The 219967-nt window shown below is 45.0% G+C and overlaps 5 protein-coding genes, 1 non-coding gene and 1 pseudogene across 8 annotated transcripts in view; 3 read left to right on the forward strand and 4 right to left on the reverse strand.

Annotated features, from left to right (window-relative positions):
• TMEM177 (transmembrane protein 177) overlaps positions 1 to 3864 on the reverse strand; it is a 7414-nt gene extending 3550 nt beyond the window's left edge. Inside the window, exons 1-2 of one of the 2 annotated variants that reach the window (XM_032479299.1) lie at positions 3760 to 3864; positions 1 to 1716 (exon numbers count right to left, since the gene is read on the reverse strand). The exon at positions 1 to 1716 is cut by the window's left edge and continues 3550 nt beyond it. In XM_032479299.1, coding sequence (XP_032335190.1) covers positions 765 to 1694 — 930 coding nt within the window. In that variant the 5' untranslated portion in view covers positions 1695 to 1716; positions 3760 to 3864 and the 3' untranslated portion in view covers positions 1 to 764. The other variant, XM_014565014.2, reaches the window with a different exon arrangement.
• Positions 3865 to 12927: 9063 nt separating this feature from the next.
• Positions 12928 to 92439, reverse strand: CFAP221 (cilia and flagella associated protein 221). Its single transcript, XM_032479300.1, has 24 exons — positions 92229 to 92439; positions 90628 to 90813; positions 88302 to 88402; positions 78199 to 78285; positions 77946 to 78044; positions 76471 to 76571; positions 60641 to 60744; positions 51347 to 51506; positions 48496 to 48616; positions 48301 to 48412; positions 47993 to 48101; positions 45043 to 45130; positions 40444 to 40533; positions 39014 to 39112; positions 35418 to 35523; positions 32389 to 32522; positions 30070 to 30150; positions 29210 to 29317; positions 28988 to 29122; positions 25724 to 25882; positions 24288 to 24379; positions 18321 to 18413; positions 17339 to 17434; positions 12928 to 13160 (listed from the first exon to the last, which is right to left on the reverse strand). The coding sequence occupies exons 2-24, from the start codon at positions 90764 to 90766 to the stop codon at positions 13052 to 13054; spliced, it is 2523 nt and encodes an 840-aa protein (XP_032335191.1). The 5' UTR covers positions 90767 to 90813; positions 92229 to 92439; the 3' UTR covers positions 12928 to 13051.
• Positions 92440 to 106670: 14231 nt separating this feature from the next.
• On the forward strand, positions 106671 to 177300 carry SCTR (secretin receptor). 2 transcript variants are annotated; one of them, XM_032479302.1, is made up of 13 exons: positions 106671 to 107232; positions 124660 to 124780; positions 142088 to 142195; positions 148743 to 148846; positions 151892 to 151989; positions 153267 to 153399; positions 155573 to 155693; positions 164183 to 164243; positions 165668 to 165737; positions 169128 to 169219; positions 171026 to 171152; positions 175800 to 175841; positions 176864 to 177300. In XM_032479302.1, exons 1-13 carry the CDS (start codon positions 107149 to 107151, stop codon positions 177011 to 177013), a joined length of 1311 nt encoding a protein of 436 aa, XP_032335193.1. In that variant the 5' UTR covers positions 106671 to 107148; the 3' UTR covers positions 177014 to 177300. The 2 variants fall into 2 exon arrangements, with proteins under 2 accessions (XP_032335193.1, XP_032335192.1); XM_032479301.1 differs by having other exon boundaries at positions 106672 to 107232; positions 155540 to 155693.
• On the reverse strand, positions 127446 to 127517 carry TRNAA-AGC. The gene has a single exon. It is a non-coding gene; the product is annotated as a tRNA-Ala (tRNA).
• LOC106730504 lies at positions 138114 to 139803 on the forward strand (annotated as a pseudogene).
• A 1420-nt stretch (positions 177301 to 178720) lies between the features above and the next one.
• Positions 178721 to 185059, reverse strand: TMEM37 (transmembrane protein 37). Its single transcript, XM_032479303.1, has 2 exons — positions 184904 to 185059; positions 178721 to 180017 (listed from the first exon to the last, which is right to left on the reverse strand). Exons 1-2 carry the CDS (start codon positions 184922 to 184924, stop codon positions 179445 to 179447), a joined length of 594 nt encoding a protein of 197 aa, XP_032335194.1. The 5' UTR covers positions 184925 to 185059; the 3' UTR covers positions 178721 to 179444.
• Positions 185060 to 193835: 8776 nt separating this feature from the next.
• LOC102509461 (peptidyl-prolyl cis-trans isomerase A-like) lies at positions 193836 to 194568 on the forward strand. The gene has a single exon (XM_032479304.1). The coding sequence runs from the start codon at positions 194065 to 194067 to the stop codon at positions 194356 to 194358; it is 294 nt and encodes a 97-aa protein (XP_032335195.1). The 5' UTR covers positions 193836 to 194064; the 3' UTR covers positions 194359 to 194568.
• Positions 194569 to 219967: the final 25399 nt, after the last annotated feature.

Raw genomic sequence — 219967 nt, forward strand, 5'->3', positions numbered from 1 at the left:
TGGGGCTGGTATCAGCAGCCTCCCTCCTGCAGGGCCTGTTTTGATGGCTTGTTCCTTCCCCTCCTTCGGCTAGAGCTCCTACCAGGAGGTCACCACGCCACAGGTCTCGCCAGGCTCCAGCAACTCCTTCCCTCCCCTTCAGGCCCAAGGGCTCTCTGGGGGCCCCGCCAAGCCCTGCTGGTCGCCTGGCCCTCTCCAAGTGTGTCACCTGCCCTGGATACACAGCCCTCAAAGCCCCACCTCGAGCTCCCATTACCCGGCTCCTGGGTCCACACCAGCTTCTCTTGGCCTCTCAAAGCTTTGACTCTCTACCACAGTAGAAGGAAACTGGGATTTCCTTCTACTCTGGGGTGATTCCTCGCTATAAGAAAGTGTTCACATACCGCAAACACCCCTGGTGGTGAGATGTGATCTGAGCCCCACAGCTCACTATTCAAAGACCAACAAGGAGGGACTTCCCGTGCATTTCTGGCACTCCTCCCAGGCCCTTATGTTCATGATCTTGTATAAGCGCGTAACCCTCCCAGGTAGTTTACATCAGCCCCGCTTTACAGGAGGGGAAACCAAGGCTCAGAGTCACAAAGGGCGATGTCCAAGGTCACTGAGATCCTAAGTGGTGGGTTGGGGTAAAATCAGGCTGTTTAACTCCAGAGCCTGGGAGTCTTCCGCCACTGGGCTGTGGGCGCAGAGGCCCCCAGAGTGTCCCCCAGAGTCAGCGGCAGGGGGGTACCTGCACAAGCGGGAGCTGTCCTTGAGCTGGGGCCTCAGGAGCCGCCCGGGTTGAGCGTCGCCCGCCACACCTGCAGCACAGCGTCCCGGCGGGTGGTGTAGGGTAAATGTTTGATGCGGAACCAGTGTCTGGGAACGACGTTCCCGCTGGGCGTATACAGCTTCTCTCCAGGCCTGCCCAGGAGCCGGCGCAGGGCCAGGTTGCCCGACAGGACCTTCTCGTAGAACTCCACTCCGCCCCGGGCGTAGGTTGCAGACAGGGACGCGGTGCGGCGGTCCAGCCAGGCTTCCAGGGCGTGAGTAAGCGAGTCGGTGGAGAAGGCATAGGCCACAAAGCCCACCACCGCTGCCACCAAGTTGAAGGCAGCCCGTAAGTTCATGGGGCCCCCATAGAGCCCCAGCGCGTGCTTGGCCCCCACGCCCAGGGCCCAGGTGCCCACCAGGCAAGCGGGGGCCGGGAGGGCCTGCAGGGCTGCTGTGCTGCTCTCCAGGTACACCACCTCCCTGGCCAGGGCGAACTTCTGGGCGGCATGGGACAGGGTCAGGGAATCTCTCAGCCGGGCACCTGCCGGGCTCTGCCAGTCCACTTGTTGCCCATGGACGACCACAGGCTCTTCGGTGTCAGTGATTGGAAGGAAACTGGCGGGGATGCCCACCACGGCCCCAGCAGGGAGCCTCGGGAAGCCGGCACTCACAGGCTGGAAGGTGAAGGTGGTAAAGGCCACGAAGCGATGGCCTGAGGGGACGCCGATGTCCTGCAGCACCTCTTGGAAGAGCCTCTGCAGCTCTGGGGAGAGCGACGCTGGCTGGCCCCGAGGCCAGTACTGGTACAGCCACTGGACCACAGGATCTGGGAAGAGGTGGTAAGATATCTGAGCCCCAAACAGGCCTGCGCACGAGCCCACCAACAGGCCCGTTCTGTGTCTCTGCACAAATGCAGTGGCTCGCCACAGGGGCCCTGCCATGAATGCTGCAACCGCTGGAAACCTGGGCCAAGAGAAAGAGAAGTCAGCTGCCAGTTCCCTGGGTCTGCCTGCACACTGAACAGGGCCCAGGGCCACATCCTCTTTCACTGAGGCAGTGCAGCGCATGGACTCCGGATCCTGAGATCCAGGCCCAGCTTTAGCTCTGCGCTTGACCTTCTGCCAAATGCGCACGTGACAATGGCCCACACCAGGGTGTCTGTGCTGAACAAATGGACACACAAAAGACAGTGTCCAGCACAGAAGCAGACACCCTGTGGAGCAATGGCTGTGGCTATTCCCATGGCTAAGCACAGTACTAAGCACTCAACTCCCTCCCTCCACAATTCGTCCCACAGTGACTACGATGAGACACAAGTTCAGATTATTCAGTAGTATATGCTAGACACAGTTCTGAGAGCTTTGCATATATTATTTAACAACTGAATCTTTACAACTCCATGACCTATTACTATTGTCCCTATTTTAAAGCAGTGAGAACTGAGGCACAGACAGTCTGAGTAAACTGGTCAAAATCCTCAATTAGGAAGGTGGCAGGGTGATGGACTTTTGAATTGTGTCCCTCCAAATTCGTATGTTGAAATCCCCCAGTACCTCACACTGTGACTGTGTTTACAGACAGGATATTTAGAGAGGTAAATAAGTTAAGATGAGGTCATTAGGATAGGTAGGCCCTGTGAATGAAAAATATTGCCTGCCTTATCAGTAAACAAAGGATGCTGCAGCCATCAAGTCATCAGCCACACGGACCTGACAGTGAGCCGGAGGGAATTCAGGACAGAGACAAGACAACAGCCCCACCCCTAATAGTGCACCCTGGAGGAACTCAGGATGGGAACGAACCCTAGATAGTTAAGGTGCCTATCAAGGGAATGATTTCAATGAGCCCAGACTTTTGCACCTTCCCATAAATAGAAAAGTGCTAAATTCCTTAACTTCAGATATCTGGTTTTCTTTCATTAACAATAACCTTTTGATGTACCAATTATGTTTTTTGTTCCCCAAACTCCTATCTATCCTGGCTCCTCCCCTGCCTCTTTGGATCAGTACTGCAGAGCCATCTGAGAGGCCACATCCCGGGCTTAAGTTCTCAGAAATGTCCACTGATTAAGACACAACTCTCAACTTCAAGGTTGTGCAGTTTTTCAGTCGACAGCCCTAACCCAATATGACTGGTGTCCTTACGGGAACAGGAGATTAGGACATAGGCACAGAGAAAAGACCATGAGGACTCAAGCCAGAAGGTGACCATTTACAAGCCCATGGGGGAGGCCTCAGAGGGAACCAGCCCTGCTAACATCTTGATTTTAGACTTCTAGCCTCCAGAAATACAAGAAAATATATTTCTGCCACTCAGTTCCTGTCACTGCAGTCCTAGCACATCATACAGGCCCAGTATTTGAACACAGGCTGTCAGACGTCCGTAACAAATTTTTCATTATAGAATATTTTTAATGCTAAATTACAAACATATAGAAAAGTACACAAAACAGTATATCATTAACCAACTTCAATCATTATCAACTCATGGCCAATCTCATTTTGTCTCTATTCCCAACCGTACCTGCCTCCAACTGGTTTATTTTGAAACAACTGCAGCATCCTATTATTTCATTCGAAAATATTTCAGTAAAAATTCACAATTACTTAACCTGGGTTGAAGCTTACTGTCTTCCTCTCTGTGAAAACTGTTTAATCAGGAAATAAATTGCTGCAAACAGGAAGGCTGCGTACTGCTCGGCCTGTGTTAAAGTCTCCTAAAGAGTCACATCACTAGGGCCTTTCTGCCAGAGGAAAGTGAGGCCGAGAAAGGAAGGGTCCTAGCGAAGGTGCCAAAGCCCCAGGACCCCCCAGCCACAAGGCCGCGCGCTCCAGGGCCGGTCCCGGAGGCGGTGCCGCACCCCACGCAGGCGGCTGAGCAAGGACCGGCTGCAGGACCCTTGCTTCCAAGCCAGGGCCCCTAGGCTACGCCCCGCTGCTGGAACAGGCAATGGACGGAGCCCGCTCCAGGTCCGCAACGTCTACCCGCCGCGCTCTGCCCGCTCACCTCCTCCTCTGCGGCAGCCCCCGGACGCCAAACACGTGCGCGGGGCGGGGCGGGGCCGGGCGCAAAGCACGCTGGCCGGCCCTGGGGGCGGGGCTCTGGGGTGGCCCGGGGGCGGGGCTCAGGGCGGGGCCAGGAGCAGATCACACTCGGGGGGCGGGACGCTCGGGGGCGGGGCCGATGGCGCAGGGAGGAACCCACTGGCTGCTCAGGCCCGCGCCTGAGGCTCCTCCCCGAGTGAACGCTGGGGACCGTCTGCGACCTGCAGCCCCTGGCCTGGTCTGAGGAATGCTGGCTAGCTCTTCTTTTCACTCAACAGCTTGATCATCCCGTTTAGCCCTGGAGGAAACAACGACTCCGCGTGGGGTAGGAGGCGGCCTATGGCAGAGCCCCATCAGAGCCTATGCCAGGTCTTTACGGCCAGGTCCATGTCTTTTCCTGTCTGGAAGCGCTCTCTGCTGGCCCGGGGTTCTGAACTTGATTTTTATTACCGTAGCCTCGGCCTCCCAGTTCCTCCTAAGTAATCCACACTGTACAGCCCACAGAGCAGCGTCACGTCTGTCACCTCTTTCCTAACAGCTCTATGAGTGGGTCAGGGGTCAGTTTGCCTGTGCGCCAAGCCCAGCTCGCCACCTGTTTTTGTAAATAAAGTTTTATTAGAACGCAGGCCCATTCCACCCTGTCTATGACTGCTTTGTACCTAGAAGAGCAGAAGTGAGTAGGGAGGACAGAGACAGTCTGGCCCAGACAGCCTAAAATATTTACTCATTGTTTCTTTACAGAAAAGGTCTGTGGATGCCTGAGAGTGCGGGGAATTTGCTGATGATGGACCAAGCATTCTAAAGGTCCCAGTGAAGTTTGGGAGGCCTCCAAGGGGTGGGTGATTGGGACTAGATTAGGGGATGAACAGGAAATAAACACAGCGGTAAGCACCCAGGGAACGATGGATTATAGGGCATCTGATGGTTTGTGTGTGTGTGTGTGTGTGTGTGTGTGTGTGTTTCCATTGTGGTAAAGTACACGTAATACTTACCATCTTGACTATTTCAAAGTATATGGTTCAGTGGTATTAAATACATTCATAACGTTGTGCAACCATCACCACTGTCCATCTCCGTAACTCTTCATCTTGTAAAACTGAAGCTCTATATCCATTAGACAATAACTCCATTCCTCCCTCCCTTTACTCTCTGGCAGCCACCATTCTACATTCTGTCTCTATAATTTTGACTACTCTTACATATCTCATGTAAGTGGAATCATACAGGACTTTCCTTTTGGCAACCGGCTTATTTTATTGAGCATAAAGTCCTCAAGGTCCATCCATATTTTAACATGCATCAGAATTTCCTTCCTTTTTAAGGCTGAACAATATTCCATTGTATGAATATAGCAGATTTTGCCATCCATTGTTCATGGGCACTTAGGTTGCTTCCACATTTTTGCTATTATGATCATGCTGCTATGAATATGAACGTACAAATATCTTTTTAAGGCCCTGCTTTCAATTCTTTTGGGTATACACCCAGAAGCAGAATTCTTGCATAATATGTTAATTCCATTTTTAAGTTTATGAGGCTCTGGCACCCTGTTTTCCACAGAGGCTATCATTTTACATTCCCACCAATAGTGTCAAAGGGGACCTTAAGAGTAGCCTGTCCCTAGGTTCAGCCCCAACCCAGGAAAATTTCTACCATCAGGGAGAATAAGCACATAAAAAAGGGTCCCATCTTTTGTGGGCCTCTAGCTGTTGAGATACTGATCTGGATCTGGGGAGGGGCATGTATGTGTGCGTGTGCGTGTCTATGTGTGTAAGGGCTTGCACTGTTGATTACCAAGGGAGTAATCACTGTCCATCTTCTCTATATACTTCAAGCTCTTTCATTTGCATGACTTCCTCTAAAGTCTTTCCACAATGACTTTAACAAACTTCCTGCAAAGTATTTGAAAAGAAACAGTTTTGGAAGACAACGCTGTTGGATAATATATCTCCAGACCCCTGTGCCCATTCCTTGGCTAAGTCCTGAGATCTGCTTAGGCTCTTTGGTGGTAAGAAACAGACTCTTAAACTTCAAGAAAAAGCGTGTAAGGCAGGGCCCTGGGACCAGGGCTGGGAAGGATGCAGCTCAGGGACAGGTGCACTCAGCTTCCATCCTGACCTGCCTCTTATTATCTCTTGGTGCATCTGCTTTATTTTTGGGTTTTCCAAATACCATGACCCCACTTCCTCACTGCCTCTTAAATTCAGTTGCTCAGGGCCCAACATGAACTGCCTCATCCAACTTCTTTACTTCATAACCAGCCAGCTTCTGTCCTTGGGGCTAACTTGCCCAGTCTCTCTCTACTCCTTGGGCTAGATTCCGGAGGAAAGGGCTCAGCCTATCTCTTAATGCCAGGCTACTGGTGCCTGGTCTGCCTGTTGACCAGCAGCCTTTGGGTAAGGTGCTTGCTTGCTCTGATGGAATCCTCTGTGAGGAGGAGGGGCGTTTTGAGGGCTCTGTATGTCAGAGGTTAGCGGTCCTGGATAAAGGGTCCTTATACAAGGCATCCCCTAGGAGAGGTGGGTCTTTTTGCCTTCATAACAAAACCCCTCCCTGTGATGCCATCTAGTGAGAGAAGGACCACTGGCCTGTGGTCTGACTAGGATGGGAAAGGCTTCAAGGTCTGGACAAGGCGACCAATCAGTCCATTCCCTGCCTTCAGGGAGGCCTACAGCCCAGCCCTTCTCACTTTTTAAACCTTTATCTGAGCCCATGTCCCCAAACCCTGCTCGAAGATAGTGACTTAGTATTCTTAGTGCAATGTTTCATCCCCTTTACCACCCGGAAGTTTCTCTTTCATGCCCAGATCTCAACTTAGCTATTGGAGAATGGGAGCTGGATGGTAGAGGGTGGGGTAAGGAACTGAGGAGGATGGGGTGGTGGGTAACAAGTCAGCTTCACTCCCTCAACAAATCAATATTGAGACCTTAATAATAGCTAATATTCACTGCGCACTCACTGTGCACTGTGCTGTCTGTAGCATCTCATGAAATCCGACAACAATCTCGTGAAGTCAACATTGCGTCCCCGACCCCTACTCCCAATTAATAAAAGGTAAGGAAACTGCATGAACTTGCTAAATTGGCAGAGACCGGACCCATATTTACCACGGCCAGTCTAGGCGATGTTCCACATCCTTCCATCTCTGATGTTCCAGAATCTAAATTCATCTGCTAGGTTTAACTCCTATTTTTCCTATAGCAAATATACTCTGTAAATGCGTATGTCCATGCAAAAGTAAATGGGTATTAGACATACAGTTTTCATATTTCTTTCATATTCTTTGATTCAACAAACATTTATTGAGAGCCTACATTGTGCCAAACATCTTGCTGTGTGCTGGGGTTATAGAAATGTGGCCAATGGGGCAAACATACCATCTGATTTCTTTAGCTCCAAACTGATTGCTTTTAGAGCTGGGACATTTGCTACTTTGTACTTTCCCAAGATTATGTATTTTTAAAGAACAAATAATTACATAAAATGTAAATATCATTATGGAATATCTTGATGCTTAGATACCCAAACTTTGAAAGTTTAAGTTAAAAAAGTAAATTAAAATGGGGAGGGAAACAGTTCAGTAGTAGAGTGGGTGCTTAGCATGCACGAGGTCAATCCCCAGTACCTACATTTAAAAAAATGATAAATAAATAAACAAATAAACAAACTTAAATACCTGCCCCACAAAATTTTTTAAAGTAAATAAATATAAATCTGTAATGTGTCCATTGATTTTCATGTGGTAGAGAGAAGTGTGTATTGGGAATCAATCAGAAAATCTGGATTCTGCCCAAATCTGACTCCTCTGTTAAGTGGGCAAGTCTGTTAACATCTCTGGGCCTCAGTTTCCCTACGTATAACTCACAATGATAACAGATCCTCTGTGTGTCTCAGAATGTTGAGAGGGTGGTTGGGAAAATACTTCACAAACTGAAAGTCCTCAGGAAGCGATTATAATTACTCGTGAAATGAAAGGACTGCAGTGAATTGAACTGGGCTTCTTTGGTTTTATGCTTCTTTGGCTCTAGGGGACAAATGACGTGATAAATGAGTAAAGGGAAGAGAAAGGGAAATGAGTAAAGGGAAGTAAAGGGAAGAGATAAATGAGTAAAGGGAAGAAGAGGCAGGTCTTCAGGGACAGCTGTTTAGCTCTGAGCTTCTCACTCACGCAGCAGACCCTTGACTGTATCCACGACCCCCGGGAAACCTGGCTAACTGATCCCACAGGGGGCTCCCAAACTTCATGTGGTCAGTGATCTCACGGTGGGAAGTTTTTCTAGGGGATGGAGCATGGAAGACAATACATATATGGTTTCCTTGCCTTTTCCCACCTGAAGGTGGTCTGAAAAAAGGAGAAAAGCACCGACGGTAATCCATATTTGGAAGTTGCTTTGGTTCATGGTGGGAATCTGAGGCTACAACTGCGGAGGCAGAAGAGGCCTTTCTTGTGGTGTCCACCAGGTGGCACCAGATCCCCAGTACAGCCTTACCCAGGGGCCACAGCCCAACAGAGCTCCTGGGCGGCTGGGAAAGGAAAGAAACTGGCTCTGGTTTATAGGTGGGGAAACAAGAAGGGCATAAATACATGCACTGATGTGAGGACAGGTTTAAAGCTGTGTAACAGCACTGAGCAAGAAGTAATATGCCCAGGAAGAAGGGGTTGATGGTGTTACCATGGGGCTCAGTAACTGCCCGCTGGGTGGACTGAACGAAGCAAAGTAGACAGAGTGGGGCTGAATCTGGGTGTTGAGGAAAGCTATTCCCGGAACAAGCACTGACTGGGCGCCTCCCTCCTCAGTACTGGCAGGGACAAGATGGCCGAAGATGAAAGACTTAACCCTACCTCGGAGGTAGTGCAGGGCAGGCCAGTGGCCAGGGAGGCCTGAGCTGAGAAGGGGCACAAAGGCCAGAAGGTGGCAGAGTCTGAGGAACAGCATGTGCAAAGGCACTGTGTTTAGGAAACTGCTGAGACCAGTGAAGGTAGAGGAGGAATGTGGAAAGAGGGTTTCAGCCCTTGGGAGCTTTAAAAAATTACCAATGAGAAAGATAAACCAGAAGCTAAAGAGATTGGTTACCTACAGGGCGTAGGTACAAATGAAGGAATAAGGTGAGGGTGGGAACGGGGGATTGGGAATGAGGGGGTGATACTTCCCTGGGTATGTCTTTTCATGTGGCTCTGGCTCTTAGAACCACAGTCATGCCCCACATCTCCTTTACAAACCCCAAAGAGTTCAATATTTAAAACCAAGTAAAAAGTGAACCCATCAGGAACAAAAAACAGTCAGAAATTAGCCCAACAGTTTCCCAAATGAATTATATAACCCCATGGATTGGATTGGAGAAAAAAATTGAAGGACTAACCGAAGTAACTTTGGAAGGCTGTACTTCAACTGGACCCAATAATGCTGAAGACAAAGAGAACACAAATGCTATAATCTAGTGACTACACGTGTTTCTCCCAGGGATATAGGTTAGCAGTTCCAGCATTACTTTATGAACATACTAAGATTGAACAAGTAAGTAAACATATTGTAGATAAAGAGAGTGAGGTTAATCACTGTAGGAGAAAGAAGTTACAAATGAGGAAAGGGGGATGGCTAAACTGAACCTCATGGTGCTGGAATGAATGAGAAGTATCAGTATCAATTCATGCTATAGATAGATAGATAGATAGATAGATAGATGCATGTATGTGTGGATTAGTATAAATGCATACATTTTCAAGCTATGTCCACTGAAAGAGCCTAGAAGCAGTGAGACCTCAATTCAATGAGCACCCTGGTCTTAGTTTCTAAGCACCATTCTCCAATAAAAAGAGGCAGGGCTCCTTGGAGAAATGGCAGCCTCCAGGGCTGAAGCGGAGAAAATACAAATACAAGATGAACTTGGAAACTCTTGTAATGCCAGGAAGGAAGGAAGTGTTTTTAAAAGGACGGGAGCATGTTGAAAGGACACAGAGTCAACCTGAGTGAGTTCCCAGTGGCCAAAAGTTGGAGGAGTCTGAGCAACAAAATAAATGAGTGTTGGATTATAACCTATCTAATAAAGTAAATATCCATTATTCCACTCTGATAGAAATAAATACTGAATAAATAAGTAAGTGAGTAAGTAAATAAATGAGGGAGAAGGGCAGCTCATGGAAATCATCATTAAGCAAACACTACAGTAATCATTGTTGTAGACGAGATCCACTGATGGATGCTAAAATGACTGGGAGCAAAGTTTGGGAGAAACAGGATGTTGTCAGAATCTCAAAGTATCTCCTCCAAGATATTTACTGATTACCAAGGGAAAAATTTTCCAGTAGAGAAACGCAGCAGACAGCACTTTAACCAAGTGACCAAGGTAAACATCACCAGTAATAAGACACAGGGACATCACACACTCCTTAATAAGATGCTGTTGCTGAAACACAGCCTCTGTACCCCAGTTACTGAACTGAGACTGAAGAACAGGGTTTTGGATATAGTAGAAAAGGCAGTTTTATTTCTTTGCCAGGCAAAGTAGGCCACAGTGGACTAATGCCTCTAAGACTGTTAGCCTGCTGGGGAGAGAAGGCAGGGGGTTTTATAGTAAAAGTTTAAGAGTTCATGGTGCAGAGCTAGTTTCCATAGAGATTGCATACAGGGTAATGGATTGCTGCAAAGTTTTTCTTGTTTTTGCAGATGCAGTGGTCCCTGCTGGTATGAAGTTCATCTCTGGCTTTGGGACCCTCTTAATATTCTTGTACCTAGAACAAAGGATGCACAGGAAGGGCCTCTGTGGAAAAGAGCTATAGAGAAAAACTCGTGCAGTTTAAAGTCAGGTTGATAAATGCTTTCAGCCTTTTAAGCAGATTGAGGCCAGGGACCTCCTGCTGCAGGCTGAGGCCTGCAGCTTGGGCAACAGGATACAAGGAAACCACAACGGGTCAAGAGGAAAGCACTGGGGTCAAGAGCAGGGCACTGGGGGCAAGAGCAGGGCACCAAGAGGGGTTGGGCAGACCACCCAAGCTCCCTCCTCTCCAGCCCAACCCTGGTCAGCAAGAGCATGAGAAAAGCCCTTTAAACCATGATTCAGCTAAGCGGTTACAAACACCATTACAGATATCAGATACTCACCAATTCTGACAACAGGGTCCTGCTGGGTTATGATGCACCAAGGCAGACACATCCCTTCTACGGAATTCTTTTGAAAATACATAACCTCATCCCAATCATGAGAAAACACTCGACAAACCCGCACTGAAGGAGATTCTACAAAATAACTGAGAAGAAACTGAGGAGACTCGATGACTAACTGCAATGTGGCGTCCTGAACAGTAAAAGCATGTTAGTCGATAGCATTGTGCCAAGTCTAATGTCCTATTTTTCATAATTGCACCACAGTAGATGCTAACATTAGGGGAAGCTGGGTACAATAGATATGAGAGTTTTCTGTTCCAGTTTTAAGTCTAAAATAATTTCAAAATTAAAAAACATTTTTTTTTAAATTACTGATGCCTTGGTGCTGCCCTGTTAGTTAAGGGGAACTTGTATTTTTGAACTATTGTTTAATGACAAGTATACTTTTCGCATTTCCTAATTTAACTCCCACAGCCCTGTGTGAGGTGAGTACTGAAGCCTGTCTTTGCACTGGGGAAAACAGAAGTTCAGAGATGTTAAGAGAGATCCACAGTTAGTAAGAGAAGGATGAGGATTCACCTGCAACCAGCCAGGTGCCAAAGCCAGGCTCTCCCCACTTCCTTACAGGAAGAGAAGTTGCAGAAGAAAACTAGGGGCAAAACATTGAGAAGCGAGGGCGTGGAGTCCCACGGTGAGGCATTTGGACTTGATCCTGGAGTCCAGTGGTTCTCAGTCCTGGCTACACTTTATTATCCACCCAAAGAGCTTTAAAAATTATTATTGCCTGTGTCCTACCCCAGAATGTCTGATTCAGCTGGGTTTTTACGAAGCTCTCTGAGTGATTCTGCCGTGTGGCCAGGGTGAGGGCTCTCTGTCTAAGAGGAGCAGTGGGATCGTTTCTGAGAGTAGACCCTGGCCACTGTCCACCCACGTCTGAGCCCTTGAGTACGACCTGCCTGGCATAGGGCAGTGGGCAGGGGAGGTACTGTAAAAGGGAAGAACGAATCTGACTCCATGTTAGATCTGTTCCTTTGGCTCTAACCCTGGGCTCTGTTTCCCGTGCTGTCATGCGGGTTCTGCACCTTTTGTAAAAGAAAGTTGCCGATAGCCTGAAGTATTCAAGACAGCCCATTCTCAAGGCTCTGACCTTTAAGGGTATACCACTTTCCTGCATTGAATGACAACAGGAAAATGGTCATTAACCTTGAATTATCTAAAGTATGTAAAGAACTACCTCAAACACTCCGCAGCAGGGTCCCGTCCCTAAAGAGTTTTGGCTTCATATTGAAAAGACAAATTCCAGGAAAACATCAGAATCAATAAGTTAATGAAGAGTCCTTTCGAAATTATACAGACGCCTGATTTCAGCTGTTAAAGGTATGCATAGAAAAAAGAATGGGGGAAATATATCCAAATATATTTGGATAATTATGGGTGGTTATCATCTAAAGCAAATGCTGTCAGCCTTACGAGCTTGTGCATGTGAATGGAGCTGTGAACACAAAGTCAAAAGGCCTGGTTTTTACTGACAATTCATAGGGATTCCTGGCCCCTTGCCAAAGACTTCCTGGCCCCGGTGCCTCTGAGAGGGCTCACAGAGGTGTTAACCATTTCTCCCAAAGCAGGCTGCAGGCTGTTGTCACCTACAATGTCCCCTCTGTTTCTAGTCCCCTCACCTGGGTTTACCATTGCACAGCTGCGCGGGAAGCCAGCGACCTCACCAACACTGTTCTTTCCAGAAGTGGCTGCCAGCGTGACTCAGGGATGCTCAGGGGGCCCAGCAGGAGCTGGCACGGGAGCAGCCCCCTCCTCAAGCCTTCCTGCTTCCAGCCACTGGGCACCGCCCTCCAAAATGTCTCAGAACATCAGCAGCGCCTGGTTCTCAGCCTCATCACCACAGTGCACGCCTTGCTCAGGAAGCCTTTGTACCCACGCTAAATCTTGCACCAAGAAGCTCCCAAACATGGCCATCGTACTAATGACATTTTATTTTTAAAAAGAAAAATAATTTTCAGATATATACCTCATCCACATTTTGATATTTTCTCTCTAGAAACTTGAATTCCAAAAAATGGCTGGGACAGAAATAGACACAAAGGACCACAGTGACCTGCAGAAAGCACTTGAGAGAGACCAACCTACTGGTGATGTTTATTCTAGAATCAGGTACGAGTTGAGAGCTTTGCTCCGCAGGTTCCTCATCTCCTCAAGCACCTTTTCTCTCGCCTTCTCCAAGGGCTGGTCTTGGTCTTTCGCTTCTCTAAATATCAAAAAACGAAACAAAACAAAACAAAAATCCCAACAAGGACACATCAGGGCATGTCATAAAACACTCAAGTCACCCATCAAGACCCTGCTGCCAAGCACAGCACTGCCAGGGAGGCCCCGTGAAGGCTGGAGGAGTTGTTCATACACGTACATGGTTTAAACTATATTAAGTAATAATTTAGTTACCAGTGAAAGTACCTGGCTGCCAAGTTATTCAAACCTGGTTTCCAATCCCAGCTGCACCCATTTCCTAGCCCGGCCAAGTTACCCAAACTTTCAATCTCTGTTTCCAGATGTACCACTGCTGATAATTTCCCATATCCCAGGATTGCTGCGGAGGTGGAATGAGAACTTATTTGTAGACATGCGAGCATGGTATCTTCTAAATACACAGTCAGCATTAGTGGATAGTTCATGTTTATGGACAAAGTAGACACATCATAACTCTGATTCTGATAATGTCTCCAGAAGGGCGGGGATCAAAAGGGAGGACCTCTTGCACCTGGGCTGTGGAGTGGCTGATGGGGAGCCCAGGATGTTGCTGGTGTGGCAAGGGGTAGAGCTTTCCAAGTATCTGGGAGGACGTGATGAGTGTATTTGGTTGAAAGCATAGATGTCCAAAGATTGTGAGCTCAGCGATACAACCTGCCTGGATAGAAGAATTCCATATAAAATTAAGCGCCTCTGAAACATTTCCTAAAGAGGCTGAAAGGCTGAAAGATAAAGTTTTAGCAAACATCTGAAAGTTTTGAAAAAGTGGAAATATCTAAAAATGAAGAATTAAAATGTTCCCTAATGCATATAATTTAAAAAAAAGACTAATTGGCACCACTTTATAGAATCAGTCTAAAAATATATAGATCAGGTCAGCCCTTAAAGATATTAGTGATTGAATGATATGAGGATAATCTAAGGAGAGCTGAAAGATATGTCAACAGTTTCTTGGACACTTTGCTACACGATTACCCTTCCTGGGTCTTGAGAGGGTGAGATACCATAAAGGCAACAAAGAATTTTGGGTTAATTACAGTCATTGAGGGAGAGCGGATGATGCTTGGCATCCAAGGAAATAAATATTTGCCAGAAACCGAAAAGACAGCAGTCTTCACAGAGACATTAAATACCACTGATGTGTTCCTATTTTTCTGTCCCTGTCTGTCCAAGCTCAGGTTGTGTGTGTGTGTCTGACAGTGAGGACTCTTGTCAGTTTCTGGCTGAGGCTGCGGGAGGTGAGGAAAAGGGACAAGTAAGGACAGAGAAGACAAAAAACTGAGCAGTGAGTGATGCTTGGTATATGAGCTGAAGAGAATTTCAGAACCAGATAGCTTTTAAAAACCATCTGGAATACTATGCAGCCAATAAAATGATCATCATGTTGACAACTTTGACACGTGAAAAAATATACAAAAAAAATTTGCACTGCAAAATAGGGCAATTCAAAATGACATGGATATATTTATTGAAAAATGTATGAAATGGATGTGTATTTTGAAAGCAATTGGAAGTTCAGTTGGTGTGCAGAAAATGTTTAGAGTTCATTGTTGGTTTTTTGTTTGTTTGGTAAAGTAGTTGAAATACATAAAAAGAATATATGGGTGAATATATAAAGCAATAAGTTGTATTTCCATTAATAATAATTTGATAACCAGGTGGCATTTGACATTAGCTCTGTAGGAAAAATGGTGAAAAACCATTAAATAGGTAATAGTAAACTATTAGTAAATAGTTAAATATAGTTAAATAGTAAGTAAGCAAAGAGGTATTGGATATTACCATTCAAAGTCCAGGGGTAATTTTTGAAATTGAAAAAAAAAAAAGGTTTGTATTTAAAACTCATAGTCAATTGTTTGAAACCTGAAACAAAATGCAAAGTGCATCTATTTCTTGAGGTGTAAGAGGTTCTATGTACTATGTGGTGTAACATGGTACTTTACTATTAATTAGCTGATCAAAACAGTGGTTGAAATTCTATTTAAAATTTTTATTTCCTAAAGTTTCTTTTAGCAGAAACTGCCAATCTACTTTCTGAGAAGTGCTGGTTTGCTTTAGGCCCCTGCTACTGCCACTATTAAGCTGAAGGAACCCACACTAGGCTAAGACATGAGGGCATTCCTTCCAGAAAAGGCAGGGCCTCCCCCAAACACCGCAAACAAAGGAAGAAGACACCTGAGAAATTTACAAGGAAGGGTAATTATCCTTAATCTATGAGGGACTCTTACAGATAAATAAGAAAAAGATAAACACTTTGTACAATATAGGTAAAACAGTCCCCTCATAAAAGAAGAAAAAGAGTAGATAAGCTTGGGAGAATTCTTACTATCACTTGTAAACAAAGAAGTTAAAATTAAAACAATGATATGGTCATTAAAAAATCTATCATTGCTGGTAAAGATGGAAAAAAAAATGATAGTATTCCATGTTGTTCAGGGCATTTGAATGTGGGCATCCTGACCTCTGCTGGTAGGAGGCGTGTGGATATACTTTCTGGATGGCAATTAAGCATTACATATTAAGACCGTAAAAGGAACACTGATCTAGCATTTATGTTTCTAGGAATTGTTCCTAAGGAAACAGTCTGATAAGTTTGCAAGGAATTATGGCACAAGGATGTTTACTGCGGCGCTATTGGCAACAGCAAAACACTGAAAAGAGTTTACATGGTCGTCAGTAGAGGACTGGTTAAACAAATTATGGTACACCTAGCGGTGAAATATGAAGATGTTGATCTGCACACATAATATATGTTGGGGGTGGATAGCTCAGTGGTAGAGCACGTACATTGCATGCACAAGGTCCTGGGTTCAATCCCCAGCACCTCTATTTTTTAAAAAATAAAAATATGTTAATGATATATTGTTAAATAAAAGTGTAGAAGACAAAACAATATGAATGCTATGACTGAATTTATACACACACACACATACAGTTGGCCCTCTGTATCCACGGGTCCTGCATCTGCAGATTCAAACTACCCCGAGAGAAAAAATTCCAGAAAGTTCCAAAAAGCAAAACTTGAATTTGCTGTGTGTAGTAAATATTTACAAAGCATTGACATTGTATTTACAACTAGTTACACAGCATTTACACTGTATTAGTTAGTAGAATTTATAATTACTTACAGTATAATTACTTACAGTAATCTAGAGATGATTTAAAGTATACGGGAGGAGCGTGCGTAGGTTATGTGCAAATTCTATACGATTTAATGTAAGGGACTTAAGCCTCCAAGGATTTTGGTGTCTGTGCGGAATCCTAGAACTAACACTCCCTGAGTACCAGGGGACCACTGTATGTATGGTTTAATGAAATATAATAGATATTTATGGTTTACTTAAGTAAATAAATACATACGTATTTGGAAGAGCACACATCAAAATGTACAAGTTACCACCTCTGGGCAGTGGGATTATTGTCTTTATTTTACTCTCTATATTTTCCCCTGAATTTTCTGATGTTTTAATAATAATAAAGACTTTTTTTTTTAAAAGAAAAAGAATTTTTGAAAGGATACCTGGAATTTCAAACTTATAAACCATACAAACTATTGGTGGTTATTGACATTACAAAAGTGTTCTTGAAAACCAATCATTTTAAGGATGACGATGATGTGTGCTAGCCGGCTGGCCCCCGTTGGAGAGGCCAAGGGAAGAATCCACATTTGCTGAGCATCTGGTTCACATCAAACACCTGGCTAGGTGTTTTCACATCGGCATTTCATTTAATCCTCACAATGGCCTCTGAGAGGTTTCAGTTTTGCACGTTACAAATGAGGAAACTGAGGCACAGTTATTGAAGATAAGTAACGTGGCTGGAGATGTCCCCTGTCATACATGTGGAGCTGGGCTGCAGCCCCAGGTCTTGTCTGGCTTGAGAGCCTGGGTTCCCTGTACTGACTGAAACCCATTCGGCTGTTAATAGGACACAAACACATCTCTCAAATGAAATGACAAGCAAATGGAAAAACTGGATTCAGGTTTCAAAGGTTTACTTGCCGCCAATGTTGGAGGGGATGTCATTATGCATAAAGTACACATCTAAATATCTACAGCATTGGAAAAGTGTCTCTTTTGACATGTTTTTAGATTCAAACAACATGGCAGTTCTGTACTTCGTGTAGGACAAATTTTATCCAGGGCTGCCTCTTACTAAGGCATGAAAGCATCCACTTACTTCTCCTTCTTGGTGTCCTTGTCGTCCAACATAGGGAATTCCACTTTGATCATTTCTGGAGTCAACATAACTTCTACACTCTGTTCACAGAGCTCACTGAGAAGGAAATAAGATGTTTAGCTGGAATGGCTTTTATAGAATTCATAGTCTTTTTGAGTGCACGTGGGACATTTACCAATATTGACCATATCTGGGACCATAAAGAAAGCTTGAATGTTTCAAAAGATTGAACTGATTCAGAGGAGGTTCTATGGCCACATTGGAATTCGAACAGAAACCAGTAGCATCTCCCCAGCAGCCCCACCAAACAGGACTTGCTCCTCTGCACCTGAAGTAAACGTGGATCATTCCAGCCCCACTGCAGCGTTCCTGGCCAACGCCCTCGTGCAGTGGTTTGAGTAGCAGGCACTCAACCTCCCTGTTCACACCTGGATTCCAAGTTTCAGATGCTTAAGCACTGCCAAGTAGCACCGCGTGTCTTAGGGAAACTAGATCGACGTCTCAGATATTCAGGTTTCATTCACTGATTACTTACATGTAAAGATGTTTCAGTGGGCACAGCTGCAGGACATTCAAGGACACATTCTCACTGGCTGTTGGATGCTTATGAGTTATATCACATGTAAGTGCCTTGGTCTAAAGCTTCTGTTTCTTTATGCCTCTCCAAATCCTCCCCATCCTCCAAGTACTACCCCAGGTCCTTGTGAGTGCTGAAAACTTCCAAGCCCATTAGCACAACCTCTCCTCGCCCCTCCCTCGAGCTCCTGCAGCACCTTAAAGATCAGCAAATTCGAGACTTTAGAGACTATTAATCCATCACAAATCTAGCATCTTATCTAGTTAGGGGTATGGCTGGGTGTTAGCCTCATCTTGTTTGGGCTGCAAGCTCAGGCACTGTTGAAATCTCTCTTGCTCTTTTGAAATCTCTCACATCAGCTGGCATAGTTTTGGAAAACATGAGAGACTAAAGGTGACAAAGTACCGTTCGACTGTCTCCATCCTGTCTTCTTCCGGTAAGGCGTCAAGAACGGCAGGGACGTTTATAGGGAGCATGACTAAATTGAAAGAATCACAGCTGTGGAAAAATCACACAAGCGGCCAAGGATGAATGATCATATTAGTAGTCTCGGGGTCTTTACACAATTTCCTCAAGCACTTTTCTTTTTACCACTGGTGTTTCACTCTCCCCTTCTGTCCCCTTTCACTCCCGGAAACGCACTCACGCTTCCCTAGAGGTAAAGGCAGGGGGGATGATGGGTACCAGTCAAATCCAAGAGCTTGGTGCCAAACAAGCCATTTCCCAGAGTTTAGAAACATAAAATTTTCAAACTTGTGGTGTCTAAAATTATATGATTTCCCAGTGCGGGGGAAGGGGGAAGTAGTTAGTTCACTTTTTATTCTTAATATTTTCCCCACATTTATACTCTTCATTAGTTGTTTTTTCATTTTCAAATCTTCCTCCCCACCCTCTTACCTGTTGTTTGGTATTATAATTTTAGAGCTTTGTATAAAAATTCCTGGGTATTGAGGACATTAAAAGAATTGAGATAGGGAGAAAAGAACATTTTGTTATTTTTAAAGTTGGAAGCAGATTTCTGTTTCAAGTTGGTGGAACAAAGACTCTTTTTTAAAAAAAATTTTTCCTTTTTTTTCAGTTTCCACTCCTCCTTACACACCTCTCTAATAAAATTAAAGGGCTAAAAACTGAACACACAACAGCAAAGAGAATAGGAAAAAAAGACACAAATGGATAAACATTTCTAATAATTTTCTGGAATAAGTTTCTAGAAGCTGGGAGGAGTGCTGTCTCATAAAAAAGAGTAAAAAATGACCCACGGCAGGAAACTGACCTGCTCACAGGCCTTAGAAAGGCTGCAGGGTGAGGGTAAGGCAGGCGGCAGGAATGGGAAAACAGGGGGTGTGCACTTACGTCTTGGAGCTGTTTCTTCTTGTTGTTTAATAAACAAAAATGCACCTGCTTGACAAGTACAGAGACTGGTTAAATAGTTTTAGAAACGATAAACAAGAGTGAGGGGGAAAGCTATAATATAGAGCAATTTTCAGGAGATATTTTAAGTTTAAAAAGCAAATTGCAGAAGAGCATATCCAGTGGCCACATTTTGTATAAGAAAGAGGAAAAAGAAAAATACATATACTCTGTTTAGTGTTACAAAGAGAAACATAGGAAGGGTGTGAGAAGACCAGGCTGGCTGCCAACAAGGCGTGGAAGGGAGATGTTTCTCTCAGTTTGACTCTTGGTGTAGTTCTGAATTTGGTAATGAGCATGTTAATGTTCTACATATTCAAACAATAAAATTAAATCAGTAAGAAAGGGAAGGGACCCCTCCCCTAGAAAAACTGAAAGCAGACTGAAATAATATTTCATATGAATTCCATAATCACACTGGAGGAAAAGAAAGAGAGAAAGAGGAAGACAACAAAATAAGAAGAAAAGAAAGAAAGAAGAAAAGTAAAGGAAAGAAAGAAAAGAAGAAAAAAGAAAGAAAAAGATGTATATGGATCACTGAAACATCCTGCTGTACACCGGAAATTGACATATTGTAACTGACTACACTTCAATTAAAAAAAGAAAAAGAAATAGAAGAGAAGAGGGAGGAACCATTCAAGTAACTTCTAAATACAGTATCTGACTACACAATGGGATGGAGGTAGGGCGAAAACCCCAAATAAATCTGAACTCTATTTATTATGCTTGTTTATTTAAAGCAGTTATAGGTGAAGCAATTCTGAAACTGTTTTTGATGTGCTGTGAAACTGAGTAAGTGTGTGAATGTGTTAGGAGACCAGACTTCTCACAGGGGAAGAAGAGACAGACAAATATGGAATGGAGAAAAGCAAGCAATACCCTACGGATATGGCCTGGAATTATGAGAACTGGTTTGAATCCATGATTTCTAAAATGGGCATATGTGTGTATGGGTGTGTTTATGTGCACATGTATATGTCCATATGGGTATATGGAGCCAAGAAGAACCCTGCAGGACTGCCCCCGCCAAGTACAAAACCCGGCAGTTAATGATCAGGACAAAAGTCACAGACTCAGTGTCTGAGGCACATTCCTGAGTTGTTTTACAGATACTAAGATTACCACCAGAGGAAAAAAAAAAAGCTGACTGTATGATGACCAGATGATAGACATGACATAAGCTGCTCCATCTTGGGCAGGACTGAATCTATGACCAGCTCATGTCCAAAAACTGGCCTCAAGAGAACAGGGTTAACACTGTTGCTCATAATTATCTATACCTTTGTGGGCATCAAATAATTGTAGCTTGCTCTGCCTGTACATGTAAGTGGGCAACTAAAATTGTCAGCAAAGAGATGCTGCAGACCCATGTCAACACATTCCACTCTGAGAATACTCGCCCTATGTCAGCACGCAGAAGTTAGAGAAGATGGAGATTTGCCCCAATCCCGCAGACATGCAATGATGTTTGACAGTGGGGAACTGAAAGCAGCAGCTTTTTTGCCCCTTTCCTGTTTGCCCGTTTCTGTCCCCCTCTAACCTTGAAAGAACCCAATTATAGGAATGAGATCACTAAGCAACTGAAACAAACTCCTGACTTACGCCCTCCTGAATGCACACCACGCCTTGTCTAACCTGCTGATTAGCTCTCTGCCCCTAAAGCCCCCTTAGCGATCCTGCAGGCAGATCACATGTGAAGAGAGAGTCAGCCAGTCTGCACGCAATGGAGAATGATGCAGAAGCCAACCTCCTGCCTCGATGATTCACTGAGATTCCTCCCCCCATTTTTCCCTTTAAAAACTGTCATGGCTGAACAGAATCTTTGGAGTTGTTTGGATATGAGTCCACTTTCTCTCCAGGCTGATGGCTTTTCTGATTAAAGCACCTTTCTTCCCTATTGACACTCGCCTCTTGAATTGTTGGCTTCTGAGCCGCCTGCAGCTGAATCTGAGTTCAGTAACGTACATATGTACGTGCGCATGAATTTTTGTATGAATATATATATGTGTATGTGTGTGCATATATATACACACATATATGTATTGTGTGTATATACAGATACAGACGTATATACATTTATGTTCCCCCCCAACGCACTCTGACTTGTCTGCTGGGGAGGCCAAAAACAAAGACCCACCCCTCACCCTCAGTAGCAACATGTACACCTAGAACCCAGATTTTGGTCTTTAATACCATTTCTCACTAAAAGGAACCTGGCCTCCACCGCCCAGAGATGAGTCCTGTTTACTGACTTCATGACAGAGCATGCAAATCCTAACTGACAATCCCACTGAAACTTCAGAGCATGTATAGTCAGAGGGGATTACTGCCGAGAAGAGAGTGAGAGAAGGTGAAAACCTGGACCGCTCTCCAGAGATCAGGCTGGTCCAGAAGATAGAAAGGTGACCACCAAGAGTTTTTCATGAGACAACACTTCTCTAATTTTTAAATTCTGAGATTATGCCCCTCTTGCTTTTTAGGGGGTTAATCTGTTCCTTTGGAATTGAAAATGGTGGAGACAGTAAGATGGTGTTTGGGAGTTTTGTTCTGCTTTGCTTTGTTTTAATGCCTTTCTTGGCAAAGTAAAACTCTGATGGCCCTAAGTCAGTTCCTAAGATTCTTCTGAACTTTTTACTTGTCTATAAAATCCCAAAGTCTGGGCACTACTGGATTAAATGATGTCTTCAGTTGCTGCTGACTGTCAGATTTAATGGAAGTCCTAGAGATTCAACAAGTTCTCTCTGAATTTACTAACGAGCAAAGAAACCAAGTGAGCCGTTTTGATTATTATGAATACAAAAGTGACTTGGCATAAACACTAAATAATGACATTGCATGGTTTATCAATAAACAGACAACTCTCAGAAGCAAAAATACATGGGAAATACCAGCTAAGAAACAGGTCATCTATTCAAGGAAAATGACTGCAAAGGTGGAGTCTCATTAGTGGATCTGTAGGAAGTTAGAAAGGAACACCCTTATTATTTTATAACTCTTGCAGAAACAAAAACATGATCTACTATCTTAAATCATGGAAATCCACAATAAAGAGATAAAGAATCTGCTCTTGATTTTATAATCTGTTATGCAATTATGTTTATTTTGAAACAAATTGGCCCATCAGAGCACTCAGGCACAGAAGCTGAAAGAAACAACTCATGGAGAATTTTCTTTAATTCATGTAGAATTCATGTTTAATTCATGGTTAATTGAAGCCCCAGGTAACTGCATTCTGAGTGCCTTTTGAAAGAACAGCCTCAGGAGATTTTTCCAAGGCCACTGCTTTGGGAAAAAAAAACGGGATTTTTTTTTTTTCTTAATTCTTGGGACATGTGCTTGCTAACAGCTGGTGGACACTGGCAGTCTCCTCCTCCCACTGTTTCTCATTTTGCTTCTTCAGTGTTCTCCGGTACCCCACACCCAGCTATGTTGTGTTTACTGATTCCAGGGTTCAATGCGGAAGTGTCCTCACTGCCACCCCACCCCACCCCCCCGGCAAAATAAGGCAGTGTGTCAAGGCGGTCGCGGATCATCGCCGTCTGGTGGCAAGACAGTGACGGCAAGGTTTTGTGGGTGGGGGTGGGAGCAGGAGGAGTTATTAAAGACGGAGCGAGATGCCTCCCTTTAATCCTCACAGTGGCTGGTGGGGACGCCATTACCGTCCCTGTCTCACAGATGAGGAAATGATTGCCCCAAGGGCTTCAGGAATGGGTAACTCGCCCTGAGGACACAGAGTGGCTGACACAGCTGGTGGGGAACGGAGGCAGGTCTGTGAGACGCCAAAGCATTCGTTTTCTCCACAGTGTCACTGTCCCTCCTGCCTTTGATTTTTGAGACTTCAGATTTTAGAAACATGCCAAGATGAAAAATAAAAACGCTGGGTTTGTTATGAGACGGCATTGGGGCGGATGAGGCACAGATGAACTCACAGAAAAGGAACTAATATTTTTGCGCTCCTCCTGTGTCCCAAATATTGTATGTAATCTCATGTTAGTCTCCAGGCAAAGGAGCGTGGTAGAGAAGCCCTGAGGAAACAACCCAAAAGGGGAGGCATGTGGAAAAGCCTTGGGAAGTCAGGTTGGAGTTTGCTTAATTCAGGAAGAGCTCTTCTGCTGGCCATGAAGGAAGAAGTCGCGTTAAGTGTTCTAGAGTCACCGACTGGATTTCAACTATCTCCCCCGATGCTCAGGGAGGGCTGGGTCATCGATGGGCTGTACATATGGGGTCAGTGCACACTGGGGGAGCTTTCTTGCTTCTACTAAAACTATAACGTCAAGGCACAGCACGATCTTCACTAGTCCGGTTGGCTTGTCTGCCAATGGTAATCAAGTTGGGATACTAGTCACATTTGCTCACCAGCAACTCCTTTAACTATGTTTATAAGGACAATGGACTATGGAAGCAGATTCAAGAGCCCGGGAGTAGGTTATTGACCAGGCAGAGTCCTAAATAGAAGGCATCAAGCTACTTGTTTCACACGTTAGGGCTTTGAAGAGGTGTTAAACAAACGGGAAAAAAATGTGATGACTCTCAGTTTCTTCTTTCTTTGGTCTAACAATATTCTCATTGGACCTGTTCTGTCTCTGCCTCTGTGTGATGGCAGATGTGGGACCTCCCAGGGAATGGCCAGGCTGGGGTATGAGAGAGAAGTGGGTCCTTTTAAAAATGTTAAAAATGGACAATGATTATTTCAGCTGAATTATCTGGATTGGTTGTTGTCTTTTATTGAAATATGGCCAATTAGCCGCCTGTGACATTGACTTTTTCATGTAGATCCTGATTAAGATAAAGTCAAAATATGAAAGTCAGTTACACATCACCCTAGTTCTCTGACTAGCAAACTCCCCTCGTGTATTAAAAGTATGATTTGATATATTACTGGCCTGTAACTCTGGGGGAATCACAGGCTCTGCCATCCACGGGGCACACATACACCTGGGAGACAACGGGTGAGTGGCTTACCTCTGTGTCGTCTCCGTCTTAGAGGTTTCGGGCAGGGATGAGAGAACCAGGCACTGGAACCTCTTCCAGTTCATCACTCCGGGAATTATGTCCTATAACCAGAGCCCGCACAGGGGTTTTACATGGAAAGGAACTGTCTGGTGAGGTGAAGTCTAGCCAAGGACTTTCATTCCATTCAACTGGCTATTTTTCAGTCTTAAAAGTTTAGTTCCAAAATGTATAATTTCATGAAGTTTAGTAGGAATTTTTCTGAAGCTACAAAAGACCACCACACGAGCTACAGGCATCAGACAAGGCCACATGAGTGAAAGCTGGGATGCGGAGAGGTTCTCCTGATTTATCAGGCACACGAGCAACGGTCCTGGTGATGGCGGGCAGATCTGACTGTTGGATCTGTTTTGATTACTGTGGATGTGATGCTAATGCAACATTCAGAGAGGCTGTGTCATTCATCACAAGGTCTTCCAGGCAGGGGTAAGCTCGAGGAAACTTGGAGATGCCGGGGGTGCATGTTGTCAGGAAACCCCAGCTGAGTGCAGGCAGGAGAAGTGGGCTGGTCAGGAGGGCCTTGTGGGCCAAGCTCATGAGCTTGGAGCTGCTCCCACGGGCAGCAGGGACCACAGAGGGTTTTCAAACCAGAAAACCACATGATCAGATTTGCATGGAAGGCAGATTTCTAGGGAGGGTGGATGGTTCAGGGTGGGGCCATGGGGTGGAGGAGAGGGAGTGTCACGTGCTGTTTGAGGCAGGCTGGTGGGAGTCAGGGATGGCTGGACACGGGGAATGAGGGAGAGGACAGGATCGAGGATCACGTGGGTCACCACGCAAGTCACAGAATCAAAAGACAAGCGGGTAACGCAGGAAGAGGTGTGAGGTGTGGCTGGTGGAAGCGAGACAGAGATAATGACTAAGTTGGGGGTTTATTGAGTTTGAAGGGCCTGAGGGCAACGCCTAAGAGATGTGGATGGGTGTTCAGGTCAGGCTGGTGATCCAGGGGAGAAGGGATGCTGGGAGCCTCTTCCCAACTGTGCATTTATCACATCACTACCTTGTCCACTCTGTTTCTGTACTTATTTGGGACCAAAGAAAGAGGAGGTCAGACCACAGGGTTATGGCCATCATGTGGTTGTTTTCACATGGTTGAAATGGGAGTAAAATGAGTATGAGGTGTGGCCTTCAAGGGAAAAAGAGAGTAAGAATGTTGAAAAAAGGGCACCATGAGGCCAGAGAGGTGGGTGTGGGCAGGACGGGAGTGGTGCTGAGTCCCCAACCTGTGCCCCTTCAGGATACACAGCCATCGCTGTTACCATTCTTGTTCTGCAGTTCTGGCTGCAAACCTTCTTTTCTCAGTTCCAGCTGTGACCCTCCATCCTTGTCCCCTGCCCTTCCCTGCAGCCCAGGGCCAGTGAGGCCAGTGAGGTGGGTGAAGGCCTTACCGTGTGATGGAGAAACTGCTTCTGGGTGAGAGGAATGCTGGACCCAGTGTGGGACTCCTTGGTGAACTGGTACTTGGGGTGAGAGCACAGGTGGTAATCTATCAAGGTTTCTGCATAGGTCATAGGGTGCATCACAGCAAACAATCCTGGGCTGGGATTCTGCACGAGAGAGAGCGCAAAAAGGATTCTCTTCTGGGTACCAGTTTCTTAGCTGGGCAGAGGACAGGCATCAGCTAATGTCCTCCATGGCTCCCGCCAGCACTAACACTCTGACCCCATGTCAGCTCGTCTGGGGAAGAGAAGGAGAGCAGAGGCGGCTTTAAACTGGCAGTGAGCGCAGTCTTTCATAAATGTCACTCTTCTGCTTTAAGAGCTTCATCACAGGCCACGTGGATTTACCAAGCTCCCACGGAAACAAGGACAAATGAAACCACAGCTTAAACAGCTTCAAGTATTTGTTTCTAAATTTGATAAATTAGGGGGATTTATTAAACAAGCAAACCGATTTTTAAAAAGCCAATAAACGTCTGGTTTTGAAAACAAAAATAGCTTCTTAAAAACTACTTTAAAGGGAAGACAGAGAAGAGGGTGGAATTTGATACATTAGGAAATGTCAACATTTAACATTGTTTTGGTGATGTTTTCAACTCAGGAAGGCTCATGTACACAAATGCTCCTTTCAAACCTTGGTCCAATTTTGAAAATTACGTTGTTATTTTTAGTTCTGCTGTTGGTTATCTCTGTGGCTGGAAATGATGCCCTGATACGCCCGTTTCTTGCTTTATCATCTTTAGTTGAGTATTTCAGTTCCCTCTCATGTGAAATGAAAACATTCCATCCTTATTTTTTTTTTCTTGTACCTTCCCTCCTCTCTTCCATAATTTTACTTTCCTATTTTTGAGATTCTTACCATCAGCCTTCTAGAGCCACAATCAAGACCTTTATGCTTTGTTCATAAGGCTGTCTCTGAAAGTTAAAAACTGGGAAATAGCATTGATTTTTGTCTCAGCAGTGTAAACATCTTTCTTTGCCTGGCCAAGTTGAGGCTTGGATTATGGTTTTTTTGGTGAAGGTTCACTATCACGACCTGTGGATCAGTAACAGAGGACAGTTCTCGTATCAAGGCCGGATGGAGTCTATTTTTAAAAAATTTTCCATCAACTGAATAATCATGACAAATTTTAGTTTGATTTCCTATAGGGAACACATAGTGATTTTTAGTTAATTTCCCTCCCTGGAGTTTGTAATGGCTTTTTCTTCTGCTTTAATGATGTGCCTTCATAAAATCCTTGACTGTTTCCATCCTCTCAACCGCACTGTTAGTGCATGGAGTCCACACTTCCCTGGACACCTCTTCCCCAGAGCCATTTACCCTGATTCCTACAGACAATGCACAGATACCATCCCAAGACTTCACTATAATGTTTACTCACTGCACCCAGTATTTCCTTCCTTTTATTTGTTTCTTTTCTAAGGGTTTCCAAATTCTTTCTTTTATAGCTATACTGACGTATAATTGATACAATGAACTGCACATATTAAAAGTATATAATTTAGTATATGTTGATATATGTTACATCTGGACATATGTTACATACTTTTAGAGTGGTGAGGGGTGGCGGTGGGTGGGTCTGGGAGATAAGACTAAAGAGTGTTTTTCAAACCTTGCTGTGGGGAACCCCAGGGTTTGGCAGGGACACCCTCCTCAGCAGAGCCCCCCACCCTACCCCCAACCCAGCAATGAGGACTTTATTTTACATATTGCCTTTCTATGTAAAATGTCAGCAGATGAGAGGGTTCTGGTGCCCAATGAAGTCTGAAAATCACTGAGTTAAATGTCCTGTGAGGCTATCTCAGCTCTAAGATTCTAAGTCTCTGAGGAACAGCCCCCTCAACCAATGAGACTATGAGAACATGCCCCCTAATGGCCAAGACACAAAGATCGCAGCTCTCTGTACCAGGCCAACAGTCAGGAAACACACAGACATCTGTCTCAGTTCTTGGGTGTGACCACCAGCGTTTCTGCCGCATTAGAGATACAGATTCTCACGTGGTGATTCCCACAAAGGAGACTTTATCAGGCAGCGTCTAAGGTCCTTTCTCATTCTGTGTGTGTGCACGTGTTTGTCCCTTAAAAAACAGCCCATAACTAGGGCAACTGCTGTGACATTTCACTGATGATTCCATTTTCACATAGACCCTCGTCAGACTTCCTGTTGGGCTTTCAGTTACTAAGGATTTGGGGACCTAGAAACAGGTCAGATCAGCTAAGCAAGGACATGGGGACAGGAGGAAGCCCACAGTCAGGCAGGGACATGTGCAGGGGAGTAGGGGACGACAGGGCTGGGCCACACAGAGCCCGGGGCTTGGACTTCATCTGGTAGGAAGCGGGGAGTCCGTGCCGCACGTGGAGTGGGCAGGGGGTGGGGAGGGTGTGCAAGTGCGGCTACAGGAACAAGCAGAACCGGACACCGGGGAGACAGAGGCGGCAGTGCGGCGGGGGTGCGGCGCCCAGGGATGGAGTCAGGAATCAACGAGGTGTCGAGTGAGGGCATTTGGGGTGACTTTACTTCTTTTTTTTCCTGTTCTGCTTTCTTTTTTAAAAATATATATGTATATATAACGTTTAAAAATTGTGAATCGCTATATTCTACACCTGTAATTTATATAATATTGTACAGCACCTATACTTCAATAAATACAAAACTATATACATATACATGTGCATATTACAGATAATTAGAAAAGATCATAGAGCTATTGTCACAAAAATGCATGCTGGAGTTGTTAAACGACAGAAACATTCTCCACACAATAAAGGCTGGCACGCAATTTCAAAGGTGGGAGATTGTTTAACCCTTGAAATTCCAAAAGGAGAAAAATATTCCCAATTGGTGCTTCTGTCTTCTTTTTTTTATATCTTTTTAAAAAAGTGAAGTATAGTTGATTTACAATATTGCATTAGTTTCAGGTGTACCTCCAAGTGATTCAGTTACATATGTTTTTTTCCAGATTCTTTTCCATTATAAGTTATTACAAGACAGTGAATATAGTTCCCTGTGCTGTACAGACATCCCTGTCATTTATCTGTTTTATGTATAGCAGCACGCATCTGTGAATTTCATATTCCTAATTCACTGCTCCCCTCTCCCTTTCCCCTTTGGTAACCGTACGCTTGCTTTCTGTAAGTGCTCCTGTTTTCTCATGAAGTAACTGCTGAAATAAAGGAACGTGGGACAGTGACTTCCGCTAATGGTCACTTACAAAAATATAAAGCGGGTCATAATCTGGAGCCCTGGCCAAGGCCTCGGGTAGTTTCACACTCAAGACTGAGGTCTCCCCGGGGAGCTGGGGCACGGCGTCCTGCTTGGGCAGTGCTATGACAGTGGTGGCTTCGTCCTGCACGAGGACCAAGAGCAACACGTTAGTCCCAACGCCAGGGCAGCGGGAAGGTGGGAGCGGTTTTCGGAGGTGGGGACGTGTTACCTCAGCTCCTTGCTTCAGGGCTCGAGCAAGTTTTTGAGGTCGGTAGCTCGCTGAGCACTTCTGGACAGAGATGGGCTGGTACTTCTTAATCTTGTACAGTTGAGGGACCTGGGGGTGAGAGAAGACAATGGACTCAAAGCCCTTGAGAGGTATTTGCCAACTTCCTGAGAGTAAAAGGAAAACTAGCACCGTGTTTTACCATCAGGTTATGGCTAGGGTTGGTTTGCACCAGCCTTGAAGAGGCCTCAGCACAGTCCCGAACCTTGTCCTGGGTCCCAGCACCCAGCAACACTCACAGTCATCCACCCCTATCTTAAGGCTTAACTCTAGAAATACACTGATCACTGGTTTGCTGATTTAAAATATGCACATTTTCAGGGGGAGAGTGCAGCTCAGAGGTAGGGTGCATGCCTAGCATGCACAAGGTCCTGGGTTCAATCCCTAGGACCTTCATTTAAAAAAATAAACCTAATTACCCTCCCCCCCAAAATAAAAAATAAAATAAGATACATCAAATATGCTTATTTTCAACAGCAGATTGTCATACACCTCAAGAAAGGCTGACTCATTTTCATTCATTCCTTTTTTCTTCAAGTTTCTAACATCTGCAGTTCAGATCACTTCAGGTACACATGCTCTATCCAAAGAATAAAGATTCTGGCTTCCATAAGCCACATTGGGAAAAAAGAATCTGTTATACCTCGCATGTCGCATATAATAACAGCAGAAGATATACACAGTGTGCCTTGCGGTATAATCCGGAGTAGAACAGAACCGACAAAACAGAGCAGCTCGAATTCAAGAATATATTGTTCACTTCATAAGAAACCTGATTAATGGAACCATAGGACAGTTCTGACCTGCAGATCGAGGAACGAAAAGGCCTGCTTGATTTGAATTTCTGAAGATTTTATCGGGACTGGTCCAAGGCCATCAGGAGCCTAAAATGTGAAAATTCCAAACAAATGACACGATCAGCGCTGAGCAAAAACAGCTGTGCTTCTATTTCTACACAATTGGGAACATTCAGTGAACGGCTCTAGTCTATGAGTGAGGATTTCATCCCCCAGCTGCTAGGAGTCCTGTCGACAGAAACAACTCTCAGGGCTCAGCCCTTTCAGGAGTGGCCTCACTGAAGGTCAAGTGCCCCTCCCCGGGCAGCCGCCTCCTTGAGGTTGAAGCAAAGGTACAAATGCGGGTCCTCTCACCCAGTCCCGGCTTCAGAGCTCCTCTTGAGTTCAGCTGAGGCCTTTGTCAAAGGATTGCAATCTTATTCTCCCTCTGTCCCCTCTTGATCCCGCTGCTTCCCTTCCACAGATGCTAAAATCCCAAAAGCACTGCCTAATAAATTTCATACATTCTGGTCTGCCTTATCACCCACAGAACCTGGAACAGTGCCTGACATATTGTGGGCACAAGAAATACTACACTTCACCAAATCTAAGACACCATCATTACACTGATAACGATGCAATGCAAATATGCCATCAATTATAAGATATTTCTCAGTTTCAAAGATTCTATATTTTAAAAAAAGTGATCTTAGGATAGATGAAATACAGTATTTATAGGATGAATTACAAAATTCTTTATGGACAGGAATGCTGAGCATTCTATTTTTCATCAACCCTGAGCAGCAGAGAAGTCTTTGTAGAACTAACTAAAGTACCAAGTGAAATGCATAAGCTTTGAATTATTTAAAAAAGAAAAAAAAAGATGGCCTGCACAGCACAGTGAGGATCTCTTTTCATCCCTACCACTCTTTCCACCCATTAATTATTGAGTGTCAGGTAATTCTTACTGCTTGAAAATCACAGATTTGGAGGGGTGAGCATAGCTTAGTGGTAGAGTGCATGCTTAGCACACATGAGGTCCTAGGTTCAATCCCCAGTACCTCCATTTAAAAAATAAATGAAATAAATAAATAAATTGAACTACCTTCCCCCTCCAAAAACCAAAAACTTAAAAAAAAGAGAAAATCACAAATTTATTATGTCCTAGGAGTGAAATAATCTGATCTCTTAAGTCATTTAATTATCAAATGCAGAAACACATGGGATTTCTAGTCAGTCCTGTAAATCTTGAGTAAATTAACCAGCCATGCTTAACACGTTTCATGAGACATGACCAGCAAGTTCATTCTCTGAAATTAAACAAGTATTTTGCATGTGCACTTCCAATATCGATTTAAACACACTTCTTATTCCTAACGATGTGAACTTGGGGAACTTGAACGACATTTTATTACTGGCTACGTGACCTTGTGTCTCAGTTTCCTTCTCATCTGTGAGATGATAAACCTATCATGTAGATTTGTTGAAGATTAAATGAACTTGGGAATTTGAGATTTGCAGATACTACTATATATAAAATAGATAAGCAGCAAGTTTCTACTGTACTGCACAGGGAACTATATTCAATATCTTGTGGTAACCTATGATGAAAAAGAATATGAAAAGGAATATATGTATGTTCATGTATGACTGAAACATTATGCTGTACACCAAAAATTGACACAATGAAACTGACTATATTTCAATTAAAAAAAGAAAAGAATTTTGAAAAAAAAGGTTAAATGAACTGATACAACTGAAGCACTTAAGAACCCGCCTGACTCATGATAAATGCAGTGAAAGTGTTAGCTGCAGCTTTTATTATAATAACGCATCATTTGATGAACTATCACACTTCTGGCCACCAAGAGGGAGGGAGAGAGGGGAGAGGTGGACTTGTGAGATTGCTGGGTTAGACTGGTAGATTCTGGGGCCGCCCTTTGCTGGCCCCTCGGTTTCCCGAGCAGCAGAAGGGCTGGGCTGAGCTCCTGCCTCCCTGGGCCAGGCCAGGCCCTCTCGGTTTCTCCGTCTGCCCCTCAGTTCTCAGGCCCAGTTCCCGCAGTCTGGCGGGGCTCAGTGGTCTCGCTGGGGTCCAGGCTGGGCAGGCCCTGGGCCAGGCTACGAGCCAGCTGTGCACAGGTGTCCCAGGTGCCAGGCAGGGGGCAGCGTGTCATCCCTGGTCTCCCACTTGTCCCCATAACCTGGGCACGGATCTCCCTTGGGAGCCTCCCAGGAGGACGCAAAGGGCCAGAGACTGAGGCGGGTCTCACCTGGGTACCTGTCTGACAACCACCTGCTCATGCCCGGCCCCACCCCACAGCCCAGCGGCACCCACCAGGCACCCACCAGCTCACTGGAGCCCTGAGGGGAGCTGTAGGATGGGAAGGCGAAGGGCAGCACTTCCTTGGGCGACACAGAGAACCGGCTGGCATAGTCATCCTGACTGACCCGCGGGTGAAGGTACTGGGAGGAATCCTTCTCTGCAGGTGAAAAAACAAAACAGCACTTTTGGGGAGTTCTTAAGGTATTTTTGTGAAACTACCATCTTTAGTTATGTGTTTGCCACACACCAGTTCAAAAAGAATCTAGGTGAAGAGGGTACAGCTCAGTGGTAGAGCACAGGCTTAGTGTGCACAAGGTCCTGGGTTTAAGCCTCAGTACCTCCATTAAAAAAAAAAAACAAACCCCAAAACCTATAGGTATGTATGTGTATAGTCTCAGTTTCAGTTTCTCCTTTGTTCTTTACCTCAAGATCTTCTCCAATTTAAAAAAATTTATTTTTCCTTCCCAAAAAACTATACTTCCTAATTATGTATCTCTGATGAATATTCTTTGTCCTTCTCAGTGAAGAAAAGGATTCAATTAAAGAAGCATATGAAGACATTTTACAGGTGTCCAAATGTGACTCACACGTTAATTTTACAATTTTTTTTTTTAAAGAGTTTCTTGGGAGGAGGATATAGCTCAGTGGTAGAGTGTGTGCTTAGCATGCACAAGGTCCTGGGTTCTATCCCCAGCACCTCCATTAAAGTAAATAAATAAATAAACCTAATTACCTCCTTGACCAAAAAAGTGTTTAAAAAAATTGTTTTTAAAGCTTAAAAAAAACCCATAGTTAAAAAAAGTTTCTTCATTAGAAACTTTACTACCAGAGATAAAAATAATATGGAAGGAAAATAGAATAATTAAAATGTGATAAAATGTTGTGAAAAATAAATACCCATCTGGATCTTGAAGGAGAGGAAGAGGAGGAGAGTAGCAGCTGCCTGGGGAGGACGGGGAACCAGAGCCAGGCCCCAGGGCTGTCAGCTAGGGAGGGGAGGAGGGCTTGGAAGGACAGGGCCTCTTGTGGGTCTGCACACAAACCACAGATGCAGAAGATGGTGATGTGGCTTTGGGGCTCCCAGAAGCTACTGAGAGTAGGCTTCCAACAGGCCCGGCCAACTGGGGCATCAGAGGATTGGAATTTCTTTAGTGAAGATGATACGAGATAGAAAGCTTTATGTACAAACATTCGAGACATGACCAGATGCAGCCAGACAATCAACAGGTATAAATGACAACTGTCCTGGTCGCTCTGGTGACAGGAGAGAACAGATGGCACGAAACAGGAAGTCACAACCAAACTTCACGGATGTTACAACTTGGTCGGGTGGTGGGTCTTGCTTACTATTGCTTGGGCAGGGATTTCAGCCACACCTGCTATGGAGATCTGATTTATGTCAGGTGGTAGCTTGCATAATGGCTCTCCAAAGACGTCCGCATTCTATTGCCCGGAACCTGTGACTACATCACCTTGCATGATAAATGGGACTTTGCAGATGTAAGTAAAGGATCCTGAGATGGGGAGATGGTCCTGGGTAATCCATGTGGGCCCAGTGTCATCACACAATCCATGTAAGAGGGAAGCAGGAGGGTCAGAGTCAGAGAAGATGTGACAACCCAAGCAAGAGGTCAGGGTGCTGAGAGGAAGGGGCCATGAGCCAAGAAGTGCAAGCGGCCTCTGGCAGCTGGAAAATGTCCAGAACAGGCTTCCTCCTGGAGCCTCCAGAAGGAACCAGACCTGTGACATCTTGATTCTACACTTCTGACCTCCAGAACTGTAAGATAATGAATTTGTGTTATTTTTAAACCACTAAGTTTGTTGTGATTTGTTATATTAAAAAAAAAAAAAAACTACAAAGGAAACCATAAGCAAAACAAAAAGACAACCTACGGAGTGGGAGAAAATATCTGCAAATGATGCAACTGACAAGGGCTTAATCTCCAGAATATATAAACAGCTCATACAACTCAATAACAGAAAAACAAACAACCCAATCCAAAAGTGAGCAGAAGACCTACATAAACAATTCTCCAATGAAGACATATGAATAGTCAATAGGCAAATGAAAAAATGCTCAATATTGCTAATTATCAGAGAAATGCAAATCAAAACTACAATGATCACCTCATACCAGTCAGAACGGCCATCATTCAAAAGTTCACAAATGATAAAAGCTGGAGAGGCTGTGGAGAAAAGGAAACTGTCCTACACTGTTGGTGGGAATTCAGTTTGGTGCAGCCATTACGGAAAACAATATGGAGATTCCTCAAAAGACTAAAAATAGATTTACCAAATGATCCAGCAATCCCACTCCTGGCATATATTTGGAGGGAACCTTAATTCAAAAAGGTGCATGCACCCCAGTGTTCATAGCAGCACTATTTACAACAGCCAAGATGTGGAAACAACCTAAATGACCATCGACAGATGACTGGATAAAGAAGCTGTGGTATATTTATACAATGGAATACTATTCAGTCTTAAAAAATAACAAAATAATGTCATTTGCAGCAACATAGATGGACCTGGAGATGTCATTCTAAGTGAAGTAAGCCAGAAAGAGGAAGAAAAATACCATACGATATCACTTATATGTGGAATCTAAAAAAAAAAAAAGACACAAATAAACTTATTTACAAAACAGAAACAGACTCACAGACATAGAAAACAAACTCAAGGTTACTGGGGGGAAAGGGGTTAGGAAGGGATAAAATGGGAGTTTGAGATTTGCAGATGCTAACTACTGTATATAAAATAGATAAACAATAAGTTTATACTGTATAGTGCAGCGAAAAAATGTTCAATTACTACAATAGTAACCTATAATGAAAAAGAATATGAAAAAGAATATATGTACATACATGACTGAAACATTATGCTGTACACCAGAAACTGACACATGTAACTGACTATACTTCAATTTGAAAAAACGCCAATGTATGTGATTTATGAAAACGTTTATTTCTAACAGGTAACTTCAGGACGAAGAAGTCTCACACTCAGGGGACACACGGGTAAAGCGCTGCTGTTCCTCACAGCCATGCCTTACCTGATGCTATGGACTGTCTTCCTTGAGTGAACTTTCTTATGATAGCATCTTTTTTCATGTTGCGAATGGCACTCAGCATCCTAAGTAAGCGTCGATGTACCATAACCTGGAATTAGAAAAAATAATGATTTCAAGTGATTAATTGGTGCAGGCTTATTTTGACTTTCAATTTAGTTCACTTTCCCCAACCACAACCAAAGGCTGAGACCACCACTTCAATCAGAATTCACAGGGAGAGGGGCACCTGCCCTGGGCCGAGGCCGTGGGGACTTCAAGGTCTGGGCAGTGTTGACTGGCCTGAATACAAAAAACGACCAGGTTGTTATCTGGCCTTGTTCCACCCAATTTACGAGCCCCAGTGTTCTCATATTTCCAGAGTGGAACCAGTGACTAGTTCTGCATTCTTTCTTTTCAGTGTATCTGAGTAGCCAGGCTCCCACCGGGTCAATTTCAGAGTCAAAGAACAAACTAAATGGACAATTCGGTAGAAACTGGGCTGTGGATGAGGGCGGTGCTGACTGCACACTCCTGGGCTTGGCATTCAGAGCAGATGTTGCTGCGAACAGAGCTGTGGTAAGGAGCCTGTTCATTCCACGATTAACGCTCCTTCCCAACCTGTGACGGTCTCTTTTATTTAACAAGTATGATTGGTCTCTGTGGACAGTTCTGTTCAAGGTACTATAGATACAGTGGGAAGCAAATAAATGTCCTGCCTGCATGGAGCTGACATTCCGTGTGTGTGTGTGTGCGTGTGTGTGTTATGTCCCCACATTTTCTTATATTTTACATTTTTAAAACATTTTCATATATAAATTTAGCATTTATTTACTGCATTACTTAGCATTTATATCCACTTTGTGTTTTTCCTCTTAAGAATTCTAGCATCTTGGTTTTTGAACACTTCTCTTTTGACAGTCTTATTTGACAGTCATTTTCATCTTCACAGTGGTCCTTAAGGAACTGTCATCTCTGTTTTACACATAAGAAGACTGAGTCTCAAAAAAGTTTTAATGACTTGCCAATCTGGGAAGGTGATGAACTGGGTTTGAACCCGGATCCTCTGATTAAATCTTGTGTATTTTTCACTGGTTGTCCTGCTGGTCTCTGGAGATGCATTCATGGTACTGGCAGGTTACAATAGGGGAATGTATAGGATTGGCATGTATGCGTATGGCAGGGAGTGGGTGTGTGGAGAGGGATAAGAGTAAACACTTAAGCGAATAAACAAGATAGACACCATAGAGAAATTTGAAGAAAAAGAGTAAATGCACGAGGGCAGGACTGTGGGGCTGGGAAGGGGGGTGGTCTAGCCCCTTCTGCAAGGATTTAAGGAATGCTTCTCAGAGGAGGTCAGGTTTGATCTGAGACTCAAGTGATGAGGAGACAATAACCTTGGAAAGAGAGTTGGGAGCAGAGGAACCAGCAGGTGCAAAGATCTTGAATCGGGAACAAAGGAGACATGTTTCAAGGACAGAGAGAGATCCAGGATGGCCTTGTTGCCTTGGTAAAAGTTGTGCGTTGTATTCAAATTGCAGTGGGAGGCCTTTGGAGAGTTTCACCAGGGGAGAGGTGTTACCATCTCTAAGCTTTGGGAATACTGCTCTGGCTGCTGTGTGGGGAGCGGAAGCAGGGAATTCAGTGGCAGTGGTCCAGGTGAGAGACCATGGGGCTGTGACCGAGCTGCGGAGACAGCAGGGGCCATAGGCTCGGGGCACATTTGTGCATCTAACTGACAGTACTTCCCAGGGAGCATGAGGAAAAGATGGAGCCACCACTCACAGCCAAACACATAACTGCTGACAGCACATATTTTGCACTGGAGGGCTCGCTCCGGAACGGCCGGGGAGGTCCCACTGGTGGCAAGCCAGTCTAACCAGTGTCTTGCTGTGTTTTGCCCACTGTCCTCCCTCAGAGCACAGCTTTGTGCTGCCTCTCCCCACCACTTCCCCACAGCAAGCATCTTGTGGCCACCTCTGTGCTGCACCTGCACAGAGCCCACCCGACAAAGCCCCAGCAGGGACACGGGTTTACAGGGCCTTGGAGGTTGATGAGTAGATCACGGATGCATCAAGCTCTGTCTCTCTCCACCCAGACTGTCATCAGGTCAAGCGGGAAGCACTCCTTGAAAGACAGCCCATAACATAAACTTTTGTAGTCTCTTATACGCATCGACTCAATTAATCTTCACAGCAACACTTTGAGATAGGTCTAATTGTTATCCTCAGTGCCAGATGAAGAAACTAAGGCCCAGAGGTTATGTAACTTGTCCAAGATCAGAAAACTCATGAGAAATTGCACCAGGAGTTCAGGGCAAGCAGCCTGGCTCCTGAGCCCAAGTCTTATCCTCTGCTCTCCCTGCTTGAGAGGTGGTTCTGCCCCTCAAGGCAGCTTTACTCCAGCGGCAGGGACAAGAGATCTACAGGAAGCATAAGATGCAAGAGGCATCGTGGAGAGCGCTCAGTGCTAAAGCTTACAGGACTGCTTCTTGGAGGAGAGGTAGCCTTGAACTGGCCAAAGGACAGGTGTGGACAGATGGAGGTGAGATGCAATGGCATTTTAGGTGACGGTGAGGAGCAGGGAACGAGCCAGTGTTTTCACAAGACGAAAACTGGGACGACATAAAGGATGGCGGGGCAGTTGGGGGCAGCTGGAGAGGTGTGGTCATAGCCAGACCAGGGATCTCTTAACACCCTTTATTGACCTTAGGAAGCTGCTGGGTGGAAGACCCGTGAACATGAAGCCATAAGCCTGGATGTTACAGACACGATCCCCCAGGAATGCTCCATTGTTCCCTCTAGAAACAGCTGACCAGCACCCTTTCATTTTAGAGTTACCACGTGACCCAGCAATTCTACCCCTAGGTATACGTGCCCAAGAGAATTGTACACATATTTCCACAAACGGGTACATAAATGTTTGTAGCATCATTATTCCCATCATTTTAGGCAAAAAGTGAGAACAGCCGAAATGTTTCAATTGATGACGAGATAAAGTGCGGTATATCCATACAATGGAATAGCATTCATCCTTAAAAAGGACTGAAGTACTGAAATAAGCTACATTATGGGTGAACCCTGAAAACATGTAAAGTAAAAGAAGCCAGTTACAAAAGGCTGTGTGTGTGTTGTATGATTCTATGTATATGAAATGTTCAGGAAAGGCAAATCCTTAGAGACAAAAAATAGATGAGTGGTTGCCAGGGACTGGGGAATGGAGTTACTAATGGGAACTAGGTTTCTTCACGTGGTGGTAAAAATGTCCTAAGAGGGGAGGGTATAGCTCAAGTGGTAGAGCGCATGCTTAGCATGCACAAGTTCCTGGGTTCAATCCCCAGTACCTCCTCTAAAAATAAGTAAGTAAACCTAATTACCTCCTCCCCACAAGAAAAAAGAAAAAAAATTTTTTAAAATAATGGTGATGGCGGTACAACTCTGGGAATATATTGACAACTACTGAATTATACACTTTACACGAGTGAATATTATGGTCTGTGAATTACACCTCAAAGAAAACTGCTATTAAAAAAAGTTCATCGTTCAATTTCCTTGTGCTGATAACTAAACAAATTAAAATTTCAGTCTAGTGCTGAGACTTACCTTGCGTGCTGCTTGTTGAAACCGTCTTAGCGCCCTGAACCTGTTGACCCAAGTATTATTAATGAGTGGATCAAAATTAGGATGAAATTCCCTGATTTTCTGTGAACATAAAATATAAGCACATCTTAGGTTTAAAGTTTAACTCCGGACATAAGCATTTAATAAAAATGTTTCAGAGTCTGATCTCAAGTCAGGTTATTATTTGCTCTTCCGCTTAATGAACATTTATTAAGCACTTTTTGTGTACATACCCTCACAGGGACTACTTCCTGGGTTAGGGACCAAAAGTGAAAGACAAGACTTGGGTTTTACAAAATTTACAATCTAGACAGAAAAGCTCAAGCAAACACAGGTGAGCCTGAGAAGGAAAAATAAAGCCACACAGAAGTCAGCCCCACATGCTGGGTGCTGGCACTGCCTGCGGAACTGGGAGGCGCAGGCTGTGTGATGCCGGTGAAGGAGGACTGACGTGCTCAGCCCTGCCCGCCAAGCGTCAGCACAGTGTCTGCGCATCGTGGGTACAAGTGTGCGTGGATCAGTAAATGTGAAGGAAAGGGTGCCTGGGGGTGTTGTGAGGCAGCCAGAGCCTCAGGCAATGCAGGTTCTTGAACAGGGAAACAAGAAGAAGAAAAGTCATGGGAAACGAATTAGTCTCGCCTTGGCACGTGTAGCGGGCCGCTGAGGAGATGCAGGAGGGCAGATCTGCAAACCATCAACCTGTTAGATTAGCTGAGGGCGAGGCGTGAAGGCTGGACTTTGGTAAGGCCTTGTGGAAGAGCTACTGGCAAGACTTTGTGGCCAGATTAAATGTAGGGGAGAAGAAAAAAGGGGAAAAAAAATTCAGATGTGGCAAACCTAGAAAAGTGAGAATGAGGAGGTGAGGAAATTAAGATGAATTTTTTTGTTGTTAAAATTAAAAATTGGGGTTTTAACCAGAAGCCGTCACATGACAGAGGAAACTCAGGTGGAGGGCCCGCTGTCCCCATTTTACATATTAGGACACTGGCACCGAGGCTAAGAGGGCTTTTCCCAGGCCCCAAATCTGTGGTAGAGCTGGGACCAGAACTCTGGCTTCTGACTTGCTGTCTTGTATCCGTTCCACTAAGGTGGGGGGGGGGCACCCCAAGGGCCTGTGGACAGGGGCACGGAGAGCAAAGGGAAGCAAAAAAGGAGACCAAGAGGAGAGGAGTGTGGAAAGGTGGAACCAAAATATATGATGCTGTTAATTTCAAAGGAAACAAACATTAATTACAAGTTGCTGCTTTACTTGTGGGTATGTAATGGGAAAAAATATTCTGAAAATATAAGTGTATTAAAAATTATTAAATATCTCTTGGTAAAAAGATTTCCATAAAATTGTTCAGCACTTTAAAGATAAGCATATAAAAAGCTACTGATCATTAGGTTCCAAACACAGGAAAGTTACTCACTTCTTCTAGGTCTCGAACAACTCGTTTGGAGTTAACTTCTGTCTTGAGTCGCTGAAATTCCTCATCCAAAACAGGATCTCCTCTATCTAGCTGGGGTTTTCAATCATCAGAAATGTTAAAATTGAATACAAATGCACCAGTTTTATTTCTCTTTAAAACAGATAGAAACCCATTAAGCATTTAGTCAAATCTACCTATGAGGTTCCCGTTGGGAGAGTGGTTAAAATGACCATTGAAATTACACTTACTGTTCAAACATGTTTTTTATAGAGGCACAAACCCAATACCTTCTTTTTATAATCAGAGGATAGTCTCTGGAAATTATTTCTGAGGCATTTATAATTCACAGAAAGGATTTTAGGAAGCCATGTAACCATGAGAGTATAGAGATTTCATTTAAAAAAAAATTAAGGTGGAAGGTATAGCTCATGTGGTAGAGCACATGTGTAGCATGCACAAAGTCCTGGGTTCAATCCCCAGTACCTCCTCCAAATAAATATATAAATAAGCCTAATTACCTCCCCTCCCCCCAAAAACCCTAAGTAAACTCACTCTTCAAAAACCAAAAAATAAATTTTTTAAAACCCCCCAAAATTAAAAAACAGAAATTAATGACCCAGTGAAGTTTTAAGCTCCTCAGAGCTGATTATCCAAGTATCACGTTTTAACAAAGGCACTTGATCGCTCCCTTTTCCTGGGTGGTGGAGGCTGACAGAGTCTGTCCCTTCCCTGAAGTGTCCCCCGGGCTGCTCCCCTTCCTCCACTGCCTGCTTCCCCATGGTCCCTGAACAATCCTTCCTATTCCCCAGGAGCCACTGGATACTCCCGGGTCACTCCCAAGAAGGCTGGCTGGGCTTGGATCAGTGTCCACACAAGCCTGCCTCCATGGAAAAAAGGACCGTGCACACTGCAAAACGTGTTAGGTTTTACCTATCTGTAGTTTTTATTATTTGTCTGTTAGGTAACTTCTGAAACTAGTTTTGCTCTTCCATACCCTGTTCACAATTATTTTTAAAGACTCAACTGGAAGAAATCTATTCTGATCACCACATTAACACCCTTTTCAGAAATAGGAGACATTTATTGTCACCAGCGCGCTGAACCACCCAGCTCTGATTGGCACACATCAGGAGGCTGAGTTTAAGATTGTGAACCTTTGGTTCAAAACACAGACTTTATGGAGAGAGACCCAGACCTCCAGCACCACTGAAAATAAAGTAAAATACAGGCAGTTGAAAGAAAAGATTGGCAAATGGGTTGTTAGCTAGAAGAAAGAGCAGGGAGATTTCTTATGTCTTTATGAGGACTCACTTCTTTATGATGAACATTCCAGAACTTAGTATTATTGACCATCCCTCCTGAGTGAAAGCTCATCACCCCAGAGACAGACCCGCTCTAACGCCGACTCACTCTGCATCCCCGCCGCACTCTTTTTCTCTGCTTCCTGCCATTTGCCCCGGGTCTCCGCGTGTTCCTGGCCACGGGGTCACTTGCCAGGATTCAGCTGCCAGATGAAATCTCCTGGGCATACAGAACAGGGGCCCTGCCATGCTTGCTCTCCAACTACCCTGGGAACTCAGGGTCCGGGTGATGACAGGAAGGACGGGACTGCTTCTTTCCTGCGCCCCTCAGTCACTTGTGCAAATGCTCATCACTCCCCACGGCCTCCCTCCAGTCCCTGGGCACCGCAGTCTCTACGGCCGGCCTGGGTCATCGGGGAAGACACGGCCACGGGCATCCTTCAACGGCCCTCTCTGCCAGCCTGACACCCTCCCCCGCCTCAACCCCTGCAGCCCTTCCTCCTGTTCAAAGACAATCTTTACCTCCGACCCTGGCCTCTTCGCAAGCTTCTTCAACCTTCTCCTCGGGGATCCCTCTGTGCCCTCAGCCTACAAACATGCTCAAGTTCTTCCAACTCAGAAGCCCCTTCCTAGAAGCCTCATCCCCTTGAACAGTCCACGCCATGACTCTTCACACTCAAGAAGCCACGTACTCACTCCCACACATTCCTCGAGACAATACGATTTGGCTTTTTACCTCCTCTAGTCCACTGGAATTGCTGTCACTGAGGTAGATGAGGACCCCCAGGTCACCAAATCCAACATGGACTTTCCAGGCTCTGTCATCCTAGAACCCTCTGCACTTGGCTGATCCCTCCCTCTGCTTTCTCTGTGTTCTCTGAGTCTCCTGACCACCCAGACCACCTCTCCTCTGTCCTTTCATCATCCCACTTCTCTCCCTTTAAATCAGGAAGTTCTCCAGGGTTCCTGCCTTGAGTTCCTGCCCTTTTGATGCTCTTCTCTCTCCCCAGGTCATCATACTTGTCCTGTGGTCTCTGCACTGATCACACCCAGCCTCTGACTCCAGCTCAGATTTGTTCCTTCAGCCGCCACCTGAATGCCCCCCAGTCACCCCAGACGTTACATGTCCTAAATTAAACTTTCCCCCTGAGACCGCTTCTCTTCAGTATTTGGGATCTCATTTAAAACCACCAACAAACATCCAAGTTGGAAACCTAGGAGTCACTCTATCTCATCCTTTTCCTCGCCCTCATTTCCAATTTATCTACAAGTCCTGGCTCTACCACTGCTCTCAGCACATTGGAAATCATCTCTTAATGTTTCTGGGCCCCTTCTGTCACCTTCTTAAGGGCGGGCACTGTGGCTTGCCCCCGGCACAGAATCTCACATACACAGGCATTCATTAATGCACCTGCCAAAAGTATAAACGGTAGGGTTTGCCTGTTGACCAGATACTCCAATTCCAGCCTTAACTTTCACATGGACGTGGTCTTGCCATTTTTTTATCACCTTAGTCTTGAAAATAGTTGGCAAATATTCCATTGTGGGGTTGACAGAAAATACTTGTTATTTTGCTTTTAAAATCACATGCAGCGTTGAGGGGGTGGGTATAGCTCAGTAGTAGAGTGCGTGCCTAGTGTACATGTAGTCCTGGGTTCAAGCCCCAGAACCTCTGTTAAAATAAAAATAACAAATAAATAAATAAACCTAATTACCTCTCTTTCCAAAAAGTTTTTTTTTAAATCACATGCAAAGAATCCAAACAACATAGAAACTAAATTTATTTATTTTTGAGGGGGAGGTAATTAGGTTAATTAATTAATTAATTAATTAATTAATTAAAATGGAGGTGCTGGGGATTGAACCCAGGACCTCATGCATGCTAAGCACGTGCTCAACCACTGAGCTGTACCCTCCCCCCAAAGTAAATTGAATTGCCCATCCAATATGTGCCTTTCCGACTTACCAATGTAATGATTTTACATTCTTTTGTTTGTCTTATGAAAATAAAAAGATGACTTTATTCAAATATCTGATTTGGACTCCAAATCTAGGGAACAAATGTATTCTATATGAGTAATATATTCATTATCTGACAAGATACATGTTTTTCCCAACCCCACCTCCCCACTACTGCCGCTGTGCGCGGCACTGAGTGGGGAGCTCATGCTCCCAAACTCAAATACATGTGTTATGGCTGAACGTGTCCCTCCAAATGCATGCATTGAAATCCTAACTCCTGGTACCTCAGATGTGCCAATTTAGAGATACTTTCTTTAAAGAGGTAACCAAGTTGAAATGAGGTAATTAGGGTGGGCCCTAATCCAGTGTGACTGGTACCCCGACAAGAAGGGAAAATTTGGACACAGGAGGAAGACAGTGTGAAGGCACAGGGGTAAGATGGTCATCGATAAGCCAAGAAGACAACAGATCCTTCCCTCATGTCCCTCAGAAGGAACCAGCCCTGACAACACATCTTGGATGTCCACCTTCCAACTGTGAGGAAATTAATTTCTACTGTTTACACCACCCAGTCTAGGGTCGTTTCTTAATGGCAAATTGATACAAAGTGTTATGATTCCAGAAGTCCTGCCCATTAAGTCCAAACCCATGTAACATGAAGCCCGAGCTGAGACTATCTCCTCAGGCCCATGAGCATCCTGAGTTTCAGCCACGATGGCCCTATCCCTGGCGCTCTCTGCATCTGCTCTGCACGTAATGATGTCTCTCACCACTGTGAGCCCTCGGGTGTGGCAAAGTCCCACAGTTCCCATCTCTACTCTCCTCCTCCCTTGAACCTACGTGTGCTGCCTTGGTGACCCAGGAGTGGCCTCTCCCCTTGACCAGTTTCCCCTTCTCCGCTCAGCCTCTCTGAGTGTCTCTGATTTGGGACTTTAGTTTGGATGTGGCTCTGGCTTGGCTCCTGCCCACTGTCTATGGGTCTCTCCTACCTTCATGCTCTGCAGATCATGGGACAGGTGCAAAATCCCCACCTGAACGTGAGCCATTCCCCGCCTCTGCCCTCTTTACAATTCTTCAAAATTATATCATACTAGGGAGCTTTCCAATTCCATGAGTTCTCTCTCCCTCTGCCTCCTGAATCCCCACAATACTTCCCAGAGGCCCCCTGTGACATTCATAGCCAGAGTTGACTTATGGTTAACCATGGACACGTCAGTAGTCTCCCCTCCTGACTTAACTATGAGGTTTTTTTTCTCCTGATACGGCACCTTGCATACAACAGGGAATTCAAAATATTTACAGAAATAAACGTTATCAAATTAGTGGTAATTCTGACCTTGTATTTGTTGTTTACTCTTTGTCGCTCCTCAATAAGGTCTTTTCTTAATTTAAAGGACATGGGATCTTTACCGAGGTGCACCTGCCTGCGGAGAAAGAAACCAGCTTCCAGAACCCGTCATGATACCATAGTCCTTTTCAGGATGGAGTGTCTTAACTGTATTCCACAACTGAAGATGGATGCTGAGGTATTGGAGGAGACGCCACGGGGGAGAGAAGTTGTAGAGATGCCAGCGACATAACTATGATGAATAATGTGTTCTACAAAATGAAGCTCATCTTCTAGTGGCACATGCTAAAATATTTAGGAATAAAAAAAATCTGGATATTCAATGTCATTAGTCATTAGGGAAATGCAAATTAAAACCACAGTGATGTACCACTTGACACAGCCTTGGACAGCTATGATGACAGATTATGATGGTAACAATCATAATGAAAGAAAATAACAGGTATTGCCAAGGATGTGGAGCAACTGGAACCTTCGTACATTGCTGATGGGAATGTAAAGTGGTGCAGCCACGTGGAACACAGCTTGGCAGTTCCTTGAAACATTAAGCATAGAATTACCATATGACTCAGCAACTCCACTCCTTGGTATATACCCAAGAGACCTGAAAAGATATGTTCCCACAAAAACTTGTATATAAATGTTCAGAGCAGCATTATTTACAATAGCCAAAAAGTGGAAACCACCCAAAAGTCCCTCAACTGATGAATGAATAAACACAATGTAGTGTGTCCATACAATAGAATATTACTCAGCCCTGAAAAAGAATAAAGTACTGATAGATGCTATGACTTGGATGAACCTTAAAAACATGTTCAATGAAAGAAGCTGGTTACAAAAGGCCATATATTATTTGATTCCATTTATATGAAATGCACAGAATAAGCAAAACTATGGAGATAGAAAGTAGATGATTGTTTGCCAGGGGCTGGGAAAGAGGAGAATGGGGAGTGACTGCTTAATGGTTACAGGGTGTCTCTTTGGAGTGATGCAGATGTTCTGGAAGTTGCACAACATTGTGAACGTACTAAGAACCTCTGGGTTGTACATTTTAAAGTGGTTGGTGGGGAGGTTATAGCTCAGTGGTAGAGGGCAAGCTTGGTGTGCACGAAGTCCCAGGTTCAGTCCTCAGTACCTCTGTTAAAATAAACAAGTAAGTAAATTACCTACCCCTTTAAAAATGGTTAAAGCAGTTAATATTATGTTACATGAATTTGTCACACTTAAAAAACTCTGGTATGTAAGGTACCCAAGTAGCCTGGCATGTGTTCAAAGTAAATGGTAGCTATGATTTAAAAAGGGAAGGGGGTGTCTAGAGAACTGTTTTAGATTAAAGGAGACTAAAGAGACATGAAAACTAATACAGATTGTATGAGCTTTGATTGGACCTTGGATTCCCCTCACTGCCACTGCCAAAAATCTCAGTTATAAGAGACATTATTGCAACAACTGCGTAAATTTGCAACTAGGCTGATTTATTTAATCTTGTGTTGTTAAATTTTTTGGAAGTGATTGTGGTAGTGCTGGAGAACGTCCTTGTTCTTAGGAGCTTCATGCTAAAGCCTTTAGGGGTGAGGTTTCATGATATCTGCAACTTGCTTCCAAATAGTTCAGGGAAATAAAAGGGGTGCGTGTGCATGTGTGTATTTGCGCCTGTGCACACATGTGTGTGCAGAGGGTGAGGGACGCATACATGGTATAATGTTAACAACTGAGGAACCTACACCCAGTGCACATGGGTGCTACCAGCAGGTTGAAAACCTTTCAACAAAAAAAATTGGGAGAAAATAATCAAGTGAACAAACACATGATTCAAAACTGAATCAAGATGTGATTTCAAGTACGTTACAAAGAAGCATAGAAGGAAGGCTTCACAGCAGTGTTAACAGTGGCCACTGCATTAGAGTGATTTTTTTTTTCTTTTCTACACTTAAAAAAATATTTTCAGGGGGAGGGTACAGCTCAGTGGTATACTGGGTTCAATCCCTGGTACCTCCATTAAAATAAATAAATTTTTTAAAAATTTAAAAAATATTTTCAAGTTTTCTACAATGACAATGTGTGTGTGTGTATGTGTGTGTGTTTAATATATAACAGGGAAAGAGTATTTTTTTTTTAATGGTTTGGGTTACTTGGCATACCTCCCAATCAACTGAGGCCTGACCCTAAATAGAAACTCCCAGAATTCTGTGAATTCACAGAAGGGATTTCGGTGAGAAACAATGGGCGTCCCCCCATGGAAGGGGGGTGCAGGGTGGGGAACACTTGGGAGGGCCCCAGACCTCAGGGTGTGTTCTCTCTGTCTGGGAAGTGTGGATGCAGCAGCACGGACCAGGAGGCCTCTCAACGACCCTTTCCAGGCGTATCTTTTTGTTTTAAAACTCCACTCAGCTGAATCTGTACACACAGATAGGCCTAGTGCGATCTGGTCAAAACTTCTCAAAGGATTCTATTTTGTTTGCAGGAGCACAAAGCTGAAGTCTTGCATCTCAGTTTTAAAACTTCCACCAGGAGCCTTGCCCGCCCCCGTCTGCACTGCTGGGCTCCCCAGAAGGCCCGTGGGGCACACAGCCCCGGGTCCAGGGAGCTCAGGGTAGGGTGACAGACAATGGGGTAAGGCTTGGGGTGCCCGAGTCCCCCAGATCTGTCTGGAGCGAGGCGGGTGCCGGCAGCGGTGGCCAAGAAGCAGTGACCCAGCCTCTCCTGTGGTTCACTCTGGTCCTGCCACTGGTCACACTTAGGAAAGAGTGCGGTTTGATCACACTGATTTATTCCTAATAGAAACTTCATTCTGAAATAGAAGACCCATGAAAGGGGGAGAGAATCATCACATTTTTCACAGGGCATAAAAAGTTATTACATCTCACTGTGTCTCAGGTATCAAAAGCCATGACTCAAAACACTGTCACTTGATACAAATCAACTGCACAATATTTACCACTTCAGGCGATTTTCGATCTCTTCATAAGTGTCCTGCCTGACTTTCTGTTCAAAGAGTGCTTCCTTCATCTGTCTGGTTTTTGAAAGCTCAGTGCCTTGGTCCAAAACTGAGGGCGGGAGAAGACAATGATGATACCAGTAATTAAATCAGAACCATTTGCCAAGAGAAAAACACATTTCTAATGGTGAGACAGAACAGCGATCTAACTGCGTTTTGTTGTTTTTGCTCATAGAGAGTAAAGGTGACAAGAAGTAACTCTTTCCAGTTCTGCCCAGGGGCTGGTTTACACCAGATCAACTCCTTACCTTCTCTCAGTTCCTTAATCTTCAATTTGCCTGGTTCCTGGTTTAAAACGGTTGCCACAGCGAATGGATTCGATAAATCTACTGGAAATCTCAAGTTCTGGTATTCAATTTCCTGAGAGCAAATCAGGAGGGAAAACTCATCATTTTGCTTCTCTGTCATTCCTTCCATTGTGGTTAGCATAACGTCCACTTTACCTTAACCTTTGGAGGCTTTATCTTTGCCGGTGATCGGTGAAAATGTACACGTGTCATTGCCTTTTCTGGAGGGACAACTACTTTCTTAGGAAGAGTATTCAATCTTTCAAATTCTTCTAATCTAGGGTTTAAAACAGACATTAAATTAGTATATAGTCTAACAACTCAAGGAGCCTATTTTTATGTTACTTCTGATAATACCAGTCCATTAATTACTGTATCTAAACTGGAAATCAATCTAGGTGCTTAAACAGTGGTTTACTAAAATAAACACAATGTCAGTAGACCAGAGTATAACCACATATAAACAGCCTGCTGATGGCTGTTTTCCTTACATTGTCAAAGAAAATAAGCGGAAAACAGGACATGCTGAAAAATGCTCTCATGGTCTAGCATAATTCATTTGTAGTCTATTGGTTTTCCATAGTTAATTTACTTCATTAAAAAAACTCTTACATGGACTTCTGTTCCTCGTAAAAGAATAATTACTCCCACTATTCGTAGCAAGATCTAATTTTTTTAAAAGTGATTCAAGCTAATGTTTGAGATCTTTTCTGTAAATGAAAAGTACTTTGAACATATACAGGTATAGATACTGTGGCTTCCGTGTCTACAGAAGCTATTTATTTATCACGAGATGTAGTAGGACCAGGTCATGTTCATAAATGCTACCCATGAAGCATTTAAGAAGGAATATGTGAACATGTGTTTGGTAGGATGACACACATCCGTGTCATTCCAGAAAGGAGATGAGAAATTGCGCCATCCTTGGATTCTGACAGTCCGTGTGCATCTGCCGAGCGCCTATTAAACAGGCCCTGCTGCACAACATGGGTGATACACCTGCAATCCCAAATTTAACAGGCTCTGTGTAAGAGTCCTGAAAGGTCACAGCACCGGAGAATCTGTCCTTGGGTAGAATGTATGCTGACTGACGTGTGGGATGTGCAGGGATGAGGTCTTGGTTAGGGTGGCCCCACAACTCCTATCTCAACAGAGTTTGACATCACCTCTGCTGTAAATCTTTAGGGAACAGTCAGAGCTTTTGGAGGGTGTTAAAAAAAAAACAGTCTCCTTAAGAAGTCTAATTGTGAGGGGAAGGGTATAGCTCAGTGGTAAAGTGCATGTTTAGCATGCATGAGGTCCTGGGTTCAATCCCCAGTATCTCCAATAAACAAACAAACAAACAAACCTAATTACCTTACCCCCCTAAAAAAAATCCAAAAAGCAAAAAACAAAAGAAGCCTAACTGCTAGTGTTGATGATGAAAACAAAGGGGTCAGAGAAAGGGATAAACTGAAGAGTGACATGTAGAATTTGGCGGTGCCAAATTCAGGACGTGAGTGAGTCCATCACACACTCTATTCTGAAACCAAAAACGCAACCTATGAAACTTTCAGAGAACACTGCAGTGGGAATGCTCGTCTCCTTTGGGGTGGACTTTCTGCATTATCGTACTGTCTGCAGCCTGGGGAGACATGTGGGTCTTGAGATGTAGTCCTTAAAAATGTCAAGAGCACACTAAGCAAGGTATTAAACTCTAGCTGGGAAACCGAAATAAAGTAGTTTAGAAAAGATGTATGTCTGCATCTATGTGGTGCTTCTGCCGTGAAATGCTCCAGGGTAGGTAAGAGCACGCCTATGGAAGGATATATAAGTGAAAGTCTCACTCAAGTGATGCCTTTGAGAAGGTCGTTTGCGTGCTGTAGCGCATGTGTGAACCTGGCCAGCTACCTGACACCAGAAAAATGAGCACTGTTTTTCATTTATAGCCAATGCTACTTATTTATTGGCCGAGTCATTTTAGTTCCACTGTGGTAACTTGAACGATTTGAGTTCAGCAGGCCACACTAATATTCTATAGTTGATTTAGGTTGCTTTGGATTTTGAGGAAGAAAACCATAATATAATCAATCGGGAGTTGGTTCACACTTTGATATTAGATTGGTACTCCACTTTTAATACGTCTAATGATGCTAATACGTGGTGTGTATCTATGTGTGAAGGGGAGAGAAGGAAAAATCAAACTTTTTCTTTATCAAGATATTTGTAAGGATTTTCAAGGAACGGTATTTATGCTGTGAAAAAGTATCCTTTCCACTTTTATGAAAATCATACATATTAGAAAACAGCTTATTAACGAGATACACTTGAAGATAAAAACACAAGCTCACATTCAAAAGGAAATGGATGCTCAGGGATAATCTGTTATGAGGTAAAACTTAGTCCCATTTCACGTCTTTACCCTGACTTGAGCACCGATGGCACTTTAAAGGAAAGCTCCCGCTGGCTTGTTTCCGTTTCTGCCTTATGTCAAAGTCACTTGCTACACGTGACTTATTTGGGCTCCTCTGTCGTGAGTATCTTCAGGGTGGGGACCATTTCCCATGGGGCTTTGCAGCGGACACTGCCCACGGCAGGCACTCAATGAATTACGACGTTATACTGAAACTTTGAAAATAGCTATGTTGTTCTGGCCTTTATGATTTAAATTTTCAGATGGACAGTAATACATACATATGGCCAGCTATTCAAACAGCGCCCCAGAAATCATCAGTGAAAGAAAGTCTCCCCCCAAAAATCCCTTTCCTCAGTCAGCTCCTCTGCCCTTGGCGGGAGCAGCTACTGCTACAAGCATTACAATCATACCCTAAAGTGCATATTTTATGCAGCTTCCTCCTTTAAGTAAGTTTTTAAATTGAGGTATAGTTGACACATGATATTAGTTTCAGGCATATTAAATAAGTTTTTGATGGTATTCTGTTATAAGAAAGAAAAACAGAATGGAAGAAAGGAAGACATATTTTTGAAAGTTTTAAGAAGAAACAAGAACAACCCCAGGCGGCCCTACTTTAAAGCCATGTTAGGAAAGCAGGTTCCGGTGAAGACACACTCGTATGGTTGAGAGTTGAACTGGGAAATCCACAACTGCAGCTTTATCTGTGCCGTCCCGTACTGAGAGGGGGTGAAGGTCACAGTCACATCCACCTTCCCGTTAGCTGGAATTATTCCTGAAAGGAAAGAAATGAGAACACGTGATACTTTCTCTTTTGTAAATTCCAAGCAGAGGAAGATCAAGCAATGTCCCCAATGTTCTGTGGTAAACAAAGTTGTAAATCAAGACTTTCAGACCCAGTAAAGTTGCCCTTCGACATTACAGGCAGCAGAGACGTTCTCAGACAACCACGCCTTCTAGGTCTGCAACCACTAGGTCAGACGGACACACTACTAAACGCTCATCTTGAACAGGCGGTACGTAGAGCCCAGAGACGTTCTCAGACAACCACACCTTCTAGGTCTGCAACCACTAGGTCAGATGGACATACTACCAAACGTCATCTTCAACAGAGGGTACGTAGAGCCCCTGAAGGCCATCAGAATACCGAGACTTGGATGAGAGCTATGATTAATTTCTCTAACTTTTCTCTCACCAAAGAGAATTTTCCTCAGCTCTCGGTCTGGGAAGCAATTCTGTCTGCCTCCTACTTCAAGGCATTCTGGTGTCATTCCTTTGCCAGCTTAGGCTAGTGCTGAGAGATGGAGCCTGGAGTCAGAATGTCCCTGTTGCCTTGGGCAAGTAATCTGGTCTCCCCGAGCCTCCCTGTCCTCGGCTGTAAAAAGGTGATGATAATAGTGGGGAGGGTATAACTCAGTGGTAGAGCTCATGCTTAGCACGCACAAGGTCCTGGGTTCAGTCCCCAGTACCTGCATTTAAACAAACAAACAAACAAACAAAAAATCTGATTATCTACCCCCTCCCCGAAAAGGTGATGACAATAGTGGGGAGGGTATAGCTCAGCAGTAGAGTGTGTGCTTAGCATATACAAGATCCTGGGTTCAATCCCCAGTACCTCCATTAAACAAATAAACAAACAAACAAACTTAATTACCTCCCCACCAAAAACAACAAAAAAATAATAAAAAAAATTTTTTAAAGTATGATCTCTTGGTTTTGCTTCTCCCAAACATTCTTTTTGGACCTCCCATATGGCCTCTGGCTATTCTCCCATTGGCTGAACTGGAAGGTTATCAGAAGGACTCTGCTGGTATACTTCACTCATTTCTATCAGTTGCCAAAGCTATATCTGTGTCTCCATGTCTCATCAGTATACATTTTCTGGGATGAGGCTATTCATGATAGTCCTAACCACTAATAAAAAACATGATGTGGGGGCCAGCTTTGTGTGCTGGAGATCCAAAGCCCTGACCATCCCCTTGACAATCCTGATCTGTCCCCTGAACAGTTTGTGCTGAGGTTCGGGGAGGGAGGTCCTCTGCCTTGCCTGTCTTTTCTGCAGTGAGGTGAGGAGGAGAAGCAGGGGCAACCTTCCTTATTCATATTCCAGTCTGGAAGGAATGGCTTTGCCCATGAACTCACAAAGGGTTCTGGACCCTGCAGGTGAGGCTTGTTACTTTGATAAAATACCTTAGTCAAGGGTCAAGGGGCCTTTGGAGAAGAAAAGAGGCAAAAGGAGTTAACATTCACTTCCTTTTGATCTAAATGGGTAAACGCGGAGTGTGGGCAGCATGTGGAAGATACTGTAGGAGTATCAGTGAGTGCAACTGAGATGACAGGACTGGACTAGGGGTCTACCCAGAGCAGAAGGTACACGGGGGTCGTGCACCTCGACATGCAGTGTGCAACGTTTACAGCATCCCACTGCTTATTCCGGGGAAGGGGAGTTCACTCTCAGCTGGGATGTGCTGTCTGCTGGGTTGGTGGCTCCCAGCCTATGGATAACGCCCATAACCAAAAAGGAGAAGCCAAAGCAAGGGCAGAGGCTCTGGGATTACTCCCAACTCAATATAAAGTTGTAAAATTTGCATTTGGGAAGAAAATGCAAAACTTAAAATTATTTCTAAATGGCCGATATATTCTTCATGATTGAAAAAAAAAAAGAAAAAGAGAAAGAAAATATTGAAACTTTATATAAGAACACTGGGCAAGAGCCCCTAGGAACTCCTGCTGGATGTGTCATTCTATGCCACAATTTACCATTTATAGGACTTGGATGCGCTCAGCCTGAGTGTATGTGACACCAGGTGAAAGTCCAGGATCTCAAAGTGGTCAAAAGGAAACAAGTTCCACAATTTTTTAGTGGCATTTGGCTGGTTTCCAACACTAATAAGATCTTGGCTAAAGTCATGTATTGCTGGCTCTTCCAAAATCACCAACTGAATACTCTTGATGTTTTAATTGTCTATGATTTCTTGTCAGCAGTACAAGGAAGGTCACAGAATTTTCCACCCTGTTCCTCCTCTCTCAGGAAAATCTTGGCACTGTCAACAGATCCAGCTTCTGACAGCTGCAGTGCACACCTGCATCTTAAGGACGCCCAGTGGGCAAATGGCCAGTTGAGTTAAAGCTGAGGGCACTATGTCAGACTCGTACCTTGTAAATGGAATTAGCCTTATTCAAATTTTTTCATTTGGCAAGCCCGTGCACAAAACGCCTGGAAGGCATGGATAAATGATGCCTCCCTGGTTCCTAGGGAAGATGTTGCTTTATAACCTAACGGACTGTGGACTTCAGACAACCAGTCACCTAAAATGTGCCTGAAACGGAGTCCTACAGATATACGTGAATCAGCCCACGGTTCTCAGCCTATCTGGGCCCACTGTGTAAAATGAAGGCAGTAATGACTTATTGGCCTAAAGTGATCCACGACTGTCCAACTGCACAGTTTATGAGTCAGGCTAGATGCGTGGGCTGCATGCCGCCTGAACTGTACTCACTGTCTCTGCAGCCAAGGTTTCTTTCTTCTTTTTCTTTTTTAATTGAAGTGCAGTCAGTTACAATGTGTCAATTTCTGGTGTACAGCACAGTGTCCCAGTCATGCATATACATATACATATTTCATATCAATGTTTCTTATTGCAGATGACTCAAAGTCATTGCTAGATTCTAACGCCTCCAAAGTATAACAGCTGAAGGTGCACTGATATATATCAGCAAAGTGGGAAACCAAAAGAAAATGCCTGAGAGACCAGTGGGCCAGGGATGCACTCAGCCTCATAAAGTTGCAACTGTGGAGGCTGCAATGTCCAGCCTAGGAGACCAGTTTTAAAGCCATGTCAGCAACACCATCCACATGAACCAGGTCATTTAAAATGGAAAAGGCAGGATCCCCAAAGCTCATCCATTCATTCACTCATGTATTCTCTTGACCACACTCTTCTGGTTTCCCTCCTTGGTCTCTGTCCTGCATCCACTTCCCCTCGCTGTCCTCTCGAATGCCTGCATGCTCAGGGCTTGGTCTTCAGTCCACTTCCCTTCTCCAGTCACACTCACGCCCCACGGCTATACATTCATTCCATCAATACCCAGGTGATGCCTAAATTTATATCACTAGCTCTCACCTCTCTCTCAACTCCAAACTGGTATATTCAGTTTAATTTCACTTAGAGGAGGAATTTTAAAGACAAGCAACAAAGCACCAGAACAACCAGAAAAGCCTATCAGATGGCTCAAAGTAGCTTACAAATCATCCATTTGTCTGAATTCTGTGACTGTGTAATTTATAAGCTGAGGACTGGGGGAAAGGCGAACACCACCTCTTTAGTGTTTCACATACAACTGTAACTTATATGTGCTCAGCATGTATCTGCTTATCTAGGTAGTCCAGGCTTTGAAGAGGTTATGTTTCAAAACCCTTTTTGGTACATTAATAGTCTGTGTCTTGGGACACAGTTTTTTAGAGAAGTATGATTTGGCCATAGGACTTTCTAACTTTCTCCCAAATTCTCCTGGTCCTTTTTCTTGACGCTGACACCAGCTTAGTTCAGGCTCTCAAGGCCTACATTATTTCATTCCCAACACAGTGATTTCTGGCTCTCCTGCCTGTATCCACGTCAGTTACACCTGCACACTACAGCCACACTGACTTTCCTAAAACACTCTCCCATCATAACTGCTCAGCAATCTTGTGGTTCCCTTCTGTCTACGGAATGTAAGAGAACTGCAGACCATCAGGTGGGGCAGGGCTTAATGATGGAACTAGTCCAGTGATTCCCAAACAGCACTCTGAGGAACGTTCAAAACAGAATCAGCTGGCAGTGCTTGTTACAAGTACAGACAACCAGGCCCTTCCAGAGCTGCTAACCCCCCATCACCAGGGGTGGGTCCTCAGGCACCACAGTTTTCACAAGTCACAACATTTTGGGGCTATGACCTCGTCTAAGGCCCCCTCTGATGTTTGACTGTCCTCTGTAACATCCCCACTCGTCGGCAGCGATGGGGAATTAGCTGCTTGATAAGCAACAAATTCACCGTTGGGTGTCGCTGACGGTGCGCTGGTTGTAGCTCTGCCCTTTGGAGCCACACGGCACAAGCCCATTCCTCCCCACGCCGTAGTGAGTCTCATAATCAGCACAGCTAGCCTGCCTCCGATGCCTTCTTCTTTGGGGGCCACTGTCCCCATTCCTTCACTGACCCTAGCATCCTTTCACTGGGACCCGTCTGGATCTGTCTTAGCGTGTGACTCTCAGGGAGACAGCCCCAGAGGTCCAGTGTGCTGTGATGGCCCAGGGTGGGGCAGGAGCACCTCCTTTTGCTACAAACTCTGCTCCTTTAAGTAGAGTCTAGACTAGATCACAGGAGCTAGCTCACTTTACTGACACACCTTGAAAGTCAAATTTTTATAACTTTTCCGGAGTTACGGTGAAAATTCAGCTTGCACTTTATGGGGCAGTGCATAGACTTTAGAACCAGAGTAAAGGGGTTCAAATCCCCCCTCTGCCACTTACTACTGAGGGTCCCTGGGCAACTTCTTTAACCCCCCTGTGCCTTATTTCCATATCCATAAAATGGAAATAATAATTGTACCAAACTGATATGATTGTGGTACAGATTAAGTGTATATGTATGTGTACATATATACATACATTAAATACATACATACGCCTACATCTATGGCTTAGATTAGTACCTGACACATAGTAGTCAATAAATAAATGTTACTATTATTATTCTACCAAAAGGCCTATTGTGAGAACATCAACCATACTCAAAATGAGAAATATTATCCTGTTCAGTATAGTTTTGGTAACCACTCAATTTTTCTTCTTTTTAAAGCCCAAATACCTGAAGATAATAAACTTTTTCTCTCTGGAAAGAGAATCACATCCTTTTTTTTTTTTTTTTTTGCGATATAGATAGTAGCTACCTTATATTACCAAAGTATCAGAACAGCTCCTGGGTTTTTAGAAAATAATCTATATACATTTCATAATTTAGAAGTAATTCAAAGTTTTTGCTTCAAACCCTTATTTGTTGAACAAAATATGCATCTGCAATGATAAATGATCCATAAACAAATGAGTAACTACAAAGACATTTAAAAACAAAACTAGGAGGGCAACTGAGATGGCAACATAGGAGGCTCCCTCCTCCCTCCTCCCATGGACACACTGTACTAACACAGTTCATATACTATATGAACATATGTTCATATACTATGAACAGCTATATGTCAATGGAATGGACAGTCTAAAAGAAATGGATAAGTTCCCAGAAATATACAACCTATCAAGACTAGAGAATGTGAACAGATTGATTACTAGTAAGGAGAGTGAGTCAGTAATCAAAAACCTCTCAAACAAAAATCCAGAACCAGATGGCTTCACTGGTAAACTCAATGAAATATTCCAAGAAGAACTAATACCAATCCTTCTCAAACTCTTCCAAAAACTAGAAGAGGAAGAAACACTTTCAAACTCATTTTATGAGATCAATATGACCCTGATACTAAAGCTAGACAAGAATACCACAAAAAAAGAAAATTACAGACAAATTTCCCTGGATGAACATACATGAAAAAAATCCTCAAAAATATTAGCAAACTGAATTCAATAATACATTAAAAGGATCATATACCATGATCAAGTGGGATTTATTCCAGCGGTGTAAGAATGGTTCAATATCTGTAAATCAATCAATGTGATACATCACATTAACAAAATGAAGGATAAAAATGATATATTCACCTCGATACATGTAGAAAAAGCATTTGACAAAATTTAACATCCTTTCATGTTAAAAATTCTCGGCAAAATGGATATAAAGGGAATGTACTTCAATATAATAAAAGCTATATATGACAAGTCCACAGCTAACATCATACTCAGTGGTGAAAAGCTCAAAGCTTTTCCTCTAAGATCAGGAACAAGAAAAGGAGGCCCATTCTTGTCACTTTTTATTTAACATAGTACTAAAGTCCTAGTCAGAGCAGTTAGGCAAGAAAAATAAATAAAAGACATTTGAATTCGGAAGGAAGAAGAAAATTATCTCTGTTTGCAGATGACATTATATTATGTATATAAAACTGTAAAGACGCCACCAAAAAACCTGTTAGAATTAATAAACAAATTCACTGAAGTTTTAGGATACAAAATCAATATAGAAAAATCAGTTGCATTTCTATATCCCAACAACAAACTATCAAAAAGTAAAAATTTTAAAAATCTCATTTACAATAGCAACAAAAATAATAAAATACCTAAGAATATTTTTTTCCAGTTTTAGTGAGAAATAATTGACATACATCTCTGTATAAGTTTAAGGTGTACAGCACGATGGTTTGATGTACATATTTGCGAAATGATCACCGCAATAGGCTTAGTTAACCTCCATCACTCAAACAGATACAATGAAAAGAAAAGAAAAATGATTCTCCTTGTGATGAGAAATAAATTTAGCCAAGGAGATGAAAGACCTGTACACTGAAAACCATAAGACATTGATGAACAAAACTGAAGAAGGCACACATAAATGCAAAGATATTCCATGTTCATGGACTGGAAAAACTAATATTGTTAAAATGTCCATAGTACCCAGAGATACACAAATTCAATGCAATCCCTATCAAATCTCTAATGGTATTTTTCATAGAAGCAGAACAAACTATCCTAATATTCGTATAGAATCACAAAAGACTTGGGATAAAATAAAAGCGGCATCACACTTTGTGATTTCAGACAGTATTACAAAAGCTATAAAATAGTATGATATTGACATAAAAATAGACAGATTAGTGGCAAAGATTAGAGCCTAGAAATAAACCCATGCATACATGGCAAATTAATTGACAAGAAAGGAGCCCAGATATATAATGAGAAAAGGACAGTCTTTTCAATAAATGGTGTTGGGAAAACTGAACAGTCACATGCAAAAGAATGAAACTAAACTACTATCTTACACCATATACAAAAATGAATTCAAAGTGGGTTAAAGACTTGAATGTAAGACCTGACCATAAAACTCCCAGAAGAAAACATAGGAAAAAATCTCCTTGACACTGGTCTTGGCAATGACTTTGGGGATTTGATACCAAAAGCAAAGGCAACAAAAATAAAAATAAACATGTGGGACTACATTGAATTCAAAAGCTTCTGCACAGCAAAGAAAACTATCAACAAAATGAAAAGGCAATGTATAGAATGGAAGAAAATATTTGCAAATCACATACTTAATAAGGCATTAATATCCAAAATAACAAGGATCTCATCCAGCTCAGTAGCAAAAAAACAAATAACCCAATTAAAAAAAATGTGCAGGGGACCTGAATAGACATTTGTCCAAAGGAGACATACAAGTGGCCAACAGGTACATGCTCAACATCACTAATAATCAGGGGAATACAAATAAAAACCACAATGAGATATCACCTCACACCTGTCAGAATGGCTATTATCAAAAAGATAAGAAATAACAAATCCTGGAGAGGCTGTGGAGAAAAGGGAACCCTTGTGCACTGTTGGAAATATAAACCAGTACAGCCACTATGGAACACAGTATGGAAGTTCCTCAAAACATTCAAAAAAAAAAAAATAGAATACCATATGAAATAACAATCTGGGTATATCTCCAAAGGAAATGAAACCATTATCTTGAAGAGGTATCTGTACTCCCATATATTCACTGCAGCTTTATTCACAATATCCAGGGCATGGAAACAACCTGTGTCCATCAACAGATGACTGGATAAAGAAGTTGTGGTATATATATATACACACACACACATATATATACATATACACACAATATTATTCAGCCTTAAAAAAAGAAGGAAATCCTGCCATTTGCAATAACACGTAGGAAGCCAGAGGGCATTACGCTAAGTGAAACAATCCAGACTAAGACAAACCCTGCCATGGTATCACTTCTACGCAAATCTAGAAGAAAAAAAAAATCCAGTTCCTAGAAACAAAGAGTAGAGAAATGGTTATCAGGGGTTGGGAGTTGGGGGAAAAGGAGAGGTTAGCAAAAGGGTACAAACTTTCAATTCTAAGATGAATAAGGTCTGAGGATCTAATAGAAAACATGGTGACTATAGTTGATAACATTGTATTGTAAACCTGAAATCTACTAAGAGAGTTAGAACTTAAATGTTCTTACGCACACACACAAAAGGTAACTATGTGAGGTGATGGATGTGTGAATTAACTCGATGTGGGAATCCCTTCACAATGTATACATACATCAAATCATCACATTGAACACTTTAAATAGCTTATAATTTTATATGTCAACTATATGCCAATAAATCTGAAAAAATAAAAACAAAAACTATTTTAGCACTGACAGCAGACCACAGTGAACAGACATTTACAACTCTAAACTAAATATCAAGAGACAGAAACTGAGAAGTGGACATCAGTTCAGGTGAAGCTTTCAAAGCTCCTGAGCATTGCTGGGATCTATACCATTCAGGGCGTGCAGGCAGACTGTCCACACCACACACGAGACAAATGCCTGAAACCCTTCACTAAGACTCAGAAGAAATAATATTCCCATTTCATTTGAAATTGAACTAAAAGGAGACTACAAAACCAAGCATGGACCGAGTCCAAACTAGAACTGAAAGGATTGACTTCTGATTTCAAGTTTTGACTTTGGAAGCAATTTACCTGGACATTATTATAAACTATCTGCATGATACAAAGTATCCCAAAGTGTCTTGATTCCCAAGTGTCCAAGTCCAATCTACATTATGTCAGATATGTAAAGTTTATTATTCTTACACATTTGAAAACAACCTATTCAAATGTGGCGTGTTCTCTTTCCTAATGTGAGACCCACTTTCCAAATCCTCTTCCATCTGAGAACTCTCAGGAAATTGGAAACTTGAAAATTCTCTCTCCTTACCTGATGTTGGCTCAACACTAAAGGCTTGATGAGACTGAATCAAAGTGACATGAAACTCGAAATCCACAGGACAACTGCATTGCAAAGGAATAACATACTTTTTGCTGCAAAAAAAAAAAAAAGAAAAATGGAAAATATTATTTTCTTTATAACTAGCTCTTTTGGTATCAAGGACTAGAGACTCAAATTATGTAATAAACAATCACAACAATGAGAACAGTCAACGCTCATACAATATTCCTGGGTGACAGCTAGCCTACACAATTCCCAGATAGTAACGACTCTAATACTACCACATAGTAATATGATTTCCCACTTACAGAAGGGGAAACTGAGGCACAGAGAGGGTTACTGTCTTGTACAAGGTGACAGAGCTAGTTAGTGGCAGAACCAGGATTCAGTGCAGTCAACTGTTCCGCATTTATGCACCAAACACCTCTGTCTTGCGGCCTCTCGAGTCCTGGCAGGTTTATCCTGTGGGTACTCACAGTCACAAGAAAGGGCATCTCTGCCACACAATATGCCCCAGGAGACCTGGGAATGCTGAGTAAGCAGACCTCGCAGAAACCTGGGAAGCCCCTGGCCTTTACAGAGCCTGGAACTGGACCGCGTTGAAGAAACCACCCTGTGGGTCGTGTGTGGCTGAAATATGCTAGAGACTCTATTTGGTTAGAAGCCGAACAATCAATCAGCAGAAGATCTGGAGAGGGGCTGTGCTCTCAGAAATGCTCTCACCCAAGACAGGGCTGCCTTCTGAGTAAGCTTGAGGTACTTACTTACAGCCCAGAGGTGGCATTTCTTAGTAAGCCCTGAGCTTCTCCTAATGTCTTCTCCTTCCATCAGGACAAGCCCAGGTCCGCCAGAGTTTGCAGGATGATTTTGCGGGAGAAGCAGAGCTGTCCAGCCACCATTTGGCATCCCTCGGGGAGCTGGGGCAGGTTATCTGGGCCCCTTGCAGCAGCTCCTCCTCTAAGTAACTCCGCCCTGCCCTCACCCTTGCCTTTCTCTGTGCCTCCCTCCTTCTCCTCCGTCTGGGCTGTGTGTTCCCTTCCCCACCACCTAACTCCCTCACCTTCACGGCCCACCACGCCCTTCTGCCCAGTGGCTGGTCCCTACCTCTTAACCTTCCCAGTGAGGACCTCCCTGCCAACTGCTCGTCTCCCTCACACGTCCCAGCTCACACTCCTGGGAGAACCAGACAGTAACGGGTTTGAGCAGAGCTGCCAGGCCAACTCTTACGCTGCCTTTTGGGCGCTGCCATCCCAGCCTAGTCTGTCTATGGGCTTTTCCCATCCTTACCTGCCAGCACCTGTCTGTCTACCTGGGAGACTCTTAAGTCCTGCGAAGGCAGAGCTGAGTCTACTTGCTTCTCCGGCATAACTCAGCAAAATCCCAGAGTCAGGCACAGACAACAAATATTTGTTGGAGCAAAATGAAATAATTCTTTTTCAATAATGATTTTGGGGATACAGTATAGTTCAAATATGGTTTTAAAAATTAAGCCAGGAGCATTTTTACTTGGAGTAGTTCATCACCTTAAAAAATGTCTGAAATATTCCAAATATAAAGAAAAATATAGAGAATAATAAAATAAAAGTCCCTTTATCCACTACCAAGCTCCATCAAGTCTTTTGCTTTGGGTAAATCAATGTATTATTTTTCAAGACATAGAACATTGCAGAACTGCTGAAGCTCCCTGTACGCCTCCCCCTGGTTCTCTTCTCTCTCCTCCCTCCCCTGGGGAGGGGGGGCTCCCTGTATTCACCATCATTCTCATAGATTTTTATAATATCATCACATATATATGTACCCATATAATATATAATATTTATTATTTGCCTTCAGAAATATTGTTCTAAAACTTGCTAATTTTGCTCAAAATTATGCTTTTGAAATTTATCCATGATGACACTTGAAGTTCCGTTCATTCGTTTTAACTGGTGATGGGTATTCCGTTGTATGACCACATCATCCTTATTTCTCTGCTCCCTTGTTGAAAGGCATTTAGGTTGTTTGTACCCTCCCACTACTGCACTGAGGTAATGACGGTCCTCGGGTGTGACTTCTTTTGCATCTGTACCAGGGCTACTCTAGCTAAAACCAAGGAATGGAAGTACTGCTTAGCAGTAAAGTCAAAATATCAACTGTATTAGCTATGGCCAAAGTGCTCTCCAAAGTACTTGTATCAATTTATACTTCCACGAGCAGCATACGAGGGCTCCTGTTGCTAACCAACACAGGATTCCCAGACATTTTAACTTCTTCCGACCTTATGGGGTGAAATGGTATCTCATTTTATTTTCATTTTCATTTTATCGAGGTTCAGCTTCTATTTGTGTGTATCCATTTGGGTTTCCTCTCCTATGAATCGCCTGGGTGTTTTTGTTTTTTTGTATTTTTTGCCCACTTTCCTATTGGGTTGTTCTGTTCTCTTATTAACTTGTACATTCTAGATGTTTGTTATGTCAGTTATACTCACTGACCTATATTCTAGACAAGGGTCATTGTACAGAGTAATCACTTCAGCCCACAGTGAAGTGAATACTTCATAGATTTTTTTTTTTTACCAAACTCATAAATTCTGTCCTAAATCAGGGTCTACTAGAAACATCAGTTCATCCATCTTAACTTTCTGAGATGCTTTCTAATTCTGAAACACAGCGTACATAAAAGTCATCACGTTTTCAAGGCAATTCAACTTATCAGACACTCAGGCCCCACTGAGCATCAGCTATTTACAGCACGGGGTAAATAAAACTGACAGTGCAAATTACATACCCCTCAGGATGTAAGTCGCCTTCGGTAATAGTCAATGTGAAGCATTAAACTGCCCAAACCTGGTCTGAACATTAGGCCAGTAACTCACACAGATACATGGGCTTTATAGCCCTCCAGTCAATACCCCCAGGGCTCTGCTCAGAGCTGCCCTAGCAAGGTAAAGTCTTCTGCTTGGGGTTCTGCTAAAAGTTGGAAGTTTGCATTTTCCTGAACTAAAGTAAAACAAAAAAACCTGCTAAGTCTTTTTATATATACCCAATCTGTAATTAATTTCAGAGCTCTGATAATTCCCATGGAAAAGGTGTCAGAGTATTTGTTTAATGATCATTATATGAAGCCAAGTTCCTGATGCATTAATCGGTTGGAAAAACAAGCAATTACTTAAGGGCACAAAATTCCAAGTGCCTGGATTAAGAAGGAGACACAGCAATGTGAGTAATACAAATTTCAGTGGAATCACTGAATTTTGTTTTCATTGCTGCTATTCATATTACAGATGTCAAATTAGCGTGGAGGGGCTCCTTAATCATTAAATCAAGGGCAGTCTAGACTAATTTGGATCGAGAGAAATTTTGGCAAATACGAAGTTTAGTTTATTTAGTAGTTTTTCATATGTGAAGAAACAATCTTATTAGATTCTGGGGTGGGGGGGAGATTTAAAATTCTCAACTAAATTCCCATTGCTAAATACAATTAAATCTGATCTGCAATGAAGAAACATGAATAAATATACATATCTCATAACTATTAATCATCGATGCAAATAAGAGCCTGAATTAGAGTTCTTCTATAACTTACAGAAAGCAGCCAATTAAAACATTAAAGCAGTTAGAAGTTAGTACTTTTGCAAGTAATTACAACTTTTTATCCCTTTTACTTTATTATATAAACATTTAAGCAAATATGCTAGGCTATGTATAAAAAGATATAAAGTACTTTGAAAGAATTATACCTTATTTTTAATAAAATCCAACCCAAACCTTTTAAATAATAGACTTACATTATGATTATGTACAAACTCTGTGCCTATTAGAAGAAAAGAGTACAAACTGCCTTATAGAAAGTAAAAATTATAAAATAACAGTAAAAGGAGGAGGGTATAGCTGAGTCTCAGAGTGTGTGCTTGGCATCCATAAGGTCCTAGGTTCAATCCCCAGTACCTCCATATAAATAAATAAATCCAATTAGTTACATCCCCCCAAAAAACAGAAAAACAAATTATTAAAAAAATTTTATATAACATAACAATAAAAACTCAAATGTCTTTCTTGTTCTTTGTCTCAATAAATGCTAGTAGAGGGCCAGACACCACATTAATTTCTAGTAAATTATGTAACACTTGTATTACCTTACTCTGATGTGATTTTTATCATTTACCCTAAAATTGAACAATGTGTTGGTCTAAGGAGTAATCAAGGATTTCTTGAGAGAATGGATGAGCTTGTAAACTTATTGTAGATAACATGAAATCAAATTTCCTCCCCAATTAAAAAAATCTGAATGTTTAGAGAGTGGAAGGAGGAAGCCATCTTGCCATAAATAAGATTTGACTCCTTTTTAAAGATTGAAGGTCAATTGATGACACGCAGGACAAATGCTGGATTCAGATAGCACAATAAATTAACCATTATAATAATTTACAATACAATAATAAATGAACCATTAGTTATTACACATGCACAAAATTTTAGGGAAACACCATCAAGACAAAGGGAAGCCTCCCACAAAGACAAATGTATAATTTAAACTATAAGATAGACTCTAACTTAGCCAACTGAGTAGGACTTTTCCTTTGTCAACGACTCTTTGATATACGAATCATTTACAGATCAGAAGATGTGGACAGCAATAACGTATTTGTGGGACATCCATTCCCTTCCAAATGTACAGAAGACTCATGAAAAAATAGAGTCTGAGCAAGCTTTGGGACTACATGTCGTGGCAGTTTTAAAACACGCCTATAAACTTCTTCAGCATTTCTTCTGTTGAGAAGTGGAGTCTATGTCACCTTCCCTGGGACCTGGGCTCTATGACTACTTAACTACAAGATGGCTGTGGAATTGATGCTGCCCTCCTTTCTTAAGGCCACGCTGAGAATCCAGCATCTCCCTCTTTCCCTGGAATATTCACCCTGGAACCCAGTCTCCATGTTGTAAGGAAGCCCAAGCAGCCTGTGGAGAGACCTATGTGGGGAGGCTCCCAGTCCTCAGCCCAACTGAGCTCCTGGAAAACAGCCAGGATGTGAGTGGACCATCCTGGAAAGTGGATTCTCTCAGCCCCCTCGCTGGGCAGCCCTAGCTGACTCTCCATGAAGCAGAGCAGCTTTCTCCATCAAGCCATGTTCAAATTGCAGATCCGTGAGGAAAACAAACGACTGTTGTTACTTTAAGCCACTACTTACTTCTAGGGTGGTTTGCTACATAGCGGTAGAAAAACAGACCCAAAAAGCATTCTTTCTTTCTCCCTCATTTCTCCTTTAGTAAATGATCACCTTACCCCATTTCTGGTTGAAATCTTAATTTGGCAAAGTCTTTTTTTTTTTTTTTTTTTTTTTTTTGGTACTAGCCCTTAATATGCACCAGTCACTGTGCCTGTACCTCAGCTAACTCTCTTCTAAAAATTTTTTTTTTTAATTTTTGGGGGGAGATAATTAGGGCTTTATTTACTTATTTTAATGGAGACACTGGGGATTGAACCCAGAACCTCATGCATGCTAAGCACACACGCTACCACTGAGCTATACCCTCCCCTCCTCAGCTAACCCTCTTAATGACCCTATGAGGTAAGTACTACTATACACACGTTATGGGTAAATAAACTGACCTATGGGAGGGCCAAGGACACACAGTTAATAAGAGATGAGGTGGGAACTAAAGCCATGACCCCAGACCCCAAGCTCTCAACTGCGATGCTACATCACCTCTCCTTGGTCTCTAATAGTAACGGAGAGCCAATGACATCTCATTGTTTGCATTGCTGTCTTCTTCTCTATTGACTTTCTCTTAAAACTGACCCCTCTGTGCTCCATTTGTTGAGTTTTTTGAAAGCCATTTCCTTTAATTGGCCCATCAGCAACCAAGGCCTATAAAATCCCAAGACCTTTTCTCAAATGTTACCAACTTCCTCCCCAGCACTGGCATGCCCAGAGAGAGAAAGGAGAAAATCTGGGGACTGGCTAGTTTTTTCCCTTTAAGCTTTAGATGTAAATTGCGGTATTCAGAATGCGACCAATCAACACAGAACGAAATCAGAGATAATGATTTTTTTTTGCCTGAGAAGCCAGACCCCCAATCCCCCAAACAAATGGGAAACAATGTGAAAATATAAAGAGTTGAGAGTAAATTATGTTGCAAATTTCAAAGTATGCCCTTTTATCTCAGATAATTTATATTCTTAGGAAATTTCATATGCTGTTTATCTGATTTTCAAAGACACAGTCTCACTGGGATTGGGGCCCCAAACCAGAAGCAAAGGGGACCCATGATCCTTAATGATATAGCCAAATAAAGACAAACACAAATTTACATAAAGAAATGTTCAAGTAAGGTGGGGGAGGATATGGCTCAAGTGGTAGAGCACATGCTTAGTGTGCATGAGGTCCTGGGTTCAATCCCAGTACCTCCTCCAAAAATAAATAATTACCTCACACACACTCACACACAAGTTCAAGTAACAGGTATCTAGTTTTTTTTTTTTTTTTTTTTTTTTTTTTTGCACCTATGGAATTAAACACTACCCTCGTTTCAGACTAAGCTTAGACCAAGATTAGAGGCAAAGACTGATAGAGAGTCCAATAGGGAAGTCTGATGTTTTTCTCTTGCTGGCCTGGCCTAGAAGCTCCTTTCTCACCCTTGGTTCAGTTCCTCCCCCAACCCTACTCAGTTCTCCCTATGGGTAAAACCTCCCCGGCTCCCTACCTGCATCCTCACCCACACCCCAGTAATTTAAGAAAAGGTGGAATTCTGTGGAAAACACTAGGGAACAACTGGAATTAAATGAGGTCACCTCCGCATAGTTGGTAAAAGAAGTTAAGGTAGGTGGAAAGGAACTGAATTTTGAAAACGTTAGAGGTGACCAGGTGATGTTATCTGTCATCTGCAGAGATAGTATGTACCCTATTCATATTTTTAAAATAATTTTTAAAAAATGTGGTAAAATGTACATAACATAAACTTTACCATTTTGCCAATTTCTAAGTGTACAGTTTAGTGGAATTAGGTACATTCGATGGACCAGGCAGATGACTAGATATGAGCAGAGAAGTGGGGACACAGGCCAAATGGTAGGAATTGGGCAGAAAGGAGGGGCACAGATTAAATACAGGAAACCATATATCACATAAACAACAGGGGTCCTTGGGCAGACAGAGAAAAGCAGGAACCTCTGGACTGATAAGAAGTCACACATTTTGGGGTGACAAGTGTCCTGGAGACCGACAAAGAAAGGGGGTAAAAGGCAGGAATCTCCAGTGTCCGAATATAACCTTTTGCTCATTATGCCCTCATTTAAATAAAATTAGCCTTGCAGATGAGAAGTACCCATCACGCACCAATGCCAGGACACTTTCAATCCAGATTAAATACTTACAAAAATCCCTCCTCCTTTTGGGAAGGTGGAGAGTTGGGATGAAAATCAGGGAATACAACCCCAAACGCTTCTTCCCCCATGAATATTCTGCCTATTCATTTTTACACTCCATATAACCAACTTGCCAAGGAAACTCAGCGCCGCCACTCACCTGAGCCTGCCCATTCTCCCCTTGAGAATGTATTATCTATCCCTTAATAAACCCTCACTTTACTTTCTTAACCTCCACGTCTTGTCTCTGAATTCTTTCTGGGACCAGACAGGAACCTGGACACGTGTTACATCTACTGGCAACACATTCACACTGTTGTGCAACCATCACCACCATCCACGAACAGAACTTCAGTCATCTTGCAAAATGGAACCTCTGTAACCATTAAACAGTCACTCCCCATTCCCTGCTCCCCCAGCTCCTGGCAACCACCAGTCTACTTTCTGTCTCTAAACATGACTAGTCTGAGTATCTCCTAAGAATGGACTCATACAGCATAAAATGCCTTTTAGAAATTAACTTAGTTTACTTACACATGAAAATATTAATAGAACCAATAAATGCTACAGAAAACAGCGCCTACAACTCACTAGAGTTGCAGATGAACGTGGGAAAACATGGAATAAGGAATGAAATTCAGGGACGCTCATTTGATTTAGGGCAGGGCCTGTGGCCAGAGACTAGAAATCAGAGAGACATGGCATCAGGAAGAAAGTCCCATTAAAGGGAAAGGAAGGAGCCAAATTGTGACGTGAAAGGAGATGAAAAGCCTCCTGCAGACCGATGCCATTTTTTGTTGTGAAAAATATAGCATTTATTGTGACAAGATAAGAGCATACTCTAGGAACTCCCGATAGACTTTTCTTCTTTTAGAAGAGAGAGTGGAGGGAACCACATGCTGGCTGTATTCAAATCACACTTCCTCGGGGCTAAATGACCTGTCATGTGGTTTGGCCTGAAACAGCCAGCAGGGCACCAGCTCTCAGCTCACTAGTCCCTGCACTCACCCACCAGCAATTAGGAGAACAAAAAGCTCACTTGGCAATGGAATAAGAAATGAATTTTTCAAGCAAAGCAGCTTAAAAGCAAATTCTTCTGGTTTTGAAATTGCAGTCTGTAAGAATTTTTAGTGAGAAATTTGGGGCGTACTTAAGAGAAAGCAACTGTTGAAGAAAAAAGTCACAATGCAGTTGACTGGTTGCTAGGTACTCTAAATATTTTGACAAGCATTAAATAATAACATTCTAGAAGCCATATTAAAAGTGCACGCGTGTGCATGTATGCGTGCGTGCGTATAGGTATCACAAACCTATGATCCTGGGCATCGGAGAGCAGCAGCAGTGACCATGTGTGGCTGCTTGGACAGAGTTTGGTGTGAGATCTGGCAGCTGCAGAAACCAAGCAAGAAGGAATAGAGCCCAGGAAACACTTTCAGTTTAGGGTGTCTCTCCATGACCGAAAACCATCCACAATTTCTGCCTTTGCTTCTTCTAGGAATGTGCTTTGGCTAGACTCTGAAACTCCTTATGTTAAATTCTTAAATATTGGAACTGGGAACTGATCCATGGATATTTTTCATAGCAATATTTTTAGGTTTCCGATTGCATAGTCCATGATACTAGCTTGGTAGTTTCATATAAGCCACAAAATATATATGCTGTTAAATTTAACAAATTAGTCCAAGAATTTATACAATATCTGATAGGAAGACCCTAAACAAGAAAAAGATTCTCCCTTTAATCACGGCCCCTGATACCCACATTCTTTTGCTCTAAGTGCTGATATGTTTGTACTGCTCCATCCCTGAGCGCCATGCAAATCCACTGGGCAATTTTCCAGATCAAATTTGCACAAAATCTAAGGGAGAAAAGCAGAGTATTATAATTTTTGAGCTAGGCGCTAATAAGGTTAATATTACATTCCTAAATTTCAGTTTTTCAGCTTTTTAATGGCTTTCTCTAGGAGTCAAAATTCTAGGATTCAAAATTTTGTGAGAAAAATTTGAAAAAAAAAAAAAAAAACCTAATTTTGATCTTCCAATGAAAATTCTGTTTGCTGGCTGTCTCAAGTTGACATTGACTTCCTTTTTTTTTTTTTTTTTTAAATGGAGGTACTGGGGATTGAACCCAGGATGCATGCCAAGCATGTGCTCTACCACTGAGCTATACCCATCCTCCAAGTTGGAACTCACTTCTGCTAAATGAAAGGGGGAAGCATTTATGCCCTTTTAGTATTAATATAGATTCTTACAGTTTAGATGATTTTCTTTGCCTGCTGAAATTCATGAAAAGAGACTGGGCCAAGATGAGTAACTAGATCAGCAAAGGGATATTAAATCAAAGCAATTTTAACTATAAAACGTGGAAGAATTCTTCATATAGCAACAATTCAGGCTGTTGTTAGGAGACAGTGATTGTTTTATCTGAATATCAAGTTTGAAGCAATTTTGAAATTAAAGTTCAGTATTGCTCAATATATCCAAGTAGGGGCTGAAGTAAAAACAAGTGTGTTGATGAGCTCAAGTCACTCTTGTCAGATGATTCCATAAAATACTGCTTCCAAACAACTCTAAGTTTGGGATACATAAAATAAGACCCTATCATGACCCTATTCCCTCACCAGCTAAAAAATGTGAATCTATTCTGGTTAGGGAGAGCTTAAAAAATTCCTTCAGAATTCTACAGTCTTATCCTGACACCTTCACTCTAACCCAGTTACAGTTTGTTCTTGGGCTCTCACATAGAGGCTCTTCATTGGCACAATGCAAGATAGGATCTGGTTGTTATCTGTGCTGGGGCCAACCCTCGCCATCAGCCTTTCCCTCTCAGTGCTAGTTTGGGAATGCACATTCTCCTGTGGCCCAGATGCTTTCAACCTCAGGGGGAAGCAAGAGAATAAGGTTTCAACTGGACATCGATTCTGACCTTGGTTATTCCCATACCTTCTAACATGAACAATGAAATTCACTGCCTAAGGAAACGCATCCTTTAGTCAGTTCTTAAACTTATGATGTGAGTTTCAGAGATGAAAATATCCTGGCTTTGGAATGGAGTAGCTGGGGACCTTTCCTATTAGTGTTGTTAATGTGGCCCTGTGGTCTGCAGAGCGTCTGTAGTCCGGATATGAACACGTGATTCTACCTGTTATAAAAGCAACATGGCTCCCTTGCCCATAGGACCAGATTCAGAGCAGAAAGTGTGGAGGTGAAGGGAAGTCCAAGAGAGGATCCGGGTGACTTTCAGGTAAGCTTGTCTATAGTGCTCTAACCAACTGGTCAATGAAGTCAGCTTTGTGCGAGGATCAGTTCGTGCCACATGGAGAGAACAACTAGTCAACTTGACTGGATTTGCTTCAGACTTCAACCAGTTATTTGGTATGAGGTAGACACTGCTGGAGAAACTGCACAGCATGATGATTTAACATGAATCTTTTTAGAATCATGAGAATGAAAAGAGATAAGACTTCAGTATCTGAAACTGAATCACTAATTTAAATCTCCCAACAAACAAAAGTACAGGACCAGATGGCTTCACAGGCAAATTCTACCAAACATTTAGAGAAGAGTTAATACCTATCCTTCAGAAACTATTCCAAAAAATTGCAAAGGAAGGAACAATTCCAAACTCATTCTATGAGGCCATCATCACCTTGATAACAAAACCAAAGATATCACATACACAAAAAAGAAAATTACAGGCCAATATCACTGATAAACACAGATGCAAAAATCATCAACAAAATACTAGCAAACCGATTCCAGCAATACATTAAAAGGATCATACACCATGATCAAGTGGAATTTATCCCAGGGATGCAAGGATTTTTCAATATCTGCAAATCAATCAATGTGATACATCACATTAACAAATTGAATAAAAACCATATGATTATCTCAATAGATGCAGAAAAAGCTTTTGATAAAATTAAACATCCATTTATGATAAAAACTCTCCAGAAAGTGGGCACACAGGGAACATACCTCAACCTAATAAAGCCCATATATGACAAACCCACAGCTAATATCATACTCAATGGTGAAAAGCTGAAAGCATTTCATCTAAGGTCAGGAACAAGACAAGGATGCCCACTCTCACCACTTTTATTCAACATACTTTTGGAAGTCCTATCCCCAACAATCAGACAAGAAAAAGAAATAAAAGGAATCCAAAATGGACAAGAAGTAGTAAAACTGTCACTGTTTGCAGATGACATGATACTATACATAGAAAATCCTAAAGATGCTAACAGAAAACTACTAGAGCTCATCACAAATTCGGTAAAGTTGCAGATTACAAAATGAATATACAGAAATCTGGTGCATTTCTACACACTAACAACAAACTATCAGAAAGGGAAATTAAGGAAGCAATCCCATTTACCATCACATTGAAAAGAATAAAATAACCTAGGAATAAACCTACCTAAGGAGGCAAAAGACCTGTACTCTAAAAACTATAAGATGCTGATGAAAGAAACTGAAGATGACATAAACAAATGGAAAGATATACTGTGTTCTTGGATTGGAAGAATCAATATTGTTAAAATGGCCATACTACCCAAGGTCTTCAGACTGTACTACAAAGCTAATCAAAACAGTATGGTACTGGTACAAAAACAGACACATAGATCAATGGAACAGGATAGAAAGTCCAGAAATAAACCCATACACTTATGGGCAATTAATCTATAACAAAGGAGGCAAGAATATGCAATGGAGAAAAGACAGTCTTTTCAAAGTGGTGCTGGGAAAACTGGACAGCTGCCTGTAAAAGAATGAAATTAGAACATTCTCTAACACCATAACACAAATAAACTCAAAATGGACTAAAGACCTAAACATAAAATGAGACACTATAAAACTGCTAGAGGAAAACACAGGCAGAACACTTTGACATAAGTTGCAGCAATATCCTTTTGGGTCTGCTCTTGGGGTAATGGAAATAAAAACAAAAATTAACAAAAGTGACTAAATTTAAAAGCTTTTGTACAGCAAAGGAAACCATAAACAAAATAAAAAGACAACCTATGGAATCGGAGAAAATATTTACAAGTGATGTGACTGACACAGGATTAATTTCCAAAATACACAAGCAGCTCACACAGCTCAATATAATAAAACAAACAAACTAAACAAAATCCAATCAAAAAATGGGCAGAAGACCTAAACAGACATTTCTAAAAGGAAGACATACAGATAGCCAACAGGCATATGAAAAGATGCTCAACATCAGTGATTATTCGAGAAATGCAAATCAAAACTACAATGAAGTAGTACTTCACACCAGTTAGAATGGCCATCATCAAAAAGTCTACAAATAATAAATGCTAGAGAGGGTGTGGAGAAAATGGAACCCTCCTACACTGTTTGTGGGAGTATAAATTGGTGCAGCCACTATGGAGGACAGTATAGCGGTTCCTGAAAAAACTAAAAATAGAGTTCCATATGATCCAGCAATCCCACTCTCAGGTATATATCCAGAGAAAATCCTAATTTGAAAAGATGCATGCACCCCAATGTTCGTAGCAGCATTATTTGCAATAGCCAAGACATGGAAGCAACCTAAATGTCCATTGACAGATGACTGGATAAAGAAGATGTGGTATATTTATTCAATGGAATACTACTCAGCCATAAAAAAGAATAAAATAATGCCATTGCAGCAACATGGATGGACGTGGAGACTGTCATTCTAAGTGAAGTAAGTCAGAAAGAGAAAGAAAAATACAATATGACATCACTTATATGTAGAATCTTTAAAAAAAGGACACAAATGAACTTATCTACAAAATAGAAAACAGATTTAAAGACATAGAGAACAAATTTATGGTTATCAGAGGGTAAAGGGCGTAGGAAGGGATAAATTGGGAATTCAAAATTTGCACCTCTTGGGGAGTGATTGTGGTGGTGTTTTTATGTGTGTATACATCTATCAAAATTCATCAAATTATGCATCTGAAATATGTGTAGTTTATTGTACAGGAATCATACCATAATAAAGGTGTTTAAAAAATCTCAATAAAACTTGAAAAAAATATATACACGCTAAGAGAAAGAAACTCTCCATCCTAGACCCACAGCTACATCCTCACCTCATCTCTACCCTGCCCCACCTTGGCCACTCTCCCAGCTTGTGCACAGATCTTGACAGGCTGCTTTGGGGCTTCACACATCCCCCTCTGCCATCAGCCCAGTCACTCAGTGTTAGAAGCCTACATTCAACTTGGCCGCCAGCCTTCCCACTCCAAGCCTCTCATAGCAATTTCTCTATATGCTGTCGACATTTAACTATATGCTAAGCACTGTTTTTGTTATTATTAAGTATTAAAAACTTTTAACTATTACTGTGAACTATTAATAAGTTCTATTTTAACTTGTTTAATCCTCAGACCAATTCTACAAGGTAGGTACTCTTATGAACTGCATTTTACACACGAGGATTCTGAGAGGCACAGAAAAGTTGTCATTTTTCAGGGTCACACAGTCATTATGAAGCAGAGCCTGCAAAAGAACTTACAGACAGTATGATTCTATTTATATAAAGATCAAACACTGGTAAAGCTAAACAATGTGTTATTCGGGGGTGCCTACGTACATGTCCAAACTATTAAAATAAATAAAAGAAATTGTCGCAAAATTCAGAATAGTGGTTGCAAAATTATCGGTAGTGCTTTATGTCTCAATGTCTTAAAATCAATATTCATCATATTATTATTCTTTAAACTGTACATATTATTACATGTATTTTTGTAATATATTACTTATTGACAATTCTTAAAGAGTTATCTGAAAAAGAAAGTAAAGAAAGATGGTGAGTCAGCTCATGGGGAGCTGTTGGGTGGAGGAACAGGGTCACACATCTGCCTGTTCCAGATCTAAATGTTGGGGTTCCACTCAAAGACCATAGATGGCACTAAAAAAGGGAGGGACCTGAGGCTCATACCCATTGGTCCCCACCGCCACCAAAAATGTTCAGTTGCCCCTCTCTCGAACTCTATTACCTGGTCATTATTAGCAACTTGTAACTCCCTGCTCAGTGCTGCCTGCTTTCACCCCCCTGCACATGCTGAAGCCCACAGCCTTTGCTCACTGTCTGGACTTGAATGGATACAAGGCTGGAGCCAGGTCCTGCAGGTGCCTCTCGCATGCCCAAATCAAGAGGGATCTAGTATTTGCCAGCTACTGGGTGGATTCATCACCCATAAGACGCAGTCTATGCTCTTTGCTGACACCCCGCCTTCTACATGCTACTTCCCTGCCTTAAAGGCCATCCTCATGTCCCACCTCATGGTGGCCTCAGGATAACCAGGTGTCCCTCCCATAAGAGTGAGGACTTCCCCATCTCTCCAGTCAGTTTTGTGTTCTCTCTTCTGGGCCTACACAGGACCCTATATTATAACACTTAGCAATTGATGTAACTAATTAATGATGTGGTTCTATCCCCATTAGACTTTAGGACCTTCATGATGAGAACTTTTGTCTATTTACCCTTTTACCATAGGTGATATTCAAAGTAACATTCAGCCAGGACTTTACATGCCGTACTCAATTAGAATGGATATAAGGCTGGAGCCAAGTCTGCAGGTGCCTCCCTCCATCCCCAAATTACTAGGTATTGACAACTTAGTTACTAAATCACTGGGAGGCGAGGGGAGACAGGAGAGGGGCCAGGCAGCTGGGATCTCAGGACAGTATATGTTTTCCCACTAGTACAGAATTATTTCAATATTTGAATAACCGGCACTATCTGACAGCTCAGTATGCATCTTATTTATAGCCCTAGGGACAGACAGCACTACACCTGGCAGAAGATGTTTAATTAAAAAAACCAGCCATCTTAAAGGACAACTAGAATTATCAACTATTTTCCCAACGAGAAGTGGGGAGGCTTTGGAGACTTGGCTTCTATAATGACTGTCCATCGTCTTTGCCTTCCCTGTATCCATTTTCATCTAAAAACAGAGACTGGTTAATAGATGGACATGAGACCCAAGTGGTCCAGTAAGATTCAATCCTGGGACTTTTGTATGGTTGCCCCCAACCCCTCCAGCCCCTCCAACCACCCTTATTGCCAGTACTTGGTACTTGGACCTTCTGGCAGCTGTCTTGCCTCCGCAAAGGGAAGCCTGTTGAGAAAGGAGCCTGCAAAACCACGATTCGGGGAGAGGCAGGTTCCTGCACCTGAGTTAGACACCTCTAGACCCAGCCATGCCTGAAGATCCACCTTGCACCTTTCAGGTTAATGACTCAACAAATTCCTTTCTTGCTTATGACCCTCTAACTTCAGTTTTTGGTGTTTTGTTTATTGGTTTGTTTGTTTGTTTTTGTTTTTCGCCTCTGCAAAAACAAGTCCAGGCTAACTTAGCTGGAACGACAACCTTCTGTTAGGAAAAATACAAATCTAAGCTTTTACGTATACAAGTATTCAACTTTTCACATGCTATGACATTTTGGTAGTTCATTTTGATAACTTACCTTTCACCAAGTAGAACATTTGACAGATTTATAAATGAGGGAAAGTCCAGTGTGTTCATGACAGGATAGGCATGGATGGGGATAAGCAATGTTTCATCTCCCTAAAGTTAATGGGAAGAAGGTCAAGTTTACTACACTGAAAACAAGGTAAGAAATGAAGTACCTACAAGTTCATTTTATTTTCAATCATTAAAAAAATATTTACCAAAAAAAGGAAAAAAGGGAAAAAATTTCCCTAAGAAACTTAAGTGCTTAAATACATTTGAAATATCATTTTCTTAGCTATAAATAAAATGTAGAAAATTTTAAGTATATTTCATTGAAATTGAGATCCACTGTTATCCAGGAAAGCTAAGGTTAACGATGTCTTCACATACAGATGAAGACAGTAATCTGTCTGTTTCTATTTCAGAAAATTACAGAGAAGCACAATCTTTAGTGGCCTGAGATCAAGAGAAACCAACACAGAATCAGCTGATCTACAGAGCATGGAACAGTAAACCAGGGACTGGCCAGAGGCGGGGAAGCCTGCTTCTAGTCCTGCCTAATGTGTGATCTGGAATAATACCTTTGCCGACTCCACACCTCCTTTCTTCCTTTCCTTTGAGATGGTGATAATTCCGCCTTTCCTTAGGGGTGTTTTTGAGAATTAAAGCAGATGATGCCCTTAAAAAGTTGGAAGTGCCACCTGAACACAAGGTATCACTATAGCATCACCGTTAAGTAGCAGGACGCGCGCTCTCGCACTCTGTACAACGCCTGCCTAGGGATCTTTGTTCTTGGTTCAGAATATTCCTCCTGAAAGCAACATTCTAGCTTCATTTTGCGTTTTTTTTTTCTTTTTTTAAAACCTTGTTCCTAAAGCATATATAGTCTTCCACTTCAGTATTGAAAAGTTAAATTTAGTTAGCCTCAAAGCTTTTCAACTTGCAAGAGTTGGGTGTGAAATGCAGAGAAGGGGGAGGTGTGGTGGTGCCGGAATTTTGGGGCGAGGAATGAATTAAATGTGCAGGAGAACTCACACAGCAGCACGAGCTCCCGCTCCATGCAGATCCCCCTGGCTGCCTCGGAGGACGTTCCTACAGAGACCCCGTCCCACCCCAGGTGTTTGTCATCATGACTTGGGGTTGTGACTGATTTTTTTTAACCTAGCGCTTAAAGGGAGATGTTTAAGTTATTCGAAAAGCCTTCATCCATTCCCAGCACTGCATGATAAATGAGGTTTTCAGGCCAGGGCAGGTGGGAGCCTGCGGCAAACAGCGGCTTCTGGCTCTGTCCCAGTTCTTAGGCAGCCTGAGGCTTTCCCAGCAGGGACCCACATCACTGGACCAGTACCCTCAAGCCATTCAGACTGGCTGCCCGAGGCACTGGACTGAGAAGCTTCATACTTGCCATTCCGTCTCCCTTCTTCCCTTGAAGATAACAAATTACGATACCACCCGTGCCTCCCAAGAACCCACTTTTCAGAAACTGACCTTACAGTGAACACGGATGCAATCATAATAGTATCGCCACTCGTCTGGAGAAAATGTAACGGTGACCGTGAGGGACAAGCCAGGGACAAGACGGTGCTCCTAGAAGACAAGGGGGCTCTTGTTGGGGCGAGATGCGTACAGAGAGCAGGACCATGGTGACAACACTACACACCCGTCCCTGGCAGACCCGCGACAGAAAACCACACCCCAACAAAAAACACCGTGAGACCACAGGCCACCACATGCCGCTTACCTTTTTCACATACTTGATCTGAAAGTATTTGGTTTGTGGGGGTAAAATATGAACATGTATGTCTTCATTGGAAATATTGACCAGATGCTGGAGAGAAAAAGAAACACTGAGATGAACACACCGTTTTATCAATTGGCATATTCACCTCATATTGATACCTCATCTTGTATCTGAAGGGATTTGAGGAGATCTGGTGCATTTCCAAACTTTTAAGAGATTTAAAATCTATCATACGCCACTTAAAGAGTCATGAAATAAGCACAACACACACCACTGAAAGAGTAATAAAATATGCCCACGTGTCTCTGCTCAGCCTGAGTTTTCCAGAGCCATAGCCCCAGGGGGTCCCCAGACCTGGACTCACACTTCCCTCCTCCCCTGTCCTAACCGGTTACTGTGTGTAACTTTCTGTTCAACTCAGCTTAGTCCTTGATTCAACTAAGCTAAGAAGTCAGTCACCCACCCACTCCCACAGTGTCTCTAACTGCATGCCACTTGGTCGTGCGGACCCGGTGACGCTCAGGCAGTCAAGAAATCAGAAAAAGGAGTGTGGCAAGGACAGCCTCCAGTCCATCCCTGGGGCACATGAAAAAGAATGCCAGGTCAGGAGTTCTCTGATGGGGTCAGGAGGAGGCCATCCCTGGGAGGCAGGACAACCTGTTGGATAAATTAACTGGGTCTCTGAGTAGAGGTGGTTTTCCTTCTTCTGCTTGAAAAGGGAGCAAGGGCTTTGGGTTCTGGGATCTAGCCTTCACCTGTGCCAGAGGATATTTAAGAGGCTCCTGGTTTCCAAAGTCAAAGCCAGAGGCTGGGCCTGTCACAGGGCTGGCTGTACAAGGCTTCACATTCACTGAGGCCCTAAATTAGACTTTAGACATCATCTCTTTTTTTGCTTGTTTTCAGTATTTTAAAAAATCTTTTTTCTTTCTTTTTAAAAAATTTTATTGGAGGTACTGGGAATCGAACCTGGGACCTGGTGCATGCTAAGCACTCACTCTACCACTGAGCTATACCCCCACCTGCTGCAGACATTATTTCTTGATGAGATTACAATGATGCCTGTATTTGTTAAAAGTTCTCATTTGTCACCTCTGAACATTCTTAAAGTACCACAGTTTTTGTGACCTTGTTTTGGCTTATCTTTTCTTTTTAATTTAACTATAGTTGATTTACAATATTGTGTTAGTTTCAAGGGTACAGCTTCAGATTCTTTTTCACGATAGGCTATTAGAGGATGCTGAGTATAGTTCCCTGTGCTGTACAGTAAATCCTTCTCTATTTCATATGTAGTATTGTGTATCTGTGAATTCCATACTCCTAACTTATCCCTCGCCTTCCCCTTTCCCCTCTAGTAACCGTAAGTTTGTTTTCTTTGGCCGTGAGTCTGTTTCTGTTTTGTAAATAAGTTGATTGGTATTATTTTTTAGATTCCATATATAAGTGGTGTCATATGATATTTGTCTTTCTCTGCCTGACTGACTTCACTTAGTATGATCATCTCTAGGTTCATCCATGTTGCTGCAAACCTAAATAGATAAGAAAGATGTGATATAAATATACAATGGAATATTACTCAGCCATAAAAAAGAATGGAATATTGCCATTTGCAGCAACATGGCATAACCTTTTAATATGTGAGAAACCTGAGGGGAAAAAAAAGGTTGCCCAGGCCTCTCTTGACCTCCAAGGGGCCCTGCCCTTGGTGAAGGTGTGGGCTCCTGGGCCTCCTACCCACAAGAGTGGCTCCTTCAGGAGAAACCCAGGATGCCTGGAGCCTGTGTCCATCACACTCAGAGTCCTGCCTGGAAATGGAGAGGTGGCCACTGTGCCCCAGGGCCTGGAAGCCTTGACACAGAGCTCTGTCCCCATGCTTGTTGTGGAGAGAGGACTGAAGACCTTGAGTTGGAGTCTAGGAAGTACTCGGAGCAGAAGTGGTTATACCATCTGCCATTTACTTTTAAAAAATGCATTGTAAGCATGTGCACTGGTTTTAATGTATATCCCAGGGGTAGTTAACCTTAGAAATCAGTAATCTGTGCTCCAGAGTGCCCAGTGCACTTTGAAAGTTCCTATACCAGAGTCCACACTCCAGAGGCAGCTACTAAGAGTACTTCAATATGCTCGCTTGAGTTGACAGCAGAGGTCGTCTACGATAGCATAAGGGATGTTCAGGACACACGGATTGGCTAGAAATATCATACAGATATTTTTACTTTTGAACAAAAGGAATGTGAGAATCCGATGAGGCCAGAGCCCAGTATCCTTTAGAATAAAGTTCAAAGACCCATGAGTCCCTTAGGTGCCCTCTTTTGCCAAAAAATCCTGTCAGCCAGTCCGAAGGTCTACTGCCTGCAAAGCTTCCCTGCAAGGAGCTACACTGAGACTCCTTGGAGATTACAAGTCTGATGATCTTGTCTTGCCTGCTTGCTAATAAGTGTTGAGATACATGGCAGAATTTCTTCTTGGACCTGTTTTCTTCACAGCAGACAGCCTGCTAGCAAGGCTGTTGGGGAGGGAACCTAAAGGCTCCCACCTCCCATCAGCCTCAGATGATCAGTAGCTACATGACAGTTAGAAATAACTTCATTGGCTTAGATCAGTTTGCAGCAAGCGGCATTATAGGCTGAAAACCACAGGTCTGTTCTCAAAACTGCAGGGCTGGCTCAGATGTACCAGTATTCCTGAGTGGTCCCAAGGGGGACAGGAGCTGGAACTCCCCAGCCTGGAGATCCAGCCAGTACCTGTGGATGAGGGGCTGAGCCAGATTTTTATTTAAAAAGTAAAGAAAACTGCACCCCAATATTCACAGCAGCACTATTTACAATAGCCAAGACATGGAAACAAATGGTCCATTGACAGATGACTGGATAAAGATGATGTGGTGTGTATATATATAAAAGAATAAAATACTGCCATTTGCAGCAAATGGATGGAACTGGAGACTGTCAAACCTGATGAAGTAAGTCAGAAAAAGAAAAATACCATATGATATCACTTATATGTGGAATCTAAAAAAAAAAAAAAAAAAAAGACACAAATGAACTCATTTACGAAACAGAAACAGACTCACAACATGGAAATTCAACTTATGGTTACCAGAGGGGGAAAAGGAGGTGGAGAGATAAATTGGGAGTTTGGGATTTGCAGATAGTAACTACTATACATAAAATAGATAAACAACAAGGTCCTACTGTATAACACAGGGAACTATATTCAGTATCTTATAATAGCTTATAATGAAAAAAGAATATGAAAAGGAATGTTTTTATACGTATAACTGAATTACTATGCTGTACACCAGAAATTAATACAACATTGTAAATTGACTATAGTTCAATTAAAAAAAAAAAAAAGAAAAGAAAAGAAACCTCCAACCTGAGTGTAGCAGAGCAAATCCAAACATGCCCACTCCCCATTTATACATGAAGGCTGTCCCACGGAACTCAAGAAATGGTATCTATATTGTCAAGTGAGTAAAAAGTCAGCAATAAGAAAATATTGAATGTTCTTAAAGAATAAAACAATATAGATCCCATTCACGATAATAAAGATATATAATTTGGCTGCAATTTCCCAGAGTCACCTTTAAAAGATGCTTGATCTGGAAATGTACATTTGGATTCATAGAAATAAGAATTAACAGGCTCAAACAAAAATTTAGATATTTAGGTATAGGGAGTGTAGAAAGAGTAAGAAAAATGTTCAGCTTTTACTTGAGATCTGAAATGGAATGGAGACTTGTTAGGATTGACAGGCCAGGACCACTGTCCTGCAGGGCAGATGGCAGAGGTCTAAGAAGGCCACCAGCAGACTGCAGTGATGGTGGGAGAAAAATTCCTTCTCACAAGGACAGTTAAACCAAATGTTGCCTAAGACAATTCCAAGGGACATGTTTGCCAACAAGCTTTTCTGATGAACTTAAAACAACAAAACTTAACCAATCAAAGCAAAAATTGAACAACTTAGTTCTCTACATTTTGGAAAGCAAAGTCAACATCCAAGAGGTTGACTTCCAAAATATACTGGGAACACAGGGCAGTTTATTAATTTTGGAATTCTCAGTTTTTGGTTGGTTGCAAATACTCATTGCATGTTAAGATAATCCCTGTTCTCTGTCCTACTGAAGCATGTGCTGAGCCGGAGAAGGACTGAAGAGGTCTTTTAGGACAACCCCTTACTATGAGATGACACAAAGATTTGGTACCGCTCACTGCACCTGGGTTAAGTGGCAGAGCTGGGTCCAGGACTCTGGTCCCCAGCCCTGGTCTAGGGCTCTTTCCACTACCATCTCATAGCCCAAGACATCTCAGTGCCTAAACTGCATTCCCTTTATTTCTTTCTATACTTTGTCAGCAGGTCAGTTTTACTTCTTCAGTTGTTAAAAATAATACCCTTTCGGGGCTAAAATGGCACTCCTGTCTTGCCATTTATAACTCAAATTGGGAGGAAAAAAAATCATTCAAAGGAAAAAAAAAAGCCTTAAGAAGATGAAGGAAGCATTTAGAAAGTGATTATTATTATTATTATTATTATTATTATTATTATTATTATTATTATTATTAAAGTATAGTCAGTTGCAATGCATAAATTTCCAGTGTACAGCAAAATGCCCCAGTCATGCACATATATACATATATTCACTTTCATATTCATATTCATTGAAGATCTTGAGTACAGTTCCCTGTGCTATACAGAAGAAATTTGTTTTTATCTATTTTATATATAGTGGTTAACCTTTGCAAATCTTAAATTAACATTGAAAGTTTATTTGAAAACATGGGCAACCCAGAATTGTCCTTGTGGTAAGACAAGACACATTACCTAAATTCTACTCTGTCTTGTAATTCTGGGGTCAGTAGATGTCCTTCCTCCTTCCAAGCTCTCTCTTCCCCTGGGAGCTGACCCTCTTCTGGCCTTGTGGGTCCTCACAACCTTGATGCTGCCTCCACAGGGCACCATATTGACTCTAAGGCAACATTCAGGCCCTGCTTCAGTTTTTTAGAACTGCCTTCACAACCAACCAACCGACCAACTGACCAACCAATCAACCATCCAACCAACCAACAAACCAAATGAGGAACCACCAACCATACATACAACCATAGGTTTAACAGCTTTTACTCAAGATTCACAGGGATTTCTTAAGTATTGCTCACAGCTCTCCTGGCTCTGTCTCCCTTCCAGCCCTCTCAGGAGATTCTAGTCTCCTCCCTCCACAGGGCAGAGCAAAACCAGCCCTTCAGTGAAGCGCTGGCTTGGGGTGGGTTAAGGGCTAACCTCAACCCCAAGCACTTATCATAGTATTTTTTCAAACACAACATCTCAGGCTCCAAGTTGGGGTCTTTCAACCCCTCCCCTCAAGGGACACGGCTTCTCAGAGGTTAATCCTTAACCCCCAGGACCTGGGGACAAAATGCAAGCAGCCCCTAAAAGCTCTTTAGTGTTTTGTCTTCAAATGCATGTTGGTAATGCACTTGACTCTAAAATGTTGCTCTATGCTGCATTTCTCCAAAATGTGAAGGAAAATTGATGCTCCAGAAAGATGCACCGTGTTTATACTGTGGTTTTGAGACAGGAAGGAAGGAGGCAGGGCATAACCATTAAAGGAATGACACAGCAATTAGCACCAAGATAGTGGAAAAGTCAACTCCCAATAGACCTGGAGGCCCGAGATGGTGGGAGATTTGACCTCCAGTGGACTTTGAGCTTCATTATACACATTGTAATGTACTAGCAGGGTGAATGACACACCTACAGGTGCCATGACAGTTCTGAGGCTAACCATGAAAGGTCAAAGAGAGGGCAGTGGCCCAATTCCTGGGAATTTCCACCCCTTCCCTAAAGTAGTTGGACTGATCCTCCCAACTTGTTAGCATATAAAAACTAGCAACACTGCGCCTTGCGGCCTCTTTTGCTCCCTCACCTTTGGAGGTGGCCGACTCTCTATCTATGGAGTATGCATCTCTCTGAATAAATCTACTTTTACTCAACTGTGGCTCACTTTCCTGCGCAAAGCCAAGGACCCTTATTTGATGGGACGTGTCCCAGGGACTTGCCTGAAACCTGGGACGTGGCCATCCTCTCGCACCCCACATTTTCCTGTATCAGCTTCACCTCTCCCTACCCTTATACACTGAGGAGAAACTGTTGGAGTTCATGGCCCCAATGTTGAGAAGCGAGATTCTGGGATGGAATGTGTCTCTGAAGGCTGCAACAGGGAACTGGAAACTAATACAATTATTTCAGAAAGCCTGAATAGGCTAACAAGTTTGTTTTGGGCTGGCAACAGAAACACTGATTGTCTCACGGAAAACTGATTATTTACTTCATAAATGCAGATTCCCAGACAAAATCTTTCCATGGGGAAAAAAAGAATTTGAGGTCTTGGTTTTAAGAATCATTATTTCAACTTTTAAAGTAAATCGAAACATTGATTTCAATATGAATTCAAGTAAAAGGCTTTAAATCCTTTAACTAGATCTGGCTTAATCTCGAATGTTAATGAACAATTTATCATGGTTTTAAACACACAGTCAATCATTCCATTCTTGGGTGATTTGCACAGTTTCCTGTAACAAAACGAAGATAAAAACAGAGTCATACTTCCTCCTTTGTTTGGCAGAACCTCAAGGTAATTGCCTTAGGCTTCTGCTTAACTTTGCTGATAGAAGGGGGAGGCTGGCTCTCCCAGAAGGTTATTAAGATGAACTAATTTTGTACTTTTATCTATTTCTGTTTGTTTTAATGTCTGATAGAAGTAATGTGATTAAATTTAGACTTTACCCTGTATTTATTTGGAATTAGTGAGTCTCTGCCAAGTCACTCTTTTCCAATAAAGGGAGGTCAATATCTTGACAAGTGTTTATTGAGTGCCCTCTGTGTGTTAGGCATTGTGTTATACAAGACAGAGATGGCCTCTGTTCTCCAGCAGAATGAAGCTTTTACCTCCTTTGAAAACCCTCCAAACCAGGTGAACCACATTGCACACTGGTCTCCAGAAATGCCATGTGCTTGCTCCCCCTGCAACTCTCCCCATGTCTTCCTCTATGCCCTGACTGTCTTCTCCCCACTTCTCACTTTGCTTTTGGGCTATCCCAAAGGGCTTCTCCTCCAAAGCCTTTTTGACATCATGATCAGCAAGCTCATGAAAAGATGCTCAACATCATTGGTCATCAATAGTGAGTTGGATGATGAACTCAAAACATATATCCACACCCTAATAGCTGCAACCTGTGAATGTGACCTTATTTGGGAAAAGAGTTATATTGCAGATGCTATTAAGTCAAGGATGTTGAGATGAGATCTTCCTGGATTACCCAGATGGTCCCTAAGTCCAATGACAAGTGTCCTTTTAAGACACAGAAGCGAAGACACAGAGCATCAGAAGAGAAGGCCATGTGAAGATAGTGGCCAAGATTTAGAGTTACGTAGCCTTGAAACAAAAAAACGCCTGGAGCCACCACAACCTGAAAGAGTCAAGGAAAGAGTCTTTCCAAGAGCCTTCAGAAGGAGCATGGCCCTGCTAACACCTTGATTTTGGACTCTGGTCTCCAGAGCAAGTTTCTGGTTTTTCAAGCCCCTAAATTTGTGGTAATTTGTTATGACAGCCACTGAAAACTAATATACCATACAACCCAACAATTTTACTTCTTGGTATATACCCAAGAGAACTGAAAATATGTCCACACAGAAACATGGACATGAGTGGCCATGATGGCATTATTCATAATAGTCCCAAAGACAAAATCCAAATGTCCATCAACTGATGAATAGATCAATGTGGTATATCCATACCATGGAATATTATTTGGCCATAAAAAGGAGTGAAGTACTGATTCATGCTACACACTGAATGAGCCTGAAAAACATGCTAAATGAAAGCGGCCAGGCACCAAAGATCACATGTTGTGTGATTCCACTTTAATGAAAAATCCAGAACAGGCAAATCTATATTAACAGAATGTGGATCAGTGGTGCCTCGGGTTGGGGCGGGGTAGGTAAGGGAATGAGAAGAGTGAGGGGGCTGGGGATGGGTAATGAATTGTTCACTCACTATGAACAATGAATAATTATGAATGACAATTATTGTAGATCTATCCTACCATAATCTAACTAGCAAATCTAACAACCAGGAAAAGTAAGTTCCAAAATGAATGATTAACCTTGGTCTTTGATACTGTGTTCTAAGAAACGTGTCCTTGTAGGTTGAGGGGGTAAAGTTCCTAATCACAGTTTTAAATCCTGACCCTTTTCCAGAGGGGAAGTACTTGGCATCTAATCAGTTCCTCTCCTGATTCTCTCTCTACCCATTTTGGGTGTAAGGACTCACGGAAGCTGCATTCTCTGTTCACTGGGCTTGGCCTCATAGAACCTAACCTCACTCCTGACAGCTTTACCATTTGTCAGTTTCCTCCAGCAATTCTCCTCACCCTGAAAGTGAGTCAATCACAATAATCAAATTCTAACTTAAAGCCACTCTCCCTTCTGAGCAAGACAGACCGCACTCTGTCTATGGAGTGTGTAACTACTTTTACGTTAACCTGAGCACCAACCCCTACACTCCATGGCCTTCCTCTTGCCTTCTGAAACAGCCTGCCTTCTGAAACAGCCTTGCACTCTGAAACAGCCTGCACTCTGATACTGGGGCATGTATCTCGCTGAATAAATTTACCTTTACTCAACTGTGGCTCATTCTCGAATTCTTTCCTACACGAAGCCAAGGACCCACACTTGGAAGGGCATGTCCCAGAGACTTATCCGAGACCTGGGACATGGCCATCCTCTCACTCTGCATTTTTCCTGTATCAGTACCTGCTCAGAGATGTCTTCCCTGATCCAAGTCACTCTACCACTTTACCTTCCTGGCACTTCAACTGAGATTGTTATTTACTTTTTCATCTAATATATCTATTCACTCTAAAATGTAACCTCCATGAAAGTGGGGACCTTGTCTGACTTGTTTCCTGCCTGTGTTCCAGCTCCTGGAGTAGTGCTGGAATATTAATGTGCATCATAAATGCTGCTGAATAAATGAAAAAAAATTCTATCTTAAAATGATCCACTTTAAGACATGGCTTCTAAGAATGCACTACTTCTGAAAGTAGAGACTCTTGTGGTGGGAGGGGGACATCACATACAAGGCCAGAGTCTCAGAGAGCCCATGTGAAGAGAGCCCGCCTCTATCTACCCAACACCAACACATACCCAGAGGCCAGTTTGGCTCAGAACTAGGGCCCAGTCGGAGTAATTCTGATGCCCTGCTCAGTGTGACTCAGGGTCATGGTGAGGTCACTGAGATTGCAGAGCTGATTTAAATGTTCAGGTTCTTTTAGTGAGGGCGTTACGAGTGCTGCAGTCACCCCGAGCCCACCCTAGTCTGAACATCCAGGTCGATGAAGGGAACCTGCGAAGGACTGGACCTTGGTGTGGCTCTGTGGTGGACTGCTGTGACTACAGCTTCAGCCACTTCAAAGTCCATCCTTTCACCTGTCCCTTCAGTGAAGCTGACCTCTGCTGTCTCAGATCCGGCTGGAATCTCTCTGGCCAGAATGACTGATTGAGGCGTGAGCATCTCACCTGAGCAGGTGAAACGGAACCCTTGCTGGGGCCTTCCATGAAAGGGACACCCATTTCCCTGGTGGTGCAGGCGTGGAGCAAGAGTGCACTGGTTGGGAGGGAGGCAGCCCAAGAGTTCAGTCTGTCTCCATCACTTGGCAGCTCTGTGTTCCTGAGGCAACTCTTTAACCTTTTGGAATCACGGTTCCCTTATCTCTACAAAAACAGTACTACTACAACCTCCACAAAGCTGGTGTAGGAGCCAGGTCGAATCATGAGAGACACAAAGCACAGTTCCTGGCCCCTCAGAGTCACTCCGCAACAGCATCTGTTTGGAAAGAGTGCTGGGAGGAGCCTTCAGCAGTGCAGAGGGAATTTGACTAAGGACACTGATGCAACTTGAAAATCTCTCATCCTACCTTTCTGGTCCAATTTCCACCTGCGCTTCTACTGATCATGCTGCTCTTTAAATAAATGAGTAATATAAATGCAGAACATTCATGCCATTTCATTCCTATGATTAATTATCCCACTCCGAAAGTACCTACCAGTAGCTGTTGGTGATGTTTTTCTACTTGACAGCCTCCAAAATGCAATATGCCAGGTTTTGCCTGTATGACCTTGTTATTCAGAAGTTGTGCATAAATCTCTATAAAAACAATGTAGATAAATATATCATGAGATTAGACATAAAAAAATATTAAATGGAAGATGATCCTATTAACATGGGCTTCCTTTAATTTAGGATACTTTAAGCATATGAATGTTTCAGACAGAGGATAACAGCTGTCAACAAGATGAACAATCTGTTCCAAATGAACTGAACTGCGTTGCCCTCTCTCTCTTTTCACACATCACTTGGGAGCTACCATCATCACAGTACAAATTCACATTTATTGTTTCTTACCTATTAAAATAATTTGCTCTGAACACATTTGGTATAAGTCTTCATAATAAAACCCAAGCTCATCAAGACCACAAGCCCTGTTTTTCTGTATAGAGCTGTTGCTGCTTATTAGAAATGAACATCCACTTCAAAGAATCCAAACACCAAGGGTTTCATTTTACTACTGTGTGTTTAACTGTTCTGATTTGATTTCCTCTGAACTGAGTTACAGTGTGATATAGAGTAATCCTAAAGCTCTGAATAATCATCGCTCTGGACGGTAAAGCCTCAAACTGCTCTTGTCAAGTGAATGTCTTTTTTTTTTTTTTTTTTTTTTTTTACCTCCAGTTTTGAGAAGAAGGTTAAGACAGCTGAGCTCACAAAAGTGTCCAGGGCTACAAAACTGATACCAGCAATTCACTGAGCAAGAGCTGAGACATATGGAAAAGACGCTGGAACCCACTACACAGTCACTTCCGCGCCTTCCGTGCTTGGTGCCAGGCGTTCGTTTATAATCTTCATTCCAGTCCTATGAGGCAGGTGTTCTTTCCATTCTGTACATGAGGATGCTGAGACTCAACAAGGTTGAGCAACTCACCCAGACCTGGCAGTTAATAATCAAGCCCATGCCTGTCTGATTCCAACCAGCAGACTCTCTCCTTCAATACAAATGCACTGTCCAGTTTCCGTGATAACCTTTCACCTTTGGCCATATCCAAATCCTGTGAGCCCCAGACACCCTGACCCCATCCTTCGAGCACTGTGATTCTAGTATACATCTGAACTGGGTGTGAAATTTGGTGTCTTTACTGCTCTCCAGGTGACTGGTCACTGATGATTTTTGCTCCTCCCCAGAGGATCGGTCGTCAGCTTCATGCCAAACTGAAGGGCTGGATTAGGGGAAGGATGGTGCCTCAGGGAACTGCGATCTCTGTTGGCCATTTGGTAAATTTTCAAGTATTGAAATTAACATTATTTGGTAATTTTTTTTTAATGCTAAAGATTTTGTTTTTGTTTTTAGGACCACAAAATAGACGTAAAAGGAGCATTTTTCTGTCAATGCCCAGAAACAGTCAAGTATACCAACTTGCGCTCAATGTGTTCTACAGTGACAAAAGAGCCCCACCATGTACTACAATTCCAGACCTGGCCATGAGCCTTGAGTGGTGAGTGAGAAGCAACCTAGTGACTGTGGAGAGCTGGACACGGGGCAGCAACAGCCGAATGCCAACCCTCCACTTCGCTGTGGCACCTTGGGGGCTTCATTTGACTTTTCTGAGTCTCAGCTTCCGCCAACAGTAAGAAATAGAATGTATCATGATGTTTTGATGGATTCAGTGAGAAGAATGGAGGTAAATGACTCGCCTTATACATAACAGCTTGAGGATTGACCAGGCTTCCCAGGTTGAGGGAGGTGCATGGAAAAAATGCAAGAAGGTGTAAAATGCAAGTGGTCTTGAAGGAGCAGGAGTAGCAGGCGTGGCTGGAGTTGGGGACAGGAGAGGCACTGGGTGGGCAGGTTCAGATCAATGGCAAAGGGGGCCAAATGCCAAGCAAAGGAATTGAAACTTTATTCTGTTTGCAAGGGGACGCCTGAGAATATTCAAGCGGGATAGTGACAAAGCCAACCTGGATTACAGGAAGGAGCCTGCTGGGTGTGAAGAGCAGACCAGAGGAGAGTATGGCCAGGGAGAGGGACATGTACAATAGTCCTGGTGACCTGCTGAGGGTGCGGAACAAGGCAGTGGGGACAGAAAAGGAAGGTATTTGAGGAAATGGAAGCAACAGAATTTGGCGACTAATTTACACCATCTATCTAGCTAAGTGGATGGATCTTAATAGAACCACTGTTCTTAATAATAAAAACTATTATGAGCCTATAAAATGATATAGATAAATCAGCCCCCCAAATTCCATTAGGCTTTCTGGACTTTGGATCCCCTGGGAAGATGTGAGTTGTAAAGCAGATCTATTTTCTAAGCACTTACTTGATTCTAGGAGGTAATTTGGTACTTCTTTTCTTTTCTTGGACTCTTCCACCAGGCTCCTTAAAAGGAGGGGTGACATGTTATGAAATGGTTCTTCTGCGGTCTTTACTTCTCTGCTGGGGGTTTTCACTGCTGCCATTTTATCATGAAAAATGGAATCTTCTTTTTAGAGCCAAATGTCATTTCCTGGGAAGAAAACAGTAGTAGTATAATCATTTCCCAGGAAACCCCCTTGACCAATGTACCTCTTTTCACTGTGAGGTTTGCTGTGGCTCAGGCTCCCTCTGCCTCCAGTCTCTCTCCCGGCTACTCCATTCCTACACACGCCGTCCCAGTTAATCTGGCATCACACATCAAACCAATGCTGAGCCATTGTTCAAACCCCTTCTGTGCTCCTTTATTCTCAAGGACTTTCCCCAAACTGTAGTCCTGATGCTTCTTGAGCTGTTAGTAGGGGTTAGAAGGGAAAAATAAAGGCTCTCACAGACAATTAAGTTTGGAAAATGTGGAAGTACACAGTTAAACAGGGCTCTTCTTTCTGAGATTTCTAAATCGGATTCTTAGAAGTACGTGAAGTACAGGAAACCCTTTAACATTTGGAGACCCTGTTCACAGGACACTGGCATTTATGAGCCACCTTCCTGGGCCTCTCACTGGAGAGATGAGGTGGAGAAGCTATAGGCCTCCTCCACTGCCACTGAGGGTCCCCGTGCCTGTCACACCCTTTGCCAGACTGGCCTTCCCTTCATATACTCATCTTAAGTTCCACCTTCTTCATAAAGTCTACACTGATTCCAATACCCATTAACATTCTTTAGCAATTACTGCCTCCACTACTCATTTGGCGTTAATAATTTATTGCCTTGTGATGGCACTTTATAAATCCCACACGTCTTTATATCTTCCATAGCCAAGCCTCTAATCTTGGGGAGCTGTTCTGAGAAGCCCTTGAAATTGAATGTAAAATCATGTGTGGATCTTTATGTGCTTTTTTTTTCTTTTGAGAAGGCTCATAGCTTTATTATCGTTTTAATTAAAAATTTTTTAAATTGGAGGTACTGGGGATTGAACCCAGGGCCTCCTGCATGCTAAGCATACGCTCTACCACTGAGTTATACTCACCCCTCAAGAAAGCTCATAGATTTAGACTCCCCAAAGAGTCTACAGCATTAAGCAAAATACACCGACTACAGTTAAGAAGGTGCTTAATAATCATTTTCTGAAAAGTTTCTCCTTTCCCCTCCCGGCCCAGCCCCTCTCACTAGCAGCCCTACTCCTCAGCACAGCTTCCACCTCGCCTGCTCCAGGGTCACGGTCCAGCCCCTCCCGTCAAATTCCCTGCCTGCACTCCAGGCAGGCACAATGGCTAACCGTTCTCACCCAAGCCCCTATCCCATGTCACTCAGCCTCAAGTGAACTGTCCCCCTTCTCACACATCCCTATACTCGGTTTCGTCACCCCATCCTCCAAGGTGCAGGTCCTCTCACTCTTGCCAAAAGCCTGTTCCCTTCAGCACCTCTTTACTCTATCCCCTGTTAGGGGTTAGCAAGACCCCAGGCCCACGCGCCATCCCCATCCTCATTTAACCCTTTAGACCCCACCTCTCCTCCAACCCCAACCCAGGCTGACTTCCGGCAGAACACCCGCTCGGGGTTCAGGCTGCCTCGCAGGTCGGCGGCCGCCACGGGGGCCTTCCCGGGCCCGGGTCCCAGGCCCCTCGCACTGGAGCGGGTTCCCCGGCGGGAAGTCTCGGGCCCCGCCACCTGCCGGGAGCGTCACCATGACGACGCAGACGCGCTCCAGGCGTCGCCGCCCGGACGCAACCAAACTCCCCAGAGACGTGGGGAGAGGTGGGGGTACGGGCGGTCGCGGCTCGAGGTCCAGAGGCCGTGGGTCACTTCTGGGGACTCGGAGCAGTCTTTGGGGACTGAGGAAGAAGACATAGAGGGACTTACGAGGTGTAAGACCAATGAACTTTCGAGGGGAAATGAGATAGTTGGGAGACGTATACACTGTACACCCTGAGAACAGATCGCGGGAGAGTGGATCGCGGCGGGCAGAAGGGGGCGGAGCCTACCAAGCTCAGTGGGTGGAGCTTCCCTGACTGACGTTCAGTCCTCGACATCCTACTTAAAAAGTTTGGGTTAGGCTTTCTATTATAATAAATTTTAAACATATACAAAGGCAGACAGAATAGTATGATGAACCTTCAACATCCACCTGCAACAATGATCAAATCATGGCCAATTTTGTTTCATCTATACCTTTCCTCTACTCCCTGTATTTTTTTGAAGAAAATCCCAGACATCATTTCAACCATAAATATTTCAGAATATACCTCCAAAAGATAAGGGCTATTTAAAAAAATATAATCACAATACCTTTACCTAAAAAAACACAATAATTTCTTAACATCTTCAAACACCTGGTACTCAGCTGACATTTATATGTCATAAGATTTTTTTTTAGTTTGACAGTTTGAATCATAATTCAAATAAAATCCACACATTACAATAGATTGATATGTCCCTTAGATCTCTTTTAACCAATAGATTCTCCCTCCTTACCGTTTTAGCTGTTGTTGCAATTTATTCATTGAAAAAACTGTTTCTGTCCTAATACTGATATGTAGGGGTTATTAACCATGAAACTGGTCCAGCTCCTCAGACTTCCTGCCCTGTCTACTCCACCCTGCTAACCCATAAACATTATTCTTTACACAGACGTCTCCGGCTTCTCTCTTCCTAGGAGCTGTCCTTGGCTCACTCCCTCTTTGAATGACTTGACATTTGCTTGACATCATGTATGGCTTCATGTTGATAAGAGATTATAGTAGGAATCCAATAAGGATACCTTCCCTTCCCACACCCACATCACTTGCACTGCATATGCTTTTGTTTTCTCCCCACTCCCACTGGGAATGATCATTTTTTCCCATCTTCCCATTCTCCATTTCCCTTCTTCTACCTACCACCATCACTGATTAAAAATCTCCCTGTTTTTCAAGGCTATCACTGGAGATGGTACATCCTCTACCCTTCCCTTAGCCCTCCAGACCAGAAGGACTGTTTCCTTCCACTTTGTTTTGTCATCTTTTCCCCGCACTTTTAATATACAGAATCCCTCATTATTTGTGTGCTTTAAGCTGCAAAATTCTTAGGAGGAGAGGTGCTTTATCTTTGCCTCTACCACAGCCCTTGACACAGCTCATTGTTCATTGTGATTACACAGTAATTGTAGGCCAAGTGAGTAAAAAAAAAAATAATTTGCTTATATAGTATATTGCTTTAGTTCTTTCTATTTTGTTGCCCCAATAAGGTTGTAAATTTCAGAACAAGGATTATGTTTCCCATATTCCCAGACCTTTCCACTCACTATGATTGAGCTGAAATCATCAAATGCTTGTTTCCATGCACTTTTTAATGGATACTGGGTAATGCTTTTTGATTTGCCCTTAAGTTTTCAAGTAAGTTTGCCAAATTCCCTATTTTATGTGTAAAGTTATATAGATAGTTAGGTATGGAAACAGATATAATACGTAGGTTTCATACAGTCAATTAAGCAAATGGCATATTATTGTGTAGTGGACACCATTAGTTGTCTACTTCCACTTTCTTACAAAGAGAACCCCAACTTTGCTAAAGCTTCTCCTTAATCCCCAGTTCCCTAGACCGTACTTCCAGCAGTAGATTCTGATTAGTCTACACCAGTCGTGGAATTGCCAAACCTCTTGACCACCACTGATTTATGATTGAGTATATTACTCAGTTCTGGCCATAGAGACATTAGGAAAAGGCTTCTGGGAGACTTAGGAAAAGGCTTCCTTTCTCCTAAGTAAAAGACATACATAGCTAACAGTATTTTTCTCTTTCTGGACACTGTGGTGTCCAGAAGTGACTCCTTGGAACTGTAGCATCCACCAGAGGTCATGAAGGGCCCTAGTGTTAAGGTGAAGGTGAAGGAGGTGAGGAGGATAGCAGAGCAGGATGACAGGAAGAAGACTTGACCTAGATGACATCACCTCACTTCTCAGTGTTCGGTACCCAAATCCTTTCTCTCTTTCTTTCAGCTAAAAGCATTTGGACATACAATGACTTTTCAACACTCACTACTCAAATGTGTAAACTGTAGCATGGAAGCTTGGTAGAAATGTAGGACTTCAGGTCACCTCAGACCTACTGAATCAGAGCCTGCATTTTAATAAGGAGATTCATGGACACATTAAAGTTTGGGAATCACTGAACTGATGCCCTACAATTCCAGCTGTTTTAGATAATCAATTGTTTAATCAATATATTTATGTATTTCACATTGATTTCACTTGGCATTTGCAATGAGCAGAATAGAAGGGTACCTCCAAATGTTCATCCACAGATGACAGGATAAAGAAGATGTGATATATACATATAAACACAATGGCCTACTACTCAGCCATAAAAAAGAATAAAATAATGCCATTTGCAGCAACATGGATGGACCTGGAGACTGTCATTCTTAGTGACAGAAAGAGAAAGAAAAATACCATATGATATAGCTTATATGTGGAATATTAAAAAAAAAAAGGGCACAAATGAACTTATCTACAAAATCAAAACAGACTCACAGACATAGAGAACAAACCTATGGTTACCACAGGTAAAGAGGGTGGGAAGGGATAAATTGGGAATTCGAAATTTGTACCTCTTGGGGAGTGATGGACATGTTAGCTGTCTTGATTGTGGTGGCGGTTTCATGCATGTATACATCTCTCAAAATTCATCAAATTGTGTGTCTGAAATATATGTAGTTTACAGTACAGTAATCATACCACAATAAAGGTGTTTTTGAAAAAAAAAGAAAGAAATAAACTGTCCAACAACAACCAAAAAAAAAAAAAATACAAGGTTATCCCAGCCTCTGCTAAACTAATGCAATGAAGTGGGTGTGACAATGGGCACAGAAGCTGTGAGCTATAAACCTAGGTAGCACAGTGGGAGCAGTGAATTTCTGTGCTTAAAATTCCTTGGTGGCTTCATATTGCACAGAAAAGAACATTCAAAATCCTTAACACAACCTTCAAGGCTCTGCAGGACCTGAGAGCCGGCCGCTCTCTCTGCCTGCTGTCTCCACGGCCCCTCTGCCTGGTGAGTTAAAGCTGGCTGAAGAGTCCTTGACGCTCCTCCCACGGAGAGGTGGGGACCCTGTGCCCTCCCGTTGAATCTGGGTGGATCTGTGACTGCTCTAACTGCCCAGCCCAGTCCTGCCTGAATTTCTGACCTCCAAATTCATAAGATAAAGTAAAAATGGTGGTTGTTTCAAGCCTATCAGCTCTGGGAGAGATGAGGCTGCAGCAGTGTGTAACCAGAAATTTGGCGAAGTCCTACTCAGCCTAAGGATCCCTTCCTTAGAGGGGTTTTTCCTGGCTTCCCTTTCTGAGTAAGGTCCCACCCCATTATCCTCTCTCCCAGCGCTGGGTTCTCTCTGTTCAATGCACTTATCGCGGTGTGTGGTTCTAGACGGACGGCATCAACCCATCTGTCGTCCTAGATTATAAGTTCAATGAAGTTTGACTTGTTTACCACTGTATACTCATCATCTTGCACACAGCCTGCACATGGTGGGACCTCCAAGATATTTGTAGAATTAAGTCACTAATGAGTTATGCCAAGAGAATTCTAAATATATGTATAATATATACATATACAATATGTGTGTGTATACACACACACACACACATACACATGGGGTGAGGGCGAGGGTATAGCTCAGTGGTAGAGCACATGCTTAGCATGCATAAGGTCTTGGGTTCAATCTTCAGGTTCTCCATTTAATATATATATATTTGGAATATGGGCAATATATTTATATAGTTCAAAATTCAGGAAGTAAAAATTTTCCCTCCTACCCCATCCTTAAACCTCCAGGATTCCCTTTCTTAGAGGTAACCTGTGATACCAGGCTCTTTTTTATCTTTCCAGGCATATGCTATACATATATAAGCAATTATATGCGTGGTTCTATTTGTAAGCAGTTCACCCCCTGTTTAAAAGCCCAAATAGGTCACTCTTTTGTCTTCTTTTTTTAGCTTAAAAATAGATCTGGGTGATCGCAAAACCATGCCCCATAGAGTTAACAGAAGCTGATAACTAATAAAAATTCTTGAACTTGTCTCACAGAACAACAGATAAAGGAACAGCTTGTTAAAACCCCTTTGCTTATTAACTGCCCTCATTAATTGTTTGCTTTCCTTTCCCTCCCTTCCTTCCTCCCTTCCTTCCTTCCTTCCTCCCTTCCTTCCTTCCTTCCTTCCTTCTTTCCTTCCTTCCTTCCTTCCTTTTTCTTCTCTTTTATTGCATACCCTCTCAGCTTTACACAGCCCAGTTATTTTACAGGAAATTGGAGTCAGCTCCTGCCCAGAGGGAGCTGGCTGGGGCTGGGTGGGACCACTGATCCTAAAACTGAGCCTGCGCAGAGGTTTGATGAATGGCCTGTTGACCTCAGAGGACTGGAAAACTCCACTACAGATCATGCTAAGCACCTCCATTCTGAGTATGCAGAAACATGTAACAGAGACACTCCTGCACAGAATGACGATTATCTCACCTTTCCTCTACCTCCAATCACCTTTGCTCACGCCTAAGACCACCTTGCATAACCCATAAATATCCTAAGCCCCTCCCTTTGGGGAGGTGGATTTGAGACTGGTCCTCCCATCTCCTCCTTTGGCTATGTGACAAATAAACTCTGTGCTATAAGCTTGGGTGTCTCAGCATCTAGCTTGCTGTGCGTCGGGCAAACAGACCTGGTTCAGTAATCATCACTTCATATCTGTACATAAAGTACCTCCTCATTCATTTTGGGGGCTGCAAATATTGAGTAATTTATGTAACTGGTTCCCTATTGCCAGTTCCCTATTGTTGGATATTTAGGTTGTGCCTGATCTTTGGCCATTATAACAAAGTTGAAATGATTTAGACAAATGCATTTATCATTTCTACAAGTTTTTGCATATATCAATTCATATACATGTAAGTGTATCTGTAGGAAATGTCCTCAGAGGAGAAGTTCTAGGTCAAAGAGTCTGTGTATGTGTATTTTTGGTGGGGGAGAGGGAATTAGGTTTATTTAGTCATTTATTTTTTTTTAATGGAGGTACTGGGGCTTGAACCTAGGACCTTGTGCATGCTAAGCACATGTTCTACCACTGAGCTATACCCACCCCTGTGCATGTGTAATACTGATAACTACTGTTGGGTCACTTTTGTGTTTCCTTTCCTGTAAATCCATGTCCCTTACTCATTTTTCTGATGGATTCTTGATCTTTTTCATATTGAGTTGCTGGAGCTCTTTATATATTGTGGAATTAGTCTTTTGTTCCTTGATAAGTGTTGCAAAGTTTTTTCCAGCACTTATATTTGACTTTGCTGTTAATGGTTTTTCCCTCACAGATTTTTTTTTTAAATTTTATGTTGTACCCATTATGTATTGCTCTATAACAAATTACCCCACAACTTAAAACAACCATAATCATTTACTATCTCTCATGATTTCAGTGGGACAGGAATTCAGACAGGGCACAGCAGAGATGGCTTGTTTCTGCTCCAGAATGACTAGGGCTTCGGTTGGAAGACCCGAAAGCTGGGAGGTGGAATGGTCAGAAGGTATCATCTTGCAGCTGATGCTAAAGCTGCCAGCTGGAAGCTGGGATGAGGCTCTGGGCCAAAATACCCGCAAGTGACCTGGACTCCCTCACAACATGATCTCTGGGTTCCAAGGGCAAGTATCGCAGTGGAGAACCAGGTTTAAGCTGCATTTCCTTTTATGACCTAGCCTGGAAAGTTGTGCAGCATCACCTCCTCCTCATCCTGCCAGTTGAGGCCATTACTAAAATCCACCCAGCTCTAAGGAGAGGGAACACAAACTCTACCTTTCGATGGAGAAGTGTCAGCATCTTAAAAGAGCCACATTCTCTATTCCTCTGCCATTGATTGTGGATGTGAGGCCACAGAACCACTGTAGCCATCTTGCCCCCAGCCTGAGCTTAGCCAACTCAGAAGAGGGCAAAGCCAAGAGGACCACGGGCAAACAGAGCCTGGGGCATGCGTTAGTCCACACAGAAGCATGCTTGTCTCCACTTTCAGTCATGTGAGCCGACACTCATCCTAATTGCTGCTTCAGCCAGTTGCTCCTGGTTTGATTATTATCTGCAGCCAAATGCATCTTAATTGGCATATCTAGACGATTTAATTGCACTGAGTTATTCTCAAAACCTCATGGCAATGCTGAAAGATTGGTATTATTTCCCCCATTATATAGAGAAGAAAATCGAGGCTCAGAGAGCTAAAGTAACTCGCCCAAGGTCACGTGGCTAACTGATGACTGAGTCAAGATTTGAATCCAGGTTTGTCTGTTGCCAACATTTTTTTTTCTGAATGTCAAGCCAAATGGCCTTAGGAGGCAGAAATATGGGGGGCCTCTGGGAGACCGGGGAGCACCTGACCTTTCTTTGCTCCATCCAGTGGAGATAAGAGCATTAGCAACACTGTCCTTCAGGTATGGTTTTATTTGCTCTCTTTTATTGGATCTGTTTGAATGATAATATTTCATACAAATATTCCAAAGGAGGCTGACAAATGGAGGAGGACAATAAGAAAAGTAAAGTAAAAACTGCTTTTCTGAGACAGCGAACCCCCATTTCCAGTGTAAACAGTGAAGCTGGACCATAAAAACCTCATTAAAATGTCAGTGTTATGCCTTTGTACTTCAGCACTGAATAGGAAATCATGCGTGCCCCATTATTTATGGTTCATCAATAATACATTAGCTTGACTCCCAGAAGAGCTCACATGCAGGAGAGAACAGACCTTATTGTTTGGTTTATTGAGCAGCTGAAGGGGCAGAGCAAGTTTATGTCATGGGTGTAGTCATTTGGTGAAGGCTTAGACCTGGGCACCCCTTCCTTCCCCAGTGCGCCCCACACTCCCCCACCCCCAACCAGACCCTGTAGCTCAAGTGTCACTTTCCTGAGAGGACTTCCTTAAGTGTATGTCAGGGCTCTTTTTGCTACAAGTGACAGAAATGAAAAGTTACAAAAAATTAAAAATTGCCTATCTATCTGTCTGTCTGTCTGTCTATCTATCTATCTATCTATCTATCTATCTATCTATCTATCTATTAAGAGAAGATTCCATCACAGCTGCACGTAGGTGCCAGAGGACGGTGTTAGGATTTAGTCTTCCTTTGTCTCCGGGATCTCTCCATAACATTCAAAGCCTGCCATCTTGCTCCTAACTTGAGCATGGTGCCAGTACCTAGGTTTTTGTTGGTGCCTCTCCTATTGGCCCAGCTTTTGTCATGTGCCCATCCCTGAACCAATCACTGTGGCCAGTTGGTGGAGGTGACGCTCCTTGCCCAGGTCCGGTTCACGTGCTCACCCGTGGGCTGCTGGTGGTGAAGGCCCCAGCCAAGCCACATGATCTGAGAGTGGGGGCTGGGAAGGGAGCTCCTTGTACCAGAAGAAGAGGGAACGGAGGCTGGCCAGACACAACCAACACATGTCTAGTAGGTCGAACCTTGTAAAATGGTCAATATTCAAGTGTAATTCACCCACAAAAATGATGAGTGATGTGACTCAGCCTACGACGTTAACCCACAAGGCTCAGTCTGGTCCCTCAGTACATGCTCCTATAGAACTTATCACAGTTTATGGTATCTGTTGAACATTCTACAGTGGCTTACTTCAGCCAACCAATAGCTTTGTTAAATGTGTGGCTGTGCAAGCTTCTAAAGTTTTGACTACCAGCCTCAGGCATCTTTCTATGATTGATGGTGCAATCGTAGCACCATGGGCTTTGTGCAGACAGTTTCCCCAGGCCTCTATCATTGGCACAGAACCTGGAACAGAGTAGGCGCTCGATAAATATTCATTGAATAAATGTACTTAATTTAAGTTCTCCAACAAGTGTTTATTTCTATTGGAAACAGGCAAATATGTGTGTGTGTGTTTGTACCTAATTTCTTGTTGGAGAAGTGATACAGGAAAATGAATGTGGGGTGAGAGGATGTCCATGTCCCAGGTCTTCAGGCTGAGTCCCTGGGATGTGTCCTGCCAAATGTGGGTCCTTGTCTTCACACAGGAAAGAATTCAAGAGTGAGCCACAGTTGAGTAAAGGTAGATTTATTTAGAGAGATACATACTCCATAGAGTGCAGGCTGTTTCAGAAGGCAAGAGAAGAACCACAAGGTGTCGGAGTTGGGTGCTTAGTTTAAAGTAAAAGTAGTTACACTACTCCATAGACAGAGTGCAGTCTGTTTCACTCAGAAGGAAGAGTAGCCACGAGGTGTGGGGATTGTTCATTTTTATGGGCTCGGTAACTTCATATGGTAACAAGTGAAAGGATTATTCCAACTACTTTTGGGGAAGGGGCTGAGGTTTTCAGGAATTGGATCACTGCCCACTTTTTGACCTTTTATGGTCAGCCTCGGAACTGTCACGACGCGGGGGTGGGGGGTGTGTGTGTGTCATTCACCATGCTAATGTATTACAATGAGCATATAATGAAGCTCAGGGTCTACTGGAAGCCAAATCTCCTGCCATGTTGGTGTTAATTGCTATGTTACTTCTTGAATGGCTGTGCCCTGCCCTCTTCCTTCTTGTCTCAGATGTAGTTACAAATAAGTCTGCAGCCAATCAGGTGACCCCTTCCCACAAAATGAAGAAATGAATGAATCAGGTTTATTACTGAATAAGCATTAAACCAGTCTCTGATGCACATCACCGGCAATCCACAAAAGAGATGGCAAAGACAAACAGAAATCTCACTCTTTTGTATAGCCAGGCGGATACAATCCATTGCACATATGCTAGTTGCCTTTACCAAAGGAAAAAGAAAACTCCTATCTTTTTGATGAGCAGGGAACTACAACTTGGAGCCGAGAACCTGGGCTAATCTCTCACAGCATTAGGAAGATGGTGCACCATCTTGCTTGATGTTCACATTTCAAATAGAAGCTTCCAGGACCTTCTAGAAAGACATTCCTAGGATGCAAAACTGGTGAGAGGCTTATCCAGGTTTATAGAGATTTACCTCCATCTCAAAGAAACAGAGGGGATTTATACTCTTTCTAAACGAAATACTGGAAAAAAGAGAGAGAAGACAAGATCTCTTTCCCTTTTGACACCGGGGAAACTTTTAAATTTAATTTGGGGGAGGGGGATTTGCACTGCAGGAGAGGAGAAATCTTACTCACTCTCCCCTCCTAGGTTCAACGGCTGAAGCTTGCAAATCAATCTGATAAAAGACAGAGAAAAAAGCAGTTTTAATTACTTACCTAGGCATCGTTCCCACAAGGAAATGAGAGTCAAAGAGGCGACCAGATGATTGAGGTTTATATACCATATTAGGCTTAAACAAAGGAAAAGAGAGTTTGGGGCTTCCGGGTGGGGGAGGCAGGCTACGCAGGAGAGGGAAGGAGCATTATGGTGAGGAGTTTCAGACAGGCGTCTCTTAGCTGATAAGCATTGTCTCCTGGAGTAGCTCTTTTCCAGGTATATAGATTTTTCACAAATAGAAATTTCCTTACAAAAGGGCATATTTATTCTTCATTTGGGGGCAGTTCCGGGGAAGAAGAGAGCTTTTCCTGTGTCTGCGGGTTCTCAATTGCCTTTAGCTCAAAATTGTCCTTATGGCAAAGTGGCATATTTGAAGGTGACAGATTCTGGTGCCCTTCAGCCCTTAGCCTTTATTCTACTTCACTGGGGTGATAAGAATAGCTGTATGAAACCATCAGAGAACAAGTTACCCTCAAACCAAATACAGGATCTCCCATCCTCAGGGTAATAACTTTAAAAATTACTCTGATGAGAACTTGACTTCTAGTGTTTGGGGCGGTCGTGACTTAGGTTTGGATGCCTCACTCCACCTCCGCAGTGTAACTAGGAGAAAGGGACTAGACTTGAGGCCTGAAAAATCACCAAAATCAAAGAGATGGCCCCCTCTCAGTCACTCATGGGGGTTCTAATGAAATGTAGAGGGCGGACATACAGTACTTCCCCACAATCACCCTAACAGTATCTATGGTCTCACGTTGTCCTCCAGGATCTTCTTGCTCTCCCATCAAGAGGTGGGGTTTATGTTGCTGCCCCTAGAACCTGGGCAGGCTTTGTGATCGTCTTGACAACAGAAAGCAGCAGAAGTAGCACCGGTGACTTCCGAGGCTGGGTCATACGTCACAGTACAGTTTCCACCCGCTCTCTCTTTCTTGGGACAAACGTCTTTGAGACCAAGAGCCACTATGCAAGAAGTCCAGGCCCCCTGAAGCTGCCTGACGCCAAGATCATGTGGGGAGAGCACCTAGAGACAGAGGTAGACAGTGAGGAGCCCCAGCTGCTCCAGCTCCAGCCCCCTGAGCCAGCACATCTTGGAGTGACTCTGTCCGACTGCAGCCACGTGAGACATTCTAAACCAGAACTGCCTGCTGAGCCCAGGCAACCCCTAGAACTGTGAAAGGATAAGAAATAATTGCTGCGGTTTTCCATTACTAGATTGGGAGGTAATGGGTATAAACGTGATGGAAACAGCTGGGGCTCAAAAGACCAGAGTTTCAGTACCAGCAATCCCACCTCCCCGCTGTGTGATCTTGAGTTACAGCGCCATCAGTCTCAGCTTCTCCATCTGTTAAATGGGTAGAATGATATGATATTTCCAGGTGGGGTTGTTCTCCTTTTGCCTCATCTCTCCCAACTCTATTTTCTAACCTCTCTACCCAGGAGGTTAAACTCTGTGGACAGTTTCTCCCCAAGTTGTCTGCTTTGTCTCTGGCTTTGGGCTGGGTTCAGCCAATGGAAGGCATCTCCGGGAGATTCAGGGGGCAGAAGAGAGGTCAAGGTTTCTCTCCTCCCACCTGACCCCCTTGCCAGGTCACTTTTGACAAGGGCTGCCTTCCTCTGTGGTTAAGATCCTAAGGGTGGCTCCACTTCTGAGGGCAGCTCTTGCCAGCTTTGGGGAACACTGCTTTCTCTCTTAGAGAAATGTTATAGAAAAATTATTCTGGGGGCAGTATATAACTCAGTGGTAGAGCACATGCCTAGCATGCACAAGGTCCTGGGTTCAATCCCCAGTACCTCCATTAAAAATAAATAAGTAAATAAACCTAATTACATACCCCTCCAAAAAAGACAAACAAAAATTATTCTGACACTTGTTAAACTGATAAGGAAGACTTTATTCAAGAAGTTATGATAAGGGTATTGTAATAGGGGAGAGAGCTGGGGCTCAGCTTTGACTACAAGAACAATCGGGGGTTTATAGCCAAGGAGCAGGGTGAGGGTGTCAAGGGATGCAAGATTACTAAGAGGAGATGTGGAGTAGGGAGATTCTTGCTAAACTGACTTAACAGCATTCTTGCTCAAGGCAGGACAGGATTTAGACATCAAAGGTGGGGGATGAGGAACTTGATGAGATATCAGGGGTGATCAGATATCAAGGGGGGAGGATTCTCAGTAAACAGAGGGCAGGATCCTTGCAGAGGATGGGCTGGGCAGGCCAGAGACAGATGGGGCCAAGGTCAAAGCCTAGTCGAGAAGAGGGCTCAGAGGACCCTGAGTAGAGTTTGGTCAGGGAGGGTCTTTGTCCCCCTTCAGACCCACTATTGCTGAACCTTGGGCCCTCCCATGGCTTGTTGGTCCCCTTAACCCTGCCCACACCTCTGCACACCATCCTTTCATTAAAATCCCTTCCATGAAACCATGCGAGGAATGGGTACTCTCTCTTTTGCAAGCCCCTGAGTGCTGCTGCTACCTGCCCATGAAATTGTTTTGAGGATCAAATGAGATGATTCATGCAAACAGCTTGGGAAACCCTGATGGTAAGGAACTCATCCTCATGATGGAGAGAAATCCTTGTACAGTGCAAAGGACACAGGAGCTTTGGGCTCAGTCCTGGGATCAAATCCGGGCCCCACCCCTTGATGTGTTATTGGGGGCACATGCTTATCTTCCCCAAGCCTCAAGTTCCATCATATTAATCAAGGAAAGTAAATCTCTCTCATATATAGTCTTGGAGGCTTGGCGATGATAACAGTCCCCAAATGATTAAAAGACTCCCTTGCACGTGGCAGATATTCAATACATCATTAGTTCTCGACCCTCTTCCTTCCACCCCTGTTATGAAATTGTTTTCTCAGGCAGATGTTACAAAGTCAGTAGCTGCATCCAAGGCTTGTAAAAGGGCCTCTCACAGAGCTCTTCAGATCCTTTTTTCAGTACTCTGAGAGACAGAGCCTCCTATGTAAGGAAGAATGGCTTGCCACAGGCCAGAAACTTATTGAATTGCCCAGGACGAATGTTTCCCTTTTTCACTGGAGATGGGGAGGCTCCAGTTTAGAGCACAGATTGCAATTTGTATTGTTTTCCCTTTGTCTCTTCATTAAAAAAAGCAACATAGAGAGTGGTTACAGAAACTATTCAAGCAACATGAAAGCCTATAGGGTAAAAACGGCAAGTCTTACTTCATGCACTTTCAACTACACCTTGAGGGAGTTGAGGTTTAAGGGACCCAGTCAGTAACATTTTTCTTTCCAGCCTGAATCTTGAACTAATTGATAAATAAGATTAAGACAGATGCGGCCAAATATCACTTTTGTTGGTGATAATGTTTGTCTTGGAGAATGTGGTTTATACTTGCGGGCCAGAATTAGATAAACCTCCACCTGCCACTGGCCACACCGGATTGAGGCAGTCAGAGCCTTGACCTCCAGTGACAGCCTGGTCCAGGGCTATCCAGTCACAGGCTCTCCGCAGGTGGGAGTGCCATCAAAGGAAAGATGCATGCGTGTGCGCGCATGTGTAGAGCCTCATGCCATCCTTATCCCAAATGCATCATTCATGCAGAGGTTGCCTCACCTCCGTGTGTGGGGGGAGGGTGGAGAGGGAGGGGGTTAATGAGCGGGTAGAGCAAGGATGATTATACTAATAGCTGTTCTCCATGAAGAAGGAAACACTGAGGGTGGAGCTAAGTGTACCCTTCCACACACGTTACCTCCTGTTTTCTGTCCCTGGAATAGAGATTCTACAAACATCCTTGCACATATTTTATGGGCCCTCGGGTAAACACTTGTGTAGCAGAAGTTCCTAAAAGTGAGTTAGTGGTTACGTCTACATTAGGCTGACAAGTGCTGAGCACTGATGGTGGACCTGGGATTGCTGAAAGCCTTTTTTCCCCTTCTGTTTCTGCCGTGACTTACCAGCCTCACCTTCTCAATAGCCTCTTCAGTTAGGGAAGACAGCTAAGGGCTACCGCATGTTATTTTAACAGCTGCTTAGCAATCTGAGTGGAGATCACTCACTTAGAATCAGGGTCAGCCATGGGAGGGTAGATCCAGGCTTTCCCATCTGATCTTCTGAGTCACCCACTCCTGGTAATGTCATTGATCTTCTTCCACCCTCAGTGCCCTCCTCTAACAGGCATAAAATCACCTAGGGGTTCAGGGAGAATTCAATGAGCTTATGTACTTAAAAGTGCCTGGGAGAAAGATGGAGAAGGAGAGACAAAAGGAAAGGGAGTGGGCACCAGGGCAGAGAATGAAAAAAATTGGGTCTGCAAAAGCCACTTGAGGGTGCCTTGTATTGAGAGGCCAACCATCCAACCTCCAGGATATCTGAGCACTCCGACTCAGGATGAGCAGCTACTGGGCATAGCTGCCTGATGCTTAAATAACCTCCCAGGGACACCAGGAAGCACAAAGCCTCTGGGCGGTTCACCTTCTGCACAGCCCCAAACGCCTGAGTGCACCAGAGGGTCCTCCTTGATCCCACCTGATCATCAGAGGCTTTCCAGTGTGCTGGCGCTCATGGGTGTGAAACTTTCTGGAATGGGCTTGAATAACTAGTAAGGAAGAGAAATAAAGTGAAAATCGGAAATAGAGTAGCTGCCCCACAGAACAGATGCAGTAGGGATTTACTGAGCACCCGCTGTGTCACAGGGCACGAGCCCAACCTTCTTCCAGCCGGAAGGTGGGTATTACTAGATGCGTCGCTCCGGATGAGAACAGCTCAAAAAGGGGGCAGGGGTAGCCCAGCCTCATGCAGCTTAAGGGGTGGCAGGGGTGGCCCAGACCTTGGAGAGGGCTCTTGCCGGACGTGAGGGTGTTGCCGCGTGGAAGGTTGAGCCCACGTGCCCTCTCCTGCCGTCCTCCGCCCCCCTCCCCGGGCCGAGCCTGCGGAAGCCGGCTGCAGGCCCCGCGCCCTCCCTCCGCCTCCTCCCCTGCCGGCCTCCGCGCCGGCCCCCCGCCAGTCGGGGCTGGGTGGCGGAGCGCACGCAGCGCCGCGGCCTTATCAGTGGGCTGGGCGGCTTAGCGCGCAGGCACCTCGTCCGAGCAGGAGCGGTCCCGGGCCCGCCGCGGGTCGGTTGGCCCAGCCATGGCTCCCCGAGACGCGACGGCCGCCCGGGGTCCGAGAGCCTGCGGGGAACGCTGAGCTCCCGAGCGGCGGGTGCGCACGGGCAGGCGGCCGTCGGGGCGCCAGCGGGGAGGACACCCGGCACCATGCGCCCCCGCCTGCCGCCGCTGTCACCGCTGCTGCTGCTACTGCTACTGCTGCTGCTGCTGCTCGCCTGCTCCGCACACACCGTGAGTACGCGCCCCTCCGGTTCCGCGCGGGATGAGGGTGGAAGGGGACCCCCCAGGTCTTCCGCTGAGGAGTAGGAACCCTTACCCCCATCGCCATCCATCCTCAACAACTGTAATCTATCAGCTCCTCTCCAGAAGGCCCCCTCCTCCAAAATTAAAATAGCTTACGCACCAGGCGAAGGCACCACTAGGTTAAATTCTCTTGCCCTCCACCCTACCCCCTCCTCCGGGAAGCTCCCCTAAGGTTCTCCTAGACGGAAATTCTGGAGCCGCCCCTGGCAATGCCTTTTGTGTGCTGGGCACTTTGCCTGCATTATTTCATTGAAACCTCATAGTCACCCTTCTAGGTGGAGATTATCACCCACACTTCACAGACAAGGAAACCGAATTTTGGAAAGACTAAAAATCTTGCCTCAAGAAAAGACAACTGAATCCCGGTCTATCCGCGCCAAAGCCTTGACATTTTCACACACACTGGGCTGCGAATGGGAAAACCTCCCAAAGCTTTGGCCGCAGCTTCCGAGTCTGTGATGGGACCATTTACAGTTCCCTCCCTCCTCTCTCCTGTGGAGTTTGGCTTCCTAATGTCTGTGTGTCTGGGGACTCCTGAGAAAAGCTCATCTCCACAAACCAGGTCCAGGGAGGAGCTGGAAGAGACAAGAGAAGGCAGAAGGGCGAGTGGCTTGTTTTCCTTTCCCACAGAAACTCCAGGGCACCAGGGCCTCTCCCTGTGGGATCTGTGAATAAGAGAGTGGCTGCACCTGGACTGGTTGCATGGAAGCAATGAGGAGGGCCTGGCAGGGTGGGAAGTGGGGTGCAGATTCCAGAATGACTCCTTTCCATCAACATTCCAAACTGGCCTCCAGGGCCTCTGTCCCAAGAACTCCCCAGGGAAAGCGCTTGGGCACCCAATTACGAGTCTCCAGTCTCTGTCCTGGGCAAATCCTTCCTGGTGTCCAATGGCCTTGCCTTCTTGTAGTCCTCTCTTGTTTGATCATAAGAAAAACCTGCTCCCCAAGATGATGGAAGTGAGGGTTGACACTCGGGAGGGGCGCATCTTTCCGGCAGCTCCCTGGCATTCCAGAGTGGGGCTCTCATTCCCAGCTCCCTGGTGATGTTGGAGCCTCCTCTCCTCCGTGCTGGCGTGGGAAGGTGCTAGGGCATCCACTCATTAGGCTGAGCTTGGGGAAATGCCACCTGAGACACTGGGGAGAGTTCAAAGCCAAATGCAGCCTAGAGGTGTGCTGTTGGTGCCCAGGGATGGGAGGAAGCAGCTCCTTCTTTGTGACCCTTCCAGCCTCCTTTTTAAGTATTTGCGGTAATGCAGCGATTGTCAGAAGGAAACAACAGGTGGCTGGGCTTCAGGACTCAGGTTCAACCCACATTTTAATCTCCAGGGGACCCTCATAGTATCACAGGAATAAACAGAGGGGGAAGTGAGAGCCTTTGCTTAGTTCAGTGTGTGCTTTAGAAGGATGCTTCATTATGCTCTGATCCAGTTCTCCCCTCCTTTTACAGAGGCACAAACTGAGACCCCCCTGAGAGAAGGGACCTGCTCCACCACCAGTTTGTGGTTGTGCTGGGACTAGAGCCCAGATCTCTTGATTCCCAACCCCCTAGCACTCTGTCCATGACATCCCTTGTCCTTACACATCATTTTCATACACTCATGTGCTGCTCTGTGTTACTACGAGGTGGTTTCCTGTAAGTCTTGGTTCTCTGGTTATTTTATGGGCTTATCCAGACCTGAGGTTCACACTTCTTAGTGAGAACTCCTTCTCAGAATGGAACTGACTTACTTTGGTTGGAGTTATTTCCCTGTCTATGAAACACTGGGTTGTTTTTTTTTTTTTTTTTTTTTTTTTTTTCTGTTCGACTCTGAGTGGTCAGACATTTGATTTTCAAATTTAATGGTATTCAAACAACTATTCATTTGGGGCTTCCTCTTGGCGAGAATCATAGGCATCTTTCTAATGGAGGGGGTGGTCATGAAGGTCAAGTGGACTGAAAAACGGTGATGGCTGATGGGGCAGTTTTCTGAGATCTCCGTAGGAAACCATGACCCCACCTCCCTTTACTGTACCCCCTCCCATGCATCTAATGAGGATTTTTACCTGGAACAATATTATAATAATTTACCAGCACACCTGTCCTCAATACACGTGCTTCGAACCTGAGCACTGGGACTTCGTCTTGTTCATCCTTTAGCCCTAGAGCCCACCACAGTGTAAGAGGGAGCTCAGAGAGTGTGTGTTGGCCGAGTGAACGAATGAATGAGTGAAAGGATGACAGTATCCATAGTGACTGTCTTAAGCTGTGGCGGTTTCATACAGCAGCAGGTAGCAGAATGACATCTTGAAAGCGGGCCCTGCTTACAAAACTGCACATTAATGTGTCAAGCATCACAGAAATAATTACTCAGGGCAGAGCTTTTTCATCCATGGCATCTGGCAAACTGCCAACCTGATAACCTTAGTGAGCTAAGTGGTGAGCGGGGCTGCTTTTTCTTTCAAGCAGACTTTCTTAACTTTGACAATTCTGGATATTGAATCTGGGTTTTCCACAAGGGATCCCCTGAGGAGAGCTAGGCCCTCCCTTGGCATGGCAGGAAACCATAGGGTGGAGATAGTGGGGGTGGGGCAGAGAGAGGGGACCCCGATAATTATTGTTGAGGGGCTGCCCTGTGCATCATGTGCCATCTAGCAGCATCTCTGGGCTCTGCCCACCAGAAGTCAGTAGCATCGCTCCAAGTTGTGCCAACAGAAAATATCTCCAGACACTGCCGAATGTTCTCAGCGAGAGGAGAGGGCCAAACTGCTCCTGGTTCAGAAGCATTGCCTCAGTGGTTGTTATGTTTCAGGGAAATGCATGAACAGGATTAATAATAGGTGTTCCCTGCATATTGGATTCAGGGCAGTAGGGTTGGCGACAGGGAATCTGAGCTGGGGGACGGAAGCAAGTGTCCCTGATGAAAACCCATTTCCAGGTGAGAAGACTTCCACTGGGAATGGCTCCCTTAGTCTTCTCCACCCTCCCTTCCTGCTCTCCCCTCTCCTCTCTTCATCACCTCTTGGTTAATGGTTTAGAAACACAAAAACTCTGGGGTGGTGGGTATAGCTCAGTGGTAGGGCACATGTTGAGTGTGCATGAGGTCATGGGTTCAATCCCCAGTGCCTCCATTAAGAAAATTAATTAATTAAATTAAAATTTAAAATTAAAAAAGAAAGAAAGAAAGAAGCACAAAATCTCCAAGCATGGGGTCTGGCACATGGAAGCCTCTGGCATGTGGCGGTCCCTACCCCTTTCTGTGATGCGTCTGGATCCAAAGGCTGACAAGCTCTGTGGCACCTTGGTGAGCAGAATTTTAGAAAGGCTTGCAAAGGTCACCTAAGAGGAGCTGGCTACCGATACTTCTGAGAAGAATGTCGTTGGGATTTTTATATATCTGAACAATCGCCTTCTAATTTTCTGAGGAAGTATTTGTGGATTTCTTTTTCAAAATTAATATGACTGATGATGATGATGGTGGTGGTGGCAGTGATGGTGGTACAGTCTTCCCTTACTGAGCACTGATTTCACACCAGATACTCCGCTGAGTCCTAACCGGCACTCTCTGATCCACTCCTCGCATCGACCGTTATTACCCTCATTGGGCTGATGATGAAATTGAGGCTCAGAAAGAGGTGAAGTCATGTGTCGAGTTCCCCCAGGGGGACCTGGTGGCATGAGATCTCAGACCCACATATTCTTAACCAGCATGTGCTTCTGCTCTCAAAGAGAGGCCTGCTCTGGGTTCTGGTGCCCAACAGGCTGTCACAAATTCTCTCCCAAACTGCAAAATGACAGTAATTTCAGTTTAATCTAATCACTTTATAAAACATGAGACAGATACTGAATTACACACAGCATCTTATTGAGGGGGCTGGAGAAGAGCGTGGGGTCACGAAATCAAACAAACAGGAGGTACACTTCCCACACTGCTGGGGGGAATCCTCTTGGCTTTGGCACCCCCTTTCAGAGTTTTCATAGAGCCCCCCTCCCTCCACCCTGTCCCCAGGCCCCCCACCCTGTCATTCATTCCCTTTCATGCCAAGGGAGGGCATAGTGTCTTCCTGGCACTCCTTGATGAGAGCCCAGACTTAATGACCAGGATTAGATCTCTGCCACCAGCACGGCCCCTCCGGTGGCCCCTGACTTGGTTCCCACACCCCTGCCCTTAGCAAGTTGACGTTTCTTACCACTGACCTTCACTCAGGCTCTGGGACAACCTTCAGCACAAGGTAAAATTCACAACACTCAGATCCTATCTACTTGCTTACATTACAAACAGAGGGCTGCCCAACCTTTGTGTGGACACGAAAAAACAGGATACCCTGGACCCACCCAGCCTCAACAGTCCATGCCTGAAGATCCCACGGGGCATCTGGGGAAGGGGCATCCCTGTTGGGTCCAGCCCATCATGTGCCAGGACTCCTGAGTTTTCCAGTCTTCTCCAGAATCCCCGCGTGCCCAGCATCAGTTCCCTCACCCGTGGCTGGCAGAGGCTGTCTCTGATGTCCGCGTGTCTTTTCCAGTTTCTGACCTTATCACCTCCTCTTTCATTTTCAGCAGGCAGGTTTCCCTCCCATTTCTTGAGAGTCAAGGAATGAACTTGCCCTTGATCTTGCCTTTATCAGTGTGTCTGAATTGTACCCTCCTGTTTCCTTCCTTAGCATCTGTCTCAGTCTGCCTGGAGCTGCTGTAACAGAGTACTGCAGACAGGAGGCTTAAAGAACAGACATTTATTTTCCACAGCTGTGGAGGCTGGAAGTCCCAGATCATGGCCAGCATGGTCAGCGCTGGGGAGACCTCCCTTCCTTCCCAGTTTGCAGAGCAGGTGACTGTCTTGTCCTTGCGTGGCCTTTCCTCTGAGTGGGTGCAGAGAGAGAGAATCTCTGGTGACTTCTTATAAGGACACTAACCCTACCAGATTAGGGCCACCCCTTATGACCTCTTTTAACCTTAATTACCTCCTTATGGGCCCTGTCTCCAAATAGAGCCAAATAGGGTTAGAGCCTCAATGTAGTCTTTGGCTGGGTGGGGTGGGGGGGGCACAAACATTTGGTCCAAAACACCACCCGAGAGGTACAGAGGCTCTACTCCTGCCCACGGCCAGTCCCTACAAGGTGCTGGCGACCCCTGCCCCAGCACGCTCAGTGACTTGTCCTGAGATGACACGTGGCAGCCACTGCACCCAGAATCCATTGTCTCCACCTGACTGGCTTTTCCCACCAGCTGGCCCACTTGCCCAAGCCTGTCCAGCCAGGAGGTACAGGGCCCTCCTTCGGCACTCCGGCCTTCTGGCCACGGTTCTACCTCTGCCCCTTACGGCCAGCTTCTTGGAAAAATTGTCCGTGATCATTGCCTCCACTTCCGGTTGTTTCTCATCCTGCTGCAACCTGGCTCCCGCCCCACCACGCACTGACATCAGTCTTACCAGGGACCCGGGTTTTGCCACATTCACTAGACACTTTTCAGTCTTTGTTCAACCCACAATGACCACGTGATTGATGACATTAGGAGTAATGACATCAAGACAGCGGGCATACACCCAGACTGTCCTGGGTGAAGTGGGCAGGGGACCCAGGGGACCTCGTCCTCTTGGAGGCACTCAGTGCAGGAACACGCTGTCCTTTCCAGTCTCCTCTCCCTTGGCTTCTGCCTTCCATAGGCTCCTGGTCCACATCCCGCTTCTCATGCTGTTCCACCTCATGCTCCTTCTTCTCAGCGTGTAAAGATCCCCAGGCTCCATCTTTGGCCCTTGCTCTCCTCACCTGCTTGCTCTTACCCTGTGATCTTCCCTGGCTGTCCTACCGTGTCATAAATCCAGCCTTTCTTAACCAAACTTATCTTAGTCAATTCCTAAGCTTCCATCTCTTTTCCTGGTTTTCCCTGTTCCTGAAGCTATCAAGGGACCCAAACCAGACACCTGGAAGCCGCTTTATCCCCTGCCTTCACCCCCACACCACCTGCTTCTGCAGACTCTGTCCAGTCACGGTCACATCTGGGCCCCCTCTTTGTTGGGGTGTTGCTACTCTGGGAATGACTTCTTGCCTAAATGGTGGAGCCACTTCCTGGGGGTCCCGTGCTGCCCCTTTTGGTCCATCATGATCTGGCCATGGCCTTCACCATGGACTCTGGCCATTGGCCTCTCTGGACTCCCTTGCAGACTGTGAGCTTCCAGAGCGGGAAGTGTGTCCCTTCACCTCCACGCTCCCAGTGATGAGTAGATTGCTGGGCATCCTAAGTGTCCGATACATGATGACATTTTGTGTTTCAAACTGGCTGTATGATAGAGTTCCCTCTTTGTTTTTCTCATTGTATAAACCAGATGAGTATTTCCTTTTCTCCCCCACTGGAAGCTATTTCTTTCCAGTCTCAAGTTGGCAGGTGAGTGATTATATTGTAAAGTGTGGTAAGTCGTGTTGGGTCTCTTCACCCTCATTAGGTCTCATTAGGTTTCATTATATATTCATTATATTTCATTAATTCATTAGGCTTCATCATATCTCCTCCCAAATGTTATTGTTTTGGATTTGAAAGTCCAAAATTAGACTCTGAAATAGCTAACAAAACTCTCTCATGGCACCTTTCCTCTCTTATTGTGGGATCTGTCTTGTTACTCTCTCTCTCTAGTTGCTTTCTTTTATTTTCTTTCTTTTGTTTGTTTGATGAGGGGAAGGTAATTAGATTTATTCGTTTATTTCTGTTTGGAGGAGGTACTGGGGATTGAACCCAGAACCTCGTTCGTGCTAACCATGCACTCTACTGGTTGCGCTATACCCTCCCCACTGTTGCCTTTTAAAGGGTAAAATATGGCTGCCCCATAGCTTCCAAGCCTACATGCTTGAGGAATGGGAGACATTGACCTTACTCCCCACCCCAATACCAAATATCCAGAGAAGAAAGCAGGTTATTCCAAACTGGGTTAGGCTTTTCCCCTTGGTCTAATCAATGAGACAAGATCTCCCAGCATGAACCAACCCACCTTGAGATGAAGAGGTCCTTCCAGTGGGGAGCTGTTGGCTGATAGGCTGAGCAGACACCTCAAAGTATGCCGGCCATCTGAGAAAATTCCCCACAGAAAAGGACAGTGGCAGCTAGTCACACAATCCTCAATCAACAGGCGTGAACTTGTCCACTCTAGCGGGCCCACGTGACTAGGTGCTGAGTCAGACACAAAGGGTGGTACTCCCTTCAGAGACGCTACTGGATGTGCAAAGTCACCCCAAGTTTACAACGTAAGTACTTTTTCTTAAAGGCTTTATCGTAGGTGACACCCTAACGTAGCAAAAACTGATTCTAAAATATGGGATACAAAAAAGTGGAATTCACCCAGGACAGCAAGGGGCAGATACCAGTGCCACAGTTCTGCAGTAGACCTGGGAAAGATTTAGTTCAGAAAGTCAAAGGGCTCTTTGAAGAAAGGCCCAGAGAAGCTAGCTGGCAGTACCAACCGGTGCTGTTCTGTTCAGAGCCTTGGAGTACAGTGTGACATGCCACAGATGAGGTGAAGGCCTATGAATTTTGTGATCCACAAGAAAAGAGAAAATTAATTTAAAATTCAGGAGAAGATAAAAGTTCCATGAGAAATTTTGAGGCCCAAGTATTTAAAAAGTCAAACTTTGACATGATTTTTGCAATATTTTTAAAGCTCCAGATGTAAAGATGGCTTGGACTCAAATTCTGAAACCAAGGAGGAAAGCATATGTAAAATCTACTGCCATTTAAAATAATAAAATAATAAAGAAAGGCACCATTTAGTAAAGTTTCCTGACAATCTCTCATTAAATTTATGGGAAATATTTTTTTTTAATGTACTTGGTTCTGAGGCACTGTTTTTCCTCCTCACCAGCACCCTATTCTCAGTACCAATGATTCTGGTGCTTTCTGCTGAAAACACTTTACTTCTGACACCAAATACCTAGTGCTTTTCCCCACACTGACAAGCAATCCTCCAGTTCTCCAGACACCAGCTGGGTGTCCTATGATGCTATTCAATTTTGATTCTCATTACCTGGAGTTAGCACAGACCCCACAGGTTAAGGACTCAGTCCCACAAGCCTGCTCCTACTTCAGACACTGTTCAGGGCCACCTGTGCTTCTCACTGACCTGCTATAAACTGGGAATTCCCACCATCCTCTCCCTGGATTTGATAATTTGTTAGGATGTCTCAGAGAACTCAGGAAAGTGCTTGACTTACTATTGCTAGTTTATTATAAAGGGTGCAACTCAGGAACAGCCAATGGAAGAGACGCATAGGGTAAGGAGGTGGGCACGTGGAGCTCCTGTGCCCTCTCTGGGTGCGCCACCCTCCCAGCACCTCGAGGTAGCCACCAACCCAGAAACTCACTAAGCCCCATAGGGTACATATGGAGGCTTCATTATGTACTAGGATTGATTAAATCATCGACTGTTGATGACTGGCTCAATCTCCAGCCTCTTTTCCCTCTGTGGTGGTGGTGATGGGGTGATGTGGGGCTGAAAGTTCTAACCCTCTAACCACGTGGTTGGTCTTTGTGGTTACCAGCCCCCATCCTGAAGCTATCTAGGCGCCCTCAGCCAGCAGTCATCTTATTAGCATACAGAAAGAAAAGGATGGTGGAAGCTAGTCACACAGTATCAAACAGCAGGTGTGAACTTGTCCACTGTGACTAGGTGCTGAATGAGACACAAAGGCTGACATTGGAAATACTAGGAGATGCCACGGATCTCAGAAGTACTTCGATCAGGAGCTGGAGACTAAGACCAAATAATATAACAAAAGATGCTCCTCTCACCCCATCACTCAGGAAATTCAGGGGTTCTAGGAACGTTGTATCAGGAATCAGGGACAAAGGCCAAATACATATTTCTTATTATATCACAACATCACATTAGGATATCCAGTTTAAAATGCCAGAGTAACCACTTGGCAGATTAATCTCTCTGCCCCCGGGAACTCCCTTCAAATGACTGTAAATGAATGAAAAGGGGATAAAGCCACAAAGTCAAAGAGATAAGAGTGAAGTAGAGGTTTTTAAGGACTCTTTGGGAAATGGAGGGTGAGAAAAATAGTAACTCAAATGGCTACAGTGGGTGGGGGGCATTAATGAGAAACTGTGCTGCTGGCTGCAGCACCCTAGAAAGGCCCCAGATATGGAGGAGAAACACCCCATGGACCTGACCCTGGGGTCCCTCTCGGCCTGATGATTTTACAGTGAAGTCCATCAGTCAACAAATGGTTCAGGCTCACAGTGGTTCCCAGGATCACTTAAGTGCTGTAAATGTGGCACTGAGGAAGGCCTCCAACATGGAGGTGAAGAAAGAGGAGAAAGAAATTCAGAGGAACCAGAGACCATGCGGAGAGGAGAAAACTTAAAACTCATGACTATGGCGAACATTCTGAAATAGAGTTTCTTGAGAGAGGATGCTGGATGACTTCATGATTGCTGCAAGCATATACATAGAGTATTTTAATTTGTAAGCATTGTCCATCCATTTGAATTTAATATTCTCCAGGGGAAATTCTGTGATGCAATGAGCATAAAATGAATTGCAGAAACCATTAGTCATAGCAGAGGTGGGGAAAGCGTCTCTTATCTGAAGTGCTACTTTGAGACTGTTCTCTGGTACTCCTGGCTTTGCTAATTAAATGCTATCTGCCTTGTGGATGGCAAAATGATGTATGTATTTTGCTGAATTCCCTTAATAAGGAAGCTCTCGATGGAGGAGTGCAGTAAGAGTGATATTCTGTGAAAAAAGAGCGAGTCCCACTGAAATTTGTAAACTTTAAATAAAAGTAAATAAAACCTGAGAATTATTAGTTTAAAAAAAAAAAAAAAAGGATGCCAGAGCCCAGAAGAGGAAGTGTGGAAAAGAGGATGCTGTGGGAAAAGGAATCATCAGAGAGTAAGGAAGCCTGCTTGGAAATTAAGTGTATGATGACAAAGTGTTCATTAGAAAACTCAACAGCCAATGTCCACAAAATAGCCCAGAAAGATCACAGAGACAGAACGGCAGAAGCATAGAGAAAGGCGAAGAGATTAGAGGATTGGTCCGTGATGTCCATTATTCAACTAACAAAAATTCCAGGAAGACAGAATACAGAAGACAAAGGTAGGAAATAATAAAATAAATAAAATAGTATTTTTTAAATTCCTGAGAAATAAAGAACACAAATCTTCAGACAGAGATGACTACTGAGTACCCAACCAATGAATAAAAAGAAAAAGAAAAAGAACCATTTCTTCAAAGAATTTCAAAATTAAAAATGAAGGAAAAATCCTAAATATTTCTAAAGAGAAGACAAAAAAGTCATGTAGAAAAGATTTGGAATCAACGTTAGAATTCTTAGCCACCAAACAGGAAGAGAAGAAAAATGCCTTCAAATTTGGAAGGACAATGATTTTCAACCTAGAATTTTCTCTCCAAATTATTAATTAATTTGCTAATTAATCAAGTTAATAAGAGCTTTTAAACTCCTGCAAATATTCAAAAATTTAACTCTTAGATATGCTTTCTTAGGAAGTTACTAGAGAGTGTGCTTCTGTAAAACAAGGAAGTAAAGCAAGGAAAAAGACAGGGAATTTAGGAAATGGAATTCTAGCCAGGGGAGCTGGGGAGAGGATACCCCAAACCACAGCCAGGTGTCAGACCCGGATTGTCAAGAGGAAAAGGGTCTGTGGGAAAGAGGTCTCCAGAGGTAAAACAAAAGAATTCTTGATAGATGTCTAATAAAACTCGTGGAGCACTTGGAAAAATTTATATGTACATAGAAAAATGAGTCAAATGAAAAAACAAGGTAATTACTGACCACAGGAAAAACAAAATGTACAAGAAGATAGATAATCATTTTACATGACTAGATGCAGCAGTGAACAGTATTTCATAGTCAAAATAAATCATTATAAATACAGACCATTCATTTAACTAAAAATTAAATCAAGAAGAGGATATGTAAGATGAAGAAGAGAGAAGCATATGCAGGGAGGTTTAAAAACATCTAAATCTTCTCTTCCATAAAAGAGAGGGTTTTTTTCCATTCAAGTACAGTCAGTTACAACGTGTCAATTTCTGGTGCACAGCACAATGTCCCAGCCATGCATATACATACAGATATTAGTTTTCATATTCTTTTTCATTAAAGGCATAATAGAGAGTTTTGGATAATGTCTTAAATGAATAAACCAAGAAATAAAACAGTACAAGAATGTAATTTTAAAATACGGAGATCAAAATGAAAATAAACAGCTAATGAAGTTGAAAATGGTTTTCTCTGAAGAGCAGGAAAGAGTCAGGCAAGAGAACTGCCATTTTTTGTTATAACCACTTTGGTACTAGTACAATTTTTAAAAATGTACTTATATAAATTCAATTAAAAAAAACTGTTTAAAGAGACCTTTTCAAGGCTAATAGCTCTTGTTTTGAGGTAGACTTAATATAAGCGTTAGCAATGCTTTCACCTTTGCTTGTCTCTCCTCTGGATTTTAAGTAAAATTATATTTAGTACTTTAATAACTATATAGAAACATAGGCATAAATATTCATGCATTTGACTACTAAATATCAGCCTCTCCTTGTCTAGGGTAATTTAGATAATAAGGGGTCGTTTTTCCCATTCAGTCTCCCTCCGAGGCACCGGAGAGGTTGCTCCATCAAACACCCAGTTTTCCCAGCCACTCCCAGCAACGCTGAGAAACCCACTCCTGCACTGCTGGCCACTGTCTGGAAGCCAGGGACTCCGACCTTTTAGCTGAATACTGTTGCAGTCACACGGACATCAGTGGGCTCCACGCATTTCTGCAGTTGTCATGCCATCATGCAAAAAATCTTGCTTTATTAAATTTTAAGGAAGAATCAAGGGTAAAAGAAATGCCAAATGATCTGCTTCACACCCAAGACAGATCTTATTAAAACAAAAGAATAACAAGGATTGACAAGGAAGTAGAGACATTGGAACACTGGTGCATTGCTGGTGGGAATATAAAATGGTGCAGGTGCTGAGGAAAACAGTGTGGTGGTTCCTCTAAAAAGTAAACATAGTATTACCATATGATCTAGCAATTTCACTTCTGAGTATATACCCAAAAGACTCGAAAGCAGGAACTTGAGGAGATATTTGTACACCCATATTCATGGCTGCATCATTCACAATAGCCAACAGGAAACAACCCAGGTGTCCATCAACAGATGAATGGAGGAGCAAAATGTGGTATACCCATAAAATGGAATATTATTCATCCTTAAAAAGGAATAAACTTGATAGATGCTACAACATGGATGTGAAATAAGCCAAACACACCAAAAAACTGACATTGGATGATTCCACTTATATGAAGTATCTAGAATAGACAAATTCATAGAGTCAAAAGGTAGAATAGAGGTTATCAGGGGCTTAAAGAAGGGGTAATGGATAATTATTGTTTAATTGGTACAGAGTTTCTTTTGGGATGTTGAGAAAGCTCTGGAAATGGAGGGTGGAGGATGGTCATTGTTGTACAACTTTGTTTATTTTGTGTGAATCTTAAGTTTTCACTTCTGTGGGATAAGTACCCAAGAGTGCAATTGCTGGGTCTTAGAATAGTTGCACGTTTAGCTTTTCTTGAGACACTGCCAACCTGTTTTCCAGAGTGGTTGTCTCATTTTATAATCCCACTAACAACGTGGGAGTGATCTAGTTATGCCACGACTTTGCCAGCATTTATGGTCACTATTTTTTATTTTTGATATTCTGATAAGCATGTAATGATATCACGTTATGATTTCAGTTCTCATTTACCTAATAGCTAATAATGTTGAACATCTTTTCATGTGCGTCTTTACCACCTGTATATCCATCTTCTTCTGTAAAATGTCTCTTCATGCATTCTGCCTATGTTCTAATTAGATTTTTTATATTTCCTGTTGCATTTTGAATGTTCATTCTATATTCTAGATATGAGTCTTTATTTGAGGATTGCAAATATGTGGCTTGCAAATATGTTCTCCCAGTCTGTAGCTTGTCTTTTCATCCTTTTAACATAGTTTTTCATGGAGCAAAAGTTTAATTTTGGTAAGTCCGATTTATCAATTTTTCCTTTTTTGGATTGTGCTTTTTGTGTTAAGTGTGTGAAATCTTTGCTTAGCTCTACATCTTGAAGATTTCCTCCTATGCTTTTCTCTAAGAGTTTTAGTTTAGTATTTTGCACTCAAGTCCATGATCATTTTGAGGTAACTTTTGTATAATTCAAGGTTCATTTTGTTATCTATATGTGTCCAGTTGCTCTAAAACCATTGCCTATTTTTCTACTAATACCATGCTGTTCTGATTACTGTAAATCTTTAAACTAAGTGAACCGATTCCTCCCACTTATTTTTTTAATTAATAGAATTTATTTTGTTGAGTGGACTTAGGTTTACAGAAAAATTGTGTAGAGAATACAAAGAATTACCATATACCCCCTCAACCCCTCCTCTCCAGTGTCTATTATTACTATCTTGTGTTAATGTGGTACATTTGTTACTCGTGATGAGCTAATACTGATACATAAACTAAAGTTTATAAGTTACATTACAGTTCATTCTTTGTGTTTTAAATTCTACAGGTTTTGACAAATGTACGACATATATCCATCATTACAGTATTACACTGTAGGTTCACTACCCTAAAAATCCCCTGTATTTGACCTATTCATCCTTCCCTATTCATTCCTCCCTCCTTCCCTCTAAACCCCCGGCAACCACTGATCTTTTTAGTGGCCCCATAGTTTTGCCTTTTCCAGATTGTCCTATAGTTGGAATTGTTCAATATGTAGCCTTTTCAGATTGGTTTCTTTCACTTAACAATATGTATTTAAGGTTCTTCCATGTCTTTCCATGACTTAACAGCTAATTTCTTTTTATCTTCGAATAATATTCAATTTATTCATGCACCATAGTTGGTTTATCCATTGACCAATTGAATAATAGGTTAATTCCAAGTTTAGCAATTATGAATAAAAGAATGTTTTAACTATTCTTGTTCTTTAGCTTTTCCATATAAATTTTAAGATAATCTTGTCTATAACTCTAAAAAGCTTGTTGGGATTTTGGTAGAAATTGTATTAAACCTGTGTATAAATTTGGGGAGAATTGGTATATTTACTATATTGAATCTTCCAATCCATTAAGACAATATATTTCTCCATTTATTTAGATCTTCTATTTCTTTCATCAGGATTTTATCGTTTTCAGCAATCAAGTCCTGTACACATTTTGTTAGATTTACACCTATGTATTTCATTATTTTAATAGATTGCAAATGTTATTATATTTTTAATTTGGCGTCCGTGTGTTCATTGCTCATATATAGAAATACAGTTCATTTGTAAATGTTTTGCTTATATCCTGAGACCTTGTTGAACTTACTTAGTAAGAAATTTTTTGTAGATTTCTTGAGATTTTCTATATAGACAATGTCACCTGGAAATAGATATTCCTCTTTTCTGATCTGTATGCCTCGCTTTGCTTTGCTGTGCTTTGCTTTGCTTTGCTTTTCTTATTGCACTGGCTAGAACTTCCAGTATTATATTGAATAAAAATGATGAGAATAAATGTCTTTGCTTTATTCCCATTCTTAGGGAGAAAGCATTCAGTCTATTGATATTAAGTGTAATTTTAGCTATAGGGCTTTTGTGGATGTTCTTTATCAAATTGAGGAAATTTCCCTCTGTTCCTGTTTTTTCAAGAGTTTTTATCATAAATTGGTGTTAACTTTTGTCAGATACTTTTTATGCATTGATTGATATGATCTGTGATTTATTTTTCTTTACCTGTTAATATGCTAGGCTACACTGACTAATTTTTAAATATTGATCTCATGGATTGTTTGGAAGTGTGTTTCTTAGTTTCCAAGTATTTGGAGGTTTTCCTCTTATGTTTCTGTTATTTATTTTCAATTTGATTCCAGTGTGGTCAAAAAACATACTCTGTATGACATTGGTTCTTTTAAATTTGTCAAATTTTGTTTTATGGCCCAGAATATGGTCTTCTTAGTATATGTTCCATGGGCACGTGATAAAAATGTATATTCTGCTGTTGTTGGGTAAAGTGTTCTATAAATGTTGGTTCGATTGTGTTAGTTGATGCTGTTCATCTAGATCCTTGTTGATTTTCTGTCTAGTTGTTCTACCAATTGCTGGAAGCGGGTGTGAAGACTCCAGCTGTATTTGTAGATCTATTTCTCCTTTCAGTTCTCTCGGTTTTTGCTGCATGCACATCTATGCTGTTTGGTGCATACACACTTAGGATTACTATATTTTTGATGAATTATTCCTCTTATCATTATGAAATGTCTGTCTCTGGTCATTGTTTTTACTCCACAGCCCACTTTATCTTGTGTTAATATAGACACTTCTGCTTTCTTTGATTGATGTTTGCATGATATCGGTTTTCTTATCCTTTTAGCTTTCATTCTGCACAAGTCATTATATATAAAGTGAGTTTCTTGTAGATGGCACTTAGTTTAGAAATGTTTTTAAATCCAATTGCCAGTATCGCTCTTCTAATTGGTATATTTAGACCATCTACATTTATTATAATTATGGGTAGGGAGGGCTTAAATCCAACATTTTACTTTTTGCTTTCTGTTTGTTCATTTAGTTTTTCATTGCTCTGTTTTTTTTCCTGATTTTCTGTAGGTTATATGAACAATTTCTAAAATTTCATTTTGATTAATCTACGGTGTTTTTGAGTGTACCTCTTTGAATAGCTTCTTCAGCAGTTGCTCCAAGAGTTATTACATTATATATATATATAAACTTTTTACAGTCTACTTGTGATATCATTTTACCAGTTCAAGTGAAATGTACACAAGTCAACCTCTCTTTAGGTCATTCTTTCATCCCCCATTTATAATATAATTGTCTTTAAAATTCCCCTTACATACATTTAGAATCACATGAGACAGTGATATAATGTTTCCTTTAATCATTAACTTAGAAAAGTGAAGAGGAAAAGGGAAACCTACTGTATTTACCCACATTTTCAGTTTACTGTCCCCTTTCTTCTTTTCTGATGTTCCAAGTCTCCTTTTATCTTTTTCTTTCTGTTTAGAGAAGTTTTTTAAGCCATTCTTTTAAAGTAAGTCTGCTGGCAACAATTTCTTTTAGTTTTTATTATCTGAGAAAGTTTTTATTTCCCCTTCATTTCTGGAGGATATTTTACTGGCTATAGGATTCTGGGTTGACAGTTTTTTTCTTTTGGCAACACTTTCTTCTGGCCTCCCTGGTTTCTGATGGAAAATCAGTTGCCATTCTAATTGTTGTTCCCCTTACAGGTAAGGGATTGTTTTCCTTGGCTGCTTTCCAGACTGTTTTCTTTGTTGTTAGTTTTCAAAAATTTATGATGATGTATCTTAGGTGTGGATTTCTTTAGATTTATCCTCTTTGGGATTTTTTTCAGAATCTTGGATTTATATGCATATGTTTCTTTTCAAATTTGGGGAGTTTTCACCTCCACTCTCTTTCTTTTCTCCTTCTGAAACTCATATGAGTTTCTGATGAATTTCCATCTATGAAACATGAGTGTAGGGTTTAGGAGGGTATAAAACCTGGTCCTTGACCTCTTGGAAGACTGGTTTTTGAAACTGGGAGCCCTAAGGGTACAACCTTGGTCGCATCCCCTGACCACCATAGGGCTCAGTATCCTTTTCTGTTTCTTTTTAAAAGATTATTTTGAGAATTGAATAAGTCATCATATGTGAAAGAGCTCTGTAATATTACCATTCCATACTCTGTAGAAAGTAAAGTAGGAGTTCAACTTATTGATCTGCTCAGGTGTTCATTCATTCATTCATTCACATATTTATCAAGTCTCAGGCACAAATGGAAGAATGGAGCCATGCTCTGGAAACTTACTCTATGAAGAGCTAGGAAGCCAGGACTGTGAGCCAATCCTTCCTCCACCCTCCTGTCCAACTCCTCCCTGCAGTCACTGTTCAGCTGGGTTGGATGTATGCTCTCTTCTGCGGAAGAGGGAGATGGTGACTTGCAGATTTCAGGGAAGTTTTCTGAACCAAGCTAAGCTTTCAAAACCTGTGAAACAAACACAGCTGGAGTGAAATAAATGAACTCCTACAGACTAACAGTAATGTACCCAGAAAGCAAATTACATATTGGACTTGGGAGTCTTAATAAACTTAAGAGCAAGATTGACAGTGGGGACAAGCTACAGACTGGGTGTCATGGCTGTCCCAGCTATGTTTTGAATTCTCTCCTAGAAGTGACTGCCTGCACCTTGCTCTGCACCAAGAACTCCTTGTGGGCAGGGCCTTTGGCCTCCTCATTTTAAGTCTCCATTGTCTAGCCCCATTCTTGTCACAGAAAGGCCTAATGTGGTAAGAATCTGCTTAGTGGCAACGATGAACATTCTTGGTTTTGGACTTGCAGGTCGGAGCCCTCCCTCGACTGTGTGATGTGCTAGAGGTGCTGCAAGAGGAACGGGATCAGTGCCTTCAGGAACTCTCCAAAGAGAGGACAAGAGACCTGGGCATGGAGCATCCCACCCCAGGTACGTGACCCACCTTAGTCCACTCTTGGATGTGGATCATGTCTAGTTTCACTGGGTCAGGGGAAACTTGTCCTCTGGGCCAAGGTGGGGATGTAGGGCCTGGAGCAGCCATATTCATTCAGAGAATAAGCTGAGGGGAAGGGTCTGGAGTGATCCTGGTGATCAGTCTACACACACCCCAAAAACCAGATCACCACTCTTTCTCTGAGTTTGTGGTTGCAGCCAGTGTTTTTGAACCATTAGCTTCTGCATGATGACTTCACCAAGGTAAGAGTTTGATGAGAATTACTTCTCAAGGCAGCGTACCTCCCACCCATTCTCTAACGTCCACTGATAGTTTGATGAGTGAGGTAATCAGAAGGCAGGGTCAGAAACACTTGGGATCCAAGGCTGGCTGACACTCACCAGCTGTGTGAATATGGACAAATTATTTAACTTCTGAGTTTCCTGATCTATAAAATGGAGGCGATAATATCTACATCAGAATTATAATGATATATGAGATAAAGTATGTTAAATACTGGTGTTTGTTAAATATTCTTTATTTAAATATTAATTATTATTACTAACCTAGACTTTAAATATTATGAATTTGATATTTATGTTAACTTTATTTCTCTTCCTTTCCTTTACTTATTTTCTTTGCTTTCTCTCATCTAAGGGCAGGGAGGGATGTGGCATTAAGAAAAGAATCTGGGGGGAGGGTATAGCTCAGTGGTAGAGTGCATGCCTAGCATGCACAAGGTCCTGGGTTTGGTCCCCAGGACCTCTGTTAATCAATCAATCAATCAATCAGTCAATCAATCTAATCAGGAAGTGTGAGATCCCCAACTTTGTTGTTTTTCAAGATGGCTTTGGCTGTCTATTCCCATGTCCTTTGATATTCCATTAGGAACTTTAGGGTGAATTTTTCTATTTCTGAAAATAATACTAAATAAATAAATGTTAAATAAAATATTTCTGTTACTGGAATTTTGATACAGAATTGCATTAAATCTGTAGATTGCTTTGGGTAGTATAGATATCTTAAAAATATTAAGTCAACCAATCTGTGAACACAGGATGTCTTTCCATTTATTTGTGTCTTCTTTAATTTCTTTCAGCAACATTTGGTAGTTTTCAGTGTGCAAGTCTTTCACCTTGTTGGTTAGGTTTATTACCAAGAATTTTATTCTTTTTAGTACTACTATAAATGGATTTGTTTCTTAATTTCATTTTCAGGTTGTTCCTCATTAGCATATAGGAATGCAACTAATTTTTGTGTGTTGCTTTTATATCTACCCTGTAACGTTGCTGAGTCCATTTGAGGAATCATTAAGCATTTCCTGCATATAAGATTACATTGCCTGCAAACAGAGATAATTTTACCTCTTTCCCTCCAGCTTGATACCTTTTACTTACTTATTTTTCTTGCCTGTCTTATGAATGCAAGTGGCAAAAGTGGGCATTCTTGTCTTGTTCCTGATCTTACAGGAAAAGCTTTCAGCTTCATCATTGAGTATGATGTTCACTGTGGCCTTTTCATGTATGGCCTTTATTATGTTGAGATAATTTCTTTCTATTTCTAGTTAAAATGTTTGTTATCATGAAAGGGTGTTGAATCTTATCAAATACTTCTTCTGCATCAATTGAGATGATCGTGTGATTTTTGTTTTTCATTTTGTTAGCATGATGTATTACATTGAGCAATTTTCATATGTTGAACCATCCTTGCATTGCAGGACTAGATCCCACTTGGTCATAGGGTATAATTCTTTTAATGTGCTTCTCGATTCAGTTTGCTAGTATTTTGTTGAGAATTTTTACATCAGTGTTCATCAGGGATATTGGTCTGTAGTTTTCTTGAAGTGTCTTTGTGTGGCTTTGGTATCAAGGTAAGGCTGGCCTCATAGAATGATTTTTAAAATATGTCCTCTTTTACAGTTTTTTGGAAGCATTTGAGAAGGCTTGATGTTAATTCTTTATAATGTTTGGTAAAATACATCAGTTATGCTATCTGGGCTTTTCCTTGTTGGGAGATTTTTTTATTACAGACTCAATCTCCTTACTAGTTAGAGATGTGCTCCAATTTTTTATTTATTCATGTTTCTGTACTGGGAGGTGTTGTGTGTTTCTAGGAATGTATCTAGGTTATCTAGCTTATTGGTGTACAGACCATACATATCCTTTTGCAATACTCTTCTCTCCAAGTCACGGCTTGTGTTCTTGAAATCCTTGAGCTGTTGTATGTCCGGTTCTCCATGTCCTTCAGGGCCAGGCCAGTGACTCCCTCTTCTGCCCCCAGCAATCCCCCTGCCCCCTGACCACGCAGCAACAGCAGTCCCAGAACTCAGCCGCCGCCCAAGCTTCTGTGTCCGCTGTGCCGCTGCCTCCAACATCCTCCCACCTGCCTCTGCAGAAGCCCTCTCGTCCTCTGTCTTCCAGTCCTGCTTCAGCAGCTCCAGTGGAGATGACTGCCTGACTGGTGGTGGCAATGGCCATGGGAGATGTTGTGGCTGAAAAGTGGAGGCAGCCCCATCTCTGTTATGTGAATTTTGCCTCAATTTTTAAAAAGAAAGAAGAAGAGGGGAAGGGAAAGGGCCTGGCTTTTTTTTTTTTTTTTTTTTTTTGCTGGGGGGAGGTAATTAGGTTTATTTATTTATTTAATTTATTGTTATTTTTTTAATGGAGGTACTGGGGATTGAACCCAGGACCTCATGCATGCTAAGCATGTGCTCTACCACTGAGCTATACCCCCTACTCCCCTCCCCTACCCCCAACTCCCCTCCCCTACCCCCCACCTCCCCTCAGAGGCTTTTAAATTAGACTATGTGATCTTGAACAAGCATTCAATGTCTCTGGGCCTCCATTTCCACATCTATTTTATGGGGTTAGTATGAAATTAAAAGCATTCATTCAAAAAAAATCTAGTGCTTACTGAGAACGGGGAGAACAAAGGACACAATGGTGACAAAAAAGGAAGTTAGATGCCTCTCTTATCACTTAGGAATGTGTTTTTGCCCAGGCAGCGGAAGCTCCAGCTGCATCAAAGAGGGGTTGGTTTTTCATCCATTGTGAGAAGTGCAGGACTGGTGCAAAGTTTCCAGGCGTGTGCAGATCCTTCTGTCTTTCTGCTCAGTGTGCGGCATTCGCCTACGGGTCATAAGGTGACTGCTGCACTTACAGGAGGAGGGGAGAGTCATGGGTATGGGGGGAGGTGGGTGGAGATGAAGATCGTGAGTTCTGTTTCAGACACACGGAATGGGGACCTCAGAAGAGGATCGGGGTCGGGAACTCTTCCTTCCAGTGGCATCTGAGGCTGAGGTTGTGTGAGGAGAGGGGAAGGGGAGAGGAAGAGGAGCATGCCTAGGGGCCGGCCTCGCCATCCAGGCACTTATTGTCAGGAGCAGCCAGGGGCAGGAGGGAGATCGGTGCCATGGGCGACAGAGGCCAAGCCATTTGGATGCTACAGTGTCCTTCGGCCATATCACCCATCCTCTGCAGGAGGGACAGGGACAGGATGACAGCTCTCTTCCATACTGGGAGCCTCTCCTTCCTCTCTCCTAGCCATGGAAGATGCCTCGGGGCAGCCAGGCCGTGTGGTCTTAAGACTCACAGGGGGCGCACCACTGAGCCAGAGCCTCCTGCCTTCCTGGGGCCTCCTGCCACCCCAGAGACTGGCTGACAAGGCCAGGTGTGGGTGCAGCTGCCTGCATGTCCCTAAGGTGAACAGGGACCTGAAACTCCAATGACGGGCACAGGACTTTCATTCAGGCCTGGGAGATAAAACCTAGAGTGGCAAGCCTCTGGGAGAGATGATGGTGAACTTCAGTTCGTATGGAGAAGTAAGGGAGAGTTATTTTAAAAATTAGTGTCTGGGAGGGTATAACTCAGGGGTAGAGCACAAGCTTAGCATGCATGAGGTCCTGTGTTCAATCCCCAGTACCTCCATTACAAATTAATAATAATAATAATAATAATAATGTGTTTGAAGTGTTTAAAATGTTCCATTGGTCTCCAGTGATTCTAGGATGAGGTTCAGCACCTGCTGTGGCCCTTGTCCACTCATCAACCTCAAACATTTCCACTGAGCTCAACCAAATTGCTTACAATTTCCTGACTGTCAGTTTCTCTCATGCCTCCGGGCCTTCCCACATGCTGATCCCTCTGCTACAACACTGTTCCTTCTTCTTTGCTCTGCCAACCACCCACCTTTTTAGACTCCTCCAGGAGTGATTTCCTGAATGCCCACAGCTCTGCTGGCTTAGCTGGCCATCCTGACCCCTGCAGGACCCTCCATTTCTCTCCCTGTTGCCACCTGTGCCCTGCATCGTAGAGATGTGTTTGCTGGACTGTGTGACTTTCCTCTTCTTTCCCAATGCATGGCAAAGGGCCTGCAAGACCGAGCACTTGGTGTGTGTTTGTTGACTCACTTACTGAGTCGATGAGTGAGTGCAGATACTTGGCTGAGAGAAGGGGGAGAGGAGAAAACGAAAGGGTAGGACTTGAAGGAGAGAGTGGGAGATGAGGCGGAGACTTTGAGGCAGCCGAGGCCCCCAAAGAGGACATGGATGACCCCCAGCGTTCCCAACTTGTCACAAACTAGCTGAGGTGAGCGGTGTAGCCATGTCACTCATGAAGGGATGCTGTCCAGAGCCTGACCTGGGGGCCCAAGTCACCCTACAGATGCTGATCTCACAGTGCAGTATGAGGGAGGTTGCAAGTTTGCCCAGAGAAGGTGGACTGATCTGGAGCATACCTGGCCATCTATTGTCCCTGAAGATGCCCATGTGGTCCTTATTGTGCATCCAGGGCTGAGAAAGCTCATTAGGGACTCCTGCCCTGGTTCCTGGTTCCTTTAGCTCCCTGGGGAGATGCAGGGAAGGCCCCAACTGCACCCCTCTCTTCTGGATCTCACTTTCCTTGTCTGAGATAAGGCTGTGCCTCATTTGCAACATTTGAGACTGTGTATGGCCCAGCCGTGTGCAGCAGGTGGGTGAAAGATGGCCAGGCTGGCCCCACCCGGGCACAAAGGCTCAGGCCATTCGGATCTGTTTTGCATTTTGGCCTTCTGCGGTTTTCATTAGGAAGAGTGATCTGTTGCTTTGAAAATCTGTTTTAAAAGCCTCCGAGCCAGAGGACGTCCAAGGGCCTGGCCTTCTGGTAGAGTCTTCAGGTCTGTTTTGCTGAGAGGTTGAGAAAGCTGAGCCAGGAGACCCCTCACGGAGTTTGGAATGGATGTGGTGGCCTTGGGGGAAAATTCCCTCAAAGAATGAGACAGGAGGTGGAAACAGGAAAGGCTAGAGCCATTGGGTAGGCTCAGCTCCTTGTGTCCCCATCAGAACCAGGCAGGTGGAGGGGCTGCATCTGAGTCACCTGGATTCGGGTCCTACTCTCCACTGAGGACCACAGCTCCTGAAGTTTCTGGGCCCCCGGGGCCTACAGGGCCTCCCTTCCAAGCAAGGATCTGTCTGGTGCCCGAGGTGGGGAGGGGCTGGTAGACTCTCCGCTGGGGACACAGGATTAATGGTTAAGCTGCCCGGTCTTCCCTGGGGAGGAAGTTACTGTTTGAACGCCAGAAGAGCCACAGGAAACGCCACTCACCGAGCTGTCACCGTGCCTGGCACACTTATCACAAATAAAAAATTAACTCTTCAGCTATTCCGGGTTAGGTGGCCAAGGCCTTCCCAGCATTTTGTGGGAATATTTCAGGGTCATCCTAAGAGCTGCATGGCTCGCTCCGCTGGGCTATTTATTGCTCTGTTTACAGAAGATGATACCCCCTCAGAGCTGGCTAGTGGAAGGGCTTTGGCTCTCCCTAGGGAAGACTGTTCCAAAGAGAGGGTGATGGTAGGAAAGGCGTGAGCTTAGCAGCTGGCCGGACCTGGGCAGCTGTGTGGCTCTGTCACTTAGGGGCTGAGTGGCCTTGAGCAAGACCCTGATCTTCTCTGGCCTTTGTGCCCTTGCTTCAAAATGGGGACATGCCATCCCGTTTTTCCTCTTGTCTCTGCCAGCTGGTTGCCTCTCCCAAAGAACATGAGCAGAAGGGGATGGGCTGTCCTCTTTGCTGGGGGTGGGGGAAACTTTTTAAATTGAGATGAAATTCACACGATATTAACCATTGTAAAGGGCACAATTCAATGGCACTTGGTACCTTCACAAGGCAGAGCAACCACCACCTCTGTGTAGTTCCAAAACGTTTTCATCACCCCAAAGTAAAACCCGTACCCATTAAGACATCACTCCTCCTCCTCGCCTCCCGCCCTCCCCCACCTCTGGCAACCGCGAGTCTGTCTCTATGGATTTGCTGATTCTGGATTTTTCCTCTAAATGGAATCACTATACGTGACCTTTGTCTCTGCCTCCCTCCACTAATGCTTCCAAGGTTCATCCACATTGTGACATGTGTCAGTATTTCTTATGTGCTGGCTATTAATGCAGTTTCTCTAACAAACACTCCCAGGTCCTTTTTAGGAGTCTCCTTCCTTTGGCTGCCAAATGCCCTGGGACATCCCTCACCCCACCCAGAGCTCACCTCTCCCCATCCTTTCCTTGGTATGACTTATCTGGGCTCATTCTTCAGAAACAAGTAACTGCATGTGGCATTTTAGACTTTTTTTCTTTTTAAGTTCTTAAAACAACCTGTGCAATAAGTACCATTATTATCCCCATTTCACAGATGAGAAAATTGAGGCTGTGAGAGATGCAGGATCACCCAGAGCTGAAACAAGACTCTCAGCCCAAATCTTTTGATTCTCAATCCTGAACATTGTCTAGTTTGCAGTTCAGACTGAGCTGTGAGTGACTGATAGCCTCACCCTCCCAAGAAAAGATTTGCATTTGAAAAGAAAAAGAAAGAGACTGTGAATGGCAATGAATCTCTAATCAGTGTGAGAGGTGGCAGGAAATGAAGAGCTTTCAGCTGGATAGGAAGAGTTCTTGGATGGATGAGGATTCTGCGGGGCGGGGTGCAGTTTGCACAGTCATTGGGAGGGGAGAGGCTCAGCATACAGTGCTCAGAAGTCTACTTCAGGTGGCCTCCCAGAGGTGGAGGAACCAGCTTGTCCCAGGGAAGCGAGTTCAAAGCCTCAGGGTCAAAGTATCCTTCATCTCATCTCATGAAACCTCCACTCAACATCTGAAGCATCTCCCAGCCTCTTAATTCCATGACCCTCTCTGCTTGAATACTTTCAGTGGTGGGGAACTCACTACTCCCCAGGACAGTTTATCCCATGGAATGGCTTGTGCTTCTTGGTTTAAAGAGTAACATCCCGACTCTTTAGCTGTTCTTCCTGTGCTGTGCTTTTTAATGCCTTTGCCACTCTGGGTCTTCAGTTCCTCTAACCCCTTCCTGACCACTTCTGTGTGGTCCAGCCATCACAAGGAGGGCAATACCGTTCTTGACCTAAATACTCTAAGTCAGGTCATTAGCAAAACCAGAGACCTCACCAGCTTGCCCCTGGGATGGGCTAGGGATGGGGCAGAGGGTGGGCTGAGAAGGGCAAAGGGGGACAGGATGAAGCCAGGAGATGGGAGATGTGCAGGAGCTCCTCCTGAACCACCACCATGGGACCTTGGGGAGGCAAAAGGGTGAATGGAGGGGACAGGGCCATGGAGGTGCCATGGAGATGGGTATCACAGCTCCAGGCAGGAGGAAAGAACCCTGACAAAAGCAGAAGCTGGAAGAGGACACATGGGGGCAAGACAAGGAGGCGCTTGGATTCCCTGGTGACCTCCATGGGAAAGGTACAGTGAGCATCACGGGGAGGGGAAGGAGCGGGGACAGCAGAGGACCCACGGCCCAATCCAGCATGGTCCTGGGGTACCTGCCTGATCCTGGCCCCGAGTCACAGCAGCCTGACACATGGCTCCCAAAATAGCCCCAGGTTATCGTCAGGCCAGCTGAGCTCATTTATAAATAAACCAGGGACTGGAGGACGGACGCGCCCCTCTGGGTGAACGTGCAGACTTGCAGTTCGCCGGGGCTGGCTATCCGCCTGGCACCCACCGGGCTGAGTGGGGGATCGGGAGGTTTCCGAGGCACTGCCTGCCCTCTCAGATCACCTCTCCCCTTATTCCAGCCCCCTCCCCACTGCCAGACCTGCCTCTGGGGACGCTTCCTTATTTAGGGGAGAGGGGCTGGGCAGGGCAGGGCAGGGCATAGGGAGCTGATGCTACCCTCTGCTCTGGGCCTGGTGCCAAAGACTCGCACATATAGAGGGGACCCATCTTTGCCCATAAACTCCAGTGGACAAAAACAGTGCTTCCTCTGTTCTCTATGATTGAATTCTGACTCCATTCTCCTGGGATGGCAGACACCTAAGCCTTGGTATTTTCTGGATCTTTCCCAAAACTTGCACAGGTGTCCGAGAATCACCTGGCCCCATGGTGTCTGGGGGCCCATCTGGTCTTGAGCTTTGCCCCACAGGATGGCGGCTGACAGACCTCTGTTTGGGGCCACATGTCCCCTTCTGTGCTTCCCTGGAAGGCCTGGGCTCTGCATGGCTATTGGTCCTGCTCATCTAGATGTGTCCCCATAGCCATTTCTCCTGTGGACCACCGTACCCTCCAGGGCAAATGGGCAGCAGGGCACTCGTGCCTCTTTCTGGAAACTTCTATGTCCCTGCTCATCGCATTGCTCCTTGTTCTCCCCAGTCTGGCAGAAGTCTTGCTCCTTTTCTGTTTTCTCCCAAGCATTTTGATTACACCAGAATTCCTCTTCATTCCCCCAGAGGTCTTTGAAAACCCAAGTCAGGAAGACTGTGCGTTCTGCCCTCCTTGGAGACTGTGAACCAGTCATCTGAGGAGGAAGGACAGAAAAAAGGAAAAAAAATACCAGCAGGAAAAAAAGAACAAGAATTAATCAATCAGAAGGTATTCTACTGCACACACAAATCATTTAATTCTTGCCAAAATCCTGGGGTATATGATTATGCCCATTTTATAGATGAGGAAACTGAGGCTTATAGAGGTAAGTGGCCTGTCCCAAGCTCACTCTATCTCCAGTACACCACCCCTTCCACCCAGTATCCCATGCTGTCCTATGGGGCCATGGGTACTAGGCAGGTAGCCGCTGCTCCCCTAGGTGGCATTTGTGGTTCGATAGTGTCTTTTCTTTTTAATTTTGGGGTTTATTTTTGGGGGGAAGGTAGTTTTTTTTTTTTTTTTAATTTTTAAGGAAATACTAGAGATGGAACTCAGTACCTCATGCATGCTAAGCACGTACTGTACCACTAAGCTGTACCCTGCCCTCTGATGGTATCTTTTCTTGTCTCCCTACTTAAACTTCCCTGGCCTTCCATCTTATCTCCCCTCGAGCCAGACAGTCAGTGTCGACAGCGACCAACAGAGGAGATGGAGGGGTGGGGGGTAAGCCCTGGACCCTGCTTGCCCATGCAGCAGCTAATTTATGTTCATTTTAGCTCTGCCTTTCCAGAGGCAGTCAGCCCTCCCTAGTGTTGACAAAACTCCCCCATCCCTTATTTCATTGGTTTCATTGGGTGTCCCTCATCCCCAACTCCAGCAGAGAGCTTTGCTGCTCTGGATCTAAAATTTCCAGGGAAGGGTATAGCTCAGTGGTAGAGCGTGTGCTCAGCATGCATGAGGTCCCTGGGTTCAATCCCCAGTACTGCCATTTAAATAAATTAATTAAAAAAAATTACCAGGACCTCACAGTGACCCAAGTTCTGTGCTTTGTCCCTTCTGCGCCAGAGCACCAGGGGGAGCCCAGACCAGGACGCCCTCCCTCCCTCCCTCCACCTGTGCAGACTTCCCCCAACTCAGAGCAGGAGGCTGGTGGGGCTGGGGTCTGCAGCCCTCCACTCACACCCTGGAGCAGCACAAACGGGGTCTCTGCAAGCAACTGGGAGATCACACAGACCCCCTGCTCCCCCATCTGTCGTCCCTCCACCCCAGCTGCAGCCATGCACCGTCTGTTTGGTGGTTCCCTTAGTATTTTTTCCTTTAAATCAATTGACTTTTCTTTCATCCCGCTGCTCATTAGGTCTTAGACTTATTCATAATACATAACTGCAGCTTTGTCATCTTTGACCAACCTCTCCGCCTTTCCCCCCAACCCCAGCCCCTGGTAACATTCTACTCCTGCTCCTGTGAGTTTGTTGTTTTTCAATTCCCTGCACACGACTGAGATGATACACTATTTGTCTTTCTGTGTCTGTCTTATTTCAATTAGCACGATGTCCTCCAAGTTCATCCATGTTGTCACACGTGGCAGGATTTCCCTTTTTTTTTTTTTTTGGCTGGATAATATTTCATTGTAATTTTCTTTATCTATTCCTCCTTCAATGGACACTCAGCTTGCTCCCATAGTTTGGCTACTGTAAATAATGCTGCAGCGAACATGGGAGTGCAGATAGCTCTTGAGATGGTGATTTCATTTCCTCAGGTACACACCCAGATGTGGAATTGCTGGATCATATGGTAGTTCTATTTTAATTTTTTGAGGGACCTCCATGCTGTTCTCTATAGTGGCTGCACCAATTTATATTTCCACCAACAGTACATGAGAGGTCCCTTTTCTTGGACTGACTTTTTTTTTAAACTTAGCCTCATCCTAAACAATGGTAGCTACAAAATCACAGGTGTGATGCTCCTTTTAACACATATGAAATTCTCTTTTTCAAAATGTGTAACTATTAAAATGAAAAGTGTTCAATTACTATCATTGAATCACTTTGCTGTGCACCTGAATCTAACGCAACATTGTAAATCAGCTACCCTTCAATGTTTTTTAAAAAAGTGTTCAGTCATGTCCCAGCTAAAGGGCCGGAGCACCTGAGAGTTGCTCCTTGTGTGCTGGGACCCTAGGTCTGTTCCAGCACCATCCATGACCCGACAGCGAGGCTGAGGCTGGGAGATAACGTGGCCGGGTCACGGTGCTCAGGACACGAGCCGTGCTGTGTGGAGTTAGCATCCAGGTCTGCTGCCAGCAAGGGTTAACCTGGCAGTGGGATCGCAGCTCCCCCAGTCCTGCTCTGTCACCTGCCCTGTCACTTGGCCTCTTGGGGTGTGGGTTCCTCATCTCTGCTGTGGGGCAGGGACCCTACTCATCCCCTATGGGCGTACAGTGACTGATGTGTGTCCAGCACAGGACTGGATGGCCGCTTCCCAGCCTGTTCTCCCTACAGGGCTGATAGGAGGGGCGTGGGTGTAAACCAGCTGGTAGGGGGACCCTACTTCCCTCTTGCTGTCACCCCTCACCACCAGCACTCCTGCCCCACCAGCACTCCCAGCGCCAGGCCAGTGTCCCCATGGCCCCGGCCTTACACGACCCAGGTCAGGAAGCCTGCCAGACGCCCTGGCACCCCGCCCATCTGTCTGGCCAGCTGGACATGGGTCATCCGGCCTCGTGGACTGGGGCCGTGGGCCAGTGCCCTGGCCAACCTGGCCAGTCTCAGCCCTGAGTCCATTTCTCCCAAAGTGAGGGAAGAGGCTCCTGCATTTTCCACAGCTGGGAGGTGCCCCCACTGCTCCCAATGCAGGAGGTGTGCCTGAGCCAGCAGGGTGGCTGCCCTGTAAAGCAGACTTCTGCAGGAGGACGGGACGCGGACTTGGCCTCACCCTCCAGCCTCCAGATGCTGGGGTAACTCAGAGTGAGAGACACCGTGCTCATCAGAGTCACCCTGGGGCCTGGTGAGCCATGTCCTCAGTGGGAATCTGGAGACCAGTGCCCAGACAGTGGCAGAACCCTGCCTGGGTGCCCCCAGGAGAGTTCAGGACAGAGAGAAGGTCCAGCCCCTTCTCTTTCAGGGAGCACTGTGAGAGTTGGGGTCAAGGTTCAGGAACTCCCATGAGCCACATTCCTGAAAGGAAACAGACACTTGGTCTTTGGTCCGATGGATGCTTTCACTGTCCTTGTGGGAGCTCCATCCAAGCCCTGCCCTGTGTTCCTGTGGTCTGTCTCCTCCCTTGTCCAGGGCCACAGCCTTCCCGTTACTCCCTGGGCTGCTCCGCCTTCAGAGCCCCCAGCCAGGCATCCTGATCTCAGGCCTGGCCGCCTCCAGCCCTCCCACTTCCTCTCTTCCTTGCTCACTCTGGGGGCTGGTCCTACTGCCAGGGGAGAGCCAGCGCACCTGCCTTCAGCTTCCTCACTCTGCAGTCCTGCTCCCTGGCCCTCAGGCTCAGCCCCAACTCATGCCTTCCCGTCTCTCCAGCTCTCCTGGCCTGGAGACAGGCAGGTGGGTGGAGCCCATGAGGTAGCACCAAGGAGCATGGCCGGACAGTCGCCTCCCAGCCCCTCCATTTCCTGGCTGTGTGACTCCAGGAACCCCTGCTTTATCGCTTCATTCATCTGTAAAACAAGGACCGAGCCAGGTGCCTTGGAGCGCTGCTGTGGATTAAATGAGCTCACGTGTGTGAAGCACAGAGCCACTCCCACTAGCACCAGACCAGAGCTGGTGGGCAGAGGACTGGAAGGCTGGTATCTTCACATGGGATTTGGAAGTCAAGTGGGCATCACGGTGAAAGCCTGTTTACAAGGGATGCGTAGTGGGGAACGGAACAGAGGCCAGAGGCTCAGGCCTTCATCCATTCCTTAGATGCTTGTTGAGCACCTGCGCTGTGCGGGCCCTTGCAGGCGCAGGCCTCCAGCAGTGGGGAACAGACAGGGTCCTGCTCTCACCTGCTCTCTGCCCCGGATTGGGGAGCCATCTGCACCCAGACAGCAGGAGGAGCCACCGACCAGCAGTGACCTCCCCTGGCCTCAGGAGTCTGCCTGTCTCACCATCATCTCCGATTTGAGCAGATCTGAGCCCAGAAATGGGGGCCTCCACTGTGGGGAGGGGGAAGGTGCAGCTTGGAGATTCTCAAAGTCTAATGACCACATTCAGCAGCCTCTCTAGGGAGTTCTTAACATGCAGATTCCTGGGTCTCAGAATGACTGGTGATTCTGATGTTTACGGCAGGATCAGAACCTCTGAAGTGGGGCAGATTGCTGGGGAGACTTCACATAGGACACAGATGTCAAGAAGGATATTGATGCTTTGAGCCTGGTTGTATTCACACCTGAAAAAAGACTTGCTCTTTACAAGAGCTGGGAATTTGCCATCTGGGTCATCCAAGAACCCCCTTCAAACCATACCCATCTGCCAGTCCCTGGAGTTAAAAATTGCCCTGCAGTTCAAAGGCTCCTGCCTGGCCCACCACAATGCCGAGATGAAACAGGAAGGGGCTTGGGGAGGATGGGTCTCTGGGAGGACAGTCGGGAGGGAGCTGCCATTCCCCTGCACCCACTGAGTGCCAGGCTTTTCATGTGGGGGTTTACCTCTTCCTCTTAACAACCTCAGGAAGAAGGCATCTGTTTCCCCCAGAATTGCTGAGGAGCCAGGGTAGAGAAGCTAGCATGTGGTGAGGTAGGGTGGGAACCCAGATCTGTGGACTTAAAAGTCCAGGCTCTTGAAATCCTCTGCTGGTGGATGAGGAAGTAGCTGTAGGCTGGGAGACGGCAGTTATAGAGGCCCCGCTCCCAGGTACACCTGAGGCCATGGTGCCCCCGCAGTAGACCGGACCAGGATGGCGGGCTCCGGGTCCCGAGGGATGAGGGATCTAAGACAACCAGCAGCACCATGTGTCCACGCTGCAGCCAGTCCCTAAAACTGGACACGAGCTTCAAGATCCTGGACCGTGTCGCCATCCAGGAGCTCACAGCTCCGTTACTTGCCACAGCCCAGGTGAAGCCAGGAGAGACCCGGGAGGAAGAGGCTAACTCAGGAGAGGAGCCGTTTATTGAAACCCACCAGGATGGCATCTCTCGCAGATTCATCCCCCCAGCTAGTCCATCCAGGCCAAGCTTTGTGCTGAGTGCCCCCATGGAAGACCAGCATGGCCTTCCCTTGGGAGAGGGGATAATGTCTACAGCAAGTGCCAACAGCTTCACTCTGATCAGGGAGGCATCTCATGGCGGTACCATGGAGAACCTGAGCCAAAGACTGAAGGTCACTGGGGACCTTTTTGACATCATGTCAGGCCAGACAGATGTGGATCACTGGCTGTGTGAGCAATGCTGGACACTCAGCTCAACGTCACTGAAACTGTGTGTCAGAACTGCTAACACGTTTGGAGATCTTGGAGCAAATGAGTGAAGATGACAGACACAGCTCCAGGTGGAGCTGAAGGAGCTGGAGTTGAAGAGGAGAGCTGGAAGATCGGAGAGCTGGAAGATCCAAGAGCTGGAAGATGTGGGAAAGAACCATAAGACAGTGGCAGAAAATCTCGAGAAGGTCTAGGCTGAGGCTGAGAGGCTGGATCAGGAGGAAGCTCAGTATCAAAGGGAACGCAGTGAATTTAAACGGCGACAGCTGGAACTGGGTGATGATCTGAAGGGTGTAGAAACCCAGATACGTTATGCTCAGATGCAGCTGGATAAGCTGAAGAAAACCAGTGTCTTTAATGCGACCTTCAACATTTGGCACAGCGGACAGTTTGGCAGAGTCAGTGACTTCAGACTGGGATGCCTGACCAGTGTTCCTGTGGAATGGAATGAGATTAATGCTGCTTGGGGCCAGACAGTGTTGCTGCTCCAGGCCCTGGCCAATCAGATGGGCCTGAAATTTCAGAGTGTCGGCTTGTTCCCTTTGCAAACCATTCACATCTGGAGACAAATCTAAGGGGCTGCCATTGTGCTGTTCTGGGGGGATGTGGTTCTTCTGGGACAGCAAGTTTGACCATGCAGTGGTGGCTTTCCTGGACTGTGTGCAGCAGTCCAAAGAAGATGTTGAGAAAGGCGAGACATGTTTTTGTCTTCCTTACAGGCTGGATGTGGAGAAAGGCCAGATTGAAGGCACAGGAGGCAGCAGCGTCTCCTAATCCATCAAAACCCAGTTTAACTCTGAGGAACAGTGGACAGAAGTTCTCAAGTTCATGCTGACGGAAGTGAAGTGGGGTCTGGCTTGAGTATCCTCATGGTTTTATAACAAATGACTGGCTTTCTCTTGTCCTTAGGAAGTTGTTTGCCTTAAAGGCTTTAAAGTTTGTTTTGTTTGCAAAAAAAAAAAAGGTTTTAAATTAAATTTGAGTACCTTTAAACAGCACATGTTTACAATACCAAAAAAGAAAAAATCCACAAAATCCACTTTATTTTAAAATATCATACGACAGTCTCCAGAGTTATAACATGCCATGTATAGCGACCAGCCTTCATCATACTTTTGACTCTTAACCCAATACCTTCCTTTCCCTCTGTCCCCTCAAAACAACTAATTTAGTGGGGAGGATATAGCTCAAGTGGTAGAGGACGTGCTTAGCATGCATGAGATCCTGGGTTCAATCCCCGGTACCTTCACTAAAATGTATATATACACACAAACACACACACACACACATAAAATAAGTAAATTACCTCCCCCCAAATAAATAAATAAATAAAAACTGGACATGTTAAAAAAAAAAGAGCTTAAAAAAATAACTAATTAAATTTCTTTTTTTTTTTAATTGAATTGAATTGAGATTGGTGTGTTTTCACTGGATTTTATTTCTCAACTACCTGCACCTACGATATGAAACAGAAACTTTTGTCTCCAGTGAGATGGAGATGTGTGAGATGCAGTTGGATAACGTGAGAAAATGACATATAAGCTTTGGTCACCGTATGATGTCGATGCAGGAAAAATGAATGTGGGGTGAGAGGAAGGCTGCATGCCAGGTCTCAGCTGAGTCCCTGGGATGTGCCCCGCCAAGTGTGAGTTCTTGGCTTCGCGCAGAAAAGAATTCAAGAGCAAACCGCCGTTGAGTGATGGTAGATTTATTCAGAGAGATGCACCCTCCGTAGACCGAGCGTGGTCTGTTTCAGAAGGTGAGAGAGAGCAGTTGTTAGTGCTTATGGGCTCGGTAACTTCATATGCTAACAAGCGGGAGGACCATTCCAACTACCCTGAGGAAGGGGCTGGGGTTCCCAGGAACTGGGCCTCTGCCCACTCTTTGACCTTTTATGGTCAGCCTCAAAGCTGTCATGGCGCCTATGGGAGTGTCATTTACCATGTTAATATATTACAATGAGCGTATGAAGCTCAAGGTCTACTAGAAGTCAAATCTCCCACTGTCTTGAGCCTCAAGGCCTCCTGGGAGTTGAATCTTCCACCGTTTTGGTGTTAATCGCTGTATCCTTCCTTGAATGGCTGTGCCCTGCCCACTTCCCTCCTGTCTCATAGGTAACTGATAGCAGTGCAAATACAAAAAAAAAAAAAAAAAAATTATAGAAAAGAGGACAGAAATCACTTGCATTGCTATCAATCATCTATAATTTAGAGTTGCAAACTGGCTCAAAGACAATAGAAGGCTCGCAGAATCAGATACCCCAGGAGGCTGTGCTTGGACGATGCCTAATTTTGCATTGAAGATCCCCAGTAATCTTTTTGATTCATTTCAAAGCCTTTCAGTTGCCAGAAGTGGGCAATGGGTCTGGCTCTGAGCTTCCTAGCAGCCAAAGCAAAGAGCAAACAGCCTCAAGATGCAGTGTCTACTAGGATAGATACATACTAGCTGTTCAGCTCTGGGTTGCACTGAGATTGGGTTCTCCCTCAGTGAGGGGCCTCACCAAGGGAACCCTGTGGGTGGAAAACAGCATTCTCAACGATATTGCTACTACAGTTGCAGCAGCTTCTGACGAAGTTGCTTCTATAGTGCGGGGCAGTGGTTCTCAAAGTGTGGTCCCAGACCAGCCACACCAGTCTCACCTGGGAACTTCTTAGACATGCAAACTCTCAGGCTCCAGGAGACTCTGGGGGTGGGACCCAGCTATCTGTGTTTTAACAAGCCTCTGGGTGATTCTGATACAAGCTGAAGTTTGAGAATCATGGGACAAGTTTCTCAACCTTGCCATCACGATAGAACTATCTGGAAAGCTTTATACCATATCATGCCTGAGCCCCACCTAAGACCAATTACATCAGGATCCCTGGAAGCAGGGCCCAGTTATGTATGTTTTTGACACTCCTCAGAGGGTTGTACTGAGCAACCAGGATGGAGGCCCACTGCCATCGAGTGGTTAATGCAAGCGGAGGCCAAGAGATATTCCAGCTTCTGCTCTAGACAAACCCAGACCTGTACTTATGAGTGAGGCCTGTAAGAGATGATGTAGGCTCATTTCTTCCTTCTTCCCTTTGTGTTTTCAACACTGAGCACTTACTATGTAGACAGCAGAGGCCAGGGCCCCAGTGATGGAAGGGCACATTAGACACCCTTGGTTCCTGGTCTTAAGGAGTCAGTACGTAATGGGAACATCCAGAACAGGGTGCAGGGGATGGTGCCAGGGTGCTGGGGGAGGCCCTTGGTCCATGCTCCATCCCTGACTGATGCCACTGCTCTTCTTGGCAGGCTGCGAGGGGCTCTGGGACAACATGAGCTGCTGGCCCTCTGCCGCGCTGGGAGAGACGGTGGAAGTGGAGTGCCCACGATTCCTCTGGATGCTCGTGGGCAGAAATGGTAACCACTCAGCCCGAGGGTCCTGGCTGAGAGACTATGGGGCAGCCCCTGGGTGGGGCTCAATCTGGAGGTCCGAGGCCAAGGAAACTGCTCTGGGGACAAGTAGTGAGTGGAGTGATGGGGGTGGTCCTTGTTGGGGATTGGAAGCCTCGCTTGGGGTGGTGCAGGGTAGGCTCAGTTCTCAGGGTCCCAAGCAAGGGGGCAGACGGCAAGGTATCAGGGACATGATAAAGGAGGCTGGGCGTGCTGCTCTCTGCCCACACCCCCATTTAAGGGCTCCCCTCCTTCCTTCCATGTTTCTACCCCCTTAGTGATATAGGAAAAAATGGAGGGCACGAGAGGATGTCCATATCCCAGACATCTGTTGATTCCCTGGGATGCGCCCCATCAAGTGAGGGTCCTTGGCTTTGCACAGGAAAGAATTCAAGAGTGAGCCATGGTTGAGTAAAAGTAGATTTATTCAGAGAGATTCATACTCCATAGGCAGAGTGGAGGTCACCTCAGAAGGCCAGAGAGCATGAACCCGATGTGTGGGGTTGTTAGTTTTTATGGGCTTGATAATTTCAGATGCTAACAAATGGGAAGATTATTCCAACTAGTTTGGGGAAGGCGCTGGGATTCCCAGGAATTGGGCCACTATCCACTTTTTGACCTTTTATGGTCAGCCTCGGAGCTGTCGTGTTGCCTGTGGGAGTGTCATTTAGTATGCTAATATATTACAATGAGCGTATAATTAAGCTCAAGGTCTCCTGAAAGTCAAATCTCTTGGACCGCAAGGCCTACTGGGAGTTGACTTTTCCACCATCTTGGTGCTAACTGCCGTGTCATTCCTTGAATGGCTGTGTCCTGCCCCCTTCCCTCCTGTCTCATTAGCACTCAGGGCGCCTCCTTTAGCCCCTGCGTCTGTGTCTGACTCTGCCAGGCCCTGCTGATAATCTGTGCCCTCCCTGGAAGCCCTTGGCCTCCTGGGGGGGATCTCTTGCCTAAGCCAAACTGCAGTTTACAAGGATTTCCTTAATTTCAGGCCAGGAAGTGAAGAAGTTGTCTCAGACGGGGGACACTCAGGGACAAACTGGCTAAAGCCCCATCACGTGCCAGTCACTTTTCTATACACGGGCTCATTTAGTCATCACAAAACCCCTGTAAACCACAGACTTTGTCCCTTCCCTTGATCTGGTAAAGCATACTAACAATAGGGACTAAGAGGGGTCAGCAGTCTGCCTCAGGTTCACAGCTGAGGGATGGAGAAACCGGGGACTTACACCCAGATTTCTCTTCAAAACTAGTGCTCTGTCCTCGGGGCTATGGTCAAGGAGGGTCTACGGCCCGGTGGTGGGGGTGATTCTGTTGGAGGCCAGGTAGTTGCCTGGCCTTTGGCCCCTGCCCTCAGTGTAGTCATTTTTAGTCCAAAGCCTGGCCTGGCTGGCTGCCCCTCTGCCCTCATCCATGCAGGACAAGAAAAGCTGCCTGATGAGGCCCTTACCAAGAACAAACTCCCCGGGAGGAAGAGTATAGCTCAAGTGGTAGAGTGCATGCTTGGCATGCTCGAGGTCCTGGGTTCAATCCCCAGTATCTCCAGAATAAATAAATAAATAAACCTGATTACCTTCCCCTACAAAAATAAAGTCCCAAACAGGAGTCTCTTCTCCATGTAGTTATTCTGCATCCAGCACCTCTCTGCTCATGCTTTCAACACCCAGCTTCCCTTCTGACTGGCGAGGGGCCCTTGGCCCAGAGGATCACACGAGGGAGATTTCAAAGGATCAGGTCTGAAAGTGATACCACTGCTGTCCATGTTGGCTGTGCCATAGCCCAGTCACATTGTGACACCTCCCTGCAAGGGACATGGGGAAATGTGGTCCAGCTCGGTGCCAGTCTCTGCCTCAGGGCCAAAGTTACTCATTATCTCTGGGTCTCAATTTCCTCATCTGTAAAATGGGGAGAATAAAGAATACCAGTCCAGTAAAGCCATGCTTGGGAATCAATTTTAAGTATCTTCCTTTGTCCCTTCTCTCCCTCTCCTCCCCCAAATCCCTTCGCAAGCACACAAACACCAGCAAACTCATCAACAGTCTTTATCTCCTGGCATGACCCTCCATGTCTTTCTCTGGGGTCTGTGGAGCCCAGAACACAGGAGATTAAGCCAGGCACGGTTGACCTGGGGCAACATGCTGGTCAGTGAAAGGCTAGGACCAGACCCTTGTCTCTGGCTCCCCGTCCAGTGCTCCTCCCTGGCTGACCAAGTCTTCCTGTTGGAGGGACTTGAAGTTCCTCCTTTCCCTTCACAACCTTCTCAGAGCCACAGTGCCTCCGTCTCCCCCATCACCATCCCTCCCCCACTGCCCTTCCACAGAGGGACAGGCAGAGCCATGCTCATAGCCACATCCTTCTGTAATCAATTGCTTGAACCCCTGCCTTAACTAGAAGCCCACTATCTCCTTCTAGAGGCTCTCCAACCCTTTAGCTGCTTAAGACCCATCAGGGGCTAGCCAGGGGTGCAGGTCCAGGTCTGCACGTTGTGAGGAAGGGAACTGGGGTCCTATGACTAAGTCTGCTGCAGTTTCTCCTTTCTGCCACATGGTGTCGCTGTGGAGATGCAGGATCCATGTGCCTGCACGTCCATCCTGAGGCAGGGCTCTCTATGCACAGGATGGGGGTGGGGGTGGTCATCTCAACCTGGGGGACCACTGTGCTCATACCCAGCCCCACGCCCAGGGCCTTGGCCAGCCCAGGAGCATAGATGAGATGAAGGCCACTCCAGCCTCAATTACTCACCAAGAACAGTCCTTTCCATCACCTTCCCTCCCCAAAGATCCATCTCGGGTCTGATTAGATTCCTGCCCCCTTGGCCCCCTCTCAGGAAGGAAGGCTCCTCAGTGATGTCCCACAGGACTCCCCACCTCAACCCAGGGAGGAGCGCCCAGTGAGGACGAGCTGGTGTTCTGGACCCTTTCTTCCTTTTGAAAGAAAAACAAATTAGTTCTTTCTCAGGGTACAGACTGTATGAGCCCAGACAGGATGGGTGTCCACGTGACTGGAGAAACTGCAGGCTGGGTTCTGCCCCCAGATACTTGTCTGTTTGTGCTGAGAATGTTCCCTCTAGGATGCATTCCTTTGATTCTTAAAAGGGCACTTATCTTTCAGAGTTTTTTATTAAAAAACACACTTTCCGAGCAAGATCAGGCCTTGGTTTTCTTTCCCTTCTCTCTTAGTGAGGATTGGAGCCTTGACGCAGTAGAGGTTCCTAACCTGATTGAGGTCCTGGAGGCTTTTGAAGATCAGATAAAAGCTTTGGCCTGGCTCTTACCCAAACCGCATGCAGGTACACACACAAAAATTCTGATTGTGCCTTTGGGGGCCTTTGACCTGAACCTGGGTCAGGACCCTTCACCTATTAGGAATTAAACCCAGTGGAAGTGGGTTGGAGGGGACTCCAGAGAGAGCCCACCCCTTGTCTCCTTCGCAGTTCAGCTGCGAGCCCTGTTAACAAAGGGCCCTGCCTTGTTCGCCACTCTGGGCACCTGGCCTGGGTCACATGCGGCATCTGTCTTGGGAATTCTGCTGGGTCAGTGAAGAGCAGGCCCCAGGACAGGCAGCCCAGCCTCCAGGGACACACTGTCCGATAACTGCTTCTGGATTCCAGGAAGTTTGTGTGGTTTTAATTCAGTTTCTCATCCACCAGCCTCAATATGACCCCCATTCTTTCCTGTCTGACAATGTAGCTCCATTGATTTAACTACAGAAATCTTCCACCCGTCTCCTAAATTCCAAGAATCCACCCCTCCTCCCCCAATCCCAGTCTATTTTAGAAAAGCCAAATGCAGAAGGGAAGTAGCCCTGTGGCGCCCGCTCTGTGTCTGGCACCAGCCTGGGTGATTTCCGTGGGCTATTGTATTTCTTGCCCAGTCCTGCAGCTTGGGTGGTTATTGCCATTTGACACAGAGAAGCGATGCACCTAAGGTCACACAGCAACCAAGAGGCAGTGCTGGGTTTCCAGCTCAGATGGAGCTGGTTCTAAACCTGTGCTCCAGGCCACATGAGCCGTCATAGACCTGGCATGACTAGAGCCCAAAGGCCACGATGTCCTGCCTGAGCTGCCCCTGGGACTGCAGGGAGAAGGCCAGGCAGGAAGACGGTACAGTGATGGGATATGTCCCGGTGGGGCACTTGCCCAATTCTGGGTCTTGGTTTTTCCGTCTGTAAAATAGGCCAGCAGCATCTCCTTCAATTAGATCAGAATCTGGTGGTTCCGGAAATGCCGCCATATTTCTCCAGCTCAGTGGAACCCATTTGATCCTAAACCCTGAGAGCCAGTGGCCCAGACCCTGGGGCTTGTCAGATCGAGAGGAACATGCCAGGCCTAGCTAGGGGGACTAATGGGCCTTGGACAGAATACTAATTAGAGCAAAAGGGGTGGCACTGCTCCTAGCTATGGGGCTGGGATCAGCGCCCTGCACCCGCAGCATCCACATAGCCCGACCCGGGGACTGGAGCCAGCCCTCCGCTGCAGCCCAGAGCAGAGGGCACAGCTGGGCCGGTCAGTGCAGGCAGGGAAGCCCCTCCTGATGGCTTTCCAAGTCTTCCTTCTTGGCTGGCAGCTCCTCTCCCCTGTCTTTGTGCTTCTGCTCTCAAAGCTCCGTCTGGACAAGCTCTCCCCCCTTTTCTCATAGAAGAGGTTAGAGTGGGCTCTTCATCCCCCATCCTTTGCTTTCCTAGCCAGCCAGCCAGCCTGCAAATGTTTGAGGAGGCAGAGCTGGTCCGGGCAAGCCCTGGGGAACCCTTGGGACTCATCGTCTGCTGAGGAGACAGGGGAGCCATTGTCACTACAGAGTGAGGGGCCAGGGTGCAGCCTTGTGCTGAGGTGTGAGTGGTGAGCCAGTTACCTGGTGGCTTGTAACACAGAAAAACACAGAGGTAGAGCCTTGTCATCGCTGCTGAAGGGCCAATAACTCCATTCCTTCTGTGAGGGGTGGCTGCCTGGCAGGTTTTAGCTTGGTGCCACCCTGCTGGTTTTCAGATGCTGGGGAGCAGGGCATGAAGTTAGGTCTAAGGTAGAACTTCTTGGGGGCTTAGTGGCAGAGCACGTGCTTAACATGTGCAAAGTCCTGGGTTCAATCCCCAGGACCTCCATTTAAAAAATTTTTTTAAATCAATAAAATACATATTAAAAAAATTTTTTTAAGTAGAGCTTCTTAGTGCAGGAGTAGGACCAGGAGCCAGGAGAGAAGTAGAAAAGTTCATTATGGGTGTGGCCTTACCCAGGCCAGATTCTCTGGGGGACCCACCCAATGAATGGCTCCAGCCCCTGGAAGCGAGGAAAGCAGGAGTAAGGGAGGGGATTAGTGCGTCGTGTGCAGGCCTGAACCCGGGGTTCAAATCCCATGTCCCCCACTTACTGCAGCGCAATCTTGAGCAAGGTCTTGAACTCCTTTGTGCCTCAGTTTCCCCAGCTAGCAAGTGGGTGCAGTACTTACACGTTAGAAGAGATTTTGCCTATAAAAGGAACAGTGCCGACCTCACAGTCTTGTTTGGATTTAATGAGTTAAGACGTATCACATGCTTAGCCCGGTGCCTGGCATGTGGTCATTACCATGTTCTGTTAAAGTAGACAGTGACATTTTATAACTGAGTAACTACACAATCATTTGTGTGAGATCCACATTTTTTTGGTTAGGGATGTGTCATCAGAGTCACTCTGGACTGATGTTCTTAAGCATTCCATCCAGTCTCTCTAATCATATGAGACACTGCAACCCCTTGAAAAAGTAACAGCGTCCTCCTAGCTTGAAGGCGCTATTCTTTGGCGAGCACCCAGGTGGTTGGGGAGCACAGCCCCCTGCTTCGGGAAAACCCTCAAAAAGCCTGAAGTGGCACCTCAGCCAGTGGGGGTGGAGGGTGGAGAGTGGAGTTTGGACCCGGGGAGGGAAAGGTGAGGGGTGGGGACGCGCCGGGGTGAAGCGGGTTACAGCGGCACAGAGTCTAAGATCCCTGGAGTGCAGCTGGGCCCCGGGTGGGAGCAGTGATGCTGGAAGTTCTGCTGGGTCCTGTTGAGAGGAGTTTTGGGGAGTGCTGGATACTGTGACCTGTGTCAGTCTCCTCCCTGGTGGAGCCTGGTGCCTGGCACAGTGGGACGTGGGGCGTGGGGGTGTGGAGGAGGCAGTCGGGGCCAGGAGGGAGGCAGGCAGTGCTTGGCGGCTGGGGGCAGGTATTCATTCAGGGCCAGCCTGGTTTGTAAGTCGAGGTATCGGGGCTCCACAGGTCTGTGTCTCTCTTTCACACATGCACACACACGCACACACATCCTGGGTCTTTGCGCCTCTAGGGCCATCCACCTACGTACCTCTCCCACCACTTTTTCTGACTCTTACAAATCCTTCAAGGATCAGCTGGGCCAGTTGGGAGTTGATGGTGTGGTTCTGAGAAAGGTGGCTGGGGAGAGAGTGACAGAAGGAAGCTCTGGCTGCCCCCAAGGCGTGGCAAGGCACCTGGAGCCCCAGCCATCTGTCTGCTCCCCACTGCTCACCTGAAAGATGCTTGGCCCCCGCAGGTTCCATGTTTCGAAACTGCACACAGCGCGGCTGGTCGGAAACCTTCCCCAGACCTGACCTGGCCTGTGGGGTGAATGTGAACGACTCTTCCAATGAGAAGCGGGTAAGCCTGCCTACGCCTCCCTGTGGGGTAGGGGCCTCCCTGCGGGGTGGGGGCCTCCCTGTGGGGTAGGTGCCTCGCTATGGGGTGGGGACATCCCTGCGGGTGGGGGCCTGCAGGGCAGGAGCATCTGGGGGAGGACAAAACGGAGCCGGCCCAGGGCTGAGGTCAGGCAACCTGGGGGCTGTGCCCCTCACCTCCACACCTCCCCTGCTCTCTGGGGTGGCTGGGCCTACTTCCCTGCCCTCTGTCAGCCCAGAGATGACGGTCCTGAGGGCCGTGGCACAGTGAGGGCTGCCACGTGCCACCCACTCTAGGGGTCAGGTGGGCATGAAACCCAAAGAGCAGTGACTGGGGCTAAATGCTTGGAGCCAAGCCGGTGTGTCTGAACTTGCCCTGTGACCTTGGTGGGGGTGAGGAGGACTTAACCTCTCTGTGCCTCAGTTTCTTCATCAGGGAAATGGAGTTAATGATAGTTCTCACCTCACAGGCTTGTCAAGAGAACCAGGGTTAACTCACAGGGCTGCTGAGAGGGGTCCCTGGCCGCCACATGTGCTCATAAATGTTCCTCTCAGAGGAGCCTTGGGTGGGCCTGGTTTGAGAGAGGACACTGTGAGCTGGGGGCTGAACGTCTTCAGATGCCTCCAGCGGCCTCCCTGAAGGCGCCATCAGTTTCAGAGAACCCCTCCCACCTCGCTTTTCCTGGCTGATTCATTCACATCCTTCAAGACTCCACTCCCACTCATCAGCTCCGGAAAGCCCGTTTTGCCATCTCACTTAATACCCTTTGTTGGCTTCCAACTATCAACTACCATGTTATAGTCAATCACCAGCACGTGCCATGCATATCCATCTCCCCAGCTAAACTATGAGCTCCTCAGAGGCCTTCATTCACTCAGCAAACATCTAACCAGCAACAACGGTGGGCCAGGTGTGGGTCTAGGTGCATGGAAGCAGCGCTGAGAAATCAAAAAGAGTCTTATTCATTTCCGGGCCTCCAGGGCCCAGCACCGTGCCTGGCACCTGCAAGGGGCCGGATACCTGTTTGTCGGACGGAACGTCTACGTCAGGCCAGCTGCTTGATGCACGACTATGCCGAATCCTCAGAAGGACTCATTGTAAGGACATTATTTTCTCCATTTTGCAGAAGAGGAAACTGAGGCTTGGAGGCGAGGAATGTGTTTAGAAAGGAGCAGAGAAAAAAGAAAAGAAAAAAGAAAGTAGCAGAGGCGGGATTCAAACCGAGTCTAGTGCCTTGTCCTCTGCCTTCTGCTGCCACCCCACTAAGGCTAAACATAGGCTAAACTTCCCAGTGGGAAAACAGGAGGAAAAGCTTCCTGGTCCCTTGGAGGATGGGGTGGGAGCATGTTAGAGAAGCATGGAGGGGACACAGAAGAATTCAGGGAGAAAGGACAAAGTTGGGAGGAAGATCGCAGCTGCTTTGGAATTTTTTCTCAGGGTTCTCCCGCTATAGCCAGTCAGTCTTGTTCTTCACGAAGGAGACTGACTGGGGGACCAAAGTGGAGGATGGAGTCTCTTCTCTCCTGGGGCTTTTCATCCAAAATGGGAAGACACATGAGGTCTTAGCTCTGAGGGGAGTAATTTAATAATGGGCCCCAACAAGGAAGCATATGGCCTTGGAGGGCTGGTGGATGGGCTCTGACCTCTGTAGATTCCCGTTTCTATCACTGACCTGTATGAAGACCAGAGGCTTATGGGCATCACATTCGTAAAATCCACTAAGATTAAGAGGACCAGTTTGTATAATGAGTGGCAGGTTCAAAAGGATGCTTTAGGCTGCAAACGACAGAAATTTCCAACCAGCTTCATAAACTAATGTGGTTCACGTAACGAGGCAGTACAGAGAAGGGGCGTCAGGACTCTAATGAAGCAGCCCCGCCAAGCCACCAAGGACCAGGCTCTTCCTGTCTCTCCTCCTGCTACCCCAGTGGCTTCTTCCCAAGGCTGGCACTCTCTCGTTTTAAGATGACTGCCATTGGTGACTGTTGCCGCAGACATCCCCAAGCCTGCTTGTCCAGGAGAAAGGACAGCCTGACTTCCGGTGCCTTTTACACTCTTAAGAATTATTGAAGACCCCAAAGAGCTTTTGTCTTTGTGAGTTATATCTATCAAAACCACACAAAAGGACTGCTCGCTTAGGCTAATCAGCTGGGAAAGAATGGAGCTCAGGGCCTTAACTGTGATATTAGTGGCCAGTTGAAACTGTAAAATGCCAAAAGAAGGAGCAGAAACTTAACAAAGATAAACGCAGAGCTCTGAACCTAACTCAGAAAATTAATTGTCCAAAAATAAAAAATAAAAAAAAAATAAAAAAAAAAGAGACCTATGGTGGCTTCAGCTTATGTTAGGAAGAAAAAAAAAATCCCTAAGATTGGAAGGGTTTCCAGACCATGTGATTTGCTGGTCCCTAAGTTCTGGTCCACAGACTGGCACAAACTTTGTCTTTGATTCTGAGAATTGAATCATCCTTTCTTACTGTTGAAATGTCTATTTGTTTTTTCCCTTTAGTCAGATGATGGTGAAAATGTGTAAGTCTAAAACTATTCTAAAATGAAAAGTTTATTTTTAAAATAATGCTGGAGTTTAGATACAAGACAAATTCAATTTATTTTAACTGGCTCCAGAAACGGAAAAGGGGCCAATAGGTACAATTGAAAAGTAGTCAGATTTTAGATTTACACAAGGGAAAAAAAGTTTAATACTTTACACTGCTGTATACTGACTGCCTTCCTCAAAAAGCAGTGAGCACCTCATCCCTGAATGTATTCAAGTAAAGGACTGAATTCAGGGTGGTAGCAAGGGGCCCTATACATGGGGTAGAAGTTTGAATTGGCATCAGATCCGCCAGATCTTTTCCCAAGCCGAGCTGTCATGAGTCTTTGAATTTTGTGACCTTGGGGTAGGAGCAGAAGAGTGGTCAGAGTTGAAGGGGTTCAGGCTGCCTGTAGCAGGCACACCCGAGGCAAAAAAGAGCAGATCCAGCCAGGTGGACGGGTGGGGCTGACACACGCCTGTCTCTCTCTGCAGTACCAGTTCCTGCTGAAGCTGAAGGTCATGTACACTGTGGGCTACAGCTTCTCCCTGGTGATGCTCCTGGTTGCCCTCAGCATCCTCTGTGCTTTCCGGTGAGAACTCGCTGCCAGCTCTGCATCTTCCCAGCCTGCCCCAGGCACAGCCTTTGGGTCTCTTTTCATTGCTGAGACCAGGGAGAGGAAGCTCTGCCTGGGTCACTTTGTCTCCTCTTGATCTAAAGCTTACCTGTGGCAAAGCACTGAAGTATCTGCGACCTTGTTCGTTCCTTTATTCATTCAACATTAACTGTACATCACTAAACACTTACTGCACCAGTTGCTTTGCATGCATTATTTTTTTAATTTATTTTTTGAATGGAGGTGCTGGGGACTGAACCCAGGACCTCGTGCATGCTAAGCATGTGCTCTGTCACTGAGCTATACCATCCCCCCTGCATATATTATTTCTAATTTTCACACAATGCTGTAAGTATCATTATCCCCATTTTAAAGGTGTATTAGCCAGACTCTTGGTCGCAAAAAACGAACAAACAAACAAACAAACAAAACAAAACAGAAATCTACCTTAAAACAGCTTAAGAAAAACAAAGGTGACTTGATGCACACACTTGACAAGTTCAGGGGCATCTGATGTTAGACGTGGCTGGATCTAAATGTTCAAAGGTATCAGCGAACTAGGTCTGTCTCCTGCCATTTCTTTGCCCTGCATTGGCCTCATCCTCGGGCAGGCTTTCTGCCAGAGTGGCAGAGACGATTACCAGCAGCTACAGGGGTCCGTTCTACCAGCTCAGCTACACCTGGGCAAGGAGACCCTCTACTCCATTAGTTGCAATGAAAATCCTGGGGGAGTTCCCATAGGCCAGGCTTGGGGCACGTGCTCAACCCTGAGCCATTCACTGCAGCCGGGTATGGAGAGCTCTGATTGGTCAAGTCTGTCCTGAAGGTGGGGTGGGGTGGAGTCAGCCCCACCCAGAGCAGTAATGTGTTCCCCCTAAGAAAGTCTGGTTGCGTAGCTGAAAAGTGACAGAAGCTGAGTCTGATTTTTCACTATAGCCTGTGTTCCTTCTGTGCCTCTTGTCCCCCCTCCTACTCCATTCTAAACCATTCTGGGAGCTGGAGATGGTGGTCAGGGCAGAATATAATCTCTCTTCTGTAACCCCAGCTTTTGTGTTGTTTTCAATTGCAGCATGAGTAAGAGTAGACTGGGCACCTGGGGACTGGGTTCCCATTCAGGTTCTGCTAACAAAGAGATACAGAGAGATGTCATGTCAGGACCTGGGTTTCCCCGGGACACAGGGAGAGGGGCGGACCTGACTGAGCCCCAGCCTCTCCGGCTCTGGCCCCCACACCCCTGCATTCTCTCCCTCCAGGAGGCTCCACTGCACGCGCAACTACATCCACATGCACCTGTTTGTGTCCTTCATCCTCCGCGCCCTGTCCAACTTCATCAAGGATGCCGTGCTCTTCTCCTCCGACGATGTCGCTCACTGCAATGCCCACAGGGTAACATGCCCATGGGGCCCAGGGTGTGACCAGGCCTGCCTGCCTTCCCCGCCTAACTTCGGGGAGAGTGGTAGCCGGGATGTCCTTCCCCCAAGTCCCTGCTGAGGCTCCACTTAATGCCTAGGCTAAAGTGGCCAGTGCTGGGGCTGGGCCAGGAGGTATCAGGGTGTCCCACGTCCCCATGCACAGTCTGGGACCCCTATGAAAGCAGTTTGTTGTGAAGCCCGTGGGGGCTGCTGTTCATCTCCTAGTGTCTGGGAGTGGATTAGCCACTCTGGAAGTTAGACACATAGCAAGGATCCTCCTTTCCCTACTCCTGCCAAGTCCCAAATGTAGACAGATGGCCAAGTCTAGAGAGGGTTGGGATTGGTTGTAGAAAGGAAAAGGTGGCCATATGCTTGCATGTCTGCATGCACAGATCTGCGGGAAAACAATCATATTCTGTTAAATCTAACCCTCTTCTTTTGAATGCTCAGATGAGTCAATTTGTTGCACTACCAGTTTGTCTCAGTTGAGATCCCTTTTGCTGTACATTACAGAAAACTGTACATCAGTGGCTTGAACAGATGGGGGTTGTTTCCCACAGAAGCGATCCACAGCTGGGTAATCCAGAGGTGGCACAGTGGCCCATGATGGCACAATGGACACAGTCCTTTTCCCTTTCTGCTCTGCTATTCTTGATCCTGTGCTTTACACTGCATGTTAGCAAGATGGCTGCTGCAACCCCAGGCCTCACATCTACATTCCAGGAGAAAAGGAGGAAAGTCAAGGTTAAACATTTCTTTTCTTTGGGAGGCCTTGCCTTCTCATTTGGGAAAGGAGGCTCTCCCACCAAGACTACATCTACATCTCATTGGCTGGAACTGTGTCAAGTGACCACACCTAACTGCAAAGGAAGCTGGAAGACTGAGTTTGTTTTTTGCTATCATCATCTCCATAGCAGAGGCAAGCAACAGGGAAAGGGACTGGAGGTTGAGATTGGTTTAGTCAATCTGCCTGCCACTTCCCAACACTCACATCTGTAATTGCTCACGGATCTGTTAAGTTTGTAGTGTTTATAGTTTTTCCTGTGTGTGTGTGCACGCGTGTGTGTGTTTTCTGACTCAAACTGAGAGGTCCCTGAAGAGGGCCCATGTGTCTCAGGGAGATTTCCAGGATGAAAGGAGATTACCAGAGTGGGAGTCAGAGGACTTAAATTCAGGCCCCACCCCATCACTGACCGGCAGTGCAGAAGCCCAGCAGTGCCCAGCAGGAAATATTTTCAGATTCTACTAAACAGCAGACTCACGAGCCAACCATGGGCCACACCTGGAATCAGTCTCTGGGAGGCCACAGGGTGGGAACCACAGATGGCCAGCAGGGCGGTGCTGGGTGCTCCTCCTCTGTGGACATAACCTTGTGGCATTCTGGCAGCAGCCCTAGGGCCATCCCAGGAGCTGTCCTCTCTTCAGGGGACAGCTTAGTGAAAGGAAAGACCCTCCTAGCAAGGGTATGGGAGCCAGGCTAGCAAAGAAACCTCATGCCCCACAATCCCACAGGCATAGCTTCCAGGTCCCTGCCAGGGACTTGCCTGTGACAAGAATCACAGAATCAGGTGAGGCCAACGCTGTGGCATGCCCATCAGGCATTTAGAGGTCTCCAATCCAGACACAGGGCACCAGTCAGGGGCTGTGTCTACTATAATCCATGTTGCCCCCTAACATAGTTGCCACATCCCTTCTTCATCTGATTCCAGGAAAACTAAACCCGGAAAGGATTTTGTTAACCTGCTGCTCAGAAACCCCCTTCCCTCTCTAGGTCTCAGTTTCCTTATCTGGAAAACGCCCTCACTTCCTGTTGGGCATTGAGCAGTGTATGACAGGTTTATAAGTGGCAGCCAGTCCCAGAATTTGAATGCAGTCCCCTGCTGCTGTGTGCAAGAGCCCCTTGGCCATCTTGACTCAACCTGCTGGCCTATGGATTTCCACTTTCTAGAGAATTCTATGAGCCTGGTCTTCTGATGGTGGGAGGCCAGGGGGGATGGCCATGAGCCCCAGAGTCTTGCTTTGCGGCCTGGACACTGGCCTCTACTGTATCCCACCACTGGCGGAGGGAAGCCCACAGCTGCCAGCCTGGGGCTTAGCTGCCTCTCCTTGTCCAGGTGGGCTGTCAGCTGGTCATGGTCTTCTTCCAGTACTGCATCCTGGCCAACTACTCCTGGCTGCTGGTGGAAGGCCTCTACCTTCACACCCTCCTTGTCATCTCCTTCTCCTCGGAGAGGAAGTGCCTCCAGGGATTTGTCGCCCTCGGATGGGGTACGTTTCTCCATGGGTGTGGTGGCTGCAGGGTACGTGGGAAAGGGCACTGAGACAAGATTTGGATTCTAGTGCCAGCTCTACACTCGGTTAAGTTAGTTAACTCATGAAATCCTATACAAGTTGCTTGGTGTTTAACCCTCTGGCCTCGGTTTTACTTGTCTGTCAAATGGGAAGTAACAGCTAAAACTTAGCCTCAATTTCTGGTGTCCAAAGCCTTTTACCACTTGATACCCCCCAATACTTGTTGCCTCATCTGCCTTAGACATTCCATTCATATGTCTTCATTCCTACTTCCTTTCTTTTTTTTTTTAATTGAAGTATAGTTGATTTACAATATTGTGTTAGTTTCTGGTGTACAGCATAGTAATTCAGTCATACATATAAATATATTCTTTTTCATATTGTTTTCCATTATAGGTTATTACAAGCCATTGAATATACCCTGTGCTGTACAGTAGGACCTTGTTTTTCTATTTTGTATACACTAGTTTATATCTGCTAATCCCAAACTGCTAATTTATCCCTCTCCCCACACCCTTTCCCCTTAGATAACCATACGTTTGTTTTCTATGTCTGTGAATATATTTTTGTTTTATAAATAAGTTTACTTGTATCATATTTTAGATTTCACATATAAATGATATCATGTGATATTTGTCTTTTTCTTTCTGACTTACTTAGTGTGATAATCTCTAGATCCATCCATGTTGCTGCAAATGGCAATATTTCATTCTTCTTTATGGCTGAGTAGTATTCCATTGTATACATATACCACAACTTCTTTATTCAGTCATCTGCTGATGGACATTTATGTTGCTTCCAAGTTTGGCTATTGTAAATAGTGCTGCTATGAACATTTGGTGTGCATGTATCTTTTCAAATTAGGGTTTTCTCTGGATATATGCCCAAGGGTGGGATTTCTGGATCATATGGTAGGTCTATTTTTAGTTTTTTAAGGAACTTCCATACTGTTTTCTATCGTGGCTGCACCAAATGACATTCCCACCAACAGTACAGGAGGGATCCCTTTACTCCACACCCTCTCCAGCATTTATCGTTTGTGGACTTTTGAATGATGGCCATTCTGACCTGTGTAGGGTGATACCTCATTGTAGTTTTGACTTGCATTTCTCAAATAATTAATGATGTTAAGCATCTTTTCATGTGCCATATTGGGCATCTGTGTATCTTCACTGGAGAAATGTCTTTTTAGGCCTTCTGCTCACTTTTGGATTGGGTTGTTTGGTTTTTTTTGTTATTGAGTTGTGTAAGTTGTTTGTATATTCTGGAAATTAAGCCCTTGTCAGTCTCATCATTTGCAAATAGTTTCTCCCATTCCATAGGTTGTCTTCTTGTTTTGTTTATGGTTTCCTTTAAAAGCTGTGCAAAAGCTTTTAAGTTTAATTAGGTCCCTTGCTTCCTTTCTGAATCAGTTAGGGTGCTTTTGACTGTAGGTATCAGAAAACCTGCTTAGATAGGCTTTAAACATAAAAGCAGTTAATTGGTTCAATTATAACTAACAAGTCCAGGGAGCACCAACTTCAGGTGAGGCTGGATCTAGCAGCTCAACATTTCCTTTTGTCTTTCTACTTTGCTTAACATTAGGCTGTTGCTCCCAGTGTAACTGCCAGCAGCTTCTGGGCTGCTTACTGGCTTCACTGTTATGTCTAATGAGAGAAAGAAAGAGGCTGTGTCCCAGCATTCCCAGCAAATATTCTGAGATTCACTGATTGGACCAGCTTAAGTGTCGTACACATCCTTGAACTAGTCACAGAGGCCTGAGGGAATGGAATACACTGATTGGCTTAAGCTACTCAAACCACATAGCTTCCCAAAGGAAACTCAGGATTCTGCTTCTCAGAAGGAGGGGAAATGGTAGCAAGACAGACAGCTGCACGCTCCATTACATCTCTTACCCTTTTCCTTTCTGGTCAATGAAGATGATAACAACTCTGATTTCTTGAGCACTTACTATATGCCAGGCATTGAGCTCGGCACTTTATATGCATTGTTTAATCATCATAACAACCTTCAGAGGCCTCTCAGAAAAACCTTGGCTCAGAGACATGACATAACATAATCCCTTAATTCTTATTCTGCCATAAACAAACATCATCTATCCATCCTTCCATCCACGCACCCATTCATCCTTGCATCCATCCATCTGTCTGTCTATTTATCCATCCATCCATCCAGTCATCAATTGTTCATTTGATAAACCTGTGTAAGTTACCCACTGGGTTCTAGACAGAGTCAGGTGTCTGTGACTGACTCACAGGCTTACAGGGGTAGTCATGTGTACCAGCCATTAGCTTCATTTACTTTCTTGTTGGTGCCTTTAATTAAGAAGTGCCCCTGCCAGGAATGCCCTCCACTGTCTTTTCTGCTTGTCTGAATCCTTACATGCAAGGGCCCTACTTCCTCATCAGACCATCAGGGAAGTTCCCTGAACTGGCAGAACTCACTGAGCCTTCCTGCTTCTGAACTTTGGTAGCCTGATTAGCACATGACCCTCGGCCAGCGGGCACTGTAGGGCTCTGTAGATCTGGATTTCCACATAGGCCAGTAGTCCCACAAAACCTGGGGATGAGGGACTTGCCTGATACAGCTCACTGTGCCCCCAAAGCCTCCAGTTTGGAGCTCAACTCACTGAGTCTTGACTCCCAGATCTGCCAGGGTTTCCCTGTATGAATATGGACAGTTTCATCACCTGTAATATCAGGATCATAACTTATTCAGCTTTCTTTGAGCACTTCTTCGTGCTCAGAAGGGCTTATGGAGATTACAAAAATTGTTTCATTACTCAAAGCGTTTACAGTCTACCAAGGAGACAAAATTGCATTGTGATAATACCTCCATCACAGGTGTTTTAGGAGGTTTAAATGAGATCATGAGAGCCTGCCTGTCTTCCTCAAATATTTATTGAGCATCTCCTATATGCCAGGCCCTGGGGATAGAGCAGCTCGTAAAACAGCAGCGGTTCCTTCCCTCCTGGCCCCTCTGCCTGCAGAGCCCCAAGGGGACGTGAAGGGGAAGGTCTGAAGCTCTCCATCCGTGAGAGGCTTTTCTCTTGAAAAAGCAGCAGCCCCTGCCTCAATTTGTACTCCTTTTTTCCTCCAGAGATAGGTTGCTTAAATAATTATATGTCCATCATAAAATTTGGCCAAAAGTGTTTTTTTTTTTTGAGTAGAAAAAAAAATACCCTAATCCCATCTAGTGAACATTTTCTGGGGTTTCCTTCCAGACTTTTTTGTGCTCCCAGTTTTCCCCACATGCTTGTGGTCATCCTGTGTGCACAATTTTGACTCTTGCCTCTTTCCATGAACACAGAAGCATGCTCTGTATTCTTTCAAATCTTCCATAAACATTATGGACTCCTCTGTGAATGTCTCTAACCAAATACCTATTTTTTGGACGTTTAGGTTGTTTCCCATTTTTTGCTATTATAAATAACACAGTGATGAATACTTTCATGGGCGAAGATTATTCCACGTGCAATAGAGAATCCTGGAATTGGGATCCCTGAGTCGGAAGGCACAAACGCTTTTAAAGTTTTTAATAGTCATCCAAAGCTTTTATTCTTTCAAGGTGGCTGGGCTATCAGGCTGTGCCCAGAAAAGGGGGATACCTCTGGCTTTTATAGGCGATGAATCAAGCTTCCACTCACTGAGGGAACTCAGACCAGTGGCTCTGCAGCTGGAGCTGCAACAGAATCACATGCAGGGCGTGTCAAACCCGGCTGCCTGGGCCCCACTGTGGGGGTGGGGCCTGGGACTCTGCATTCCTAATGAGGCCTCAGGTGACCCTGATACCACTGGTCCAGGGACCACACTGAGAACCACGACTTAAGCCATTATCAGTCTTTCAAACTTTCCCACCAACTCATTGTCAAAGATATAAAATAATAAATTATACACAGGTGGCCTTCAGAATCCATGTTTGCCCAAAGCACTCAGAACTGAGGCAGAGAATTTTTTTTAAACATTTTTTTATTGAGTTATAGTCATTTTACAGTGTTGTGTCAAATTCCAGTGTAGAGCACAGTTATTCAGTTATACATGAACATGCATATACTCATTGTCACATTTTTTTTTCACCGTGAGCTACCACAAGATCTTGTATATATTTCCCTGTGCTATACAGTATAATCTTGTTTATCTATTCTACATATGCCTGCCAGTATCTACAAATTTTGAACTCTCAGTCTGTCCCTTCCCACCCCTACCCCCTTGGCAACCACAAGTTTGTATTCTATGTCTATGAGTCTGTTTCTGTTTTGTATTAATGTTCTTTTTTTGTTTAGATTCCACATATGAGCGATCTCATATAGTGTTTTTCTCTTTCTGGCTTACTTCACTTAGAATGGCATTCTCCAGGGACATCCATGTTGCTGCAAATGGCGTTTTTTATGGCTGAACAGCATTCCATTGTATAAATATACCACATCTTCTTTACCAGGCACCTATTGATTTAGGCTGTTTCCATGTTTGGCTATTGTAAATAGTGCTGCTATGAGCATTGGGGTGCAGGTGTATTTTTGAAGTAGGGTTCCTTCTGGATATATGCCCAGCAGCGGGATTACTGGGTCATATGGTAAGTCTATTCCTAGTCTTTTGAGGAATCTCCATATTGTTTTCCATAGTGGCTGCACCAAACTGCATTCCCACCAGCAGTGTAGGAAGGTTCCCTTTTCTCCACAGTGAGGCAGAGAATTTTTTTCATCAAAGTTATACATGTACTTGGCTTAAAGAATTAAATAGAATGACAAGGCTTATAGTGTGTGTGTGGGGGAAGCAGTCTCCTGAAAAGAGCCCCCACTTCTGCTCCCCAGAGGTAACACCCTTCAACTCCTTATCTGTTCCTCCTAATATTTACTCTCATGTTTCTGAACAATATTCTACTTTTTTTTTTAATGGAAGTACTGGAGATTGAACCCAGGACCTCATGCATGCCAAGCATATGCTCCACCACTGAGCTATACCCTCCCCAAGTAGTCTACTATTTCTTGCCTTGTCCATTTAAGGTGTTATTCGTTGACTCCTTGTGAAGGAAGGTAAGGATATAAAATTCTTCATCCACCACCTCCATCCTCCCATTGGAGTTTTTCACAGTTTTTGGCTAAATCATATTCAATGTATACATCATTATGTCTACATCAACACTGATATAGACAATAGACAATATTGACATTGACAACAGACACAGACATAGAATTGACAACTGACATAGAGACAATAGACAATTCTGACAACACTGAGCCAACTGGCATACGATGATTTCACTTCCAATAGTTAACTTTTTCTTTTTCATGGAGTCATTTTGAATGTACTTGTTTTATGTCACTGTCATTAAGTCTCCCAAATTCTCCAACAGAACTGGAAAACCCTCCAGTGATCAAATGCAGCAACATGTAATCCATTCCTGCCTGTTTGTTTGGTTTATTCATGCTGTATCGGTGTCCTAGGGCTGCTGCAACAAGCTGCCACAAACTCAGTGGCTTCAAACACCAGACCTAGTTCTGGAGGCGAGAGGCTCAAAGTCAAGGTTTTGGCAAAGCTGGTCCTTTAGCCTGTAGATGCCTCGCTCCAGTTTCTGCCTTCGTCATCACAGGGTCTTCTTCCCTGTGTTTCATCTTTCTCCCTGCCAATCTCATGGCCTTCTTAAAATGATGTCGGTCGTATTAGATTAAGGTCCTTATAACTACACCTCATCTTAACTAATAACACCTGCAAAGACCCTCTTTCTGGATGAGATCACATTCTAATGTTCTAAGGAAATGAACCTTTGTAGGGGACACTATTCAACCTAATATACCCACCCATGTTCTTTCTAGAAGAGCCTTCTGCCCTCCTGCTCTGTTTGGGCTGGTTGTTCTCTTGACCTGCTTAACTCCCTTAACCTTCATGCTGAGAATTCCCTTCACTTTCCTCCACAGATCCAATTCTTTCATTTCTTGTCTCTTTGGTTTACTCCCTAGGTGTGTTAGAGCACATCCTCCAGTGCCTATCCAACAAAGAGCGTGTGGAAGGTGCATTTTTTTGCCTTGCCTATCTGAAAATGTCTTTGTTTGGTTTTCATACCTAATTTGTAGTTTTGCTGGGTGTAGAAATTAGGTTGAAAAATCATCTTCCCCCAGAATTGTCAAGGCCTTGTGTTTTGGCATCCGGTGCTATGGGACAAGCCACAAGTCATTGTTTCCTGAGTCTTTTTACTTACCTCTCTCGCTAAGCTGCAGGATCCTCTCTGTACCCTGTGTTTTGAAATATAAGGATGCGCCCCCACGCAAGTGCATTTTCATCCTTTTTTTGCTGGTATTTGGTGGTCCTTTCATCTGGAAACTCACATCCTTCATTTCTTGGGCAATATTCTTACACTCTCTATTTGATCATTTCCTTCCCTCTGGTTTTTATCCTCTCTTTCTGAAACTTTTAATCAGATAGTGCACATCCCGGAGTCAACTTCTAATTTTCTCCTTTCTTTCTTCCTACTTTTCATTCCACTCTTTGTGTTCTGCTTTCTGGGCAATTCCTGATGTTTATTCCAACCCATCTACAGAATTTTTAAAATCTTGGTTATCATATATTACATCATATTCAATTTCCAAGCCCTCTTCCTTGCTCTCTGAATGCATCCTGTTTTTCGCATCCTGTTTGTGTCTGGTGGATGTAATCTTCTCTCTCATCTCTCTGATGATATGCCTTTGAATTGTTTTGTTCAAGTTCCTCCTGCAGCCCGTATGGTCTGTTTCCTCTGAGTTCCCTTTCTCTGGCTGCTTTGGTCCTTGTCTTTTATGTAATCAGCTTTCCTCAGATGTCGGTGACCTTGACTGTTTATATTTATGCGTCACTTCAGAGTTGACTGAAGGCCCTCTGTGTGGGGGCTGGGAAATGTCTCTCCAGGGAGATTGGGCTGGAAATGGCCACGGTTAGGGGATCCCCAGCGTTGCTCTTAATAGGCCTTTTGTCTGGGGCTGTTTAGCTCCTCCAGGGAAGAAGTTTTTCACCTCCTGCCTGCGGTGGGGGTTGGAGGGCTGGAGGAAGGGTTAGAAGCCCAGCTGCTAGAGGTCTGAAAACTGAGCATCCTTGGGGTGGGGCTCTTACCAGTCAGCGTGCTAGCGGGCATGTTCATTAGAAAGAGAATCTGAACCACATGTATGACTTAAAATTTTCCAGTATCCACACAGGTAAAAAGAAACTAGTTTCACTAATTAGCAAAATGAATCTCAAGAACATATTTTATTTAATCCAATATAACCCAATATTAACATTTCAATATTTAATTTTAAAAATTGTTAATAACGTATTTTACATTCTTTTATTCATGCGGAATCTTCAGAATCTGCCATCTGTCTTGCATTTCTAGCACATCTCATCTGAGACCCTCCACTTATCAAGCGCTCAATACACGTGGCAAGAGGCCACTGTACTGGACAGCAATGAATGTAGACCATCACTTTGTCCCTATGTTCAGCCGAGAATCCCCTCCACCCTCTGCTTGGCCAGAGCCCCCTGATTCTCAGCTCATCTTTCTCTGTCGGGGAGGAACAGATAACTGTTTGGCTGGGGGAAGGCAGTGTTGGCCACCTGGAATGGTTACTTATTTCCTCTCCAGACTTCCAAACCCTCCTACTGTTCCCGCCCCGCCCTCTCTCCTCCCTGTTGGGGTCCCAGTGCCCCCCACCCCGGGACCTCAGGTACCTCCCCAGCAGCATCCTCGGGGCAGCACTTGGGTTTCAGCTTTCTGTCCTGGGACATCAGTCAGTGCTCCCCTGCCAGTTTCCATGTTCCTAAGTGTGTTGTCATCTTTCTTCCATTAAACCCTTCTTTCCCATTCTTTGTGCTTATGGGCTTGTAGCATTTTGATTTCTTTACTATTATTTTCGAGGGATTTCAAGGAGAAAGAGAGATAAATGTGTAAATTCAACTTGCCATGTTTAACCAGAAGTCAGGAAATGTTCTTGTATTGTATCTTTAAAATTCCCATGTACTTTCCATTCTCTTGTCCAAAATGCACTTTTGTTTAAATGGCATTGAAAGCTTACGTTACCAGTTGAATGGCCAAGCTTCTCACAAAGCAGTATTCAAATAAAACTGGTTATTCTCCTGTGGCCTTGTGTCCCCCCTGCACTGTCAAGCATATCCCAGTTTGAGAAAGGGGCCCCATCAGTGCCCTCTACAGCCTCCATGGGCCTGGCTCCCTCTCTTCTTCCATGAAGAGGTCCTCTGGAATCTAGCCCAAGCTCCCAGGAGACCCCTGGCCCCAAGTGGCCTTCAGGATCCATCTTATCCTGCCTCAGTTCCCAGGATATCCCCGGCACCCATGAAACACAAGGCTACACATTTATACGGTATGGCAAGTGGGTTTCCATGGAAACCCAATCTTGGCACCTGTTCGCTAACTGGGCTAACTGTTCCTCACACAGGTGTTGAAGATTGAATCCTCTCTCTTCTGCCCCCTCCCCGACCCCCTTTAATTTTAATCCTCAGGTTCCCCGGCCATTTTTGTTGCTTCGTGGGCTCTCACCAGGCACTTTCTGGAAGATGTTGGGTAAGCTGTTGCACGGAGAGGTAACAGGGGTGTATTTTATATCGTTCAGTTCTTCCAACAGGATGGACACCTCTTTGGAGCTTTGTAGGAGAGGCCTGTTTCTCAGACCTGGGGCCACAGGCGAGTTCTCAGGAGTGCAGGCTGCTGAATGCCCAGCCCTCTCTGGGTGTGAGTTTGCAGATGGGCTGAGTGGTTTTCACCACGACCAACCTGCAACCTCCCAGACCCTCCCCGCTCCTGCTGCCTTGACAGCTCTGTGGTGAGGCCACATGCCAGACAAGACTGCAGAACTCCAGGCAATTCTACTCAGATGAAGCTTTAAGGACCAACCCATTCTTCCTCCTCTCGGCATCTCCCTCTTCCACTCCTCCCTGCTGCGGGGTGTTTGAGTCACACAGGCGCAGACGCGGGAGAGCAGCAGCAGCAGCCTAAAGACCCCTGACCAGCACTAAGAGATCTAGTCTCGTTCTTTGAAGATGTGAGGTGCGGGGATGGGGTACCCCCATCCCCGGTGGGATGGGTTTGTGAAGGGAAAGCTTCAAAGAAGCCAAAGAGGAAGTGAGGCATCGTGCCCAGCGGGAGGCTGAGCATCATCCGCATTATGACACAAGCAGGCCAGTAAGTTGACAAGGTCAAGTGAGGCTTGCTAGTGTCTTGCAGTCCAAATTCAGTGCAAAATAATTCTTTTTTCAATGATGTCTTTTTTTATTTTTTATCTTTTATTTATTTATTTGTATTTTGGGGGAAGGTAATTAAGTTTGTTTATCTATTTATTTTTAACGGAGGTACTGAGGATTGAACCTAGGACCTCATGCATGCTAAGCACATGCTTTACCACTGAACTATATCCTCCCCGCACAAAATAATTATTTTAATGGGATGAATTCACCTAAAAAACAAAAAATCTAGACTTGTAGCTTCTCTAGAGTAAATGGAAAGTTCTATCAACATTTCCCATGTGTCCTTGTGGCAAAAATCAACTGGACTCGGTTGTGACCGCCTTAAGCCAGGCCCATGCCTGCCAGTTTGCCAAGTGCCCCCTGTGTCTGATGTCCCGGAGTTCCGAGGTCACATGCCAGTCACCCAGGCACTTCAGTCACTGATGTCACCTGCCTGGCCCCTGCTGGCAGTGGAGCTGGCTGCCATGCTCCCCAGTGGATTCTGACAGCGTGCTGGCTTTGGGATCCAGGACCTTCCATCTCAGGTTCCACATGCTTCCGCTCCCCCAGGTACTCACTGGATGTACATGGAGACAGGGCCGCTCGCTCGGCCACAGCAGTGCTCTTGGGCAGCAGGGAAGGGTCAGTCCTAATGATACTGAGCACACAGCCTCAGGGGCTCAGGACTGCAATGTGGCATCTCGAAGAACGCTTCTGGTCAGCCCAGCTCCCTACTCCTAACGATGCCTGGCTCTCCCTCCCTAGGTGCTGGGACATCAATGCCAATGCGTCCATCTGGTGGGTCATTCGCGGGCCTGTGATCCTGTCCATCCTGGTAAGTGGCCATCCTCCCCTGAGCTGGGTTCCTGTGGGAGGTGAAGTGATGACAGGCTTCCGGGGCAGAGCAAGACAAACATTGCTCCCTCCAGGTGTGGGGAGGGATAAACCACAGTTACCAGAGGCTGGTCAGCAGCTGGAGGATCTGGAAGCTCCACCCTAAAGAATGGTGAATGGGCGTGGAGTGAGGCAGGCAGGAGGCAGGTGCTTCCACACTTGTCCTTGTCCTTTGTCCTTTCTGTGAGTAGCGACTGCAGTGTGGCGGGCAGAGCTCCTTACCCTAACTGACTGGCTCGGGGCTGGCCTGACTTTTCACCTTCCTGGTTCAGATCTTTGGACCTCAATCATTTTTTTAGGCATTCTCTTGTTAACCTCAGGGAAGAATCACTGAGCCTGGCTCACAGGATGTGGGGCTGTACCTTGGGAAAGCCGAGTGATGTGTGGACAGGGAAGCTCAAGGAGTCTCAACTCTGGCTGTACTCTCAACCTTTTAATGTAAACTTTCAATTTTTAAAAAATACTGATAGCAGGGATTGGGTGCTCCTTGTCCTGGGGAGGGGCCTGGGCACTCTGTGGGGTTTTAAGTTCCCAGGTGATTCTGCTCTGCAGTCAGGATCAAGAGACCTGTAGCCGAGTCTGCGCGTCTAGATAAGAATAAGGGGGACAGAGGAAGGAAGACACACGCATCATGGAGGGCACACTGGGGTCGTCTCACGGATGGAATCGGCCCCTTGGCCAGAACTAGTGTGCACGGGCTGGGAGGGTTGCCAAGGCTGCGGGGACCAGTTGACAGAAAGCGCCCTTCCTAGGCTCACAGGAGCAGGGAGAGCGCAGCAGCCCCCTCCTCTTCCACTGGGTCACCTCCTGGGGTCAGCTGATGGGAGGGACTATCCCATGCCCATCATCTTTTTTTTCCCTAAAAATAATAGACTTTTACACAATCCTACCCACTGTCTCAGCTTGCAATAGGAGAGCTGGACATTGCAGAGGAATCCGAGTAGCAGCCACATTTGGCCATGTGCTAGCTCAGGAGGGCAAAATCACATCTCCTTCCTTCCGCTTTTCATAGCAAATGTGAGGGCCAGTCATTGGCAAATACTAACCTGGAACCACTGAGGGAAGGGGGTTCTAAGAAATACGGTATCTGATGTGGTCATAATGCAGTTTCCTACAAGCACAGAAAGTAGCTAGTATTTTCAACAGGACTTTATATTTGCTACCTGAAGACATTGCTACCCCAAGTCATTATAAGGTAATAAATAAATAATTTGATTATAATTTTGGTTATGCTAACTTTAGCATAGTGCTTTGCAATCTAACTAAATTGAAATTTCAGGGATAACAAAGGATGTTAAAGTTTCATTTCCTGCTACACTCTAACACGCTAAAAACAGTATACTGAAATCTGCTATTTTAATACCAAAAGTTGTTTTTCATCAACTTGTTACAGTTAAATAATGTCAGAACATTTTTTCTTAGGTTGATAATCTGGTGAACAAAATATTGGTTCTATTTATCACTAATTATGTTATACTAAGAATGTACTTGTTTTTCTATAAAATCAAAATATATTATCATTTCTAAAATAATAATAATAATATAATTCATGTAAAAAGAATTGGAAAATATAAAATGTATTTTTAAAAAGGGAATAAAATCACCCACACTTTTAGCCCTAGAAACACATTTGATCATGTGCTTTTCCTTCTTGTCTTTTCCTTTGAGCATACAGACTTTTTCAAGGTGCTTAATATAGTTTTGTGTCCTAGTTTGTTTGTTTTTTTCACCTGCCAATGAATGTCAGCTTTCCTATGTCATTTAAAATTATCTGACCCACTGCTGTGCTCTGGCTGCGTAATATTCCCACAGGAGGTTATTTCCTCACTTAGTTGACCAGTTTCCGCTCTCAGTTCTGGGACTGAGCAGGGAATTCTGGGACTTTGACAGCCCATCCCAGAAGAGCCCCCTCTGAGGAACCACCAGCCCCAGGGTCCTGGCTGATTTCTCGAGACTGTGATTTCTCTCGTGATTGAGGGATGTTGGGCGGGCACTCTTGATGCAAAATATCTCCCTACCAGCCTGTCACAGGACCTCGAATTTCCACTATTTAAGACTAATTCTTGGGATAGTAAAGATTTTCCCTTGGGCTTTCAAGTGCTCCCTATTAAGTTAAATACAACTTGAAGACAAAAAATAAAATAAAGGAGCCCTTGTTAGTTTACACCATGCACAGCCAGCTTACAGCAAGATGCACAAACAGTGAGCTGAGAAGCAATGTTCCCAAAGCAGGGGCAATGGGCTCGGGGGTCCTAGATAGGTCCCTAATCCTGTGTCTTTTGGCAAGCGTCCAGGCTACTTACGTGAACAGTGAGGGTGCCCACTGATATTCCATGGGTCCCTGCTTCTGTAAAATGGTTCTGGAGCTGGTAGGTGAGAGGGAAGGAGAGATGCAGCCACCTGGGCAGCTTCCTAATGTTCCCGGCATTGGGCACTGGGGCTGGGGGAGGGGACACCAAAAGAAATGGACTCTATTCCTGCCCTTTAGAAAGCTATGATTATGCACAAGGTCCTGGGTTCAATGTCCAGTGCTTCCATTTAAAAAATTAATAAATAAACCTAATTCCCTCCTCCGCAAAAAAATTTTAAAAAATTTTTTTAATTAATAAAAGAGTTATGATTAATTGACAATTAGTGGACACACACAGATGCTTGCCTTTGGCCCCTTTCAAACATTTCAAGTGCTCTTACAAGAAGCAGCATCCCTAACTACAATGAACCAGGAAAAGGAAGCAATCAAGGAGGCTTCCTGGAGCTGGTGATTGAGCTGCAAAGCGATTCTAAGTGTCTGAGGCAGCAGTTCTCAAAGTGTGGTCCCTAACCTAGCAGCTTCAGCACCACCTGGGAGCTTATTAAAAGTGCAAATCCTTATTTGCATTGACTAAATGGTAATCTCTGGCAGTGGAGCCCTGCAAACTGCACCTTAAACTTTGAGAACCTCTGCTGTGAAGCCTTTGTGTATCCCAAGGACCACCTTCGGCATTCATTCCCGGGAGCCTTGCTAGAAATGCAGAATCTCAGGCCTACTCCAGGCCTGCATTTTAACAAGATTCCAATGCATTCCAAGTGTGAGTAATTCATGCTGCAGCTGAGGGGCAGACCTCAGGGCTCCTGCAGCCCAGGGATGGGGGTGTGGGGGCGGTGCTGTGCCCCCTATGTGCTGTGCCCCCAAGACTGTGTTTCCCTAGGACTGTTGAGGGGTGGGGGGAATGATGCGCCACCCCGGTGTGATCTGCAGTGCCGTCTCTGCCCTCAGGTCCAGAGGCCAGGACCAGGAGAGGTGCCAGGAAAGCAAATCACCTTTAACCCATCTCTGCCTTGTGTTTTACAGATTAATTTCATCCTTTTTATAAACATTCTAAGAATCCTGATGAGAAAACTTAGAACTCAAGAAACAGGAGGAAATGAAGTGAACCATTATAAGTAAGTGGAGGGCAAACACCTAGGCACACTCAGTCAGTCAGTCAGCCGGCGTTTACTGAGCACCTTCTGTTTACCCAACTGATGGTAGGCACCATTGGACGTGCAGGAAATGGAAAAACTGAGACCCAGTCCCAGAAAGTTTACAACGTTATGGGCGGAAGGAAAATGGGTCCTTGTGATGCCTTAGACTGCCCTGGGGGTGGGGAGAAAAGAAACCTAAGCAGAATCCCAGACGGCAGAGATAGTACCCTTGGGACAAGGCTAGGGGGTCAGAGGATGGGCTTCAGGGACCCACATTCAATCTGAATAGGTACAGTAGCCCTCCTTATCTGTGGGTTTTGCATCAGAGGATTTGACCAACCTCAGATTGCAGATTGAAATTATTTGAAAAAAATTTCTGGAAAATTCCAAAGCAAAACATTTACATTGAATGAGATATTATAAGTAATCTAGAGATGATTTAAAGTATATGGGGAAATGTGCATAGATTATATGCAAATACTACCCCATTTTATATAAGCAACTTGAGCATCCAAGAATTTTGGCCTCTGTAGATGGTTCTGGAACCAATCCCCCTTGGATACCAAGGGTCGACTATGTGCCTTTTCCAGCTTTTACGAGACCTTAGCTTTCAGCAGATTTTCAAGATGTGTGATCTAAAAATACTTTAAAACCTTTAAGATGTTCAAGAAAGGTGCTGCATTAGTCTGCTCAGGCTGCCATAACAAAAGACCACAGACTGGCTGGTTTAAACAAGAGAAATTTATTTACTCAGCGTTCTGGAGGCTGGAAGTCCAAGATCAAGGTGTGGGCAGGTTTGGTTTCTCCGGAGGCCTCTCTCCTTGGCTTGTGGTTGGTCACCTTCTCGCTGGGTCCTCACGTGACCTTTTTCTCTGGATGTTGCATCCCCTGTGTCTCCTCTTATGAGGATACCATAAGTAAGTGGACTAAGGTCCCACCCGAATGGCCTCATTTTAACGTAATCCCCTCTTTGTAGTCCAACCTGCAAAAACAGTCACATTCTAAGATATTGAGTGTTAGAGCTTCAACTTACGGATTTGGGGTCGGGGGCAGGCACAGTTCAACCCATTACAAATATTAAAGACAAATCAGTGTCCAACAGGGGCTTTCTCTGTGATATTCTGAGTTTTGAGAATCTGGCAGAGGCCTGGATTATTTGGTGACAGTTTCCCCAGGATGTCTCTAGAGCACTGGGTTCCAGAGTAGGGTAGAACTGGGATCCAAGATATGGTTGCCAGATAAAATACAGGATGCCCAGTTCAATTTGAATTTTGGATAAACAACAAATAGTTTTTTCATTCTTACACCAAAAGAATTATCCATTGTTTATCTGAAATTCAAATTGACCTGGGCATCCTGTATTCTTTACTTGCTCAATTTGGCGACCCTAACCTGGGAAGAAAACAAAGCGCTTCTCCTTATACATGTTTTTGCTATCAAACAAATAAGGATGCTGGCCTGGCTAATAACATGCTAGACTTAGAGGGGTGGTAATACATGCACTTAATTTATAAATAAATAAAGCTATTCATGTGGGTATGGGTCTTTTTTTTTTTTTTTTTTAAACTGATGGAGTGTGTAATCAGAAAGTTTTGGGACTGGCTATGGGTGGATAAATGTTGTCTATGGGTGAAGGAGTTGGAAACTTTCCAAAATAAAAAGAAAAAACAAACAAACAAAAGCACTGGGGACACTCCTGCAAAGCCTCCTGCAATCAGACAAGATGCGGTGTGCCCGTGGGCGTGGGGGGCGGCAGGAGACTACAGCAAGACTCTGTGTCCCCAGGCGACTGGCCAAGTCCACCCTCCTGCTGATCCCACTCTTCGGAATCCACTACATCATCTTCGCCTTCTCTCCAGAGGACGCCATGGAGATCCAGCTGTTTTTTGAATTGGCCCTTGGCTCATTCCAGGTAAGCTTCGGGGACTGTGATGTGACTTTCAGGTGAAAAGAGGCGTTCTCTGTCTCCTTAGAGAAAAATGGAGGACGTAGGGACCAAAAGCCAGATCTTCCCAGAAGAACCTGGTGGGGCTTTGGGGAAGGCGGATGGACACTTCATTTGGCAGAGACCCCAGAGAAGCAGGGGTTAGGAACTCCCCTTGCTGTGTGACCCTCTGTGGGACCCAAGTTCCCCACCAGTCACGTGGCGGGTGGGCGGTACAACTAAGGAGAGAGAGACAAACTCCAGGGAAGAGAAAAGGGAACAGTAACCCTGGCACACGCCATCGCACACCTCTCAATAGAATTGCAGAGTCAAGATAATGTAAGTGCCGAGGGCTTTGGCGGAACCATCAAGAAGTCAGACAGAAAGATGAGCATTGTGGATGGATGGGCGTGGGGGGCGGGCAGGGAGGCTGTTTGAAAGAATAATATCCTCATCATCATGCTGGGGAGTCCATAAAAATGCCCCAAGCTGAAAAATCCAGAAGTAGCCACATCAGCATATTATTCAGAATCAGTTAAAAGAGTTCCAAGTAGTTGGCTCCGAGGAACAGGAAATGGGGGCTGGGATGTCAGGAGGCTAGTTTTTGTGTGTGTGTTTTTGTTTCAATGACAAGAAACACTTGACTCTTTGAAACCAATTACGTACACAATTTACTAAAAATAAAAACCAACTTATAAAAAGAGAATAAAAGGGAGGGGAGAAATCACCTACCTATCAATTCAGCAAGATGTTGTAAGGTTAAAAAATACAGTAAACCTGTTTGGACAGAAGCGACTCTTAACATGAATCCCAAGCATTACAATGTTATTTGCTTGTTTACTCATAACCATCTCCTTCCAAAAATAATATGATGTAGCCTTCAGGAAAAATATACAAAGGACAAAAAAATAAGGTATCAGCAAATAAAATAAAGCCAAAATTGAGTTCATACACAGAAGCAAATTTAATGAAGTCCTTTGAAGGTGGAAGAGGTGTGCCATAAATTTGGTTTGGAGCTTCCTAGTAGCCAAAGCAAAGACAGAAACACAATCTGTCTCCAGATGTACACTATCCATAGATGAAAGCAAGCTAGTTCCCAGGAAAAACCTAGGCTTTGGGCCTGAGAGAAATTTCTCCCAGTGGGTTTTCCTGGGATCCTGTCCTCAACAACACTGATCGTTTTGCAGAGTCTTCCTTAGCTGGCAGGCCTTTGCCTTGGGGTCGGGGCTCAGAGCCTCCGTCATTCCTGGAGTTCTGTTCAGGATGGATGTGGCCGGAATTGATGGCTCATCACTCTGAGGTTCCAGGGAGGACACATCACTGGGAACACATTCCCGAATGGAATCAGGTCTTGCCCTGACCCACACCTTCAGACCCCACCCCAGGGCTGTCCCTTCTGCCCTGCTCTGAACCTCTTCTCTGCCCAGAGACCCCCACCAGCACCCTAGACCTCCAGAGCATCTAGTCTCTTATATAATCCATGGTCTTTTTCTCTGGGCCAGGAAGCTTTCACACCTGCTGCTCTTGAAACATTCGGGGAGGCTGGGCTCACCATGGCCCACCTGGCAGGTGGGGGAGGCCAGGAGCAGACGGGTGGAAGGTCTTTACCGGGTGGACAGAAGTGGGTAGTGATCTCGCTGAGAACATGGAGACCCGGGTCTCATTGCTACATGGATGGGGACTTCCTGTCCCTGGAGCTGGGCCTGTGGCTGGGGCTGTGGACTACCCACAAGGCCATTCTGCTTCTCTCTGGGGAAATGCTTGTCAGGAGAAAACCAAAAGTACTTTCCTAATGTTTCCATAGAAATGTTTACCCCCAAAAAAGGATCTTTAAGAGTTGGAAAAAAAGAACTTTCTTTCATACACAAACATCATTTTGTTATATATTTATACATATGTTATATGTGTTTTTAACTTTTGGATTTTTGGGGGGGTAATTAGGTTTATTTATTCATTTATTTTTTAAAATGGAGGTACTGAGGCTTGAACTCAGGACCTTGTGCATGCTAAGCACGCTTTCTGTATTGAGCTATACCCTCCCCCTATACTGTATATAATATATATTTTTAAATGATGTATTATGGAAAATTTCTTCCATAGACAAAAGTGAAGAGGACAATATAACAAATTCCTGTGTACCACATTACCCATCCATGGCCTGTCCTATTTAATCTCTCTCCCCACCCACCCCGTCCCCCACCATTTTTTTTTAATGGAGGTCCTGGGGATTGAACCCAGGACCTCATGCATGCTAAGCATGCACTCTTCCACTTGAGCTGTACACCCACCCTCATCCCCCAGCATTTTAAGCAAATCCAAGCCATCGTTTTCTTTCACGTGTAATATTTTAGTATGTATTTCCAGAAGACAAAGGCTTAAAGAACACACACAGAATCACAATACCATTCTCACTGTCATATATTTTTTAAAACTCAAGTTTATAAGTTCCCCCTGATTGTAGAAATACTTGCTCATTGAAGAAAATTTAGAAAATAAGGAAAAGTTAAAAAGAAAAATTCCATCCATAATCTCATAATCCGGTCTCTTTTCTATCCAAGAACACACACATACACACACAATCACACACACACACAATCACACACACATACACACACATACACACACATAGACACACACATACATACACACATACACACACACACATACACACACATAAACACATACACACACACACACACACACACACAATTGAGATTGTGACACGTGGTTTTGTATTGTGACATCTGGTTTTTTATCTTTCCTGTTCTGTTTCATCTCTCATGCCCATTATGAACATTTCCCCATGTCATTAAAATTCTTCAAAGGCTTCATTTTTAATGTTTGTATAAAAACTGTGGAATTTCTTAAACTTGCTGGCTGTGGGAGGCCTGTCCTATATGCACCTGGGGCACATCTAACTTGCCCTCCTTCAGGGCTCCTGGTCACCTGAACAGTGAAAATGTGTTTCTGGATCTTTGAGACCCAGGCAGCCCTGGGCCCAGTGAGATGGCACCTGAGACTCAGTTCCCACACCTGTGAGATGGGGAGCCTCTCTACCTGCCTCCTAGTGCTCTGGCAAGGATTAAAGGAAGCACCTGGAAACCAGAAGCCCACAATTACACAAGCTAAGCTACGCTCCAAATCCAGCTCTGGTTTATTTCAAAGTCTGCCTTTCACACCCGCTGACAGCAGCTCTTAACCAGTGATGCCTGTTTGAACCACCTGGGAATCTTTTACTGATGTTCCCGCCCTAGGCATTTGGATTTGGACAAGAGCTCCTAGGTCACTCTGATGTGCAGCAAAATTTGGAAACTGCTGCCTTGAATAACTTTTCCTACCCAGCCTCCCATAGTCCCCATTCTACGTGGCAGTCATCCATGCCTGAAATTCTAGAGCAGATGCTTCTAGTTTTATCTCTAACCCTTGTTAAAATGCCAGACCCCTGAGCAGTCGTGTGTGGAAGCCCACCATAGACAGGCTGGTTCATTGCTCTTTGGGGTCCTGTCCACATAGCCCAGGCAGGCCTGGTGGGATTGGGGATGGAGGGGAGGTTGGGCCACTTGAGGTCCGGGCTGTGGCACCCAGGCCTCTGTGGGAGAGAGGTGCTCACCAGCTGGAGAACCCTGAGAAGACAGGCCTGTTAGGATGGGGAGGAGGGTCCCAAGGAGAGTCCTGAGTACGTGAGCAGGGCATATGGACCGTGAGACCCTGCTCATAGCTCACAGTTCCATGCAAGCCTCTCAGGCTCAAATCCCACATCTCAGCCTGGAGTCCCTGCCTGGCCGAGCTCCACGCCAAGACCCGGAGGGACCACTGGGAAAATAGGAGCTCCAGATGCTGCAGAGGGAGAGTCCTGACAGACACAGACCCCAACTACGCCCAGGAACAGAAAGGGGCAGATGTAGCCCAGAGGCTCGAGTCATGCCCCACTGTTAGCTGGCCGGGTCATGTGCACAAGCTTTGTTCTGACCATACATTCACATGTGTAATTTTCAATTTGAATAGCTGTCTAAGTTTAAACATCTCAGTTGAGGGGAGGGGATAGCTCAGTGGTAGAGTGCCTGCTTAGCATGCACAAGGTTCTGGGTTCAATCCCTAGTACATCCATTAGAAAATAACCTCCCCCACTAAAAATATAACTAAACATCTCAGTTCCCAGCTTATCTTGGAAATGAGCCATCTAGGCCCAGGGGCTCACAGAGGCTGTCCCACCCGCTCCGGGTGAGGTAGACAAGCTTCAGGTGCCCCTACTCCCTACCTCTCACAGGTGGCCTACCTTATTACTAATTCCAATGACTTGCCTGGGCCCCGCGGGCCACGTTAGCAGCCTCTGCTTAATGTAACTGACACCACCTATGTGCAGGGCCCGACACTGGACACTGGGGACAAGAGATGAAAGGGACCCTGAGGATCTCAGTCTGTATGGAGGATGCCAGCACAGCCAGGGGCCCTGTGGGGGGTGGACAGAAGAGGAAGTCCCAATTCCCGCTGGGGTAGGAGAGGCGGAGGAGGCTCTGGAACACCTGTGGAGATAAGTGAGCCTGGGGTGGGTGATTAAAGGACTTGGGGAGGGGAGGCAGGAGGAATGAGGCTGGGTGCCAGGGCACTGGCACTAATCCCCTGCTCCCTCCGCAGGGCCTGGTGGTGGCCTTCCTCTACTGCTTCCTCAATGGAGAGGTGAGTGTTCTGGAGCCTACCTGGAGAGGGTGGTGGAGAACCAGGTGTGGTGGGTGGGGGCAGCCTGCCTTCTGGGAGTCTGAGCTCACTTCATGGGAGCCACAGAATCACCCAGAGGACTTGTGAAAACAATTGCTGGTCCTACCCCCAGTTTCTAAATCCACAAAAATGGATTCTATAGGTCTGGGCTGAAGACAGAATGTTTTTAACAAGTGCTCCAGGTGATTCTTATCATTGGGTGAGCTCAGGAAATGGAGGAAAGTGCAGGCACCCCAGCCAGATCCCAGGCTCCTGACCTTCTGCTGCTTGCTTAGGGGGTGATCGTGGTCATGGCCCTGCTCTGAGCCTCAGTCTTCCCATTTGTAAAATGAGTGACTCAGATGAAATGTCTGCCACCCCATCCTGAGAGACCTCCGCAGACTGTGACTCCCAAGGGGCTGCACACTTCACTTGAGGTCTCTGCCCTTGCCCAGAGCATCCAGTCAGGACACAAGGTCCCTAGCACACAGGGGCTGTGAATCAGTTGAATGCAGTCTTGCACTCAAGCCTTCCTGTGACTATTGATCATCTATCTGGTTTGCCACTTGAATGAGAATAACCTGATGTTTGCCAACAATCAAGTGTCAAGCCTAGCCTTGAAGGATTTGCTGCTTCAGCTGAGAATTGTGACGAAAATCCCCAGAGCAGCTCCCTGAGCCCCAGATAAGTTCTGAGCTAGGTGGCTTCATGCGGACGTGCTAGTTGTCGCAGGTAATGATCTGGAGTTCATGGAACGATCACAAGCCCCTTCTTCAGGACAGGGGGACTGAGATTGCAGGAGAAAGCCGCCAAGGGAGAGGGGTCCTCAGTACCTACTGGACAGTAAGGCTGGAAACAGTAAATCTGAGTGGTCTGCAGGAGAGGGGAAGCCTTGACTGCTGGGCAGGAGGGGCAGGGCCCACGCCGAGGCCCGAGGGGGAAGAGGCAGGACCCTGGGCACAGAGTCATCCTTGCCCTGGCTGAAAGCTGGTCTCTGGGGGCAGGTGCAGCTGGAGGTTCAGAAGAAGTGGCAGCAATGGCACCTCCGGGAGTTCCCACTGTGCCCCGTGGCCCTCAGCTCCTCCTTCAGCAACGGCACCAAGGCCAGCCCCTTGGAGCAGAGCCGGGGCACCTGCAGGGCCAGTGTCATCTGAGGCTGGAGCAGAGCCACCCACCGACAGAGGCCAGGATGGGTCCTGAGAGGGCTGGCTACTGCTGCAGGGCAGTCCATCTTCCCGGCAGACAGTGTGTGATCTCTCCTGTGACTGACACCCCTCCGCCAGGCCTTGGGGTGGAGGGGAAATGGTGATAACCCCTCAGAACTGAAGGAACTTGAGGCACCCTGGGGCACGAAGAGGGCCTGGAATTTGGTTCTGTTGTGTTTCTGGTAGTTCAGGGGTCCCGGAAGGGGGCAGGGAAATAAATGGTAGCTTGGATGAGACTTGGTGTATATTTGTCACTCGTTTTGCCCTTGAGACACAAGGTGAAGGATGCTCCCTCGTGCTCCCCTGCCCCTTCCTGGAGGAAGGGGCTTCCCTGGGCGTTTGCCGGATAAGGTGAGAAGCCCAGAAAACATGAGAAACGGGAGGCCCTTGGCCCTAGATGGACCCTCCCTGTCCCTCCCGGCAACACACCCATCCAGTAGCTCTTACCCCAGAGCCTTCAAGACAACAGCTGAATTAATCAGATCAAGTCCACAGGGGCGCGCAGAACCCCAGCCCCCTTTCTGTCACCCTAACATGATATGAGACACCTACCTGTTCTCACTGCTCTTAAAAGTTAACAATCAGTTATCCCCGGTACAACAGGAAATGGGGTGGGACCCCATTTGCCAGAAGGGAGGCTGGTTCCCCAAGGCCTTGCGACTTGCCCAAGTTAGTCAGCAAAAAAGTGGCAGCTGGGTCCAGGGCTTTTGGTTTCAAATTCCAATGTTCTAAGGCTGTGCTTCCCCCGCTCCTGGGCAAGGACGGACGGGGCCTGTCTCCCCGCCCCATGGGGATTTTAGTCTCACCCTGAACTCTCTTGATCTCAGTTTCCTCAAATATCAGCATTCCTCTCCCCTCCTCCCTCAACCATGTGAAGATTAAAGAGGACTAAATATATGAACTCTTACAAAACAAAGCCTACGTGCTCAGAGGAAAGCATTCTGGACAGAAGCAGAGACGACCCCTCCCCAGCAGAAAAAAGGGCATCTTGGGTGGGCCCAGCTCTGGTCCTAGCTTTGGGTGACCCTGGACAAATGGCCCTGGCTCCCCACTTTTGTATTTCACCCCTGCAGACAAGGTCACCCCCTTTGCATCTTGTAGATGGCTCCTGGAGGGGTGAAAAAGACCAGGTACCCATTTTACAGGGCTAAGAACCCAGACTGTATAGTTGACAAGCTCTACTCTCCAAAACCTTGCTTGGTCCACAATACCTTTCTTCAGTGATCTCCACGGACTGACTGTGCATCTTGGAATCAAAGTTTTAAAAAATCGTTAGGAGGTACAGGCACCCAGTCCAACCCAAAAAGGGGACCTGGCAGGGGAGGGCGGGGCCCAAAACCCCATGCAAACAGTAGCGGCCAAAATGAAATGGGCTAAGGGGCAAAAACCCCACCTGCTGGGCAGAAAAGGGTTTGGAAAGGGGGCAATTAGATGCACAAAAATGTTGATCTGTGTGGAAATCTCCACTGGCTCCTGGTCCCCTTCACCTGCAGACACCTGCATCTAGGGTGCTGTTAATCATTACCTGAGGTCTGGCCTATCCCCTTTACCCCCTGGAGTCCAGCAGCTCTAGATACGTGCTCTTTGAAATGTGTTGCAGGATCAGAAATGGTCCCCGGAGGCTGTCTAATCCTTCCCCAAGATGGACACACACGATCACTTCAGAGAGGACAGCATGTTAGAAGTCAGGTGCGCCCTCCTGGAAGGGCTTAAGGCAGGATTCTGACAGGGAGAGTCCCCAGAGGGGACAGCTAGCTGCTGGAAGCTGGGATTATCCAGGGATTATGGGGTCCCCTGAAGAGCGGGGCTCAAGTGAAGTCAAATGGTTTGAAAACCTACTGTATGCAGGACATCCTGACTTCTGCTTCGCTGGCATGACCAAAGCTAGAGCAGGAAAACTCCACAAAGGCCCTTTAAGCTGGTGGAAGAAAGTCCTAGGCACTGATTGGACATCCTTTGCTGGAAAAATGATTCACCCTTAGCAACCCAGGAGGCCCCAGGGAATCTACAGCCCACATCCCAGCAGACTCAATAAAACAGGTGTGAACTGGCCTTGGCTGTGCAGCCACTCTGAGCATCAGTTACTGAGCTGCTTCCAATCTAGTCGCGTCCCAGGAAAAGATTCAAGAAAAGGCTTTAAAATATGTTTCTTCTTATAAAATCAGCATCCTAATAACTTGGCTAAGCTGGTACACTTGGTGGCACTGAGGCACCCACCTGGCCTCTGGGGCCTGCAGACCAGCTGCAAAGGCCTCTGGGACATTTCTGGCTAAAGGTGAAGAGGCAGCAGTCTCAAAGTCACTGTCCCACCCCTACCCACCAAAGGTCACATGTTGGAAAAGTCCCATCTTGCCCACACTTTCTTGTAGAGCTCTATGTCCTAAAATTTCATAGGCTGGACCCAAGGGTGGGTGATGCTGTTGACGTGAAGGCCACTGATGGCGTTCAGGAAGAAGAGGAAGGAGGCCGTGAACTGGCTCCAGAACGTCAGGGTGAAGCCGATGAGCGTGACCTGGTTCCTGAGAAGGATCACGAAGATCAGGAGCCCCCCGAAAGAGAAGATGAAAGAGACAAGGAAGAGGATGGAGCCTATGGCCCACTTGCTCCGTGAGTGGAGGTCCTCACACACCTGGGACACCATGAGGAGCTCCAGGCCAAAAATGGCGACCACCACAGCCAAGGCAGCCAGGCTGCGGGCCAGGACCATACCCCAGGCCAGCCCGGGCACGTGAGCCTGACTCAGGTCTCGGAGGCAGCGAGACCCTGTTTGGTTGGAGGCTGTGCAGAAGTGCCACAACCCGAAGAGGCGATCCTCAGCCAGGAGCCAGTGGCCATCACAGATGGAGACAGAGGAGAGGACCACAGCCAGGGCGGCACATAAAATGATGAGGTTCCGGATGAAGGATTCAAAGAAGGATCGGCGGGGCCTCCTCTGGGCCAGCAGCTTCTGAGCCTGGAAGACACCACAGAGGCAGCATGTCAGGGTGGTCCCCCGCCACACCCCTCCAACCTCTTCAGGGAAGACCCTGCACACACCTTCCAGCTTCCCAGTTTCTTGCTTTGGTCTCCCAAGAAGACTGGAAAGCCTGCCTTCATCACAGCTTCCTCCTTTCACCCACCTTCTCTGGGGAACCCTTCTCCCAGCCTACCCGTTCCTCATCCATCCTCTATTCAAGATCTATAATAAGCAATGTCGGCCGGTCCAGTTATTCGTCAAGCAGGAAGAGTTCCCTGAACTTTATAATGAGTAAGAAATCCAAATTCTATTGACCGGCAAGTCCTTGTCCATTTCAGCTCAGAAAACCTGTCTGGCCTGGCTGAGGTGACCTTGAACTAGCAGCCAGCCTAGGTTTCTTTGTATGCAAAACAAGAGCACTTCCTGGAAGACTGTGAGGGTGGTAAAAGGCACTGGACGTTAGCATATCAACCAGAGGTGAAACAGTTTCCCTCTCCAGGTCTTCCCCAGTCCAAGCCCAGTTTTATCCTAACCGCCCCCCCCCCAGCTGCTTCTGCACGTTGTACATCCCGTCCAAGATCCAGGCTTGCTTGAGTGTTATTCCCTGGTTTTCCTCAGTCCTCAGTGACGTTTGCACTTTGCCTTTCAGTCTCGCTCAGCTGGTACCCGACACCCAGAACTTGCCAACCACTACTGTTCAAACAGCTTCTGGGTGGGGGAGTCCCTGAGGCTCTCCTCCAACCTCTGGTTTCAGCACCCTCTCCTCTCTCTTGCAAGCAGGACCCATCCAGGGAAGTGTCCCTTCTCACAGCCCTGGGATATCCCTCAGGCACCATTCCCAACCCCCAACCCAGAAACAAAAGAAATGCTCCTTAAGCAAAAAAGCAAAAGAAAACTTGCAACGGCCCACAAGCCATCCCAGGGCATTCTCCCTGGCACAGCGGCCCTCTTCCCCTGCCTAGGACAAGCCTAGAACTTTCTTCCTCAGACCTCACGGCCCCTCCTGAAAGGCTCTTCTCCGGGCTACCTCCTTGTCTTCATTCTTCAATATCACCTCCTCGGAGAGGTCCTTCCTGCTTACCCAACCCAAAATGGACCCCCTCCAGGCATTCTCAGGCACCCTGAGCATTTTCTTCCTGTTCTGACCACAAGTTACCCATTCCTGTCTGATTCATAGTTACGTATTGTCTATCTCGCTCAGAGACTGTGCTCTCTAAGAGGGCAGGGCCTCCCTTTGTTACTGCTGTGTCCCCGGCACCTGGCACTGTGCCATAAGACAAAGGAACAGTCAAGTTTGCAACCACTGTCACCTCCATCTGAAGTTCCCTTTAATCCAAGTCTCCTGCCCAGTCATAAATAACGGGGGTGTGTGTGTGTGTGTGTGTGTCTTTAAGCAGCTGGGTTACACCCCAGTTTGGGAGGTAAGCAAAACAGACAACTCATCCGTGACAATCACTTCTGGGAAACGAAAAGGGGACTTGGGGTGAACCCTGTACCATGTGCAGATGGAGGCTTCCAGAAGCAGGTCTGGGCCACACCTCGCAGTGAGGGACAGAGAGCAAAGCCGCGCTCCTGGGAGACTCCTGTGGCCAGAGCTCCGGCAGGAACCTCGGGCTGCATGCTAACTGGCCCAAGTGAGCAGAAGTGCCGCTAGTTTCAGCCCCAGGGATCCGGGAATAAGGATCCAGTTTGTGTTCAGCCCTTCTGCCTAAGTTAGGGTCCTCCTTTACTCTTAAACCAGTGAGACAGGTAAAGTAGGAAGCTCCACGGGTGGTACATGGAGGGAAATAGTCAGAGGTCAGGTGACCTGCCCAAGTTCATTCACCTAAATCACAATAAAGCCTGGTTCAGCTGCCCTGACATCTGTCTAATGTGCAGGAGGTGGGATGCCTGCAGCCAATAAACACGACTGGGGCTTTCCAGGCACAGTGCTCAATATTACCGATGAGGAAAGGCCTGGAGAGTTCAGAGGGATGCACGACAGCTCAGGACCAGCTGAGATCTCAGAGGCAACCAGGGGGTACTTTAGAGAGAACCCCCTGGGGAGTCTGGGCTGTGGTTCTCAAACTGTGCTCCAGAAGGGCTTCCAGGTGCTGAAGCAGGAGAGGAAGGGACCAGCTCCGGGCCCCTCACTTCAACCACAACGATGCCCCTCACCTGCTGGAGACACTGGGAATCTCAGTCTGTACTGGATTTCATTAGGAAAAAACAGCTCTACTGCTAAGAAACAAATCAAGGGAACTTTGAAACTTGTGTCTTCGCTTGGTTTCTTAACCTCTCTGGCCCTTGTTTTCTCATCTACGAAATGGAGTTAGTGACCCCTACAGGAAAACAGGAGCCATGAAGGCACCTGGTGAGATTCTAACACCCCTAGAGGCTGATAAGATTCTAGGAAGGGAGAACCCCAGGGAGGTGCAGGCAACAAGTCACAAGAACACAGCACTCAGAGACCTTTTGACCTTAGACATCACGCTGTTTGGAGGAAAGTCACATGCTGTCCTACCCCACCTGTTCTGGGCACATACTGGACTTTAAACTCGAGGCCCTCAGACATCACACTGGGATCAGAAAGAGAAGACAGCTGATACCAGGTCATCTCCCCCACCCACCCCAAAGTCGGGCATCATTTAAACTCCGACACCAATAAAAGTCCCAAGGATTAAATGAGATCATGTATATCAAGGTGGTTGGCACGTGAGCAGTCCCCAATTCGGGAGAGCCATTCCTAATATTACTAACAAAAATAAGGCACATTGGAATTTTTATTTCTCACCACTGAAACACAGTGTGGCTGCCAGCAAGTTTTCAGTGGTCCAGGGTCTGAAATCCCCCCTGGAGGGCAGTCTAGCTCTGCCCCTGACCTGCCAGCCTCCAGCTGTGACCTTGGGCAAGTCACTTTAATCTCTTAGGGCCTTGACACCCCCCCCCCGAAAAAATGCAAGCATTTGCCTTTTTCATCTGGAATCCTGAATGATTTCCAGTGGCCTGTAGAATAGTGTCACTTGAGCCCAGGCCACTGAGGCCAGTTCCAAGGTCTCATCTTCCTCGATAACCCAGGACCCCATCTGCTCCCTTCAGTACCTAAGTAGACACTTTGGGCTGCTCACTACTCATTCCCCACCTCCCCAACACCTCTGCCATATTTGCCAACCTCCCTCACTGCCCAAGTGGCCCAGGCCTGGGCCAGGCCCTCAGCAGCAGCTGCAGCTGGAAATTTCTTCAACAGCTTCCCAAAGACCCTTAGCCCGTCACCCTCAAGGCCTGGCCCACCCCTGCCTGCATGACCCCAGGGCACTGGTCAGGCAGCTACAGGAGCCAGCTAGCTTGCTTTTTTAGCTCTCTGACCTCTGGCAAGTTATTTACCCCCTCTAGATAACAGTACCTACCTTCTTTGGGTTGTGGTGGAGCTGAAATGAGTTATAAGCACCCCCAGGTGCTTAGAACAGTCCCAGGCAGGAAGTTAAGTGGTCCTAAGCATCAGCAATTATATTTATGCAAGCACAGCCCCCTCCCCGGCTGGCAGCATGTCGTCACCATCCCCTCCCTGCTTCGGCCTCCCCACACCACCAGTACAGCCCCAGGGTTTTACGTTATCTTCTCCTGCTCCCCTTGCTACCATTCTTCCTAGCCCGGCACAAAGCCCTCCCCAACCCGTTAATCCTTCCCAGTTTTTGCACCTCCTAATTTAGTATTTACTTCCCCATACCTCTCCTAATCCTTATTTGCAAGACTCTCTCCTCAACTGTTCCTTGAGTGGGAAGACCACACCCGGTCCTACCCTTCTCACCGCCTGTCCCCTTCTTCCCTGGGCCTGTCCCAGGAGGCTGCCTGGTCATGACTCCAGATTATGCCCCAGAACAAAGAGGCTTGCTGCATCCTGTCGTCCACCCCACCCCTGTGCCCTGGCCAAGAGGGGTTTGGGGAGGAAGGTGTGACATGTGGGTGAAGTTTCTCCTCCTAGGGAAAGGCAGAAAGGGCAGATGGGACTTGGAGCCAGTAAGTCCTGGTTTTGACTCTAGATTCTGTGGCTTGGCCGGCCGCCATGGACAGGTTCGTTCACCCTTGGAGCCTCAGTTACCTCATCTATAAAATGGGCGAAGCAGCGTCTACCTGGAGTCAGTGTTGTGGGGGTCAGAGCAACGAGCCTCTCCAACGGTCAAGGCCGGACAGGCGGAAGTCTGGAGGTGAGCTGATGCGATGCCTCTGCGTAAAGGAAGCTCGCCCGCAGCGCAGCGGTCCCGCCGGCCCCGGCTTCCCTTTGGAGAGCCTCAGGCCCGAGGAGAGGGGGTAGGAATAGGTAGGTTCTCATAAACACCCTGCATCCCTCTACGGAGAAACCCATTCTTTGCGACGAGGGCCCCTCCCCTCACCATAGCCTTTTCTACGAGGTGTCCGCCCGGCCCCAGCGAGTTCATCCCCCTTGCCTGCTCCCGAAACGCAGCTTGGGGCAGGGGAGAAGGTCTATCCAGCCCCTGTCCAAGGAAGTTCTAGCTTCCTCAAAGACGCATCCCCATGTTACATAAGGCAAGCCTCACGTTACGAGTAGAATTTGCCCACCCTCCACTCCAGACGTGTCTCCTTTTTCAAAAGGAAGGTCCCCTCTGGTGAGCCTAATGGATGGACATTGCGAACCCCAAAGCGAAGCAGTACAATCCTCCTCAAGAAGTCTGGGACCTCGAGTGCTTGCAGGGCCGCGAGGAGACCGCGCGTAGGGAAGAGCGTTGCGGGGCGGGCGCCCCGGGTGGCTTCCAGTCCACCCTCCCGGAACCCTGCGGGCCGGCCGCGGGGGCGGGCACGGCGGGGCACTCCCACTCCAGGCCGGCGGCTGGAACTCTGGATCCGTGCGAGCCCCTCCCCGCCACCTCACCCCCGCTCGGGGCTACCTGCACGGCAATGGCAGTCATGCTGCACCGGGGCTCGGCCGCGCGCTCCCGCCTGGCTCCCTGGCGCGGGTCGGCTGCGACCGCCGGCTCCGGGAGCGGGACCTCTCCTCGGGGGCGGAGCCGAGCGGCAGGGGGCGGGCGCAGAGGGAGGGGCGGGCGAAGCGGAGCAATTAACCCGGGGGCGGGCTGGTTTGGCCCGGCAGCCACCGCCCTCAGAGGCTTGGTTTACGCTGAATCAGCGGGGGCCGCCGAGAGGAGCCCCAGGGGAGGGGACGAGGAGGGGAGGTGCAGGATGGGTGGGAGGACCCTGTCTGAGAGGGGAGGGATTCCACCGGGTCCAAGTTGGGAAGATCGGGCCCCTGGGGTAGGGCTGACTCGGCTGACTTCGGGGCCCAGAGTCACTCCCTTCACCCCGAACTTCAGAGGACGACTTTGCCTGGGGCCCAGATTCCTCGAGGGCTGGGACGGCGCGGGTGGAAGGGAACAAGTGCCCGAGGACTCGGTTCCCGCCCCAGCTTGCCCTCTCAAGCGTCTGGAGGAGGCGGTAGCGTAGCGGACAGAGCAGGCATGCACCTGGGCTCGCCAGCCTTCACCAACTTGGGCTGTGTGATCTTGGGCTGCTTGTTTAACGTCTCTGAGCCACGGTATTTGTGACAGGCCGGGGTCTTACGAGGCCTTCGGTGAGTGTGAACGCAGGAGAACCTTCTAGGGCAATCTTTCCTGCCTCAGTGCCCCACCCCCTCCACACATACAGACACACAAAAGGAGATGTACAAACCTGCTGGTCTCCTCAGGGACCATCAAAAGGGCAGATAGGACAAAACAAAAGTCATTAATCTTCCTCAACTTTTGACAGGGCCTGAGTTCTCCAGAAGGCAGCGCATAAAGTCCCCACCCCTAAAAGGGTAAATTCCAACTAAGACCCTCCTCCGAAGGATGTGTTGATAAAGAGGGAGGGCGTTTCTGTTTAAGGTAAAGCAAGATCTCCTTTCTGCTTAGCTAAATAGGGTAAGGTTGGCACATTCAGTCAGGCAGGCAGCTCCCTGCTGACTTTACCCAAAGACACTCAAAGCCATCTACTTTTCCCCCAAGAGCTATATGAGAAAGAGGGAGAGTCAGTTGTCTGCATTTCCCCCTTAGATGTTCATCCGATACTGTCACTGCCAGATCTCTCTGTACAATCCTTGAACCTAGTGCCCACCTTGTTCCTCCTGATTCCGTGTGTGGTCAGGCATGTGGTCAGGGATATGCTGCCTGTTTTGCTTTCTTGGTAAGAATAGAAAGTCTTGAATCAGTGGGATTTAGAGCAACATGTCTTGTCAGCAAGATCGCTGGAGAAGCAGAAATGACTTAGGAATAATAAGGAGGAAGTGACAGTCCAGTTCCTATCTTTTTATGATCGTAAGAAGCCGGAACACAGCCGGCATCTCGGTGGAGTTTGTGCTGAGGACCAGGCATCAACTGCGGTCCCGTGGGCTGGCCCTCTGCCTTGCGGGATCCCGGAGTCTCCCAGGTTCCTGCGTGGTGCCAGGGCTCTGGCAGAGCAGGCGTGGCAGCATTCATAGGGCTCTCTTAGTGCCCCTGCCCCCCCTGGTGAGATAAGGAGACAGATAGTTAACTCAGCAGGAGATGATTGTCAGGAGGGGCAGGGAGTTCCCGGTGCCAAGGAGGTGTGGGAGGGGCAGAGGTGGGGCATGACAGCATGGGACCCCTGGGGGGTTAAAACCAGAAACAGCCTGGGGGTGAGTGGTGGGACAGCACAGAATTCACCCTATTGCTTGACTTTGTCTCCTTTTTCTCCAGACATCATGACAGACTAGACACCTGTCCCTCCGCCACCCCTCCATCTAGCCCAGCCAGCGTTGGGGAAAGATGAATAGCACAAAGGGAGGAAGTGGCCCCCACTCACCCCTCTGACCACTCTTGTCTGATGAGAAAGCCCCAGAAGTCCTTCACAGAGAGTTCCAAGGCAAGGGCACAGGTACTATTAATGGACCCACAAGCACTAGTTGTACTACTGGTCAATCAACAAGCACTCTCCCACCCCTGGGCCTTTGTACTTGCTGCTTCCTCTGCCTGAAATGTACTTCTTCAAAATATTCACATCCAAGACTCACCACCTCACTCCTTTGAGGTCTCAGAGAAGCCTGCCAGGACCACCATATCTAAAACAACCCCCCTCTGTTTTCTTTTCCCTTCCCCTTTTAACACCAACACACACATCCTGTCTCCTTCCATAGTGTGAGTTCCAAAAGGCCAAGGACTTTGCCATGTTCATTGGTGTATCCCTGGTGCGTAGGACAGAGCCAGGCACATAGCAGATGCTCAATAAATATTCATTGATTATATGAGTGAGTTAATTGTATAACTACTATGTGCCCTACTGTCCTGGCTAATGAGAGACAAAGAGAGAGTCAAAGACTCTGTCAGGGGTACTACACTTGCGTTTTAGGGTCAAAATCTGCCCCCTCATTATTTCAGCTCCTTCCCTGGCCTCTCTGATTCAGGCCCACATCCTCCATCTCTCTGTTCCCTCACACCCCAGGTCCAGTCCATCCTCTTCTCTCCCCAACTCTAGGCCCAATCATCTCTAAAGTGGACGCCTGTTTAACAGCCTCCTGCTTGGCCTCCCTGCCTCCACTAGCAACCTCCTCTGTCCCTTCATGCAGCCTCCCACTCCCTCTTTCCCAAGGCCCATGAGGCTGGAGTTATCTGCCCCCCACCCACCCCTCATCTCCAGCCACTCAGAAACTCACACCCTCAACTTCAGCTACACGTGGCCACTTGCGCCCTGGGAGGGAAGCTCCATCCAGTCTCTGGGCTTTTGTGTTCACAGTTCTCTCTGTGTGATGGGCCTTGCCTGGGTGTCTGCTGGGCAGGCGGTCCCCTCTTCAAGGGTCTTCCTTGCCTTCCGCAGCCAGAGTCACACCCCCACACACTTGCCCCTATTGCTTTGTATTTTCTTGATCGTTAGCTGAATCTCTCTGTTTGTCTGTTTCCCTCTAAAATACTGCAGGCAACCTGAAAGCTGGGACTAGCTCTCTTTCACTCCTACATGTCTAGTCCCAAGAGCAGAGATTGGTTGATGTGGCTTTCTAAATGATGCAGCAGGCAGGCCCCAGGTGCATTCTGGGCAAATCATTTCCCTTCGGTGAGCCTTGGTTTTCTGTCAAATAGGAAACACATCCCTCTTGGTGTTGCGAGGGTCACGTGGGGTAGTGGGTATGGGAGTGCCCAGCAGACCACCAGGCATGGGGTGTGCTATGACCCCTGACCCCTGGGAAACTTAGATGGGACAGGAGGCTCCACTCTGCCATTAGGGAGAACCCTGCCCTGGAATTGTCTCCTTTGTGAAGCTGGGGTTGGGGGTGCGGGATCCTGGTCTCTGAGGCCAGGTGGGGCAGACACACTGAGACCCAGAGGCAAACAAAGTAGAAGCTGCCTTGTTTACTAGGCAGTTTTAAAGCTGATGACTAACTCTCCCTGCTAGGAGCATGGACTTCTGACCTCTCCAACTCCAGGTTTCTACACCAGCCCAGTTACCTCTCCCCATCCCCTTTCCATCCCCTCCTTACCTTCTCCCCGTCACCCTGCCTTCATCCACTGGGTCTTCCTCTTTTCCCAGCCCCCTCCTCAAATTTTCCTGATTCCAGGCCAGTTCCATTCCTCTCCACAACAGACCTCCCCCTGCCCTTTGCCTCCTCTGCCTCAAGCTCCAGCCTTGCATTCCGGCCTCCTCCCAGGTGCCTGATTGCAACACAGACTTTGTTCCCGCATTCTAGTGTGGCTGGAGCCTAGGGGCTTCCCCAGCACGCCCTGCAGCTTTTTTCCCCAGGGCCTTCTCTCTGGGTGGGGCAGGCATCATGTGTGAAGTTTATGCTGCAGGTGTGGGTGTCGGCCTCAGAGAGCCCTGGGGCACCAGCTTCTGATGAAGGATGTGGTTGAAGGGATGAATCAATGAAGCAGGAACAAGGTACCTTTCCTGAAAGTCTCTGAGTATCAGAACTTACCCCTACGTTGTTTGAGGATGAGGAGTGATGGAGATGGGCTCTGAGGGTGGCCTTTCTGTAGGGTCTTCACTTTCTAAAGTCAAGTCCATCCTGGAGATGTGTGGATGCCCCTCCAGTGTACCAGGACCCACAGGTAGGTTTCCAGGCAGACCTTGAACCTGCACTGGAGAGACTTCTAGCACCTTCTTTGCAGGCTTGGACGCTGGACTTGTCAGCACACTCTGAGACACCCAGTCTCTAGGGGATGGTCCTTCCTAATCAGACACACCCAGGGCAATTGTATAGAGCAGACTGCCAGCCTGTCCCTTCCTAAAATGGGCCAGTGCTCTTCCCTAATCAGGCACCCCACCCGCTAGGATCACAGGGTCCAGGAAGCAAGATTAGGCACCAGGAATGGGTGGTGAGCACAGAATGGTGACAAGAGAAGTTAAATGGTTTAGACAGGACTTGCCTAACTCTAGGCAAGCCCAGGAAATACCCCATCACCCAGTCTATTAGATTTGATGTTTACCAGGAAAGCAGGCTGTCAGAGGATCCAGAGGAGTGATAAATGAAAGAGGTCTCTGGGGAATTCACTGGGGAGGAGGGTGGCCTCCCCAGGAGGCTGGGGGATGGGGGCGGTCTCCAGGCCTTGAGTCCACAGGGTCTGGTCATTTACCATGTTTAGTCTGTAGACATGTTTTGTTTTCCACAAAGTGTTTTTAATTTCTTTTATTTATTTTTTTGAGGTGGGGGTAATTAGGTTTATTCATTTATTTTTAGAAGAGGTACTGGGGATTGAATCCAGAACCTCATACATGCTAAGCATACACTCTACCACTTGAGCTATACTCTCCTCCCCAAAAGTTTTTAATTAAAAGGCAAAAATGTCGTCAATTCTGAAATTCGGAAGTTTCACATTGAATTCTGGATTTCTGATTTCTGTTGAAAACAAGACAGCTTGGAACCCTGAGGATCCCTTTTCTGCACAGAAACCATGGCCACTTTGGATGACTCTCTTTGGACAGTTGGTGCTCTGTGGACCCCACCCCGACCCCATCTTACCCCCAGCTCTCTTAACTCCTGTGTTGCCTGCTGGCCCTTATAGGACTTCAGTGTATACGCCCAGCTCTGTGTTGTGCTGGTAAATAACCTAGCCCTACTTCCAGGGTCTGTTTCCACCCTCCCATCACTGCTTTCCCTCCCCGGCTGGCCCCAGTTTTTGTTCCCCTTAACTCTGCCAGCTTGAGACCCGCCCCAGTCTCTCCAGCTCAGATTCAAGACCTTTCAGCTGCAGCCCTCACCCCAACAGCTATGATCTCTCACTTCCTGGGTCAGCTTCCGGAGAGAGAATCTCTTTAGTCCAGGAAAGCTAAGCTACTCGGTTTAAAGGGAAGCAGGTGGGCTGAGTGCTCTGACTCTGAGGCGAAGCATCCAACCCCGTCCAGAAGGGCAGGGTCACGAGGTATAAAACACAGCTTCCTGGGCAACAGAGACTATGGGTAAGAGAGGGCTGGCAATGAGGCAGGGGCTGCGCACCCAACGGAGAGCCCCTCCCTGAAGTCATGGTGGCCCCAGTCCTGAGCTCCCTCCCCCCAACCATGCAGGTGCCCGTGGTGGGTGGGGACATTGACCAGCCTTGCTTCTCAGACTCTTCCAAGCCGACCACCTCCTTTTCAGCTGATACTGCCCTGTCGGCGGTGAAGGGACCCTACCCCTTCTCTTGCAACTTTGCCCCTGATATTTTTTTCTCTCTGACCTTACGCACTGATATTTTTTAAAAAATGTTTTTTAGGGAAAGGAGGCGATTAGATTTATTTATTAAATAATTTATTCATTCATTTATTTATTATTATTTTTTAAATAGCGGTACTGGGGATTGAACCCAGGACCTCATGCATGCTAAGCACACACTCTACCACTGAGCTATACCCTCCCTCCTGATTTTTTAAGAATACATTTCAAGAATTCTAAATGCGTCATTCTCTAGCTCCTACATATTTTCTGTATATTTGAGTGATTCTCAAACTTTTCCAGTAAAAGACCCACCCCCCACCTTTTTATTTTGTCGGACCCTGGTTCAGAGCCCAGCCAGTCGTTCCTCTCACATCCTGGCACGTGGGCATCCTTGCATTCCAGATCCTCCTGGAGTTTTCTTTTCCTTTTTTCACTTCCCCAGTGGCACAGCCTCTAATGTGTTTGATGTGGATCCTTGACTATTGTGTATCCTTGTGTGTGTGTGTGTGTGTGTGTGGTTTTTGTTTTCGTAAATGGCATTGTGCTATAAATCGTCTTCTGTTTCCTACTTTTCTCACCGAATTGCATGATTTAAGGCCATCCCTGCTGATGTATATATAGATCTAATTCAGTGTTTTACAAATGATATGTTGGGTCCCCATAGAGGCTAGTGAAATCAGTTTGGTAGGGGCGTAATTGGCACTTATAAGAAATGAATACAATAGGAAACACTAGAGTGTCTCAAGTATAATTAGGGTAACGATTGTTTCGTGATTTTTAAAATAAAAAAAAATTTTGTTTGTTTTTGTTTTTCATTTTTTTTGTTTTTTCTCATGATTTTTCAATTTCAAAACTAGATAGGCAAATGGATAGATAGTGTGGTTGCAATGTAAAAAGTATTTCTTACCACGGGTACCAGTAAGAAGTCTGAATGGTCTAGTTCACTGCTTCTTACTGCTTGAGATTGTTTGGCTCTTCAGCCACGGTGTTTTATTTGCTCACCTTGGTGATGAACAGTAGGTTGCTTCAGAGTCTCCCTCCACCAGCCATGCCGATGAATTTCTTAATCGATGTTCTGTCGTGTGAGCAATTACCTTTATGCTGTGGAAGCCTCCCAGCGCACTCCAAGGAGATTGAGCCAGAAGTCACAAAATAGAAAGGCTCGTAGACCAAATGAGGATGTCTGAATCACACAGGTTATTAAATCACATAGAGAGAAGGCGGGGATGGGTGGGGGAGATGGAGCTGGGTCACACAAACACCCCCCCCCCCCCAGGATGCGGTGCAAGGGCGCTGGGAGGTATGCACCATGTGCATCCTGGTGTGCTCACCTGTCTTGTCTCTCTTACATTAGCCTTTTCCAGCGAAGGGGAGTTTTAAGGGCTAGAGCTGAGGTTTGAGCAAGGGGCCCAGCAGACAGACGGTGATCCTGGGCAAACACACACTCTGTTACAGTCAAAGGACTAGTAGGTCACGGCTGTAACTCACCAATTAGTCTGACCGACAGCTCTGGGCTTTCTGTGGCAGAATACCCCTAGGGCAGAGTGAGTGCCACCAATAAAGAGCTGCATGAAGATAGTGACCATTAGGGGCCTCCTGTCTACCTAGTGTTTTATAGTCTGTGCCTCATGGAAACTGAATGGGTCGGGAATAGCCAGCAACTTCTGGTCCTTCTCTCCCTTTTAACCTGTATTCACGTAGTAAGTTCTCTCCATCTGTCTGATATGTCTTAGCTATACTTAACACACCTCGAGCTTCATCCTTCCCATTAATCTGACAGACCTGACCGTTCTCCAACAGCCTAGCCAATGCGCATGACCTGTCCCAGGGATGCTGACTCAGGAGGCCTGAGCACATACTCTTTAGATTTGTTCAATGTGCCTTTGCTCTGGAGAACGACTCCTCAGTGGACACCAGCACCCTCAGCAGCCTCACTTTCCATCTCCCGACATCCTTGCCAAATGTGATTTTATCCTCCTGCTAACATCTGCTATTTTCATGGGTATAAAACAGGACATTTTTATCACTTAAAAATATTTTCAGAGAGGGAGGGTATAGCTTAGTGGTAGAGAGCATGCCTAGCATGCACAAAGTCCTGGGTTCAATCCCCAGCACCTCCACTAGAAAAATAAATAAATAAAAACCTTCCCACCTCAAAAAAATTTAAAAACTTTTTTTCAGAATCCCACATGATAGCTTCTTTTTAAACAAATTTTAATTCTTTCTTTTTAAAGTGTAGTCGATTTACAATGTTAGTTTCAGGTGTACAACGAAGCAATTCAGTTATACATATACATATGTGTATATTTTTTTCAGATTCTTTTCCATTACAGCTCATTACAAGAAATGGAATCTAATTCCCTGTGCTATTCACTAGTAGGTCCTTGTTGTTTATCCACTTTATATATAGTAATGTGTACCTATTGATCCCCAACTCCTAATCTATTTTGCCCTCTTTCCCCTCTGGTAGCCACAGTTTGTTTTCTATGTCCATGAATGTATTTCTGGCTTGTAAATAAAATTTGTTTTGTTTGGTTTGGTTTTTAGATTCCACATATAAGAGACATCATATGATATTTATCTTTCTCTGACTTACTTCACTTAATATAATCATCTTTAGGTCCATCCATGTTGCTCCAAATGGCATTATTTCATTCCTTTTAAGGCCGAGTAATATTCCATTGTATATATATATGTATACACACACACATATATATCCAACTTCTTTATCCAGTCATTGTCGATGGACATTTAGGTTGTTTCCATGTCTTGGCTATTTTATATAGTGCTGCTGTGAACATTAAGGTGCAATGTGTCTTTTTGAATTATAGTTTTCTCTAGATATATGCCCAGGAGTGGGATTGCATGGTAAGTCTATTTTTAGTTTTTTAAGGAACCTCCATACCGTCCTCCATAGTGGCTGCACCAATTTACATCCCCACCAACAGTGTAGGAGGGTTCCCTTTTCTCTACACCCTCTCCAGCATTTATTATTTGTAGACTTTTTAATGATGGCCATTCTGACTGGTGTAAGGTGATACCTCATTGCAGTTCTGATTTGCATTTCTCTAATAATTAGCGATATTGAGCATCTTTTTTCATGTGCCTGTTGGCCATCTGGATGTCTTCTTTGGAGAAATGTCTGTTTAGGTCTTCTGCTCATTTTTTAATTGGGTTGCTTTTTTTTTTTATGTTAAAGTATATGAGGCCTTGCAGACACGGCCGCCACCCCGGAGCCTTCCACACTGCCCTGCCACGGTCAACCCCACCGTGTTCTTCGACTTTGCTGTAGACAGCGAGCCCTTGGGCCACATCTCCTTTTAGCTGTTTGCAGACAAGTTTCCAAAGACAGCAGAAAACTTTCATGCTCTGAGCACTGGAGAGAGACGGTTTGGTTATGAAGGCTCCTGCTTTCACAGAATAATTCCCGGATCTATGTGCCAGGGTGGTAACTTCACACACCATAACAGCACTGGCGGCAAGTCCATCTATGGGGAGAAATTTGATGATGAGAACTTCATCCTGAAGCATACGGGTCCTGGCATATTGTCCACGGCAAATGCTGACCCCAACACAAACGGTTCCCAGTTTTTCATCTGCACTGCCAAGACTGAGTGGTTGGATGGCAAGCATGTGGTCTTTGGCAAGGTGAAAAAGGGCATGAATGTTGTGGAAGCCATAGAGCGCTTTGGGTCCAAGAATGGCAAGCAAGAAGATCACCATTGCTGACTGTAGACAAATATAATAAATTTGACTTGGGTTTCATCTTAACCACCAGACCATTCCTTCTGTTAGCTCAGGAGAGCATCCCTTCGCCCCATCTGCTGGAAATATCCTATAATTGTGCTGTCACTGCAGTTCTTTGGGTTCCATATATTCCTTATCCCACTCCAAGTTTAGCTGGATTGCAAAGTTAAGTTTATGGTTATGAAATAAAGACTAAACAAACAAAAAAGGCATACAAGCTGTTTGTATATTTCGGAAATTAGTCCCTTGTTGGTCACTTCATTTGCAAACATTTTCTCCCATTCCATAGGTTGTCTCTTTGTTTTGTTGGTGGTATCCTTAGCTGTGCAAAAGCTTTTAAGTTTACTTAAGTCCCATTTGTTTATTTTTGCTTTTATTTCCATTACTCTAGGAGCTGGTTTGAAAAAAAAAAATTGCTGCGATTTATATCCAAGAGTGATCTGCCTATATTTTCCTGTAGAAGTTTTATAGTATCTGGTCTTACATTTAGATCTTTAATGCATCTAGAGTTTATTTTTGTATATGGTGTTAAAGAATGTTCTAATTTCATTTTTTTACAGATGGCTGTCCAATTTTCCCAGCACCACTTATTGAGGACATTGTCTTTTCTCCATTATATATTCTTGCCTCCTTTGTTGTGGATTAATTAACTATAAGTGTGTAGGTTTATTTCTGGATTTTCTGTCATGTTCCATTGATTTATGTGTCTGTTTTTGTGCCAGTACCATACTGTTTTGATTACTGTAGCTTTGTAGTATAGTCTGAAGTCAGGGAACATGCTTCCCTAAGCTCCATTCTTTTTTTCTCAAGATTTTTTTGGCTATTTGTTGTCTTCTGTGTTTCTATACAAATTTTAACATTTTTTTGTTCCAGTTCTGTGAAAAATGTCATCGGTAGCTTGATATGGATTGCATTGAATCTGTATATTGCCTTGTGTAGTATGGCCATTTTAACAATATTGATTCTTCCAATCCAAGGACATAGTGTATCTTTCTATCTGTGTCGTCTTCAATTTCTATCATCAGTGTCTTAAAGTTTTCCAAGTATAAGTCCTTTGCCTCCTTGGGTAGGTTTATTCCTAGGTGTTTTATTCTTTTTGACGCAATGGTGAATGGGATTGTTTTCTTTCTTTCTTTCTTTCTTTCTTTCTTTCTTTCTTTCTTTCTTTCTTTCTTTCTTTCTTTCTTTCTTTCTTTCTTTCTTTTTCTTTCTTTCTTTCTTTTTTTTTGTATTTCATTGTTAGCATACAGAAATGCAACTGATTTCTATATATTAATTATGTAACCTGCAACTTTACCGAATTCAGTGATGAGCTCTAGTACTGTCTTTAGGATTTTCTATGTATGGTATCATATCATCTGCAAACAGTGACAGTTTTCCTTTTTTTTTTTTCCAGTTTGGATTTCTTTTATTTCTTTTTCTTCTCTGATTGCTGCAGTTTGGATTTCCAAAACTATGTTGAATAAAAGTGGCAGGAGTGGGCATCCTTGTCTTGTTCCTGATCTTAGAGGAAATGCTTTCAGCTTTTCACCATTGAGTATGACATCAGCTGTGGGTTTGTCATATATGGGCTTTATTAGGTTGAGGTATGTTCCTTCTATGCCCACGTTCTGGAGAGTTTTTATCATAAGTAGGTGTTGAATTTTATCAAAAGCTTTTTCTGCATCTATTGAGATGCCACATGATAGCTTCTTGATAAGAGAAATATGTTTGTATGTGGATTCCTAGACTCCTTGCAAAATGCTCCTCTAATTCTACCTCCCATACACTGGGAACCACTAAGTGATTAACTCTGATTATCAAAGAAGTCATTGTTCTCCATCTTTTTCTGTCTGAAGACCCACTAATGTGTTCTGCAGGGTTGGTGGGGTGACAAGAACACAGTGGGGGCTGAAAGGGGCCCCAAACTCCAGCTTCTAAGTTCTAAGTGTAATTTATGATAGAAGTGTATTTATACATCAACATGTTTATTTGTAGGTATAAAGAGGGTTTCCTTACCGCAGATGCAGAGTGTTCCAAACTTTCTTTTTCCCAGACTTTCTTTTGGAAATTTCTCTCTTCCTTTCCTTTCTTCTTTTCCTTCCTTCCTTTCCTTTCCTTCATTTCTTTCTTTCCTTCTTTCTTTCCTTGTTTTCTTTCTTTCTTTCTTTTCTTTCCTTCTTTCCTTCTCTCTTCCTTCCTTCCTTTCTCCCTCTCTCCCTCTCTCTCTCTTTCTCTCTCTCTTTCTTTCTTGTTTCCAAATGGTTATTTTATCAGATTGTTTGAAGGCAGTTTGTTGCTTTGACTTGGATGTGCCTCTGGTCAGTAATACTTGGTGGCAGGGAAAACAGGCGTGGGCCACTAAAGCTGTTTCATGGCCCCAGGGCTGCCAGATTGAAGGAGTCAGCAGGAAAGACAAAGTTTTCCTTCATTTTCCCTGAGCACAGCCTCAGGTCTCAAACAGGTGAAGGGTTTCATGTTGCAGGGATACCGAATTTACGACTGTAAATTACACGTTACGTGGATTCCTCCCGTGCCTTCTCCCGGGGGATTAGGCTCTAGAGTCTCAGGGGATGAAGACTCACTCCACCATCCTGGTAGAGAGGGGCAGGCAGAGTTTTTCTTTGTGTCTGTTAATTTTCAGTTGTTTTCAGCTCAAAATAAGCCTTATGTCAAAGTGACATATCTTGGCATGGCATATTCTTTGGACCCTTCAAACTCTCTTGTCTTCAGTCCCCTCCCTGGAGCAACCTGGGAACCTGGACTCTTATCACCAGGAACTAGAAGTCACTTGTAAACACACATTGTCCCTAGACTATCTTATCTCCCATCTGTTCTCCTGGGAGCCCATGTATCTTTCCAAAAAGTTATTTGTCCACAAGTGCCCTTCTCTGTGTCTCCTCCCTCTTTAAATTGTACACAAGCCCAGCTACCTCTTTGAATCACGTTTTTTGGTGAACTCTTGTATATACATGATTAAAATCTGTCTTTTCTCTTGCTAATCTGTATTTTGTCGGTTTAATCACAAGCCCCCAATAATTTAGGTCAAGTAAACCTAAGAGGCTAGAGGAAAAGTTTTTCCTTTCTGACAATATCTTTTCATCTCTGTTCTTGTACTGAGACAGGACAGAAGGGGGAAGGGCACAGCCATTCAAGGAACGACAGCAATTAACACCAAAATGGAAGATTCAACTCCCAGTAGACCTTGACGATTCAGATGGCGGGAGATTTGACTTCTAGTAGATCTTGAGCATCATTATATGTTCATTGTAACATATTAGCATGGTGAGTAACATGCCCACAGGTGCCGTGACAGTCCCAAGGCTAACTATAAAAGGTCAAAGAGTGGGTGATGCCCCTTCCCAGGGCAGTTGGAATAGTCCTCCCACTTGTAGGTATGTGAAGCTACTGAGCCCATAAAAACTGGCAACACCGCGCCCCGTCACCTCTCTCGCTCCCTCCTCTTCAGAGACGGCCCCGCACTCTGTCTATGGAGTGAGTATCTACTGAGCACCCAACTCCACACCTCGTGGCCTTTCTCTTGCCTTCTGAGACAGCCTGCACTCCGCCAATGGAGTATGTATCTCTCTAAATAAATCTACATTTACTCAACTGTGGCTCGCTCTTGAATTCTTTCCTGCATGAAGCCAATGACCCATACCTGGCGGGGCACGTCCCAGAGGCTCCACCGAGACCTGGGACACAGCCCTCCTCCTGCCTCACATCCATTTTTTCCTGCATCAGTACCAGTCTGCTTTCTGACTTCTTCACCCTAGACCAGTGGTCCCCAACCTTCGCTGCTCCATGCAACCATAGACGGAGGGTGGGGTTTAATGGTTGGAGCTGACAAGTTGCCAGCACTGTCCTGTTCTCTAGAATTGCTGGTGTTGGGGGGCACCCAACCAGGTACCTTTCCCAACATTCTCCAACTTCCCTTCTTTCATTGACCTGGAACTCAGCTGAGCATGAGGAACAAATTAACATTAAGTGATCAACTGACTTACCTAGAAGAAGTAAACTTTTGACTTGAAGATACTGGCTTAAAGAGATCTCTAATTCATAGACTGCCCAGCAGTGTAGAAAAGTAGAGGGAAATGACAGGTTTAGGCTGAGGCTAAGTCCTAAACCAGGATTGCCAACCCTACCTGAACACTAGAATCCCCTGGGGAGCTTCAAAAAAACAAAACAAAACAAAACAAAAACCCCAAGGCCAGCCCCCTCCTCCCCGTATCCCCCACCACCCACCCCAGACCAGACAACTCTGGGTCTCTCTGGGGTAGGGTGTGGGCATTTTCCAAAGCTCTCAGAGTCTGAGATTTGCAGATACTAACTACTACATGTAAAAAAGATAAAGAAGTTCCTACTGTATAGCACAGGGAACTATATTCAATGTTTGAAAGCAACCTATAATGAAAAAGCATATGAAAATGAATATATGTATGTATATGTATGACTGAAACATTACGGCGTACACCAGAAATTGACAGATTGTATACTTCAATTAAAAAAAATGCAGGAAAAGAAAGATCCCCAGGTGACTTTTTTTTTATCGAAGTACAGTAAATGATGATGTGTCAATTTCTGGTGTACAGCACAATGTCCCAGTCATGCATATACATACATATATTAAGGTCCCCAGGTGACTTCGATGTGCAGCTGAAGTTGAAAATCTCTGTCCTAAAGGCTTTCTCCTTTCCTTAGTTTCTTGCCCTACCCTCTTCTCCTCTTCTGGATTCACAGAAGATATTTTGACCTTGGAGTTTTGTTTGTTTGCTTACAAAGCAAATCAGAGAGCAATGCACGTTCAGAAGTGGAGGGTGGGAAGTGTTGTAAGTCAGAGACGCCTCTACATATGTGTGCAGCGTGGGTCTGCACAGATCCATCTGTTCTCGCACCCATCGCGAGAGACAGGCGCTGCCTTGCTTACCTCTGTGTCATTTACTTGGCTAGTTCACGTCTCAAACACAAGTGAGAACCAAGAAATAAGCCCTTGGTATGCCTGAAACGAATATAAATTGTAAATCAACCATATTTCAATTAAAAAAAAAAAAACGAAAGAAGCCCCTCAAAAGTTCCCCTCGACAGCCAGAGTCTGTAGTCATTATTGTATTAACTTACTACACTGAAGGATGCTCCTATGACTCCAGGTCAATAGGAGAAGTTTGCTCGCTCTTGCTTAAGAAGACGGGAAGCCCACAAGACACTGAAAAGTTTCTGTCCATTACCGATGGAGTGTTGGTGCCTAAAGAGGCCAGCTGCATATATCTGCAAGACTTGATTTATGTGCAGTCAGATAATAGCTTATTCATGTATGGGTTTGTGTTGGAGGCATAATAATATATTTGTGGAATGCTTATTAGGTACTAGACACTGTGCCAAGCATGCTAGAATGTATTATTTCATTTATTCCTCACATCAGCCTTTTTAGGCAGTTACTACTACTAGCTACATTTTAGAGGGAGGAAACAGAAAGACAGAGAAGTTAAGCGATCGACCCAAGCACACACAGCAATGGTAGTTCGGGCAGGTTAAATCCAGGCCTTTCTGCAGGGTCAACACTCTGAACCCTGGCAGGACAGCCACACCCTGGACTCGCCTCTTGTATCCTAGGTGCTCTGTAAAGGCCTGTGTTTTGTAGCGTTTCACAGATCTACCGCAGGTATTTTCCAGAGACGTTGCAGAATTCCCAGCTGCTAAAATAGTGAGCAGAGAACCAGGAAATGTCTCTGGGGAAAATGTAAGTGGAGACTGGATCAGGCAGAAGAACTGTGGAATTGTGGCTCTCAGCCTGCCCGCGCCCTACTTCTGGGCAGGCTGGCTGAGCTGGGCAGTGCTGGAGACCAGGGAGGAATCATTCTGCCACTCTTCCCGACCTTGCCACTCACCCCACATTGCTGTCAACAGAATTGCCGCAACTGGGAATAAATTTGGCTTCTCCTGGCTCGTCTGTAGGCAAGGACCCCACAAATCCCAGCAAATCACAACATTGCCCTCTGCTGGTCGCTTCCTGGGATTACAGTCAAAGAATTCATGTTTGTTTGTCCCACCAAAGCCTGGCCACCCACTGCCTCCCTTAAACACACATCCCTGGTAACACTGCCCAGTTCTCCGGGAGGAGATGGACCGTCTCCCACAGTCCATGTCACTCCTTCCCAATGGAGCCACGATCTCATGCCCCGTGGCAATGGGCTGATGGGCCAGGGCGACAACAGTGATGGGACTGAGGGATGGTCACATAATCCAAACAGGGCAGACATGGGGCTTTATACATGCACATTATGGAAGTCCCCTTCCTCTGGAGTGTCCCCAGGTGGGACTGCCTGGTTCCTTTCCTGAGAGCAGGGTTTGCTATGGGAGTTGAAACTTAAGTGGAGGAAAAGGCCCCAAAGGAAGAAGCTGGGGGATCCCTAGAGAGTTTACCAACTCCTATCCTCTGTGGATGTGGCCATTCAAACCCGTCCTGTGTGACCGGGTTTGTGTTGAGGGCATAATAATATCACAATATTTGTGGAGTGCTCATTAGGTACTAGATACTGTGTCAAGCACGCTAGAATGTATTATTTCATTTGCTCCTCCCATCAGCCTTTTGAGGCAGGTACTACTACAATCTTCATTTTAGAGAGGGAGGAAACGGAAGCACAGAGAAGTTAAGCTCTGATCCAGGCACACACAGCAATGAACACCCTCAGTCAGTTTGCACAGTATTCATTAGCATTCACTGAATTTGTGGGGTTTGGCCATTTCTTATGTATTGTCCACCCCCCTCCCCAAATGCTAAGCTCTCTCACTTCTCCTGAGCAGGGATAAATGTATTCATTTTACCCAGCAGTCTTGGTTCCGTATTTTTGTTTTTTATTTTTTATCTTTTGACAAAATAATACATTTATTACATATGATTGGCAGATAGATTGCTGATTTATTCTCTCCAAGTTTGGAAAGAATTTCAAAATAACAAAAGAATTCTATACACCATACAGTTCAGTGTACAGTTGGTCTCAGGGGCTGGTCCTGTATTTTAAAATGGGAAGGACCTCAACCTAAGGCTCGGTTTATGCAGTGATGTGTCTGGGGGCCCTAAGGCAGGAGCACACCTCTCCCCACTGATAGTCTCACAACTGCTGGATGTTGTGATGCTGGAACCTACAAGAGACAGGTGTCCCTTAGTGAAGGAACGAAGGACACTGGTTTAGCTATCCTTTCGCCTAGAGCTGGGAGTCCCAGATGCAACAAGACCACGTAAGAGTGTAAATTGTACAGCCTGTGCCATTTCTGCATTCTGGGGATGGTGGTAAGATGCTTTTTGGAGAAAGATTTCTTTCTTTCTTTCTTTCTTTCTTTCTTTCTTTCTTTCTTTCTTTCTTTCTTTCTTTCTTTCTTTCTTTCTTTCTTTCTTTCTTTCTTTCTTTCTTTCTTTCTTTCTTTCTTTCTTTCTTTCCCTTTCTTTCTTTTTCTCTTCCTTCCTTCCTTCCTTTTTAAAAAAAATATTTTATTTTATTTTATTTTGGGGGGGGATAATGTGATTTATTTATTTATTTTTAGAGGAGGTACTGGGGATTGAATTTTTTATTTTTTATTAAAGTATAATCAGTTATAATGTGTCCATTTCTGGTGTACAGCATAGTGATTCAGTCATACATGTACATATATATTCTTTTCCATATTCTTTTTCATTATAGGTTACTACAAGATATTGAATATAGTTGCCCTTTGTTTTTTCAATACTAAAAAACACAATTGTCTTTTAGACTGCAGAGGTAGAACCAGCAATAAGCCACTGAACTTCTGCAAACTCATATGCTGTTAACCTCCTTTTTTGTCTCTCTCTCTCTCTTCTAATGTTCTTTGAAGAGTCTGGAAGGATTGTTGGAGCATCAAGGCAGGACCGAAAGGAAAATTCCCATTGGTGGGCCCAAAACTATGCACCAGGAGGCAGAAATACAGCTTTGGGGATTTATTTTTAATAATCAGAAACATTTTTTTTTCTCATAAATCAAAAAGGCTGGTGCTGGGGAGTTGAGTGTTGATAGAGCATTTCCATGATGCCTCGGGGGACTCGCACAGCATCTCTCGGCTCAGTCCTCTTTAGCAAGTGCATTTTGGTCTCAAGCTGGTCTCCCGGTGGACCCACAGTGGCTGCTCCACTTTGCACACGGTGTTTCCATTCCAGGCAGAAAAACGGGGAAGCGTCAAGAGCAAGAGGCACACGGCAGCCCCCTTTCCAAGGATTTTCCCAGACGCAACACCTAACAGCTTCTGCTTTAGCTCCTTGGCCAGAACTGGACATTTCTAGCTGTGAATGAGTCCAGACTTTGTAGTTTTTCGCTGACACACTGCTCTCCCATCCAGAATCAGTGTCCTAGGAGGCAAGAGCATACAATGGCGCAAAGACAGTCTCTTCAGCAAATGGTGTTGGGAAGAAAGAGTTAAAATGAGAGCTCTGGGGCCAGCTCAGGGTTACAGCTAGCTCTGTCCCTTACTGTGCACCTGCAACTTAGTTGACTTTTCTGAGTCTCTATTTCGTTTCTTTTTTTTTTTTTAATTAAAAAATTGGGGAGGGGGCAATAAGTAGGTTTATTTACTTTAATGGAGGCACTGGGATTGAACTCAGGACCTTGAGCATGCTAAGCATGTGCTGTACCACTGAGCTATACCCTCCACTCCCCCAATATCTCTGTTTCTTAAGCTATCAAGTGGAGACAGAAGTATCTACTCCATGTATTAGAATAGCCTTCCCAGTACAAGGTCTTTGATGCTCCCCAATGTCAGTGGTCCTCCTCATGATCAGCTATTCCAGCTGTTCAGGTGTTTGCCTGAACCCCCGGGTGAGTGCTGAGTCCCTTGGGCAGTGCAGTTGGGGAAGGCAGTGGCCTGGATGGGGAGACTTGAGGTGCCCTGGGAAGGTGGCATCACCTGGTCACAGCTTCCCCGGCTCTCTGATGCCTGAGGATGCAGGAGGGAGTCATCTCTTGGAGGTCAGCACTGCTTTACTCCCTATTTCTCCTTCTGAATAGAAAATACTCCTATACATTAAACCTAAGTACTTCTGGAGAGGGGCTGAAAGGAAAGGGGAAAATCCAGAAAATGGAGACTTGGGAGGGAGTGTCTGTAAAGGCCAGTTCTGCTCTCATCCTTGGAATAGAAGCTCACAAGTGAGAGGTTCTGAGCACATTTAGCTCTTGAAATGAACGGGTGCTGTCCCCAAATGTCCTAGAGTACGACCACGTGTCGCGGAGCCGGCCTTCCAGAGACACTCTTAAAAGCAGGCCCGCACACACATGCCTTTGTGTGTAGAGACACGAGTATCTCCAGGGTGGGTGGGATGGGACATGAGTATTTAGAAACCACATTCAAACTATAATAACTTAAGTTTATAAGAGAGAGGGGAAAAAATCCTACCTCATTGCAACACAGCTTAAAAAAGTAAAGCCTGACACAAAACACTGGTGAGGCTATGATCAGATTTTAAGCTGAGACGGGCTCGGACCGCGGGTTTCCACGAGGCTGGCGAGCTGAGGCTTCGGGGCGCCCTCTAGAGGCCAAGAGTCCAAAGTACAGGGCGAGCCACGGTCCAAGTGCCACGGGTCGCCTGGCTCCTTGTCTCTGTCCCGTCCTTCACAAAGGGCCAGTCAGCAGGGAGGCAAGACTTACACACAGGACAAAGCACTGGCGGGACGAGGCGGTGGTCCAGCCAGATGTGCGTTTGCCTCATCTTGCTCTGCCTCCGGTCCCTGAGGGTAGGAACTGAGTTATGGGAGGTGGTAACTTACTGATTAAAGGTAATCAGTCTCTTCTGATTTCTAAGAGATTTTTTGCAAATACTTAAGACTCTTCAAACTTAAGACTCGTCCATCAGATGCCTCCTTTCTGAAGGAATTTTCCCAAGAGGTCAGAGACAGGGTGGTCCATGGTCTGGGCCTGTGTCTGGGTCACCAGTGTGTACCTTATTGATGTGGCTTCAGGAACTCAGGGCCTGCTTACACCTCCTCCTGGAAGCCCAGCAGCCCCATGCCCCATGCTTGCTTGCCCTCGCCTCGTGCTTGCTGGCCCTGCTGTCCTGGAGGTCTGGTTGCTGCTCACATTCAAGCTCTGGCTTAAAAGTCCTGCCTTGGTCCCTCTTCTCAGAGCCCCCTTGGACCCTGCCGAGGGAGTCAGCACCTGGGTTATCCCCTGGGACCTTGGGCACCTCTGGATGCTGCAGCTGCCCCAGGCTTGGCCCTCAGCCCTGGCACACTGTTCTCCTTGGTAGGAGCCCCTAGACCTTCCCGAGGTCCAGCTTAGTGCAGGAAGCAGAGGGAGTTGCACGTTTGATCTGCCCCTGCCCCCAACCACCAGACTATTTTGCTCCTTTAAGACTTGGTCTCCTTCCTCCATATTCAACCAGAGGAGGGAGGGGTAAGAGAAGACCTTCAGAGCTCACCACCTGCCCATCTCTCTCTCCCCTGCCGGCTCTCTTCTCCCCTCCCCCAAACTTACTTAGAGGGTTCTTCTTTGCCTCCTGGAGTGAAAACAGCCCTTAGGTGAGATTCTGTATCCACTTTTTTATACTGTAGTTTCTTTGAACAGTCTGTTCTCAGCCCCCTCCCCAAGCTTTGCTTTTTTATTTTTTTATTTTAAAATTTTTATTGAAGTATAGTCAGTTATACTGTGTCAATTTCTGGTGTACAGCATAATGTTTCAGTCATGCATATATATACATTCATTTTCATATTCTTTTCCATTGTAGGTTATTACAATATATTGAATACAGTTCCCTGTGCTATACAGAAGAAATTTTTTTGAAATCTATTTTTATATATAATGGTTATCATTTACAAATCTCAAACTCCCCAACTTTTCCCTTCCTATCCCCTTTCCCCTGGTAACCATAGATGGTTTACTATGTCTGCAAGTCTGTTTCTGTGTTGTAGATGAGTTCATTAGTGTCTTTCTTTTTTTCTTTTCTTTTCTTTTTTTAGATTCCACATGTGAGTGATAGCATATGGTATTTTTCTTTCCCTTTCTGGCTTACTTCACTTAGAATGATGATCTCCAGGTCCATCCATGTTTCTTAAAATGGCATTATTTTATTCTTTCTTATGGCTGAGTAGTATTCCATTATATAAATATACCCAAACTTCTTTTTCCAGTCATCTATTGATGTACATTTAGGTTGTTTCCAGGTTTTGGCTATTATAAATAGTGCTGTTATGAATATCGGGGTGCATGTATCTTTTCGAGTTAGAGTTTTCATCTTTTCTGGATATATGCCCCGGAGTGTGATTGCTGGATCATATGGTAAGTCTATTTTTAGTTTTTTGAAGAATCTCCATACCGTTTTCCATAGTGGCTGCACCAAACTATATTCCCAGTGTAGGAGGGTTCCCTTTTCTTCACACCCTCTCCAACATTTATTGTTTGTGGACTTCTTAATGATTAGTGGGAAGCTTTTGGAAATCAGAAACATTTTCTTTCTCTGTGAAGTCAAGTTTTCATGATTGCTGTCTGTCTAGGATTTAAAAAAAAAGAATCATTTTGAAAAGTGAGCAATGACATGTTCAAAAGGAATTTCTTTTCCAGATCTGTAACTTAAAAAATGATGGCAGAAGATTATTATTATTTTTGCCTTATTCTAAGTACCCAGGTCATGTATTCTAATATAATTCTACACAAAAGGAATCAGGACTCTGTTAGAAGGTAACCAATTCCATGTCCAAGGAGCAAAAAAAGATCAGGGTGGGCCTAGAATATCCTGCAGTTGACCTCAAACAATGGAAGTTTTCAGAGTCGTGGAGTGTGCATGGGGGTGGGGTGCAGGTATTGCTAATAGAACAAAGGATTTCTTGGCCAGACTGTAACAACTGGCAACAACTTATCACACTTTGAGTGTGAAAACTGAATGATAATTGTAATTGTTAAGAGCAACTTTAGTCTAAAAAGACATGATATTATAATGATACCTGGGAAGGGAAAACTTTATATAAAGGATACAAAAATAGATAGTATTTTAAATAAATGTCAATAGTAAGGTACTGTTGAGAATGTCTGGATCTTTTACCTCTCGAGGCTCTGTTGGTTTATAAAACTGCATCCAACGTGTTCTCTATGTTTGCAAATGGAAATGAGTGAGTATGGGCCACGTGGGCAAGGGAGAGTGACGAGAGAGAGTAGCCAGGACCTAGCAGCGCTGATGGCCACACAAAGTCACGAAGTACAAAGGGCCCTGAGAGTGTGTTGCAAGGATTAGGCAAGACTCAGAAGAAGAGAACTAACTGCCTAGACTTCATTCCTTGAATTCTGGGAGATAAAACTCTATTTGTCCTAGTTAGTTAAAATGAGTCCCCATAACGCAAGCATATGTATGTTTCCTGCTCTCCTTCTTCCCTCCTTCTCTCTCCCTCCCCCTCTCCTCCTTCCTTTTCAGGTCTTTTTACTGTATTCCTAGAAGGATCACAATAAGCCCCACCATAATCCCACAAAGGTAAAAGAACAACTGTAAAGGTGATGATTATAAGATGAGTCCCACAAGGTGTTGCTACTCTAGAGCCTGTTTCAATGTAAGTATAGTAGTTCGTTTTGTAGTCATTGTATTAACAGATATTTTGTTTCAGTCTAGATCTTTTACTTAAAGGGCCAGGTAGTAAATCTTTTAGGCTTTGCAGGCCACATGGTCTCCGTTGCAGCTACTCAGCTCTGCTGTTGTAGCGCAAAAACAGCCCTAGACAACCTCTGAATGATGGGCATGCCGTGTGCTGATAAAACTTTATTTACAAAAGCAGACAATGATCCAGAGTTTGCTAACTCTTGGACTAGAGTATTTGAAGCTTCAAATAATCCATCGTGATAAGACTATAATTTCAGCTTTAATTGTTTAGGAAATTTATTGAATTAAGCTTGTAATCAGTGTCCAAAGGCTTGTGAAAGATTGTTCTCTAAATGTGGTTTATTAAAATTGTGTCTAATACAGGTTAAAATTGTGTCTAACACACGTGGTAGGAAGTGTTCCTCTCTAATCACGAAAGCCCTTCTGATTTTAAAATAGTCTTCCCATGTAAAGGACAGCACTGACTCTAAACTCCCACATCTTTTAATTTGGTAAAAGAATGAATTCCTATTAGGTAATGTGGTGGAGACTGGCTGGCTACCAAGCAAATCCATTTCTTCCTCTCTCTGAGCACACACAACCAGACCACATTTCCAGCCTCCCATACAGTCAGGGTGGCATATGACTGAATTCTAGCCAATGGAACACCAACACAAGTGATGCTTGTCAATTCCAGACCTAACCCAGTAAAACCTCCACTGTCTTTCCTGGTCCCCAGGCTGAATACAAAGGACTCCAAGGCTGTAGTGGAAGGTGGAGCCAGTACCGTGGAAGGACCCAACCACTGAGTGGGAAATCTGTTTTGGGCTTCCCATGAGTGAATGATTAAATTCTGTTGTATTGAGCCACTGAGATTTTTGGCTTAGCTGTTACAGAAAATAATATTATTTTAATTATGGTAATAGTGGATTGCAAAGAAGATTTATTAATAGAATTTATTGTAAAATATCTTTGAAGGCCATAGAGTGGAGTAAGGCAAGAAATAGATGGAATTTTGACATCCAGCCACCCAGCCTTTTAACAAATATTTATTGAGGATTTCTGTGGCTAAACTCCGAGGAAACAGAGATGGAGAAGACACATCCCCTTTCTTCAAGGACTCACCCAGGAGGGCGCAGGTAGTTGTGTTACAAATAACTGTAATACAGCACTTAGAGTCCTTTGATAGCAATATATCCGTGTGGGTGGGTGGGGTAGAGGGAGTATTCAGTTGGGGGAAAGGAGGGAACAGCTGCTTTTAAGAGCACACAAGGGTGCCACAGCCTGAGATCAGCTGCTTCTATAGTTGGGCAGGGGGAGGTTGAGGCGGAGAGGAGTACCAGAAGCTGGTCCAGAGAAGCAGACACACTTCAAATCCCACCAGGCAGTGGCAAAAAGCAGTCAGGGGGTGTCCAGGATTAAGTTGTGCATAAAAAGCTCAGGATTCAGCAGAAGTTTGCTCTCACAGTGCTCTTTCCAGCCACTGCAAAAGGCTGCACAGTGAGCTGGGCAACAGGACTTGAACGAGCTTGTGGGGGCCCCTACAATGACCCTTCGCACTGTCATGGGTCTTCCAATGGCCTCCAGAGGGCGCTCCGGTGCTTCCTCCAAAGTTCATTCTTTCAACACATACTGGAGGTCCGCTATGTACTAGGTACAGCACCAATCCCTCTGTCAAGTAGGCGATGGGGGCCACAAACACATAAACTGATCAGTTAAATTCCATGCATGAAACCAGTTTACCAAGAGACATACCTTTAGGATATAGCAGGAACTCAGAGAAGGGGTTGGCTATGTATCTATAGTAGGTAGGGACTTCTTGTCCTCATCTTCTGGAATTTGTACACCAGTCTTTGTTCCCTCCTCACAATAAAAATTGCCTTATTATTGACAAATGCTGGGTGCCAGGTGCTTTGTGCATTTGAACACATTTGATTTCATTCAATCCTCATAATAGATGAGTAAATGGAGTCTCAGAGCGGTTAGTAGCAAGTGGCGGAGTCAGGGTTTTTTGTTTTCCTTTTTTTATTGAAGTACAGTCAGTTTACAATGTTGTGTCAATTTCTGGGAACTATAGTCAATATCATGTAGTAACTTATAATGAAAAAGAATATGAAACGGAATATATGTATGTATATGTAAGACTGAAACACTGTGCTGTGCACTAGAGCCAGGCTTTGAATGCAGGCCTGCCTGCACTGAAGTAAATCTGATGCTTAAAGCACCCTGTCCTGGGGCTTCCTCTCTGAGGGCTGTGCACTTTGATTACCAGGCCCCCAGGCCCTCCTTCCTCCAGACCTGGGCCCACTCCACCCGGGAAGCAATTATGCCATCTCTGCATGGCCCTCTGAGGACCGTAGCTGGCTCTCTCTGGACTGCCTCCAGCCCTGTCCTGTCTTCTTACACAGTAGTGGGTAGGTCCCCATCCTCTTCCCAGGGCACCGGACTGTCAGGTTACCATGTGGCAGCCCATCCTTCTACAGCATATAGTTCACCACCACTGTCACCTGCACAGCTGCAGGCCTGGGGTTTCTCTACCTACAATGCCTTCTGCCTCTCACCCAGATTCTACTGAATGTGTTGTCTGCCTCAAATTCTGCCTTCTCCAAGATAACTGCCTGGCATACAAGGTCCTCTGCCTTTGAATTACCTATTATTTCCATTACTAGAACACTAATTAATCTAATTATCATTGTTTCCCCCAAGAAATCTCTCTTTTTTTTTTTAACAATGGATTTATTTTTTATTTTCTGAAGGGAGATAATTAGGTATCTATCTATCTATCTATCTATCTATCTATCTATCTATCTATCTATCTATCTATCTTTGATGGAGGTACTGGGGATTGAACCCAGGACCTTCTGCATGCTAGGTACATACTCTGCCACTGAGCTATACCCTGCCCCCAACATCTCTCTTCTATAATACTCTTTTCTAGCATAGTCATCATATGTGATAGTCTTTCTTATTTTAGCAAGACTGGAAGTGTATCCAGATTTTAATAAGCTTAAAATGTAAGATGTAATTAAAATACAACTTAATTTTTGTCTTTAATAGTGCTTTTTGATTTTTTTGTTACTTTAAGAAACATTAACTTTATTGAGGTAAAACTTAATACAATAAAATGCACTCATTTTAAATGTACATTTTGATGAGTTTTGATAAATATATATAATCACGTAGACCACCACAGTCCAGATAGAAGACACTAATATCACCCAAAAGAATTCCCTTGTGTCCCTTCTCAGACAATTCCAGACTTCCATTCTGGCCCCAGGCAATCACTGATCTGGTTTCTGACACTATAGATAAGACTGTCTTTTCTAGAGTTTCATATAAGTGAAATATAAAATGTGTACTCTTGTGTCTGACTTCTTTCACTCAGCATAATGTTTTGGATATTCCTTCGTGTCTCAGTAGTTCCAACTTATCGCTGAATAGTAATTTCATTGTATGAATACACAACAACTTTCTTTTCCATTCTCCTGTTATGGATGTTGGAGTTGTTCCTTGGCTATTGAGAATAAAATTGCTATGAATATTTGAGTGTTAAGTATTGTATAGACATAGGTTTTCATTTGTCTTTAATAGACAATACTAAAGAGAGGAATTGCTCGGTCACATAGAGTAAAAGGTTTTGTAGCTCTATAAGAAACTACCAAATTATAAAGTGGTTGCACCATTTTACATTCCCATCAGCAATGTCTGAGAGTTCCAGTTGCTCCACATCTTCTCCAACATTCTAGTGAATCATTATAGTGCATATGTAATGGTATCTCACTGTGGTTTTATCTTGCTTCTCCCTGATGACTGATGATGTTAAGCATCTTTTCTTGGGCTTATTGCCCTTTGTGTATCTTCTTTTGTGAAATGACTGTTAGAATTGTTTGCCAATTTTTAGACATTAGATTCTTTATCTTCTTTTTATTGAGTTGTAATAACTCTTCATATATTCTAGATACAAGTTCTTTGTCAGATAAATGTATTGCTAGTATTTTTCCCAGCCTAGGCTTGCTTTTCATTTTCTTTGTGTCTTTGAGGAGTAAATATTTTAATTATGATGAAATGTAATTTATAAATTTTTTCTTTATGGTTTGTGCTTTGTGCTTTTTGTGTCCTAGCTAAAAAATCTTAGCTTACCCCAAGGTTTCAAATATTTTATGTTTTTCTCTAGTAGTTTCATGTTTTACCTCGTATATTTTGATCTATGACCCATTTTGAGTTAATTTCTTGTATATGGTATGAAAAAAGGGACAGATTTAATTTTTTCCTGCATGGATTACAGTTGTTTTGGCTCCCTTTGTCAAAAAGTTTATCCTGTTCCCCACTGGATCATTTTGGAACCAAAATTAGTTGACCAATAAAGCTATAGTAATCAAGATGGTGTGGTGTTAGGTCTTAGAATAGGTAAGGAGAACAATGGAGCCAAATACAGTCAACTAACCTTTAACAAAGGAGCAAAGGTAATTCAATGGAGAAAGGATAGTCTTTTCAACAAATGGTATTGGAATTACTGCACATCCACTTTTTTTTTAAATTATTGAAGTATAGTCAGTTACAATGTGTCAGTTTCTGGTGTACAGCATAATGTCCCAGTCATGCATATATATACACATACTCATTTTCATATTCTTTTTCATTAAAGGTTATTACAAGATATTGAATGCATATCCACTTGTAATAAAAATGTATTCTGGACACTGACCTGACATGTTTCAAAAAATTAACTCAAAATGGATTGTGGAACAAATGTAAAATACAAAATTATAAAACTCTTAGAAGATAACATAGGACAAAATCTAGGAGATCTTGGATTTAGTGATGACTTTTTAGATATAATACCAAAAGCATGATCCATGAAAGGAAATTTAAAACTTCTGCTTTGTGAAAAACACTGTTGAGAACAGAAAGACAAACCGCAAACTAGCAGGAAATATTTGCAAAACACATATCTGATAAATCAAAAGTTACTAAAGGAGTAGCTGTTGTGTCCTGTGATATTGCTGAACTCAATTATTAGTTCTTGTAGGTTTTTTGTAGATTCCTTGGGTTTTTCTTTTGATGTGATCATATTATCTGTGAATAAAGATAGTTTTACTTCTTTCTTTGCAATCTAGATGACTTTTATTTCTTTTTCTTACCACAGTGCCTTGTTATACCCTCCAGTACACAGGGGAATAGAAGTGGTGAGAGCGGTCACTTGTACTTGGTGCCTAATCTCAGAGGGAAAGAATGCAGTCTTCCTCCATTAAGTACAATGTTAGCTGTCATTTTATTGTTCACACGTTTCAAGTTGGAGAAGTTTCCTCATGGTCTTAGTTTGTTGAGAGTTTTTATCATGAATGAGGGCATGACATTTGCCAAGTACTTTTCCTCCATCTATTGAAGTAATCATATTTTGTTTTTTCAGTCTTGCAAGATGAGTTAATGTAATTAGTTCCTGAACATTAGGCCAAACTTGTATTCCTGAAATAAATCTCACTTTATCCTTTTTGTATATTGCTGGATTGGATTTGCTAATATTTTGTTATAGATTTTTACTTCTATGCTATCTTTGATGTCTTTTTTTCATTCACTCTAATATTTATGAGATTCACTCCTATTGTTGCATGAGTTTATAGTTTGCCCTTTTATAATTGTATATTACTCCACTGTGTGAACATTTCATATTATTTATCTGTTCTCCTGTTGATGGGTATTTGGGCTGTTTCCAGTTTTTCGCTGGAAGTCAAAATCTTTTTGTGACCATGTGTACTGCATTGCACTTGGGTGTGTACGCAGGAATTGAATTGCTGCATAAAGAGTATACACATGTTTAGCTTTAGTAGCTCCTGCCACACGGTTGTAAAAAATATTTGAGCTGAAATACTTGTGCTGATGAGACATCAGCAGTGTATGAACATTCTGGTTGCTCTACATCCTTTGCCAACACTTGACATTTTTTCCTTTCTCATTTTTGCCCTTCTGACGGCTGTGTACTGAGTTTACATTTCCCTAATGAGGCTGAGCACTCTTTCGTGTGTTTACTGACCACTTGGACGGCCTCTTTGGAGAAGTTTAAGTCTTTGGCTCTTTTTTCCACCGGGTTATCAGTCTTTTTGTTATTGATTTGTAGGAGCTCCATATATGCTGGATCTGAGTGTACTGTAGGACGGATGTCTTGCAAACCTATTTTCCCACTCTGTGGCTTGTCTTTGTACTTTCTTAATGGTGTTTCCCTCTGTCGTTTTCAATTAAATTCTATTTAATGGAAAAAAACTCTTCCCTTGTCCCAAATGAAACCTGGATTTCTGACAGGCACTATAGTTTGATAGTCTCCTCCCACATAATAAAATGTCCTTAGAGGGAGTGAAAAAAGCCTCACGCAAAGATATACAGGTATGATTTCACCCATGTGAAGTTGCAGAACAGGCAAAACCAATTAACGCTAGAAAAAAATGTTGGCCTCTGGGAGCATGATGACATACTGGCTGGGAAGGGGCATAAAGGAACTTTCTGGACTGACGGTGGTGCTCTGTATTTTGATAGGGATCTGGGTTGTACAGGTACCTGCACTTCTTAAAACTTAGCAGTTGGTAACTTTCAGACTTTTGCATTTTATTGTAGATAAATTTTACCCCAAAGAAATACTAAAACTGCAAGCAAATGTTGAACTCTAGATAAGAATCTACATGCTTAAGTATTCCATGGAAAGCACGCTGTCTGCAACTTACTTTGAAATGCATCCAAAAACAATTCAGATCGCTAGATAGAAGGGTGGTTGGATTGATACATGATAAAACGACTAGAGTGAAAAACGCTGCAGGTCAAAAACTAGGCAATGGAGACATAGTTGCTCACTGTAAAAAAATAAAAATAAAAAAGTCTGTTCTCTTTCTTGTATGTTGGAGAAGTTTCATAATAAAATGGACAGAAATCAGTAAGTTGCAAGCCCTTAAGAAGTCCTTTAAAAGTTTGGTGCAGCTAAAAGACGGCCGATTTTTCTGGCTCTTCATCACCGGCTTGGGCAGATCCTCCCTGCGTGGGTGAGTCCAGCTGCTCTGTCCTGCGGCCGGAAAGCGGCTTCCTCCATCCGAGCCCGGGAGGTTGTTACTGCCGCCCACGGGCGAGCTCAGGCTCCTGTTTGTGGGTCTCGATCGTCTGCCGGGTTCAGGAGGATTGCTTCCTGACATACTGCCCGCAGTGACGACAGAGAAGGCGAGGCATTTGGGGCCCCCGAGATGGGGGAAGCGCCTCTGCCCCACGCGGCTTTCCCCGGCAGCCCAGCGCAGCACCCCTGCCGCCTCCAGGGGCTTCCGGGTTAACCGTTTAACACACGTGACCTGGGTTAATGGGAAACATCTGGCCTCGTGCTCCCGGGCAGAATGAGACTTTGGAGAGAGAGCTGGAACTGAGAAACGTTTGGGACAAGAGCGCCAAACAAGAACAGAAACTGTGCAAGATTGTGTCAGATGGCAGGACTGAGAAAGGGAGACACACACACACACACACACACACACACACACACACACACACACACACACACACACACACACACACACACACACACACACACACACACCCCCCTCAAACCCTCCCACTTTCAAAGGAGTTTCAAATAGCAAGAAACATTTTTACTTGCCAAATTGTAAAAGCAAAGTAATTTTTAAATGGTAATACTCAATGTTGGCAAGGATGTGATGTTGAAAGGGCACTTTTGCACATTCCCAGTAAGAGACTTTTTTGGAAATAATCTAACAATATATATGAAAGATCATACATTTTGAATCAATAAGTTATATTCTAAGGATGAAAAATCAAAATGTTTTCAAAGATCTGCATATAAAGTTTTTTTTAAATTTATGTATTTATTTGGGAGGAGGTAATTAGATTTATTTATTTATTTTAATGGAGATACTGGGTATTGAACCCAGGACATCGTTCATGCTAAGCACACACTCTACCACTGTGCTATACCTTCCCCACTAAAGATGTTTAACACGTTTATAATAATAGCAAACATTGGCTATTGCCTATCAGGGTACTACTAATTAAATTATAGTCCAACAATATGATGCAAATATTGTGCAGACATTTTTCATGATACACTTTTAGGAGAGAAAAATCAGGTTATAGAACTCTATATACAATGTGATTCCCATTATATGCTAAAAGATTATAAGAGGTAATTTGTTCTTTTTTCCATATTTCTAGTATTTCCCAAGTTTTCTGCAATGCATGCACTTTGTTTCTCAAATCAGAAAAAAAATTTTTAAATGCAGCACAGTCTGGAACTGGGTTATGAAAGAGATGTCTGCCTGGAGATTTGGTATATGATATAAACTGTATCTTAAAAGGCTTGTTTAAAAACTCTTAAAAATCAATTTGCAAAATCTCTTGCTTATAGTATGAAGACAGTGTAGGTCTGTTTGGGATCAAATTGATGGAAATGTTAAGTTGGTGGGTAGAAGGAACAAAGATTACTGCGTCAGAGCAAAGCTCTGTCTGCATTGGGCTGGAGCAAATGTATTACAAAGTGTAATTACAGAGCATAATTGTAAGCAAGGGATATGAACTGTGCACAGTGGTAAAGGTTGCTGATACTGCTGTCTTACAACATAGAAGGCATTAGTTGCAAATTCCCACTATCCACAGCGGAGATGAAAGTTCACTGGACAGGAAGGAATGGGGCAAGGGAACTTCCCCTTATGAAGCTCCTATAGTTTGCATTGTGATGTGAGTTTTGCAAGCTTTATTGGTCATCTGATCCTTAGAGCAGCCCTGTGAGATGTGTGTCATATTGTTGTAGCCAGGAAGTGACAGAAACCTATGCCAAACTAGCCTAAGCAAAAAGGGGATGTAATGATTTAGTTATCTAGAAAGGACAGTTGGGTGGAGGCTTCATGTGATATGGTCATAAATCTCTGGCAAGTTGTGTTTCCCCTAATGGCTGCAGCAGTCTCTCCAGCCCCACAGGCCTTTCCTACACTGTGGTTTAGATGCCCCTCACCTCAAGAATGGGGTCTGTGCTTTCCCTTCTTGAATTCGGGTGGGCTTATGACTATGGCAGAGGCGATGTCCTGTGACTTTCAAGGCTGGGTTTTGAAAGGCTGTACAGATTCTGCCCAGGTCTCTGGGAGCTCAGCCACCGGGCTGGAAGGAAGCCCAAGTCACAAGGAGAGCTGTGTGTGGGAGCTACCCCAGAGGGGAAGGGAAAAGGCCCCAGTTCTTGTCTTACTCGAAAGATAAGAATTCAGATGGGAGATGGAAGCGTTGTGTAGTGAATGATTTTAAAGGTTTTATTAGCAAAGGGAAAATATATCTCCCAGAACGCGAGGCGGGTGATCCAAGGGCCAATAGCAGTGGTCTTTGCCCCTTCTCTTACACCCGCGCTTAGAGGTGGTCTCTTGACTGATTGACGGCTCTTGTCCCTGGAGTGCTTAGTCATGTTCATCCCCTTTTGTGCAAGTCCTCACCCATGATGCATACAGGAAAATCCACGGGGGTGAGGGGAGCCTAAACCACAATGCTAATTATATTACAATGAGCATTGTGTTGTGTCCGGTTAGGTCTGTGTTGCTGTCACACTGTTGTGGCACTCATTTAGAGGAAGTAAAGCTCCTTTATGCTGCAGGTGGGCATAATGCCATCTTCCGGATCATCCTCCCTCTCCTCCACCTTATCTACCTGGTGCTCCCATTTACCTGCCTAACATAGGTACTCTGGCTGATGGCCAGCATCAACCACCAGACAGGTGAGTGAGGAAGCTCTGAGGTGACCCCATCCCCACCAGCATCTAGCTGCAACCACGTGAACCTTCCAGAACAAGAGCCACCCAGCTAAGCCCAGTCAAGCCCAGAACCATGAGAATGATAATGAAACTATTGTTGTTATTTTAAGCCACAAATTTTGGGAGTGACTTGTCATACAGCAACAGATTACTTTTTCCCTTCAATGTCCAAATAAAACCCCAGGTAAGAGATTTAATCGATATCATTCTTTGCGATGGCAAACAGCTCCTTCCATGCTTCTGGGAAAGATGGCAGCAAGCAGTGTACAGTCCACTCATAAAGTCCCTGCAGTTAGAGACTCTGGGAGTTGGGTAGACTTTCTACTGAGGCCTGGCCATTCAAGGTGCTCCATGCCCCTGGTCATGCGATTGGTTCAGAGATGGTCAAGTAACCCAAGTAATCATTCTCCCCTAGGATTTTCATGCTAAGACTCTCAGGGAAAATGATCTCTCTTATACCCTAGGACTCTGCTGGGCTAATTCCCCAAGAAGAGGGGAGGGGGAATTTTCCCTCAAAAGCAGGGATGCTGGTCCATGAGCACAAAAGAAATATAATTTAAGATGGGGAAGAGTCTGGGCTACCCAATCCAGAACCTCTCAAGTCTTAAAACCCTAAAAAGATGAATTCATTTGTTAGACATTTAAAATGCTTTTGTTGATTAATAATAGCGATCATTTTTCTTTTTTCTTTTGAGTATTAGGCTTTTATTAAATCTTTACTCAATTCTGCACCATAGAGATTATCTTTATTTTGTAGACAAAAAAAAAAAAAAAAAAAAAAAAAGAAAGAAAGAAATCTGAAGCTCAGAGAGTATAAAAAACTTGCTCAAGGCCAGAAAGAACAAAAATGGTCATTTTGTGATTCAAATTCAAATCTGTCTGCAAAGCCCATGCCCTTCCCACCCCCACACATCACCTGCTGAACGGGCAGCATCCCACGAGGCCACCCGCAGGCAAAGCTGTGTGAAAGGCTGTGATAATCAACCCCTCCAATCCCCGCTCACTTCGCAGTCCCCCTTTCTCTTGGCACATCTCCTACCGGAAGCTGATTCCTGGGTGATTTCTAAGTATGGTCACCTGGGCAGCAACCTGAGCTCTAGCTTTTCATCATCTCCATGAAAACTGTGCTAACTCCCATGCCTTGAAGGCCCCTGATTTCTTTTCTTTTTTTTAACACCTTTATTGTGGTATGGTCCTATACAGTAAACTACACATATTTCAGATGTACAATTTGATGAATTTTGATAGATGTATATATACACCCTCAAACCGCACCACAACTGAGATAGTTAACATTTCCATCACTCCCCAAGAGGTGCAATTTTTAAATTCCCAATTTATCCCTTCCCACCTCCTTTAACCCCTGGTAACCATAAGTTTGTTCTCTATATCTGTGAGTCTGTTTCTGTTTTGTAGATAAGTTCATTTGTGCCCTTTTTAAAAGATTCTACATATAAGCAATATCATATGGCATTTTTCTTTCTCTTTCTGGCTTATTTCACTTAGAATGATGATCTCCAGGTCCATCCATGTTGCTGCAAATAGCATTATTTTCTTCTTTTATATGGCTGAGTAATATTCCATTGTAGATATATACCATATCTTCTTTATCCAGTCATCTGTCGATGGACATTTAGGTTACTTCCATGTCTTGGCTATTGTAATAGTGCTGCTATGAATATTGGGGTGCATGGTCTTTTTTGAATTCTATTTTTCTCTGGATATATGCCTGAGAGTGGGATTGCTGGATCATATAGTAAGTCTGTTTTTTAGTTTTTTAAGGATCCTCCATACTGTCCTCCATAGTGGCTGCACCAATTTACATTCCCACTAACAGAGTAGGAGGGTTCCTTTTTCTCCACACCTTCTCCAGCATTTATCCTTTGTAGACTTTTTGATGATGGCCATTCTAACTGGTGTGAGGTGATATCTCATTGTAGTTTTGTTTTGCATTTCTCTAACAATTAGTGAAGTTGAGTATCTTTTCATGTGCTTGTTTGAAGACCACTGATTTCTAATCAAGTATTCACAAGCGAGCCCTCCAGGTAATAGTCACATTTATACTTGACAAAGAACTTCAGGGTCTTCCTTCTAAAGAAGAGCTACCTACTGGTGGAAGAGACCAGCCCACCCACAGTCATATAAAGATCAGCGGGCATATTCATTTACTAAATCTCCTGTGACAAATCACATAAACTTAAAACAACAAGTTTATTCTTCCACAATTCTGGATGCCAGAAGTCCCGATTCAAGGTATCAACAGGGTTGGTTCCTTCTGGGGCTCTGAGAGAAAATCCATTCCATGCCTCTGTCTTAGCTTCGGGTGTTGCTGGCAACCATTGGTATTCTTTGGCTTGTAGCTATGTATAACTCCAATCTATTCACAGTGCCTTTTTCAATGTGTGTCTCTGTGTCTCAAATTTCCCTCTCTTCTCTCTTATGAGGACATCAGTCACTGGATTAGGGCCCAACCTTAATCCAGGATGACCTTGTCTTGAGATCCTTATCTTAATTACAACTATGAAGATCCTATTTCCAAATAAGTTCACATCCACAGGTACTGTGTGTTGAGGGGAGGGTAGAGGTGGGTGGAGGAGGATTAGGACTTGGCTATATCTCCTGGAGGAACATAATGCCTTTGTAGCAGGGTATTCTGGGGCCCCACAAGTCACATACTTAGGCTACTTGAGATCACTCCCCCAAGTGCAGAGGTCTGTGCTTTGCTATCTCACCAATTTCTCTGGGAAGGCTTTATGGGGCTATTTTTACAGCTACATAAAAAGGAAAATACTTGCAATCTAGACTTATGTTCATTCATTATTTAGCAAGAATATTTCTCAAAAAAAAATCACAAAACAGGAAAAAGCTATAGGTCAACTAATTCCTGGTCTTCCAAGGGTTGAGTTGTATTCGTGGCAGGGGGTGTTGCCAAGCAGGGGGGATTCTCTGCTTGGAAGTGTGCAGAGAGGGGATCCAAGGGCACTTCTGTGGCAGTTTGTGGTTTATAGCTCTTTCCAAGCGACGAGGGCAACTGAGTCATCTTTAAACCCTAGGAGCCTCATGGGGTTTTGCTCATTTTGGAGTCTGTTCTTAGATATCCTAAGTCCTTTTGAAAGAGAGGGGTCATGTACAATCACACAAATAAATAAATAAGGGAAGAAACATTCTGACCCTCTCTTCCCTGGGAGCTGCCAAGGGCAGAGGCACTGTCATGCCCTAAGTCATCCAAAAACCACAACTCCTGGAAGCCCACCTCCTCTGACTATTTCTCTTGGTTCATCCTC

Source organism: Camelus ferus, chromosome 5 (assembly GCF_009834535.1).
Source record: "Camelus ferus isolate YT-003-E chromosome 5, BCGSAC_Cfer_1.0, whole genome shotgun sequence".
In the NCBI taxonomy this organism is placed as follows: domain Eukaryota; kingdom Metazoa; phylum Chordata; class Mammalia; order Artiodactyla; family Camelidae; genus Camelus; species Camelus ferus.

Bases quoted from the DNA above. Each gene is read 5' to 3' on its own strand.
- TMEM37 (XM_032479303.1), bottom strand. From the start codon at position 184,924: ATGACTGCCATTGCCGTGCAG. The intron at 180,018-184,903 runs GTAGCCCCGAGC...GGTGTCTTCCAG, and splicing joins TGACTGCCATTGCCGTGCAG to GCTCAGAAGCTGCTGGCCCA.
- SCTR (XM_032479301.1), top strand. From the start codon at position 107,149: ATGCGCCCCCGCCTGCCGCCGCTGTCACCGCTGCTGCTGCTACTGCTA. The intron at 164,244-165,667 runs GTAAGCTGTTGC...CTCCCTCCCTAG, and splicing joins CACTTTCTGGAAGATGTTGG to GTGCTGGGACATCAATGCCA. The intron at 175,842-176,863 runs GTGAGTGTTCTG...CTCTGGGGGCAG, and splicing joins ACTGCTTCCTCAATGGAGAG to GTGCAGCTGGAGGTTCAGAA.
- CFAP221 (XM_032479300.1), bottom strand. From the start codon at position 90,766: ATGGCAGCAGTGAAAACCCCCAGCAGAGAAGTAAAGACCGCAGAAGAA. The intron at 76,572-77,945 runs GTCAGTTTCTGA...CATTAACTTTAG, and splicing joins GCATCCGTGTTCACTGTAAG to GGAGATGAAACATTGCTTAT. The intron at 48,617-51,346 runs GTAGGGCCGCCT...TTTAAACCCTAG, and splicing joins TTTCCTAACATGGCTTTAAA to ATTAGAAGAATTTGAAAGAT.
- LOC102509461 (XM_032479304.1), top strand. From the start codon at position 194,065: ATGTGCCAGGGTGGTAACTTCACACACCATAACAGCACTGGCGGCAAG.